The 247109-nt window shown below is 40.6% G+C and overlaps 3 protein-coding genes across 3 annotated transcripts; 1 reads left to right on the top strand and 2 right to left on the bottom strand.

The window, feature by feature from the left end:
* Nucleotides 1-7097: 7097 nt before the first annotated feature.
* KCNMB4 (potassium calcium-activated channel subfamily M regulatory beta subunit 4) lies at nucleotides 7098-18194 on the top strand (the record flags this gene model as incomplete). Its single annotated transcript, XM_079534228.1, has 3 exons — nucleotides 7098-7436; nucleotides 12814-12941; nucleotides 18026-18194. 3 exons carry the CDS (start codon nucleotides 7098-7100, stop codon nucleotides 18192-18194), a joined length of 636 nt encoding a protein of 211 aa, XP_079390354.1.
* A 14663-nt stretch (nucleotides 18195-32857) lies between these two features.
* PTPRB (protein tyrosine phosphatase receptor type B) lies at nucleotides 32858-94300 on the bottom strand (the record flags this gene model as incomplete). Its single annotated transcript, XM_079538127.1, has 34 exons — nucleotides 32858-33013; nucleotides 35723-35843; nucleotides 38455-38590; nucleotides 39293-39456; nucleotides 39678-39800; nucleotides 42119-42253; nucleotides 43061-43137; nucleotides 44440-44530; nucleotides 44966-45047; nucleotides 45160-45177; nucleotides 45290-45373; nucleotides 46456-46555; nucleotides 47098-47204; nucleotides 48345-48584; nucleotides 49621-49774; nucleotides 50702-50980; nucleotides 52163-52444; nucleotides 52700-52963; nucleotides 53847-54110; nucleotides 54742-55011; nucleotides 55763-56026; nucleotides 56717-56980; nucleotides 57954-58217; nucleotides 59164-59427; nucleotides 60713-60979; nucleotides 62991-63251; nucleotides 64756-65025; nucleotides 67412-67675; nucleotides 68779-69036; nucleotides 69589-69867; nucleotides 79645-79921; nucleotides 84741-84979; nucleotides 92625-93017; nucleotides 94246-94300. 34 exons carry the CDS (start codon nucleotides 94298-94300, stop codon nucleotides 32991-32993), a joined length of 6633 nt encoding a protein of 2210 aa, XP_079394253.1. The 3' UTR covers nucleotides 32858-32990.
* A 1857-nt stretch (nucleotides 94301-96157) lies between these two features.
* PTPRR (protein tyrosine phosphatase receptor type R) lies at nucleotides 96158-240498 on the bottom strand (the record flags this gene model as incomplete). Its single annotated transcript, XM_079546006.1, is given in 15 exon segments — nucleotides 96158-96251; nucleotides 102702-102815; nucleotides 105963-106120; nucleotides 107097-107207; nucleotides 115339-115476; nucleotides 117559-117638; nucleotides 124082-124166; nucleotides 130658-130844; nucleotides 151563-151825; nucleotides 156405-156515; nucleotides 163198-163353; nucleotides 165751-165864; nucleotides 227756-228060; nucleotides 240352-240435; nucleotides 240438-240498. Coding segments are annotated over 15 exon segments (2061 nt in total).
* Between the last annotated feature and the right edge of the window lie 6611 nt (nucleotides 240499-247109).

Genomic DNA, 247109 nt, shown 5'->3' with positions numbered 1-247109 from the left:
TGCTTCCTTCATTTTACTTCCCCTTCTGTTTTTGAAAGGCAGTTTTCGCCAAGCTTAATGCAAGAATATCTGACTGTTTAGAAGAAAGATATTGCCACAGTCTCTGGTTAGTTTCCAGAGTTGTGTATTACTGAGCTTCATCTTTCCAGAATGAGCAAAACACTGTCCAGTCTTTGTTACGATTTTGTAATAAATGTGTACATTTTTTTTAAATTTTTGGACATCACATGAATAAAGGTATGTATGTACGAATGTGTATATATTATATATATGACATCTATTTTGGAAAATGTTTGCCCTGCTGTACCTCATTTTTAGGAGGTGTGCATGGATGCAATATATGAAAACGGGACATTCTGGAACTGCTGGTCAGGGGACTACTTTGTCGCCCTGTGCACTAAAGGGCCAGATTTTCAGCAGCCAAGGACATCCATACCCAAGTGAATGTGATGGGACTTAAGTGAACTGAGACAATTCACTCTGGCTGTTTGAACAGCAGCGTTTCATAGGAAGAGAAAAAAAAGATCAATCTTGTATTTTCTGACCACATAAAGGCTTCTTCTCTTTGTAATAAAGTAGAAAAGCTCTCCTCACTGCAGTGTTGACTTTGATTTGAGATTGTGAAATTATTTCTTCAACAATGAATAATGGAAAAAAAATTGAAGTATTAAAACTATCAAGCTGTACAGTGGTTAAGGCACTTGAAGAGTCTTTTTGCTGCTGACAAGTAATTTTATAACAGAGATTTGCATTCTTTTCCACAGTAGGCCAAAATGTTTGGTCATCTTGCTTTGAAACCTTTTCTTTTTTGTTTTGTTTAAAGAGGAAAAAAAAAAAAAAAAAAGAAAAGCACATCCTTCTTACACTGGGGTTGGGTAACACTTCAATAGTTCACGTGATAAAAAGGTGCTTCATGAACTCATCTCAGAAGGAAACCTTGTGATAAGCGTGGCTTCGAGTCGGTCGTAGCTTAGTCCCAAACTTGCCCACTTTAGGTAGGTATGCATTTCATTTGATGATCACCACTACTTGAACATGCAGACTTGAACAAACATGAGTGTGAACTGTTTGTTTGAAATACAACTGCTCTCTAGAGTGGAGGAAGAAAAACCTGAGCCATGGGAATAGTTTCCTTCCTCTCGATGCAACCAGAACTTCACACTGAGTTGCCTTTGGTAATAAAAAAGCATTTCAAAATACCTGAAATTATCAAAGCAGAAAAACAGTGTCCATTAATCCTTCTTATTTATGGTTTATTTTTATTTTTTAGGTTTTAACCTATTTTTCTATATAGTGCAAAATAGCTCCTTGGCGTTTATTGAACTAAACTTGGAAATTGACCATTCATGATATTGTCGTTTTTTCTGTATCAGATATATAGTGGTTTTAGATTCTACACTTTTATGTGTAATTTAAAATGATAGACATAAAAAATATAAGCCTACTAATTAACATCTTTTTATTACTACAGCATATTTAAATGAGGGATGTTTATAATGTGAATGATGACTAACACAGCTGAAAAATATGGTGGCTTTTTCTTAGAGTGGACACAAATTGAAATGTTAAAAAGGAGAATTTTCCAAAAGGTTACTGCTGTGATAAATGTTAGTTTTTTCTTTCTTTTTTAACTACCGCTCTGTTGTGACCATCGCGTTTTTGCAGGCTTCCCATCAGATCCTATGAGTTCCTTTCTTATGCTGTTGGTTGGTTTTTGTTTTTCTCTACATTGCCGGTCTTGTGGAAATGAATGCCAGGCGCGGTAAGGGGAGCAAGATGAACTACACTGAAAGTAGTATCTCATTATCTAAATACCTGTGGTAGTTCAAACACAACTGAAAATGTAGGTTTTCCAACAGGTTACTGTGATGATGCTGTCGCATTCAGCCGTGCCGTGCCTCAGACATGCAGGGCGCGTGAGTCTAGCAAATTTCTCAGCTGCTGGTGAGGAACGGATGATTTGTTCTTCCCAGGGGGAATAACAGGCATCTTCTCCTTCATATTCCATGCAATTAAATATGTATACACGGAAACTTAAAGTCTTTAATTTCACGTTGTGCCCTGGGTGGAAGCAGGAGAGACGGTTTTATATATAAAACAAGGAAGTGCATTGTAGCCCGATACCGCATGGATTGATCAGAATGCTGCTTTTTTTTTTCTGAAAGGAAGAAAACCTGAAACCTCATTTATACTTGTAGCAAACTGGTTACTGAATTGGAGATCTTTAAAACCAACAGCGAAGCTCTGAGGCTTTTCTTGCATCTCTTTCATTATTGCTATAAATAAATGAGAAAGTAGAATACTACTTAAAAAAAAAAAAAATTACTTGTGGTGCTTTTCTCCCATAATTACAATGTTGTACAACATGCAAGGTAAGTTCTGAGAAATAAACCGGCATTCTTGGAAACAACCAGAACGGCTCCGATTTTTGGCCTGTGAAACCAGTTGCTCATCTCTCCTCAGTGTATGTTGTTTATAACTATTTCTTGAATCATGAAATAGCTCCGTTTTATTTGGAAATCCGCTCCCCTGGATTTCCAGGGCTGTGAAAGTGGCTTGCACCAACTGGATCTGCTGTAGTATTGCAGTGATCGCCGACCGCTGCTTTATTTTGCAGTTGTCACTCAGCCCGCCCTGCCTTATGGGGCCATCTGAGGTGCAGGGCGTCCCAGAGGAAGGAGGTAAGCACGGGCCACCTGCGTGTTTGAAAGTAACCAAAAAAGCACTCAGGGCTTAATCTCTGCTTTAGTATCTTGTGCCACATGTGCTTAAGTACCTTCAGGTGCTAGATTAGTCTAATTGAATCCACAAATAATCCAGGGAATCCTGTAGATGCGCGCATGTCTTAAACTATTTTGCACGTGACTGTGGCTCCATTAATTAGTGTTAGCTGGAAGCGTGCTGGCATTCACTGCTGACCACACCATTGCTTGTGTGTGTAGAACGCAGGTTTGTATCGTTCTGCTGTGAGCGATGTTTGAAATCCCCTCTGTCCCAAAACAGTACTGTTTGTACCTTCCATTTTACATTCCATGAAAGAAAGAATCTACACAAAGTAAGATACAGCACTTGTGTATTGTAGTCAGACATGAAATTGTCTTGAGGAATGCTTGCAGTGTGATGGCAGGCTTTTTCCACAACCCGTAAGAGACCAGAACCCATCTTTGGTCTGCCCTGAGCGGTGCAGGAAGGCAGGGCGGTCTGTGTGATACTCTGCTCAATCCCGTGTGCTGTAGAGGTGGCAGTAGCTCTTGGAGAAGGTATTTGGCTTCTGAATGGCAGTGCTTTAAAGATATTTATCGCCTAAAAGGAACACTGAAAAAAAAACACATATTTAAAGTGAATTCCCCATAATTTGATTAAAGGGCTGGATGCTGAGTGGAGTAAAGGAAGAGAACTTGGTTTCTCTCCACACTGCTAAGAGCTTCCAAGAGCACAGGTGGGATCTGAAGCGTGAGGAGTCGCACAATGCTATAAGTTATGAACTATAACAGCTGCTTCTGTTAACACAAGATTTCTGAGTATGCTTACTTTTCATGTTCCATGTTTCTCTAAGCTTACTGCTGCCTAGAAGTTACACCAGTAGAATCTCAATTTTGGTGAAGGATGCAGATCAGGCCGAGCAGCTAAGCTGGATTGACAGCTGATGTTTTTGTTTTCGTGTAGCTCCAAAATTAAAGCACTGTAGCTGTTTTCATTTCTCCCCATCTCTTTTAGTAAGCGTGTGCTCTCATTTCTGCAAATCTGAGATCTTCTAGTATATTCAAAAGGCCAGAGGAAACGCAGCTAGGCAAGTAATTTTGAAACTGTGGTTTGAATTACCTCAGTAATTTACCACTTAAAACCAGTTCACTATTTCAGTTGAAAGTAATGTTAAAACGCACTGAATGATGGTTTTGGACAATACTGATTCAAGACAGTGCAGAATTAGCAGCGTTAATCAGTATTCTTGAATCTTGCTTTCTGAGATGCTTTCTTTTGCAGTTCATGCTGCCATGTTAGTATTAACACAGCAGTACTGTATGTAGGCGTGTGTCACAGCTTCCTGCAGAAAGACTTCTCTCAGCAACCTCTGGTTTAACCAACGTGGCCCTGCACCGCAGTGCAGCACGGCACCAAACGGGCTGATTTTCACTGTTGTCTGCACCGTCCTACATTGCCTGTCAGACATTCCTGACCAGGAGCAAGGGGAAGTGTCCTGGAGCTGCTATTTCTCATGCAGACCTTGGAGAATTTTTTGGAACCCCCTCAGTTTTTCTCTAAAACTGTTTTTGGGCAGAGGATTTCTTTTGTTTTGCTGGTGTATTTTCACTGCCCCAGTTTGTGTTTCTAGCAGCCAGCTGTCACCTTCCGCCCTTTGAAGCCCGGTTTACTTCCTGCTGGGTGTTACAGCACTGGTTTCAAAAAGGCTTTTTTTTATTATATATGTGCATATATGTGTATATATATGGGTTATTCAAAAAGGCTGTTTGCTATTGCTGAGACTCTGCAAGAGCTCCCTCGTGGCCATCACAGGCTTTTGAAGGAAATGCATGAGGCCTCACAAGGCTCCAGTCCGTCCCTTCTCAATACATCATGGCTGTGGAGAGCCAGCCTGTCCTGTCACTTGTGCCATTCAGGCGGGCCGTCTGCTGCAAGGGAGGCCTGCAGAGCTCTGCCCAGTCCCAAACAGCGCCCAGATGGCAGCATCCCTTCTGTACCACAGAACAGGTATGTGATCAGCGAGTGGGCACCACACAGCTGGCGGCAGGTGAAGCTCTCATGTAGGCTGCAGGGCAAGGAAGGGACCCCAGGGCCTGAGTAGGACAGTTGGGTTCCATTGCACAGGTGCTAGCCTCCCATGCTGACTTCCCAGGCCCAGGCTTCTCTGGCCCAGGCTGTGTTCGCAGTGGCAGCGTGCCTGGCTGTGGCCTCCTGCAGTGACAGCCAGGCCTTGGTACCCAGCTTCATTTTCCTGCAATCTGGGCATTAGCAGTCATTTCTCATCCGATTGACCAGAGCAGGTGTGTAGTACTGGCTTAGTACTAACAAAAATAATTGTGCAGAATTTCAAAAACATCATGTGGTTATCTGGTAAACATTAGCCTCCAATTCCAGGCAAAATACAGCCCCACCATCTGCTTGGATTCCAGCACAGGGTTTGGTGAATGAAGGAAAGCCAGCTCTCAAAGTTGTGGTGTTGCCCACAGAGCTGTTTGCCTGTTTTTGGCTGATAGCACTTTATGTGCAGGGCCTGGGCGAGAACAAACCAACTCACAAAGCCGCAGAGCCTGCATGTCATGGGGTGAGCCAGGTTGCCCAGCAAAAGGTGGGGGTAGTCAGGAACCACAGCTGGAGCTCTCTGTCAGGAGCACGGATTCTACAGCAGGTAATGTGTCTACCTGCTAAAAATGTCCCTCCTGTAACAGGAAGGCTGTATGCTGAAAGCTTGGAGTCGGCGCACCGTTCCAGAGAAACCTGGAGCACTGGGAGCGGCTGCGGTGGGGCTGCCATCCCGAGGCCCAGCGGCAGCACGCAGTGCAGCTGGGGACAGCGCTGGCATCCATTTGCATTCATGTCACAGCGCCGTGCCTAATGGCCCTCCTGCCAACCGCAGCTCAATATTCCATTTGGAGAACTTACGGAACAACTTTATTTTTTAAAAGTTTGGCATCGCCGCTCTGCAGTGGGAAAGTGAAAAACGTGGCCAGAAGAAAGCATTATTTCCCATATTTATTTTTCCATTGTTTCTGTACCTTCTCGTCTGCTGTATCATCAGCAGTTGTCACACTTTGTTCTGTGATGAAGACTGCGGAATAAAAATGTGAGAGCAGCTTATTGTACTTTGGCACTGCGGTAGCTGCCACAGCCAGTAACGCTGGGTAACAACCAAATTTATTTGCGAGAGGTGCATTTCCTTGCATCTGAACAGGGCACGTCTGAGGGCTACCTTTTAAAGACTGACACCTTCCTGCTCAAAGCAATTCCTGCCTCCCGGCCACCGTCTGGCCGGCCTGTGGTCTGCAGATAACAACCAGTCAGGCTGTTTTGGTGCTGCACTGGGGTCTCAGACACGGCCTTAGAGGAAAAGAAGGGCCTGCCCCGGTCCAGGCATCACACCTTGCACATTGCATGGCACTAAGCTGCGGCAGCCTCCCTGCAACAAATCTCCCCGAGGCAGATAATCCCACGGCAAGCTGTCCCTTCCGCCCCCGGACCGACCTGAATTAGGTCAGCTGGGTTGATATCTTCTCATTTTGTTTAATACATTTTTTTCCCCCAATTGATACTAACGGGATTTTTTTTTTGTTGTCGTTGGTTTATTTTATTTTTATATACATATATCTTTATATTTAATTTTTATTTTGCCATTCATTTAAAACCAATTTGATTTATTTTTTATTTTTCCTTTTTCTTCTCTTTGTTGCCTCTCTTTCCTCTTTCCCCGTTTCTTTTTTTTTTCCTTTCTCTCTTTTTTCTTTTCTTACTTCTCCCTTCTTTTTCTTTCCCTCTTTTCCTTTCTATCCCTCTTTTTCTTTCTTTTTCTTCTTTCCTTTTTCTCCTTTTTTTCCTCCTCTTTTCTTTCCATTTTTTCCTTTATTTCCCCCTCTTTATTTTTTCCTCTCTTTTTCTTTTATTTATTCCTTCCTTTTCCCCTATTTCTTTATTCCTTCTTTTTTTTTTTCTTCCCTTTTCTCCTCTTTTTTCCCTTTCTTTTCCTTTTTCCTCTTGTTTCCCCTTTTTTCGCTTTCCTCTTTTTTTTTTTTTTTTATCCTTTTCTTCTCTTTCTGCTGTTCTTCTTTCTTCCCTCTTTTCCTTCCACTTGTTTTCTCTTTTATCATATCTTCTTTTCCTCTTCTTCTTTTCTTACCCTATTCACATACTATTCGATTCGTGCTCGCATTACTTTTATTTCATTTTTTATTGACGTCTTCCTTTGCCGCCCCCTCACTCTCGACTGCACTTCTATTTCTTACCCGCTTATTTATTTATTTACCCGCCCGCCCCCCGGCCCCGAAGGAGGCGGGGAAGGGGGAGCGGCCGAGAGCGGAGCGGGCGAGGCGCGCCGAGCCGCGGCCGATGGCAGCGGCTGCCCGTCGGCGAGCGGCAGGCGGGCGATGGCGCGGGGCCGGGCGGCTTACGAGTACACGGAGGCGGAGGACAAGAGCATGCGGCTGGGCTTCCTGCTCATCGCCGCCGGGCTGCTCTCGCTGCTGGGGTTGGGCTGCTGCTGGCTGCGCCCGGCGCTGCAGGAGCGGGGCGGCGGCGGCGCCGCCAACTGCACGGTGCTGGCGGTGCGGCAGCTGGGCGAGCGCTTCGCCTGCACCTTCTCGTGCGGGGCCGCCTGCCGGGGCACCGCCCGCTACCCCTGCCTGCAGGTGCTGGTGCGCACCTCCCGCTCCTCCGCGCCCGCGCTGCTGCACGAGGACGAGCGGCAGCTCCGCACCAACCCCAAGGTGAGCGCGGGGCGGGCCCCGCTCGGAGCCGCGCTTGGCGGGTGGGGACGGGGAGGCTGCGGGCGCCGAAGTGGAAGTTTCCTCGGTGCCGCTCAACTTCTGCATCAGCCCTGGTGGAAAAGTTGCAGCCTCCGGCCAGCCGGGACAGCGTTGTTCCTTCTTTCGGGGCGGATGCTCATTTTGCCTTTTAGTGCCGGGCGAGGAGGAGGTGCGGTTAAATGGTTTCCAGAAGACCCCGCGTTTCCCACTCCGCGTCCCAGATGAGCTCGCGATCGGGTCCGCGGAGCCCCGCCGGGCTGGGCTCAGCGCTGGCAGCCGGCGCGCGTCCCGAGGCTGCCGCAGCGGTGCGGCTCCGTCCGTCGGGCTGCGCGGCCGGGCTCCGGGCGTCGATTTTTGGCCCTCGGTGGCTTTGCGGGCGCGTAGCAGGCGTGGGTGAAAAGTCAGCGGAGCGGGAGGCGGGAGGGTAAATCTGACGGGGTTTGGGTTGAGTGGTTGGCACCGCTCGGCCGCGGTGAGGCTGCGGGGCTGGGGCGGTGTGGGAGCTCTGCAAACTTCTCCCTTCCGAGGTGCTGTTGCCCGTTGACTCCACGATCCCGCCTTCTCCCGCCCTTCTGGAAGCCTGACTGGAACTCGGAACCCCGTTTGGCCTCTCCGGTTTGGGCTGAACCCAGCTGACCAGCCGAGACGGAGCAGGAAGGATGTAGTTTTGATGTGATTGTGTTCTTTGGTTGAAACTGAGTTTAACTGAGTGGAAAAGAACGTAGAAAGAAACAGTGTCCAACTATTTTTCCCTACCTATGCAATACCAATACAAAACGAGAATGAAAGTGCTTTAGGTCCCATTAGGAAAATATGTCCTCTTAAAGGAGATGGAGGATGTGTTCCGTCCTTTGGTTTCGTTCTCCTGGATTCAAGCCTGTCCGGCAGAGTGCTTACAGGCTTCTTCTTATTTGTGTCCTCAACTATTGCCGTCTTTGAGAGCTTTCAGGAGTTGGTGCTAAAACAGATTGGGCGTAACAACAGGCTGGGAATCTGCTGCGTTTCCTGATTAGGGCCCAGTATGGATTTATGAGCAAGCACCTGTGGAGCCCTTTAACCCTTCCTGCCTGCCCTCCTCCTGTAGCACACCCATACATGTTAATGGAATGAAGCACACAGCATGCTGATCAGCTCCCAGGTAGGAGGGGAAAAAAAGCACGAACAGTTCTCTTTTGGAGGGTCTCGGTGTTCTCCATTCCATTTGGCTGCTTCTCCTCATGGGGTGGCTCTGTTGTTGTTAAAGCAGTAGTGTGACAAATGCATATTTTTTGTTGTAACACACAACTGTACCAAGCTGTACTAGCTGCGCCCATCCTTCAGATGAAAACTACTTTCTGTAGTAGAATGGGCTGGTGTATAAATGCATCTGTCTATCTTTGTGAGCTCCAGCTGCAAGAAAAGACTTTTTTTTTTTCCTCCTGCTTCCTGGGATGATCGCATTGCTCTATGGCCCAGGATTCATTTTGGCTCTTAAAAGATTATGTAGCTGGGTCAGAGTTAATCCAGAAATGTATATATGAAGCACTGCACGCGATTACATTTTGCTTTGAGAGATTTGTGGATTTCCTTTTTTTTTTTTTTTTTTTTTTTTTTGTCTCAGAGGAAGAAATCTCAGCAGAGAGGCGGTAGCCTTTCTTCAGCTGCTTTGATAGCAATAATCATCTCTGAGATAAGGCTTAAGGGGGATTAATTGAGAAGTCAGTTTGTCGCTGACATCCTGGCTGTGGAGCGAGACGTCTTCCACGGAGCTTGTGCCAGCACACACAGCAGTGATGGGCTGGGCTGTGGGTTCTGCTAGGCAGTATGATGTAGGATCTGCTGTCCTGCTTTCAGACTTCTCCTTACAGTCAAGCACTGTTCTGGAAGATCATGCTGCTTGGTGCTGCTGAGAGGACGTGGGACAGGTCTAGAGCCTGGGGATGTAATTTTCAGCGCTTATGCACCTCTGCTCCTACCAGCAAAGACAATCAGAGCAGCCCTTCCTTACTCTCAGGCCATGAAGACAACCCAGAAATGTGAGGGAATGCTTGCACAACAAGTTTGGAGAAACTCATCAGGAATCAAACTGTTAGTGTAAGAGGTGTGTTGTACTTTTCCAGTGATACTTACCAAGAACATATTTATACAAGCAAAGCTAAACAGGGACTAGTTATCATCTAACTTTTAAGACAGAGAGGTGGAACTGGGAGGACATGATGTCTGCTTCATGCCAGCACAGCAGTTTGGTGATGGGGTTGGGATTCCTCCGGGGATGCTCCGATGGGCTTGAGTCATTGGCCCCCCAGCTGGCTCAAAGAGCTGGGGTAGATGAGTGGTCTGGTGCTGGCACAGCTCCCACTGGGGACACTGGGTGGGAGTAGGGACTTTGCCTGGCACGTGATCTCATCCACTTGCTGTTGTCCTCAACCTGAATCCATTTCACTACAAGCTTCCCAAACTGAGATGCCAGGCTGTCTGCCATCCTCAGCAAACAGGACATGCTGCAGTTTGCCATTTGCCAAGGAAGACAGTCCTTGATGAGGCTCTTGGAGTCTGAGGCCAGAGGTTTGCTCCTTCTTTTGCTGTCAGTTTGTCTTTAACTTGCTTCTGCTTTGGGCCCTAGCATCTGTTTGTGCTTGAGGTTTTCTTGGCCTCTTCATGCAGGCAATATCTTCTAGGATTGAGACAACTCTCCTCAGGGCTTACCAGGTCTGACTTCTTTTTATAAAAATGTTACTGATTAAGGCAAGAACTGATCTTTGAAAGTATGAAATGCAAGCTGGAAGCTAAACCAGGACTCATGCCTCTGCCTCTCCTCCATTATGTGCTCCAGCGAAGCATTCAAAACAGCCAGGAGTCTTTTCAGGCATCTGCAGAGACGCTGGTGGGGGAGCTTCACACTAGACACAAAGCTTACTAAAACAGTGGTGTGAAGTTGTATTAGCTGCTCTCTGACAGTTTTACTGAATTGAATCCTGAGTCATCTATCCAAACAGCAGCTTTGACTGAAGAGTGAATATTATTAACTTAGTACTGATTTTGAGCTGCGTAATTGAGACTGCGTTTAAATTGCATAATAATGTTATTGTTGCTGTGATATAGTGTAGGAGGTGCACCATGTACTGATGGATCCTATGAAAAGCTCTCCACATCATTAGGTTTATTCTGAATGCCTGATCTTAAGTGCTGTTCTCCAACTTCTTTGCAACTGGCTTAAGAAAAAACATCAAAGTATTATAGGGTGGGACCCTTCCACTGAAAATGGGTGTCACTTCTTGGGCTGCAATTAAGTGCAAGGCATCCTAGCCTGCTTTCAGACACTTGCCATTTAGTTGTATTTTGATGGTAGGATTTCACACTGTGTATTGCGGGGGAGGACTGCGGAATTAACCTTTCAGAAACTGCCTGTTGCCAAAGCTGGAGGTCATCCCAGGTTCACCTACCAGCTCATGGCAGTGGAAGTTGCCAGATTATTCTCCCCTTCTATCCTCATGCTGACAGTGCTTTGGAGGGCGATGCAGCTGATCAAGTAAAGTGCCCAAGAAGTGTGCTTGGGAGGCTGAAAAAAGAAAGCTTCACCACCTACGTGGGTCGGAAAGAACCAAAGTGAACACCAGGTTAGTGAGAACTATTGATGGCGCACCGAGGAAGAAAACAAGCTCCAGTGTCTGTGCAGCAGGTGATAAATACAGTTTGGGGTTGGACCTAAGCTGTTGCCCACTGCTCAGGGCCTTTACTGGGTTGAGAAGATGTTTCAGGAGGACCCGTAGGATTCATATGATGACAGTTCTTCCTCAGGTAGGGGCCAGTCCTTTCTTTGAGATTGTCGTTTCTCAAGAGATTCAACCAATGAAGTCCCAGTGATTTATGACAAGTTTCCATGTATTTCCTTTGTGTTTTTTTCCCCATGAAGATACAGAGAGAAGAGACGGAAACAGATCTGGTGTGTTTTCAGATCAAGATAAAAGAATGGGAACTACTGTAAAAAAAAACAAAACAAAATAAGACAAACAGAACAAAACAAATGAAAACACAAGCAACAGAAAAGTCCTCTGTGATGAGTCTGCCCTCGGAGACTGCAACAGTTAGCTGCTTGTCCATTCTGATAGACTTCTCTTGGAGATCTCTGCAGTTGTTTTTAAGTATGAAATTCAGGATGGGGATAAAGAATATTTCACCAGATTGTGGAGCTTGTGACAGATTCACAAGTTATCTGGGGGACATGAAAGGTCTTGGCAGGATCCAGAGAAAGTTTTACCAGCAAAGGTGGTCTTACTGCCCATGCCTTATGTTACCTGGGGATAAGTTCAGCTGTGTTACTCAGGTTGATTCAACATCTCCTGTAATCATCTCTTGTCTGGTAATGACAGGAGGAATTCTGCCTGGACACTGATATTTCAATACTGCCACTATTGGATTCAGTTTGTATTTTCTTGTTGAATTCCCTGTGTCTGGAAGGGAAGAGTGGTGTGCCAAAGGCAAACAGTCCTGGGCAGTCTGCTCTAGGCAACCCTGCTTGAGCAGGGAGGTTGGATCAGATGGCCTCCAGAGGGCCCTGCCAGCCTCAGCCATCCATCCTGTGATTTTGTGAAAAACAATACTTGGAAACAATGTATGAGTGTTGGGACCGACCCAGGGCTGAATCTCTGAAAGCCCAGTCTCAAGAGAGCTGTGACTGGGGAGAGGCTGCCCTTGATCTCCTGGGGCTTTGAAGCAGATATCCAAAGCCAGGAGCCAGGATCTTGATGGCTGACTTCTCTGTGGTAGAAGCAGACACTCAACTGCTCTGCTAAGGTGAGCCTTTGAACTTTCTGTGCTGCTTTTTGCTCATGTTGTATTAGTAGCATTGAAAGTCTTTTGTGCCAGAGAATATCAGCTAGATACCAGATATCTCATCATCTGGAATTTGCTGGAATATTTGATTGTTTCCATGTTCATCACGACAACAAAACAAGCCAAATACCCATAGGTGTTACATGGCAGGTTGGTTTGGTAACAGAACAAAACATGATACATTCAAGGAACATTTGGATTTTGTGTTGAGGGACATGGTTTAGTGAGTACATAGGTGGATGGTTGGACTGGATGATCTTGGAGGTCTTTTCTGACCTTGGTGATTCTGTGAGAAATCTTTGGTATTGTTTCTGAATGTTTCTGAATTCTTTTTCAATACCTGCAGGGTGCAACTAGCAAGTCAAGTGAACTTCAGCTTACTTACTGGTTTTCTTTCTTTGGAGCTTGTACTATTTTTTTCTCTGCCCATTTCAATAGTGTTGGCATTAAGAGAAAAATGTGGAGAAAGTGATGCCTGGTGTTCTCAAGCACAGAAGTAACTCTGTTTTGCTGCGTGTGTTGACAGTGTTCCTACATCCCTCCCTGTGCCAGAGATGATCAGGAGAACTCTGAGAATGTCACGTACAAGCAGAAATACTGGAAAGAGAAAGTGGGTTCACAGCCTTTTACATGCTATTTTAACCAGCACTTGAGGTAAGTAATGTACGTTTGCATAGATGGAAGTGCTTATATATCTGTTTAGCAACTGTTCTCTTCGTTCTTTCTGCACAATATGTATGTACATACAAGTAGTGATGAGGCTTAATGCAAGGAGTTCTGTGCAAGACAGCTCTATTGGTGAAAAGCTACGTGGGAATGGAAAAGCATTTTTACCACTTGAGTTAAAAATACAAAGCTCTAAGGAAAGTTCCCTTTAAATCATGCAGTATTGTGGCAAAAAGCATCTTTTTTAGTGCCTTGATGGCAAATTGCTGGGTATTTAGTTCTTTACCTCAAGGAGAGAGAAACCCTCTTGTGTTCGTGAGGGGCTGGAAGAAAAAGAGAGACCAGTAAATAGTGCAAACTGACTCAGGAACTGTGTTCGTGGTGGATTAATAGGTCAGATACATTCAATAAATATTCACAGAACTTTCAGTTTTCACACATGCTTGGAAAGTAGACAGCTGTAACTCAAAGTATCACCGCGTCTGTTTTATTCTTCCTTTTACTCCTGATGCTGGTGTGACTTGCATGAACACAGGGTCACACATCTGGTTTCCTTCCTTCAGTTATCAGGAAAGGGGGGGAAGCACTCTTGCTCGCTTTGTTCTGATGGTGATGTGAGGGCTGTGATGTGACAGTGCTGCGGGGGCTGGAACTGACTGTACCCACAATGTGCAGCGTACTTGGAGGAATCTGAGAGAACGGCAGTGAAGGGGATGACAGGTCCATATAGATGAGGAAGTGGAAAGAAAATACTTCAGGTCTCCAGGTCAGCCAAGGTTTTGTGGGGCTTAGTTTCCAGTTGCAGAAGGATCTGGCATGGAGAACTGAAGCAAGCTGGCAGACGCTGAGGGGCCTAACTCCTCTGGGCAGTCTGCTGGACACCTCAGGCCTTCAGGTTCCTCCTACTCTGGCTATGGCTGTCGTCCCCTCCCTGCTGCTGAGACTGTAGGCCTAGTTGGCATGCCCAGGAGAACAATCTGTTGTCTCCAGCCAGCTTTTTGCTTGGGGGAACCACCTGTGCCTCGTAGCAAAATCTGGTTGTTTCTTATGGTAGGGGCTAAACACTGTCCAGAGCTTGCAGGTTGGGGTGTGTGCTAAGGACTAGTGATTCAGGACCCCCTGTGCAGTGGTATCACACCTGCTCTGGCCCTTGCTGAGGGCAGCTTTGGTCCACAGGATGTGCCAAAAAGCTGCTCGGCCCTGCTGACCAGGAGCTGAGCAGTGGCTTTGGCTTCACCAGGCAGGGGATGCTCAGATCCTCTGCAGGCGACATCGTGAATGGCATTCATCGGAGACAGCGGGTGAGATGCTTTGAAAGTTAGCTGTTAGTGACAGAGGAGAGAAATAGGATCTTTAAGTCTCACTCAAAATAAATGCCTGACATATGCTGGGTGTTTGTCTCTGTCCTGTAGGGAGCTCAGGGCGATATGCCCAGGTGCAGACAGCCAGGTGGTGTCCTGGGCTGGGTGAGCTGATTCTCATGTCACATCTGCAGGCGAGGCCGAGGCAGTTATCAGAGGCTGTGTGCTGCTTAAGCTCTGCCATTTGTTCTATGCAGCACTTGGGCAAGGTTTTTTTCCTTATATTTGCTGAGTCCTGTATCGTTAAATGATATTGCCAAATGTTATGGCTGCCTTGAAGTGCTATTTTTTTTTTGATTGTACAGCAATTTATATGCAGCAGAAGAAAGGCTCGCAGCCAGAGATACTTGAAGATAGTCTAGGCTGAAATGTGTACACCATCTATTTTCTTCTGGAGATAGGAATGAGCTTTGAAAGTTACGTTTTGCTGACTCTAAGGGCGCTTGCCTAGGTATACTTTTGGAGCTATGATAATTAAAGAGCTTGCCAAGCAGGAAAAATCGTACAAACATAGGGAAAAATATGTTCACTTCAGGAAAGAAATGTGCAGATCTTTTGTCAGCATTTTTTGAACTGTGTGCCGCAGTAAACTGCTCCTTGTCATCTGCCTAAGACGTGTAGAATATAGTGGTAGGACCCCTAGATAGAGTAGTATTTGTAATATCAGTGGCTTTTTGAAAGGGTAGAATAAAATTCTAGAGAAATGAATTGGCATCATCTCCTCTTCATAAAATTTAATTTGTTAATGCTGTCAGAATTGTTACTGCGTGTGGAGCTCACTGTTGGGCATCTCCTGTAGGCTGGTGGGGCACGCTTCAATCAGTTTGAGAAGAAAGACGTGTGGACACGGTGCTAAGGGACATGGTGTAGTGGTGGGACTTGATATGTTATATCCATGGTGGGACTCTGTGATCTTGATGGTCTTTTCCAACCTAGACAATTCTGTGACTAATTTCTTCAAGTTATAGATCTTATCGATACCAATCACAATGACAAAAAGTAATAAACAAAGATCTCCATCAGCTCAGAGCCCTCGATCTCATGCCATGCAGAGATAGACAAAGGAACATATGTCAATTTAAATGATATTATTGATCTTCAGCTCTAGACTCATCCATTATAGCAAGAACATACTGTGATTGCTTTTCTGCAGAGTAGTTTATACCTCTCAATGTTGCTTGGTGCTGCACACAAATTCACATCAAATTTGAAGAGCAAATGGTAGTGACTAGTGAGTAGTGACCATCTGTATGGTGGTGAGCATACACTGTAGGCTATTTACCTGGGAATAATTCTCAGCAGAAGCCACGGGTGCTGTAACCACAGGGCTGCTCATCCATATAGGGTGGAATACAAATCTTGTTCTGCTTTGTACACACACAGTTCTCTTAATTAATTCCCTGCAGTTAGAAGACAGTGTTGCTATTTCCTATCCTTTCTTCCACTGTGTCATTCGTGGAGCTGTGCTTAGGCCAAGAGGCCAGGAAGGCTCTGCCCCTGCCTGTGGCATGCCAAGGCCTTGCAGCAACGGAAAAAGCACTAATGAGTGCTTGTTGTAATGAAGCTGAAGGCATTGAACCTTTGTGGGCAACGTGAGTGCGTGCAGATTGCGTATATTTAAAGATGTAGGCAGACCTCTTTGAATACAAAAAATGTATGTAAAATTTCCTTATCCCACACCCCCACTTCTGTGGCTTCTGCTGTGTCACAGAAATTCCACAGTGTAGTAAATAAATGATAACGGAGGCATTTACATGCCTGTAGATTTTTGGTCCTGCATGACTTTCTGGTAACCTCTGCAAGCAGTTCTCTGCATGATGTGTGGTAATTGCTCCATGGGGTGTGGTGGAGATCTGCTTCACTCAGTGCCCGTTCATCCAGGCAGCCCTGCTCAGGGGCAGAGAGGCTATGACCCTGAGCAAGACGTCCTCCTAAAAATTAATGCTGTTTTGCCTTTTTACAACGAATACAGATTTCTGCCTTCCTTGTCTGGGCAGTAAAAGGGGAAGTAATGCTTTCAGAGTTAAAGTTGAGATGTTTGTAGGTTTTCTTGGTTGTGTTGGTGGTGCTATGCAGTGTTAGCCACTGTAGGAGCAGTACCACATCTTTGCAGTGTGCATTGTCTGCAGAGATGCTGTGAGCAGTTAACAGGGAATTGTTTCTTACTTTCTATAAAGTATGACCCAAGGACTGCTGCTGCAATTACTGTTAATAGTAATATACAACTAAAACAAGCAATAATACTGAAACTCCACTAATTTCACACCTAGTTTCCAAAAGAAAAGAGCTGCAGCCTCACCTGCAAATGAGAGTTGGAATCCATCACTGCAGTCACATCAGATATTTTCCTGAATCTCTTCAGATATAATTAAAAGGATATCTTGCTCTCCCCAGCCACATTTTCTTTCTTTAATTGAATCCAATTTTCTAGTTTATTGGTGTGCCTTTTGTTTTGGAACTCTTTGTTTAGTATACACTTTTTTAAAAAAAGCACAAACTTAAAATTCAGTGACTCTTGCAAGTTTAGAGCGGAGACAACTCAGTGCTGTCTATTTATGGTCAATTAGCACTCTGTTAATCACAGGTCATGATACAATGAACAGAAGGTAAGCAGTACTGTGCCTCCCAGGAAATGATTTTTGTTTGGGCACTGCCATTAGGGTGGCATAGATGGTGAGTCTGTGCACACTGTGTTATTTTATTCAAATTGCAGTCTCCACATGTGCCTGATGATGTGTTTGGAGGATTTCAGCTGAGCATCTGAACATCTCTGCTGTTGAATGCACCTGGATTTCTTTTGATCAATTTTTATGTAGCTGAGCACCAGCTTTTATGTAGCCAAGCTGCTCATGATCACTGTTGGTAACACAGAGATGCTGGTGTCTGCCAATGTGCAGGCATCTTTAGTTTCTTGGTGCAGCAGGAGGGGGTTCTCTCTGTTTCCCCTGGAAGGAGGTGGTTCCTCAGGGCTGCATTCTGGGTGGAATGGAGTTATTGTGGGAGAGGTGCTGCAGCCACTGCACCAGTGGCTGTTCCTGCCTGTGGCCATGCTTAGTTCTTGGGGGCAGGAGAGAGAGCCCAGTGCTGGTCTGACAAAGCTAGGACCAACGGTGTGTATTTTCCTAACTGGAAAAAGTTTGCTTGCTTCCTTTGCAGATGGTGTTCCAGCAGTCTGCCCGTATCTGGCTGGAGCTGGGAAAGCAGCCAGAAAGTGCAAATGCTATGAGACTGACTTAATGACTCTGTTAAGCTGCAGAGAAAGCAGGCAGAGCTAGGGTTGAGAACCTGCCTGCACGGGCCCACACTGTCTGCCAGGCTCGTGGGAAGCAGGTGGGCACTGAGCTGTCAGACACTTGGCCTGGCTCAATTCCCACTGAATTCTCTGGAACACCTCCTCCTTGCTTCCCTCCTCTCTGCTCTCTCTGGGGACAGATATGTCAACCACGCGGCTGTCCTAGCTACCACTGCACAGCTTTGTGGGACAGGTCTTGGCCAGTCCCCATAGGGCCTCTTGGGGTGTGCTCAGGCCTTTCGCCGCTTCACCTGGAGCACAGCCAGGGCTCGCAGCTGGGAGAAGAGCTGTAATCGCACCTGGAATTCCTCATGCGGTGTCTGAGGCCGTTTCAGTTAGAAATATGCACGTGAGATGACTTTATTGCTTCCACACCATTCCATTGGCGCCGGGTGGGTTCACGCTCTTTCCCTTTGCAGGCCAGACGACGTCATGCTGAAGCGCACCCACGACGAGACCGTTCTCTTGCACTGCTTCCTCTGGCCGCTGGTCACCTTCCTGGTGGGTGTCCTCATCGTGGCGCTGACCGCCTGCGCCCGCAGCCTGGCTGCCAGGGCAGAGGCCATCCAGAGGAAGAAGCACTCGTAGCGGGGCTGCGGGGATGGAGGCCGCCAGGGAACCTCGTTCACGTGGGAAGGCTCAGAGCACTGTGAGGCTTGGCACCGCGCGTCCCGGCTGGTGGCAGAGCTGTTCCTGCCAGAGGGTTAATCTTGGGAGCCCGCTCTGCCCAGCACTAGCTAGCTGCTTCCTCTGCTGTGGCAGTAAATAATTACCTGCTACCAAATCTCCACACTGCACCAACACACTGTGCTCTGTCCGCCCTCACCGGCGGCTGCCCGGCTCATAGCGGCGTTGAGAGACAATTTCTGAAAACACTGACACGGCTCATTTATTCTCTGCAAAGTGATCTTTGCTATTGTTTAATATCAAATATTTAAAATATTTCCTTTATGATATAGACTGTATTTCCAAAGTAATAAAGTTTGGCTGTTTTGTTTTTACATCTTTGTTTTCTCTTTAAAAACAAACAAAAATGGTTATGACAGAGAATACCGCTCTGCTTACTATTTGTCACTGAGTAGAAAACCTGCACTTTAAAACTCAAACTTTCACTTCTGTCCAGATGAAATCCATCATCACCACATGCTCAGTGCAAGGAAATGTAAAAACCTCCCAGAAATATTTATCTGAAAAACAATCACTGGAAGAGGCAATGAATCAGGCTGGAAAAGGTACTGGATCTGACCTAATTGCTTCAGCTGTATTCAGTCCCTACAGCTTTTCTTGTCCCCTCTCTGTCATGCCAGGATGCTCCCAGGCTCTTAGGAGCTGCAGTGGTGTTTGGTGTGGTTGTACCTAACTGTTATTAGAGCTTCTCCAACCAGCATGCTGCAAGGGACTGCTGGAGCATCACCTGGGCCCTGCCTGCTGCTTGGAAGGGACTGTCCCACCCTGCAGAAAGGAGCATGAAATGCACTGCCAGGATGAGCAGAGCTGCTGAGCTCCCTCAGCGCGCTCTCACATTCTCTGTGATTGTGAAACATCACCCACATGCATGTGGTTTCAGGTTTGGTTACCTATTTTTTTTCCCAAATTCAATAGTTGGTAACTTCTCACAGGTACAGGGAAAGGCTGTGGTTTTCTGCCTGACTGTATTTCCCTGTTTTCCCAAAGGAGGAGGTGTGTGGTGACACAGATTCTCTCAGACTGCCAAGCCAGTAGCAGGGAGCTCACAAATCCAGATTAACAAAATCCTCTCTGTCTGTGCTCCAGAAGCTTTTGTGCCTGGTTTGCGTGGCCAGTTCTCTGTGTAGAGAGCAAGAAGTGAATTGAGCTCATGAATCTCACTCCATCAGACGTCGTGTCCCCAAATAGGGTGGAAATGTGGCGGGGCTTCTGGAAGTAAGTAATGTTTACAGGGATGACACTGCAGAGAGTTTAACAATCTCCACAAGTTAAACATCACAACTGACACACCTCTGCTGTGCCGGGATGTGATGTTGAGGAAGAACCGCTGAAATTCACTCTTCTGCTGCAGCAGTCTGTGCTTTGTTGGTTCAGACAAGTCCTTCTAATCCCTGTGCTTGGTGGAAGCCGGGGATTTCCTTCCAGAGGATTATTCACTGATTCCCCTTTGTGTGTTTTCAGCTTTTATGGTGTATTCTCTGAAGTGTCTGCTCAGCTACACATCTGCTCTCCTCAGAGCCATCCACAGAGCTGATTTCTGCATGTATTCAATATTTATGCGTTCTTGCTTTGAGGAGTTTAGTTCCATCATGCTCTCTGTCTCTCAGCGTTAGCAAGCCTTGCTTTCCCTTCCACTCAGAGCAATTAAACCGGTTTGTTGGCACAGCATCTTTCTCTGATCACTTCTTAGGAGCCAGAGTCCCTGCAGTGCTGTCGGTCTGTCTGTCTGCTGAGTGCTTTGTCCCATTGGGACCACACAGCTCTGTCGGCACCCTGGGCCCTGGCACCAGCACAGCCAGCCCTCGTGGGTTGTCTCTCTGAGTGCTGGTGCGAGAGGTGAAGGGGAAAATTGGCCAGTCCTTAAAACTTTTTACAGGTAAGATGCTATCCAAGGAGGGAGGAATACTGAGGATATGTGTAATGCCTGTTGCTTGGAGTCTTACTGGAAGCTGCTCAGCAGTGCAAATGCAGGAGCTGGCCAGTGACCCAGTGTACCTGCTGACTGTAGACAAAAGGGCCGGAACTACTTTAAAGACTGAAGTGACCACGTGGAAGAGGATAGTGGCAGAACAAGGGGAAATAGCTTTATACAAAGAGAGGAGAGATTTAGGTTAGATGTTAAGAGGAAATTCTTCACTCAGAGAGTGATGAGGCACTGGCACAGGCTGCCCGGAGAAGCTGTGGTGCCCCATCCCTGGTGGCATTCAAGGCCAGGTTAGGTGAGATCCTGGGCAGCCTGAGCTGGTGTGTGGCAACCAACCCACAGCAGGGGGGTTGGAACTGGGTGATCTTTAAAGTCCCCTCCAACCTAAGCCATTCGATGATTTTGTGATTCCACAGATGTGAAATTTTGCTGCAATATACGTTGGCAAAGCAGTAAATTGCACACAACTCTCACATCTACAGTGCACAATTTCCAAACAGTATGTAGTGCATACAGCCATCCATTTGCAATAACTTTCCCAGAAATGCTATGAGAGTTGCTTGAATCACCTTTATATTGCTTAAAAAAAAAAAAAAGTAATCTGCCTGTAATTTAATTTAATGAGCTCATGCCACGTCAAGAATAAATTCACACAGCAGACTTTTTGGCTATATTTGCATGCCAACTGCCATTCACCAGAAGTAGTAGGAAAAAACAAATATTAAGCTTTTTGTACAACTGCTTGTTCAGCTGACAGCAGCAGCTGGATTCCGGGCTAAACACACCCAACACCCCAGGAGCCTAGCATCCAGGTGGCTTGAAAGGAGCCTCATCAGAGATAGCTCAAGAAAAGATGCAAGCAGGCAGCATATTGTTCCAAACCCCTCTGGAGTGCCATTTTTAGGCAATTCCCACTCCTTCAGCTCATGATTAAGGGTAATCCAGAGCTCAGATGAGGAGCAGCCTCCAGCCATGCCCTGCAGAGCAAAGGCAGACGGTGAGGCTGGGTGTCCTTGATACACACCCACCTCTGGGAGGCAGCCTCGGCTCCACACTGCCTCTGGGATGCAGCACTTGATGTCTGCTGGGGACCAAATATCAGGCCCCATGCCCAGGGTAGTGGCTGCAGCATGAGAGAGGGGCTTGGGACCATCGAGGAGACTGCTTTCATTTGGGGGTGAAAATGAAATTTTGGAGGGATGTAGGTTTGGCAGCCTTCTACACAATTATAAAGGCTGAACTGTCTTATTTGGCACTATTCCTCTGAAGAGCAGTGATTGAGGCAATTAAAAGCTACCGCAAGGCTGTTTTGAGGCCGGGGGGAAGTTTGGAAGGACTCGATATCCACTGGTCACTATGTCCAAATGTCAGGTAGCCTAGATCCCAGCAATCTTTTTTTTTTTTTTTTTTTTTTTCCCCCCCTCAAATATCAACCTGATAAAAATAATCCAACTTCAGGAAATAAATGGCTAGCTTTTGTTGATGGATTTTTGATGCATTAATTTTCAATCGTTATTGAAGACATCGAGTGTATGCTTCGAACCTAAAAGCATCCAGATGAATGCATCCCAGGCAGTAAGTGGTTTTGCTTAAAAGCAAATAGCGTTCTGTGAACTTTGCTACTTTTTTTACAGTCAAACTGGAGACTAATGGAGACGTACGGGAAGTAATACAGCACAGTGAGCATTTTTAAATAATGCATCCAGATTTCATTTAAGAAATTAATTTGTATCAGAGTGGCAACAAGCTCAGGGAGATTGAATATGGGCTGAGGAGCTGTCAGTACGCAACATTACATGGGTTGGCAGGCTGGATGGGTTAGGTTAAACCTGGTGCAGTGGAGGTGTCCCTGCCCATAGCAGGAGGTTGGAACTAGGTGATCTTCAAGGTCCCTTCCAACCCAAACCATTCCATGATTCATATTCAAATATTCAACTATTTGAAAGAGTAGACAGCAGCAGGACAAGGGGAAATGGTTTTAAGTTGAAGGAGGGAAGATTTAGGTTGGATGTCAGGGGGAAGTTCTCTACTGTGAGAGCGGTGAGGTGCTGGCACAGGCTGCCCACAGAGGCTGTGGATGCCCCGTCCCTGGAGGTGTTCAAGGCTGGGTTGGATGAGGCCCTGGGCAGCCTGGTTTAGTATTAAATAGGGATTTTGTTGGCCCTGTCTGTGGTGGGGGGGTTGGAGATTCATGATCCTTGAGGTCCCTTCCAACCAGGCCATTCTGTGTGTGAAACTGTGTGTGATTCTATAGGTTGGGCACTGCTCCTTCCTGCCCTTCTGCTGCTGGGGTGCTACATGTGCCCCAGCTTTGCTGTTCTGCTTCCTTCCCAAGCAGCAGCCTTTTTCCAGTCATGCACACAGTCACAAATACTGTGCAGTAGAGGTTTACTGAACTCATCATTATTCTGTATTCACACACACTGAGCAGTGTCCCTTAGTAATTAGCTTTATAATGATCTACAACCATTTGTACCAACTTGCACCCCTCCTTGTTGTGTTGTTCTCTGTCACTCCTGCCTAACGCTCCTTAATCTGCACTTTCAAGGTTGCTTTTATTGATAGCCAAGATGAAAATGCAAAACACAAAGCAAAATGCCAAGTTGATTAGTATCATATTTATTTTGCAAAGACAGATTGCAGATCACTTTATTTGGTATACATTCTGTGCTCCACTACGTAACCTTGAAGACTGTGTTGCCAAGTCAAGCATTGCTATTAGGATTGCTCATTATGTAGCTCAGTGTTCTGACAATTTGGCCCTCTGATGTAAGTAGTACCTATTGCACCCTATGAAATGTGCAAAAAAGACCCACACAAGAAGTGCTGCAGCCTTCCTGGCAAGGAAGGGTTTGCTTCCCCTTTCAGGAGAGTGCATTTCTGGCAAATGTGCCGTATTAAAACCTGCTCTGTCCTTGGGTGAGAAAGAAGAAGGCTGGCAGCATGGTTATTATTAGTAGCTTCTCTCAAGTAGAGATTTTAATTGGCCTGTAGAAGTCTCCACACATCCCAGGAGGTGAGCAGTTCTTTTACAGGCAGCTGAACCTCTGTGTTCAGGGGTTAGGTGCTGTGTGCATGGCTGTGCCATGAAATAGCAGCCAAGATGGACACAAATGCAGGGATCCCAGTTTCCCAACCCCTATCCCAACAGGTGGAAAGATCTGCAGAAAGAGGCATGCAGTGCAGTGGGATGCCGCCCCGTTAGGTGCTCCAGCAGAGCTGTGCCCACAGGCACGTGATGGCAGCTGCCTCCCTGCCACCTCCAGCATTGCCCCACGCTGTTCAACTGAACAATGCCTTCACATGCTGAACTAATTTTCTTTCAACTCCACGCACTGAGAGACTTGTGTTTCTTCCTGCTCTTCCTTCCCTAAACATCTGTCATTATTTAACTGGATGGCTTAAACTCATTATGCCCAGTTTATTAGTCTCTCTGAAAATGACCTCCAGCTTGGTGTGGAAATACACTCAGTGGTGGAAGCACCTGCTCCTCTTGTGATGGTTTTCATTACTAGGGTAGAGAGGACAAGAAACTTTCCAGCAGCATTTTGGGGACTGGGAGCTGATGACCGTGCCTTTTTCCTAAAAGGAGGAGCAGCCCCATCTAGCACACTCCAGCACTGTCTCTGTTTCATCCAATCTCTGAGCAAAGACACATTCAATGCAGATGCAGCTGCAGATGCCATGGGCACTGCTCCTTCCTTGGCCACATCAGTGGAAGTTCTGTCCATCTATCTCCTCCCTGTCAGAGGCTGGGAGGCAGTGGTGGGCTCCCATTGCATGGTGCTGTGCCAGCAGGGCTGGGCTCCTCACCTCATCAAGTTGTGCAGTGCTTATAGATGTGAAGGCAAGGAGGAGAGCAAGAGAATGGGCTTGGAGCAGGGAGCCTGTCTGGGGTGTGCTGTCACAGTAAGGAGGAAAACATCACAGTGAGGAGATGTCTCACAAGTGCTTAATGTCACATCTTCACAGATTAATTAATAACTGATCTTTTTTTTTTTTTTTTTTTTTTTTTTGTGTGTGTAATTCTCCCTTGCTTTGTGGACTACTGCTAGGTTTGGCTAAACTAGTTGTTTCAAGATCGCGTCTTGCCCAAATCTCACATTTCATACCATGGATGTTGTCATTGACACTTACCAGGAGCATTGGATATGTCACAACAACTGGTGTGGCAAATGATGCTGGCCACAATGCTCATGGAAAAGCTTGGTCTTGACCTTTGCTGTGAGTTTCTTGTTGGATGCTAAAGGGGTCCTCGTTTCTTCTGGTTTCAGGTGGTAGCACAAGCAGACTTTGAACTGCAGCTGCTTTAAGGCCCATATACCACTCAAATCTGCCTGCAGATCTGCTGTGAATGTTTAAAACGCACCACTGTTTCCTACAGCATCTTGCATGCCATCTGTTTTCCAAATCACTCTCCTCAGCTGCACAATTTAATTACTTGGAAAAGTACAAGAGGGGGGGTGTGCGGAGATGTATGTAAAGGGAAGCTGTTTGTGAAGGCTCTGCATCAGATTCTCCCATTCACTGTGGGGGTACTTGAAGGTGCAGTGGCACTTCAGAAGCAAGGGGGATCTGATCACCCAAACAAAACCCTCTGATTCCCCATTTCCACGGTGGAAATTTGCAGAGAGCAGAGTTCCACCACACTGAGGTCTCATACACGGGGCATAACACAGCATGAGCCCAAAGCCAGCTGTCCAGATCTGTTCCTTCCTCTCTCCGTTCTCTCTTCCTTGGGGATGGTTCCACCCATCCACCATACTTGAACCTGTGAGAAAGTCAGTGCTGGATTCCTCATTTTCCAAATCCATCACTCCTGTTCCTCACAGATGCAGTGGGTGAGCCAGGGCTGAGCAGCCAGGCTCTACCATGTGGGCTGTGGGAACCGGGGGAAGGTCTGAAGAGCCAGAAGGATGATGTGTGACAGCCCAAACAGGCCATGGGCCCTGGCTGATCAACCACAGCACACTTGACAGCAGCTCTTCTTTTTTTGCTTTTCTTCCCCTCTATTTTTGCCACTGATATTCTGGGCAATTTAACACAAGATGCCTGCCTGGGAACTCAGGGGGGGCAGGGGGGGCTATGGGAGCTGCATGTTCACCAGGACGTTGACAGAAAATTTGTCACAATCCAACCGGATCTAATTGGCATGATGTGTAAGAAACAGGCTCCTCAGATATTTTTAGTGCTCCTCAACCTTTCTGGCGCGGATCTGTAGGGCATTAATTAATTCCAGTTGTCTGCCAGTTCAGTTTCTCCAAGCTGGACTCGCAAATAATTTGGCTCCAGGTGTCTTTTAGATCCAGTGATAAGATAACAAGATGCTGGCATTTATTATGCTTGGTGTCTCGAGCACATCTTTACTGATCTGTTGGATACTTTGGACATTATCTGAGTCTTTATTACCTTTTCAAGTACCCATCTTTTCTCCTAGTGGTTTCATTACTGCAGCTTCAGTCAGTGACAAGCAAGAGAAGTGCCCCCAATTAACACACGCACCTCTCTGTATCTCTTTGTTATTTGCATCACATTTTTCTCCCTAGCCATGCTGTGTGCAGCATTCAGACCTTCACTTTACTGTCCACATCTGATTATTTTTATTCTTTTTACAGTGTAGCTCAGTTCACACTACATCTATTCTGATGGCTTTACTATCTGTCATCTGGTCTGTGACTTCCCAGGAAGTGTGGCCTTTCTTATCCATAATGCCAATGGTTTCCCCTTTAATTTCAGGTTTCTTTATACTCTGTAGGACAGAAAACAGAACGGAAGGGCCTTCCTTCAGTGTGGGCTGCACTGGAGCCTCACATCTGCTCTAGGCTAAAACCAGACCTTTGTCCCATGTGCCCAACAGGAGCAGGAGAGTGGGATTATAGTGTCAACATTCCCAGCACTCTGCTTCTCTGACAATCAGTGGAGCTGTAAATCTCTTTCTCACCAGCTGTGAATTCAGAGCTTCTTTCTGAAATGCTGAGTGGCTTCTGCAAAGCAGTGAGCGGCTGAAGGCTCTGAGACAGCCCCAGGCCACCTCCATTCAGCAGGGCAGTGTAGCTCAACTCCTCCTCCATCCCCAAGTTCAGACAGGGTGCAGGGATTGCAGTCGGTTCATTTAAGCTCATGGATGCACACACAGGCACTGCAGACACCTGCTAAGATATGTTTAGTCAATCCAACCACTTTTTTTGTCTTTCATTACTCCTGCCCACTTTTGGATATTTGGGATGGGCAATCCTAGGGAAGCCTGGGATGATCACTCTGGACAGACATCTCTGCTCTAGATATGTCTGTGTGTGATCAGATGTGACACTCCTGCTGTTCGCTGTCTCCACAGCCAGTGAGATCCTACGGGAAGTTCTGCAGCCCTCAGGTGCTGATGGTGACTGCCCTCGTGGGTTGGAGAAGATGGAGGGGACAAGGTTAGGCCACAGCACAGGCAAAGCCCCTCAAGTGTGTGAGCAGCTCCACGTTATCTGGGTGCCTGGCTCCCACTCCCAAGGGACAAAGCTGACGGAAATGCTACAGCTCTACTGGAAGCAGAGACAAGGACTCAATGAAAGCATGTTGCTCTCCATGCGAAAGAGGGACCTCATCTAAGCCAAATTTGTGCTCTTGATAGCCCTGCAAAGACTTTTTATGGAGGCATTCTATTAGCGACTTCATTGGCTTTTTGTCCTCGCCAGGTTTGCATCCGTGCGGGAAATCACACTTGGTGGGCATTGCTCAGCAAAGCATGCCTCGTTCTGAGGCCTGGTGCAAACCAGAGGAGACAGGCACATGGAAATAAGCAGCTGTGAGAGCTGGGCCACGCTTCAGTGCTGCTGGCAACACATCCCTCCCGGAAGGCTCACCCTGCTCACTCTGTCTGAGTGCACCCCATTTTTTGAGAGAGCACTGCCTCTCCTTGAGCCATGGGTCAGCATGTGGGCTCCTTGTCCCGAGAGGTCTCAAATTGCAGGTCTCGGGACATGACTGAAGTTGTGGCCTTGTTGCTGTGGGAAGAGGAGCAAAACACAACAAAGGGAAGCTGCTGCAGGGCTTCACTCAAACACCAAAGACAAGTAAGGACACAGCGTGGAACTTGGCAGGGATTTTGGCACAAGCATGGAGAAGGCCATGTACAGAAAGGCCTGTCCTCGCCAGCACAGCATTGGTCAATGAGGTGCCCAGCTTTTGGCTGCTGCTCGGGGCTGTGGCTGTCACCCCTTGGCAGCACTCCCCCTGCCCTCAGCTGCTGTGTGTGTGCCCAAACACCCCCAGCTGGGTCCCGGCCTGCCCCACTCGCTCCTGACCCTGATGTGGATAAAAAGCTGATTGTGGCAGTATTATTTCAACAGGATCCATCTATGGTCTTCTAGGTAAACCAGAGGTGCTGGAGATCCTCTGTATTGCAGTTCCCTGCTGCACTTTGTAAAACAACCTGTATTTATTCTTGTTTGCAATGCTGGCCATGTTTCTCCTGTGTGGGGATACAAACTGTACGTGATTCCACTCTCCTGCACCCACGCTGGCTTCAGGACCCAAAATGCCTAAGAGGTGAGCTTCTATGTCACAAAGAGAACATCTAACTCCCTCTTGCTTTCAGTGCACAGCTCACAGTACAAAATAAAGCCTAATACATCATTCCTCCTTTTAAATAAACAGATTTATCTTGTCCTGAACACTTCTTATGACAAATAAGGACTAACTGAGACACAGAGAGCAGGCAATAAGTATGCTGCTGCCCAGCACCCTGAACCCACAGGAATGCTAATGGGTTTCAAGCACTGTGGCAAGGGAGAAAGAAAGAAATGCATTTGTTATAAAGTGTGGTTCAGATCCTCAGGTGGTAGATGGTGATGTAGCTCCACTGCAGCCTTAATTGGTACAACGGCTTTGTGAGGTGATGTCTCTCAAATAACAGGCACTCAAGTTTCTGAGATGCACTGTTGGTTCAAATGCACATTGTATAATCCAGACCATATTTGTTTGGGGGTAAGGGCAAAGAACTGAGGATGCAAAGAACTGTATCTTTCTGCATGGGCACTCATCCAGCCAGAGGGCATCAGCAGAACCCCTTTTTCCCAATAGGCTGAGGATTCTGATGAAGTTAATGTTCTCTGAAGACCATCTCACTTGAAATCAAGCTCACTTATGACCTTTTCTGAGCAGCAGGACAAGAAGATCCATAATGCAGAGGCAGTCACACAGAAGACTAGGATGTGATTTTTTAAATGAATGTTTTATTCATGAACTACTTATAAAAATGTGTAAAATACACTCAAATATATTTGATTTGTTGACTGAAGCTAAAAATATAAAAATATACTTAACAAACGCATAAATTAAATTGACAAGAGTAGCACAATTCTGTGTTCACCCAGTGTTTGTTAGGAACACAAACAGAAGCAATTATATAGCATATGAGAATGGAATATGTGCTGAAGACATTTTTCAGTCACTTTACTCCAGGCACTGGCAAACAATTTATGGCTAACCATATTCAAAACCATGTTCTTTTTTTCTCTGTGAGCCCTGCTAGAGGGCAATATATATTTAGCTACTTGATGTTACTCACAGTATTTCTTTAGCTTTCAAATAAAACAAAACCCAACAAAGTCATGCATTTCCATCTACCAGCATCATGTGCCCGAATTCCGCAGCATTTGCTAAATGTAGGCAGCTCCAAGTCCCCAGTATTTCCTACCAGTCTTAAAAAACACCTCATTCTGAACCAGCTGTTGATCTGTGAGGTCATTGCCAGCGGACCCCTTAGCATTGGCCATCCCAACAGGTGGGCAGTTCGACTCTGTCAGCTTGGGAGTTAGTCAAGGGCACAGGGTGTAACGGGAGCTGCCCATGTGCTGCAGTGAGCTCTCACCTTTCATTCAAGGCACAACCCCTCGGGGCTGTGGGTCCCACAGCTCACAGAGCCCAAACATCTGTGACAGGGCCATGAGGGGAGTGACTGCTGTTTTAGGCTGTGTCTCTGAATGTCAGATGCGTTTCTCCGCTCTGTGACCCTGGGAAGAGATGCTAATGCAGTGATTAGGTGGTTGCTGTTCTCATTCCTTTAGTCCACACATTAACTCCCAGGCTGAGGAGCACGGCTGTGTGCTGATGTACTCCTATCTGCTCAGTATTTAACTTTCTGCTTTCTAAGTCAAAGCACGGATAGCCGTATACAATACACAATATAAACGTAAAGCTCACACATTCTTTTTTCCGTTCTACAACTGAAATGAAATTCATAGCATATCACGGCATAAAATAATATTTCTGGCAATTTCAGGCACGTATATAAGCTGTATAAATAACTATAGCAGCAGAGAAAAACGTATAAAGTTGCACTTTTATGACATCTTCACAGTATGCCTTTCTCTCACTCACTTTTGTGTTCCATTAGTAACAAAAAATATCATTTATCAACTCCAGCTATGCAAAATCTACTTCTTTACTATGATCGGTAGTGGATCTTGTAATTTTATTGCACAGATTAAAAACATTTATTATATTTTTTTTCATTATTAAATAACTTTCAATACAAAAAATTTGAATCAAACTGAAAGCCCAACCCTACAAGTGCTTCAGAAGTTGCATGTTACTTTTCAGACTCGCATTCCAGTTGACTTTCATCAAAGAAGTACTCAGGTAGCTTTGTGGACAATGAGGAGATTCACAGGACTGGGCTCCGAGTGTGCAAATCTTAGCTTATGGATCAGCAATAACACTAGCCTTGCTTTATAACATTATTATCGGGAAACATCAATAAAGGAGTTCTGAACATCATTCAGATGTTCAAAACAGAAACATCCTCTTCATCAGAGGATGTCTTTTTCCTTAAGAGCTGTCTTTGTGCAGTACAAAGGCTCCTTCAAGTCCGCTCTTGTTACATTAACAATTTCCCTTTGGTTCTGCTATTTAGCTTACAGGCACAGTAAATATCATTAATTACACGGATAAGTAGGTGTCTCATATTAAAAAATGCTACATATATACTTTTAACTTATTCTCAGTTGTTTAACACTGGTTTCATATGACCAGAATTGGCCAGAAAGCAGAACCAGAGCCATAAGGTGTATGCACATCTCTTGCATGAGATGTAAAGCTGTTCAAGAGCATTGTGCCAGAGTATGTAAGGTAATCTGCCCTCTTACTAAGGGATAAGGAGGAAGAGGCTTGTGAACTGTGTCAATTATTTGCTGAGAGAAAAGACAAAAAGGTTTGCTGTGACATCATCGTTTTGGGTGCAGAATTGCAAACTGTAGGTGCTGCTAACTGAGCAGAGAAACATCAAAACAAAGAGCAGAACAATGCACGCCCTTCTGAAAACAATTAACAGTATACAAACGCAGCAGCATGCAATCAGACTTCTGCCATCCAATCATGTATTATTGAGCCACTTCCATTTCCCTCAGCATAAAAAAATGACACAGTAATATACAGTGAGATAATTTATAGAGTGTATTTGGTATGTCCTCCCAGTGTAATTGCACTGCTGCTGAGTAACACGATCGCCTTTCCTCAGCGACTGCTGCAAAAAGAGAGTACTGATGCAGTGCACGTCACACAAAAGCAATTTTCATGATGCCCTAAGTTCAGCTGTTATTAGTAGAGCCAGCAATCAGTCTAAAGCTGCCATGTTTTTGACCTTGCTTGCTAACATGAAGTCTACATAGCAAAAGAAACAGAGAAGGAGTAGGCCTGCAGTAAATCTGCCCCATTCTTTGTGCTTTTGCCTACACTTCTCTCTATGAAAGGGGCTTCCACTGTGATGTTGTTTCCTTCTTCAGATCCCACTGCGGGCGGTGAACCTTGAGGTTCGTGCGAGGGCCGAGAGGGATGCACAAGAGGAATGAGCCATGTTCTCGTACAGAGCTACCTAAGAGGCTGAATGAGCCTGCAGGTTCTGAGCTTCTGCAGCACCTGAGGGCATTTGGTCAAGAAAGGATGAGACTCCAGCTGCAGTAAGAAGGAAGAGGCACTGTCAGGCTGGGTCCTTCTCTGCAGGAAGACCAGAGTGACACGGAAATGCACAATCTTGCTGGTTCTGTTTTGGAATAATTAAGAAAACTCTGTCGGAGAAACCTTGCAGATTCCTTTACCCACTGTCACACAGGTGTTCCTACTGCAGGGAGAGTATGGCTCCAGTAAGTCATGGCAAAGTCACAGCAATCTTGTCAAAGAGCCACTGCAGTTTCTAACTCAGGCACTTAGCTTAGATGTATTGGTGGCTCTCTGGAGGCCCTCAGGAATACTGTTTTCTCTGCAAAACAGAAGTGGAATCTAAGCACTTGTCTCCAGCAGCAGGCTACGTTTTTTTTCCAGGTAATGAATGGGTAGATAGATGAAAGGAGAACTAACAAGCACTTCCTTCTTGTGAAGAACCACTGTGTGTTGCCTCTTTTCTATTTAACTGAAGAGGTTTTATAAAGACAAAGAACAGCTGAACAGTGTTCAGATCAGTTCCTTGAAGAAGAAGCCTCTTTCACAGAGGAAAGAAGACGTTCCTAAACTGCCTGGCTGGGCAGGACACCTGGTGGGTGCTCCTGGATTACACTCCTAGCTAATCACAGGATGCTCTGAGTGCATCTGATGATTAGCACAGTGAGCTAATTATCCTGTGAGACTGCATTCCCAGGGTTACAAATGAGCCTTTTTCTATTCCACCTGCCCTTGTAGTAGTGACATGAGCTAACATTAAAGCAGAGGAGTCCTGTGTGGACATGCTTTCCGTCTGTGAAAGCAAACGGCCCTTGAAGGAGACCTGCACTCAGGCTCAGGCAGCTATGCTGCAAGCACCTTTAGGCTGAAGCCAACTGTGTAAACTGTGGTATATATATCTTTGTAGGTCTTTATCTCAGTAAGTTTGCAATCTCTCTCATTTTTAAGCAGTCACACTGTTTTAATGAATTTGAGAGCCTTCACATCCTTACATATCTCTTAAGATAAGTGTAAAAAGAATTTTCTTAAACAGCTTTCTTGTTATAATTGTACACAAGTACAAATGCACAGACACATGCTGTGCTCTGATTCTGCTCTCTGAAACCAGGGTGAAGAAACCAGAGAGTGACCTGCTCCCCTCCAAGGATGTGTGTGGGGCAAGTCAGCGAGACTTCACGGCAGCATGTGTTGTTTGATATTTTTTTACTATGTCACATTAGACTGAAACAGTTGCTTCCAGTGAGGTGGACCCTATGTTACGTGGCTGTTATCAAGTTCTGTAAAAGATATGTCATAGTGGTATGAGTGGTGTGGATTTCACCCATTTCACAAGCAGTGAGATTAAAGTGTAGAGTAGCTTTGTAATTCTTATACAGGACTACTGTTCTCTTTCTTAATAGTAGCTTATTTCACCTTACAAATACTGAACTAATTAAAAGAAATTAATGAGGCTCTTCTTGTAGGATTTTTCTGTGTGTTAAATGTCAATACATAACCTGCCCCAAACGCAGCAGCCCTGTTAACAAATGCAATTTAAAATAGTTTATGTAGAACAGTTTACAAAAACTGTGATAAGAAAAAATAGTATTATCTGAAGCTTAATATTAATATAAACATTATAGAAAAAAATACATATTTACATAATGCCAAAATACAATTATATACATTAATATCTATTACACTTAAATTATATAATATCTTTTAAAAAAACACCAGACCAATAAATAATACACAGTCTCAATAGAAAGGTCTGGTACCTTTCTAGTGCACGAAATACAAATATAAAACAAACAAACAAACAAACCCCTACTTAACACATGTGGTCAAAAAAGCAGGTGTCTGTAACATTCTTAGTGCCTTGAATAAACAGCATCTGAAAGCAAGAAATACTGTGATTAGAAAAAAAAAAAGAACACAGGTAGCTTCACGTTCATCTCTGCCTGTTCACTACAGTTCTCTGTAAGGTGGCTGTGGAGCAGGCTGGTGGCTGATGTAACCACTCAAGAGCTGATCTCACCTTTACTTCTGCTAGCATTTCCCAGCTTGTTGAAAACTCCCGTTACTTCAGTCTTTAGCTTCTGCCAAGCCTGGTCTGCCTGCTGATAACTGATTTCTATTAATGATCTTGACAAGGGATTGAGTGCACCCTCAGTAAGTTTGCAGATGACACCAAGTTGGGAGGGAGTGTTGATCTGCCTGAGGGGAAAAGGGCACTACAGAGGGACCTGGACAGACTGGATTGATGGGCCAAGGCAAACTGTATGAGTTTCAATAGGGCCAAGTGTTGGGTCCTGCACTTTAGTCACAACAACCCCAGGCAACCCTACAGGCTTGGGGGGAAGTGTCTGGAAAGCTGCCTGATGGAAAGGGACCTTGGTGTACTGATGGACAGTTGGCTGAACATGAGCCAGCAGTGTGCCCAAGTGGCCAAGAAGGCCAAAGGCATCCTGGCTTGTATCAGGAACGAGTGGTGAACAGGATTAGGGAAGTCATCCTGCCCTGTTCTCAGCACTGGTGAGACCTCACCTCGAGTATTGTGTTCAGCTTTGGGCACCTCAGTACAGAAAGGACATTGAGGTGTTGAAGCAGGTCCAAAGAAGGGCAACAAGACTTATGAAGGGCTTGGAGAATATGTCCTATGAGGAGAGACTGAAGGAACTGGGGCTGTTCAGCCTGTGGAAAAGGAGGCTGAGGGGAGACTTTATTCCCTCTTCCAGCATCTGAAAGGTGCTTACAGCAAGAGTGGGGTTGGTCTCTTTTCACTGGTGACAGGACGAGGGGAAATGGCCTCAAGGTGTACCAGAGTAAGTTTAGGTTGGATGTCAGGAGACACTTCTTTACTGAAAGGGTGGTTAAGCACTGGAATAGGATCCCCAGGGAGGTGGTTGAGTCGCCATTCCTGGATGTATATAAAAAGTTTGGATGTGGTGCTCAGGGACAAGATTTAGCGGAGGGTTGTTAGTTAGGGTAGTATGGTTAGGTCGTGGTTGGACTTGATGATCTTTAAGGTCTTTTCCAACCTGAGTGATTCTATGATTCTAAAGACTAGATTAAAAAAAACCTGTTTTGATTCCTCATCCTATAACCTTAATTTTTACTGTCCAGCTTCAAAGAGCTACTGTGATCCTGCAGTCTCACCCTGAAAGCTTCTAAAAAGCTGCTAGGGATGAGCTCTACATAGACACAAAGGCCACCTCTGTTCACATCTCCTGACTGGTCCTCCATCCATGAGAACAGGAGGTGAAGGACTGTGCTAGTGCCAGGTCTGCTACTGCTGCCCCAGTAGGCCAAGGCAGGGATAGGAGGCACTGATGCGATGACTCCAGGAAGATGACTTCCCAACAGTAGCTCTGCTCTGTCCCCAGCCTCTCCTTAGCAATAACAACCACTTGAACTTATCAGCACACCTCAGTTTAGGTCAGCAGGACCGTAATGTCCTGAAAGATCCACCTCTTACTAGGAATATCCAACAACCTGATGTTTAGGACACTCTTCTGGAACACAACAGACTCCTCCTGTTCACTATTGGCTATAATGGGAATCATGGTTGCATCTGTATGACTGGAACATTTCAGGAACATTTATCAACATGGGAACAGGATATGTGATCTGCTGTCTTCAGTACATGCCAGGGTCTGTAGTAATAATCGTTTCCCTAAGGCCACGAAAGAAATCTAATCTTGCAGTGTTACTCAGAGCTGTTGTGCACTCCAACTGGTTGCTGAGGACCATGGTGCCTCAAGATGTAGCTAAGATGTGACCACAGCTGCTTCCTCTGTTTTCCACTGGGAAGTAAGACTGAGTTTCTCGACACTATTTTCTCAAACTTAACAGGGAGCTCAGACACCCAAATGGCTTAAGGATTTTCAGGCAGTGAGGTATATGTGGGTTATACAACATTCAAGTGCTTTTGTGGGTGTAGCTCTAAATTCTTATTTCCAAGGAACTGCATATAGGCTAGGAAAAAGGAGATGAAAGAAAGGATGGAGAGTTGTTGGAGTAGAAGAAAGCACAGCCTTGGATACCTACATAATCCATTAAGACAAGTAGAAGTTTCTTCAGAACACCTATATAGTCAACAGAAAATGGAGAAAATACAGAACAGAAGCTGAATGCCAAGGATGACAGAGGAGACCAGGAATTCCAAGCAGTCTCAGTATGCTGAAAAACAAGGTAAAACAGGAAGCCAGCATCAGGACAGGGAAAGGATTCAGTTCATCCAACAGCATAGGAATCATAAAGTGCAAAACTCTCCCTGTCTCTCCCCTATGCATGAGGGCAAGTAAGAGCAGCAAGAGAAGTTATAAATACTTCACAGAATCATTTAAGTTGGAAAAGATCTTCCAGATCACCACGTCCAACCATCACTACTAATGAAGGAGTTAGAGTTGCAGAAACATGGTTGTTAAGCACCTTATGAGGCTGATGGTTGAGAGTAACAAGAAAACACAAGTGAAGAAATGAATGTCCAAGAAGAGAACAAATATCAGTGATGAGGGATTGAGAAATCTGCCCCCTGGATTACACTGTCAATGATCTATTAAATTTGAAATATCCCATAATTTGATAATTTTCCACTTACCTCTGTGATACTCAGGATTCACATTTTCGTATATTGGAAACAAAGGATTTTCTTGTTCACTGCGAAGTTTTCTGGCTCTTAACACATCTCTCACACATTGATGCAGATACACATATTGACACTGCAAAATATACACATATATTTTTAAGTCACCCTGGGAAAAGTAATTACAGGCTGACTCCCTCAGGCAGAATCAAGAGCAGTGTTATAAATGAAAATATACTTCTAGAATTCACCTCTTTTTTATTGTGGTAATACAGTAGACTTTTATAATAATCTGTTTTTAAAAACAGTATCATTAAAACATAATTAAACATAAACACATTTTGATTGATTATATCATGACTGAAAGCTTCATCAACTGCAAGGCATGGTTTGACATAATGCTGTGTTGGATAGCTGCTACTCTGAATGCTTTGTATAATTTATGTGCAACTACTAATACGTAAAGGGAAGCACGTGGAAGAAACAACCAGCTTCCTGGATTTTTTTTTTTCTCTGAAAAGAAATATTTTCTACAGATGTTATTAAAGTATAAAAATATTTCAGAACTTTGATGAATGCCTCTTTTTTTTAAATCCCATATATGTTATAAAGTTGCTTCTGAATACACAATGAATGACGATCATCTTTCTGCAGAATGCCTTTCACTAGAAGGGAGCTGAGATGACATTCACAACCAATGCAGAGATGGTCACCATGATGTTACTGACTATCAAACTACCATTATGAAACAGATTGTTAAATCCCCATGTGTTGTCACTATTTCTCGCTTATAAAATGAGTCATTATCATTTTCTGGTTAGTGTAGAATGGTACCCAAAAATTAGGCAAAGCATCTTTATATATCACAGAATCATAGAATGGTTTAAGTTGGAAGGGACCTTCAAGATCATCTGGCTCCAACCCCCAGCTATAGGCAGGTGTCATGGTTTTATGTTTTTTTTTTTTTTTTTTTTTTTTTTTTTTTTTTTTTTTTTTTTTTTTTTTTTTTTTTTTTTTTTTTTCCAGTACTCTGCATCAAAACATCATGTAGTGCACTGGGTATTAAAGTGTTAATGCCCCAATTCCAGGTACCTATCCCTGCACGTTACAGAAGTCACAGGATCTGGTCCTTCAGGGTGGGGTGCTCTCTTACTGCCTGGCAGTGGGTGCTGGAGGCCGCTTTCCTAGCTGTTCCAAGCTCTTCAGGTTTGACTCGGTCTCAGGAACTCTCTCTCCTATCTTATTTATTAGTCTCAATTTCAATCAGACTGTATTATACTGTGTTATCTTGCATTCCAATATCATAGTAAAATAAGTTTTCCTCCATAGATTGTTGCCGCTGTTTTTTCTCCCTCCCTTCCCATTTTTGTGGGGCCGGGGTGGGGGGGGGGAGGGCAGGGGCGTACTGCCCCCCTTGTCATGGGCAGAGATTGATCTAGTCAACTCCGTGACAGCAGGAACACCTCCCTTTAGAACAGGTTGCTCACAGCCCCATCCAGCCTGGCCTTGAATACTTCCAGGGAGGGGCATCCACAGCCTCACTGGGCAACCTGTCCCAGTGTCTCACCACTCTCACTGTGAAGAATTTCTTCCCAATATCTAGCCTAAATCTAGTCTCTTTCAGTTTTTTCATTTCCTCTCGTCCTGTTGCTATCTGCCCTTCTTGCTCCACCTCAAAGACATGATTTCTCAATAAGCATGCATTTCCTCTCCCCAGATCTTCAATCTATTTTTTGCATAAGAAATTTAGCTATCTTTCTGTGCATTTTTCTCAGTGCTTTGGCTCTTGGAAAGTGAGCATGCCTCCAATCTGCCCTGCTGACTATGGGGAAATGGATTCACCTCTGAGGGTGCCAAGTTCAGACTGAGAAGCTGTCTCCCTTCAAAGTGTTCTGTCATTAAGACAGTTCCAGGAAATCTCTCCTTTACATTCCCAGTGGTGCCTATATGCTTTTGTGACTTTTGTATCTATCAAGAAGCTCAGCCACTGATATTCTTGTTTCCAAATTGCAAGAAAGAGCTCCATTAGTACCAAGCTACAGGCAGACCCATCAAACACATTCCGATTGCTCTATTAACAGTTCAGAAAAAATCTAAAGACTGCTTTCACAGCTCTCCCTCATTAAATGCTTCTAAGTGGTTAGCTGCTATTAATGTAAAGTGATTTTCTTGCATTTTTAAAAGCACAGAAAGAAATCCCAAATACTTTTTCTGCACTTGTAGAATATATGTACTTCCAGCACAGTATGTTAGAGTCTGATCAATTTTTCCAACACCATTAATGAAAATGGACAGAGCAGCTCAATAAAAAACACACTTTAAAGCCACAAGGTCACAGTGCCTGGAGTTTTAAAATTATATACACTTAATTTTTCCATTCTCCATTCCTTTTCCCCATTACATCTACCTATCTTATGTTCACCTTCTCACTCCACACCCAAAGGAGTTCTCTCTGTTCAGAGCTCATTTGCTGGACGCTGTAATAACAGAACAGCATGCTGTTAGGTGTCTGCTGCATCATGCTGATGGGGTGATACTGGTACAGTGCCAAGGGACTATAGGAAGCATTGCCACCACTTGTTGGGGCTTGCACCTGCTGTATGAGCCAATGGAAATAAACCTGAACTAGAGATTCTAAATGTATCTAACAAGTATTTCATAATGGAGTAACTGTGAGGTGCTTTAAGATGAGAGATTATTAAATAATACAGCTGGTGTTGGTGTACTGTAGGCTATCCAAAACTTACCTCTGTTTGAACCATGTGAACCCGGTGAAGCCTTAGATCGTGCACTGCTGCATAAATGTCAACAGTGTCCTTTGAATCCAGTTGCTGCAGAATTCGGTCCAGTGCAATGAATGTGCCAGTCCTGCCAACACCAGCACTGAAAAAGAAAGCAACCCAAAAGGTTTAAATGGAGATGGATCGACACATGCAATACTTTTGTACAATTAGATTTCCGGAATGAGAACTTCCTGGTCAACTGGCATCTCTGGGACTTTAAAGATCATCTAGTTCTACCTTCCCTGCTTTGGGCAGTGACACCTTCCACAAGACTGGGCTGCCCTAAGCTCCACCCAACCTGGCCTTGAATGCTTCCAGGGATGGAGCATTCACAGCTTCTCTGGATAACCTGTTTTAGTGTGTCACCATTCTCATAGTGAAGAAATAAGAGGATGAGAGGAAGAGAGGAAAGGAACGATCTGTCAGTTGGTCTCAACATCCGTATGTAGCCAGAGTCATCCTTGGGTATACTTCCTGTTCGGAACGTGTTCTTGTGATCCAGATGCGTTGGGTCACAACCAGCAGCACACAGACAATTTAAGAATGCATAAAGCATAAGAGCAATTGCAGCTGCTGAAATTTCGAAGTACACTCCAGTGGATCCCAAAAGACACAGTAGTTTCTGGGGCTTCTCCAGGGTAAGATTGTGACTGATTTTATATGCCTTGTGAACGCTGCTCAGAGGTATGTGGGAATCTAACGCCCATTGATCATCTCTCAGGTTGTGTGACTGAATACTTGGGATCTTCCCAACGGTATGCAGAAAAGCTCTGTGCTGCTTACTTTTTGCTGCTGCACATACCTGCAGTGCACAACAGTTGGTCCCGTGTCTGGGGTCCTGTTGATATAATCCCTTACAGTTCTGACAAACTGGATCAGAGACTGGGTGGTCTCTGGCACTCCATGATCTGGCCACACAGTGTAATGGAAATGACGAATGAGCTTTGTTGAGTCAAGCTGCTCCTCCTGTTGAGGTACAAAGGTGTGGGTCATCAGAACAGCCAAGAGATGAGGACACACACATACACAGCCTCCATGCAATTTCAGAATGCCACAGCTACTACCAGAGATGAACTGGACATTATGCACCTGTGCTACAGCAGAAGAAACCTTCCTCATTTAGCCTTGCAGGTTTTTTTAAGTCAAATAATAATATAAAAAGAAAAAAAAGATGAATGGATACATACACTGCAGATTTTAAACTCTCGTATTGTCCATTCTGGAAGCACCGATTCAGACAGCATTTCAACTATCAGGTCTCCATAGTACAAGGAATCCTGGTCAAGGGGCCAGTAATGATCACACTTCACCTGCAGGGACATGGAAAAAGATTGATTCATTGTCAATAACAGCTGGAAACAAAGCTTTAATACAGCACTGGCAGGAGCAGATTTCAGACCTCCTGTGCCTAAAGGATGAAGGAAGAACTACAGAATCAAAGAATCATCTAGGTTGGAAAAACCTTGAAAATCATCAAGTCCAACCATCAACCTGACCTACTAAGTCCCTTAATGCCATGTCCACGTCTCTTAATTACCTCCAGGGATGGAGACTCCATCACTTCCCTGGCAGCCCATTCCAGTACTTGACTACCCTCTCTATGAAGAAACTTTTAATAACGCTCAATCTAAACCTTCTCTGACACAATTTGAGACCATTTTTCATATCCAATTGCTTGTCACCTAGAAAGGAGACTGGCAGCATCCTCACTGCAGCCACGCTTCAGGTGGCTGTAGACAGCAGTGAGGTCTCCCTTCAGCCTCCAGACTCCAATTCCCTCAGCAGCTCCTCATTAGACTTGTTTTTTAACCCCTTCACCAGCTTCATTGTTCTTCTCTGCACATGCTCAAGCAATTCAATGGTGCTCTTGTACTGAGGAGCCCAAACCCGAACACAGTACTTGAAATGAGGTCTCACCAGTGTTGTGTATAAGGAAACAATCTCTTCCCAGTCCTGCTGGCCACACAATTTCTGATGCAGACCAGGATGCCATTGGCCACCTTGGCCATTTGGGCACACTGCTGGCTCATGTTCAGCAGGCTGTTGAGCAGCATCCCCAGCACTCTTTCTGAGCAACTTTCTAGCTGTTCTCTCCCAAGCCTATACTGCAGCGCAGGGTTGTTATATCACAAGCTCAAAACCCAGCACTTAGCTATTATGGCTGTTGAATGCCATACAATTGGATTTGGTCCTTTGACCCAGCCTATCTATATCCCTCTGCAAAGCCTTCCTACCCCCAAGCAGATCAACAGTGCTGCATAACCTGGACTTGTCCATAAACTTACTAAGGATGCACTTGATTCCCTCAATCCAGATCACAGATAAAAAATGTTAAACAAAAACGGCCCCAGTTCTGAGCCCTGGGAATGACTTTATTAATCAGGTCTCTAAATAGGTCAAAGTCTGCCATCTGGAAATCCGAAGCAGTACTTCTTCTAACTGCATTCCTTACTTCACAAAAGATCAAAAACTCTATCACTTCACAATCCCTGTGCCCAAGGCATCCTCCAACAACCACATCATCCACAAGCCCTTTCCTGTATGCGAACAGCAGGTCCAGTGGGGTACTTTCTCCAGCTAGTTCCCTCACCACCTGTGTCAGGAGGTTATCCTCCACACACTCCAGGAATCTCATAGACTGCTTCATCTTTGCTGTACTGTATACATATGGGAAATGGAAGATCTCCATGAGTATAAGAAAGAAAAGCAGTACTAACAGCAATTGAAATAAGAGACCAATGCCCCCTCCTGCACTGCCAGATCAACAGACAGGCACTGGGATGAGAAAGAACATGGATGAGGCTAAAAGAGAGAGTTCTCATCACCAATGTTTGTGATGGGGGAACAGGAAGTGCTTCACTGATGTCTTTTCTGAATGCCACAACCTTTTCTGTGACATCTCTTCCCAGAGCTCTGCACAGATGAGAACCAGGCTTCCAGCACATGCTTCCCTGCCTCCTTCTGAGATGTGACAGTGGGATCCCACTGTGAGCCAGTAAGGTGCAGTAAGAGATGGCTTGCTGCCTGGCCTGCATCTGTTTTCTCCATTAAGGAAAAACAACAAGCAAAAAGAAAATATTGCTATATATCCACTGGAAGAACACCACTTCGAGCTGATTTAACCTTTTAACAGATCTATTCTGTGTCTTACAGAGAAGGTGCAGGACATAGTCACACTTGCAGAGCTGGATTGCTCAGACAGCTAAATATTGCCTACCTATGCTTGCACTCAATCAAGCCGTTCAGTGTGTGAGCGGTCTCTTTGCTTACGACATAAGGGCTTATCAAAGAGATGCCACATAATTTTTGCAGGTGGTTGTCCTTAAGGGAATCATAGTAGTACTAGTGAACAAAGTGCTGGATTAGAGACCAGAAGCACTGATGCTGCATGATCTTGGGATGGTCACTGCATTCTAACTTTACAGACTTTAAATTCGCCTCCTGTCTTTAGATTACAGCTTTCATTTCTTACTGTGTATACTTTGAGTGGGGCTTTTGGCATCAGCATGATGCAAATAATAAGCATAAACACTGAATAAATATTAAAACATTGATAATGACATTATAAAATAAAATTAAAAAAAAACAATAATTAAGTCGTTATTGATAAAGAAAAGTCACTGCTCACCCGGCCCTTCTCAACACACTGGGTTACCATGACAATATTATGCACATTTTGTTCCCATGCCATCTTCCAGAACTCATCTTTAGTGCCAGGCAAAGGACCCTGAGTTGCTATGTATTCCCTGCGGAAATTATTGCCCTGCAAGAAAAGAAAACTTCATTAGTTTCCATAAAGGCAGAAAAAAAGATCTTCTAGCAACTGAACAAGCCACAGAGTTACAGTCTGCAGCAATGATGCCCTTGCTGGGGCAACAGCTTTGAGAGCTGAGTTACTGCCTTAGACCTCAAAGCAGAAGGCTGGTGGGCGCAGAGAGAAGGAAGAGACTGCAGAAGTGTATATAAATACTATTCCTTTTGTAACAGTCAAAGTTTTGCATTGCTATATTGTGTCCAGCCCAGTATCAAGCAATTTTGGAACGAGTAGGAGTTTTTGTTTCAGTTCTGATGCTTTTAATATATTAGCTGACTTCTAGCTTGAAATTTATATTGTTAAAACTACTGCTATCATCAATCAACTCTCTAGTAAATGACATTATTGTAATCTCAGCCAGTTTCACCATCAGACAAGGTGCCAGCACTGTCAGGATGAGCTGCAGCTTCACACTGAGGATGCCACCTGCAGTGATAGCTACAGTAGTTGTGGACAGTGTATAAAATCAGTGACCTTTGAAAATGTGTCCTTGGCCAATTAGACCTGCTATCTTACATAACTATAGGAATCTAAGAAAGTGTCCTTGAGTGCTAGCTGAACCACTCAAAGCTAACTTAATGGCAGCCAGACAGAGCCTTTTAGCACACCTACAAAATAAGTTCTCAGACTTCCAGCTAAGATGAATAAATGAAGGGGGAAGGGAGGCCTTAAGCCTCCAGCTGCATATTCAGTTTTAGATGAAGGGCAAATAACCACTAAGGAAGGACTGTAAAATAACATCTCTGAGTCACTTACTGGTATATAGCTTGCATTAATGTAGTCTGAGCAAGGGTCATCATCCACATTGGAAAGCTTCACTCTTGATGTATCATCTAGGAAGAAAGCGATTAGAAGATGCTTACAGCTGGGTCTTGATTTTCAGTCCCTCTCCCATTTAAAGAAGTGCATTTGTGAAAGGACTGGTGAGATTATTACTGGAATTTTATATGGATAGCTAATTTAGAGGAATAACTGTTTATATTTGTACTGCCTCTTTCATCTAGGAGGGCTCTGAATTATTTCAGAGTACGAGGAGGACAAGTGAGAAGCAGGCAATGAATATTCAAAAATTCCTCTGCTAACTAGCACAGGATTTGTTAGGACAATGAAAAAGCCACAAAAGCACCCTTCTTTTACCTGACTGCAGTGTGCTGCTTTGGAGAAAAGTGCCCAGGGAGAAAAGTGCCCAAGGGCACTGTCCTTGAAAGAGCAGTCGTGCTAGAGCAGCCTGCACGGCTTCCAGAATAACCCCATGTTAGCAGGCCAAGTGTCTCCCCTGGAAGCAGTGGCATCTCAACTGCTAGACAAGTACAGAGCGCTTAACCCACTGGCTGCCAATTTGTGAGATGATGCCATGCTGTATCTCAGCCAGGTGTTGCTTCTTGTACAACCCAGGCCATGTGCAGAAGTAAGAATACGGGTGAATGGCCATGTGATAAGGAAGCTACAGTCAGTAGGAATATGGCATGGCTTTGAGCAGGGGGTCTGGATCAGAGGTGCAGCCCTCAGCCCAGTATGGCAGTCGGAACACATGAGAAGCTGTGAGGCTGTGCACTAAGGGCACAACATGCCCAGCAGCCAAGCACTATGCTCCTCCTCCGTGCACAGAATCTGTTACCTCCAAAACTGCTGGACAGGAGATTAAAGGGGGCAATTTTCAGTAACAGGTCCTGCCCCAAAAGAACACAACTAACCTCATGTATGTGTCCCACAATCCAGAACCACACTAGCTCTAGACTAGCTCTAGCAGGTTTGCTGACCTCTGAAGAAGAAACAGTCAACGTGGCTGTTAGCACTGAAGGGATGATACCCTCTACGTATAGAACTTCAGTGTTATTTCTTCTATCCTTGTTATTAGCAATGACTGAATGCTTGTAAAAGCTTGAGCTTTTTCTCTCTAGACTGAACACTAGTCACTACACCTCTAGTGCAAAACAGAATTACTTGTGTGTGAAGCCATTTGGGGCCAAACGTCATATGCCTCCAAGCACCCTGACCTAAGGTGGCAGAGGTATTTCAACTCTGACAGAAATGAGAGAAAGAATTGGCTGCGCTCTCTTTTTTACTAGGCTCACTGGAAAAAGTGACAAGTAGTTGGTGTGATGTAATATTACACAACCAAAACTAAAACTCACAGGGCAATATATTATTATATCTATTTTTTCCTCTGTTCTCTGGCAGCAGTGCTATGTCACATGTCTGGTTTCGACCCACGTCTTTCAAGTCCTGAAAAAAATTAGAAATAAAATGTCAGTTGAAAATAATTAAAGGATGTGATAACACAGGGGGGCAAGGTACTTATCAGCTCCTGGAGGCCATGGATAGGGAAAGACTGGTGGTTTTTTTTTGTTTGTTTGTTTTTTTAAAAACAAAATTAAATAGCTAATCATAATGGCATAAGGCAAGCACATGGCTGACAGGTGTTTTCCATGATTTGTCACACAGATGTGGCACACAGATGAATGCTCCTGACCTCAGGCATGTAGTATCAGGTAGAACTGCCAACCAGAAGATGCTGTGCCAAATGAAGAGCTGGTATTACAAGTGGAGTTCAGGTGAAACACTCAAAATTATTTTGGTTTGCGTGAGACAAACAAAAATACGATTCAACCAGCTCATGCCTTCATAAAGTAAGGTCCTTTGTCTAGATTTGGTTCCCACCTCATATTCCTTGGACAGGAGGTAGTTGGAGTCTGCTTGGAGTTTGGCGAAGTGTGCTTCAAAATGACTGATTTTGATCGGACTGAAATATTCAACAGGAGGAAGAAAATCAGACGATGAATCACAGTCATAATTTATTCAGTTATCTTTTTTAAGCTTTTTAACTGTTTTTTGTTTTTTTGGTTTTTTTTTACCTGGAAGTTTTCCGGTTCCTAGAAATAATATTAAAAGAAAAAGAAACATTTTATTAGTGACAAAATTGGGCCGCTCATCCATGAAGCCATGTTAAAATATTGCTCTCAGAAACAAAACTGATGATGTTACCCTTTTTGCCCCAAGTTCAGATGGACAGCCAGTGGTTTGTCCCTGCGAATGCTCAGCCTGGCTGTAGGTCTCTCATGGCCATTGCTGGAACAAGAAATAAGATACTTTCATTTCTGTTTTACCATTACAGTGCATTGCTGCTAAGAACTGCTGACAGTAGTGAGTGAACAGGCTATGGGGTAAGCCTAGGTTGAATATCAGGAAAAACTTCTTTACTGAAAGGGTGGTTAAGCACTGGAATAGGATCCCCAGGGAGGTGGTTGAGTCGCCATCCCTGGATGTGTTTAAAAACTGCTTGGATGTGGTGCTCAGGGACGTGATTTAGCAGAGGGCTGTTAGTTAGGGTAGCATGGTTGGGTTGTGGTTGGACTTGATGATCTTTAAGGTCTTTTCCAACCTGAGTGATTCTATGATTCTAAGACTTGGTTCCTCATCTGAAATGGTCTCAGTACAGCATATCATTAAGGAGGGCATCCTATTTCCTATCAGCAATATTGGTGCAGTCATGCAAAATGGTTTCAACAGATAAAGCATTTTTCAAAGTTGCGGCAGTATTTTGCTTTTTAAAAATGTATTCAAAATTCACTATTTAAAACTAATCTCTGATGTGAAATATACAACTATAATCAACAGAAAACTGAGAAGTTTGAATTCATGGCATGGACACTGAGGTAGTGTCACACTAAGATTTTTGAACTGAAATAACAAAGTCTAAACAAACAGTTCCAAGAACTTCCCATATGTAATGGTTATGAAAATAATTTGAAACATTTCATTTTTTACAAAAGATACTGAGTTTGTATGATAAGCCATTTTTTTTCAGAAAAATTCAGACTCCTAACAAAAAGAGGTTGCAGAGATCCTTTATGAGACGATTCTTACAAATATCAGTAGATATTTGAAACTCCTATCAAGAAGATATTCACCTCTTGATATTTAAGTCATTCATTCTATAGTTACAGAATGGCCAGGGTTGGAAGGGACCTCAAGGATCATGAATCTCCAACCCCCCTGCCACAAGCAGGGCCACCAACCTCCCCATTTAATACTAGATGGGAAATACTGGTGTGTATAGGTACTATCTCTTTAACACTCCAGTGCATTTCTTATATTAAAATAGCTTGACCTGATCTCATAACAGAGGCTGATAAAAGGACTCTACTTACCTAACTTTCTGTCTGCAGACAAATAAAGCAGTAACAGCCACCAACATTACAATTAGAAACAAACCAGCGCTCACACCTTCAATAACTCCAAAGAGGGGCTCTAAAAACAAAACAGTGTATTTATACATATACATTTTGAAGAAAATACATTAAGAATCACCAAAGCCCAGAGAATATGTTACCATTAGCTAGAGGAAATGGTTAAATTAAAGGAATCAAAAGTGTCTAAACAACTGAATTAAGCCTTGGTTTTCTGTCCTAATTTTTTCTAAATGTTATGCAAAATTTTTCATTCCCAACCACAGTAAAAGAAAGCACAGCATCATCATATAGGAATTTGGTTATCTTGTACTTTGAAGCTTTCTTGGTGACAACATCACCGAGAATTCACCCTTTCCTCTGCTGTCAGCAGCTCCACCAAGCAGACCTTTTAATTTTCAAATTCATGGCTTATCCATGGCAAATAATGGCCACGAATAAGCCACAGCTTCTACCTTATTTTAAAGTAGACTTTAGGACACTGCATGACAAAAACAAGTGGCTTTGTTCCACTCCTTCCAAACAGATCTGGATACCAGAATGTTTTGAGCTGTAATATGTAATCACTTGCTACAATGACTGAAAAGCAAGCCTGAAACTAACCTGCCTCTGTAGTGATTGGTAAAGAGAAGAAGGTGTCTGCAAAGAGTGGTTGAGGAAGTTCCTTTGGGTCTTCACTGAAGAGCTGGGTAAAAGCCCGTATGCTGATCCTAAAAAAAAACAGTACAGTTTACAGTTACTAGTTAAATTTATCAGATGTTCAGAGCCCACTATGGAAAAATAAAAGATTAAGATAAGAAATGACTTGTCTTTTAGAAATAACTAAAAACTTTCCATTGACCACAGGCTGCTCTTAAAACAGGTGCCTTAGATAAGTACCACAGCTGGGTGATGTAAATCCCAACCCAGCTATCACAGATGGAAGAACACAAAGTCAAGAACGGGGCTCCTGCTGCTGGCACACACAGCCTGACAGCATCTGGAGACAGGGTCACAGGAGCTGCAGTGGTAAGAGGATTCAGAAACACTTCCGAGAGTGGAGAGATGCTTTCCCTTCACGTAGGTAGGCTGTGTTAATGGAAAAATGGTAAAATGAAAAAGAACAATCCTCTTTGTTCTCCTGGTAATGTTAGTATTTCCCAAACTGAATTTTAGGGAAATGTGCCTTAATGAGAACAGAGAGGTAGGGGATCCCAGCAATGTGTTAATGACAGCGCACATCATGCCTCTCAGCTTCTTCACAATCTGGCATGTGCCTTCTGTTCATGTCACTGTCTGGTAAGCATCTTGCAGATCTCTTGGCAGGGTATTTGCCTGCAAGAAGGGTGTGACTGAGCTGCACTGGAGCTCACATTTGGTTTCACAGCCTGCTCAACTCCTAAGCCTGGTCTTGGCAGTAGTGCTCTTCTATATCCTACAGCAAACCCAGTCAGCTCTGAACTGTGCCACGGATTAGAACAACCTGCACAATTTTCTACCTTGTCCCAAAGGACTTGTGTGAGTACATAGTGCCAAATCAACTCAGTGCAGCTTCTTGCCTTCTCTTGTTATGTAATCTTCTGACTTAGATGACTTTGTGTTTCCAAAGAGAGATTTACTAACTGTAGGAAAGGTCTCAACCAAAAAAAAATAAACAAACATACTCTGCGTTAATTAATGGTATCCCATGCTAATGAAAGTACGGTTTATATCTATGGAATGGGGCATGGATACAGCTTTTATAAATTATGATGTGAAACACAAGGAACATTATACAACCCAGTTATTAATCTTCAGAAGCTCAAGTGTATCAGGCACTCAGCACTATGCCTAATAATGTAACAGAGCACGATTACCAACATAAATCTCACCTATAAGCAGTCCGAGGCTTCAGGGGTCCATCGCAGAATTTTTGCTGATCCGGATCACACTTTCCTCCCAGATTTTCCATTTCTCCTCCAAGCTTAATGTCAAAGCTTTTATAATCACTGTCAGGGTTTTCAGCACATCTACTGGCAAAATAATTTGTCTGGTAGATGCGTATGGAGTCATTGTGTTTGTACTCCTGGTAGGAAGGTAATGGGTGCTGCTCATCAGGCTTTGGTCCTTCACTACCTACATCACATGCAGAGAAAGAGAGAAGGTTTACATATCACAGCCATTAACACAATGCAATACTAGAGACTCAGTGTTGATGGACCAAATCCTTATTATCCAGCTTTTGAGCCTTTTCTGGAGGAAAAGTAGGTAAAAAAAATCCCACAAATTGACAACAGTGGTCTGCAGTGTATGCAGAGAAAAAACACACAGGAAATGACAGGAGTTTGCTGAAAGAGAACTTGCAATAGCATGTAGAAGACTTGAGTAGGCAAAAGCCTAGCAATGAGTAGTCCCTTTCTACAAGAGCTCTACAAACTGCTCAGGCATGACAAAGTAGATAGTGGAAATATTTCCTCTGTTGGTTTTTTTTTTTTTTTTTTTTTTTTTTTAACCTAAGAGCTGATGGACAGAGATCTTAAGAAACTTTATTAAGAATCATAAAATACCAGTGTACTGATATATGAAGCTGCTTCAAAAACCAGTATTAACTGTCAAGACATCCATTTGCATTGTCACATATAGGTCAATGACAGAAAAGGAGGCTTACATACATACTGCAAGGGCGATTTCTGCTCTGTTCTGTGTGTAAAGTCATATTCTTCAATAAGCAAACTCCACCTGGATCATTCTACTTTTTCCTTCTCTGTGTGGCTTACTGGGGTTCTCCAAGGGGTTGTTTTAGTTGTTTCCCCTTACAACTAAGCTACTTTTTGAGATCTGGGCACAGCAAGGCAGTTTATTCTATGTTCACTCTCAACAGCATCCATGATCCAACGTAAGTCTTCTGCTGTGGAAACTTTCTGATCTTATATGAGAGTATCTCCTAGAGTACAGAACCTAACTACCACTTCTGGCTAGGCTCTGCAGTCGCTACTAACCCTCAGAGAGGAAGACTGCTTAAAATCCCAGGCTAGGGAGCCCTTCAGTGAAACTCAGCAACTATATAAGAAATTATTTTGCTGTGTAGTGATGAGGGTGTACATCTGCATGTAAATCATATATGATTTATAGCCTATAGGCTATGGAGAGAATGGTATTAAATGATACTTACCATCAGCCTCTCTGACAACCACGGTAAAGTACTTCACAGCTCCATTAGTATCACTAAACCAGCTGCAGTTAAAAGTAAAGTTGATGGAGGATTTGGTAATCAGCACCTCTTTTTTGTTCACTCGTATGTCTGGAGGTGGCTGAGGGGGACCTGAGAAATGAAACAAAAGAAGGAAAAAAAAAAAAAAAAGGAAAAGCATTATCTTTGTATTCATTGTGAGCTATACCTAGAAAAGGAAATGCAATTCTGAATAAAGTTCAGATGACTGGACCCAAGTTTCTGATGATATTCTTTTGCAGTTAAGAAAATGTCTTCACCTCCCACAGGGAAACTGCCAAAGAATGAAACAAGCCAATGGTGAGTCAACCATAATAACAGTGGCAGCTCCTCAGTAGGAATTCCTGCAGAAACCCACTTGGAAATGCATTAAAGTCTTGCTAAATCTATGAAATCAGAATTTGCAGCTGCTAAAGATGACACAAGTTTAAACCAGGTATATGGAAGCCAGTTAGCCCACTCACTAAAAGATGTTACCTATTTTAAGCATCTAAATTTCTGTTTCCCTTTCCAAATGAACAGCAATGAGCCAGACACAGCATTGAACTACAAAATACCATTTTGCAAACTGATTCCAGAATTTCTTCAGGAAGCATTCTTTGTATGATAGAAAACTATACCTTAAACAGTGGCATAGCAATATTAAACTGCAAAGCAAAGTAGCAGGGATTTTAAAGATCTACATTGTGGAATGATTTAAAAATCTGTTCCACTGCAATTTGATTGCGTGCACAGAAAAAAAACACTTCAAACACACAAGCAGGTGGCTGAACTTCAAAAGGTTTCAGACAGGAAAAAGAACCAAAAATTCACATTTTTATGGTACTTAGTTAAGCTTCTTAAATCTATAAAGCCAGGCTGTAATTTTTAGGAAGAGCTGTGTTTCCTTGGGGTAGAGCTAAGAGTTGTAACTAAAAGTTCCATGCACTGGCCATTGTGGAGTTTAATTTCTAACCAACACACGCAGTGGCTTATTGCTGCTCACTGTCTCCATTCACAGCAATTCTGCATTCCACTTACGGTCAATCATTGTGATGGTGCTGTCTTCAACTACTTCACTTGTCATGTCTGCAGAATGCACCTTGATGGACACCAGGTAGCGCTTGTGGGGAACAAGGGTCATTATATTGAGCAGAGTTTTGTCTTTTTCTATCCTTTTAGAAAATTCCACTTCCCGAGTGTCCAGTTTTTTGCACTCAACACTATATCCATCAAAGTCAGAATCAGGAGGAGTCCAGGAACATGCAATGGCAGTAGAAGTCTGGGGCCGACAATGAAGACTTTGAATCTTGTCTGGTTCTATAAAAATGTGGAGAAATTTAAAATCAGTGAGAAAAGGGACAGGCATCAAACATTCACCCCGTGGCTCGGGTAGCATCCCTAGATTCAACATCAACCACATAATCAGAGCAGGAGGCCAGGAGCCAGAATTCCTCTCTCCCACAGATGTGCACTTCCTGATTATTGGGCAAGGCAGGCTAACTCATTTCAGCCATCTGAAATTGGAGCTAGTGACATTGGTTTCAGCAGATTAATGAAGTAATTAAAACTTCAGCAAGTAATTTTGTTTGTTTTCACTATTAAGAGAAACACTGCAAAGCAATGGATTTCTAATACTGTGCTGCAATTTATTTGGAGGTTACACCTGATTATCAGTGTCAGTCAGTTCTGATACCATTATTTTACGACTGATCTGGTTTGCTGGATAGGACATGGTGTGTTCTTATTGCTAAAGCATACCACAGAAGTATGCTTTGTCCATGTAATACTGGAATATCACAGAACACGACATGTAGCAAAAATGGGATTTCTCCTTCAGATGGTGGGCACCTACCTACATTTAAGCAGTCAAATACAGGTCAAAACTATGTTGTCATTTTTAATTATAATAATGAATGAAGTCTAAAGGGCTATTAGCTTAGTAAACACAGGTGTGACATGTGACCCCATGTGACATGAAAGTTTCCATGGCTGTTATTTTTACAATTCTAGATCACTTCTACAAATGAGTCGACTGCTGAGGCTTCTAAAGACAGCTAGAGCTGATGAAGATCCACAAGCACTGACTGCCAGAAATGCAGAACAACGAAATACTCTGCTTCCAGTTTTAAATCTCATACAGCAGGGTTCCACTCATCCTCTCCAATTGTTCAGACACTGATGAGTTCAATGTTCTACTGTCCATAGACAGAGAAGTTTGGTTATTCAGCCTTCTTGTATCCCAGAAACTGACTGATTCAGACTCTGTAACCAAACAGCTCTGCTCTGGATGTGACGTTTGCAAATGTATGCCTGTTTTCAATCTTTAAACACTTGACCTTGCACACAGCAAGGGATTATTTTAGAGTTCAGCAGAATTCATCGCCAGTCACTCATGAATTTATTAATGGAAATTACTGACTGTGAAAGGAACTAGTAAGATTTAACAGCTTTGCAACTTCTCCAGCTGAGTGTTAGGGTGCAATGGATATAATTACTTACTGGTTCTCACACTTTCAGACTGTGACTGACTGTATGTCTTCCAGCTGTCACCACTGACCGTTCTGACACTGAACTTATAGAGCCTTCCAGGTCGCAGGCCATAGATGATGCGTACTTTTGATTTGCTGCTGCTGTAGGGATTGAATACTGTGAGGGGATCCTTTGGGAGCCACTGCAACTCAAAATCATCATAGTCTGTCCAGTCTGGAGGACCCAGCCATGTGACTGATAGAGAAGTGTTTGCAACATCAGCGAACGACACAGCGTTAGGAGGGCTGGGTGCTACACAAAAATAAAATAAAATAAGAGACTGACTCTTACCAAACTTTTACACAAAACAAAGAAGATGAAACACAGTGAAAAACAGTGCTGAACAAAATCACAGGTTTAATACCCTCTCAGATGTTCTTTATCTTTTAGATCTTCAGTGACTCCTATAACAAATTGTTCCTCAGAAAACGGCTGTTGCATAGTTGTGAAATGATATGAATCCTGTAGAAATGACTAATCAAAAATTTCAGAGCTCTTGGGTCGTACCTGTTCTTCCTTCAGCATTTGCTGTATTGATCAGGTCACCGCTGTGAGTCACCACAACCAGAGTGTACTTTCTGCCAGGAACAAGCCCCTGGAAATGCCACTCTTTCAGGTCTTTCCCCTGCAATGACTCCTTCTGCGTCCCATTTGGGTTGTAAAGATTGAACTCATAAAAGTCAACATCTCCGGCTGCTGGACTCCAGGTGAACCACAGACTGTCTGTCATGTTTCTGTTGGATGCCTTGAGACCAACAACTGGAGCTGGTGCTGAAAAAAGGGGGTGGATATTAATTTACAGAGAACATCCTTGCAGAGGAGAAGCAACAAGACAAAACAGACCTTATCCTTAGATACAGATATAATGGTTTCATGTAATGACAGTCATGTAGCAATCTAGACAGGCAGAACAGTTGGCCAAAACCCTAGGAAGCTTCAGAAGTACATCTCAACAGTTTGCTGTCTTATTTAGATCTTCCACTGTCCCCAGAAGGGGTAGAAATGTTCATAACAGATGGTTTTGCAAATGTTAAGCAGCTTTCTCCTAGTCAGTATCTGGAAACATCCAATTCTGAGGCAGCTGAAGAAAGTCTGCTGCTGTTCAGCAGTGGTGCACAGATGTTACCATACAGTGGCTTAGAGGATAAAGAAAGGCTTCAGAGATGTCAGATCTGCTAGTGCTGCTTAGGAAACTGCTTCCCATGTGTGACTGAGAAAATGTGGAGCTGCAGCCAGAACTCACCATGGGAAAGAAGTTTTATTTCACTGATAGACTGTCTATTCTATTAATCCTACTTTCTTTGCATTTTTGCCTTTTTCACTTACAGACCAGCATTGCTTTTTGAGTAGAAGAGTAGAAGATAGGTGTTCTCCATTAAAGCTCACACATCACACACTGCGATACCCATCTCCTGACCTCAGTACCTGGTGACTATAGTACAGTGCAGATAACAAACTTCTCTGCTACATTTTTCCTTTTGTGAACACACCACTCAGAATTTTTCCGCTTATCTGTCTAATGCTCTTCATACGTAAGAAAATATTGATACTTCTAACAGTTGCCCTAATCTAGCATGAGCACCACACTCAGACTACCTCAATGGATGCTCTTGTGAGCACTGCACTGGAGGCAGATTTTCTCACATATCCTTACCTGTTCTCCCAAAGACAGATGATTCATTAGTGAGGTCTCCACTGTGGGTAACAATCACCATTCGATACATCCTGCCTTGCCGCAAGTTCTGGAATGAACACTGCTGAAGGTGCTGCTCTCCCGAAATCCTGTCGTGAAGGGACTTGTCTGGGTTGTACAGGAAGATGTCATACGAATCAAGCTCTCCTTGTGAGGTGGTCCAGCTGAAGGACAATTGGTCAGTGGTATTCTCTGTGACCTTCAGATTTGTGACAGCTGCTGGAACTGAAAAGAAGGATAAATGCAAGGGTAAGTATCAAGGCGTCTATCCACTAAGCTGAACCTTTAATAAGTAACTGCTCATGGTTGTCATACATTTTAGTTAAGCCACAAGTAGCCAGTTAATGTCAACAGCAACTTTCAGAAACAAGGGAAGAGCATTTATGAGGTGCCACTGAGTTTCTCCAATACAATATTTGGATTCCCCACTCTGTTCTCTGGCCTGTGCTCACACAGAACTGTCCTTTCATTTCTACAAAAAGCTTTTCTAGAATAAAGACTGCAAGGCTTGGCTCAAAGTTTAAAGATGCATATTCACGTCAAAACCTGTGCTAAAAGCCTAGAGACCGTGAATGAGAAATTTTATAACAATCAAGAATTCAGGTCATTCCATCACAGACAGACTGAGGGAGGTACTTCACTGTTTGGTATAGCATTCTTACTGTGAAACTGTGTCCACCTTATTATGCAAACAAATTTCAGACACACATATGAAGCACATAACAGGAAAAATGGTACGTAAGCAGCTGGAGTTGCTCTTACCAAAAGATTTTCAGTATCAAGATACACAGACAATTCATGTATTTAATGTTATCATACTGAGGAAACTATAAATAAACTGAGATATTATAATTACCTGTTCGCCCAACAGTTTCTGCTCGTTTACTGAAGAGTCCACCACTGACTGTCAAAACATGTATTTTGTACTTCTTGCCAGGTAACAAATCTTCAAATTTGTGCTGTTTGGCAGTAGCTGGCTCTGATTTGTTGCTCAGGAGGACTCCTTGCTCATTCAAGAGCAGAATGTCGTATCTTTCAGCTACACCAGGAGCTTTCTGCCAGGTTACTAACAAGGAATGACTGCTGTAAGCATGATCAGCTAATAACTCCTGGACAGAGGCGGGAACTAGAAGCAACAATTAAATGTGAACGTTACCAGATGAAATATGGACCATGCAGTACACAATTCTGACTAATTAATAGAGATTATTTTTAAAAATTTGTATGTTCATTCATGAGAAAAGAGATGGGTGTCTGTGCATGTATTTGCATAAGTAAATAATTCCTAGACATCAGAGTATCATGGATATCTGAGATGGCATAAAGAGCAAATTATACACTTAAATTATCATGAAAAGTGTGAGATGGAGCATGACCAAAAACTGACTAGCCGAAATGGACAAGAAAGATATTATGGAAAAGAATTGAAAAACAAAGAAGTGGTAAATTGGTTCAAAATAGTGGCACAAAATAGGAAATATGAACTAGCCACTGCCGCACAAAAGTTAAGGCCACAGTAAACATTTTGGTATGTAACAGAGAAGGTGGATTTAAAACAAATTGTTCCTCTGCTTTTGTGCCATGACAAGCAGAATTTTGGGGCATCATACTGTTTTAATAATCTTGACCACTGCTGGCACACAGTATTTGCATCTTGCAGATGCATACGCTGAATAGATACAAGCACAAGACTGGGCAGAGATGAAATTTTGTTCTTCCTAACAAGACACATTTTGGGCTGTGAATCTGAATCCCACACACGTTTACCCAGTTAAAGCTACTCATGTAAGAGTTCTCAATGGCATTAATGGAATTACACCCAAGTAGCTTCTGGGAAGATATAAAGTTACTTGCTCCTCGTCTCAAAAGAAACTTACTAGTTCTCCCAGAAGCTGCTAAGCTGTTGTGTAAGGCACCACTGTTTGACTGCACCACCACCCGGTACTGCTCCCCAGCTTCCAAATCATGAAATGTATGCTCAGAGACATCTTTGGAGACACTCCTGGAATCAAGCTGATGGTTTTGCTGAAATATAGTCACTGTGTAGGAATCAACATCTCCACTTCCAGGTGTCCAGTTCACTTTCAGGCTGTCTGTCATACCATTAGGTGAAACGTGTATGTTTCTCACTGCACTTGGAACTGAAAATAAATAAAATAGAACACAAAGACACCTGCTCACAAAGTTCCTGGTTCATTCAAGTTTTTGAATCCTGTTCTTTTTTATGACTACAATAAACACTTCAGAGTACAAAGAGCGTTCATGAGTACAAGTAATTGCACTCACAGGTAAACACAAGTGAAGCTGAAAATATTTGTGTAGGACTGTGATGTCACAGAAAAACAACTCCATGTGTTTATAGCAATAGTAAAAAAAAATTAAGTAGGTCAAAAAGAAAAGAAAGTGTTTTAACATTCCTTTAAATGGATAAGCTCCCTGTTTTTACAATGATACTTCACAGACCTTCAGGAAAATCAAAGCCCCTTGTGTACATTTAATTAGTTAGCCATTTTGCAGTACATTTAATTAGTTAGCCATTTTGCAGTTAAAATCTCACCTACGCATTTTAGGTAGGTAAACAGAGGTGTAAAACAGCATAATTGATTTAGCTAGAGATACTAAGCAAACAACTGGCATGCATGAGAATAAAAGAAACCCTAACACTGACATTTCAATACTGATGTACTGGTGTGGTTTTCAGTGAGATCTCCCGTGTTCATGATGTGTTACAGGAGCTCAAATAAGATCATGGTTCAGCCTTGATTCTCTGTGCATCATTTTTCTGCTAGAAAAGTCCCAACACAAGTTCTAAATACCACATTCCTTCTTACTTGTCAGGCCTTCTATGAAAGTAGCACGTTGTGCATCTCCACTGATTGTCAAGACAAGAATTTTGTATAGACGTCCTGGAGTCAGAGCTGTGAACCAACACTCCTCGATGGTGTTCCCAAGGAAAATGGGTGGGAAGATCTTCATATCATTGTAGAGGAGTTGAATCTCATATTTATCAACATCACCCTCAGCCTTTGACCAGGTTACCTGCAGATCTTCTGTGCTTCTGTTACTAAGAGTCAGTTCCTTCACCGACTCCGGCACTGAATAGGTGAAAAGAAAGGAAAACTTCTCAGTACTTCTTAAAACATCATAACAAAAAACAGATAACAGCTCAGAGGCCATATTCCTGAGCTAAAACTTTCCATTCAGTTCCTCAGGAAAAACAATAGATTGCACTTAATTTAAAGGCTTGTTGTTTGTGGTCTGCACCATATACAACACTGAAAGGTCCCCTTTCAGAAAAGGGAGCCCACAATCTATCCTCTTTAAAACAAACTCACAAACAAATAATGGAGCTGGCACAGAGTTTGCACTGCCAAAAGAACTTGAGAAGCATCCTTATGTACAGCAAACATGGTGCAGAGTTCTCAGCTAGTGGAGATCTAAGGAAAGCTTTGATGCAGCACCATGCTGTGCAGTTCCTGACTCCTGCCAGATGCAGGTCAGTTATTCTTGCCCAGCACTGCATCTATGTTAATAAACTTGTGTGTCTTAGCATGGCTCATTAGCTTACTTGTATCACTAGGTCAAGACAGTCAGGTTGCACCCAGATACCTACTGGCTCACAACCAGCCACCTTACCACTCATGCCCCACACTATCCAACAATTCCAGATCATGGGGGAACTTGGGAAAAGTAAGGTGTACCTTTTTCCTCTTACATTACCATGACAAGAAAAAATCCGTCTTGTACATTCTGACTTAGCTCATGAATAAGTCCTAAGCTGATGTGGAAATCTGTACAACTCTGTTTCTCAGTTTTCCACGTTTCAAGATTTAGCTTTCCAAGCTCACAGCACAGATCTTTTTATTTTTTTTTCCACTTTTCTCATCTCTAACTTAAAAATCACTCATCAACTCAATATTGGTTTTCATCTTTAGAATGACACAAATTCAAAGAGTCACATTCAACATTCTTCCTACGTAAAAATAATGCAAAAATTTTAAGAACAAGGTATGGTAAATAAAAGAAAATTCTTAAGCATCTCAGGATGCTTCTGGGATATTTACTTACTTGTTCTGCCAAAAACCCTCTCACTGGTTTCGTATTTTCCACTTCTTGTGCTGACTGTGACACTGTACTGCCTCCCTGGGACCAAATTGGTGAATACACATTCATTTTCATCCTTTGGGACACTTTTTGTTTGGATGAAATCATTGTTGTTCTTGATGATCACTTCATAACTATCAAAAGATCCAGAGGCATGTAGCCAAGACACCTTCAAATAGTCACTTCTGGCTGAATTGCTGACAGTAAGTCCTTGAACACCCGAAGGAACTGAAAGGAAAAAGAAACAAAATTAAAGATTCAGAAAGCAGTCACTTCTTTAAGTAAAAGGAGTCTCTGTAGTGGATTATATTCGTGGTAATTACCAGACATTTCCAAGGAAGTTGCACAACACCCACAACACGGATTTAAGCGATACTCTAACCTTCTAAAATCATAACTGGACAGTTTCCAGTCTGGTTCACATCGTATGTCAATGGTCTCCTTTTCCAATTTTCAGTCTTAGCGAACAGCTGTGTCAGTTTTGCTTACAGCAGAGTTCCACACATTGACACTGAATTTGCTTCTCCTCATTTGTATGGTTGTCGCTTGGATTTTCACTTATGTTGTGAGAAAGCTAAAATAGCACTTACTGCACTAACTTAGTAGTCTTTGTGATTTTAACACTCCTTACCATGCTTCCTTTATTCTACTGGTTTACAAAGTACAAAGTCCCAGTCTTCATCTTTGAGGAAGTTTTGAAAAGTTTTCCATCGTTATGGTCACCCTTCTCTGAAATTTCTCTGAGCATTGCACAATCAAAAACAACGTGGAAGTAACATAGATGTTACTCATTTATGTGACACCACACTAACATTTCAGTAGTTAGCTCCTATTCCTTGCTTTCAGCATCTGCAACTTATCTGGGAGATGTTCTGCAGAACGCATTTCAAGAGTCAGGTAGAAGACTTAAGAGCAAGAAAATGCACTTGAGACATAACATACATGATTTCTGATCATTCACAAGAACTGACACTCAACTTCTATTCACACTAAGATCATTCTGTATGACAAAAAGCAGCAATAGGGACAATAAGAATAAGACAGTCAGTAAAGTTGTAATTTTGTGGTTTGATTCCTCAGCCCCTAATCATACACTGACAGATATTTGTGTATTACTAATAATGGCTAGCCAAAGTTGTTGTGGTGACTGGATTTACTTAAAGGCTCTATTTACCTGTTCGTTCCTGGCCGAAGGAATAATTTTCATACTTCCCACTCTTTGTGGTTATCATCACGTTATAAAGTGTCCCAGGAGTAAGGCTGCTGAAAGAGCACTCACTGAGAGACTTGGAAATGGTGAGAGTCTGAATAATATGGTCATCATGAGATAGTGTTACCAAGTAACTGTCTACATCTCCAGAAGCTGGCAGCCAAGAAACACTGAGGTAGTCACTGCGACCTGAATTATTTACTGTTACTCCAGTCACACTGGAAGGAACTGTGCAACACAAAGGAAACAAAACAAAACAGAAGAGCTTTAATTAGTCAATTCTTATTGGCGAGGATGCCTGGAACACAACCCTGCAAAATAAGCCACCTGGGAATCTGAGGACTAGCCATGCACTGATTCCCACTCACAAGCAGTCATCTGCTGTTTTGAACACTGAGGAAAGTCTTTGGTGGCACCATCCCAACACTTCCAAATTTCCACAAGATGACATAACTTATGAAAGTGCCATTCATCACTAGCAGCAATAACTACTGATACTTGTTTAGAGTATGAATGCGTTTCATTTACAATGAGTTCTCTGACGCCTAGTGGCCAAAATATGAATGCAATTTGTTTTTCAAGCAAACAAGGTGAGTTGAAAGTCTCCATGCAGCCGGAACTTCCATCAGTTTCAGGTACAGAACTATCAAGAGTTATTACAGAGGCAGGCTTACACCATAAGTAACTGCTTTATCTTCAGTGGACTCTGATATACTGAACTGACCCCAGTAGAGAAGCTGGTTGTCAGCTATGGTAGTCAAAATTATTAGATTTCACAAAGTATGTATTAAAGTCTTTTAATGTTATTCTTCTCCAATGGTTTTTATTTTTCTTTCTACTTGAAGATAGTTATCTTCAAGGAGAACACTGGAACAAACTACAGAATGCCTTGACTTTACCAGCTTCATATAAAGGGTGAAATTGCACTGCGTTGTCAATTTTTCCCTCCATTCAGTATCCAAAGAACTGCTACTACATTTCACAGATTATTAAACATACAGAATCTGATGCAATAATAAAATCCATCCCATGCTGCGTAGCAGGGCCTTATAAACAGTAAGTATCACTGGTGGACATTCTTTAATGTTAGAGGAAAAGAACAGGTCATAAGACTCAGATCCAAATTCATCCCACCACCTTCAGGCAGCTAATTTGCATGCCACAGTGAGAAGCAATCGCCCAGTACTGCTACATAGTCAGTACAACAAGAAAGGCCCTACCAAGGAGCAACCCACCCACCACAGCTGTACATCACAAGCATGGCATATTTTTTCTGGGATACAGAATGGTCCTGCTGTAGAGAGTTCCTACTGTAGGCAGAGCAGATAGCTCCACAAAGTAATATAACCTGAATCTGGATCCACAACATGTCTGAGTGTACACACAGGCAGCATGTATTGAAACCCATGTATTTCTGAAGCTGCAGTCCAGTGGCTTAGCTGGAAGACCATTCTCTTCAATAAATTTGCTTTCGAAGAATTTAAGAAGACTTGCTGGTGTATTTCTTTTTTACCTGTTCTCCCCTCTGCAATTGTTTGTCTTGAAGATATCCCCCCACTGACAGTGGTCACAACAACTGAATAGAGTCCTCCAGGTTTCAGGGGATAGAAGTGGTATTCATTGGTTTCACTGGGAACAGTTTCATTCTTAATGACAACATTCTCATGAATCAGTAGTACTTGATATGAGTCTACATCTCCCAGTGCTTTTGTCCAGTTGGTGAACAAGCTGTTGGTTGATCCCTGACTTGCCACAGTCAGACCGGTCACTTGGGCTGGCACTGCAAAGCAAAATGTCATTATGTTACTGAAGAGAAACAAAATAAAACACTCACCTCCAAATAACCCAAATTTAGTCAGAATGAGGAAGTACATTAAAAGAGCTTTCCAATTCGTAGCCAGACTCAACAGGACTAAAAATAACCTGTAGACTGCTTCCTGTCTGATGGGATGTCGTCTGAGGGAAACTATGGCACAGAAATGTCTCTCAGGCTTCAGCACAGCTTTTCTTAGTCAGACCTAAATGCCTCAAGATCAGAGATCTGGAAGAGGCAGCATGTTATAAATGCCATTAAACAAAAGCCATCGATTTAGGAAATCATTTGTTTTTGTGAAGATAATTTCAAATACAGCCTTTCATTCTCCTCTTGCCCTCCTAGTCTTCATCTCCTACTCCTATTAAATGGCAAACCATTTTGATGAATGCCTCAGACAGCCATCTGTACTTCAAAGAACTCTGTGTCAAGATTCTTTCATTTCATGGGGTAATGAGATAGAGGGTTTTGTTTTACTCTTTATGCCAGAAATCTACAAGATTATAGCTTTAAACAAACAAGACTTTTATTTAATATATAACTCAGATCATAAAGGAAAAAAGAAGTACAGAAAGAAATATTTAGCAGAAATTCTCCTCAAAATACTGTTACTTCTGCTTATATGACCAATTATAACTGAAATAAATAGTCCTTTTGCTTCGGAAAATATGATTGCAAGCTTCTTGTTTCATATCAGCCTTTTTGCATATGAAGTACTGGATTAGCTATCATCAATAAAAACTAGAAAATCAGCTGAAAAAAAGGCCAATAAACTGGAAACAGAAGCCCCACTTTTTTTCTAACACTGTCACAACAACATAATGAGATCCAACAAAACACAGAAGTGACAGATTTCTCTGCTAAAGATACTTTTATCATTATCTCAGGCTTCACCAAAAGCTGACCAACCTATGTAAGACCTATTATGACACATTTAGAGCATTACTTTGAAAGTCAAGCAGTTCGTCCTACTGAGAAGAAGATTCAGAGGCCTGGAATGCTTGTTGAGACCTGTATTTAAATTCATTGATGTTCCTCCTTTATTGCTTTGAATGTAATCCTGACACATTACCCCTGTGTGATGTGTTTTCAGGCACTGATTTGCATTAGTGAAGTGGTACACTGTAACCTCTATGCTTAAACAGGCTGTTTAAAGGGGCGTTAGGCAGAACGAAGTATAGCCCCTGCTATTCAATCACATACCAGAGAAATTAAACTTTAAGTCAAACTCTTAAGGAATTGGAAGGAGTTGCAACACTTCAGTAAGGACCATATCAAGTTGTAGGCATGATTAGATTCATATACCAGCAGCTTGCTTTCTCTTGGGCTTTGCCAGACCAAAGCAATATTTTAAGACTTTGTTATCACTAGAGAATGCATAAGTCAAGCAGAGCAAAGGAACACATATGGTTTAAAACTTCCACACGTGCACAAAATTAGCACCCTGGAGGGGGTGGGAATGGGACTTCACTTGTGTCACAGTCATCATTCTAAGTAACAGATACGGAGTTTGGAATTAGATGAGCGGAGAGAATCAAAATATCTTTCCAAGGTCACATATGTTTTTTGTCTGTCAACCTTGGAATGTTCCCCCTAAATCAACATTTTCCTTCATGGTATTTTTCCAGATGATGCATGCTTTCAATCAAGGAAGTGACCTTCCCTAAGATATGCAGTGAACATTGTTCTTCTTATATGGAATCTTTTGTTAATGTAGATTGATCTGATATGACATTATATTGCAGAGAACAGTTTTGCCAGAAATTACATATCTATCTTCCCAAACTTTAAATAAATACTGCAAGATATCCAGGAGTCAGAATGAGAGACTAGAAATGTAGCTCTTCTGCTGAAAAAGCAAACATAAATTGAAGAGTTTTGATATTTAGACACTGAATTCATCCAGTTCACTACAAGGCAATCAAAGCAGATGACAGTTAACAGAAGTAAAGACCAAAATAGATTGGCAGGACAGTACCTGTTCTTCCTTCCACTGAAGTCCAATTACTTAAGATCCCACTGATGGTAGTGATTGTTGCTGTGTATTTTCTTCCAGGTACCAACTCGTTGAAAGTAAATTCTTTAGCTTCTTTTCCAAGCCCTTTTTTAATGACAGTAAGATCTCTGTCTCCCAGTGAAACCACATAGCTGTCCCATTCTGCAACAGGGGTCACCCACATGACACTAAGCGAAGATTCATTAGCATGCTTTACACGCAGCTGGAGAACAGGCTCTGGAGCTGCAGAAGTACATAAATATCAAAAGAACATGCCTTGTAGTAAACATATGTACATATCTCAAGCTGCTGTAAAGAATCAATCTAGAAATGTAACAGTAATAGAATTAATGAAGAGGAGATTCTTCACCTTTCTTAGGAAACCTGTCTTTACAAATACAGTATATGTGCTGTTCTTTCAGCAACGGGCTGTGGCAGCAGATTTCAGCAATGCATTATGGATGCAATTCTAAGGCTTAAAGGTTTAAACTTATGCCAGGATATATATTATAGTGTGAATTCAGTGAAGTCAGTAAGCCTGCTCTGGAACCACGGATGTTAGACCAGGCTATAAAACTTTTGTACCATAAAACACATCTAGGTCAATTTAGCCGTGACAAACAAGGATGTAAATTACAGGGTCAGAGTGACATTGATTCTATGCTAGTTTGTATCTCAGTGAAGTTGGGAGTGACTTCAAATTTACAGTTGTATAGAAGAAGAAATTGACCTTTCTGCAGTGAATTTGTTAAGTGTGCATACGTGCACGCACTCACAAACACAGAATGCTTGTCACCAGTAACACCACAAACTAAAGTTTTGTGTAATTCATATCCAAGTAAGCAAGATGGTTGATCAAATTGGTGAGAAGTTAGAGGAAAATTTCAGTTCTACAGCTTCTACTAGTTTTGCCATTACGTAAAATCAACAAAATGAAATCCTCATGGAGTGATAAGTAAGGGCACAGCAGGAAAGATGGCCATCAGAAAGGATGAGGATGAAGTTCGGTGGTCCCATCTTATCACACATTCTCCTGTGAGGTAAGACTCAGCCTAGACTCCTGTTTGACACTCCTTCTTCTCCAAGTTTTCCTGTCCTCCAAGCTGCGCTTTTTTGTATTCACAGAGCAGAACAATTAACAGTTAATTTCTTAAGTTGGAAGCAATCAGATGTGGCTTTGACCAACATGCTCTAAAAAAAAATCCATTAATGTCATTGCAGTGCATACAAATTTCTTTTGGAAAAGCTGACTTAAACTAACACCATTTTCTTTATGGAGCACAAGAACAAGAATTAGGATATTACAGAATAACCAGTCTAATGTACACTTTAGCCAGCTTTGGTTAACACTGTTGATACTAATTAGTCATCCAGATTTGCAAGGAAACCAGTTTCCCACTGACTGTACTGGTGAACAATTCGAGAAGTTCTGTACTGCTGTATCAGAAGAACTACAGAGGGTACCTGTAACATACAAAACGTAACTGAAATGTTGTGCATCTAGAGTTATGCCTCTGTCTTGACAGAATGGTGATTTTCCAAAAGTTTCATTAATGTATTTATCATGAAAATAACTCCTGAAAGTTTTCACAGAAGTGCTAACATAACTACTTTTGTTGCTTACAATGGAGCTTTTTAAAGTTTATTAATTGTAACATTTATTTCTAGACTCCCAAGCACTACATCTTTCTGACTGTCCACAGAGCCAAGTTTTGTATTTTCATGCCTCCCAGATAAGCACACTGACCTGTTCTCCCCGTGCAGCTAGCCTTGCTCTGCAAATCACCACTCTCCACAATCACCTCAACTTCGTACTGCCTGCCTGGGATGAGGCCCACATCATGGACGAGGTGCTCGGTCACGTTCTTTCCCAGGGTGGTGTTGAGCACAAGAGCAGAGCGGTTCCAGAGGAGCAGATGGTACCGCTCCAAGTCTCCCGCAGGGGGCAGCCAATTCACTCGCAGAGTCCTCAGCCAGCCACCTCCACCGGCTTTCAGGTCAGAAACCTTCTGAGGAACTGAAACACAGAGATGGAGAAAGTCATTTCCAAGTGGGGGATTTCAGGCAAGACATAACTGGACACTGACACGACATGCCTCAGAGCACAGCTACTGTGTACAGCTACTGTGCACAGATCAGTTTAAGCCTGAGGGGTCTTGTAGCAAAAGAAGGTGCTCTTCTTGAAGACGTTTATATTCTTCCCCCTGCACAAATCACTCCCATTTTCACTCTTGGTTTCTGACAAAAGAAATTCTCTTCTTAGCATAGGGAAAATCTCCCCTGTGCACCTCTAAGATGCATCCTGCAGGTTTCAGTTAGCTTCCCAGCTGTTCCCTGGAGTTAATTAAGTTTACTTAGAAATTGTATACCAATTTTTTAAAGTTAAGGCCAAATTTCCATCACTACAGGCCAAACTGTGTTCTCAACAACACAAATGCAAAGCCTAACAGCTTCTTCCACAAATGCTTTGTGTGTCCTGGACCTCTCACATGTAAGGCAAAAAGGTCCTAACCTCAGTTCATTACAGCATTCACTCAGTCTGTTCCCCCACTTGAAGGATCCTGAACTTGCTCAGTCTTCCTGCCCTTCTGCTGTTGATCTCACTGGAATAGGGCTCTGGCAGCCCTGACTAGTGAAACTTTTCCAATTTTCACGGAATAATTAAATAGTAACTACACCAAGCAGATACTGTTAGATGCAGATCTTTAGCTCAGGATACCTATAACTTACTGTTAAGACACTCCAAGATGACCATTAGAGCCCTGAGACCTCACTAAATATTAATTGTAAACTGCAAGACTAGAATTGTGCTCTCATTTATGCACTGGCTTAGTTAATACTTAATTACTCAGTACCTAGAAATGATTGAACGATTTCTAACAACAGCACAAACTACTTACCAGTTTCATTTCCCACAGGCATAGCTGGCTATCAAACCTAGATCTCTCACATCCCAGAAAACATGGGACATATGTTTCAACTGCTGAGTGAACGGATAAAAGCAGGCCTGTTACACTGGCCTGTAAGGGCATCATTACACCCTTATGATACAAAGCTTCAGCTCCTGAGACATCCATTTTCCTTGCCCCAACGTTCCTCAATAGGTTCCACTGGCAGAGGCACTCTCTCAACACAGCATGACATATGTTATATTCTCTCGTACCCATCTCTCCTTATGAGTTACAGAGGGATCCTAAGAGTCTACACCCCTTCAGCGTCTGTAGACCTAAAAGCCAAGATTTATAAATCTTTAGGCCACAAAATGTCTGCTGAGGCGACTGTTTTCAAAGCTCTTGGTGTCTATGGAAAAGACAGTTCAAGGGAAGGAGCTGCACGTGATCAGCACCTTTTGAAAAGGGACCTCTATGTTCCCAGCTTGAAAGTACTGGGTCTAGGTCACAAATTAGGGGATCGCTGGTTTTAGTGATAACCTGAAGCTCTCCCTTCAAAGGGAAGTAAAAGTTAATCCTAATGGTCACTAACGGTAAGCTAGACAAGCAACATCAACATACATAAAACTGGTCCTGCTTTGCATTTTCTGAACTCTATAAAGGGCTTTTCAAGTACCATCCCACCGCATGCGACTGCACTGAGAATGAGGTACAAGCTAGATATATCAAGGATGATCCTGCCTTTCACAGGGGCTGTTTAGTTGCAAATTATAAATATTCTCTAAAACAAATTCTCTCACACACACTGTTCATTGGCTCTGAATTTATTAATAATTTATGTATGTTTTCCTCATCTACTTATATATTTCTTCCATCTAAATTCTACTTGGGTTGCACTGGTGTGGAAATCGTAAGTCTCTGTGGCCAGTAGGGCTGTAGGAGAAGTATGCCAGGGTTTGTCTAATTGAGAACTCATACAAGAGATGCCTGAGAGAAAATCACACTTCTGAAAGACAAATAAAATACAATCCAACTCTACTCAGACTGCCACATGCCTTCCTTAGTCCACACTGCTGTCAGCAAAGAAGGCTAAGACCTAATGTTTTCCCATTTGAGCAAGAGATAGTATTAGAACATGTAAAATTACCTAAAAATCCAATAACAATTTGACTGTGTGCAGACTTCCCTGTACGTAACTCATTTTACATACTATGCTGAGTTGAACGAAAGGCAGGGAATGCTGCAGAACAGTTTTGTAACCGATTCACCCCATTGTAAGATTCCAAAATGCACTATTGTTTCCTGGTCCCAACGTATGCTGTAGCTGCTTTTGGCTGCCACATTAACTGTTGCCAAGGAGTTAGTAAAGAGTACTCTAGGAACAATACCAAGCTCTTTATCTTATTTCACCTGGAATCCAAATCATTTTTACTCCTGAAATGATTTTCTTCAAGGACAGCACAGGCAAAAATAGCACTGGTTGAAATGTTCTTACTGAAGCAGAAGACTTACATGTCCTGCCAGTTGCCATCCTATCAGTAAACAGTTCACCACTGATTGTGCGGGCAGTAATCTGATAAAGACGTCCTGGAGTTAGTTTGTCAAAGTGGGTCTCTGTGACTGCTGGCTGTAAAGTTTTGACTTCTTTAACTGCTCTAAGATGAGACAGAGTGATGTTATAGAAATCGACGCTTCCTGAAGGTCTTCTCCACTTAACTTTTAAAGTATCGAAGCTGTCATCATTAGTCACTGTCAAATCTAAGACTTCAGCTGGGGCTAAAAAAAAAGACAATAAGAAAGAATGAGAATAAAACATTTCAACCAAAGTACTTCTCTGTGGAATTAAAAAAAAAAAAAACAAAAAAAAAACCTCTACATTTTCTTGATTTTGAAGTTCTTAACCTGCTTTGCTTTTTTTTTCCCACTAGCTTTTCAGAAGTGCAGCTATTTCATAGAGCTTTTGAGAAGTGCAGCTATTTCATAGTCCACAGTAAAAAAAGGCCATGGATAATATTTTCAGCCCAAATTACAAACTCTAAGTATCAGAGAATCATAGAATCACAAAGGTTGGAAGTCTTTCCAAGATCATCTAGACCAAACACCAATATTTCTCCACTAAACCATGTCCCTTAGAACAATACTCCAGGACCCAGTACTTGGTCTCATTGAACTTCATCCCATTGGCCTCAGCCCAGTGATCCAGCTTATCTAGATCCCTCTGAAAGGCCATCCTACCCCCAGGCAGATCGACACTTCCTCCCAACTTGGTGTCATCTGCAAACTCACTGAGGGTGCATTCAATCCCCTCAATACAGATCATCAATAAAGGTATTAAACAAGACCGGCCCCAGTACCAACCCCTGGTGAATACCACTCGTGACTGGTCGCCAACTGGATTTAACTCCATTCACTACTACCCTGTGGGCCCAGCCCTCCAGCCAGCTCTTCACCCAGCAAAGAGTGTACCTCTCCTAGCCATGGAGAATCAGGGAGTTAAATCTTTTTCAATGATGTGGAATAACCATGTACTGTCTCGATTCACTAAGAAAGTTGATATAAAAGTTAGATGGACCTTGTAACACCACTTCAGTTAGGCTCAAATTGTTGATAACTTCAAATGCTTGATGGAGCTGACTATGCTAAGCAGAGCAGTTAAGTCAGCTGTAGACACTTTAAAAGCTAATTTAGCAACTAACTTTGCTGTAATGATAACTTAGGAAGCTAAATTAGCTCATGGAGTCTGTAAATTCCTCTACAGCCTTTGAAGAGAAACACCTGTCAAGGGTAACTCAGTCATTTCTTATTCTTAAGTACGTTCTAATATTGCTAGATTAGAATCTTAGCTTCTCATTCTGCTGTGAAAAATTCTGAAATCATACCTGTCCTAACTATTTGAAAAGCAGTGCTCTCCAATTCTGCAGCTTGGGTTATCACAGAAAGGTTATACAGATGTCCTGCCGTAAGCCCAGAAAAAGTGTAAGAAGTCAGAGAATTTTCTTGATGACTCTCATGAACAGTGCCATGATTATCAAGTAACACCAGCCTGTACAGATCCACATGCCCAGAGCCAGGAGACCAAGAAGCATGGATACTGTCTGTCTTGACAATAACCTGGATGTTCTTCACAGGGGATGGCACTGTTGGAATAAAAAAAAAAAACAACACATGCTTAAGGCCTAGTGGCCATCTCCACAATTTCAGCAACTTCGAACAGATTTACTTTTGAAATATGTTGAGCTTCTTTAGGGCTAGTGAAAATCTAATCCCAGACTTACAGCCAAACAGGTAACAAAGGCAAATGCTTTGTTACGTTAGTCAGTCATGTTTTCTTCACAAAATTGCAGGGGTTGGAAGGGATCTCAAGAGATCAACAAGTCCAAAATGCCTGCCAAAGAAGGTACTTTACAATAGGTCACACAGGTAGGTGTCCAGACGGGTCTTCAATATCTCCATAGGAGACTCCACAACCTCTCTGGAAAACCTGTTCCAGTGCTCTGTCACCCTTACAGTAAAGTTCTTCTGCATATTGATATGGAACTTCTTATGTTCATGTCCATTTTTAATCTATATCTATATATATATACATTGCCTGGTAGAAGAATTATATGAATTTGCTAATTTTTAAACACAGAACTGCAAAATACTGTAAGTGGTTTTACTCAGATGAACTAAGGTAAAGGAAGTCGTACCAGTAGATCCATTTATGTGCAATTCTGCGGTACTTTTATTTCCAGCAACTGCAGTGAGGACAATATTGTATTTATTCCCAGGAACTAGGCCAGTAAAAGTTTCTTCAGTTTTTGAAAATCTTCCTGGTATGGAGGATTCTTGTAGCTTCTTATTACTGTGATCAAATACTACTATATTATACAAGTCCACCTTTCCTGGAGAAGGATCCCATTGAACCTGTAAACTTGTGAATGTAGTTTTCTCCTTATTAATTTCAAAATGAGGTGGTGGTAAAGGATCTGTAGTTAAAACAAACAAATAAACAAACATAAACCAATAGCAACAACAACAACAACAAAAAAAAAAAAAGAAAGTATTTCTTGCATTGGGACTGTGAGAAGCTATATGTGGTACTAAAAAAAACAAAAGTTCTACAACTCTCCCTTTTCATCATCACCCTGTCAGCGCTCTTCAAAAAGCCTTCCCCATTTCTGAGCATGTTACTGAAATCTGCTTTAAAGAGACACCTATAGAATTCAGAAATGTTACTTGTGCATATGTGTACATACTCACATACACACACCGCTTACAGAAAAGTGCTTGCAGTTGTGGATGTAAATCACGAGCTTGAAAATCTGATGATTAGTAAAACAGTAACAACTGTAACAAGAAACATCAAAATAAAAAAAGAACAACACAGATAACATTCAATGCCTCAGTATAATACAGCTTTATGGGTACAACGGCATCATTGGCTTTCACATCCAAGCTTTCTAGCACTCACACATAAACACTTCATCACTAAATCAGCAAAAACACCACAGTTCTTTGTTTTTCATATTACCCTCAACCACTTACAATGGAATAAATATGTTTTTCTGGTGTACTATCGTTTATAGAAATGTAAGTAACCCAAACAGTACACTGGACAAATATTTAAGAAAAATGTGATGATAATAGTTTAATAACTTAATTAAAACTATTTCTCAGAAAAACAGTCTGTGTTTATACTGTTTATTAAACAGGTCTGAAGCAAAGCCACCTGGAAAATACACTCTAGAGGGACGGCAAACATTCACCAAAAGACTGGTTGTTTATATTCTCCTGGTATATTTGATCTCCCGCAAGACTTCATGCAAATCCAAAGAAATGTACTATATGTAGATGTATTAAGACTTTGACATCTCTATCTCCCAATAAGGTTAAACAATTGCATAATAAAAAAGATTCATTAATACAACTCAATACAGAAAATAAAGTATTCACAAGCCAGGAAGTAAAAGAATAAAGGCTTCCCAACAACTGAACAATTAAATTTGGCTTACATGGGAGTATGCTCTTTGCTATTTTTGTCTAGCAAACAAGGAGTGAAAAGGACATGCATTTTTTGCTGTGGAAATGATATCAGTGACAGGATTTCAACTATCAGCATCTCCCTCATAAGGAGAGCTTTAAATTAGGAAGGAGAGAAAGGAGGAAGGCTAACAAGCAGTCCTGTGGAGGATGCTAAATAAAGGGGATGAGGTGATATGATGGGGTGGGATCAGAATATCAACAAAATGGTGATTGAGCAGGGCCACCTGCAGCACTTGCAGATTAGCAAGAATATGCCTACTATGCACCATTATAGAGACGCTTTCTAGGAATGCAACATACTGGGTGAAGCATCCTAAGTGGCTGTACACTAATGTATGCAGAATGGGGAACAGACAAGATGAATAAGAGACACTGGGATCATGGAATTGTGGCAGGATGGCTCTCATGACTGTAGAGTTGTACTGGAAGGATGCAGGCTCTTTAGGAAGGATGGGCAGAGGAGACAAGGAAGGGATATCAATCTCTATGCCAGCAAACAGCTGGAAAGCATAGAACTTTTGTTGAGTGATGGATGGGGAGCCAACTGAGAGCTTATGGGTTAGGATTAGGGGGAGGACAGGGACAAACCACGTTATAGTGGGGAGATGCTACAGGCCACCAGACCAAGAAGACCAAGTGAATGAGGCTCCCTATAAATAGCTAGAAGCAATCTTATGTTTACAAGTCCTCACGGAGGACCACCCAGGCATCTAATGGCAGGAAAACACTGCAGGGCATAAACAATCCAGGAGGTTCTTGAAACGCATTAATGGTAACTTTCTTCTCCACATGATAGAGGGATCAACAAGGAGAGTTGCTGTGCTAGTCCTCATTCACACTAACAAGGAGGAGCAGGCTGGTGGAGAATGTGAAGGTCAAGAGCAGCCTTGGCTACAGCGAGTGTGATACAGCAGAGTTCAAGGTCATCATAACAGCAAGCTCAGAACCCTGGACTTCAGGAGAGCAGACTCTGTCCTCTTTGGGGATCCATTTGGTAGAGCCCCATGGAATACAGCCCTAGAAGAAAGAGAGGCTCAAGAAAGCTGGTTAATATTCAAGGATCAGCTCTTCCAAATTCAAGAATGCATCCCAACAGAGAGAAAGTCAGGCAAAAATGTCAGAAGGTCTGTATGGATGAACAAGGAGCTCACGGACAAACTCAAACACAAAAATGAAGCAAGGCTGGAAGAAACGACAACCTGGGAGGAACACAGAAATACTGTGGGATTTAATGCACCCTCAGCAAATTTGCAGATGACACCAAGCTGAGTGGTGCAGTTGACAAACTAGAAGAAAGGGATGCTATCCAGAGGGACCTGGATAGGCTTGAAAGGTGGGCCCAAGTCCAACAAGGCCAAATGCAAAGGTTCTGCATCTGGGCAACCTCAATCACAGATACAGGCTGGATGGAAAATGGCTTGAGAGCAGCCCTGAGGAGAAGGATCTGGGTGTGTCAATTAATGAAAGATTCAACATGAGCTGTCAATGTGTGCCTGGAGCCCAGAAGGCCAACTGTATCCTGGGCTGCATCAAGAGAAGCGTGACCAGCAGATTGAAGGAGGTGATTCTACCTCTCTACTCTGCTCTTGTGAGATCCCACCTGGAGTACTGCATCCAGTTCTGGACCCCTCAACAGAAGAAGGACATGAAGTCCACAGAACATGTCCAGAGGATGGCCACGAAGATGATCAGAGGGCTGGAGCCCTATGAGGACAGGCTGAGAAAGATGGGGCTCTTTAGCCTGGATAAGGTTCTGAGATCTCTTAGTGGCCTTTCCAGTACCTGATGGGACCTACATGAAATCTGGGAAGGGACTTTATATAAGGGCACGTAGCGACAGGACAAGACGGAATGGTTTTAAACTGGAAAAGGGTAGATTTAGACTAGATATCAGGAATAAACTGTTTGTGAGGGTGGTGAGACACTGAACAGGCTGCCCAGAGAACTTGTGGATGGCACCTTCCTAGAAGCACTGACAGCCAGGCTGGATGGGGCTGTGAGCAACCTGGTCTAGAAGGAGGTGTCCCTGGCCATAGCAAGGGGTTGGAATTAGATGATCTTAAACGACCCTTCCAACCCAAACCATTCTATGATTCTATGACTCTCAGATCACCCAGAGAAGGCATTAGGAAAGCTAAAGCCCTAACAGAATTTAATTTGGCCTGGGATGTTGAAGGCAACAAGGGTTTCTAACGTACATCAGTTACAAAAGGAAGACTAGGGAAAATGTGAGCCCACTATGAAATGAAACCAGAAAGCAGATTACACAGGACAGTGAGAAGACCAAGGAACTGAATGTGACCTTTGACAATATCCTCCATAAGATCCTCATAAAATAGAAATATGGGCTGGATGAGCAGGTAAGTGAGTCAGATAAAAAAAATTGGCTGAGTGCGTAGGCCCAGATTACACAGTGGCAAAAAGATTAGTTAAAGTCCAGTAATGATCAGAGTATTCCAGGCATCAGTACTGGGCCCAGCCCTGTTTTACTTCTCTGTTAATGATCTGTATGATGGCACAGAGTGGACTCTTGGTAAATTTGCAGATGATGTAAAACTGGAGGGAGTGGCTGATTCACTGGAAGTTTATGCTGCCAACCTGAGGAGCCTCGACAGGTGGAGAAGGTGGACTCACAAGAATCTCATGAAGTTTAACAAAGAAGTGCAAAGCCTTGCGACTGGGGAGGAACAAACTCAGGCACTAGTACACACTGGGGGCTATCCAGACGGATAGCCTTTGCAGAAAAGGATCCCAGAGTCCTGGTGGACATCAAGTTGATTATGAATCAGCAATGTTCCCTTGCCACTAAGAAGGCTAATGTTATTCTTGGCTACATTCGGAAAAATATGGTAAAAAGAAGTGATCCTTCCACTCTACTCAGCATTTGTGTCCATGCCTTGAGTATGGTGTCCATTTCTGGGCAATGGAGTAAAAGAGGGACATGGACATAATAGAGAGTCCAAAACAGGACTACCGAGATGATTAAGGGACTCACACAGACATAGTTCTGGGTGATCTGCTCCTGGTGGCCCTGTCTGAACATGGTGGTTGGATCAGATGACCTCCAGAGGTGCCTTCCAACCTCAACTGTTCTCAGCTATCAGCCTTGATCACAGAATCGCAGATCACTACATCAGCAGATGAAGACCATTTTTTTCCAGTGCAGCTACTCCTGGCCTTTTCCCTAGTCAAGGCAGATGAAAGAGACTACCTCCCATTCTAGGAATACAGTGATAGGAATATCATGGGGATAGGAGCCTTTAAGCTGTTCTTCTCCAGAAGTTTTATTGCTTCTTACAAAACTGTGATGAGAATGTATGATGCAAGGTTTGGATGGTATGCTCTGTCAAACAAAGCGAAAATACAACGCCCCAATTACAATGTCCCCTGGAACCTAGTTCTGCTTAAATCCATATTACTGCTTTGGACTACAAAGACACTGTTGACCAAAAAAAAATAAAATGAATAAATCAAATAATCAAATGAATAAAATAAATAAAAATAACAATTATCTTCTTTTCTTGAACCCTTTCTTTAAGGCAAAACTACTTCTGCTTAGATCTGAAAAAAAAAAAAAAAAAAAAAAAAAAAAGTAAAAATAATTAAACTTGAGTCAAAATCTGAGCACATAAAAATTCAGGCCAAATAAAACTTCACAGAGTCACAGCAATTGAAACTGGAGGTTTTAATAAAAAGTGACAGGAAATCCTAACAATAGGCTAAGAGTACCAGCTCCACCTATAAAATATACTAAGTGACTAAAGACTATTATGTTGGCAAAAACGAATAGCAAGGACTTGTTGCTTGAAAGCAATTGCTCTAATTGGAAAAGATCAAATTTGGGGAATCTGAAATAAATTCCAGTGCTATGTATGATCAGATACACAGACATCTGAAAAAGTTTTAATTTGACCAATAACCAGAAAATAGTCATGATATAATTGCCAAGAAGTTCAACTCTCTCTCTGACAAAGTTAGGATAAGGTAGACTGGTCACTAGTCCTGCAGAAGTAATCAACATTGTAAACCACACTGTTTGTCAAATACTACAAGACACCTCCTACATTTTTAGAAGTACTTATACTATCCTAATCAATCTGTCTTCCAAGGTGCATCGAGAAAAAAAAAAAAAAAAAAAAAAAAAAAGTTGCGTGCCTAGAAGGTGAAGTTCAGAAATTCAGACTTTATCTAATCTATCTGGTCCAGAAAACAAAACACTCAGTGCTCTGTACATCCGCTAGAACAAAGGAACAATGAGATTGGGAAGTGCCTGGGCTGAAAGAGACCTGGATGGAAACAAACACTTAAAAAGCCATTTACATTGTTATACAATTCTCTGCTGGCAACAGTACAACACTGATATATCAAAGAAATAAAAAAATTCCAAGATATTTATGTACCATTTAATACTATATGAATTAATGTCTCTTGGTCTACAAAGTCCAGAAGACTTGATGTTGCTTGGATTACATTGCACCTTCATTTTAACTTCCGAGAGGGAGAATCTGCTTTGTGGACACTGCTGCTATAAACATATTTTATAGAAGCAATTGATATAGTTTCATCCTGTCACCATGACGTGACTCCCAAATCCATTCTGAAAGCACAAACTCACCCCTGCATTATGCAGGAGAAAAAAAAACCCAAAAAACTGAGATAAGTGAGTGCTCAGGACTGAGGATGGGGAATTCTTGACTTCCAGTCTCAGCTCTCTTCCTACCAAATCACTTGTTTTTTTCTAGTTATCCCTTTTCAGAAAACAGTAAATGTTACCTACTTTACAAGATTTTTCTGAAGATTAAGCAAAAAGGCTTCATTTCAATGTCTTTAAGTCCAAATGCCCATTTCTTTTGGCTGACATGTAGCATCAAATCTTCAGAACAATCTGCATTGCTTTTTTTTTTTTTTTTTTTGAACTCTACCTTTCGAGACAATGATCACCACCATTATGGTTGATTATAGATTACATGATTACACAGCCTATAGTTGGAGCCATGTCACAGGAGTTGTTCTTACACATGGCTAATAAATCAGATTTATCCCAAATAATTTAAAATTTACAAACACATGGCCAAGCTATGCTTCTGGCTTTTACAGTCGTGCGTCGCAATGGAAATACTCTGCCAGTCTGTTTCTTAGATGGTAAAAATTTGTAACCTCTTTTCATTCAAATATTTAGCAATTTGTTTGGACAAAATTCCATTTACCTGTTAGTTCTTTCAGTACAGCTAAGTTGGATTAAGCAGAAGCAAAATATATCATTGTAATAATTTTGTTAAAAAAAAAAAGTTGAAAATCTGATCTCTAAGCCTATTTTAGAAAATGTATTGAAAGCAAGGAAATTCTCCAGTTGTTTTTCATGGTCCTCAAGACCAGCATTTTACTTCTGAATTTCAATTCAGAATCAAAATTCATAAATGTAACCGTAAATTAGAATCTCTTCATACACCACTGCTTTCAATTGCAAATTTGCTTAAAAAACCTAGAGCCATTTCCTGAAGATATACCACCAAAATACAAAGTTATGCAGATGCAGATGCACACACATTTGCAGAATTGAGGATGTAAAATGCATTTTCGTTGAAATCAACAAAGGCACAATACCACCTTTCATCATACAGCAGCTCTTAGTAATGGAGTTATACTGAGATCAATAAAGAAGACAAGAATGCACCAACAGGTGAATACATTGTTCCAACATCAGAATGTCAAACATGCCAACTAGTTGCATGGTTTTATATGTTGTTTTATATAAATATATGTACACTAAACCACGTAACAAATGATAAATATTAATCTTATGTAAACTAAACATCTAGACTCATGTCTACTAGCATCTGTAAACTCAGGTTTTCAGTGGAAAATGTAACTGCAGTGCCCTTTCTTCATTTCCTATTCTGTCAAAATAGTGCAACGGCCAACACTGCATGAGTTTGCATGTCTGTACACATCAGGCTTAGACAGCATGTAAGTGATTGGATTTGCCACCATTTTTTGAAAGATCTACTTTAGCTCTCCTTTAGAGGATTACGTACTTGCCACTTTAATTAATCTGTAGATAAAATTTTCATTGAGTAATAGATGCAAAGGACTGCGCCTCAGTGGACTAGTGAGTTTTACCGCATCACTACTCCTAGTTGTTGGATTTCAGATGTATGCACTCAGAATGGAAGCTGCTGCTCTGCTCATAGATTCACTAAGATATTACATGAAAGCTTATGCAGTTTTGCTGAACTACATGCTTATTCTCTCAGAATATCAGACTTGTATATAGCACAGACAAAATACATCTCAATGACCATCTAATTGTAAAATTAAAGACGCTAAAGGCTAAGTTCAGTTAAGGAGCTGATCCTCTCCAATCATTTACATAACTGCAACTATGGTATGCATTATTAATCACTTTCACTATAAGCTTGTATCAGAACACATCACAATCAAAATTTGATGAAGTATTTTGGATGTCGTAGATTTAGCTGCTCCAGTAGTTTGTATAACAAATGTGATGAAGAAGTGAACTCCCAACAGGAATGAGTACATAAAAACTGTAATAGGATTGCATGTAAGGATGAAGTTAAAGTTTCTGAATTATGTATATACATGAACCTATGAATTTCTCTGTCTTCATTTATTGTATTAAGGTAACACAGGCATTCAAAAGCTAATTTTGCTAAAGTAAACATATGAGATATGATTTTTCTTACTCTGACCATCTAAACTTCAGGTTCCCAATTTAATTTAAGCTCTTTTTGTGATCAGTGAAGAAAGCTGTGCACCTCCAAAGGACAGCTTTCTTAGATGAACTGCTCAGGAAGGGAACCTCACTGAGTAGCAAGGTCAGACATCGTATTTTTAGATGGCTCATGATAGCTCTGTTCCGCTACCATTCAAGTCAGGGGGAATTTTGTTTACAACATGGTTGAAAATATTGCTTATACTTCCATATCCATCAGACAGTCTCCAGGAACATATACCATAAACCAAAAGTACTGACACCAACTTGGAATGGTACAGGTGAAGAGATGTTCCAGAAAACTGGCTTTAAATGCTGCCCCTAGTGGAAACACACAGAGGAACATAGAACTGGACTTCATTCTGCACTGAAATGCATAGCATAGACAATACAACATATGGTTGATGAGGGGTGTAACAAACCCTACATATTCCTTAGATCAAGTTCTGGAGCTACATGCATATTTTAAACACTATCAAGCAATGCAAGAGATGCAAATGAATTGAAAGATGTGAGAAACCATGGAGTAATTTGACCAGCTGAACTGGAAGGAAACCACAGCTCCTCTATTCTTATTTCATGCTTTTGACAAATCTCTGCTATGCAACCCAAACAGAAACCACGCTTCAACTACTGTCAGCTAATTTGTAGTATTTCAGCTCGAACTGTAATCAGTCTTATGACTCTGACATCAGCTACATGTACTGCTGATACAGTATGGCTACAATCAGCAGTTCCATCAGTTACTTCTTTCATTTCACAGTCTCGCAAAATGCATTTACTGATAAAAGTCAGAAGTGACATATACAAACTACTGCCTAAATGATTATGCATTAAACAAAATGTGATTTAAAGTGCTATCTTCTTCTCTACCTCAAGTATCCCTTCTTAGAGCTCTAGTACCTGGCACTGGTGGTGTTTCATACCTGTCACTCTGATAATGGTTGATTTATTCTTTCAATTTTCAAATTACAAGCTACCAATATTTGAAAGATTTGGGATTGTATACGATATGGACCTAAACCACTGTTTGCATAGAAAGTATTTCTTGTTTCTACCAAGAGACACTACTTGTGTTTAGCATATACCTACCACATCAGCAGACTTGCCACAAGACCTTTTTAAACTTCAGCTGCCAAGGCAAATGAATGGAGGGCTTTTACTGTATTTGTAGAGTTACCGCAGTGAAAATGTCTGACAGTAAATGAGGTGTCTGAACAAGCAACTGTAAAGTGCTTAAGCAACTGCTAAGTGCTTAGCTGCCATAACCTTCAGTGCAAATACTAAACCATCTCTCTGATGCTAAGATTTTAGGAGTAAGTCAGGGAGGCATTTAATGACAGACCTTATTTAACACATCTCATTTTTGAAGCTTGTGTTAGCACCTGTAAGAGGCTGAACTGGACATCATCATCCTTAAAAAAACACTGATACGCACAGAAAGAGTCCCATTATTCTACCATTGCAGTTGGTTGCTCAGTGTGGCTCTTTGCTTCACAGTGGTGCGTTGTTCACATGCACACACAGACACACACACAAAGGGAAATGCTGCTGGAGCATTTTCACAGTCAGTCGTGGATCCAGCACAGCCATGCTCCTCACTCATCAGCCCATCATAACATCTTAGCGGTATTCAGCACAAAGGGACGCACAAGAAAATGCAAGAAGGCCTTACTTTCTGACTTCTACACTCTGATGAGATGGGACAAAAAAGTATGACACGGTATTAGGCAGAAAGAAACCGTGAGTTATCCTTGAACTGCATTCAGCAGTCATGACACGGACTGCATTTTAAACACAACTATGCAATCACCCGAGGAACTACGAAGCCAACAGGTCTGGATGAGCGCAAAGGATGCCACCGGTCACTGCTTCTGGAAGCACTGCACCGGCAGGCAGCTCGAAGGGCTGAGGAGCGGCAGAACGCGCTCATCGCCGGCCAAGCCTCCCTTCCAGCCCGCCAGGCTAGCTTTTGGCAGCGCCTTACCTGTCCGCAGGGTGACGTTGGCGGCCTCCCCGTCGGCGAGCGGCTCGATGCGAAGGTGGTACCAAGTCCCGGCTTCCAAGTCTCGCACGGTGCAGCCGTAGGAACCGTTGCCGGCGCTGGCGGGCCGGCAGCCGGCGGGCCGTCCGTCCTCGGAGCGTCCCGTCAGGTTGAAGCTGCAGGCGCGGGCCGCGGCGCTCCAGCGCAGCCAGGCGCTCCGCGCGGCCACGCGGCGCTCCGTCAGGTTGGCGCTGCAGCCCGCAGCCTCCCCGCGCGCGGCCTGCGGAGAGAGAGCGGGCAGAACGCTGCGACGCCCGCCGGCAGCCGCGCCGCCCCAAGGCCGGTCCCGCTGCCGCTCTCGGGGCAAACCCACCTGCGCAGCCCTCCTCACCTCGCTGAGCGCCAGCACCGTGCACAGAGCGATTCCCGCTCCATAGCTGAGCATCGCCGCGCGCTTTTATCCGCGGAACCCCTCGCGGGGAGGGGGGAGGATGAAGAAGGCGAGCGGCCCGCGGACCTTGGGGGCGCCCCCGGCCCCGCTCCCCGCCGGGCTGGCTCCCCGCGGCGGCCGCCCAGCCAGCCCTCCGCCGGGCCGCCCGTTTGCTGCATGCGCTCGGGGCTGCCCCGGGCGCCTCGCCGCCTCCCTGCGGCCGGGGGGGGGAAAGGGGGGCGGCGGCGGGGGGTGCGCGGGGGCTGCCCGGCGGCCGAGGAGGAGCGGGGGGCGGAGGAGGCGTGGGAGGCGGCCGCCGCTTCCCACGCTGCCATTCTGACCCGGGCTGACTCCGCTGGAGCCCTTTCCGCGGACTTCCGCAATCAAAAGGCGATTTCCTCGCTGCTCGATGCGGGGGCGGCGTCCCGGGGTCCACAACAGGCGGCCCGAGGGGCGCGGGTCGTCCTCGGCGGTTGGGCCTGGGACGCCGCCCCCGAATCCTTCCCTCCCCCTGCTCCCCAGCTCTTCTTTCCTCACTTTCCTCTTGGCCCCTTCTGCCACCCTCCCTTCCTTCCTCGCTGTATCCTCCCTCGTCCCCTTCCCCACTCGTACGGGCCCCTCATGCGGGCGGCCGCCATTTCACGCCTCCTGCCCTCCTCACCTCACCTGTCCCTCATCTCACGCCCACCTTTCTGCTTGCCTGCCTTGTCTCCTTTAGATCTCAGCCATCCCAAAATGTCTCTTCCAGCTCTCCTTTTTATTTATTTATTTATTTATTCATTTACTTACTTATTTATTTTTGTGAGAAAACATCCCTTTTGTGTCTTCTGCACGGGATCCGCACTGCTAATCCCCACTACCTCTGCCTTGGGGACAGCCTCAGGGGCACGCAAGGTGCACCGTGTACCTCCACCCTCTCCCTCATCCCGCAGCACTATGGCGAGAATCACAAGGCCAGCAGGGCTCCTGCAGAGCCAACCTGCCACCTTCAGTCCCATATTCAGAGGAGCAGCCTGTGTATCAAGGGCCAAGCTTTTTGTTTTGATTTGCATCAACGCCTGTCCCTGAAATATTCCCCAGAATAACTCCCAAGCTAAAATTACACACCAGAGAAAGCAAAAAGACTCTGTGTTTAAAGAAAGCTCAAAACAAGCTGTGAGAAACTCTGAATTCAGCTATAGCTTCAGCACAGCTCTCCACTTCTGTCATGCACACCCATTTCCTTTTATTTAAGTTTTCAGCCTCTTAACATTCATGTCTTTGCAGATGCGGGGGTGAGGTGAGGGAGAAGAATCACTGTTAAAATTGTTTTGGACCATCAGATACTCAGGTAAATTTGTGGTTGCGTAAAGGGGGAAGAATTCAACATTTATGTTTTTCAGATGGAAGTAGCACTTCTCTGCATCTTTCTGTACATGCATACATAGTTTTAACTTGTAAAAGCAGCACCTCGAGCAAGTTCATCACTGTTTCACTTTTGCCCCGGGTTGATATTTAGGGAGAAAAAGCTGCTACCGTTTGAAAATGTCGGTCTGCCTTTCACAACAAGTGCTGCTGTAGCATTTTGGGGGGCATTCACCTGTCAAACACAATGCAGATATCTGAAAAACCTTAGCTTGCATTGGGAAACCAAAGGTCTTAGCACTGGTGGGTGGTTACCTGTGCTTGTGGAAACCTTCATCTGTCCCCATGCAGCACCATGCATGGTCCTAAGGACCTGGCACAGACAGTGTTGAGCTTTATGCTGCAGACCCATGATGTCCAATAACTTTAGGATCAATAATCTTACTTGATGTTATAAATATATATTGATTATTATGGAATTGATGAGCTCATTGCAGAGCTAAATCTCCTTTGGAATAAGCGTTTTACATACTTAAGATAAAAGAGAGAACTGTGCCTCAAAGAGCTGTTTCAGTGATAATCTGTTGATGGTGTGTGTATTAGATGGGACTGGGACTAAACTGATATAAGTGTCTTGCAGTCAGTTCCAGGTCAGAGATTTTTGCATTTTTAGATAATTATGGTTTGGTGAGTGAGTGTCATAAACTACTTCAACATTTTTCTGGCACTGAAGAAGAGCAAATTTGAATGTTTATTGAGATGTTTGGAGCACTTCAGACCCCTCTCTGAAAATGAGAATATTCAGAACAACCTGCATTTTCTTGGAAAATGGAGCTTGCATTGCAGGGTCTTTTTCAAGTATATTCATGACTTGAACTTGCAGGGGAACTCTTAATTCAGATGTACAGATGTAGGTGTAAATTAGATAGATGTAATGTAGGAAAAAAAAGTTACTGCAAACTTACAAGACCCAGGAAATAAATGCAACTTATCAAAAGTGAAATTTAAAGATTCTTGGAAATGTCTGTCTTTTCCAGCTAACATAAGATAATACATGGAGAAAAGTCATGTTGCTGCTTCTCACCATTGCCCAAAAATTAGAAATTCTTACTTTATTACTCTGATTCTTGCCATAAAATCCTTAACCTGTTCTAGTTACATTAGCAAGAAAGTACAGGTTTATGGGTTTTGGGACTTCTTTCTGTACGTCATACAAAACTGCTTTAGAAGTAATGTCTACCACAGATGTCTATGCCAACACTGAAATAAAGCAGGGGGGATCATTCATTCACTGGTGGTAATATATGTGTATAGAATAGTCGACATAATTATTTCCAGAGTGCTATTGAATAAATGGGCTTTTAGCAAATCAGTAGTCATGCAGTCTTTAACACTTACTGATCTGTGTGGCAAGCCAAGAAACTAATTAAAAACAAAAAAAAAAAAAAAAAAAAAAGAACTGGAAGTGACTTTTGGGAGTGGCCGGATGTGTCTCTAATAGCAGGCTCCAAAATCTCTTTCAGACACTTTCCCAAGGTTTCCTGACTTTTTTTTTTACACCAACCTCTCTCTGTCTCTCTAATCAAGAGGAAATGGGCTTTGCATAGCTTTTGTCGTGGCTTGAAAGTGCTGCAGTTTTACTTGAAATTCAAGGCTGCTCTAAACTAAATATTTTGTTTGATTAAAGTGTTAGCATTGTTGTCCACCTCCCCTCCCCCCCCCCCCCCAAATATGTCTGTCCAAAATGGAGTATCTAGATTCGAGTGGCTAGACATGGCTGGACATTTCAAGGGACACATACTCATGAATTTTTTTTCGTGGTTATCTTCGGGAATTGGGTTTGAAGGCTTTGACCTAAGCATCTTGCTCAATGCAAATCAAGCGAATGAGATGAGCTGGGGTAGGAACCCAGAAGGTGATAGCTTCAATTCAAACAGTGCCTTCCCTATAGCACTGATGGGGCTATTCAGTAGGAGTGCTGGAGGCTAGTCAGGTAATACCTGGTTCCACAGGGCATTTCCATTTGGAAGAGACAAATATTCTGTGCAGGAGGCTTACATATGAGCAGAGAACATGGGGTAATTAGCTCAGCCTGCCTGCACCAACCCCAAATAATGATATTTTGAAAGAACCATCCATCATCCATCTGGACCAGGGTGCGGTACATCCATCATCAGCTCAGTCCCTTGTGGCCAGCACTAGAATAGTATTGACAGGGTCCATAAACCCTGAAGTCAGTAATTTGCATCAACATTGTCCTGGGTGACAATTCTACTTTCTCCCTGTCTGAAGCAGTCTGTAGTGATGTTGTTCAAACCAGACTGTACAGGATTTCCTTAAAATAATCAGGATATGTAGAAGCTCCTGTTGTTCTTACTCTCATCTACAGTAACACTAACGCCGAAAGTAATAGCTGAAATACATTCACTGACCCTAATAAATAGAGTGCAGTGCACTCTCCTGAACAAAAAGCCAGGGGATTTAGGGATTTTCAGCTCTAATCCCTATGTATTGATAGCAAAATGGTGACCAATCATCTCCTGAGTGCTTTAGGTGTGGATGTTTTGCCAGTGATGATGCCAGATTTGCTCTCAATTTGCTCTTGTTTGTGGCTTGCCCAGACAAAAACAGAACATAGGACATAATGAATGCTCATTTTTAGCTTCTTCTGTGTATGGGGCTGGCACCTGCATTCCCCTCCTCTGCTCAGAGTTGTTTGTGTTTGGACTCTGGAACAGCACACAGATGAAGGAGCAGCTGTGTCTTCCCTCTATCAGTCAGCAGATAAGCTGACCAGGGTCAAGCGAAGGGTTTCTCATAATGCAAGTTAGAATACTGACTTTTTACTTGCTTTAGACTACAAACCATGTATGCAATTTTAGAACTCAGATATCCTAAAAGAGCTCATAAAACACACTGTTTCTTAGAACAGAGTTAAAGCAAGACCCTCACATCATGCAACAAACCCATGGCAGAGGCTAAGTTGCTGGGAACGGATACCCCAGCTCCTGTGTCTCCTGCCACATCCACGAGCATTCCATTGCTACTCATGTATCCTGAACATTTTTCCTGTAGCTTAGACATTTTCCCAAAGCACTGTGTGCACCACGATTGTGCTGTACGGAAGAGGCAGATTTTTTCTGCAGATGTACTTATAGCAAAGGGAACTATCAGCATGAACAAAGAATCCCATCAAAATAAAGAACAAAGCGCAGTCCTGCAGTTAGCTTTTTTTAGTCTGTGAAACATCCACCTGTAATAGCTCTCAGGCTCCACAGAGTGGAGCAGGCTTAATAAAAATCAATCAATAATTTGTCCGCCTTACCTCCTCCGTAGTGCTGGAGTATTGTGGAGTAGTTGGGACTGTGGGTTTCTCTGTTACTGCAGATTTCAAGTCAAAGTAGAGGTTTTCAATGAAGTTTTTTGTGAAGTGTTCAGTCACATTTCTGATGGACATCTGTGTGCTGCTACTTGCTGGCAGCTTGTCAGGCCTAGAGGTAGTAGTATTTAAAGGGGAGGGTGTAGTTGTAGTACTCCATACTAAAGTGTCTGCATCTTGGAGATCTAAGGTAAATAAAGGAAAGTAATTAAAAGGAGCTCTACATTTTTATAACCAGTTCCTTAGATGCCAATAAATATGTCTGTTATAACTTCTAATAGCTTAAATGCACCTGTCAGTTCTGGAGTTTTTGCTTTCAGTGCAAACATTTTGCATCAACATCAAAGTTTGCACAAAATATCCATGAACTTTCATACCATTCATTTTAAATGCAGTTCCTCACTGGTTCCAAAGTGTAGAGAAAGGTTATAATTTGTCATTAACAACACGATGTTTTCACTCATAGCTTTTTCACTTACGTGTTTTGTCAAACTGCATGATTTCAGCTTCATGCAGTCAATAAAAAGCCCAATGTGTAAGTACATGGCACAGATTTTCATCTGCCTCTTGTTGGTGTAAATACAAATTATGACTTTGTGCATGGTAATGAAGTTCCTTGTGACCACATGGGACATTCCTCTTGTGATTTTAAATATGTCCCATGTAGACACCATGCTAACCCCTGACTGCTGTCTTTCCAAGGTTCAGTTAACAATGGTATCATTTAACTAAAGCGCCTGCAAATATAACTCTTGGTTTGCTTTTTTAGTCACGTATCCTTCAGAGAATGCCAAAGTTGCAATTAGAGTGCAGGAAAGATTTTACTACACATTTTTCCTCCACATTTTCATGGCTCTTCCTCCCAATTGGTATGTATTTAATATCCTTTCTTTGTGGCTGTGAGGGCAGGGTTCAATCTGTGGTGGCCTCTACATCTGGTAGCATCACGTTTCAGCTAAGTGATTGAAATTACTCACTGGCCCCTTCTCCTCACAAAAAGCTGCCCTGCCATTGCTGGAGTACAGCTAGTGTGTGTTGGCCCAATGCCCAAGACACTTTGTCTGTCCTTGAACTGGGGTCTACAACATGACAGAACCTTGTTTTGCTGCTGAGCCACTGGGCTGTTTGCCATTCATAATAATTTTAGCTTACAAGCCCTCTTAGGAAAAAAAAAAGACTGAGTTAAATTGCAGCAGAAGCTTCCAAATGTAATTACTTGGTGTGCAATTATGATGTCTTCACAGGCCAACTTGTGATTACCTCTTTACTCGAAGGATCAATGGGTGAGCTTCCGTTAAGTCAATATTATGTTTTCTTGGGGTTCTATTATTTTTGGTATATGTGTAAACATACATGTTAACACATTCATGTAGTAAAACTCATGGTACTTTCCTTTGCATCCGGAAATAAAAGTCAGATTATAAACCCTTGCAAGTGACACTTTCATACAAATGTTTCTTATGCTTGACAGCATTTATCAGGTATGTAGTTCAGGATCCTTTTGTAAAGGTCTGGCTTGCTAGGATGGAAAGATACCTACTTGAAACATTTCCCCTCCTTTTTTTCTGTGTTTCCCTGGAAATAAAAATGGTCAACTATCCATTTCATTACAAAAATTGTTGATCAAACATTTTTCAAAATCAAGGCATGGAAAATAAGACTGCTGATTGCATTTTGCTTTCTTTTACAAAGAAACCCTCAGGTTTGCTTCAAGACTGAATGCCAATCCTCATGCTGCTGGTGCTGCATTTGCAGAATCCCCTGCAGACTGCCTATGGTGCAAAGTCTGCTGTGGTCCTGCATCACGTACTTCCGTGGTCCCCATCCAAAGGTCAGGTAAGAGTCTGGCAAGGGCAGCCCTGTGCTCAAGCTGTTGTCAGCTACTGAAGCAAACCCTTCAGCTGACACAAGTCCCAACTTAGCCTCAAGTCCACGTCACTCTGTTCCTGGGGATCTCCTGTTAGGGGTCTCTGAAAGCCTGCGGTAGGCAGCTAGAAATGCCAACACTGATGACTTGGATAGGATTAAGCCTGCTGGCTCTGTGCCTCTCAAATATCTCCAACTTGAGCAGGGAGTAGGCTACTGATAGGAAGATAGCTTTAAAAAAATGAAGTCTGGGTGGTCAGCAGCCACTTAGATAAAAAGGCCACTTAATCGGGTTCCTAAATATAGATTTACACACCCAACTTAAAAGCACATTAAAAAAAATCTTGGCTTTGTTTACAGACAAATTGCAGCTATTCCAACAGGAAGACATTGACATTCCAGTGCCAATTGTGTTTTAGGAGAGCTGCTACTCCATAAAAGGTCTACGGTTCTGCCAAGAGCATCTGTGGGACCCAGCACCCTGGGTAAGCAATACTCCTGGTGCAGGAGCTGAGGGGAGAGGGCCAACACCACTGCCAGGAAAACGCGTGGTCTCAGACCTGTGCCACCAGTCTGGGGAAGTAATAGGAAGGGGCACTGGGTCACTGCCCCACCTGGCTCTTTTCTTCAGCTTCAGCCTTCAACCAGAGGCTAACAACCTATGACAGTAGGCCATACTGAAACTTGGGGCATGTATAGCAGCACTTTCCATGGATGCAGTGTCCAGCTCTCCCTGCCTTTCAAGCATATCATGGTCCAGGTTTAAATTATCTAAGGAAAGCCACTAGAGTCCTAGTATAAGGGCCCTCACGTATCTTCTTCAGTAGCAGACACTTGCAAAAGAGAACTCTTTACTACAAGACTCCAACAAACAGATTTCTACAAACTTGAATTTCAAATTTGTATCCCTTATAAACCAGAAAAAACTCACCTCCTATCTGGATATCAGCTAAGTACACAGGAATCACGCCAGTGGGGTTTCTCAGAAGTGTTTAATGTTGTTCTAGCAGTTCTCTTTGGAAAACAGTCATAAAACTGTTCATGGGAACAGAACTGCAGAACTGACAGTGACATTGATCAATAGTGGCTGAATGATGTACAGTGTGTGAACATACCATTGTAATCATCGGTAGCACACCCTGGAGAAATTATGACATTATGACTAAGTGCGTATTTCATCCATGGGGTGTACTGCAAACTGCAGCAATCTGCACAGCAGCAGGCCACTTACAAGCAAAAGAAATCCATCAGTTCTGCATGTATGCTGAGCAAAGCGCTGTGTGAATATTGCTGGTTCCTTGTCAAGTACCAGGAACCCTATAGCAGTGCTTTCAGGCTTGGGCAAGCCAGTGTGGGGCAGCTTGCTGCAGCTACTTGCATTGGATCAACCTGCCTGCCTCCATAAAGCACAGCTTCAGAGCACAGAGGCTGCATTGCTAGTGAAACACAAATGATTCAGTTATCTGTTGTATAAGAAAAAATGCTGTGTAAGGCTGCATCTAACTTGCTGACAGCAAGATTTTACACTCAGAGGGGTGGTTTTATAATCTCTGTACATGCAGGAAAATTAATTCTCTTTCTGGTTGCCTACTGAGTACTTGCAAATAAACTGCAAGAAGAAAAACTTTTAAAAAAATGCTTGCAGGAATATGACAATAACAAAATTGCTAAGTTGTCTTTTTTACCCCATGCTTTTGAAAACTGCAAAATGTTTGCCACTTCAGAAAAAATGTCTTATTTATCTGAAATACTGTAGAGGTTACAGAGGCTTGCTTTTCATGCCAGAGAGGATGGATATCTCCTGGACTTGCTGGGTTTTGAAATGCTGAAGTAGCTATTTGGAAGCTCTTTCAGCACCAGTGCCAGCAGAAGATCCCAGATAACAATGGTGATAATGCCATAGCTCTATCAGCCCTGCTTCTGGCCCAGCCCCAGCTCACCCGGAAGTGTTTTTGTAGGATCCAGGCCCCATTAACTCCATGGAGTTAATGAAGAGAGCTTAGAAGGTTAGCTGCTTAGAAGGTTAGCTGCTGTGTAGACACTTAGGGTTCTGTTCAGTTGCCTAAATGTTGATACTTTGTGTGATCTGAAATGCCCTAGGGCACCTGACGCAGATGCTTACGGCTCTCATAGGGCCAAAGGAAGACCTATGTCTTTCTGGGTAGGCAGAAGCAGGTCTGGAGCACTGCAGATGGCATGAAAGCACTTAAATTGGGGCAGTGGTATTAAGCCCTTTCTGATATTTGGATATCTAGAAGCTGAAATTCAGTCTGCTCTCTACAATGAGATCAATACAAAATAAAGAGAGAACTTAATTATGAGAATTACCAGTCTAGTTGCTGGAATTGATATTTTTGTTAGCACTTGCAGCTCGGATGAAATAGTAAAGCAGGCCAAGCCATCCTCTTGGTTGCTCTGGGGAGCTGCTTTTGTCACTACATTTCCCATGAAAGTAGCTTATCTGTTTTTATTCTATATTCATTGAACTAGACATCACTGAAACTTTGAAAAATTACCTAAATGAAAGACTTGGACTATAGTGTAATTTTTTCTGTTATGTTCAGAAAATGTAAAATACATTTATCTTTGAGCTTCTCTCAGTGTGGTATTAGATTGTGTGCAGGGACTTGTAGTCATGCCCAGGGGTCTGACACTGATAGTTTCCTTTTTCCAGGAGGAGCTGAGCAGAAGTGGTTAGCCAGGTATTGGTTAGAGCAAAGAAGAAGATTCAAGTAATTTTTAGTGTTTCACTTTAGTATTTTCTAATCAAACTCTTTTGCTTAATAAACCCTATAATAGTTCAGGGAGATCAAAACAGGTTTGGCTAAATGGTATTTTGGGAAAAAAGTTTGAGTTCACTCAAAAGTAAAGTGAAAATACTGACTCTTCCTGGTCTATTTTATTGTGGAGAAAAATGTAAAGGGCACACAGAAAAATCCAACCTGTTAGCAACCTGTGGATGCATTGCTGCAGTTATTACCAACACTATGGTGGAAAAGTGAAGGCCCAGAGATATTAATATGATTACAAAATTGAGTGAGAGTGGAAACTTTTCCTGCACTTCTGCCACTTTTCTTTGGCGTTCTTCCCCTTTCCCAAGAAGACCAGCAGGATGATGCACTTATCTTTCCTTACCATACTGCTCACCTGGTTCAGAGTATACCCTGAGCGTACACTGCCCTGCTCTCCGACCCATCTCACCACTGATGATGATAGGAGTTTTGGTAGTGGAGGTAGTGCTCATGTATGGACTAGCCAAACTGAAAATGGGATAATGGGAAGGGAGAAGCCAATGTGACAAGGTGATAAGGAAGCAAAGATACAGAACCAGAAGCTGGGATGGGATCAGAGGCAGGAGGCAACAGTCAGTGACAGAGGGCATGTCAGCATTTTGCTTATGTATAATATTTGATATTTTGTCAATGTCAGAGTGTAATCAAAACAGATAAAAAGGTACGGTTTGTCTTTCTTGTCTGTTTTATATCGTTGCAGATCCCACTATGCTTCTTAAATACCTGACATGCAACAGTAAGTAATCAAGCCATGCTCCTCTTCTGAACAAAGTTTAATCCTGGTAACCACAGTTGTAGGGTTTTGCAGCTACATTTACTTCAGGAGATGTCCCTATTGTATATGTTGCAGCAGAAGGGAAATGCAACACAGAGTACTGCATTACAAAACAGTTCATGTCAACTTCTGTGACTAGACTGCCCTCCAGGCCACACATCAGTCTCTACAGCACTGTGAGTAATGTCAACATGCAGCTTGGACTTTTATCTCCCTGTTTGAAATCATTCTTCAGTTAGTGAATAATTTTCAGTCTAAAGTTTTTTGCAGTTGTTGGGTTTGGAGCATGTTCTTTATCTGAGCTGATATATGGCATTTAATTCAGTAAATTACTCCATTGTGAAAATATCAATGTTTTTCTATTAATACTATGAAAAACAATTATAATAAAATGTGATATTAGTCAGGAGTAGAAAAATATACAACCATTTCAGCTCCAAAGATTGCTTAGTTTTTACCATCTTATCTAAATATAGATTGAATATATAATTTTAGACTTATCCCCTGCAGGTTTTGCTGAATTTAGACAGATGTGCTTAGAAGAGTAATTTTAAGAATTCAGCATTGAAATTTTTGACGTTTATATGACCATCAAGATCAGCACTGTGGGAATTAGATTTTTTTATTGCAGTACTTATTAATATTTTCATTTGAAAAAATGCATCTCTTTGCATTACTTCTACTCTTGAATACTTGGAATTCTTAGTTAAGTATTGTGGATCACAAGGTGTAATTCACTCAGCTTCCATGAACTGTCAAAAAGGAGATAACTAATACAGTGAATCAGCAGGCTTCTTTACCAGGACAATTGTCTTTGCTCAGTACTCATTGGTCTTAAATTGCTCCTCCTCTGATGATGAGTAAGAAAAGGATTCAAGTTTACCTTAAATCTATTAGGCAACACTTTATCCAGCTATCAGCAGAAGTAACACTGCCTGGATACCTCATCTTAACTTCTCACAATGTCTTTGAATAAGCTACTCTCACTCTACTCACAGGTACACAGAACTTCATATTATTTTGCCTTCTAAATCTTTAAAATATATGGTAAGGCTGGGACTGCATCTCAGTCAATTTTCCTTTCCTTGATTGTGCAAGTTTTCCTTTCAGACTTACACTGAAGTGAGTGGTCCTGTTGCTGTGCCAAGGTTGCTGCAAATGCTGATTGGCTGAAAAAAATTGGTACCTTAGAAGGAATGGGAGGATCAGCTATCAATCATACCCCAACATTCTTGGGTTAGAAAGAACAAGGAATTTGTTTTAAATGTTCTGAAAACTTGGCCGGATGCAAAAGCATTGAATCGTGAAACATTTTAAAAATCATGTAAATACAAGAATAAATGGTGTGTTTCCCACTAAGAGTCTTAACTGTGCAGGTTGTCTTCACTTACCACAAAGAGCAACTTCAAAATGTGCAAGTAGAATACCAAAAGGATTGTTATGAATGATTGACAACAGGATATCAAGGAAAACATAACTAAATAAATTAAAACCTTCCTTTTTTTTTTTTGCTACAGATATGTAATATATGTAATGCAGGTGTATTAACACATCCAGAAGCATGTGCACAGGCCCATGCATATCTAAATGCCATGGCAGGAATTTCTAAGATTGTATTCAGGATTTTGAATGCTCTCATAGACATTCCATCCAAGGGTAGAGTGAATCTGTATAAACATATGAATGTGTAACTATACGGCTCAACTGATCATGCCTTTGGGGTAATCAGAGTAATAAATGTATTTTGATTTTCTGATACTTTCTTGTTCTTGACAGATTGAATCTGGATTGTGTGATAAAATGAATGAGGAGAAGGACTTGCACACATCCATATTTTAAAAACTACAAGGAATTATAATCTATGTTTCCGTTTACAAATAAAGAAGGAAATGACACAGGAATAGTGAGCTGAGTTTGTACGTAAGTATTTTGATCCATGGACTGTGAGTAGAGAAGAGGGGGGGACATCCTGATTGGAAAAAAAAACTGATTTTCAGAAAGACAGCACTAATGTCAACTTTCCTTTTATGGTTTTTTAACTCTTTTTTTTTTACTATGAAAAAATGTTTTTATGTGTGAATCAAACAGCATAATTCTTAATGTTTGAGTAAGCATAGAAGAGACATTTTTGTTACTTAAACTTATCATAGAACTATAGATTCACAGAATGGCTTAGGTTGGAGGAGACCTTAAAGATCATCCTGTTCCAACTGCCCTTCTGTGAGTAGTTACCACCCCACCCACCAGATCATGCTGCCCAGGACCCCATCCAACCTGGCTTTGAACACCTCCAGGAATAGGGCATCCACAACCCTTCTGGGCAGCCTGTGCCAGTGCTTTACTAAACTCCACCAAACTCACCAACTTCCAAGGTATGTTTTCAAAGGAATAGCTCACCTTGCTTTGAACACAGATTTACATAGACAGGTTTTCCCATCTCGTTGGCTTCAAGCTGCATCCATGTATGAAGATATTTCTTACTCTGCTTGGCCATTACCTTCTGACCTTGCTTGGTAAGAAAGAGTGAGCTGTTGGCTACCTTCAGGAGCCCATCTTCCTCGTGGCAAGTCCACCTAACTGCCTGAGAGCAATTGATGATGATGCTGCGAGAGGACAGTGCGGAGCGTGTGGAGATGCTCAGGCACTGTCCAGATTTCACGTGGAGGAGCCTGTCATCAGCCATCCATTGCCACTGCTGGTTGGGGCTGCTCATATTGCACCTTTCCATAATGACTCCTCTCCTTTCTGAAAGACACTGCTGTCTCTGGACATGGATGATCAGAAACGCTTCTGGAAGTGGAAAATTCCAGAAAATACAATTGATTATACATGGTCATTTAACAAAAAGTAAATTCTTGATGATTTAAAATACATTAGCAAATAAATCTCCCCGCTTTCTATACATTTAACTTTCCATGTGTTGAACCTATATGAAAGAACCCAAAATGCAAGCACTATTTCACAGTAATGTCAAGATACAAAAGCAAACTGTTGTGGCAAGTGCCACCTTGACCTTCATTAGAAATAAAAATGAAGAAAAATCTAAACTGGATATAAAAGAAATACAAGAATTTCTAGGTTAAGATACCGGTTCTAAACACCCCACTTTCCCCTCTTGAAAACATACACTCATCTACAAGATGTCTGTCTTTTTTTTTCAGTTTTATGGTCCAGTATTTTTGAGGTATAATTTTCTGCCTGAAAATTGGCTTAGTAAAACTCGTAGTGTCAGTGAAGAAAACACTAAGAAAAATGCCTCTCAGTACACATGCCTTTATAGGAATGGAGGCTCCTTATGGATAGGAAGTACGTCTCTTACAGGATTTACTCCAGTATCTCTAGCTGCTAGTTCTGTGACCACCTTAATTTGTATCTGCTCAGCTCTTTGTTCTGCCATACATAAATACCGAAAGCAAACATTTAAATGAAAACAACTGCAACTCATTTATCAAAAAGCTCTAAAGTTACCAGGGCAAAAAAAAAGCACACATCATGGAGCACAGATCTGGATATTTCAAGTGCAGCCTCTCTGCCCCATCTTATTTATGTTTTTCTCTTCTTCTGCTCTCAGTTACTCAAACATCTTATTAGTTATGTTTTTAGTTATAACATTTTATTAATCACAGCTAAAACCAATGCGTATTTCGCTACGTTGAGGTTTTTCATTCCTCTGTTTTTACACTTCTGGGTAGTTTCCAACTAAGCATCACAGAAAACTCCTGTTTCTGGAAGTTATACAAAGCAGAAAGAAAAATAGGAATTTTCCCCTTCGAAGAGATTGCTCCAAAGCTCATCTCCTGCATTGTCAAGCAAGAGATCTTAAAAACAAAAAGAGGTATATCCAGCACTGAAAGAGAAACCTAAACAGAACTTTCTGCGTTGGCCCTGCCCCCCATTCCCCTTGTATGAGCTCAAGCAAAGAAGTGACACTGTTCTGTAAGTCCCTGGCTGCCTTGGAGGTTTCTGCTCAGTGGTGGAAAGACCGAACGGTGGAGGAGAGGTGGGGAGAGACACTTACCTGAAAACATGAAGGGAAGACAGGTAAAAACCAGGACGTGAATTAAAGACTCCATTTTCCCTCTAGCAACTGCCCATGCTTCTCTTAAAAAAAAACCACCTCAGATAAGCGAAGCGAAGGCTAGGAAGGAAACGTGCCTTCACAGGGGGAAAAAGTCAGTGACGAGCACTTCCTTCTATTCAATTGTTTTGGGGAGTTTTACACCACTTTGTCGTTTCATGTGATTCTTCACAATTTACTAGCTGCTTTATTTTGGAAAAATGCAAACACACAAGGCGCTAAAAGAGATGGTTGAACCTCTTTAAGCTAAAAGTCCAAAGAAAAGGGATAGTACTTTTGTGTAATTAATTGCCTGTGAAATGTTATCAGTTCTCTAGTGATCTGGATGGTGCTGAATAAGTATTACCCAGAGAACATGTACACATTTTTGTAATTATTTGTGATCAAGCAAAACCCTGATATTGATATTTCTAGCTCTACAAGTCCTAAAAAGCCAAGCAGAGATAGGGAGGAGAAGGAGGAGTAGAGGAGGCAGGTTTCTCAGGTATGGGCTTTATATGTATATATATATATATATATAAATATAAACTCCCTTGAGGATCAGGTGCTGCTGATTATGCCTTCACCAGGTGTTCCACTTTGGTGAATGTCAGTAGGATTTACTCTCCAGTGGTCTGAAGCCATGATGTATATAACCAAACTGTACCATGCTCTGCCTGTTCTGGGAGTACAAGAGTATGCGTCAAATTACTCTAAGCAAAAAAAAAACAACCCAGAGACTTCAGTAAATGTTTTATATCAAGTGTAATTTATTAGCAGTATGAAGCAAAATCAACATCACTGCATTAAAAACTCATGATACCCTGTGAACAGACTTCCCAGTGTTGTAAGTCATAATGCCAACTTTGCTTTTCTCTGAAAAACAAATTCTTACTGAGCAGTAAGGAAACAGTCATAGCAGCATTTTCGTTCTTGTATAACCTGCCATGGAACAGTCCATATCACTAAAGGCATCTATCTCTTACTGAAAGAGATAGAGCAGATAAACAACGTAAGCAAAAAATTCCATATTAATAAAAGACAGACAAATATTTAAAATCCTCACCATTTAATATATGCTACAAAGTTTCTTTTAAAACTTTAAAGTAAAATGACTTACACAATTTACAAATACACTGGATTCAGGTCTGTAGCAGAAGCATGTTCTAGGACAGTCAACAGTAGAGGGTAAACACATACACACTGAATAACAGACATTGTGCTCTGCAGCTGCTCCGTAAGACCTACAGTAAATACACATTTAATAGTTAATAGTATGAAGAACATATATTTCCATATAAAATATTAACTGCTTTTGAATATTTTCAAAAACAAGACTTAAATCTCATCTTTTTCTTTTTTTAAATCCATTATTGAACACTTGCAATTTTAGCAGCAAGAATATTATGTGGCCAAGAAACAAGCTCACCACATAATCAGTAATAGCACTTTACAGTACAGTTGACAGTCCATTCACAAGACATTTTGCAAACATTAAAGCATTTATACACTTGATAAACATTTCTTCAGAAGAAGTTTCTATGTCCAGTCGACTCCGGCAGTAGCACATACATACATTCCATACGGCAGATACCAGATTACAGAATTAACCCACCTTTAGATATATATGTGAAATCCATGTGTAGTTTCAGTACAGTACCTTCTTTATAAATCATTTTTGGGAAGCTCACAATACATTCATATACAGTAAAGGTCCAGCAATCTTTATACTCTTGCCAAACTGTCCACAATCCTTTCAGAAGTTGGCTTCAAAGCCACTCTTCTCACTGCAGTAAACTCCTTGAAGGAGCTGCTGGTAGGTAATGAAATAAATTACCTCAAGAGACAGACATTTGGTTTTACCTCCTTGCCTTCACTGGACAGCTTCTGCAGAAAGTCGGCTTTCATACAGACTTAGTGCATGGTGCACAAATTCATACTGTTCACTGGTCTGAACCATTCCACCTCTGAAAAGAAAAGGCAGAGGAATTAAATCTTATCTGTTACAAATGCAACAACTTCCAGCCCCTGCCAGCTCCATGGCTAGGTAAGGACTTTTCTCAATTTTTAACCTAGCGTTTGCTTCAGCAAGAGGGAGATTTCCTACCCAGAAGTACTTCCTTTATGACTTATGTCATCCAGCACACGTATAGCATGAACTGCTGGTGCTGATAATATCAGAGTAAGAACTAGAGAAGGAATCCGATGTTTTCATTGTTAAAACCTGTTTTGAAATTCAACATTAACATTCACATTCAACATTCACATTCATAGAGAATTTTGCTCAGTCACTTGGGCATGGAGGGCCAGATACATAGAATCTGCACTGCCACAGATGGAGCAAGGGAGTATTCTGAATCTGGCCTTTCATTTTTGTCCTTTAGTATAAATGTAACCTTCGCTGACCCTCAGATAGCCTGTACAGAGAACAGCTCTTCCTGTCTTCTTTCTAACGCCTACAATGCATCCTGTCTGAACACGCAGCAACCTAGGAAATTTTAGAGCAGTGACTCATTTCAACACCAGCAATACAAAAGAGTTTAACCTGACCACAAAAAGGACTAATTACAGTCAGACTGTAGTAGATGCCTACACTTAATACATTCAACTGCTAACAATTCCTTTTTTAGGTGGAACCATGAGGATCTAGTCTTGCACATCCAGTGCCAACTGCAGTAGGAAGAGGATGATGTCCTACAGGAGGCAGATGCAATACTCAGCTATACTCAGTTCTGAAATGAAACTGAGCTTCATTCAGAAAGTACCAGGATCGTTCAGATCTCACTTTTCATCAAGCAAAGGCTGTCAGGATATTCAAAGCAATGTGATCATCCTTATTTTACCACAGAAGGGCTGCCTACTTCTGTGACATGAATTAGTAAATGGCCTTAGGGGAAAGGATGACATTAAGATGTGTATTGTATTTGGCATAAGCTAAACCTTCACGAAAGCAACGAAATGCAGAGAGGGATTTAGCTCCAGAGTGATGTAGAAGCCAGGCACCTTACAGCAGAAGCTCAGACAATCTCCCATGGGATCACAAGCAGCAGCAACAAAGGGGCTTACTGATATAGAACCGGGTGGAAAATGGTAACAATGCCTTGGTAAATATTGTCCAATAGTATCAGATAAGTTTGTCTGCTACCATAAGGTAGCAGATCCTCAGTGCTACTGGATGGTTAAATGATTGTAGCAGCAAAAATGATTAAGTTAATACCTACTTCTGTAGGAAAGTGACCAGCTGTCTCTACTCCTCCAGTGTGCTCAGACAACTGTAAAACCCTTTTTAGTGAGCTGCATGTCTATTATGATATGTTGCTTTTAGGAATTAAATCACAAGTCTCCAAATGGTCCCATCCAGTGCAAAAAAGCAGCAGCTTCTTCACTTTGCCAACAAAGACATCCACAAATCCATAACTCTTGGCTGCCTGCTGCCTGCAGCCGCTCTTTCCTCTGTGCTCATCTTCAGCCTGGAGATCCAGCAAGAGTCTAAAGGTGACGGAAGGGCTTTGCTCTGGTCCTCTGCGCTGCTTGGCCTCCTTCCTTCCTCCTCAGCCTATGTCCCCTTCCTAGCCTGCTCTGTCCCTCTGCCAGCGCTTTCAGGAGCGTTTCCCAGCTCCAATCCACTGTGATAAGGGGTGAAGGAAGGGAAAGCGTCCAGGGACCAACATGTGGCAGGAAGAGAAGGTTAAAACTGCCTTGGCTGCACTAAGCCATTTGTGGAGATGACCCCTGCATCTACCTCTGTCGAAATGAAGTAACACACAAAATCCCCAGGGCATACATAAGCCTATGTGGGGCTGAGCATTTGCTCCATGCTTATAAGCAAAACTGAGCTGTTGTGGTGCTTCCAAATCCTGTGTGGGCATGGCAGTGCACATCCTTGCTGGCCAAGTCTTAGAGGTTAAGACAACTTGGTTTTGCCTGTCACCCGTGGGACCATTCCCTTTGTTTCTGTGAAGGGCTCATACTTAATATCAAGAAATGATCACCCTAGAACATCATTTTGTGCAAAATGCTGCATGAAGGAGTGTTATTTTTTCAGGCGGAAATCTGCTCTAAGAGAGACTTTTCCTCTGTCATATTCCCTGTGCCCAGGAGGGAAAGACTCACAGCTGCAGCACCTCTGGGTCTGCAGCCCTTGTCCTCAGCTAACCCACACTGCCAGCTCCTCCAAAAGCTGCCTCTGCTTCTCTGGGACTCACTGGGCTGGTGCTTGGAAGAAACAAACCCTGGTGTGCTGAGGACTTGGGCACCGCCATCATGTCTGCCTGGGCAGCCATGACAGAGGGGAGGCTCTCGTTCACTACCCTCGGGCTTGCTGTAAGTGCAGCTGCATGCAGTCTGCTCCAGAATGAATGTGATGCAGAGTTTGGAATTTCTTTTTTTTTAAACCTGAGGTGATTAGTCAAAACACTTAAACAATGAATTGACGCACGCTGGAAACTCTTTTCATCCTGTCTGAGGAGCCAAAGCAAAATTATTGGACGTTATTCCAAGAATGTGCCTTTAAGGTTAAAGAATGTGCAAAGTTTCTCGATATCACAGCACGCCTTGAAGATGCTTCACATCAAACATTTCCTGTTTCTGCTGCAAAACATAAAAAAAATGAACTGGGAAAGAGGAAAAAAAAAAAAAAAAGCTGAGCAGAGCGGAGGGTCTATCTTTCTATGAAGCCACTCAGATCATAGCTGTATCTTTATCCTGGGTCAAGTTTTTGAGTGGATGGCGCACTTCCTCATGTTAGCTCAACACAGGCAGTTGCTGAGAGATCCTTTCACCCCTCAACAACCTCCTTTGTTATACTGAGCAGCTAAGAACACAAAACCGGGACATTCTGGGAACAGCTGTCACCTCATTCTCTATTGGAACTCTATTTCAAACTACTAAATAACTACCAGCATCATCTGCTCTATACTGAGAGCCCATCCAACACAGCTCTATGTTCTGCTCTCCTATTGGTAGAAATTGGGCCATGGGCCCACATGTCAGAAAAGTCACACAAGTCGATACCACCAAATGTATTCATTCCATCAGCAGGTCTGCATTTGAGTGGTGTAGCTCCACGCATGAACGAACTTGGTTGAGAACCTCGTGGAGATGAGGTATCAGAGATGAAAAGATTCAATGCGCACATCAGGCAAGTTTCTAGGTGTCACATAGGCAGTTTTCTGTTTAAACACTGTATTCTCTTTTGTGAGGGCAATCTGTACAAAGAATAAATTGCAGCCTGCTGATGCCCAGCATCACGAGGATGAGGGCCTCATCTGTTTCTGCTCTGCTGCTTTGCTTATATGGGCCATGCCAGTAATTGAAGTGTAACACAGTGATGGCCACAGACAGCTCTGGTAGCTGAGTTTAGTGGGAGGTTGAGCTCATTTTGTCAGCTTCAAGCCACTTGTAGTGACCTTATCTTACATCCCACCTGCAGTAATCTCATATCAGGACTCTCAGGAGAAGCTGATCTCATGGAGCTTTGTGTATTACAGTGATACTTGGCCACTTGATGAACCTGTGGGCTGGTTGGGCTGGCAGTAGCTATTGTGGTCTGAGGGGCTGCTAAGCTCTGCCTTAGCAAATCTTGCCATAAGCTAACTGCCAGGTGAGTGAGAGCCGTCCTGCAATATGACCAGCTGGAAAAGGGAAAGGAAAAAGAGCTTTTGGTGTAATAGAGTTTTGCCTGGGAAAATGCCATCACAAATTAAAACACAAAAAACATACTTTTTGTCTCAGGCAGTGCCTGGGAATATGAAAAACTGAGAAATCTTCACCAAGATCTCTGCAGTCAATTTGTATTTTCTGAAACTTGAAGAAATATGGAAATGCACAAATCACTTATAACAAGCTTTGGGTCATTGATACTGCTATGCTGAATGTTGTTTATATTTATATTTGGGTCAGGTTTCTATTCTCTTTCCAAGTTTATCATGGCTACTAATACATATAAGAAAGTTCATTGGCAAGATATACTTAACCAAACTGTGTTGTCAGTAATAATGCTGAAAATATGGAATATTATTTCTGTGGTTGAAATAATGACAGAAAAACTGATGTAACAGAGAACAATTTGCTTCCACTTCTCTACACTGTAGTGGAAGAGCAATGAGAAAAAGGCTATCTTATAGTAAAAATACTAAAACAAGGAAGAACACTATAAGCTATAAGAACTCTTATATATATATATCTATATCCATAAGAACACTTAAAATAAGATGAGTAGATAACCAGGATGGAGTTAGAAGTTTGGAGCTGATAATTTAAAACAGAGTAAGCTTTTTTTTTCCCCCACTCATCTCTTCCATCTTCTCGGTTGCTGTGATTTTTAGGTCAGGAACTCCCCTTGGAGAATTTTACACTCCAAGTGGTTCGTGTTGCCCTGTAAGGATCACATTACAACCTCCACTGTGATGAAGGCGTGTGGGAGGGTAAGGGCAGAGGAGGTGATGCATAAACACAGTCAGCTATACAGATTCTGGTCCTTCTGCAGATTGTGGCTCCAGTTCAGCATTTCAGAATGCTTCAGAACACAAAAATCCTTAACTGTCCCTTTGACCTGAGCTCTTTTTCAGCATTTGCACTCCTTATGGGTTGTTTCCATTTAAAGAAGAAAAGTATGTCAGAAGCAGGTACAGACTTGGAGACTTAATCAAGGAGACTATATGACCTGGTACCTATGGCAGTCGTGAGACTTTTCTGTTCTTGGTGCAACCCTATTTATTTACTTTATACAAAATCCTGTTTCCCTAAGCAGAATAAGAAAGAAAAGTACAACCAAGCGAACTGCTTGCACGGTACACAATACCCACATCCTCCTCTCCAACACAAATCTCTTTGGCCATGGTTTCACAAAACAAAGCATTCTGCAACAATGCTGGCTTGCAGTGCTCCTTCTCCCAAGCCCCACTCCCATGCTGCGAATTCAATCAGGGACTTGATCTGTCTTCAGAAAATTCTGCAACATATGCCTTGCTGTTTTCTCAAACTGAATAACTTTGCCAGCCTAATTCAAAAGGAGTGCCAGCACAACGGAGGGAGTAGCAGCATCAGATTTGGCATACTCTGCTGTATGAAGAAGCTACACACACTGTGTTAGCCTTGATGTCCCTATCTGTTCGTGCTCAAAGACAATCTCTAGCCTCCAGGCTGCCCTGTGTCTCCTGTGACCTAGTGGGGTGCTGCAGACAGCAGAAAGCTTCAGGAAGGAAAGCGAGGAGGGCCAAGAGTCCAGCAACTGCAGTTGCTATCTCAGGAGAATTTTATTCAATAGAGCCTCAGCCAGTTTTACCCAGAAACAATATTCCTTAATCAGGATCTAAATATGAAAGTTTGAATGTTCAGCTAATGCTGTCATACCAGTCAGCAAAAGTGATGGCAGCCACTCCAGTCATGTAAAGTAGCATTCATCTGTGAAGTGGTTTTCACAGTCATTACTGAAGAGTAAACGAGGCTCAGCCTGGCTCCTCCTGAGTTTAGGACACAAGCTGTGAAGAGCAGATGGGTTATAGTTCCTTCCCCCATCCTCTGGTATTTAGATGGCATATACCCTTCAATAAGCTCTTTGTCCTTCAGAGAATGCCCTGCACTGGTGGTAACCACTGTTCAGTGTTAGAACAGCTATAGGCTGGCTTTCAGTCAACAACTGCAATGTATAGTAGTCAGTTCACTGGTCACTGAATGCTCATTTCATCACTGAAAGTACTACTGGGATGTGCACATCATCATGAAATAGATCAAAAACATATCTGAAAAAAATGGAAAAATTACCCCAACCCTAACCCCCACCTCTTTTCTGACTGGATAGGAAGGCAAGATGCTGTGGATCTCCTGTTAAAAATGACTGGAGCACAAACATCTGTACTAACTGTGCCCGCCCCTTGTCATGGCAGAAGGTAGGTCCACTCTCTAAGTGTCAGTGGTATAACCTCCTTGTACAAGAGAAAACAGCAGCAGGAACTCAAGTCCTGAAAGAGTATGAATATAAAAGCAAAGAACTCTATATGCCTAGAAGGAGTAGAAGAGACTTCACAAAAGCTCGTTGTGTTGGACTAGTTCAGCTCATGGTGGGATGCAGAAGAAAATTTCCTTACAATCAGCAGAAGGAGAAGCAGGTCAGCTGGGTCTGCATCTATAGCAGCTATTGGCAATTATTAAATCTTCCTCTGCATGTTAGACATTCAGTAATGTGAACATTTAATTTTGGTGCCCATCAGACTTTCTGAAGACCTTTACTCTTGTTTATCTCTTATCCTTTCGTAACAGCTTTCAGCTACAGCATTGGCCATAAGACACTTTCTGCAAAGATGCAGAAGACATCTGCTGTTTGGGGTCAACTTACAAGTGCAGGAGAATTGAACTAATTCAGTGTAATTTTAAATAAATTCATGTCATTTGACTGATGTATGGTTCTATGAACTCACCTGTCCACTCGTAGCTGGCAAACAATGCTCAATGCATCTACAACTCCTTCTTCCTTCAACTGCTGACAACCAATGGCAGTGGCGATAAAACACCCAGTTCTTCCTATACCAGCACTGAAAAGAGAGCAAAATTTAATGAGTGGAGCAAACTGACTGAAGGAATTAATTGGAAAACATTACACAGACAGGGAAAACACTAAAAATATGACGTGTTAAATTGCTGTAACCAACAAATTCCTACCAAAGAACCTCATTTTCAGAAATAGAAATGAAAGGGTGAGTTCTTCCAGCTGTCAAACTATTGTGGGTAATTCAATTCATGAAGTTTACACACTTCCCATTTGCACACAAGTGTATGGTTAGAAAAACAATCTCCACTATCATCACAAAGTCCAAATATTCTCTAGCATAGTGTAGGCACTGAGAAGGGCAAAAAAAACCAAAACACGTTAAAGGCGTAAGTTAAAGGGACTCTACACTTGAAGTCCTCAAGGACAGAGGAGTTCTGCTCTTCCTCTAACCACAAGGGTAAAAGGACCAAGAACTACGCTAATGAAGTTAACATTCTCTCCTATGATTCTGCGGGAGAGAAAAGGATTTGATACCACAACTCCAGGTTTTACTGATGCCTGCTTGGAAACAGCCATTACAGCTATTATTTTTACCTCCTTGAGCCCCCAGCACTTCTGAAAATCTCTTCCTTGACTATTGGCTTAAGGAATGTGGAATTCGGTGCAGCTCTTCCCTGCCATTCTGCATGGCAGGGAAATACGAGGAAAAAGATTAAAACATGGATTTGGGTCCAGGTGTCCACGCCTGGCTTTAGCGGAAACAGCCAGTTGGTGCCTTGCTTTCTTCATCTCTGCAATAGGTATGAATGCCGCCTGACCCATAAGAGCATTGCAAGTGTTATTTAAATTAAAGCCAGGAAGAATACACTGAGTGTCTTAGATGAAAGCTTGATATATATGAGTGCAAAGTGTTAGCAGACCCACACCCATTTGCTACACCTGAAACAAATCACAACCTACTCACCACAGAATGAAAGACAGGAGTGCTTTAGGGACTCAAGAGAGAACACATCCCTCTGGAACTGAGTATTTCCAAGAGGACTCAGCAGTGTTAAATATGTGAGGATATCTAAGCCTACCATGCAGGGTTAATGAGAGATAAATTTGGCAGTGTAAGAAAAGATCAAGTGAGCTGAAGTTCCTGAGTTGACAGCCAGTCTTCTTGGGCACTGGTATCTATGAGATGTACCAAAAAAGAGAAGGACAGAGTTTATAACAATAAATTTGTAGACATCTGTCTGATGCACAGAGCTAACAAGTTTAAACAATTCAGATGTAAGTGAAATTGAATTGTGGGACAGATTGTTGGTGAATTTGGCTTCACTGACTAAATAGGGTCAAATTAGTTTCTTATTCTATTTCTTATTCTTAAAATTTAAATAATTTTAAGAAAAAATCTTCTCTATCTAAAATAATCAAAATATATTTGCTCTCAAAGCCCCTTGTTGCCATTAAACTCAAATTTATTTTGATGAACTAGATACATATGCAAAGGACAGATTTTAAGGAGCTATTTGCATTGCTTATCACATGCTTTAAACGAACGACATGAATGAGGAAGCTTATATATCTTTCCAGTTAATGCCACTATAGAGACTGTCGAGACTGACTTAAAACTTTTTCCCTTTGGAAATTCTTTTATTTTTGGAGAATCAGATCTGCTGATTTCAAGGAACAAAACAAATGTTCACTCCTTTTTCATGTGTTTGCAGACCAGGAACTGCTCTTTTGCTAAGATGATTAAAGTCCTCCTCATATCCCAAGTCCTGAATGGACTCATCAGCGAAGTCTGTAAGACAGCACCCTATGCTGAAAGGCTACAAGAAGACGCAGAGAAAAAATGATTTTTTTTTTTCCACTCATGTCATAATTCCAAGTTTTCAGAGATTATTAAAGCTCTTCTGTTTCAGATTAAGGATAATGCTTGAGCATGTCCTGTAATGATCCATTAGAAATAACTGAGAATTGTGCATTTCTATCTCAGGTCTGAGAAAGTGTGCACAGGCTCTGTAAGGACTGGATGACCTCACTGGCAACTCAGAATAAAATGGAAGAAATGATGTGACAAGAGAATGTGGTATGAGAGGGTTTATCCATTTTATTGGCCATTGCGTAGTGAGTGTAGAGATAGTTGTGTTGTTACTGAACTATTGATTTAATCAAGACATAGATCTTCAATCACGAATAAATTCCTGTTCATAATTATAGGCCTTGCTGTCACATGTCTCACACTGGAAAGACACATTGTTCCTCTAAAGACATGACACCCATAGTAGGAAAATGGGAACCTCATTGTCCATCCACAGATTTGTGCATCGTTTAGGAAAGCTACAATTCCTGATGAAAACAGCTGGATACAATTTAGGAAAGTTCCTATTCATCACATTCTGGATTTGCAAAATAATGTTTAAATCTGGCTTCCATTTCTCAACTCCAAAATGTAGAGTTGAAAAGAAGTGGCTCAAGATGAAAAGCTCAGGTTTTGATGGACTTGTAGGAATAAATGGTACTATCCCAACTGTAAGAGATGTATCGTGTCTATGAGACAAAGGAAGTAAGGAAACACTGAATTCATTTTATTTTCTGTTTTGCTTCACCTATATTTTCCCACTAATATTTAAGTTTAGCCCTACTTCCTACTACTTATATTAGAACATAGGGCAATGAATCGACACAAAACAATAAAATGGAATGTCCTCAGAATGATTACAAGGACACTGATTGCGAGCTCGTTATAATTTGTGTTAGTAACACTCTTCTCTTGAGAACCATCTGCCTTTGTGAAAATGTTCACAAGTTTTACTACTGGTGTGTTTTGGTCTGCAAATTCGTAACCGATGTCTGTATCTTACATTTCATCCAACCAGTCACATGGCATTGCGTCTGACTTAGCTGACATAGTAATGTAACAAGATAAAAAAGAAAGCAAATCATGAACTTGAAACAGAAGCAAAATCATCTTTCCAGCTGGTCTTTCAAACACAGAATTAATTAGCAGAAATGAAGAATGGTTCAGAAAGGATTTGCTAGCAACAAGGGAATTCTATCCAAAAGTCACAAAGGAACCGAAAAAGTCAATTAGCATGAGGAAGATCTGGTGAATTTTACTCTTCCCTCAATATGCTCTTTGTTTAGGACTGTTTGATGTCATTTTCCATGTCAGTTCTTGAAGAAAAAGGCTGCAAATTACCTGCAGTGCACGACGATGGGCCCTCGGGCAGGTGCTTCCAGCCTGTCCTCCTCTACATCCAGCATCAGCTGCAGCAGTGGCTGGGCACTGTCGGGTGTTTTGTGGTCAGGCCAGGATGTGTACCAGTAGTGTTTCACACTCCGAGACTGACTCCCTTGCTGGAAATAGCATCAAGGTTTTTTATGCATGCTTGTGGTGAGCAGTTCTTTTTATTTTTTCTCAATGTTATGGTAAGAATGTCAAGAGAGATTTAACAATTTGCTTTTATTAGACTGAGGGGATACAACTGAGGGAAACAGACATGCTTCCAGGGACACAATTGTAAGCAAGGTTTGTGCACTAGAAATTTTGGCTGTTTTTCCAGGTATGTAAGCCCTGCTGAACCCATTCTGTATTGTCACCCAGTTTAGACTCTCCAGCAGAGACTGTTGCTACTTCAACAAGCAAAGAAGGTAAATACAAACTATAGTAACTTGTATGCTTCCAGCCTGGCAATATGGCTTTGATCCACACCTGGCAGTCAGAGCTGAATCAAATCTCCCCAAATCTCCCACGTCAAGCAAATCTCCCCAGGTCATCACTTATTTATTGCAAAGCTCCATTGGGAGGAGCTCGTGATGGAGTCCTATAGCACATAAGCATTACATGGGCAGTAACTTAGCATCATGGGAGCATCTGCCTAATTTTGCACAGTTAATGTTTAGTCAGAGCCATGAAACTATGAAGTTTTCTTTATGCACTCCTTATATTTTTAGTTTCTTAAATGGGCTATAGAGGCACCCTGCATATAACATGGACAGCTTATCATTTTTTGGCTGATGCTGTGGTTCTTTCATTAACTAAAATCCCTTTACTTCATCTTGGCAACACTAGAAGAGATTCAAAGCAAATTTAATTCAAGAGAGTGAAATCTGGACGTTTTTGAAGCCTTTTTTTTTTATTGTCAGAATGATACAAAGCAGCAATATGATGTGTTCCACAGCTTTGGTCTCAATTATACCTTGCAGCTGTGAGCTTCACAGCTCAGTTACTTCTCTTGTAAAAATGTATGCTCTTTGAAAAAACAGTTTAATTTTATTTAAAATTGAAAACATAAAGCATTAGTAACAAAGCTTCTCAGATACAGATTTTTACCTTTATTGTGAGCTGACGGACAGTATAGTTCTCACATTCTTGCACACTGTTAACAAGGACTTCAACCTTCCCATAGATTCCTCTTTTTTCTGGCCAATAGAGCACGCACTTCTGGAAAGCAAACATTGGTCTCGTCAAGAAACTAGATTCTGGAGCCACATTAATTTTTACACAGAATTTCTCTGCCTCAAAAGTGCAGATGAATTCAACCAAAGCGTTACTGACAGTGGAAGCATTCCTAAATAAGACATCGTGGGCTTTTTAATTAATGACTTAGGCCTGATTTTCAGGATCTGAGTTCTCAAATATGAATCTCTATCACTGAATGCTTACAACAGCTGTTTTTATTTTTAAAATCTCACTGAGGTTCAATTGAAGGAACTATTTTATATATTCAAAAATTGAAGATGATTTTTTTCCCGAAACCTGAAGATTTATTAAGTTTACTCTTTCTAAAAGGGATTTTCTCCTGAGTAAGATGTTTAGAATTTGTCCTGCCCTCACAAGGCTTTTTATCCTGTTTACTCTCCTGAGCCACGATAAAACAAAGCGTGCAGATGTGCCCTAAGTGCTTACTGAATTCAGCCATAAGTGTTTTGCCTAAGATGTCATCACATCACTATTATACATGGAACAGTCTTGCTACAGTTACACAAAATTAGATTGAGAATTCTAAATGACTCGGTAGTGTTGTATTATTTCAGCAGTGTATCTGACAAGAGTCTCCTGAAAGAATGATGAAATAGTATCTTAAGAGTGAACATTATTTTTCCCCTGCAATAGTATATTTTCAGATCAACTGTAACTTCATATTCATTTCCACTGAAGTATCTCTATGCTTGAAAGCAAACATCCCTGTCATTTAAATACTTCCCTAAAAATAGATGCTCATCAAGTCACAAGTATAAAGTGTGTGAGAGCCACATTTTTTGAAACAATGCTCATTTATTAAATTAAAACATAATGTCTAAAGAAAACATTCTCTTTAATATTCGACACAGATTAAAAACAAAACAAACAAACAAAAAACCCCAAAAAATCCAACAGTGAGAGAACAGACAGTCCTACAAGAACAGGAATCCCCCAAATTGTTTGCATTTCCTCAAAAACACTTGCTGAAGGAACAGTAGCTTACACTGCACAGCAAAATGATACAATCTCTAATGCAATTAATTGCCATAAAACACAGCTCCCAGCAAATTCTGCTAAAAATGAGCCAGAAACACATCCGACTGTGTTCAAAGTAAATGCCAGGCTTTACCTCCAGGTGTGATCTTTCAGCTGCTGCTGATCCCACCAGCTGATAGAACTGAATGCAAACATCCCTGCTGTATAAATACTTCTCTAAAAATAGACGCCCATTACCTTTAGAGTGCAAGGTGTGTGACAGCCACGTTTTCTGAGATAAAGCTGGCCAATCTGGCTGGTTTCGTTCAAATCAGAGAGTTTCATTCAAATGGAGAGTTACTCGAACATCTTAAATTCGGTGTCTCCCCAAGGACACCAAGAATGGCAATAAAATACTCAGAAAACTGTATGAAAAAAAAGCATTCACCAGTTCCACAATCACCCCATGTGACACACAGCTATTATCATCCGCGAGATCTGCAATTCATGCCCCTCCCTGGGAGTGTAGTTTTCAGTGCTAATATGGGAAAAAGTCTAAATACACAATTGTACCCTGACAATCAACAATAGTTTGGTCAACCCCTGAGACTTCTTGATAAATGAAAGTATGCAATGCGGGCTATAAAGCCTTCAGGGTGTCCTGAAGTTTTTCTTGACTCTTTCCCAGAACTGTAACTGGCAGCTTGTGCTGGGTGGACAATGAAACGGGACCGTCCATTACAATAACTTTCATTTAACAGCCCATCTGCATTTAATGAGATACAATGGATTATTTTTAACACGGTCTCCATGAAGTTTTTTAAAGTTCTGCTTGTTACTGCTTTAACAAACAGCTTGAAAATAGAGTTGGGACCAGATATGTAAGAAGCTATGTGGGGAAATTAACATTTTTGAAGGTTTATTTTAATAAAGGGATAAAGGCGAAGGTGGGAGGGATAAATAGATCAGATAGACAGAAAATAATATAGAAAATCCCAGGAGCATAAGAAAAAAAAAATTGCCTCAAGCTATTACTTGAACCTAAAAGGAAATTCCACTGGTCCCAGGTCAGTATATTTTAGACCTGGCCAAAAGCCAGATGCAGTGGTTAAGAAGGCTGTTCCGTAACCTCATGTCTGTAGTCAGTAAAGGCTCATCGCCCACTGTATACACCTGAAAAATGGAATAATTCACTTGCTGTTATCATGATAGTCCCCACTTTTTTTTTTTTTTTGCTGGTCCTGTTCCTTCTGTTCTTACAGGCATCTTAGTGTTCCTTTAAGCACGTTCATCCTTCACAGCACTTTCTAAATAGGTCACAGATTTGTGAACTTGGGGTTGAATTCTCTACACAGTCAGCAAACACATAAGAGCTATGAGCAAGATACTTTAGAAGTTGCTTAAGCTAGAAAAAAATATCCTCAACCAACTTGCACGCCAGCAAGAAGCTGGGACTCTTCTTTCTTCTTGTAGAAAATCTCGTCTTCCAACCATCTCTCAAATTCCCCCTCAGGTCGCAATTGCACTGAGTAGCAATCTGCTGGTACTCTCAGCTAATGATTATTTATTTCTGACCTGGTGCCTGACCCTGGCACATTCCCTGGCCAGAACAGGACGTTCATACAACAAACAGCATCTCACATGACTTTTAATTTATTTTGGTCTTTTTTCCTGCCCTCTCTGACAGGGCTGTAGGCTTAGGTTGTCTTCATCCCCTGTTCTGCCTCCTTGCATCCCAGCCCTCCCAGCTGGGCTTTACATATCAGCTCTGGAGGTGGATCTCTGCGACTGAATGGGACCTGGCTCCACCTCGGATCAGGACTGGCACCTGCTGTTTGCCACTGTCAGCCTGTGATCAGGAGCATGGGATTTTGAACTTGTCAGAAAGTGCTTCTGTTGCAGTCTGGTTCTCCCAGACAGCTCTGCTGAATGGAGAAAAGATTGCTTAGCTGATGGATTATTTACTTGCTTTACTTTCTCTGAATTTGAACTCTATGAACAAAATTGGTTTAACAATTCTCAGACATTTGTGATGCTGCTTTCACAAATGCTTCAGTTCTTACCTTGCTTATTTTTCCTTATGGCTGTGGCAAGAAATTTATACATTAACAGCTTCTATCACCAGACAAACACACAACTAATGAATAATTAGGAGAAAGCTTCAGTTCCACAATCCCTTTTTACTCCTGCCCTCTATTTACTGCCAGTAACTCAAGCACGAGAGATAAACTTCAGGAGGGATTGCACGATTTGCATTTATATATAAAAATCCTCAATGTTAGGACCTAATCTTCTTAAGTTTTTCCAAAACCTGAGACATCTCAATGGTGCCGATACTCAAATTATGACTACTCTTTAAAGATGCTTATGTGAACTCTGCAAAAAGTACAGTTTCTGAATTCCAAAATCTATTTTGTTATGCATAGATAAGAGTGCCTAGAGGCCAAGGGAAAAATGTTGCAGAAAGAGTGATATGAACTTTAAATAGTGAGTTAACAAGATTGTCCTAGATAATTTCTGACAAGATTTCCGTAATCTGAGTAGAATAAACATGCATTGTTTAAAGCATCTCTCAGTACTAGTCCTTTATTTTTGCAGAATGCTGCAAATACCTTTTATTTATGCTTCCCAAAATATGTTTCCTGATTTACAAGTATTGTTGCTAGTATATTTTAAAGTAAACAAGATGCATATTATCTGTGGGATACATAGCATGACTATGGTTACATTGCTCTGTTGTCTTGAATAAACAATCAGTAATATATGAAATTCACATGTCTTGTTGATAAAACTTTGTAAGAACATGTCTTATTAGAAGATTAGAGATGGCAACCTTTTGTGGGTCATTTAGCCCATTCATTAAGAGGTTGAATTGTCCTCTGGAGGTTACTATGCTTTTTCCAGTTCTGGTGCCCTTAGCACAAGAAGGACATGGAGCTGTTGGAGCAGGTCCAGAGGAGGGCCACAAAAATGATCAGAGAGCTGGACCAACTCCCCCATAAGAAGCTGAGAGCATTAGGGCTCTTCAGCCTGGAGAAGAGAAGGCTCTGGGGAGGGCATATAGTGGCCTTCCTGTACCTGAAGGGGGCCTACAGGAAAGCTGCAGAGGAACTTTCTATAAGGGCACGTAGTGACAGGATGAGGGGAAATGGCTTTAAGCTGGAAGAGGAGATTTAGACTAGATATCAGGAATAAATTGTTCACTGTGAGGTGGTGAGACACTGGAATAGGTTGCCCAGTGAGGCTGTGAATGCCCCCTCCATGGAAACATTTAAGACCAGGCTGGATGGGTCTTTGACCAACCTGGTCTGGACAGAGATGTCTCTGCCTATAGCTGAGGGGTTGGAACTAGAGGATCTTAAAGGTCCCTTCCAACGCAAACCATTCTATGATTCAGTGAGGTCACCTAGATTAGTTGAGATACTTTTTCATTCATATTAATCCTAAAATTAGAGCCTAAAATTCCAAGTTTTTAAAATTATTTGTTCAAGTAGAAGTTCTCCTTTACAAGGGCAGGCTTAAAGAGCTGAGGCCTTTTAGCCTGGAGGAGGCTTTGGGAAGACCAGATAGTGATCTTTCAATGTCTGAAGAGATGCTATAAGAAAGAAGGGGACACATCTTTGCAGCATCTGTTGTGATACGACAAGGGGAAATGGTTTCAAACTAAAAGAAGGGAATTTTACAGAATCACAGAATCACAGAATCACAAGGTTGGAAACGACCTGCAAGATCATCTAGTACAACCACCCTCCCATTCCTCTTAGTACCACAAGCTACTAAACCATATCTCGTAGCTCCTCATCCAGGCGCCTCTTGAACACTACCAGGGACGGCGACTCCACCACCTCCCTGGGCAGCCATTCCAATGCCTGACCACCCTTTGAGAGAAAAAGTTTCTCCTAATGTCCAACCTAAACCTCCTCTGGTATAACTTCTGGCCATTTCCTCGGGTTCCTATTTGCCTGGGAGAAGAGGCCAGACCCTTTTGCACCACAGCCTCCCTTCAGGAAGTTGCAGAGTGCAATGAGCCTCCTGAGCCTCCTCTTCTCCAGACTGAACAATTCCAGCTCCCTCAGCCGCTCCTCATAAGACTTGTGCTCCAGACCCCTCACCAGTTTCATTCCCTTCTCTGGACACGCTCCAGGGCCTCAGTGTCTTTCTTGTAGTGAGGGGCGCAAAACTGAACACAGTACTCGAGGTGCGGCCTCACCAGTGCTGAGTAGACTGGATATGAAGAAGAAGTTTTTTACAATAAGTGTGAAGAGGCACTGGAATAGGTTGCCCAGAGAGGTGGTGGATGCCCCATCCTTGGAAACATTCAATGTCAAGCTGGACTGGGCTCTGAGTAACTCAGTCTAGTTGTAGGTGCCCCTGTTCATTGCAGGGGAGTTTGATTAGATGGCTTTTAAGAGTCCCTTTTAATGCAAGCAATTCTATGATTCCTTTGCTGTGCACTCTCCTTGGACAGGCAGATTTCCAACCTGTTCAGACACTGCGTTCACTTGAGTAAAAGTTTCACAGATTCTGTTTAAAATGCTACAGACATAGTTTATTATTATTATTCTTGCTTACAAATCAATTTTCATTTTTCGTAAGAGTTCAAAATGAAAAAGAATCCAAACAATAATTTTTTGTTCCATGTTTCCTCACACAGCTAAAATATAATACATATTTTGCTTAGCACTCTACTTTCAAATTATGTTTTCGTCCATTTTACAAAAAAATCTTATCACAGTGAGTCCTAACCATTTTTAATCTCAAGAAGGAACTAAGTCCATTGGAATCTGTGTTTACAACCATTTTACACATTTCCCCTTCCTATGGCAAATTCATAACCTTGGTATATTCAACTAGGGCATTAATGTCCCAAATAATTATATTTATGCTAAGGACATAACTTTATTGATGAGTTTACTGTTTTCCATATGTGTTTTGTTTCATTTCAGAGCTCCCTCTCTGTATGTTAGTTAGTACATTTTAGTACATTACAGCTGAAGTGTTGAGTGATACATCAACAGAGGAATGGGTCCTATACCTATGAATCTGATCTGGGGGTTTGTTTGTACAGGGCTATATGTGGAAAAGCACATGAACATGCTTTCAAGTATGAAGGCATTTGTATGTGTGAATATTACAAATGCACCTCCCCGAAAATGAGAGGAATGCAGCAGACAGCAGAAAAAAATAATCAAGTGCTATTACATTAATTTTGTTTCTTACCCTCTCCATAGGCAGCTAATACTTTAACAGTTAAATTAATGCGGTTGAGCTTAGCAGTTAGCCCAAATGTTTTCTTTTCAATAGCAGATCAGGGCCTAAGAATGAAAGCACTAATGGTGGGAGAGTTCCTAAGGTTTCTAGACAGGGCAGGACAGCTTGTGCAAACACAGCCTCTCTCTATAGCCTGGGAACTACTTGAGATTCCACCCCCCTTTCTATTAGGAGGAAATGACCACTGGCAGGCCACAACAATGCGGATAAACACCAGAGCTGAGGGACTGCGTAACTCAGGTAAACACAGGGCTTCCTGACACGTTGGAAATCACTGAGCATTTCTTTCAAGTCATTCTTCTTACACAGTGTCAGATGTGAGTGTTTAAACAGTCAGCATTTCCTCAGTGAAATACTTATTCTTTTGAGCAGTTACATCGGGGTGAGTTTCCTATATTTTCAGAAGTAATGCTTTTAATGTAGGCTTCTGGGGACTAACATGAAAAGTCTAGTTCAAAACTGCACCTGTTTTGGAAAGAAATCTCTGGATGTTCTCCAGCACCAATCTGTATTTTATATACACCTTTCTTAAAATCACCTGGATTTAAAGCCACTTCACGTTAGAAGTGCTTCATGTTTCCCTGTGACAAAGAGTCAAACGGTGGTCAAATGCAGAAGGAAGGAATAGTATGTCGAACAAATCCACCTTTAAACTGAGCAGTGAGTTTGTGTGCCTTGGAAATGCACACACAGTCTCAGTCCCCTGATCTCTGAGACTGGGAACTTTGTCCGAAAAAAATCAATCTCTCTGCCATCACATTCAACTGAATTTAAAGCGCAGGGTGGTGAGTAAGACAGAGGCAACATGGCCCTTGTGCTTACCTGAAAACATGCTGAAACATGGTAGAAACACCTGCCTGGAGTAGGGAAGAGCTACTTCATCTATCAGTTTGGACACAAGAAAGAAGGTGAACTCTTTTACACCTGTCTCTCTTCTGCCACAAGCCCTATAAACCACTTCTGTAACTTTCAAACCCTCAAAATAGAGCTTTCTTTTGGTTGCAACTCTCCAAATCACAGGAGAGTGGTATTTATTCCTCGTGTGTGGCAGTAAAATCTGGCACTACCAAGGAAAGTCTGGCAAAAATGTACACAAATACTAGATCAAGCTATTAAAGATATAGTTGAAAATCACTGAAAGTCACTGGTTGTATAACAGGCAGCTAGATAGCCATTAGCCATTCAAATGCAATTGTCACCTGCAATTGGTGTTAAGGTAAAGAGCCATATATTTCCACTCCAGTTAAGTCTCTCCATAGTACTGGCATTTGGGAGACCAAACCATATTTCTGGGATAATCTAGATGATTTGTAGTATGTGGAATTATTAGAAAACTGTTTATAGCAAAGAGTAAACTTCAACCATGCCAAGAAACCTCTAATCGTGATACTACCCATTTGTACATCTATTCTTTACATAACAGAAAGTAATCAGCAAGAAGGCCCAGAAGCAACCAACAAGTAAACAAGGTGTTTCTTAATAAACTAGAAGAAGAATCACTAGGTTGGAAACGACCTATAAGATCATCCAGTCCAACCGTCTCCTCATCACCATTGCCACCACTAGTACTAAACCATATCACGCAGCACGTCATCCAGATGCGTCATGAACACTATGAACCCAACAGCACAGATTTCAAAAATGTAATTTCTGCCTTTTTTTTTTTTTTTTTTTTTTAATATGACTCTTCTGATGGCTATGCAATTGCAACTGGTGGCTATGAGAACACTGACGTTTTTTACACTGCCCATTAACATGTATTTGAGGGCTGGTTAACTGCTGGTTTTCTTTCAAATCTGCTAAGGTTCATTCTATAGCATGCAGCACTATTGGAAAAATTTCTTGGTTTGGCTAATTGTCATACCTCATTTTTTTCTTTCAGCTTTGTGATCATAACAATGACAGGGCTGTCCTCTTGCCAAACCATCTGCCAGAAGTCATTCACAGTATTAATCATGGGTCCCTGTGTTGCAATGAATGCCTTCTCTTTACCTCCATATCCCTGGTTTAGAAACAGGCACAAAAACATTTACTTAAAATTCATGTTGTCAGTCAAAGTCACAGGTGAAGATTCTAAGCAGAAAGAGGAATCTGGAATTAAAAAAAAAATAAGTTATTTGAGCTGAAAGCAGTTAGAGCAACAGTAGAGCAGATCAGAAATTTTTCAGTAGAACAGTTTTTCCTCTGGGAACTACTGAGTCGATGAACTGAAATGATCCTAAGCATACATCAGTCCCTCTCAAATTTCCCTGCTTACTTGGCTTCTTCTAGCTTATTCTGTTCTGTGAGGTATTGGAGGTTTCTACCATCCAATGGTACTTCAGTTCATGATTTATACTGCTGCAGTGTTTGCAAGATAGTTTGCAGTCAAGATGCCATATTAAAAAAATGAGAAAAATAAAACTTTCCTCTGAATCTTCATGACAGGAAACAAGATTTTAAATGCAGGACTGTTTGCAGAGGCAAAGACTGTTCACTGCATCTTTGCTAAGGGAAAAGTACCTTTATGAGACCTTACAGGAGGGACAGCATCAGTGCAGGGAGTGCTGAGACACAAAGACAGGCTGAGCAAACAGTGGAGAACCAGAAGGGAGGGAAAGGCAGGAAGAAATAGGAAAAAAAGAGACTGCCTTTTTATTCTTCAGATGAAAAGGAGAACTTGTGAGTTTAGGCAGTGGCAGAATGCCCAACAGCAGTGCAGATTAAGAGCAGCCTGAAGAGAGAGAATGGAGATCTGCTTGAGGTGGTACAGGGCCCTCTAACCACAGCTATTCCTTTTGGGTAGCTTTCTCCCTGCTCGCACCCTTCTGCACTGTTATCCACTGTATGGAACAACAGGATAGATCCTCAACTGGTATAAACAGTTCTCCCTCTACTGACCAATTTGACTGAATGTAGTTTGTCAAAGACAGGTGTGTCAGGACCCCAGCCAGACTCATGATTTCATTTCTTGGGTTGGATTTTTTCTGCAATTGCTCACACTTCTACAAGTGACAGCAGAAGAAATCATGGTATTTTGTCTTTCAGGGTGATGACACGAAGGACAGGGATATTTCACAGGACTCAAAGCACAGTCTGGCTGATGGATGAGTTGTGCTGTTACCCTTCAGAGACAACTGCACTGCTTATTTACAAGGTGATGTCCTTCATACAAAACACTGAAAGGACAGGATGTAAAATGAAGCAGAGTAAGAGGTGTAGTGGATGTGAAAATACATATTCATATCCTGCTATTTAATTAAGCAGCATTATTGTTGAGCTCAGAGGCCATAATTTCAGTTGCAGTAATATGTTCAACCCAGCTGAGGATCTCTAATCAAAATATTTGATTTTCCATGTAAGGGACTATAGTCCTAAAACATCACTGAAGTATTTTCTTAGTATTGTCTGCCACATCCACCGTGTCACAAGAAAGCTCTGTGCGTGTGTCATTGAGGTATAGCTATCACTTAGAAATAATAATTTCCAACAGTGTGCTGGTAAAGTGTACACATCATGCAACCATTCAATACAAGGTATAAACAGGTGAATAATGTGCATCTTGGTGCACACATGGATATTTAATACATCTGCTTACAATTATTTTCACAAACTTTTACAATATTTGTTTAATTAACTTGTGATTTCAGGAACGTGAATTGCTAGAGTATGAAAAAGCCATGATCACTGAACTTGTTTGTAGATAACATGACTGCAATGAGCAATCATGGAGCTTATATTGCTGTTGACTCCGATCTTTTCTTTATCGAAATATTGATACGTCCTTCCTGTAAGGCAGTAAGACAACATAAAACAGTAAATACTGAAGTAAACAGGAACAGTAATGCATGTATTTCTTAATATTTTTAAATGTATTTGATAACCTTTATCTTATTGCAACTATTTTAGCACATTGATGGCTGTGTGGTCTTTGGTACAAACAGCTCGTGAAATTATTTCTGTCACAGCAATGTAGACAAAAAGATTAGGATTTATCAATGAAGGTGGATAGGAATAAAGTGAGAGACACCTTGGCAAAAATGGCTATTCAGGTGGAAAATCAAATATTGTCACAAAAGCACAAGAATAGTGTACATTTACTTACCCTAATGTAGTTAGCATTTATGTAGGTACTCAAGGAGTCAGATGGATTTTTTGGTTTCAAATACACTCTGCTTAGAGGATCTAAGAGCATAAGGAAGATGGAAATTGAAAAGAAAACCCATAATTAGAAGATTTCTATAAAGAATCAGAGACTCGTTGAAGAAAATAATCTATGGTTATTTGGGGTTGTCAAAAGCACTAAAGCATTATGCATAAATTTTTTTCCACTACAAAAACTAATCACGGGAAACTAAGGACCAGTGCACGTTGCTGAGCTGTGTAGAAATATCTCACCTAACTGCAGACATCAAAGCAATGCTATCAGGTCCAGACAATGCTCAAGCATGGTCTAATCTGCCTGTGCTGAGTATCCAGCTGATCTGCCTACACTGTCTTTGAAACTTGCCATTCATCTTTACAGGACACTAGATAAATACACCAAGTCCTTTAGATTCAGCACAGATACCTCTGCAGGAAGCTGTACTGTTTCAGTGACTACTTGGATTTAATTTAAGAAGAGACTCCTCTGTGTGAAGTGAAATCAGCCATGTTTTTACATCAATGTAATGTTCACTGAAAAAGCCTGGACTATGCAATCTCTATCCTTCCCTTCGTCCTGTGTTCTCTTTCGACAGTTTGGGAACGTTTGTGTGTAATGGAGTGGAGAAAAAAAATATAGGAACATTTTCCTTTATCATCTTTCTTTCATTGTCTTGGATGACCTAGAATGGAATGAGGTGCAATTCTGGTATCTACAGAGCTAAGAGTTACTAAATTCCACCTGCAAACACATTTTTTGATTGCTCATTTGTGATGAAGTGATTCTCCTTTCAGAATTAAGGGCAATAAATTCACAATCAGAAAGAGAAAAGGAGGGGAGCGAGATGCCTACATTGCAGTACAGAGGCACACTTTGGCTATCTGGCTTTATTCACATCTTTTCTGAAAGAATACTCTGTTTTTTAAAAAAATGATACGGAAATATTTCTCTACTGAAAAATATTCTTCCAGCTGTTTCTTTAATTATTTAAGTAGAATCATCAGCTTTCTTTTGGTTTGGAAACAGTCTCTGGAAAGCTCATTTGCAACGCAATTTAGACAAATATTCAAAGATTCTTAGATGGATGCTGAACTGGAGGGTGGTGAGAAAACTTCCTGTGCTACAGCAAAACCTGATATTTTCTTGTGTGACTTTTCACCATTTTTATGAAAAGACAAAAGTTTTGCAAATCAAAGGAAGAGAAGGGTGATCCCAAACATACTCATGCCATTTTATCCCTAGAGGTGAAAGGAACTTCTGGGGAAGGGAGTCGAGCCATTTCAGGACCCAGGCCTGTGTTCTGAATGTATATTTCATAAAATGGGCAAATGAATGAATGCCTTTTAATTCACAGTCTGTGCATGGAAATCTTGTCCTTTGTGTTAAAAGCACAACATGAAGACTGCTTAGCTTTTTTTTTTCTCCCTTAACAATATGAAGGCAGGAAATCTCTCATTCCTTTTCAGCACAGAATGATTATTAGCCACTTCCACAAGTGCCTCGGGCTACGTGGCCTTGAAAAAACATTCATTTCCTCTAGTTCACACACTGCCTCCAATTCTGATATGGCCTGACCCCTACCTTAAAAAACCTCTTCCAAGCAGACTCAACATCCAGCTTAACCATACCTTGGGATAAATTCCTCTAGTATTGAGGATCAGCTAAATCAGTCACAGAATTTATGAAACTCTCCCAATTCCAATCAGATAAGAAAAAGCTGTTTTAGAATAGCGATCTTTTATAAATTAAGTCTTGATCACTTCTGAAATAGAAAATTGCTGTACACTTAGCTCAGAAATGAGGAACACCTGAGCACTGCTCAAGATCCAGAGCCACTGCACAGTCATTGCACACAAATGGAAGCAATTAGCTTGGAGGTAATCATCTTTTCCTCAAGGACGGCAAAGCCTGAGAGTCTGAAGCTACAGGAGAAAGACAGACGGTGGGTGCAAGGCTGAATTCATCAACATGTGTAAAACATCTTGAAACGCAGCAAGGCTGTTAAATACTTGGAATTGCCAATAAAAAATGCCACCTACAATAATGACTGTGCCAAAGTTACTGCTGTTTTCTTCCATACGTCCAGGAAGTCTGGGACAGTTTTCTCATTAAGGCACTGGTTAATGCAGAAGAGGCTTCCTTTAACTCCATCTTTAACAAATTAATACTGGTATGAATAAACTCAAGGGAGTTAATGATCTGTAGCTTGCCCCCATAAGACTAGCCCATATAGGGATCACATCATAGCATGGCTGGCACTGCCAGACAGCTTCCCCTATGCTGTAAACACTGGAGTTTCATCCACAGCAAGAACACTGCTTCATCATGAAGACCCCCAGCTTCATCCCATTGCACAAGCTCTATCCTACTTGAGATCGTTTTTTTCGTCTTTCATTTAGACTGCTACTATGTGCTAAATTCTTTAGAGCATGGGTATGTTTGTTTTTGTAGTATTTGCAAGATAAGTCACTTGTTTGCCTTAGATCAGTTCTAGTTACCTCACTGACAGTAGGACTGAAAAAGTGTAAGAAGGGCTGTCCCTATGGCATTTCTCTTTTTTGGGTAGGAAAAGAAGCTGAATATGTTTTGGGGCAGACTGCTGTCCCACTCGCAGCCCAAAACAGTCAGATAGCTTTTAGATATCAAAACATTCTGAAATTCACTCCTGTTTTGCTTGGTTTTGTTTGCAGTCTCTAAATCAAATACGAGTACTGATATTCTTTGATAAAGATTGCAACACAGGACAGAGAAGAATCCAGACTGTGTCCCCAACCTATGCCAGGTGGGGAATAAGCTATTAAACTTGCAAGTATCATAACTACCTCTAAACACTTCATATACACAGTACCTGTAAACTACACTGAATTTTTTAATTTTGACTGAATCATGTTCCAGCACTTCCATTACAGTCCAGGATTTCCCAAATCTAACTGATTTATGGTGGTGAGTGCTTCTGCATCTTAAAACTTGCTTAAGCATTAGAGAATAATTTCACTGATGCAAAGGGAATTTTTCTGAATTTCTAAAAATAAGATATGCCTAATACCCACTTACGCTATTAACTAACATTAATTAATCAATTACAACACTATTGACAAATATAGTAGTTATAATAGCGGTGACTACAACTAGAACACATTCTGTCAAATCACATGAAAATACGGAAACCCTTTGATGAAAATGTTAAATTTGCCTAAGAGCAAAATTTTTTTTTTATATTCTGTTATGCAAATATGATTTTTATCTTTTGTCTCTGAGAGCCTGTTGGGAATCCTATTGCCTTCACTAGGGAGCAGGACTGGAGCAAATAAGACACCAGGGAGCTCAAAAATTCTCAACATCAAGAGAATGGTTTCCCAGCATCTGACTATAAGCTTGTGTTAGAGATTGCCTTGTTCACGTGATTTAGATTTAAGTTTCCCCTTGTCTTTAAATGGAGTGTCACAGCCAGTTTTAGCACAAGCAATGCAGGAGCAACATGTGTATTTGTGGACCTGACCCACCAGGTGCTTTGCATCTTCATGTTACTGTCAGTCTGCTCTTCTGCAGTGACTGCTTTCATGCATGCTCTTGCCTTGAGTGTTCTTTTTAAGAAAAAATAAGGAGTGATGCCCAGGTATGTTGGATGTGTGTCACACACAGATACCCACTCAAACAGTGTTAAGCCACTTGTCCCTCTGTGAGCAAAATCCCACACCTGCTCTGAAGCACCACAGCAATCTTCCTTCTAGTTTGAGGTGGAAAAGTGGAGTAGAAAGGGGAAGAAACACATGTGTTTGAAGCTGACTGCATGCTGTGAGGACATGTGTTAGGGGCTGCAGGAAACAGCTGGTGAAGGTGTGAAATAAGATGGTAAAGAGGGAGCATCAGGGCTGGTTTTCCACTACAGGGATGTAACTGTGATAGAGCCTGGGGTAGGACTAGCAACAGAGGAGGCCAGAATGCTGAGGGGATGGCAGGGGAATGCAGTCAAAGATATGGAGAGGGCTTTCACAGGACTAGTGAGTGGCATCGCAGTCAGTGGGATGGATAAAGAAACAGTGACCCCAAGGAGCAGTCCAGCGACTTGTCTTTTCCTCACTGGATGTATTAGCATATTAATATATAGCAAATAACACTCAAAACTTACAGAGAAATCCTAGTGTTTGTATATGAATGTTGGCTATACTACACTGCAAACAAAACATCTTTCATAGAAATGCAATGTTTCCTGCACTTTGGAGTTCTCCATGTATAAATGATTTCAGCAGGCAGTAATTTTACTCATGCTGGTGCCTGCCTGGGTAGTATCTACTAACACTAGCCTGCCCCCATGCTCCCTGTGACAGAATTATCTGTGCTGAAGTTATCTCTTAGAAAATGAGAACATCCCAGTGCAGAGGGTGGAGCAGGCAGGATGGGGCATTTTTAGAGATAATCCATCAATTCCAACATCACTTGTTACCACAAGTGACACACCAGTGCTGGGAATGGAAAAGCTGACATGGGTGCACTGAGCAGTAGGTTGATATCATCTGAGCAGGAAACCAGAAGGACCACTCTATTTAATGGTGCTGATTGTTTCCAAGCCCTTTTGGACTGGATGTGGGTGTGTGAGTATTTATTATGAACATGTGCCTCGCTCCTCAAAATATCTCCTTTGAACATGCTTGGTGCTAACACACACCAGACCTTTTGATTTCTGTCAACAAGGGTTACGAAGCGCCTGTCAAAGAGTAGCTGTGATGCACATCAGCAGTGAGCTTTGACTAAAAATGTGCCTTCGAGTCAGCTGTGCACCCTGACTGGCTGGAAGTGAGAACATGAAGGCATTCTAACTCTCAAAACTCATAAGCATCAACAAAGGCCCAGCTGTCATAACCCAATTCAGAACACATGCAGCAGTGAAGCAGGTCTTCCCGCACTCATGAGGTGCTCCTGAAGGTGAACCTGATGCTATAGGCACTGTAGGAAGGGAGATATCTTTCCAGAAATGTTGCTCATCAGGCAAAGGCAGGCTTGAGTGATAACCTGGCTCTATTGCAGTCAACAGCAAGCTCCTGTTTTCGTCAAAGGGGTCAGGATTTCAGCCTCTGTGCATACCATGTTGATGCTGATCCAAACTGTTGGGGCTACTTAGTTTTCTAATTCCTTGGTAATTGATAACTTTCATTCAATTGCTTTCACCTATTTAATTCCCTTCAACATTCCTCTGTTTTACTCAGCTGCATACAGCTATCTGTTGATATAGATGAACTGACCTTGAAGTCAGTGGGAATTTTGCTGGTGGCTGAAAGGAAACAAGGACTCAACACAACGCATTTTTTTCCCCAACTATGTATCAAATCACATTTCTGAGGCTAATCAAGCAGTTGAAGGCCAATCATTTCTCATTCGACTGCAAGGACTTAGGATGGTGTAAGCAAATTACAGTGCATACAGGCTCACTGGGAGAAATCTGGTCATTCAAAGTGTGTGAATTTGCATGACTGACATGTAACATAGTCCAACAAGGACATTATAGAAATTGCTAGAAAGCAGTTTCCTAGTGAATAGAACATGCTGTAATTTAAAAAAGTATTCTTCATTCCAAATGCAAAATTGTGTTTATATTTTGTTGCGGGACAGTTCCTAAAAATTTAGGATCACTGAACTTTTCCACTTCAACACTATTAAATGATTAATAAAAGAATTGGAATATCTTGGCATCCCTCCCCAAAATGGTATAAAAATAGTTCAATTTCAGAGAAATCTGTATTTTGAAGGAAAACTATTCCACTGAAAAGTTTTCAATCACCTCTAATTATAACAAACCAATTGTTACTATGACAGAAATAAATAATTTGGGCTGATGAGAATACAGATGCAGTATAGCAAAGCAGTAGCAAGTTTACAGCAACAGTGAAGAAGCACTATGTTCTTATAATGTAAATGTGTTTCCACAAAGCCATGCAGTGCATGGAGAAGAAAAATAATTAAAACAAAACAAAGTGGACTCAGAAAGATGGAAGTCCATTATGAGAAAGGATAGGATGCAATTTCTCTTTTAGTCTGGGCAACTTAATGTAAGACACAATGTCTGCTAGTTTGACCCAGCTAGAGAGAATTCAGGGAGGGGCTGCACTCTGCTCAACGGTGCAGGCTTTGATACAGGCAACAGCCTCGGTCCTCTCACTCTCCAGATCAGGGGAGCTGCTATGAGGCATGGCATATCCATCTCAACCTGTTTGCCTGAGCTGTCCTCTAGACTAAAATCAGCATACACCTAGGCTGCATTTCAGCATGTGGTTGGGATGCAGCCAAAGTGTGCATCTAATGACTAAGGTATCCAGGCAGAATCGTGCACCGGTCAGTCCCCCAGAACTGGATTTTTGCTTGCTTTCTGCATAGACTAAAAAGACACTTATGAATAGGTGCACAGCAATCGAAGATAAGGACAACTAACTGTTCATGGCAGTATGTTCTCAAAGCAGACCAAATTTCATAGTAGGGCTAACTCACTTACTTGGCAAAATTGTTTTATAGCGGTTTTTAGTTCCATGACTCGGGATGTCAATTTCTTTGGGATCCACAAAATTCATTGGTATTTCCTATAAAAAATAAATTAAATCAGATTGGTGTTTCCAAAGGAACTGTACAGGAAATTATCCCCAGAAGGCCATCTGCTGTTACACAACTGTCTTTTGACATCAAAGTTATTAAGAAAAAAGTGGTTCCCACCTCAAGTCTGTCAACACCCTTCCTTTAATAAACACAGGAGTTGCATACTGAAAGGGTGACTTCCAAGGAACACTTCTGATGAATTATTAAAGTCAAGGTTTTTTAGAAGATTAGGAGATATGCTAGAAAACACAATAGTACTAGAAAAGTGGAGTTGAAAAGTGCAGTATCATAGCAGGAAAGAACAGCATTTTGTATGAATGGACTGAGAGCTTTCAAGATAATTAAATATTACTATATATATTTAAATTCTGTGCAAAGCCCTTAACAACATCAGTTAAAGATCTTACTTGCTTTTTACAGCAATGATTAGGCCTCTGCATGCAGTAACTCAAAAGTGTAAAAAAAAAAAAAAAAAAAAAAAAAAAAAAAAAAAAAATCTATTTGCCTTGATTCTCATTTTGAATTTTTATCCTCTGAACCACATTACCTCCCTTACATCTGAAGTTGTGAAAATAACTGATGTGACAATTTGACTTACAGTTCATACTGAAAAACAATTTGAAAAAAAAGTAAAATAAAAATACTCCTAATTTACATTGAAGAAAATGCTTCACTTGGTCTAAGGGGGAGGAAGAGTCATTTTGATTTTGAGGTCTCAAAGTACTGTTATTGTTCTTACGGTTGAATGAAAAACAAGCAAACAAACTTTGGAAATGACAAAATGAAACAGTTATTCTTCTCTTCCCTTCCCTCCTCCCATGATTGACATTTACCAGCTAAAACATGAAAGATGTTTCAGGTGACTCAAATCTTCATTTTTTCCCAATTTATTTTGTTTTTGGCCAGTGCTGTTTAAATTATCTTAGCGTAAGATGGAACATGATCTTTGTTAAATTAATACGTAACAGTAATTTCTGGAGATTTCAGAATTCTGTTATTAACCTGGGAAATTTATCCAAAGAGATAGTGGCATATTACATAATTGCCTCTTACAGACACATAGGAACTTAAGGAGGCACGAAAGGTACATTCTTACTCTGTACAGTGTGGACTTCTTTTGACTTGCACCACTGGAAAATTTACTCAAATATTTTCCTCCAAAATCAGCCAGTTTCTAAATCCAGAGACCAAGACCTGACCAGGACTTCAGCAAAGATCAAATGCACGGCCACCATTCTTCAGACACATGGCTCCTGTGTGCTTTTGTGAGACAAACAGGGACATGGCTCTGTTTCTTTCTAGATCTCTTCCTTGCTCTTCTACTGAGTTCTCAACAGAATGAGTCTCTGCCTCTTTTTTCAGGCTAGTAAAAACCATGCTGCTAAAATCCTTTTTTCTTGCAGATTCAGTTCCATTTCCCTGCACTGCCATCCATGTGATGCCTGTGCTAAGGGTAGGATCTTAGTTGTAAAGCTCCACTCCTGCATAAATCTCATCTAACTCCTCCAGGTCAAACCATCTCTTCCCTGTCCTACTTCTGATGCCCCTTCCTTCATACTCACTTCCTTTCCCCTTTTGTACCCATGTCTATCCTCTTCCCAGTAGTCACCTGTATGAGGATCTTCTCTTTGGCCCTTGGGCTCTGAAGGGTGCCAACTAGTATGGGTTGTGAGCACCTTGCACTCACCTAGTGGCTGAGACTCACTGGTCCAGTAAACTCAGTGTTAACATCACTGGTGCTCTGCTTCTGAAAGATTTTATTGCTGAACTGAACAACAAGAGAGGGCAATACATTAAGCTTCTGTCTAACAGAATCTATGCAGGTTATCTGAAGAGTCTAGAAAAAAGATGTGAGGAAGGGCCTGCACAAGTGATTATTGTCAGTGGGGCTTTTCCAGTCACCTAGCTGTCTACTTGTTGATGCTTCTTGGAATTTTAAAATAGTTCATTAGTTTGGCCGGTTACTGACAGATGGAGAAATGCTAGCAAGCTGAAAACAGGAATGTATTTCTTTGGCCAACAATGTCAATTAATAATATTAATTACTTACATCCTGTAAACACTCTGTAGTCAGTGGGCTCCTCCCAGTATTAAGTACTTATGAGGCCAAGGGCACAGACAGAAATCTGCCAGTGCACTATGGATCTCAGCCACAGACAGGTCACTTATTGTGAGGCTGGCTACGAAATGCAACAGAGGATTCCAGAATAAAATTCAGGAGTTGATGAGGAAACCATCCTGCTAGTGGGGGGATAGATAAACCCAGCTGATTGCAAAACGCATGAATTTTGTGTGAATAAGCACACAAAATCTGTAGGTAACTAGACAATGCACATCAAGCTGTTTTACATAAATGTATGATATTTTAAAATAGAAATTTATAAGCTGAAGGCTGTTGCACTCATGTAACTATAAATTCATATACACGTAGGCTTTTGTTCTTGGGCTCCTCCACCTATCTGTGTGATAACGTTCTAATAACAGGAATTTTGGTTCATGTTTGGCTTCTCAAATGCTACATCTGTTCATGCACATAAACAGATATGACTTGGGTCTCTGAGAGCATTCCAGAAAATTTGGCAAAATTTAGGAAAATGGAGGCAATCCAGTTAAGGACTTGCTATATTCATGCCTCCTTTTTGATGAGAGCCAAGTTTTACAGATTCAACTATCTCACTCTTTCCCATACAAAACTGCCCCTTCTGAAATTCCAGTGTTTCAAGAACTGAAATTTCTCCATTCCATCACCAAGTTCTGAAGTTCTTGTAAGTAGTAGTAAGCTACTAAGCAGATACTTGCTGGATAATTTATGTTTCTTCTTCATTGCAAATCAGGTATTTGAGTAAAAATATCCAAACTTTCTGCTAACCAAAAAGAAAACAAACAAACAAAAAAACAACAACCCAACAACCAAAAAAAAAAAAAAAAAAAAAAACAGAAGAAAATAGCATTTTTGTTTTAATAAATATTGTGCAAAAATATTTTGAACATTTGATACTGACAATTAAAAAGCAGAACTAATACCCCTCTATAATGGTAATTAAAATAATTCTTTAAACCAAGTGTAACTCAAAAGATATCATCTTTCAGTTTTCCATTGAAAACTTCGAACATCATTTCTCAATTTTCAGCATAGTTGGACTGTTTTCATGGGAAATGGTAATTTTAGTCTCAAAAAGACTTTCTTGTTGTATTTTCTTAGCTACTTAAAACAAGCTGACTGAGCAGAATGAGTGAGGGTTATATATTGTGTTCTTTATATGCTTAACATTTCTACTAAAGCTATTATCTGTAGCCAGGAAGACATTAGACAGAAAGTGTACAGCAGCCTCATCTTAAAAGACGTTCAAAAAAAATCTAAAACTGGAACAGAAAAATTGTGATCTTCAATATAATTCTCTGGAGATATGGAATGGCCAAAGTTGCATTGTGTCCTACTGAAAGAAGAATAAAATATGAGCATCAGTTGATCCAAAACCAAGCAGGGATGTTGTGTGAGAGGATCTGGGTACATGAGATTCTATGAATAGGCCAGCTTGTTAGGATACAGTTCATAGAGACACGGGAACTTAAAACACAAAAAAATTGTTTCTCCAAACCTTCCAGCCTAAGCCACAGAATGACAGAAAATGGACGATATAAATGGTGGTAAAAGAATGTTGGATTCCTAGAATTTTTTCCATGTGCAGGCTAACCAGTTGCTAGTAAAACAACTTAGCGATTTATTTTTCCAAAGCAAATGACTTTCACACTAAAGCTCGTCTCTTTAAAAGAGAAAAAAAAAAAAACTGGACTGTTTCATAGGGATGCAATCATTCATATTGAAAACCAGTCTTAGATGAAACTCATCATTTATTTCACCGACTCACATCCTCAGACTTTTAATAAGAATTGAAAGCCTTCTATGTCTTTGTTAGACCTGTGTCAGTTTTGCCTGTTTGTTTGCTAATGAATTATAAAAACTAAAAACTTTAGGCTAAGGTTGAGTTAAGTAGTTGGGTGCGTTAGGTGTAATGGCGATGGAAAGTGCAGCAGTAGTAGCAAAGTCCCAGGCTGCAGCAAGTAAAGGTCTGCTCAATTGCAACAGCCACGGGCAGAGAAATAAAGCAAAGAAGCCGCTCACCTTTGGAAGGCCTCAGGTACACAGAGATCTCCAGCAACATACTCTTGCCTCCACTGCCAACCCTTAAATGAGGTCTGGGAAGGGGCAGATCCCGGCTCCACCCATTCCAGTCACTCAGGTGCACTGTCCCTGGTTTAGCCCTGCCTTCCTACCAGGTACTCAGTCACTGCTTCAAGCCATGACTTAGCATTTCCACTGCAGTTTGGTTTCGCAGATCTTGCACCCTCTGATAGCAAGCTTTCTGAGAGAACTGTAACAATGGTATGAGCCTTTCTTTGTTTTGAACTGGCCACCCCAGAGTGTTCTTTTAGCAAAAACCACAATGAATATTCATCCTTGTTTACTTTCTCAATACTGATGGTTTTATAGGCTTCCATTAGAAGTGCTTTCCTAGTCAGGAGTCCTTGACTGAGTCTATTCAATATCTCTTGATACAGAAGCTGCTCTAGCCCTTGATGATATTTGCCATACTTGTTCATGTGCTTTGGGATGGAGTAATCAGAACAGCTTGCATTTGTGACCGTTATAATTTTTCCACCATTGTAAAGATGTTTTCTATTTTATTCTTTACTTCCTTTATCACGAGTCAGCCTTGTATTTCAGAACCCACTGAAGTATGGAGAACGATTTCCCCCTGAATGCATAATGTTTTATTTATCAACCCTGAATTTCATTTACCTTGCCACACTCATTTAATCCTTCTGGAACTTCTTTGAAGTCAGTTTCTGATTTTACTACCATTCATAACAGAATATCATCATCAAACTTTATCACCTTACTATTTAACCCCTTTTCCAGATGGCTTTTGAGCATCTTGGTCAGTTTCAGCTCCAAAGTAGATGTCCCTGAGATTCTGGTGATGACCTTCTTTTACTCTAAGAAGCATCTGTATCTCCTACAAATCCTTCCTATGTTGCAAACACTGCAATGTTTCTTCCCCACTGTACTGCATTTGCTCATATATCCATTGGCATCTTTCTCTATCATAATTCTTTGCTGTTTCTCTGACACATACATCAGATTTACAGGTCTATAGCTATTTGGATCTCTTCTGGAGCCCTTCTGAAGAAGGACTTGTTACTTTTGTTTTTTTATCTCCTCGGGTACTGGGACCCAAGTGCTAAGCTATATCTGCCCTGTTAATACATCAGTAATTGCATACATGAAATCCTCCAGGGCTCCTGGGTGAATACCAGCTTATTCCAGTGATTACCTTTTATTCACTTTATTGATCTGTTCTGTTCCATTAACACTTCAATATCAGACAGACCCTTTTGTGATCTATTTTAATCTACTTCTGCCACACAAGTATGAAATTCCACACATTCTTCTATGGTTGACCACAGATGTAAACGACATAAACACTCTTCTCCTATTGCCTCACCTTCTCCAAGTCTTTTTTTTATTCCTTTGATCTTCTATTGATCCTTGTACTCTCCATTTAATTTTGTGCTTTTGATCTATTTAAAAATAAAGCTATAAGGTTTTCTGTAAATTCAAAACTTTTTTTTTGACCTGCCTTATTCAGCTTTCACATTCAGCCGGCTTCTGTTTACACTCAGTTCTATTTCCTTTGTAAACATTATCTCCTTATATCTGATAAACTTTTTAATCTGTCTCTTTTGCAGTACTGGTCTTTTTTCAAGTATTTGTCAAGTAATGTTAATAACGTGTTTTCCATGAGTCAGTTTTCCTGCTATGATTTGTTTCATCCTGATCACTGTCTTTGTTGTACATTCCTTCCTACCTTTTCAAATATACTAAATACACTTATAAGAGTCTTTTCTGGTTGTTTTTTGGTTTTTTTTTTTTTTTTTTGGTCTTGAGTATATTAGGCCCATACTATGGAGTATTTGCTAAGGACATGTTAGTCTGACTCAGGAGCTGCTTCTCTTTTTATGGTGTCTGTGTTTGCTCCAAAAATGTCATTTGCAGTAACTAAAAGTTTAGTCTTTGAATTATAAACATTACTAACAGGTGATTACATGGGGATGAACAAATTCTCCAATTATTACCGTGTTTTCTGTCACCACATCCTTATGATCTCTCTGAAACTGTCACAGTGTTACTGCTGGATGTTAGTACCACAGCACTAATGCAACTTTCATCCCACCCATGAACAGAATAGGAATCTGTGTTATCTATGGCTATAGATAACAGTTATCTACGAGTATTTATTTATTACAGTTGAGTTCAGATTTCTAAACGTAAAACACCACCTTGGAACAACCTAATCCTCCCTTCAGAAATAATTTGCACCTTGATATTAAAATGTTGCCCAATTACTCTTTTTCTACAGTTTCTGTTGTGCCAGTCATCACAAAATCCTCATGTAAAGCTTGTTGTTAAACTCACCATGAATTCTGTTTGAAGTAAATGAGAACATGCAACTGCATCTCGAAGCTGCTGCCTTGTGAGGACGCGACCAGCTGACTGCAGATATTCCATGGCCACTTTTTCTCGTGGAGTCGGCACAGCAACAAAAGGCTCAATACTTCCCAAACTACTCATATCCAAAGTTAGAGAGACATTGGATCCTCGCCTGCATTAGAAAATAATTAAAAGTTATTTTGAAAGTAGAATGTACTGTAAATCCCATGCTCATGCAGCTGTCTCTGACTGTGTAGTCTGTGTAGTCACTGGGACATTTGGATGTATGAAAAGATTGGTTTCATTGGGACACTGGGTGGCCAGAAAATCAAGATTTTACAGCTCATCCTACATCTTGAATCGAACAACTGACTCTTCAAAAACAGTCTGCTATGGAGGAACTTCAGACTGTTCTTAAAAGAGGAAAATGTTTCTGGTATGCTACTTAATCTTTCTGTGTGCCAAATATGCAAGTGGTATGTTAGTAAGAAAGAAATGTTTCACAGAAAGAAAAGGGAATGTATTTGTAGCATGTATGTATAACAAGCTGGAAATAAATTCATGGATGTCAGCTGCATCTTTAAGTATCTAGTCAAATTAAATATAAAACGTGGAGGGGGAAAATGATAAAATCAGAAGAATAAGTGGAAAGGAGGTGCCAACATCATGGACTCTAAGTTAATGGACAGTGTCATGGGTGAGGTAAGTGACAAGTGAGAGGCAAAAACAGCACTGAACCACAGAAGAAGGAATGGTCACAGACTTAGAGCGCTTATTCAGAAAAAATAGGGGAAAATATCTTTGAGCTGTGGAAATACAAATAAAGCATATGACTGCTAACCTTTTTGTTGCTTTCTCCAAATCACATGTAAAGAAACGTTTTTCCTAGTTTCAACTCATTAATCAAATGTTACCTACTCAGTCCTTAACTTGAGGCATACTGATGGTGATAAATCCATGCTCTTTTAACTGTGATGACTAAATGCACATCTTTAGGACTTTATCAGAATTACTGTATTTACTAATCAGAAATTGGTACTGTGAAGGCTATGAGTTAGCCAGCTATCTCTGAACTGGGCTACAGATACCCTGCTGAGTGTAAACATGTCTCTAACATCAAGCAGCAATGTGAACACAGAGATGTCACAACACAAGTTTTATCCCCTTGACTGTAATGCATATTCTTTTCTGATGTTGTGACTGAACATCCTGATGTGTTGCAGTTCTATTTTCAAATCTTTTTTATGTCACCAGAATAAGTATACTCTGAGGGTTTATTGCTTTCTTCTCTGGTTGTAATCATACTAATAGAACTCTTTGTTTTGTTCTGACACAGCTTCGATGCCTTCCCTCTTTGTTACACATGTCAACAGATCCCTTAGTAACTTTGTTTTAAATTAAACCATTTCTATCATGTCATTCTGCATGAACAGTAATGATTTCAGCCACCCACCTGACACTTAGCAAAACGCAAAACTACAGTTGCCAGGAAAATAGACCACCTGATGGAACTAGTGAATCTCAGATAGTGCCATAGTGTCCATGAGCCTATTTCAGCATAAATGATGAGTGGGTGACTGCAAGAAATGTGCTGTCCAAGCACGCAGATGGTTACAGTGAGTCAGCAACAGAAGCTGTGGTGGGAGAGAGGCAAGACGGAACAGAAGTGGTTGCAGACAGCTGGCCGCCTCGTGGGTTAGACAGGGACAACTTTTATTGGCAGAGGGAAGATGGAGGGGTAGGATTCTACTAATTCACCTAGGTGGAATGCAGGGCTGAAGGAGCATATTGAGCAGAAATTATGAGCAGCTGTTATATGATGTGTGATTTTACTCTATCACACAGAGGTCCCATATGGTGGCTGCTCTCTGCGGGCTAGTCCTGGCTCATGTACCTGAGCCATGTCCTGAGGGACCATTCCTGTCTGTAGGATAGCCAGTCCTTCAGACATTCGTCAAGGAAAACATCCTGTTAGACTACATTCTCATAAAAACCATCTTGCTTAAGCATCTCTTCTGAGCACGACTAGCAATTTATTCCACAGGAAAGGGCTGTCCCTCAAACAGGTGGTTCTGAGGGCTTCTATCACAGAACAGATCTTTTGAAAATGAGCCAGAAAACTACAGAAAAGGTGTGAAATGAATCCAAAATGTTCAGACTATCTTTGGTTGAGAAGCGGGTAGCAATTGAGATCCAGCCATACTTCTGGAAGAGTCTACTGAGATTTCCCAGTATAGAGGAAAAGTATTTTCATTGTTTAACAACAAAGTGCAGTGAAAATGTTAATATTTTCTTTGGCTTTTACATTGTTATAACTGACAGTCTTGGCAAAAAGGCTATTTCCTTTCTAACAACGACAGAAAATATACCTGGTCTAATTATAACTTTGAGTTTTTAGCTTTTACCATTTATGGGGATTATTGATGAATACCAGTGTTGAGAGTCAAATAACTTAGTCTGAAAAGAAAATGTAGTTTTAGCTACATATTTAACACATTGAAATCTATATACAGAATAAATACTGAGCAGAGGACAGAAAATAACTACCTAAAGGACTGCAACCTTGTTAGAAATACCATTTGAAGGCATGGGATGGACAATAGCTTTGAAGGTAATTCTTCCACAAAAATGGGCAACTCAACACTTTCAACAAGAATGCCTAAGTTAATAAAAAGCTTTTAAGAATGTTTACACTAGGTAACTATTGCGGAGATTAATATTAATCATATTGACTATTGAGTTCTAGATCATACTGATGGACAGAGCTGAAAACAGGACATGATGCTGAAAGACCTGGGAGGGCATGAACTCAACATATTCTTTATGTTCTAGAGTAAGATGCTTGTAGTCTCAGATTCTGCTCTGGCCTCTTGGATTCTCTATGTTCTTCTCATAGTTAAATTGGTCACTTTCTGGAAAGAAGAGTAGAAAGCATGTTAAGCAGTGTGCCTTCCTTTTCTTGCGCTACTGGAGAGAACGCACAATAGATCAATGGGATCACTGACACTGCTAGTCAGACAACTAATTTTTCTTGGGTCCCTCTAAACACCCTAACTACATCCTTCCCTTGCAAACTACAGTGAAGAAGAAGGCACATGCTTATTTTTTCCCCTTATTTCTGAATATTTTCAATTCTATGTCACAATCCTCTATAAATAGCTTTATTTTCTGTGCCCTGTGTTAATAGCCCAGGCCAATTAGAGAAAATTGATTTGTTCCTTTGTAAGTAGAGTCCCTTGCTCTGGAACACCTCAAGTTCTGTCTTGGCGGCGATGTGCATCATGTAAGGAATCTGTAAACATTCGTGACAACATCTCATTAAAGTCGGCTTGAGACTAAATCTTCCGACACTTCGTCAGCTGGGACAGCCACATCATTACTGGGTATGTGAATAAGTGCAATCAGGAAACCACTTGTGTCTGTGTATTGTCTAGTACCTCAGAGGGGGGCCTACTACATATCCATGGCCCTCTTTTCAATAAGGCAATAGGAACAAGCCCACTGATGAGAATCCACTGGAGGATTTTTAATGGTACATTTATTGATGCAGACTTTATTAGGAGTAAGGTAAAAAAAAAAAAATGCAATGTTTTGTTTGTTTCAGAACTCTCCAAAGGAAGCTCCACCTGTCCACCGCACGGGGCTGCCAGGTTACTAAAGCCTATTAATCATTAGCAAGGTCATTTCCAGGTTTTCCATGACCCTAAAATTAAGCCATGGTTGGTGATTATGACAATCCAATTACCCGACGCAATTTTTCCCAGTTGATTATTTAAGCTGGACAACTTCTTTAAATACACCTTTTCATGTTTATTCAGCACTCTCGAAAAACACAACGCCCAGATTCCCAGTCCCTAGCGGGCCTGGTGCCTCCCGGTGCTGGGATGAGTGGCAGGGCTGCAGCCCATCAGCAGCCATTGCCCTTCGACCCCGCCATTGCAGGCACAGGAGGTGCTTCCGCCCCGCATGCCCTCCTCGCCCCACCGCTGCGCCCCTGAGGCCGAAGGCAGGCCTATGTCAGCCCCGGGTGGAAGGAAGCCATTAACGACTGGGAAGAGTAGTGCTGGCTGTGGCTGCTAGGGAGGGAGCTGCTTCATGCCCAGAGATCCTCTGTGCGCAGGGATGCTCAGCAGAGCTTCTCTCTCTGTTTTATGGCAGGGAAACCGCCACCGTTCCCCCATGAGTTTGATTTCTGTGGTATTCCTCTGGTCTATATGTGGGTCCTGGTGCTCAGATATTGCAGGGGTATTGCAGTGAGCATTCAGGTGGGCTGTAATTGCACTGAAGAATCACAGTTAGGCACATGGTTTCCATCCTTACTGCCTTACTGATGCCTTTTCGAGTGCCAGAATCGTCTTGCTTGTCTAGTTTCATGTTTCAGTAGAATAATTCATAGGAAAACAAATTTAAATTCACAAAATTAGGCAATTGAAAAACTATAGGACCCAGCTTTCCTGCTGATCTTCAAAATTTCTAAGAGAAAAGGGTCATGCAGATGAACAGATGGATAAACGAGGCTGTTGTGGGGTAGGGATGTGAAAAGCTCAGCAAATCAGAAAAGTACATAATGTTGTTTTTGTTAGTAATACTGTATTTTGAGATAAAATAAATAAAAAGAGAGTACTGAATAACTCCCATTGACTTCATCAAGAAAAATCAGATCCTGTGTTTAAAAAAAAAAAAGCATGAGAGGAAATACGTAGAGGTTAAAAAATCTTTGAAAAGGACTGAATATACTGCCATTTCCTATTAGCCTTGGGCAAACAGTAACATAGACCTTCTAACATAAAACTGAGACATTTCTTTGCAAATCCAGATACACAATGTCCATTATAGTCAGTCGTCAGAAGACCAAATGATGACTCTCATTTGAAGCAAAATATAATTGGATAAATGTTAAAGTAATATTCACAGTGCGGTTAAATAATTACATCTAATAAGCATAAGAATAGTTTACACATTTTTCACAAATGTTTCTTTCTCTATACTTGATAGTGTGAAATATGCAACACTTTGTACTGGTCACATTAATGGATGCTTAGGGAAAGCAGTGTGAATGAGACTGTGGTTACATTAATTGGTATGGTAATCTCCAGATTTTTCCTGCTTATCAGCATATATTTCAAACAAGTCTTCTAAGCATGTGGTAAAACTCCCTTTACTAACAACCTGAACTGTAAAAGAGAAGAATCACTTTTTCTAGGTACACATTTTTTGTGGAATTGCCAAGCTTGAGAGTTTCAGTTTTCTGTTATGATGCAACACATATTAATGAATATTCTGACAGAAAAGAAAAACAGATTATGATAATATGCAAATTCCACTAATGTAATTATCCTCTAATTTACTCCTGCTTTCACCAAAAGTCGATCAGTATATTCAGCATACGTTTGAGAAAACAGTGAATAAAAAATCATTGTGCAACTATATGAATGTCATCCAAATAATAAACACTGCACATAGAGCATACAATACACTTTTTATTTTTACACTGCTAGGTGCTTTATGAAACATTGCTATACCAATTTTATACTTTGTAGGTCTATGATGAAAACTCAAGTTCCCTAATGATCTCTCATTTGCCTGCTAATATTTTGGGGTTCTGTTTAGCCTTCACTTGTATAAGTGCTGCAACTGTTAGGAAATGACTCAGACCTGGGGTTCTCAACACTTCTAAACAAATCAAGCCCACATCACACAGAGTGAAGTGCTAAAGACTCAGAAGCTGCAATCAATGAACTAATGAGGGGAAGCAAGAATTAGTGTTAGAAGCAGGACTAAAACCCAAAGTTCCCTAAATCCTCATCATTTCTGAATTCACCTGAAATCATTTTGAAATCATTTGTCACAAGTTTTCTTCTCTAAAGGCAAGTTCTCTTCAATTGATTTTAAGATTCATTATCAATGATGTCAATCATTTACTTAAAAACAACACAAGAATACAAACTAATTTTGATAGAAAGCCTGTATGAATATAAAATGACTGATTTATGTTGCATTAAAGGGTAGTATGCATCATGACCAATCAATGCAGCCTGATACCTAAAAGGACCTATTCCACGCAGTTCATATTTGGTTATTTTGCAGCGAATTTACTATGTATAAAAATAAATAATGAACACATTTCCATCTTCTGCACTTCGGTGAGCAGATGGTTAAAAACTGATCTTCCTCCCAGTCCTGATATCCCATGCCATTCTTAAAACACCAGAGAGTACCTACAGAGCTCCTCTCCTGCCTATGGACTTCTCTTTTTTTATGGCTTCCAGCCTCAGTTCCAAATAAAATGAATTTTTCAGTTCTTACACATTAATCTTTTTTGGCTCTAATTCCCTTTTGCTGGAGAGGAGATACTGGATGGATAAGTAGATACTAGTCTGATGTTTCCACAAGCATGCTTCACTATTCAGTTGATATTACTGATGTTTACAGCACTTCTACATGCATCTGGGATAAATCCTGCAGCCACTTATGTGGGAGACCCCATGTTACCTACCAGAATAACTCACTTATGGTAAAAAGAAGTACACTGGATATAACACTGGGGCTAATACCTATCACCAAAAAGCCATAGCTAGAGGACATTTAAGCTCAGCACTGTAAGAGATGCAACTGGTTGGGATACACTGATCCTAGGCATTTTCTGGTAGGAAGATTTGCCATTTCTGCTCATGTTTACTCTATCACATGGTTCTCTTCATAGTATTCTAGTGTTATGCTATTCTTTTTTACACTTATTTGCATGTGAACAATTGATGCTTCTTGCTCCCTACTCTGAGGAAGGGGTTTGGACAGATAGTGTGCATTCTGAAAGAAGAGGATATACAGCTAGTGGGAAAGAAGGCTTCCACCCCACTGCAGTTTCCTAGACTGAAGAAACCTTATGGCAGCTCCTGGCAGCATCCTCTAGCCCTCTGTGAGTCCACAGGCACAGATCAGGAGCCTCAGCTATAACGTTTCAATAGCTTCTCTGGAAAACGAAGGCACTTCACCCTCCAGAGGGTCTGATCTTATTTCCAGAGCCATGAGCAAGAGCCAATTCCTCTAACACTAAGGCCAATACCTCTAACACTAAATTGCAAACAATTCTCAGGATCTACTCAGAGCTCAGCATGTCAAAATGAACTACGGAAATGGTTTTGACAAGTACTTCTGGACTAAGTTTTAAGCAATCAGTATCTGGTTAGGACAGGAATGGCTCAATATCCTGTGGAGGAAAACAGCTGACATGAGAGTAGTTTCAACTTTCTCTCTTTTAATCATGCTTTCTAATGTACTGCCAATTCACTCCTGTTCTGCCCTCGATAAGGCTATGCCGCTCTGCTACGGGAACTGACTGTTCAAAAATTCAAAGCTTATACAAGCTCCCATTTTTTCCTGTAGATTATTTCAATGATCAAATTGCATTTTGTCACGCAGACTCCTCTCTCCAGTAAAATTTGAATGGTAACACAAAGCTATATTTCAGACTCATTCTCACATACACAAGCTTTTAGCACGGGTAAAAACTGAGTTAAATGTTCAAAAACAAAAATAAATGAAGATGCTAATTTGTTGTGCTCGTTTGAGTTGTTTGTTCTGAGCACCGAATAAATGTTTTCTGATTTATGCTTTAGATGGTAGAGCTTTAATTGAATGCAGTCATGTTTATTACTACTATTCGCTTCTTGCATTGCAGTTCTATTCTATAACAGTTGTTCTATTTCACACTGGAGGCCTCACTGCACAAGCATACAGGCTTAACCTACCTGTTCTGTCTCCAATTAATACACATGCTAATTTAAACCAAGCTATAATGAGTATAAACAAAAGTGATTGAAAGAACAGGGAAATAGAAAAGTGAATGGAGAGTAAAAAACATTCAGTTGATAAGGATGCAAAGATAAAACAAAAGCTCAAGTTAAAGAGTTCAGATAACGCACAAGGAAAACCATCAAGAAATGTTAAAAAAAAACCTCACATATTCTGTCTGCTGTATCTTTAATCTTAACAATTAAAAAAAAAATAAATTCTATAATTTCCAACTTTGATCTCCTGGGTAGCTGCAGTCCAACTGCTTCTCCCAGCACACACAAGTCTCACTTCTGTGCTAAGCACTATAGATTGATAAGAGTGTTTGCCTGCAGTGTGCAAAGAACTACCTATCTGGCCTACCTAAGAGAAGGGATCTGATAAATGAGAATGAGGAGATGCAACACTACAGCAGGCGCTTTGGGGGAGGTAATTTTTTAAGACTGCACACCTTAACTTAGATGATTTTTGTTTTAATAAAACAGAAGTAATCTCGATAACCATGAATTTAGCATCACGTGTTCTATATTAATTAACCTCATGAGCACAATTTCTACTTCCAACCTGCTGCTCCTTTAAGGAATAAAATATGCAATCCTTAAATCCAAACAAGAAAGAAAGTAATCTGTTAATATATTAATGTACTGCAACACACTTTTGAGAAAACTATCCACTCTGGAAAAAGAAATGGATAGAAATATTCTTCATGTAAATGAGCAAAGGGAGTTCTTTATACAGTATCAGTAAGAAAAAAATATTTTTTTATTGTTACTTGAAAACTAATCAGTACAATGAGTTCTTTCCTGGTGCATTTGCCATTTGGGAAAGACAGGAAGGAACATCTGGGAAAAGAGGCGTTTACTACACCCTGTCAACCTTAAGATAATGAAAAAGCACACTCCTTGTTTATTTGACTTGGTCTTCATTATCTTTAAATTACTGCAAGTGTCACAGAGAAGATTTCTAAGCAGACAAATGAATTGTTAGTGCACTCTGTAGAAATTACTGAACGACAGCAGTTCCTGACAAATGTAAAACCTGCAGGCCCACAGCGTTCTTCAACAAAGCTGCGCCATCTATGGACAGTGTCCCTTGCTCCTGAAGGCAGCTGATGCAATCACTCCATTCAGTGACACGGTGGGCCAAGTATCTCAGGCTGGCTGGACAGACCAGAAATCCTTTTAGCTCATACACTTTGGAAGACACAGTCCCATTTCCAGAATGACTCATGTGCCTAAGCTAATCTGCAAAATTGATAGGATTTAGGATCTCAAAGACAGGAGCCAGAAATGTACATTCAGCTCTCCTGTTTAAGTATGTAAACCTTTCTCTATTCTTGGTATTTTCTTCTTGATTCACTTCACTTTTCTTTATTAGTTTCCAGCTATGCTTTCTATGGGAATGCTTGCTCAAACAGTAACGCACCAATTACCTGGATTCCTTTTGAAAATGGGGTTTAGGATATCCGTTTCGCTTTGCAATTTGAAATGGAGCAATGCTTGAGTGCTTTCAAAAGACAGCTGTAAGTGTCCAATACCAGGGCTTACTTTATCTTGAACTCTAGGAATAAAATACATCTTTTTAAGTTCCACTGTCAAGCTGTATAGTCCCATTAAGGTCTAAGCAGCAGTTGAGAAGAAGACAGGTAAGTGGCCTGGAATTTCTTTCTATAGAGCTCAGCAGGTCCTGTAGCTTGCATATGGTGGCCTTGGCCATGCCTACTGCTCACCTATATCGGAGATGTTCCTACAGATGAATGCATAGGCTGAGATATAGAGAAGGGAAACATATTTCTACCTGTGCCCAGAGATATAGGCACAGGTCTGAGCAAAGGCTTCTTGGATCTACTCTTCCACATTACACTCTACCTCAGTGAATTAGTATATGCTGGAAACTTCAGAGTGCAATAATTATAATTGCTTCTTATTCATAGTTCTCTATTAGCTAAGAATTCCTGGCCTCAAAAATCCTAACAGTGTTTGATATAAATTCACTTCAATTAATTTGAATAGAGAAGGGAAATGTAAGGAGTCTGATAAAAGCAGTATTACTCTAAACACACATCGAGTAATGAAATAAAGAGAAGGGAGAAGTTATATTTGAAAGAAAATTGAACTGCTCTCCTTGCCCCAGTCTCCACCCCAAATCTGTCACCCTAAATACTCAACAGGCAGGGATCCATACAGCTAATGATGCAGCATGTGTCACATTAACATATATGGCAGGGAGGCATGAAGTCGGGGTACTATGTCAGATCAAAGGTTAACTTGTATCCCGTTTTCAAATAGCCACAAAGAGGAGGTTTAGGGAAAGGACACCAGCAAAGTAAGCAAGAATTACCAATTACTTAATTAACGCTGATACCTTCTGTCAGTATGTCCTCCAGCTCCTAGCTATCTGTAGCTTAGGAACAAACAGAACAAAGCACTGATTGCACAACTTTGTGTGTAGTGGCTTCTCTTCCAAGATTTTCCCTTCAGACAACAATCTTTGCTCACTTTATGACCCCTGCAGTATCCCAGGACCATGAGCTCTGTAGCATGGAGGATTTGACTGGGCAATAGCAAACACTACACATAGTGACCGGAGTAGAGTTTAGGCCATCCACACCGGGGAAAATCCTTGTGACAAAGCAGAAAATATTTATTTCATTCTAATCTTATCAGCAAATTGCAAATGCATTCTCTGTAGCTGAAGGATTACCCTTGGTATTAATTACAAGACCAGCTTTCTGATTTTCACGCCTTCTTCTTTCACAAACCTATTATGTAGTGTGCTCTGAAGGCTAAATTCTCTTTGCAGATACCCCTACAAATCCACTGAGGCAAAACAAGCTAATAGGGTATAAAGTGAAACAACACCATGCAAATTGAATTTACTAGCTATCCAGTACTTTGCTGCAGCCTCAATTGTTTTCCTTTATTTGTTGTAAGACCACACTGTTATGGCCACTATCAAACACAGGGAAAGGAACTGAAAGTCTTTAGACTGTACGAACATCCTCCAGTGGAATTTGCTACAACTCAGGAAGGATTTGAGACATCTCAGAGAAGAGAGATAGAGTTTCCCAAGGGACAGAGGGGCAGGCTCTGCTGCCTGCTGCCCTCACTGACTCCAACTCTCATTGGCAGCATGGCTTTGCAGGGAGCTGCCGTTGGCCATCCCGAAGCACTGAGACGGAGTTCCCTAGAGAAATACTGTGCTTAACGACATTTTTCTGTGTGGGAATTATATACAGCACTTCCCCTTCTGATGCCTATCACATATTTGAGCAGTCATTTGAAGTTGCTGTGTTCTGTTTTGCTCCTGTTATCAAGATGCAGTATTAACAAAACAGAGATAATTATAGCTACCATAAATTAATAACAACAATGTCCTCTGTTTGTTAAGCATCAAAAGCACATTCTTTGACAGGGCACAAAAGGGAAGTCCCTTTTCCCAGAAAGAGATATCACTGTCATAGCTTCTTACAGATTCAATTGGCTAGAGGACAGAACGAAGAGTTCACGAGTTTGGGTATTTTATGAAGATGAGACTGGTTTGCATGATTTCCTTGGATTAGTCACTTAACCAATTAATGTCTCATTTGCCTTAGCATGAAAACAATAAAAAGAGCTGCTGAAATATGTTGGTCATACAAAGCTAACGTTCAAAGTCAAAGCAAATGGATGCATCAGCTTGGATGTGATGGAACCAAGGCAGACAAACAACTCTACCAAGAACTGGGCTGAAATGTCAATGTCATATGGTATCAGCTACCACTTATAGGAAATATTTCCTGAGCTAAGCCATTCTCACAGCATATTTCAGGCATCCTCATGTATGCTGTTGTAGTACTGCTTCTCTGTTTCCTGAGGCATGCCTGACTGCCTGTACGCATCTACTACCTTGCCTTATATTTAGATTTTCAGGGTTTTTTTTTTTTTTTTTTTTTTTTTTTTAATAGAGAATCATTTAATCTCTATATGTATAAAGACTCTTGCACAAACAGATCCTGATATGTGACCGAGGAATTCAGGTGCTACATTAATATAAACGCTAAGAGAATTTACCACAAGAGCTGAGGAACAGAAATAGCCTGACCTACAGCAGTGTTATTTGAGGAAAGGTGTGTTTGCAAACAAGCGACATTTCTGCTAGCAAATGATGTTAAGCTTTCTGTACGTAGCGATTCTGACTGTGTAGGAGATCTCTGCTGAATTTCCAGGACCGGCTTTTTCCAAAAATAAGCACTGTAATTATTCAACTGCCATCATTTGCAAGTGTTCTTCTGACAAGGCACAGAAATAAAATGAATTATGACTGCAGTCAAATAAGAGAGTCATGGCCTGGAATATTAACTGATGGCTACTATGTAAGCTGGATGCTTAGTAACTATTGTCCAGTATATGGCTTCCTGCGAGTCAGAGACGTACTTATTTATTTCATGTTTCATTTTTGGAGATGTTTTGATGTTTTACTTTTCTTTCTTCAGCTGGTGTTCTTTGTCTGTTCCTAATGTTTTAAATCAAGGGCAACTGAGGTAAATTCAACTTTAAGCAGTTCTGCAGAACACCTGGACAAGAGAAATTGCATGACCAATGAGAAATACAGTGCAAAACAACATAAAAGGTGAATATTTCTGCCTTAATTTGAGGCATAATCCTTTTTCAGACATTAACGGCAGCATTCAAGGAGACCATAAAAAAAGTCACCAAATGTGAAAAATAAACCTTAACTGCAAACATAAAAACTTTGTATATCTGGTGTGGATGCTCCTTTCTGCACTGGTTGTTCATTTTCCTGAAATCAGCACCTGTTGGGATCTAGTCAAGGACTCATGAACTGCAATACAGCTCACCCTGTGCAATACAGTAGCCTGACTCTTACAATGCAACTGATGCTCTCCTCACTCTCTTAGTCCTCAGCACTGTATTTCCAAACTGCCCATGCAAAAAAGAGTGGTATATTTGTTGGACACAACCTGCTAGGGGCTGAGCTATTCGGAACAATCAAATCCAGCTAATTTGCATCCTCACTTTTCCAGCTGTCCCACTCTGCCTACACATTAGACTCAGAAGCCCTTACTGTGATGGGTGGCTACCGAAGCAAAGCAGAGCCAAAGAAGTCAATCACTGAAAAGCTGCAGCCTTTGGTTTAGCTGTTTGGCCAAACAGTGCTTAAAAACCCAAGCCTGCTGGTGGACAAGACAAAGGAATTACGCAGCTCAAATTACTGCACGCCCAGGGCAACAATGACCTGTGTGATCCTAGGCCTCCCGAAGCATTTCAGTATTAACATAGACATTTCCCTTCAGTTTCTTGTGCTGTGTGCTACTTTTCAAAAAATCAACTGGACAAATCACTGCAAAGCCACCAAAACTGTCTACCAGATGGCGGCCACTGATTAACTTGTCTTAACTTAAGCCAAAAAGGAAGAAAATGCGATGGGTGGAGCAGTAAAGACAAGCACAATCAACATCCGACCAAAGAGGGTTTCCTGTCACCTTGGGAACAACACTGATTGGCATTGTGGTTTCCTGTGTACAAGCTAAAACCAGTAGCAACTGGAGTAACAAGAATAAACGCAAGATAAGAGACCTGGGAATACAATAAAATTATTATAAAATTCCTGACTAAAGCTCACGGGATGGAAAAAGCAAAACCAAGTATAGGCATGAGCTGCATTCTGAATGCAGTGTTTCCCTGCATCTGAGAGGACTATGAAGTGACACCAGAATATTTTTTCTGAATAAATGTGGGCTAGTTTGTCTGAATTATTCCCTCCCAGAAATGAATGTTAAGTGCTTTGAAGAATTTTTAGCTCTTTGCAAGAGAAAAAATAAAAAGGAATGTGAGACAATTTGGAGTTGACTAGGTGTAGATGAAGCTAGGAGAGGCAATGTACCATCTACCCATGGTAACTCGAAGTAATTTGCAGGAGATGCTAGAGACACGGGGAAATGGACTGTGGGTGTATGTTTGGGGACTGGCACATAAGTTATTTGCATCTACTTATTTAGATCATTAACTCCCAGAGACTATTGCTTCAAAGAGCTCTAACTTCAACCAAAAAACCTCCTAAAGCAGCCAGGAGTCAAACAGTTAAAGTATGGTATTTAAAAGGTCTTTGTTAGGCTGTTGCCTGAGTTCACTTCCCCTTCAGAAACAGGACAATTCACATTCCTGCCCTTTTCCTACACTGCAGATAAGCAAGGAGGTCTACAATGAACTTGGCTGAACAGACATTTGTGTGATTCAGGGGTCCAGTGTCTGCAGAAAGTTTTCAGGGAGACCTTGCACTAACAGAAATGTTACACCACTGCAAGCTGGATGTAAAACACATAGTTCTGTATCTAGTCATGAATTCATATCTTAAATGAGACCTTTTACCTCCCAACTACTGATCAGAAGATCCTCATACCTGGATCCCGTTTCACATTCCCCACCACTCAGATTAGTTCTCTCAACAGTGCAGTGCAGAACTCCTGCCCTTACCCAGGCACACTGCAGCTTTCAGCTAGCTGATATGGCCTCAGTGGTCCCTGGGGAAGAAGGACAGTGCTGGGCTGTGGGGAGACCCAAGCTGAAAGAAGGGTTACTAGAAGGCACACTGAGGACTGCTCCCATCATGTGAGCTGCAATACCAGATGTACACTTCTTGGTGTGCGCATCACATCAACAAAAAACAATTAAGCAGTGCCAGGGAACAGTCCAAGGCACTGTTACTTTATAATCAATATTGTTGAATTTCAAGCCTTACCCTTGGCTTGCTTTTAGCCTTTGCCAACAAGATCGCTCCATAGCAATTAATTCCCTGGCATTGTTTGGGAATGAGCACATGCACCAACCATTCCTGGTAGGCAGTCAGCATCCAGGCCCCTCCCTTTTAGAGGTAAAGGGACTTTGGCAGCATGGTGACAACTAACCTCTTCTATTGGCCTCAGTGCTAGTAAATGCTTCTGTATGTATTGAATTTGTTAGTCCATCTTACACACCTGGACAGAATGTAGTTGAGAGGTCTGCCGAATTATTAGAGAAATGCTTTTCTTAGGTCCTTCTGTAACTTTCCCTTTACTCTCTTGAAATATCATGCACCAACAATAGCACAAAGTTCTCTCACTGCTCTTTAGATTCAGGGCATCTTCTTGCATCCTTTCAGATGGTCATGTGGGCCCAACAGCCTGTACCCAGCACAGGAGATCTGTGCAGCGTATTCAAAGCGCTCCAGTAAGCTGGTGGCAGAGACACAGGGCTGGAGTACAAGCATTCTACCTCCTACCTCAAACTCCCTTTGCTGGTCCCTGGTGCTTTCCAAATTCCTTCTAATAAGGGATCAGTGTAAAATCATTCTCCAGCTTTTACTTTTGTGTTGGCAGATAGCTGTGCTTTGAACAATTGCGCTGACATTTTCCTGAAAACAATCTTAGGATTTAAATTAAGAACACAGAAAGCATATTCAGCTCCACACAATAGGGTAAATTTATCCTCCAAATCTATGCAAACCTAGTATATTTTAGCCAGGAAATTCAATGTCCCTTCCTGTAAATATATTAAGTTCCCATGCTTGTGTCATAAACTACAAAAACTGGCATGTTTACAGTCCTTAGGCTGCAAGGTGCTACCATCTGTGTACTACTTTAAATGATTACTCACAATAGCCAGTTTTATATCAAGATAGCAGATCAGCAATGCCATAATTATATTTGCAGCACCAACAGAGCTCGGTGATTTAAATATCAGAACAGAAACAGAGATAATTGTTGGAATTTTCCCTCATCTATGAGAGTAGAGATTTGGTTGAACACTGATACCCTGAGATGCAGGTGCATATATAGGAATGAAATGAAGAATACATCAGGTTTTTTACTGTTTCCAACACATGTTACTAAGTTGAATTGTTTTGCATGCAGTGGCATTAATATAACTAATCATTTTAACATATTGCTTTTCTAACATAAGGATAATAAATATTACAGTTAGTACTTGACATCCATGGTATTTATCAGCTGGATGGCAATTGATAGAGAGCAAAAATTGTATATGTGGCTAGAAAAATAGTTCAGTTTGTGTGGCTATGCAGAATAACCACAAAGCATTCTGGAAGTAATGCCTCCATGGAAACTACACCAAAGAGCACAATAACACAATTTGATAGAACCAATTCCCAGCTACAAAAAAAGAACTATTTTTCAACATAGCCAGTGCCATAAGCTTTGTACTTTTGCCAGTGATGAACAAGAGCCTGCATGCCATGCTTGTCACCGCAAAACATGCACCAGTGGAGGTGAGCCAAAGTTTCACAACTGCTACAACAGTTTCATTGCTAGGAAAATGTTGCCCATGCAACCCAACTTTCATTGTGCTCACAGCCTCTCTTCGGTGTCCATAAACATTGTGCAAAAGTCAAAGAATGTAAATGGCTGCAATTTTTTCCACATGGAGGAATTCTGTTCCATACCTTTGCATCATATGCACCATTTGCATCATATGCATCACATGCACTCCCATGGTGCCATTGTGTCAGATGCCATTGTGTCAGACGGCCCCTATACTGCCATCTGTCACACGGCAACAACATGTAACAGAATGTTGGTGAGAAGGTTCAACCTCTACTGCTGTACCATCAAAATCCATCCACCTTTGATATTGTGGGCCAACGTAATAAAACAGGAGGAATTACTTTTGGAGCAACCTTCATACGAGAGGAGAACAACTATCAGTATTAACACAGGCATTTTCCTCCAAGTCCAAATTGTCCACAATTTCTCTGTATAGGTGTCAAATAGTAGATGTTTCTGAGGAAGGATGCCAAGGGAAGATAGAGAACAACCACTGTTCTCATTACCTTTATGCATGGACATGTATGAGTACCCGTTGATAATACATTCCTGATTTAAATCTTACCTTTTGGCAGACAGTTCCATAGACTAGTATGGGCAATCTGAGCACATTATCATTTATTTAAGTTATTTAAAACTTAACTGCTTTTCTGTCATTCTTATATCATAAGGAAGCAGACAGTAGTGACCATTTATTGGCTTTGCAAGACACATCATTTTAACCTATCTTTCATCATACTTACAAGTAACTATTCTTATTGTATGTCTATTGAGTATTTATTTGAACTGGACAAGAACTGTCAACTCATGGGCATCTTCCAGATGATAAGGGACATCTCACTCACTGCTTACAACCTGTGCCATAGGCTTTTATAGTACTGCTCTGCTTTGTAGGGAGAAACAGCACCATGTACAGATCTCTCATAATCAAGGTTCAAGCCAAGATTTAGCGCTGTTTGTGGGACATCATAATTGGCATTGGTTTAGGTGATTTTTCTTCTGCCCATTCTCTTTCTGATGACTCTTGATTATCTCTAGATGCTGCAAACTAGTCCTGCATGCCTCTAGCATCCAGACACGTGAGCGTGATGAGCTGTCCCTTTTAGACAGAATCATTTCCTACTGAATTTGTAACAGATCAAGAAAACACTGCTGTGATCTTTCCCATTGATTATTTAGATTTAACAGACACAGTATTAGGTCTTTGTAACTAGGAAGGGATACAAACGCTTTGGAATACTTTCCAAAGCACCGTTTGTGGTTTTTTAGTATACACAATAGAGCAGATATTTTCCAGTCTCTTTTCTTCCATGTACTTTTGCATGCTAGATAATAACTAAATTATCTGAACAAAACAGAATGATGTACACTAGTTTGAAATACAGTTGTCCTAGTCAAAAATAATACCAGAACTAAAAAACAGCATCAGTGTCTGAGGAAAATGTAAATACATCTGTAAAAAAAGTGAACACTGTGCTGGTGTGGTAACTTCTTTATATCCCCATCATGCTTGTGTTTTAACAACTCACTGCTTGTACTAGGAACTTTCAAAGCCTGACATGTCAAAAATATCACATCCCACATCACCAAACTCTGATTTTGGCTGGAACCATTCATGTCAACAAGAATTTTGGGCCACCCACCTGAATAAAATAAAGCCTTACTCTGCTGGGGGAAAAAAAATTATATATATATATATATGTATATATACATATATATATGTGCAATCAGATCTACAGCCAAAACTGGACTAAAAAATACTTGCCAATCCACCACCAGCTATTCAGAATTTACTGAACTTTACCCAGTTTCTGAACCTGGGAGGGGGCAACCCTGTAAGTACAGACTGGGGGATGAGAGGCTGCAGAGCAGTCCCTCAGAAATGGATAGAATCACAGAACCACAGAATGTGCCTTAGGTTGCAAGGAACCGTAAAGACCATCTGGTTCCAATGGTGACAGTGACAGGGCCAGAGGGGATGGCATGGGGGCGCATTAGGGGGTTAAGGTTCTTCACTGCAGAGCAGTGGCACGGAACAGGCTCCCCAGAGCAGTGGGCACGGCCCCAAGCTGCCGGAGTTCAAGGAGTGTTTGAATACCGTTCTCAGACATAGAGCTGGGTTTGAGTTGGACTCAGTGACCTTTGTGGGTCCCTTCCAACTTGGGATATTCTCAGCTCTGCAGGGAACGCAAAGCTGTATGCAGGCAGCGCAGCGCAGCAGTCTCCCGCCCGCTCTAGATGTCGCTCTTCCCCCGGCCAAACCCAGCGCCTCTCCACCGCCCGGCCCGGTGTCTGATTCTGGGCAGCGCTGCGGCCCTGGCAGCCCCAGGACATGGTGATGGGCTGTGAATCTGGTTGAGAACCAGGTCCTAGCCGCTCTATAGTCCGAGATATGCTCTATATTTGTCCGAGAGCAAACCTGCGGCACTGCTAGGCCCGTGCCGGGTTCTAGACATACGAAGCTATTGCAAGCCCGAGGAATTAGCTGCTTTTACAGCTGCATTAATCAAGGCACCAGAAACCAGAGTACGTGGCACACAAAAATCAACTGTGGCACCCTACATTTAATAATTCAAACGTTAGATAATATACTGGGAAAATGTTGTATAAATGAGTAAAAGAGCCTTTTCAGAGAGATATGCAGGGAAAAAAAAAAAGTTCAAAGACTTAGCTCCAGTGTTCAGAAGCAAAATGCTTTTTAAGAAGCTGGGCAATCTCCCAAAAACATTTTGATAGGGCATGGACAGTTCTCGATTAACAGTTTGTCTGCATCTGCACCAGCTAATGTGATTCATATTAAAAATGGAAAGGTTCAGAGGGGCAGTTGTTGTGCTTCTTGAATGCATAGTAATAATTCTGCATGTAGAACTTGAGAGACAGGCAGCGTCTGGCCTTTCTGCCCCATCACTCAGACACAGCTGCCAGACTGCTTCTAGCTGGCTGGGCACTGCTCCCGACTCACTCCCGCGTGGCCAACAGTGCACTGATTCTCACTGAAGCGAGACAGTTTTCTCAGGTCTGGATTGTAAGAGTTGTTTTATAACCATGGGTCACACTCCAGAAATCAAAATGGGGACTTAGATAGTCAGAAACTATGGCTTAGGACCCCTTGTGAAGTCACTTGGTCAAAGGAAATTCAGTGCTGACTTCATCAAAAAGTCCCCATACCCATATATGTCTGTCAAGAGCTTGTCATGCTGGCAGAAAACAGCATCAGGGCTGATATCTCTACTGAATGGGGGCTCCCAAGCTGTGGCTATGATCTGGAGGGAATGCCCAGGCTTGATCCCACAGTAATAGCTGCTTATTTCAGAGGACAATAATACAACCTACTTCCTGTAGTTTTCTCTCTCACATCTCACACTATGTGCTTTATATCTAGGATCTGGAATCCTACATATAAATGAGAGTTGAAATGAGAGCAAGCATCAAAACTGATTTGCTTTCTTCCCCCATTCTTTATTTTGTGATATGACTACACTTTTTATGACAGATTTGCCTTTCAGCATCTTTCACTTGTGGAAAACTCAGTGTGGTTCATACAGCCATTGATAAAATCTGTCACTGAAATCCCACCGTTCCAAGTGAATCAGAATTACGGCTCAGCTCCGAGAGTCCTCAAAGGGAATGCTCCCGTTGGTCTGCCTTTCCATTCTGATTTTCCTGTCAAATTTGTGTGGTGTCTGTTCTTTCATTTATCTCCTGTGCTGGGGCAGAAGAGTTCAGTCGCACGGCTGCATGCTACATTAGTTATTCAGAGCACTGATGCTTTATGAAAGCGGCCCGCAGCCATGAGGCAAGAAATTATATAGGTTTCTAACAGAGGAGAGACAGATGTCAGTGTGCATTCTCCTGTTGGAAGAATAACTAGTTTCATAAAAGGAAAACTAGCCCAATATTTTAAAGGTAGAATGAGTTTTGTGCACAGTGTCTGGTGCACAAGTATTTCTAAGGAGCTGATCATAAGGGTTGCTTTCATTACTAATCACTTCTTTTTCTTTTTTGTAATGGCTGTAGACCTTAGGCTGTATCCCTATCATGAGAGAAATCTGGATTTGAGAAGAAAAATGATCTTAAGGTGATAACAGAAATACTATACAAGACCAGTAAGCATATTAAGTTGCAATATTTCTCCTTTTTAAGTTTCCCATGTATTAGGGATTCCTTAACAACATGAATGTCCTTTGCTGACAAAAGACAAGCAGCTGGTCTGCCCTCTGCCAGGATCTCCAGGATGAAAACAGGCAAAGTAAAGGGAAAAAGAAAAAAAATGATTTGAGATAATTGTTGGAAAGGGGAAGAAACAAATTAACAAAAGGAGTTATAGTACTACAGTTAATCTCAGCTCAAACTTCTGGATCATTGCACATGTGAAAAGGAAACAACGGAATACCCATAAGATACTAACACATCAAAATCTCACATCTAAGATGTCTGCAAGATGACACCTCCAGTCCACAGTCAGAGGAGACATAGGCAATCATAGAATCCTAAAATCATAGAATGGCCTGGGTTGAAAAGAACCACAGTGATCATCTGTTTTCAACATTTCAACCCCCCTGCTATGTGCAGGGTCACCAACCACCAGACCAGGCTGCACAGAGCCACATCCAGCCTGGCCTTGAATGCCTCCAGAGATGGGGCATCCACAACCTCCTTGGGCAACCTGTTCCAGTGCATCACCACCTTCTGTGTGAAAAACTTCCTCCCAAAATCAAAAAACAGAAATAGTATAAAAAAAAACAGAATAAATTCTGAATGTGCTGGGCACCATCCTACCTTTCCTGGAGCCCCACAGATTTCATTCTGAAAGGAGATGGACTGGCACACGGGGGAGGTTTGAGCTCAGGAACACATTGGCCTTGAGGGTCCACTACCACATTGACAACCTTTGGAGCCTTTTCAGGCTGGACCATGCTGTTGGTAGTCTTATATTCAGATCGAGATGTATGAAGGGGAAGTGGTGAGAGGTGGATCTCTTGCTTCTTTTCCTTCTCTTGTCTCAGCGACAACTGAATCTTCTCCTTTAATCTATACAGAACCTATTGGAACAGAGAGGAGAACCCAATCCTGATTCACTGGTAAACAAGGTAAGGGAGAAACCACAAATACAATAAGATTGCTAAATGTGGCTTTTATTTCTAGAAAGTAAACCACAACTTATGTTGCATGGCATTTCTCACAGCAGGATAAATATTTTCATTACATAAACCACAGAGCGTACACGTGGGCGGCAGAGATTTTAACAGTTCTTGTTGTGAGCCAGTAATTATTTGTAATACCAGCAGTTGTATTATTACATGGACAAATAACATAGAATGGAAAATAGTCACAAAAAAAGAAGAAGGAAACATGATTAATAAAGTAACTGTAGAAAAATGTATAAGCATTTTAGTAAGAGACAATGACACAGAATAAAACAAATGCTTATAGTTGAGCAGGGTAATTTTACCAGGCCACTTTTATAAGGGTAGGATGCTGCTGCCTCAAAATACTCCCTGTTTCTCAATATCCTTATGGAAACATTACCTATTCTGTAATAAATCTGAACAGACACATAGTTTATGACGCTGTTTAGGGATTTGTGACTATTCAGAAACATGTTTTACAATTACCAAGACACTGACATCTCACAGTGTATATGTGCAGCAAAAGCTTTTCAGAAACTTGTACTGATCTTCTTCCATTGAGCTCCATGCTGATATTCTCACACAGGGGCTTGGCAAGGGCTGACAGATAGCAAGTGCTCAGTTCTGTTATTCCGAAGGAGCCTATGTTGCACTGGTGTAACAGTCCTCATCTCATGAGGGGAACATCAAAAATATGGTCTGAGCTACGGCTGTTCCACTTGCAAAATGCTTCTAAGAGCCATGAAACTTCAGACAATTACCAGTGCATCTTTTGTGACAGTTACACTACCATAAGTATTGTGTGTGAAAATGGGTGAAGGGTGCTCACAACTCTCTGAAGGTGCCTGCACATACCCATATACTTACTACTCTGCTTGCAAAGCCATAAAAACTGAGTCTTAACCAAAGCAATTTTTCTGCTGCGTTTTTTGATGTCTGTTTCCCTGCTATCACTGCATGGAGATCTATCACTCCAAAGCTTTTCAGTGAAGAGTGGATATATCTGACAAGTTTGTTTTTTCAAGGATTAGTGTTAGAGGTTTAGCTGGGAACTGACCTAATGTCATTAGCAATACACCCATTAAACAAGACTTAGCTGCGTAAACCATCTGTTCATTCTGAAATGTTCAGAATTAAATGGCACAGATAAACTCTCTTAGCCACAGTTTTGCAGAAAAAACAGCCCTGCTATGAAGCAGGGACATAGGTATCAGGGATTTGAAATATTTTAACCCTCCACCCCAGTGATCACTTTGGCCTCATTTATTTCTGAAAACCACAAACACAGATAAGGCAGTCACTGTTATGACAGTGCTAACCATACCTTCTTGTCTCTGATGTGCTTAAACATAGTTTCTTTCCCTGGAGATCCCAAGAAATATGGGGCTGGGTTCCAAAACTGTACTATTATTAGTTCCTAAACTTTTTAATTACAAGATTCTAGGGGGAAAAAAAAGAAAAAAAGACAGCCAGTACTTGCAGAAGTTGAAAAAAAGCTGAAGAACTTTTGTGATCCTCAGTGGTGTGATCCAGTCAGTTTTTAAATGAATTCCAGATAAAAGTAAGAAAAAAATGACAATGGCCAAAAAGGCAGCAGTCAATCAAGTTACCAAGCTCTGAAAAGTAAACTTGGTTGTGTTATTTCAAATCACTTTAATCATATCTGTCAGTATGGGTGGAAATGGATATGAAGGCCTTAACTAGAAGAACTGATGTTGTACTGATACCTCAGAAGACTCATTATGTAGATAATAAAGAAGCATGGAGCAACATGAGGTACCATTTTCCAGGACACGCGCAGGGGGTCAACTTTTCATTTTTCATGTATTAGATCTAGGGATCAAAGTCAACTTCAGTGGGAAATTAACTCTTTTTTTTCTTTGTCCTCTGACTCAGGGTATGCAGAAGAATGATGGGGTGCTGACACCATGATAATCACTCTTCATTTCTGCTCAGTGTTCTACAAAGGAAAGCTGATGTGATAGCTTGGCCAGTACCTCCAAGCTACCCATTCAAACTGCCAGTAGAACTCCATTTTTCATCTTCAGAGAGAAATGGGAAATCACAAAGAGAGAAGTAGGTCTCTGGGATGAAGCTCTTGGCAACTGTTATATGGAACAGCAATACAAAAACTCTCTGCCTAGAGATATTTAGGGTACCCAGGATAGAATAGCAAAATCTCACCAAAACCAAGGAAATTAAGATGGTTCACTCTAATTAAAAGTGTCCTCTAACGAGTGCTTATCAACATGCGCATGTGGCTGTGTGCACATCTCTGCATGAGCCAGGCTGATGTGTGTATGAATGCAAGAAGAAAGCCAACCAAAAAAAAATCCCCTTCAGCTCTGGGGAAAGGCTGAAATAAAGCATTAGTCATGTTGTATAATGTATTATTACTGCAAGGTATTTGAATACCTTGATTTGAATGCACTGTAAAAGGTTTTATAGATACAGAATAAAAGAATTCAGGCAATCCAGAACTAGTTTATACACAAAAATGCTGTTTTTGAGTCAGTTTAGACAGTATTGCGGTATGATCAAACTACGTATCTTTAAACTGGTAAAAAAATGCTGGAGTTGGTGGGTTGATATTAGTTAGATGTAGATATCCTGTACTTTAATTGCTTTCAAAAGGCCTGAACCAGTTTATAAATCCTGAAACTTGTGACCTTATACACAAATGAAAAAATGGATATTGAAATGTTGGTCTTTTTTTGTTATTCAGTGCTCTTTTTGAAGGAACTCCAAAATACAATCACGAAGTTGAAAAATATTCCTAATTTAAGTAACAATCTCCCCAGAGCATCAAATAACCGTTCATAATTTATAAGACACTGGAGCCAGTAATAAAAATTTAGACTCCCACATTTGTTGACAAGACAAAATTCATATCTTTCAATATTTTAAATGAAAAAATAACCCTGCTTTCTGTTTTTTTTTTGAAGTGAAAAGAACCACGTCATTTAGAAAACCACTTTATAACAACTAAAGCATTTCATAAATTGAAAATGATACTTCCAGACCATTCAGAACAGCTATATATAGAGTTCATATTAAAACGAGAAAAGGAAAAACAAACAAACAAAAAGATATGCAGACACACTTGTTTATCAAATCAGGAAAAATTAGTAAGAAAGAGTAATAGCTAACAATTTAATCAACTGCCAAGTATTGCACTGTTTAGTGATAGTTCAGTTATTTCTCTGTGTAAAGCAAAAAAATTGAGTCCTATTTTACACATAGGAGCACTGTAGCTGTTCTTCCTACTTAATATTTTGCTGAGTGTGGTTTACAAATGATACACAACGTTCCCAGCAGAAGCAAGCCGGTGTTCCCACTGCTGAGGGGAGCAGGAGCTGAGTGTTGGTCTTCATGTCTAATGTATTCCTTCCTACCCCATACTTTAAAGGATGCTTCCAAGTCACTGGCACACACAGCTAAGCTTTCTGCTTTTGGACCTTTTGCATTTTGCATTCTGTTTCTCCGAAGTAAAAATCTGAAGTAAAAGTACTTACTTCTAGAGTTACCTTGCTATCTTGGAGTGAGATGGCATAGAAATGAAATGACTGGGAAGTAGGAGTTGTGAAAAAGAATAATTTTCTTGAGAGACTGTAAGTTTGAATAAGATTTTGTTATAAATTTGAACATTTAAATCTTCAGACAAAATGTTCTTTCCATCCTAAGGTTATGAGTGGGAAATCTGCCTAGATTAAATTAAACATTAAATGTGTTTGCAAGCAAGAGAACTGAAAAGACTCCAATGTGCTATGAATTCATAAATGATGAGAATTTTCACAGGATTCAGTAAACTCATATGTTTATGCACCATGGGAGACATGCAGTGTGTGAAATGTAACACAGGAGAAATGCAGAATGCCATGGGAAAGTGGATGGTGGTCAAGCTTTGTTCCTGGTCTGCATGACCTTTGCAAACCTCACATTCAGCACTGTCACCAGAAACATGGCCACTGAACTCACAGTGAAGTGTCTACGTTGTTCAAGAACACTATCATTACTTTGTGTACTTATCTATCACTTCAGTTTAGAACATGTATATTCAATATATGAGCATAGACAAGCACTTCCTCTCTTTCTAACAAATGATTACCAGTAGCTTATGATCATGGCATTTTTTTTTTTATTATCCATTAACTGAAACAGTAGGCTAACATAGCTTCAGTGATCTGGGACCTTAGTAAGAAGGCTGAGAAGTCATCATTCACATCACTCCAGAGTTACTCTGCAGGCTTAGAGACTGTGATTTACTTCTTCAACTTTCTTCTACATATATTCTGCAGCTGGACTAAAAACATTTCAAGAAATGTATTTCTTCAAACTTTGGCTTCACAGCGTGATGAGAGCTTAGTTTTTAACAGCTCTGAAGAAACATGTCTCATATAAAGAATGTGACTCTATCCTTCACATTGAGAAAAGTATGAAGCAAAGAACAGCAAAAAGAAAAAGAAAAAAAAGGTAAAAAAGTAAAACTTACCATTAAACAAGTTACTAGAATGACAAAGATGCTGAGAAATATGACAACTGCGTAAAATCCTTCTTTGCTCCAGATTTTGTCTGCTTCCCGCTGGCCTTGCAAAACATTTTTCTTTTTTAAGAAGTAAAAAAGAAAGAGGAAGAGAGAGAAAAAAAAAAAATTATGCAGTAGCACAGGCAGATGAAATAGCACTCGTCAGGCACCAAACCCCATCTCCAGCAGCCACAATTCACGTTCCCAAACCAATGACACTCTGAGCCTCTGCCCCAGCTCAGCACCCTGCCTGTTTGTGGCCCTGGTGCCACGTCAGATGACCTGAGATCTCCTCTGTGACTGCTGCTCCCACACCAGCAAAACCTTGCTTTGAAGCTTAAGCAAATGAAGCTGGTGCTCTTCCTTGGAAACTACCTGGCTGACCAGGGGAAAGGGCAGCGCTTCGGCGTGGGCTGAGGAAACAACTCATGCTGCCCTTTTCTCCCACTGCTTATCTCCTGCCCCACCGCCCACATGCCAGCCTCTGACCTGTTTGCACTTTACACAGTGACAGCAGGTGACTCGCTGCTTGCCCAGGAGCCCTGCTGCTGCCACCTTTACAACTGACACCTGCACGGATGTTACACGCACAGCAAAACTCCCATTACGCTGAAAGTACTTTCAGAATTCTACTAGCAGTAATTCTCAATGTGCTTCCAGTAATCTTGTTATCTCTGGGTTCCTGCTGATCCTACACTTCTGTGCACACTCAAATTTACAGAACTCCTGGGAAACTCATGGAGGTTATGAAACAATCATAATTGCAAAAACATGTATTTTTGGCTTTACTGTAGTGAGGTGAGCTGTTAGAGAATCAGAATTTCACTACATTTCTAAATATATATGGTAGCAGAAACAGGGTACATACACTCCAGCCTAACTGCAACATGTTATTTACAAGAAAGTATGCTCTCTTGCAAGAACTGGAACCTTCTGCTGCTTGGATCCTTGACAGAAGATAAGAAGACATTGCTCTCCTCACCACCGTTCATTTTCTTTCCACTTCTTTAACTGCACATTCAGTACAGTACTGAGGGAAGCACACATATCTTAAGTTCTGTTTCCACTTGCCACGTTCAAGATCTGTGTCTTTTCCCTTCACTGAAATTCATAGAATGGCTTGTGTTGGAAGGGACTTTAAAGAGTACCAAGCTCCAATACCCTGCTGTGGGAGAGCTGCCACCCACTGGATTAGGCTGCCCATGGCCCCATTCAACCTGGCCTTGAAATCCGCTAATGGCTTTAATTACAGTTCTTGTTAACGAATGAGCTGCCTTCTCATGCCACTGCTAGCCTTCCTTCTTCCCAGGGACACTGTGCTGGAGCTGAGAGTTGCCCTGTTTCCACATGGGGAAGAATTTGTTCAGGGATGAGTGACTGTTTGCTGGACCTGCACTACTGCAGGGACCCCCCAGGACTTAGGGCAGACTGTTCACTCGTTTGGACATCATCATATCAAGCAGGCTCCCTGTGTCCACAAGTCACCGAAAGTTAGAGAGCCCTGATGCAACCAAACTCATCTAGTAAGGACTGCTGTGGAGAGGGAAGGCAAACAAATACCAGGCTGAATGCTGCACATTCTCCTTTCAGTGCAGATTTTGGCCTCCCTGCTTTAAAAACAGGCAAGACAATGCTAATGCAAGATAATTCACAGATCACACTATCACGAGATGCAAGTGTACAGAAAAGTATCATATAGCATGGTAAATTCACAGAGAATTGCTTGCTAAAAATAAAAATGCATATGTATAACCAGAACTTGGCTGCTTTCAGCATAATAAGTAAGAGTTTTCCTTGAAAGTCACCTCACTGGGGACCAGCATGGAAATCCTTTACCTGCTGAAGTACAGAAATAGACCTGTAAAGGCTAAAAGATTTCAATTAACCAAAATTCATTAGTGTTACTGAACTTTTTAGTGTATTTATATTTTATTTAATGTACTTAACTGAAACTAAATGAATTACCTCTATAATGTCTGTCTACTGGTACACGTATTCAGTATATGCTTTTCCCAGATTTGTCTTTTGAAAAGTAAATCTCAAAGAATATCAACAAATGCTGTAAAAAAAAAAAAAAAAAAAAGAGTGAAAAACAAGTATGCTATGGCTTTCACAGGTCCAGCACACCACTTTGAAACAACAAAGCAGTCCCTTCACCCAAGGAAGGAAATCTCTCCCCCTGGTCTAACTGAGCAGCATTCAGGACAGCAGAATCCTTCCTTCAGCTGCTCCCCAGTGACAGAAGAGGCTGTGACCTCCAACAACTGAGTCGTTTCACTTCCATGATAAGAAATTGCTCTCTGAAATGTTAGCACTGCTAAGTCAGAACTTTGCTCTTGGGTCTGAGAGATCTGATAAGAAAGACAGCAGTTGCCACACGCACTGCAAATTGCTAACACCCAGGAAACCAGCTCACAGGACAACCAAATGCTGAGAGAAAAACAAAAGAGAAGATAGGAAGAAAAACTCAAGCTGAGCAGCAAAAAGGCACAACTAGTAAAGGTGTGAGGAGTACAAGAGCATGGGGCTGGCCAGGGAGCACCTGTAGCACAGGTCCCAGAACAAGCCTGGCCACAGGGAGGGTAGACACCATGTTCATTATCATGTCCATCATCCTTAGTATCTGACTCCATTCTGTAAGCAACCTTAGTCAGGTGAGTGATTGAGGCAAAATTAGCCTGGTTCATATAAATAGTTTTAATTCAACATCATTTAAGATGGGAAAAAAAAAAAATCACATTTTGTATTCTACAGAGTCCCATGCTATTGTCAACCTCACTGAAAAGTACCTGCACAGGTGACTGCTTTGCTCTAATGTGGAAAAACGTGTGTTTAAAAAAAAAGACTTTTTATGGACTTAAAAACCCCTAACATTATATATCTACTCACCCTTCTGGTCTTGCTACAGAATCCTAGCAGGTTATTTTTACAAACAAGTGAAATGGGCAGCCAGCAAGAGAGACACCAACCTGAAGCAAGCACTGTAAAATCAGGAACTGAAAGATCCTGTCAAGATTTCAGGAGCTGCCAAGAAAGTTAATCCTTCTCTGGAAAAAAAGGTGAATGCTTAACTTGTATCATTTAACCTCAACTACTTCCTTAGGCCGAAACACTAATGAAAACATGGCACATCACAGTTCAGACCTCAGAGGAAAGCTTCCATAGAGCTGGGGATCAAATTTAGGATCATAAAGAGTTCACTGAAGTTCACACTGGGTTGCTTTGATTTTTCTGCTATTCTAACTGTGTTAGTAAAAGAATATTTAGGAAAGACTGCCGAAAAATCACTTCCCCACAGAGAAACTATGCAGGAACACTAGTGACCTAATTGAACTCTTAACATCCCCTATGACAAAGCTTCCTCAAACACTCTAACTATGCTGTGCTAAGCTACTGCCAAGGTCACCTTTCAGTTTCGTGATGGTTCTCTCCATTCTGGCATTCAGCCCTTACACGTGTGTGTGATGAAGTGTTGTGATTTCATGGAAAAGCTGTCAGCCTGCAGGGCTCTCCTTTGTGTGCCAGTCAGTTCACTGACTTGTGGCTTCTGTAACGCTTTAAGTGCACGACTGCTTCCTTTGATTTCTTCTCTAGCAGAAGTTAATATCACACACTTCAAAGGCAAACAATAGAAGCTTATGCAAGGCTGCTGTAATTGTACATTTTGGTATTGCATGATTTTGGAATATACTCTTTCACGGAGATTTCTCCTTAGTCTACAACTCCCAGCTAACAGTTTGTTTATCTCAGATAACACAGTAAAACTTACTTTACTGACCATAACTTCAGATATTCCTTTATCCAAAACTACTTCAAAGTCCTATTCTACTAAGCTCTGAAATTCATTAGTATTTTCTTTTTATTCTCTCACCAGGCATTGGGATTCTCAGAATGTAATGGCATAGACTGCATAGGTGATTGAATTTAGTCCCATCAAGAAGCACCACTTCAACAGCTACTTGTTTTTGGGAAGTCTGTTCACTGCCCTATGACACCACAGATCAGAATACAGCCCTAAATTCCACTTCAGACACAAACTTTTAGACCATAATAAAAGAACAAATGCCACAACTACAATTGGCCATTGGAAAAGAAAGGACATATGAAAAAATCTATTGGCTTGGATCCCTGAAATGGCAATGACTCGACTGTATTAAACTTTCATGTTCCCACAGGTACACTTTTCCATTCTACAGCAGGCAGCAAAGGACTCCAAGTGGTTCCTACAGCAAAAACATACAGGAAATCTGCTCTTCCAACAACTGCATAATAAGAAACTATGATATGAATTTTGAGAAAAGTGATGTAATTGAAAATAAATCCATCAGTGATTAATGCATCAGTAGATGTGAATTTGCTAATTACTACCAGAACAAATGGAAACACAGTTCCAGATACCTACATCCACTGAGAATTTTGCTATTCATGGTATCACCATAAGCTGAGACTTTAGGAAAGAGCTTTAGTTCTCCACCCCAGTTTTCCTACCACATCTTAGTAAAGTTTCTTCTTTCCACCATCACTGGCTCAGTGCAACTAGGAGTTCTAGTACTAAGCTCGGTTAGAAAGTGACAACCAGACAAACTCAAGAGAGGTACCTCTGAGATGGGCTGAGTTGCCTGCTGAAGGTATCTTTTCAATTCTGGTTACTGCAGAGAGAGCTGGTAGCCTTTCTTACGTAGCTAATAATGAAAAAGGCGACTAATATTGGAGAATTCCAGTTTTAACACCTCCGAGCCGCCATCTAGAAAGAGGAGATCATGCTTCCTTTCTGCACAAATCCTTCCTTTCTGCTAATATATATGTAATACTGGTTGGGAAGAATTCAGAAATGTTAATGGAAGATATGATTCATTCACTCATGATTTAGTTAGGGCTGATAGCTGAGTGAAAAATAAATGGTTAGTAGTTGAGCTGAGTAGTTGATAGTTGATTAGTTGCCTTTAAGCTGCTGCTCTCTGTTGAGTCTTACACATGCAAACAGATTATCAAGATTGAAAAGGAATAATAGTGTAAATAACAGCATAAAACTGCAAGATTTTTGCAGGAATAGGGTTTTAGTATAATCTGTATAATCTGCATGCAACTGAAATATCAAAATGACCTTTTGTTTCTCCAGCAGTATTAGAAAGAGAGAAGGAGGTAGAATCTGGACAACTTTCATTCTAATCATTCTTTTCTATAAGATAATCTCTGGTTTTCTACACTTTCTTTCAGAGATAAATTGCAAATACCTGAGCAGCCCAGACTACTGTCTAACACAGATGGGATTTTGATTTCAGCACTGTTTTTTCCCCAGTATCTTTTCATAACTCGATGATATTTCTCCATTCATCTATTATTCATGTATGTTCTTCTCCCACATCTACCTGAAGTGTTATTTGTAACTTAAGCACTTGGAACTGATAATTGCATTTATCACAACCGTCACTGTTGTATGTTTCAGTACTAAAGGATATTGTAACCTAAAGTGAGCCTAGTCTAGGTTGCAAGTGGGCAATAAAAAGACCTGATTTGACTTTTGGACAACATCACTTGGCTGTGTTTATTTCATTAGAACAGCTAAAACCTGTGAATTGTCACATTTTCATAGTGGCAGATTGCTATAGGTCATGTAAAATTGTACTGAACTGACCCTGGTTTTATGTTGTCTTTTTATACTGAAAACATCTTCTAGATTCTTAAACACGGTTAGAACCCCTAAAATGAGCACAATCATTTGCAATCAGCAGAAAAACAGGTGAATATAACAGCTCAGCACCGGCTCAAGTATAGGTTTAGATTCAGAAAAACATGAGCTCACAGAATTACAGGGTTTGGAAGGGACCTCAAGAGATCATCAAGTCTAACTCCCCTGATAAAGCAGGTACCCTACAATAGGTTGCACAGGTAGGCATTCAGCCAGGTCTTGAATATCTCCATAGAAGGAGATTCCACAACCTTTCTTGGCAACCTGTTCCAGTGCTCTGTCACCCTTACCATACAGAATTTCTTCTTCATGTTAGTATGGAAATTCCTATTCTCAAGTTTTAGGCCATTACTCCTTGACCTATCACACACACCACCAAGAAGAGCATCCATTTGGCTCCCACCTCCCTTTAGATATTTATAAACATTTATCAGATCCCCCTTCTTTTCCCCAGGCTGAATAGCCTTTACTCACAGGGGAGATTTCTGTGGCCCTCCACTGGATTTCTTCTAGGAGATCCCTATCTTTTTTGAATTGGGGAATCCAGAACCGGATGCAGTAGTCTAAATGTGGCCTCACCAGGGCAGAGTAGAGAGGCAGGATAACCTCTGACCTGCTGGTCACACTCTTTTTGATGCTCCCTAGGATACCATTGGCCTTCTCAGCCACAAGGGCATGGTGCTGGCTGATGGCCAACCTGTTGTTCAGCAGGACCCCCAAGTCCTTCTCCAGAGAGCTCCTCTCCAGCAGGTCATTCCCTAATCTGTAATGATACATGCAGTTATTTCTCCCCAGAGGAATACTCTGCAAATATAACTCTTAGTTGTAGAGAGAAACAGTTCATCAGAAGTTTTCCTTTTTCTGGACCTAGATTCTAATGCTTAAAGAGCCTTAAAAAGCTACTTTAAAATAACTCAGCAGGGCTAGCTGTGTAATTCCTGTACTGCAGTAATGCCATCTTAGCTGATACATTCCCAGCCTCATTCATGAGAACCTCAGCCTAAGAACTGCTGTGGCTCTAAGATCTGCCAAATCTGTAATAAACTACAGGTCAGACACGTGATAACCAACCTCAGGGGAGACCTCCGTTATTCCAAACTGTGATAAACTCTGATGCAAAATGTTGATATTAAGTGAACGCAGAACTTCTTCAGATGGGAGCGCATCAGAAATTCCTGGCTTTCTGTTCAAGGGAGACACAAACAGTTCCACACAGTTCTTCTTGCCCTAGAAAAATAATAATGATAATAATCATTAGTATAATAAAAATAATAAAAAGGAGAATCATAGGAAGGGTCTGAGACTAGATAATCTCTTCTGCCTACAGATTTTAACTATATCTCCAGAAATGAAAGCACAGAACAGAAAGACTGCAACCTGCTCTGTGAGGAGAGCACACACATTCCCTGGCTCCTTAAACTCCAGTTGACTGTGCAGGAAAATGCAAATTCTATATGTCATCAGATGTGCTTTGTCTTATTTACTGTTGACAAGGCCTTAGAACCACTGAATAAGAGAGGTCAACAAAACATGGGAAGGAGCCATGGATGGGGACAAGGGCAAAGACTCTGGAAGTATTTTAACTGATGGTTCCGATCCCAACTGAAGGGCAGTCCTGTTTTGGGTGCCGGACCTTAAACAGGAATGCTTAGTATAATGCCATGGCATTGTGTTCTAATTCCATGTCCACATGTTGTGAACAACACTATAACAAACTACAATGTATTTTCAGTAGACTGTAATGTAACTCCCTAAGAGAGCACAATGAAATGAAAGGATGCTTAAAAAGTAAGCTGAGCACGCCAGCTTCTCCCTTCCATGAATTCCTGCCCTAATTTTGTTGTTGCAGTTCTGGTAGTGCAAATGGTGCTGTGTTAGAGATGTCAGCAATGATGACTGCAGCAGAGCATCAAAAGAAGAGACTGCCAGAGAGTTCATCTGCTTGGCTGTGATCGTCTGAGACCAGTGTTGATGTCCACAAAGGATGTGTGAACCCAACTTAAGAGCTTACCTCATTTTAGTCATCTAAATCACCTCCAAAGCCAGTACAGAGAGACTGGTTTCTCTAGTGAATGACTGAATCCATCCTAAAATAACCAGGCACTCAATGCTTCTTTAATCACCCTTCTCCACAGTGCCTTTGGAAGAAACCTACATCAGCAGCTCAACTTGACTGAGTAAGATGAGATGAATTTGACGTGCCAGAACTCTGCATGAAAAGATCTAGCTCATGGTAGAAGAATAGGAAGCGAGAATAGTGCCTCCTAAGCTGTAATTTCATCACCTGTGAATTTTTACTTTCTGCCTGTGATTTTAAGAGCAAACGTGGCTCTTGTGTTCTTCCTACATCAACAAAAGACAGTAACTCATAGCAGCATTTCACAGATGTTGAGAAGACTAATTAATTAATGTATTCTGAGCTCTGTGCAGGTTCAAAATACTTTTACCTCTTCCCTTAGATCAATCAAGAAGAGAAAGTGAAAAACCTATCAGTCAGCAGGAAAATGAACAGCATTTTTCTTCTGCTTGGTTAGATAATTTCCACAGAGCAGAGCAAGAAGGCAACTGAGGGATTGGGTGTGTTGAAACGCCCCTCAAACTGCAACATTCCTTATTTAGTTTTGTTTTTCTCTGAATATCTGTCATTTGAGTTAATACAAGGGACAAAGGAGAATCAGCTCACTTGTCAGGAATGAGTGGCATCCTGGCAAACAGGAAAAGAGCTGTGCCGCATTCCTGTTCATTTTCTCTGCTGTACGTCTTGTGTGATCCTTTCTCCCAGATACATTGTTTGAAAAAGCTTTATAGCCTTTTTTGATGTATACAGTCCTATCAAGCTATCAAAGCAGGCAATGCTTTCTTGCTGAACCTGTCAGCTTTCTTCCCTAACACCTAACTTGCAGGCAGAATAACTTTTTTTCCCAGTGCAGTGTGAATTGAATGCTAGCAATACACACATGATGTTGGTTTTTCTTTGTCTGCATCACGGCTTAACTCCAAAAAAAAAATACAGCAGCATTAAGAATGTATGCTCTCAACCATCCACCAAAAAACAGACAGGGAAAATTGTTTTTAAAACATCTTTGCTGTTGGAGGGAAATTTCTTCTACAAAAATGATATGTTAGCATTAAGTGAGTATAGGCTACTATATCTAAGTAGCAAGTAATGAATGTTGATATTGTGAGGGAACATTTAATTTACTAATGGACAGTCTGAAGGTAAACTGTGAGGATGCCTTCAGAAGGCAAAAGCATGTGTATTTTTTGAGCAAGATTCAACCTCTGAGAAACAAAGGTGGCTTTTGGTGGATGTGATGTAGAAATGCACTGGAATGCAAACTAAGGGTTAAGAAAACTGCTTATGAATAAGACAAAAGAGATTTATCTGACTTCATTTTGTATAGACTATTACTGAGAATGGTTTCCTTTCAAAAGGAAATTTAAGTCATTTCGTAATGGAGATCCATTTTTCTGTAGGACACTTCTGGGAAAAAAGAAAATCTATCAGAAAAGTAAGTGTTTTTCTGTCTTACTTTATTGAAGCTCTCCATGATGTCAGGATAATAAATAAGAGAATCCTAAATCATTGGTAAATTTTACTGTACATGGCCTTTTGGTACTCACAATGAGTCTGTTGATGTGAACTTGCTGAGGTAACAGTCCCAGTGCTGCAGCCACTCCTTGGCGAAATATCCGAAGCAATGTGATATTCAGCTTGTTTATGTCCATTTGCAGTGTCTGAAAAGCAAAACCAGTTCAAATGAACTCCTTGCTCAACACATTCAGTTCTAAACATACCTGATCTCTTGGATGCTCACTAATTGTTTTTTGTTTTTTTTTTTCCCTAGAATGAAAATCAATGTAATCTACTTGTGGTGCAATATGAAACAAATCTAAAGGAAAATGTAAGCATCTTAAACACTGCTTCTAGCAAAGTACTGCCTTTTCTCAACAACATTCAGAGTAGATTCCAGACGTTTTCAGCTAAATTCCTCAGCCAAGTCACAGTGCTCAAGGTAACACGATTGCTGCATTGGAAATGAAAGGCATTGAGCAGCAATCCACCCCAAAGAATGAGACGTTGGATTTACACAATGCAGATTTGCTTTGAATATTTTTCTTAAGAGTTTCTCCCTGCAGGTAAAGAATCAATCATATCTAGTGAAATTACACACCTTTTATTTTGATTATCAATTTCTGAGATAAAACAAAGTAAACAAACAAAATGAAAGCATTCCACTTGAATTTCCCAAACTTCATCATCTCAGGCAGAGCAGGCTATAAATTCTTAGCTGAGATGAATCAAGGCAATGAAACATTTTCTGAGTCAGAACTATCACAAAATTTAAATATTTCCTCAGGTTCAAATCCTTCCTGTGAAGTCAATGGAATTTTACCCAGGAAATAATTAAGCTTCAGATCTTTTTCCCAGAAGACCCAGATATCTCTGCATATGACACGTGGTAGCCAGCACTCCCACGTGGCACTCTTTGGTCCCTTTCTTGGTTTCTGTGTCCTGCTTGTGGACAATACACAGTGGAGATGAGAGGAGAGGAAGTATACTGGATAGTCTCAGGTGACCTACAGCATTTCTGGCAGGGCACTAGCTCAGGAACTTGTCAGTTTCTGACTGAGCCAGCTGACTTGAGCTGAAAAATATTTTTTATTTTTAACTTTTTACTTCAAGCCATAGGGCAGTTTACTGCTTTGAGGAGCCAAGCAAGGATATTTCCTTCCTAACCAGAGTTGAGGAATCAGTTACTCTAATCAGAGAAAATTAAATACCCATAGGTCAGGCACCACATCGTGAATGTGGCTATGAGCAGAGAGAAATATCAGTTTTCTCAAAAAAATCCGAAACAAAACACAATGCATTTTGACTGCTGTTATTTGAGTGATTATAAATTATAATGTAAAACTGGAAATAATTTGCTTTTCTCTTCTACTATCAATTTGATCCTTGGATTGGTATTGTTTTTCATTTTATTCTCTTTTATTTCACTTTTTTTACACTAAAGGGGTTGTCAGGTCTTGATACATCAGGTAAGATCTGCTCTCAGCATACTCACGTGCTTTAATTTAACTGGAAGAATTATAGCAGTCCTCACTTTCAATGACCCTTCCTACCTTTGCATTTTCAAAACAGTTTCCTTGTTTCCTCCTGAATAAGACATCATGAGCAGCCACAAAACTGCTTGAGCTTTGTCACTGAAACAGAGGAATGTGCTGAGAGTAGAGACAGATCTTCAGCAGGCCTGAGCATTGCTCCTGCTGTGGGGTGCAGTGAAGCTGCGCCCACATAAGAAGCTGATAGCCTAAGAGATCTGGGATAAACGAGAAGGGGAGCTGCTGCTGAGGCAGGAGGGCTGTTGTGAGAGTCCTTAGACATCCACCAGGATGGAATAATGAGGGAGAAACCTCTTATCTGAGTCAACGACCCTGAGTTACAGGGGTGATGCTACCTGTTGTTACTGAACAAAACCAGAAAGAGTAAAATCAAATACATTCACTTAAGTATATATAGGTATTAGATCCCATTAACTGAGATGCTGCTACATAGCACATTAAGAGCTCACTGTCAAAGACACAGAAATGAAACATCCAGAAAAATATCCAGCTTCAGACAAAAGATAAGATGTTAAAAAAGATGTAAGAAGGTAATACCCACCCAATAAATTTAACACATTAGGATTACAGTCCATCTTATGCATGGACAATAAAATGTTGTGAAGTTTCATTACCTTCTGAAGAATCCCATTTCCTTCTACCTGGCCTGAATTTGGTACACCATGTCCTATAACAAATAACCATAAAAGACTGCATGGTTTATGTGTCTCTGTATAACTACATGCATATTATCCTTAGTGCTTCAGGGAAGACAGAAGAGCATAGCACTCCATTGCTCCAAATTCAGCCTGCTTAGGAAGTTCACCTGGTGATTTTAGGACCCCTTCAAAACACTTCCCAGAACATCTTATTTTCTGAGGTTGGCCACACTGTGACATGGTGGGATGGCTGAAGGTTGCATGGAGAATTAGTGTTTGTCCACATACCAAGTATAAGTCATTTGGATGGGCACATGTGAGCACTACCTGGGCAGGCTGCCAGTCAAACATCACAGCTCCACAGCAGCTTGCAGCTTTGGGAAGAAATTTATCCCTAAGCCTCATCTCAACATGCTCCCTATGCAACAGTAAAGATTGTGAACATTCATAAAAAATAACAAAATGAAACTGACAAAAAAACCAACATCCAAGAAGTAAACTGGCAAGGAAAAAACTTCACATTTTTTTTTTGTAAGAGCCTTGCCTTGCTATATGTTGAAGGAATTCTCAATTGCTGATGCTGCTGTGAAGCTTAGTTTCTTGGCAATGACAGTGAAAAGTAGGTAAGAAGAACACAGACTGCCCTTTTCCACATCAGGCAGCACAAGGGAGCACATCTGTCGCTTTTTAATCAGGAAGAAGCCTAGTAACCCAGAATATGCTACTTTGGGAATGGGATTTCTAACTGAATCTGAGAAAACCAGCTTCTAGAAATGCCAGACGGGACCATGTGAGCTCCTTCATTACAGCAAGAAGCATATCAGTGCTCGTGTGCTCTTATCCTCTTGTTTGTATTGGAGTCTTAATAACAGAGCAGGAATGGACCAGACTGGAGACACAAGTTCAGCATCCTGTGGCCAACTTCGGATGCTAATGGAAAATGACAGGAACAAAGCAGGAACATACTTTTTTTTCAGGTTACAAGAAAAAGAGGAAAGAAAAGAAAAAACTTCAAGTCTTACTTATTCCCATCAGTTAAATGTTTCTAAAACATTTTAATGTTTTCTTTGAGCACAAATTTAGTGACTAAAATAACTGGAACAAGATTATTGTGCCATTCTGATGGCATAGCTTGATACCATATTAACCACAGTCCATAAAGATGGGATTAGGGTAGAAAATTGATACTGGATGAATTGCAAAAGCAGCAATGCCTGCACAATAGACAAACAGAGCTAACCTTCATGGAGAGAATCATTCCTAGACTGGGAACCTGCCTGACTACCTACAGATTATAACTGCACAAACAGAATCATTAGATATTCTAGTACTGCCTGCAATAACATGTGATATTAACTCCTGTAAAGTAAAAGCATAGCAGTAAATCAAGTATTAGCACAGCTACACAAGGCATGCCTTACTGTGGTACTCCAGTTGCTCCTTTTGCTTTGGAGAAGCAAGGGCCGTACATCCCAGTCAGACAGCACCAATCATTTACCCCTGCTCCTCTGCAGTGTTTACCACCTCTTACAGCCCACTCCCCAAGGAGCTCACACTTCTGGGTCTGCTGCCTCTGGTGGCGGGAGTGACTTGCAGAGCCCAAAGGCAGGTACACCAGAGCACTCAAGTCCCCCAGCAATTACAGATCTGAATATTGCAACTGTAGCAACAGTTTCTAGGTGTATCTGATCCAAGAAAAACAGGCAGCTGAAAAGGAAAGAGATTTCTGCTAGTAGTGGAAAAGAGCCCTGGAGGAGGAGATGGGTGGTTGAAGGGGGCCAGGATAAAAATGTTAGGGTTAGGTGGGCTAAGGTCAAGGCTGGGGTTAGAAAGAGAATTTCAGAAAAGACAATACAGCACAGAAAAACCACCAAGGACCATCCACAACCAAGATACTACAGGGACTCTTTGATGTCAAAAGAAAAAAGACAGATATCATGAAAGGGACCAAAGTGTAACTCAGATTTTAAAATAATATTTTTGTCAACTATTACAAGAAAAGCTCAGAGACGCTTCCCTTTCTTATCTCTTCCTTCTCACCAGTGGTGTTGTTTCTGCAATGAGCTTTTAAAGACACCATTCCTTTCCATATATTGGCTACTTCAGTTTAAAATCCTCCTGACCCCTCCACTACAGGGGTTTTCTCAAACCTTCAGCAAATCTGAAAGCATAGGAATAAACAACAGTCAGGAAGGAAGGAACTGTAGACTAATGCTTTCAGAATACTTTTTATGAGGAAAGCTTAAAAACAAACCAGCAAGTTTTTCAACCTAAACCAATCTATGATTTTACATCCTAAGAAATTCTTAAAGTACTGTTGTTTCATGACAGCCATTTGAGTCAAGGGTAGGGAAGAAAAAGCATCCTCTCCAGCAATGATGATCCTGCTCCAGTGGCTTGTACATGGAGGAGGGGATGAGTGCTGCACAGAGAGGTTGAGGAAGGGCAGGTAATCATGAGGACTTTAAGATAAGGTAATTGTGCCAAGGGAGGTTCAAGTAGAATATTAGGAAAAAATTCTTCTCAGAGAGGGTGGTGAGGCATTGGAACTCCCAGGCTGCACAGGGAAGTGGTTGGAGTCACTGTCCCTGGAAGTGGAGTCCCTGCACAGGGAGATGTCGTACTGAGGGACATGGTTTAGTGGTATGATAGTATGGATTGATGGTCAGACTAGATGATCTTAGAGATCTTTTCCAACCTTAGTAATTCAGTGAAATGCTGTGAACTTCTACACAGGCCAGCATCACATAACTAGAGCAAAGCACAATGCCAACACAAGCCCCAAAGACACCCTGCCTTAAGCCAAACCTGTGGTCAATGTGGCTTTTCCTTCTCTCTCATTTACCACTCTTCCTCTATCACTATTTTCACCAAGAGGAGAAACCTGCTTACGAAATCCATGTCACATTCTGAGTTATGGCTGTAAGGTAAGATAAAATTGTTGAGAAGCATTTTACCTGCAGTTCATATAAATTGTCCCAAGAATAAAATCAGTCATTTTTGGTGATTAAAGGACTTTCATGTTTCTTATGCATTAGCAGCTGCCTGCAGTGACCTACTGAAACATTCACACATTATATATTTCTGCTGCAACACAATGCAAATAGAAATATTGAGAAATTTAAATACTTTCAAGGCTAAAGAGCAGTCACTGAAATACTGTGGGGGGGAGTCTTCACTGTTCTACAAAAGCACAGTGAAAATCACCTGAAATAGTGGAAGAATTGCAGGCATGTGTTTGAGTTTACAAGAACCAGTGCAGAGCGTTGATAAATGCCCTACAAATCTCTCTCTTGCTCTGCCAGGTCTCCATCCTGACCTGTAACGCCCTGTTGGGTAAGTCAAGCAGTTTCTGATGAGGAGACAGCAAGGCTGCAGAATATGCTAATATGGGGAAAAAAAAAAATAAAAATCCCAGATTTCAAATGTAGACTGCAAAAATTTAAGTGTCCTTGTCCAAAAAGCAATTGGGTGATGAGAAAAAGAATTCTAAATTGGTTCCATATAAATGCAAGAAAAAGTGGTAGGAATGGGATACTTAGATTGCTTCAGTCCTGATTACTTCAGGAATTACTGAATTACTTCAGGATGTCTATTTGAATGCTGCCTTTCAAGATGTGACATTGCACAGTTTCACTCACTTTTTTTTTTTAAAAAAAAAAAAAAAAAAAAAAAAAAAAAAAAAAAGACAACCCATTGAAGATTTTATGGAAAATCTTTTCTTAAAATAAGCATAATATTTCCCAGATTCATGCATTTCTTATACAGCCTTAAAGAACGTCTTTGACTCTCATAATATTTCATGAGAGCAGATAAATTTAATTTTTTTTTTTTTGCATATTATAAGCTCTCTGAAAAAAATTATAGGCAGAAGTAACACTTACTGGAAATATGGAGGCAATCTAATCAGTTAACACAACTATACATTCTCCTCGCATGCTGATTTTCAAGTACATGGGCATTAAAATATGAACAAATAAAAATGTATATTTATTTCACACACTGTAATTAATCTACAGAGCTTTTTACCACAGGAATTTACTGAGGCAAAAAACTGAACAAGAGGCAGAAAAAGAACAGCATGTTTAGACAGATGTGAAAGTGATCAGTGTGACAGAAAACACAAACACTACAGAATTATGATACAACTGAAGCCACACCTTTAAAAAACAGAAACCAGAATGAATCCTAATTAAATGAATCATAATTTAGTTGGTGGAGTCATCATCCCAGAAGGTATTCAAGAACTGCGTAGATGTGGCACTAAGGAACATTGTTCAGTGGGTATAGTGGGGATGGGTAGATGGTTGGACTAGATGATCTTAGCTTTCAACCTTAACAATACTATGAAAGGATGAGCCCTTCGGTCTGTTCTCAGCAGGGGCTGACGTGAGGCCAGAGTACTTCAGTGGCACCCATGGCTTCAGCTAGCAAAGTGAATTGGGGTAGGTGGGCAATGTGGCAGAGTTGGTTCATCTCAGCCAGGGCACAGATTTACACTTTCCAAAGGAAGAAGAATCAGTTTCTTTAAAGATATTAATTGATTTGGGGTTGGTTTGACCAATTCTTTAGGAAGCACCAAAATAAGAGTTAGAAGGTCTCCATCTGTGATGTCTGGCTTCTATCCAGCATTCTCTCACTGGGATTTTACATGCATTGGGCAGTGAGTCAGCTATAGAAAGACTCCATGACCTTCACGGATGATTAAAGTGTATGAGAATGCATTCATCCTATTAAGGATGAAGTTTGTTAATGCTTCTCTTCACAAGGTACGCTTTGATTTCTAACAGTCCCGTGTCCTGCATTAATCTCTGGGCTTGCAGTCTCCTAGCCAGAAGAAAGGCTCAGCTATTTCAGTGGCAGTTGATGCCATTATGTCATAAGATAATGTGGATGTACCAATCAGATCTGATGTTAAGACATAGAATATTCTTGTATCTATCTTCTGATAGCAATCTCAGAAGGTAGGTTATTCCATTCTCCTTATTTCTGAGTCATACATGCTATTACTCTAACACAATTTGATATAGTAAGTGGGCTGACAAACTGAGAGATTGGGTCAGGCTGTTATAACGTGATGGAAAGTGCAGCACTGACAGCAGAGTAGCAAAGTCCTAAACTACAGCAAGAGAGGACTTGCTCAAATGCAACAGCCATAGGCAGAGAAACAAAGAAAATAATCTGCTTACCTTTGAAAGGCCTCAGGTACCCAGGAATCTCTTTGCCTCCACTGCCAACCCTTAATTGAGGTCTGGGAAGGGCTGGATCCATCCCTTCTGGTCACTCAGGGGCATTGCATGCACCTGAGCTCCCTTGGGTTGGCCCTGCTTTCCCACCAGGTGCTCAATCACTGGGTCATGCTGTGACAGCATTTCTGCTACAACTGTCCTCGGTGGTTACTGCATTCACTTCTTCTTTACCTTAAACCCTTTCCTGTGACATCATTAATGCACTAATCATTCATTATATATTTGGAGGACAGAAAGTATGTATGGTGTCTCATCAGCAGCCAGAGAACTATAGCTTGTATGAGATTCCCATCCATAGCCCTTATAATAATTGTATTCACAGTACAGTATAAACACGTGCAAAGCCCAGTAAAGGGAACAGGACATTTTCTAAGTCAGGGAGTTCTAGAATCCCATATCCTAAATGTTCAGTGAAATGTATGCTTGTCATTGCTGAAATGGTGTAAGAGAAGAGAGGGATACAGGTTAGAAGCAGCTTTATCATTAAAAGTATTAGTCCCAGAAGCTCCCTGCCTGTGGAAGCCCTGCAGGAGAGGGGAGGAGAGGGGCAAGAGGCTGCCCTAATGCTGTTGAACCCCACTGGTGATTTTCTAGAGTTTCTTTGCAACAGAGGGAATCCTCTGCTTCATCATGTGGTGAAACATAAGTATGTAGTGGTGAAAGAATCCAATGTTCTCCCATGTGTGATGATTTCTTTAAAAAACTATTCACAAAAACACTGAATCTACTTTGGAGAGTGCTAATCTGTGAGCGTTTGCAATTACTAGCAGGAATGAGAGACCAGAACTTCGCTGAGCCTCTAGCCTTAGGAAGTCTCCCTTGGTTTATCTGCGTCAGTTCCATGCCTATAAAATAGGGATGTTAGCACTTGACTATCTTATAGGAATACTGCAAAACTAAGTAGATTGATGATGGGGAACAGATATGTAGGACTGAACTTCTCAACTTCTTTTATATTTCACAGTATCTCACCAAAAAGATAACTCTGGTCTTTGTTTAGCTGTGTGCTACATTTCTTCAAGGACTGGGATTTACTTTATCACAAATTATTTCAGCATTCTTAAAGTAACAGCTGAATTAAATTTCAAAGCCATGACAGTTTTCTTGGCTTTTTCCTTCCTCCATCCACCTCTCCCTGCCCTTCTCCCTTCTATTCCCTGAGACTGTGTTAGACAGTAGAAATGGCCAAGATGGAAAAGCACAAGGCAATACATAAGGAGGTGAAAACATCAGGAGCTGAAAGAGCTCAGCTGAACACTATTTCAGCCTCTTTGTTCTTCTTTGAGGGGCATGTATAATGAGCTCCATAAAATTGTCCTATCTGTCCCTTTTGAATATTACCCCCCAAAAATAATTCTTTCCATTACAAAAGAAATGCATGGTGCTATTATGTCCAGTAAAACTTTTATGCACAGCATGATTGTACCAGTCACATCCTATTTCATCATCCCTAGGTCAGCAGTAATCCTCAAAGCTAAAAAAGACCCTTCACACACAGCACTTTTAAATACATTTGTTTTTTCTGTCCAATCATTAAATGTCTAGGTAGGGCCTGCCTAAAGATTGAAATGCCAAAGAACCAGAATTGACTCTTCTTGCTCCTTTTGTAAAACTCTAATTTCAGCTAGTTTTATGTTTCAAATAAATTTTAGTCACTGAAGCTTAAATTTCCATCACAACTTTGTAAAGCGGTTCTCAATAGATCAAGATCCCTTCCAGAAAAACATCAGTCAAAAACAAACAAACAACAAAACAAAACAGGAGTCCTTCTGTTTATCTTCAGATTTTTAAATGTGGCTTACAGCGGACTGATTATTTAACCTTGCATACTAATGAAGAACGAAACTGGAAACCTAAGACAATAAGGCAACTTCCAAATTCTTCAGGAACTGATGCAGCCAAAAGACTCCCACTGACTCACCCTCCTGTTGTCAGTGTAACCCTTCTCTTTGCTCTGAAAATTAAAGACAGACTTCAGTACTGCTCACATCCTAGCTTTCTCAGGCCTTTGATTTCAAAGGCATTTGTTATTGATGATTTCAGATGAGCAAAATCTGCTTGAACGCGCACTATGTTACAGAAGAAGGGAATGTTATAGAAAGAGGCAAGTACTTTCTGTTTTTTTCTTTTTTCTTTTAAACATAATTATAGTTCTCTGCTGTTCCTGGGCATAATAAAACTTGAAATATATAAGAAAAAAAATATATTCTGAAGATACTTGACTGTATTTGAGATATTTACACAAAAGACTCTTCTTGTGGGGTTTCTGCATTGTGTGACTGCTTGTGTCTCAACAGAATCTGGACTATTTGTCCACCACCACCACAAAGATTTTCCAAGCAATTCTGTTGCCTCAGCTCTTGGGAAATCAGGATTTTGGGTTTTTTTTTTTTGGAAACAAACATCCAGTAGCAAGTCCCTTTTAGTGTGACGCAACTCAGCAGTGTTTTGGGTCTTTATCTGCTTTCAAGTTTTTGCTGAGGTTTGTATATAGTTATTACCATCACCATAATCACACACAATTGGAATAAAACATACCTAACTGACTGTCCTCTATCTACTACAGCAAGATGTAGGTGCAGACAATACATGGCACGCTTGTCATTTCTGTCATTTCATTCCTTTAACCACGAACTTGAAGTGAAACAAAGCAAAACTCTTGGTCACGTTTTTTTCTTGGACAAAACTTGCATTACTTTGGGTTTTATCCTATCACGGTTTCATGTGCCTAGCTATACGTTTCTACCTCAGTTTTGACAAAACTATTAATGATTGTGTGTGATCCTATAAGCTCAGAGACTAGAAAGCAGATGAAAAGACAATCCCATGACTTTGGCAGCTGCCTCAGGGTCTTTGAACTCCTGAAGTTGCTGATACCAAATGTATCTAGAGGCTAAAATGTATGAATTCCCTCTGAGCAGCTGGACAAACAGTACTGAAAAGAGAAGCTATGGATTAAGGGAAAACACTAACTCCAAATCTTCAAAGATCACTAATGCTAACATCAATATCATACTTCTGATGAGAAGTTCCAGGTTTGAGTTCATAGCTTTGGAAACCTCACAGCTATAATATGTCCCAAATGTCCCAATGTAAGCAAGTTTTCTGACTGAAACATTGGGGACGAAGTTCTGGAAAATGATTTTTAGTCTGATTTGGGATACTTTTGTTTAGAGATGATTCCATGTGTGAGATAAAAACGAAGCTGTGATGCTTTGTATAATAGCTCTAAAGTGACTCGGAGGCAGAGTCAATTCATGCATCTTTAACTTCTTTCTATTATAATTAGGGTCAGAAGAGCATCCTGTGTAAGCTTTTTAAAATGGGCAACACAGCTGTAAAACTGAACAACAGAAAATGTTTAGAATGGGAAAAATGCAGTTTTTCCCTTTTATATTGATAACTGATGACCATTAAAAGAGAACATTGAAAATTGTTTACAGGCATTTCTCTCATTCTCCTACATACATAAAAGCATACAAGTTAAATTAAAAACCATTTTTTTGTATCCCCACTACCAGCTGGTTTTTAGAATAAATAGTATCTGTGAGTCACTCTCATATTACAACAACTCCCTTACCCTCTCAAAAGAATAAGGAATTTAGCATTTTGAAGAGTGCAGATTTCTTATCTGCAGTCATTTCATGGATGTCAGACAGGTCTTCTGTGATTTATTTGTTACAAAAGCGGTAGACTTTTCTTTAAAGAATTCATGAATATAGTTTAAATATCAAAGTCATCTTGCAAATTAATTGTTTGTTTTGTACTTTGCTCACCTTGGCCTTTAATCTCTTCCCTGCCCTCTGCTATTCCAGGAGTTTTGTGAGTAAAAGAATGAATGGAAGCTCCCCAAAGCACTTATGCGATACTAATGATTCTGCTGGCTTAGCTTTTTAGTCCTTTCCACACTTTCATAATTAGAGAACAATGTTACAGCATTTTAAATTCATTTGTCTGATGTGTTTTCTGTTTTATTATTCTTCAAATTTTTGTAGTTTTCTGATTTTGGTCACTGTGTGAATGCTTTTGAACCCTTTATAAAGTCCAGATTTTGGCCTCTGACAATTCTGCTTTCATTCAGAAAAGTGGCTGATCAGCAAAGTAATTCAGAAAGAAGTAGCAGTTGTAAATTTGGTGAGTGGGAAATCCTTTTCCTTTTTTGCTTATTACTTTTTAACAACATTCAAGCATGCAAGAAGCAATCTTCCAGCTTTCCCAAAGTGACCACCATCAGTGCCATTTGTGTTTGTGAGAAGAAATACTCAGCTTCTCAGAAGCTGGATGCAGGGCTCAAATCCAAAGAGATTCCTGCATTACACGTCATAGCAAAACAGGCTGAGTCTTGATGGCAGAAGGGTTTGTAAACTTCATTAAAACCTGAGATGTCTATGTTATTTCTGGGAAAGACAGCAACTGATTAGGAGATACAGTGATAAAAGCTAATAAAAGGCTATATGCCTTCTATCTGAGCTAGTATGCAGCTAAAGCAGGGCATCGATTTGTCAGTGAAGGTGTGTACTTAAGTTCAGAAGCTAAGTTCAGTATAGGCAAATCAAAGCAAAAAGCGACAAAGTCTCAAGAAGAGTGAAGGAACATGACTTGAATCTGTATGCTTACATTTTATACCTTTTTTTGACAGCATCATGCAGAGAAAGACAACAGCCTTATTGGAGATTGGTCATTGGTGCCAGTTTTTACTACAAAAGAGCTAATGGCACCAACTAGTTCTCAGATTACTTCCAGAACATATCTCAGTGATCTGTCGTTTACAAAGTCTTCACTCATTTAGCTGTGATACATCAGAAACCTGTTTTGCAAAGGGTCCTAGCCTGCAGACACTTCTGGGAAAATGCACTGGCATTATTCCACTGCAATCTGTGAGAGCCACAGGCTCCTCGGGCACCCCTGCCCCCAGTACTGTGGCTCAGTACAGCTAAGCCTGCCCAGCTTCTGGCCGCAACACAGCAGCAGATTCGTGGGATCCCACCACTGTTGGACCAAATGTGCACTATGCTCTCTAAGATGCATGTTGGAAGAGCTTCATTCCCCACAATACTCTCACTTCCCACACCTCTGCTATATTTTCTTTTCCTTTTCTGCAGTGCTGACAAATCATTATTTTGGACTGTTTTCATGGCCCTCCTCTAAACACAGAGAAGCCATAAATAGTGCAGCAGTCTGAATATAATATCCATTCACCCACTCCCTTGGCTGCTTTGCATGGCAGGGCCCATACCATACAACTCAGGATGAGGGGTAGTCCCACTGCTTTATCCATAAGGATCACCCACCAGAGGTGCATGGAAAGGGTTCAGCCCCATTTCTGCCATAACACTCCTATTGTGGCTTTGCATACAACAGCAATCCCAGCTTCTCCAGACCAAGGTGAATCAGCTGCACAAGTGCAACAGGTCATACAATCACAGAACCATAGAATTGTTTGAGTTAGAAGGGACCATTAAAGGTCATGTAGTTCAAATCCCCTGCAGTGATCAGGGACATCTGCAGCTACATCAGGTTGCTCAGAGACTGGTCCAGCCTGACCTTGAACGTCTCCAGGGATGGGGCATCCACCACATTTCTGGGAGAGGGGTAGGAGCCATCTCACAGTACTTCTAGACATCCAGATACCATCTCCAGAACTTGACCAAAGGAATGGGCTTTGGTCTGCTTCTTCACGACAGAGAAGCTGTGTTACCTCAGTTAAAAGCATGGGAGTTGACTGCTAACATAGTAGCTGATTGCCATGGTCATGAGGGCTGGCTGGGTTCATCTGTTGTATGTGGATTTATAAATCTCTGCCCTGCCTTTGTTCTGAGTTACAGCTAAACACAAGAAGCTTGCTTTGCCAGCTTTACCATTAGATTTTGTGAATGGAAGTGGAGCTCATTTGACTAGCTGAGAGCAAGCTGAAACAAAAATAATAGATGATGAAATGGAACAACCTCATGCTGGCATGAACAAAGAAACAAAAGATTAACTAAATGGCTGTTACAGTTTCTCATTTCTATGATCTTTTTCCCATTAAGCATAACACTCCCAGAAAACCTCTCAAAAATTAAATGACTGGAGGGAAAGGAGAAAAATAAAGCTAATAATCAAGATGATCATTTTCTAAAGGAATTGGAATGTTACAAGTAAAGCAAACTTGAAAGAGAACGCAAGAAAGCTAAAATATCTTAAATAATCTCTGCCATTGTAGCAAAGTGTTCTCAAAATGCGATTTTTTTTTTCTCCCAGTTGATTTTTTCACAAACTGGTACTGCAACAAATGAAAGAAATAAAATCAGAAATGTTAAACATGACAACTGAGACACTTTTGCCCTCAATTTTTAATCTATCTCTTCTCACGGGAAGGAAAAATATATGAGGGAGAATTCTTTGTCCAGCTCCATAAATATATGCTTTATATTTGCTGTGTTAGACAAAACCTATTGAGTAAAACCCATCTTATTCTATACACATCATATTTTCCTCTCATCAACCCCACCTGCCGTATTAAACAGACCTATCACTGCCTCTCTATTACCTTCCAGTATTTATTTTTTTTCCAAGAGCTGATCAGACACTGCTGCTAAGGTCACATTCACATGCATGACTTTAAGCATCTAATTTTCATCTCCCAGTTATCAGTCTTTATCAGGCACATTTACAAGCCAGGTTATAAAAGAAGATGGCAGATCCCATTTACACATAGTCCCAGCTCCTTAGGTGCTCCCTAAGAGAACACTGTGGGCAGGTGATGGTTCCTCCGGGAGGAGTGCAGGAAAGGAATGCTTTCCTTTACCATTACAGATCTTTGCAAACAGCTTATTTGATTTCTTCCCCTACTGTTGTATACATCATATTTCCTGGGATAGACAGGCATAACGCAGTCCCGTATAGCGTCTCCTCTGCTAATTGCAGAATTGCATTCAGTCTTCCTATACAATTTCAAACACCCAGTGAGGGTTTGTGTTGTGGGTGGCAGGGAGAGCGAGCATGTAAAGGAGAAAGAACACTTTAATTCTCAGCTTATATTTGTAGTTTCTTCCATGTGGGTACAATGCGAGATTTAACGGTGGGGTCTAAAGAAATGGAAATGCATCACAGCAAAGGGATGGGTCCCAAAACTACGTGCAAGGTGAGGATTTGGACACCAACCCAGAATTCTGGGCCACTTCCCTTGTTTTGGGCTTTTCCTTTATACTGACTGCCAGAAGATGTTAGTGCTCTAACTGTAATAGAGATCAGCATTGCTATGATTTGCATAAATTTCAAAGCTTGGAAACAGAGGACTGCCTGCATACCACTTTTGAAGAGCAGAGAATCTGAGTTTTTTAATGTACTTCATCAAGTACGCTCTTCTTATTTGAAGAAATGGTGTTGTGTACCATTAAAGACTATCCTGTTTCATTAAGAATCAATTTTGCACTTCATTGACATCATCACAATATGTTACATAACTTGTACTAAAATACAAGACAAGCATTTAAATTATTTGCATAAACTGAAAAAAAGATGGAATCTTTGTAATGTCAGCTTGAATGTGGCCTTTTTTTTTCCTAATATAACTAGAAGTCATATTTATAAATCATCAGTCTTAAACTGATTATGGATTCTGAGCTGGAATCTTGCAACTATGAAGTTCTTAAATTTCACTGTTATTTTGTATTCTGTCTCTTTTCCTTTAATTATCTTTTTCCCTTATAATTCACATATAGATTAGACAGATCATAGTGCAACTCACAGATGAAAAAGTGCATTTCTACATACAATAATGTTGAGATGACTTATTGAAAGAAAGAATATAAATCTACACAAGGAAGTTGATATATTTTTTCATTAAAATATGTTTGTCTCAAAACTGTTGTGAAGCTGCTGGTTGACAGTCTTTATCTAATGATGGAAGATTTCTTTTTAGACAAGAGACTTCTAAGGCTATATACCTAATATATTTGTGCACTTCTGTGTATTCACACATCCTGTACAAAGGAACAACATAAAGTCTAATTCACTGGTAGAGCACATGTCTGTCTACATTTGACTGAAGAATTATTACATCTGCATTTAGAGAGAAGCAGCAGATCTGTTCTTGTTTCAGAGCTGTAATAATGGGAAGGTAGATAATGAGAGTTGGTACCAAGAAGCAGGCTTATAAACTTGAAAAGCGTAAAGGCAACTGGGAATTCAGATTTCAAATTATCAGTTCAGTTTGACTCCTCAGTGGGAATACTACTCATCTGTTTCTCCAACACTCAAATTTCACTACTTAAACTCAGAGAAAGGGATAATTTCACACCATTAGTGATATTTACACTTCTGTAATTCCATTAATTTTCTCTTTCTGGATAAGAATTCTCACTTCACAAAACAGCTATAAATCAGTTTCCTAAAGAGCCTGATAATGAATATAAACTCAGGCTTGAACTACCTATTTAGGTACAGTGCAAAATCAGTTGCAAGCTGACCTGAATTCTGAGAACAGTGACTGTGACAGCATCAGTGCTCCCCCAACCTGAGTCACTTATCTCACATATTCCACAGATCCAGGAAAGATAGTCTGTCCATGACAGCTCCAACTTGTAAATGGTTCTGCTGAGTGTGGCCATGATTTAACAGCCCCGTTAGGAGTGAGAGAGAAATTCTTCATGATCTACAAATATGTCCTGGCCCTCTAGGAATGCCTGCTGCACTGCTTTCAAATCCAGAGAGTGCTGACATGTAGACATTCCCCGCTTATGAAAATCCAAAGTGCTTCCTCATGAAGAAAACTGCAAAGCTTGTGAAAAGACGAGTCCTTTGTTTCATTGCATTTCTCTGAAGGCAGTTAATTTTCATCCCTTCAGAAAACCATGTAAATACTATAATGGAAAAAAAAAAAAAAAAAGAAAAGAAGAAGAAGAAGGAAAAAGAAAGTTTATGAGAGCTGTTGGCAAAGGCTTAAAGGAAGAAAAAGTATTTATGAATATCGAGAGCCAGTAGATTTAAGTAGGACATTTTGCTTTTGTTTAAATATCAGCAGAGATACCAAACTGGAATGGTAAAATTTTCATAATGTCAGAAGAAAGAAAGAATTCTAGAGATTTCTTGAAGGATGAGAAATCAATAGAGGAGAGTAGTATGATGTATATATTCGATTCCAAAAGAGATCACATTGGATGTTGATAGAGCAAGTAGAAAAGCAAACCTGTAAATCTGCTGGAACAGATGACCTCTTTGAGGAAACTGCTCCTAGCTCTGTGCCAGTCAACATTCTTACTAGAGGTGTTTTGAGACACATGGTCGTGTAGGAGCTTGGAGATAACTCAGAAACAGAGAACGTGGGATAAAGTAGGTCAGATGCACGGGGTGATTCAGATGTCTGAGCAGCTAAGTTTATCGTGTACTTAAAGTCAAGACAACTCAATTCTTGGAAAAGAGTATGTAGTTCACCTGCAAATAAACCTATTTTTAAAAGTAGTGACTCAGAAGGTGAGTCAAGGCTTATATTTGACAATCAAACAGATACTCCCAGGAGAAATGGAGGCTATGGGTACATGAGTACAATCTTTGCTCAGCCTCTCAAATGAATAGAAGCTGTATAACCATGTCACAGAAGTTGTGGCATATGGTTATTGTATCTTGGTAACCAACGGAGAGAACTGTGTGCAATCTGTCACCTTCTACCTCTTTTCAACTCATTAAAGTCTTGCTGATGTTCATGACTGGGAGCATGACCATGACCACAGCCACACACATCCATAGGCAGCTTCTATGGGACATAGTAATTTTGTAACTCTCCAGCTGCTTCCAGTTCTGTAAACACTTACTGACTTTGTTTCTGCTAATGAGCTGAGGCTTTCCAGGTGACATAAAACACCTGAGGGGCAGCCTGCACAGACTGCAATTAACTCCTGGTTCCTGTTTCTGTTATTTAATTAGCAACATCAGTTTTGAACAATACACATACTGATCACGGAAAATGCAGACAATTGCAAATCGTAATCAAACTCCAATTTCTAAATTACATGCTGAGGATAAATTATTTTAAAGTAAAAAATAATGTAAGTAAAACTTTTTATCCTGTGTGTCTACTGAATATGCTTAACATTTCCTCACATTTAATGATAATTTCTACTTCTGTCTAGGTTCAGGGTGTGCATATAACAATCTCATAAACATTCTTCTCCTCTGCATAAACCTCTGTACATGTTTTCCTGCACAACAACCAATAATACAGTGAGAAAGAAACCATGAGATCACCATTGACTGTTTTTACTACTCTGTTCAGAGGTACATTGAAGAGGGAAAAGTGGCTCAACGGTTATTCAGTGCTTTAATGTCCCTGTTTTACTTTGGATCCCGTTTCATCTGTCTGCAATTAATAGGTGTTGCATAGTTACTGGTCCACAGTTTTAAGGTGTAGTCCACAAATGCATAACCATAAGTACTGAAGTAAATATTTATGCCAGAAAAAGCTCTCCTTTCTTTCCTATAATTATATAAAATATAAGGGATAGAAGCTACATCTAGACTAGACTCACACTGTCTTTCTGGACTAGACCTACACTGCTTTCTATGTCATCAAAATGGGGAAAACTGAGCTTCTGAAGTAAGCTGCTGGTCTTACTTTACAGAGGCAAGAGACCGCAAATCAACAAATGCTCCAGGTTTCTGTTGTGCCCGAAGTAAGATGGAGCTGGAGGAGAAGTGCAGGTACCTTTGGCAGTGGAAGAGGTTTGATTCAGGCAATAGCTCTAGGCTTCTGCTGTACTGGAAATTCTGTGATTGCAAATGAAAGGGATTGTTATTTCTGCCCTGTCCCTGGAGGTGTTCAAAGCCAGTTTGGATGGGGCTCTGGGCAGCCTGGTCTAGTATTAAATGGGGGAGGTTGGCAGCCCTGCATACAGCTGGGGGGCTGGAGCTTGATGATCTTTTAGGTCCCTTCCAACCCAGGCCATTCTATGATTCTATATGGAGCACTGCTGTTCACACAGAGAGCAAAGTCCACACCACTTAGCCTGGAGAAGAGAATGTTCAAGGGACACCTTGGCCATGTGTATAGATACCTGATGGCAGGGAGATGACAGAGTCAAGCTCTTATCCGTGAGACCCAGAGATAGGGCAGGAGACAACAGGCCCATGGTGAAATACAGGAAATTACACTTTCACAAAAACTTTTTTACTGTGAGGGTGATCAAACACTGACATAGGTTACCCATATTGGCTGTGCTGTCTCCATTCTAGGATGAAATGGAAAAGGTCCTAAGCAACTTTCTTTAGAGCCCACAGCGTTGGGCAGAAACCTGGAGCAGACAATCAGTAGAGGCTCTCTCCAGCCTCAAGCATGCTGTGGTAAGAAATCAAACACATACAGTCATCCAGAATCAGTGGTTTTGTTGTGTGCATAGTACCTGTACTGCAGACTTACAGCAACTTCTCCCCTAGAGGAAAAATTGGAAAATAACTCTATGTATGGAAATAACACTGACATTTTCCAAAGGGAAAAAGTAAAATTGGTAAAGCAAGTAACGTTAAAAAAAGTTTATTTGAATAAGAAACTCTGGCTCACTATTTAAGTGCTTGATCCAGATCATTTTTCCAAAGCTACAGGGTTGATGACAATAAAACAATAAGAAACTTACTTTTGTATCTAATATTAAACAGCTGTGTTTATGAGTAAACACATGGCACAGAACTGCCAAGAATAAGGGTGGCATTTTGCAATCATTTTCCAGAGCAGCTGTTGTGATCACTCAAGGAATGAGTGGTCCTATTAACTTCCAAAAAATTATTCATGTATTCAGTGCTACGCTTCAACATTTTGTTGCTGAGCTGCTTATTAGCCCTTACATTTTACAGAACACTAACACTAGGATCATAGACAGTGCATGGTATCCAGCAACAGTCCCCATCACTGCTCACAAATCTGTTATTCATCTAATGCTTTAAGGAGGAACGCTGCTTTTTAATATCACTTCACAGCATGACATTTTCTAAGACATGTATTCTATTTCACGCTTATTTGTGCATAAATGCGCATGAAATCTTAAAATAGCTCTCATGAAATAAAATTAAAACACTACTTAGGCTGTGACAGCAATTATATTTGACAACAGAAGCACACAGCCCTACTGGTTCTGCCCAGATGTCCATCCGTCCCCATTGTGCATCTTTTGCACAGCTACAAGTAGATATAAAGAGAAGGATAAAAACAAGGCACACATATGAAATCTTTCCCCTGCTTCTAATCCTGTGTCAGAACACTTTTGGCTCAGAGGATTTCCTGTTGTCTTCCTGAACAATAATCATCAATAGATCTCCGCTCAAGGTACTTGTATGGTCTTTCTGTGAGCCTGGGAAAACTTCTTGCACCCACAAAAATCTTTGGTAAGGTCTATTGCTCACTAGGTGGAGAGCCACTCTTTTCTCCTTATCTGACCCTAGTGCCTTCTGAGATGGAATCACAGAATCATAGAATGGCCTGGGTTGAAAAGGACCACAATGACCATCGAGTTTGAACCCCCCCACTATGTGCAGGGTGACCAACCACCATACCAGGCTGCCCAGAGCCACATCCAGCCCGGCCTTGAATGCCTCCAGGAATGGGGCATCCACAACCTTCTTGGGCAGCCTGTTCCAGTGCGTCACCACCCTCTGGGTGAAAAACTTCCTCCTACCTAACCTAAACCTCCCCGTCTCAGTTTAAGACCATTTCCCCTTGTCCTATCACTATCCACCCTCCTAAACAGCCATTCACCCTCCTGTTTATATGCTCCCTTCAAGTACTGGAAGGCCACAATGAGGTCACCCCGGAACCTTCTCTTATCCAAGCTAAACAGGCTCAGTTCCCTCAACCTTTCCTCGTAGGAGAGGTGCTCCAGCCCTCTGGTCATCTTAGTGGCTCTCCTCTGGATCCACTCGAAGAGCTCCACATCCTTCCTGTACTGGAGGCCCCAGGCCTGGAAGAGGGTCTGTGTGATAGGAGGTAACATCACAGCGCAGCCATTCTCAAGGTGTGAGTGCTGAGTGCACAGGGGCAGTTGCAGAGCTGCTCTGTGCTGTGACAGCATTACAAAACTCAGATCTCTGCCGGAAAACCTCAGAACATGCTCTGACTTTATACGTTCCACATGCTCAGTGGCATTTCAAGTAAGCTTTCCTCATCTAGTTTAAAGAAAACACTTTTACAATTAACTAGCATTGCAATACTTATGTTCATTTTCATGTGTTCACTTCTAGGATTATTTCTCAACAACAAAATATTTTTCAATTAATTAAATATTGGCATGAACAGTTGCAAAATTCTGACTTTTATCTGAAGAGATACATTTTGCGATGTGTAAAAGGCTTTAAATAGCTTGAAGAAAACACAGAATCATAGAATATCCTGAGCTGGAAGAGACACACAGGGATCACTGAGTCCAACTCCTGGCTCCAGACAGGACCACCCAAAACACAAACCCAAGCCCTATGCCTGAGAGCATTGTCCAAATGTTTCTTGAACTCCAGCAGGTTGGGGCTGTGCCCACTGCCCTGGGAAGCCTGCACCACCCTCTGGTGAAAAACCAAGTGGCTTCAGCCACTCTTTATAAATTTTGCCCTCCAGACCCTTTACTAACTGCATAGCTCCCCTCTGGATACACTCCAGTAGTTTTATCAGTCCTTCTGATATTCCAGTACCTAAAACTGCACACAGTACACGAGGTGAGGCCAAACCAGCACAGAGCAGAGCAGGACAACCCCTTCCTCACTTGGCTGATGGTGCTGGACTGGGTGCACCCCAGGGTACAGTTGGCTCTTTTTTTCCTTAAGTTACGTCTTCCTGTTCAGCAAATGATGATAATTAAATAAATTACGTAAGCATGAGTTTGCAGCTACTGAAGTCAATAGCAGTGCCTTTAGTAGCTTCAGTAATATAGGTTTTAGTCCAAAACTTTGCTCCGTTCATTAGGAATACAACAGGAAAACATACAGAAGCTGCAGAAAGGCTACCTCCTTAGGTATTGATGTTAAAAACAACTTTTTCACCTTAGAAATTACATAGACATTCACAGAATCATTAAAGATTGAAAAGACCTCTAAGATCAAGTCCAACTGTCAACGCATCACTACTTTGTCTATTAAGCATGACCCTCAGTGCCACATCTCCACATTTCTTGAACACCTTCAGAATCGGTGACTCCACCACTCCCTAGCAGCCTGTGCCAATGACTCACCAGTCTTTCTGAGAAGAAATTTGTTCTGATATCCAACCTGAACCTCCTAACATGCAACATGAGGCCATTCTCTCTCATACTATCACTGTTACAAAGGTTTATTCTGCTCTCCATCCCTGTCTTCCAATGCAAGGGGCTGAGTATCATGAGGATAACTGATCTGACTACTAAAGACAAAAGCAAAGAAGACATCAACAACCTCAGCCTTTTCCACATCCTCAGTCCTCCTTCTGTTAATGTATTTGTAAAAACATTTTTAATTATCTCATACAACAGTGGCCAGATTAAGTTCAAAATGGGCTTTCATTTTTCTAATTTTCTCTCTGCAAATCCTAGCAACATCCTTGTACTCCTCCCAAATTTCCTGCCCCTTCTTCTACGGGAGGTTAAACTCTCCTTTTGTTCCCCAAGTCTCAGCAAAGGCTCCTTGTTCACTCACGTCAATCTTCTTTCCCACTGGCTCATCTTATGGCACATGGGGATGGCCTGCTCCTGTGCCTTTTAGATTTCCTTTGTGAGGAATGTTCAGCCTTCCTGGACCACTTTGCCCTACAAGAGAGTCCCAGCCAATGTCCTGAACAGTCCAAAGTCTGCCCTCCAGGACTGCTAGACATTGAAGAGATTGGGATAAGCTTCTGAGTCTAAACATGAATAGAAGTTTGCAAAGTTTCTTGCTTTCTCACCTTCCTGTATATTTCTGAAGGAAGGACATGAAAGTGTCACACAAGTACATGGTTTTAGAAAGATTTTCAGTTCATTTTAAATCTCAGTCCTTTTCCTCTATAGTTCAATGAATATGAGATCAAAACTAGATCCAGGATGCAAAGACAATTGTTTAACGTAGTACTTGTTCTAATTCAATCATTTAATCAGGATTAATTCTACTCTGTTTAAGAGGAATTGCTGTTATTGCAAGGTAGGACAGATTTTATTTTTGCCTTCTGGAAACAATACTTTTAGGCACATAGCACTTTCAGACAAAGGATAAAGAATATCATAAGATGTGGGTTAGAAACAGGAACTCTACATAATGGCATATGATAAAAGCTATCCCCCTTTTCTGGTAACTACAGCTTACACTTCCTCGCCTCCTCACCAGCTGTTATTCTTCTGTATGTGAAATGCATCCAAATCATTTCACATATGCAAAAAGAAACCAAAATCAAGTCCAGAATGGAACAATTCAAACATATGACAACCTGATACTGAGAAAAGCAATCACTTTAGTCATTCAGCTGATCAAGTCAAGCAGTAAATTGTTAGAATTTGATTTGCAGCCATTGTAGAAATTGGGAAATACCAGAGTTAGATAGAAAACCTCTTGGAGAGGATAACAGAGCTGAAGCATGCATTATTGCCTATCCTTCCCAACCACTTCCTCCTGCAGCCAATGAAAAGCCACACTAGGCTGTGCAACACCTGGGCAGCCAAAGCATACATATTTTCTCCCCACTTTTCAGTGCCCTTACTACAGTTTTAGGGGAATAAAGTATGCATGTATCCCCCCCCCCACACACATTTCAGCAAGTAACTCTCTACACTTTCACGATCTCCTTTAAATTACTCCCGTGCCAGATGGGAAATGGAGTAACAGACTCTTTGTTGATACAGCTACAATGATGAGGTCTCCGCACAGCAAAGCTCTCACTCTATTGGTGAGATATCAATATCCTCTGCAAAAAGTATCTAACTTAGAGGAAAGATAGATAACAGAGGTACTTTCATGGAGACATCCAGCAATGGGCAAACAAAGGGGACAAGTAAACCCAAGCAACTTTATGCAGTAGAAACACTAGCTTCTGCATGAACGCAGTAATAACTGACCTTCTACTTACCATCACTCTGAAACCTTTTACAAATCAAACAAAAAAAGGTAAGGCAAGGCAGGCACATCAGGAACAGCTAAATTTGGACACAAATGCTCGAAATTTGTCTCTTCTATAGAAGTTAATAGAGGCAGAGAAATATTCTGCTAAAAACAAAAGATCATTACAATTTGTGATCTAACAGGAATATTTTGATCTTAGTGCATTGAAATAAAATTGTTTTCCTAAAAGAGTTTGGATGTCTATCACAGAAGAACAAAATACAAAAAGTGCACAACAAATAGCAGAAGCTGGCATCAATAAAACCTGATATTAGCTACTTACTTGGCTTGTATCTTAAAAATTACATGTGGGTTCTTCCTGATCTCTATAGTGGAAATTCTGATTTTGTCAGCAACTATCGTAAACAGTGTAATCTGAAATATAGCCACATAAAAGGATGTTTAAAACTGGGGCTCCCCAAAAAAAGAGAAGTATTTTAGACAATGTGGCTTTTCTTTTTCCATGTTTATTTGTCTTCAGTGACTAACATTTGAGACAAAATGCCTTTGCAGAAAATTCAGATGCCTCTATCCAGGCAGAAGGTTACTGAAAAGAGGATCTGCAACAAATTTCATGCCCTCTAGCTAGATGAAGAAAGAGCAGATGTAACATTCTTGGTATTTCTGGATATTTATTATTTATTTTTTTTATTATTTATTTATGGAATTTGTTATGGATTATTTATTTATGGAATAAAAAAATCTCTCAAAATAATGTTTCTGTATATTTAGAATAACTTGAAAATCAATCATGCAATGATTTGATTGCACAGTTTTCTTAGGAAAGGATACGAAATTTTAACATACTACTTAATTATTCATATTGTATACATAATTGCCAATTATTTTAGAGAGAGAAAGATGCCAACAACCCCATATTCACAATAACAGTGTCTTAGCAGTATCAGGGCCTTCTGTAAGTTTTGTCAGTCATTCTCTACTTAATGAATAAACTTTAAATGACATGAAATAAAATACAAAATCATGATATGCCTCCCATTCACCATGGCTGAAGTCTACGTAGTACTTCATATAGTATGATACATGGAAGCTTTGCGATAGGAATTTATCAGAGTAACATTGTTTTGATTGTTGTGCAAAATCACTTTTGTGCTTTAAGCTCCAAGAAAATCATTCATAACATCTTTGCAAAAACAGTGTAAAATGTACCTTTCTTATCCCACATAAATAAAAGGAATCATAAAAATAATTGTTTTGATTGTGTACAATAACTCCACTGCTAGTATGTATATTTGTCATGGATTTATTATCACTTAACTCCCACTGATCAGCTGTTTCTGTGTATAAAGTACACAGAACATATACTAACAACTTAATTTCCACAACAAATTTGTTTTTTTTTCCATCATCAACTGGCTGCAGACAGCCAAGCTTTAGAAACTGATGTCAGAGAGCACTTAATCAATAAATTGTCCAATCCGGGGCAATAATTAAGCTAATATTCATCATTCAGAAGCCTCCATCCAGGCAATTGAAAGTAAATTTCAATTTACATTTTAACAGTGTACCAACTCTCCTAACCTGCACCAGCACCACCTCGAACAGGGTGGTTGTTTCCACTGAAGGTCTGGCAATGACAGACAGATGACAGCTCTGGAAACAGGCCCCAAATGTGCCACGCATCACTGAAGGACTCAGACAAACTGGCCCAGGGAATTGGTGTGGTGGGGTAGGGGTGGTGGGGTGGTCCAGTTTTGATATTGCCAGTACAAAACGGTTTACACTGCTCTCCTTTCTGAAGTGAGATACTGGTACTGGCAGGTGGAAGAGGATGTGTGGCCAAGTTACACAAGTGGCAAAGATGTCCTTCTTGTTCATGAAGGAGAACCACAGAGGAAGGCAGGTTTGCAGTAGGATTGTGAACTATGAATTCAGGAACTGGAACACAGAAACTTGCCCTACTAACTGCTCTCCAGCAGGAGGGTGAAGAACAGGCAGCCACAATAATATACTAATTTCAGCATAGAAGTGATCAGTGTCCCTTGGACAAATTTCACCACTCAGTAAATAAATCAAGCAATGACATAAGATGAAACAGAACATCAGAAGAACGTATTCAAGACCTGACCACGCTTAATGGATTTGGATACCCCTTAGCAGCAGCCCCATAGTGGTGTCTGCAGCTCGTGGCAAAGACTTCATACAACAGGGAGGCAATAGGAAAGTCTAGAAGCTAGTTATGCTTCCCAGAAGTGACATGCAAATACAGCACATAATTGCTATATGGAGAAAATTCAGAAATTACATGTAACAATTAACCACGTGAATCCAAACAGAATCAATTGTTGTGACATTTCTCACCCCAAGTAGTCTTTCAAATATTCATGTTACTTACTGGTGTGTGATACATATGATCACTTTTTTGAGTAGCTTGCTATATGTATCAAATATCTGAATTACAAATGAGATTCTAAAAGGTCCAGGTATTATGTTCACAGGTACCATAATTTTATTTTAACAGTTAATGTCTTGAGCAATTGATTGAATCATAAAATATGAATTGGAAAAGGAGAGGACTTGAAATGTTCATTTTTTAGCAGTTGGACAGATCATCCACTCTTAAATTACAATGTCTGATAGAGGGTGAAGAAAAAAGCACAAGGGAAATTATTGAAGAAGAGGTAAAGGCTTAGTTTAATGACATCAAATCAAGACACGGAACTCCTGTGATGCCTCCTCACTTTTACAAAGCCATAAGGAGTAGGATGAAAGCAATTTGTGGCAAAAAGTTTACGCCTTACTGTATCTCCTGACAAGACAGGAACCTGTGATTCACAGATACAATGGTAAGTACCTTTCATCCAAAAGGATGCTGAAGTATATTATGAAGTGACTTATAAAGTATATACAGTATTAATTATACAAAACCCTGCTATCTGGCACAGAAATTTAGCCATCACTGAGAGAAACAAAACAGATGATGAAAGCAGGAAATATAGAGCATATGCTATGTTGCTCATGTCCCCAAAGGCCTATTCTGTGTATGTTTTTCAATGAATCTTCCTCTTTTTCTAACTGTCATGGTGAATAATGGCCTGCGATAAAGACAGGCAATTTAGGTTCTGCAAGATGCAGCTCAGCAGGCCACAGAGCTGCCCTCCTCTCTGAAATGCTAAGTGTAATAAATGGCAAAATGCTTGCCACAGTCCCTACCCTGCCTGTCAGCCTTGGTGCCTGCTGTGCTGATACTATGAGAACAGCTGCCCTTCCTGTTCAGGTGGAAACAAGTGTGTATTCTGGAGCCCAGCGCTTCTGCCCTTGTGGAGTGCAGGGCTGCAGGAATTCTCTATGCTTTCATCTGTCTGGCCAACAGCATGAATGAAGGAAAACTAAATTGACACGAGAACTAAAACAGCCGTTTCCTCTTAGCTGACATTTTCCATTTGGCATTTCACTTTTGGGCACTCCTAGGAAAAAAAGAAAAAAAGAAAGAAAATGAAAAGATTTCACTCAGTGTTTCCACCTCCTGTGAAAGAGGAAAGCAGTCAATAGGGAATGAGGCCCACCAGTCTGCCACTTGTTTAGCACGGGAGCCTGAGCATCACTTGTCAGCCCCCACAACAATGTCAGTTAGCAGCCCTGATGCTGTGCCTTGTTCTGAAGTGAAGGAAATCATTTTTCCTGCAGCTATTGCTTCATTTTATATAAAGCATTTAGTCAGTAAAAGGTAGAGGACAGTCTAGTTTGGTGGACAGAACAATTTACAGGAGACATACTTGAATGCTGCAGCCACTGTTCTCGTAAATCTCTGAGTAGCTCACATTTGGTAAAGAAAAAAAACAACAAAAAAACATGAAGAAAAGAAAATAAAAACATCTAATTCAGAAAAGAATCACAGAATCATAGTATCACAGAATGGCTTGTTGGAAGGGATCGCAAAGATAGTTCCACAGGCAGAATTGCAACCCCCGGGATCAGGCACTAGATCAGGTTGTCCAGAAGATAGTCCAAAAACTAAGCTCAAAATCCCCTGAAGAAAAGGAGAGGTCTCTGTATCCTAGGAAGTATCTAGACCCACAGCTGGTAAGAGGATTTCTTGTGTCTTCTTCACCCTTCTCACTAGCCCATTTTTTTCAGTCAAAGCAACTCACTGGATTAGACATGAGTCAGAACTATCTCTGGGATGGCTTTTTTTCTGACAAATTGATTGCTTACTAAAAATAATTCTGTCAGCTTTACTGATTCTGGCTCATTTTGAAGTGGGGTAAAACAAATCTGTCCAAAGAAATACATTTCCCAACATTTGCATTATCTGTAGCAATGCTGATTCAGCTCAGAATTGGTCCTCTCATTACGAATTTGTCCCATGAGTTGTGAATTCACAGAATCACTACGGTTGGAAACGAGCATCTTGTAGAGCATTTTGTAGAACCATCAACCCATCACCACCATGCCCATAAATCATGTCACTAAGAGCGACAGTTGGTCAGAAGAAACTGGAATGCACAGATTTTTGTATCTCCATTGCTCACTTCCTTGGCCAAGGCAGCCTTTCTGAAACCTGGTGGTAGAAGAATGAGTTTCCTTAAACAAACAGGAATAACAGGTGCTTATTTAAGTAGTCTATCACATGAATGGATTTATGGTAATGGGATTGAACTTTCACACACACACAAAAAGAAAGATCTGAATTTCAGCACTGACTTTTGTGATGAACTTTCTACTTCAGTTCAAGAAGTTGGTGCTGCTAACTTGTATTCCCAGCAGGTGAAACCAGACGATCGAAGTCTCTGAATAAAACCTGGAGCTGGAATATTTCAAGTTCTGCACTGTTATTTGGCTTTCATGGTTAATTATTCCAGTTATTATCTCAGCAAGAAATGTTCCTCTATATTTGCATGCTACTCTTATCTTTCATCTTTAATTGCACAGCTCACTTTAATTACTAGCCTGGGAAATTCTGGGGATGTCAAGGAAGAGTCTCTTAAAATAATGACTCTGCTAAGAAATAAGATTTCCTTTGCTGTTTGTGCATTAAAACCACTTCCTGCAATTATTCCATCACTCGTTACTCTGTTTTGGGGTTTTGCAAGGTCAGGAATACACTCCTCATCCATGAATAAACCTCAAATCACACAGAGTTGCCTTCCAGAGCTTTGCAAACAGGCTCTGCTGTTTCTCTGGGATTAATATGAACAGCCATATGTGTCTCTGTAGGACAATAGCTGAACATGTCATTGCTAATAGCATAAAATACTACAAAAGGTTTTTCCTTGCCAGTCTACTGAAGCCAACAAGCCCACGGTCTCACATGTCTTTTAGATACCAAAACCCCTCCTGCTACCTAGATCACCTGCAGCATTCCAGATAATCCTCTGTGTCTTGAATTTCTCAGTACAAAAATGGGAACGATTTGTCAAATGAAATGTCAGAGAAAACAGTGGAGATGGTACTGTGATGATCATTTCATCTCTATTCAACAAAAATGAGCCTTACAAAAGCTGAGGGAACAGCTGAAGAGTTCTCTGCTTGCTGCTTCCACTGCCATGATGTAGGACCTGGTTTTGCCACTGGCTTGCCACACAGTTTCTAACTGTGAGTTTATATAAAGCATTCTATTCTAATTCTAACTATATTGAATTGGAAAAATGAATTAAAAAAAAAACAAACCAACCACAAAAAAAAACAAAAACCAGAAAGAAAATAGATTTCTCCAAGATTAGTTTAGCCGGCTAATATAATTTGGTCTGATTTTTGTGCGGTTAAAGTTGGATCAATTTTGATTCATTGCTGATTTACCCTTCCTGGGGATATAACATTTTAAAGAGTGGACCAACTCAGTGCCCCACCTTGCTTCTCTGCTTCATTTGCACTCCAGTAATAAGCTTTAGGCCAAGGAGTGAAGGTGCTTCCTTTTCTTTGTTCTGAACATCTTCAGAATTAAATCTATTAAGTGCTGGTTTCATAAAAGGAATAAAAAAGAGATCAAGCAGAGCTGTAAAAGAACAGGTTAAAGATTTGACAAGTACTGTAAGTTCAAGCATGGCCCTTTAATTGTTGATTACATGCTAACTACTAGACACAAACTACAGATTTTTTTTCTAGCTAAACTCTGCTAAGGTCAAGCATTCAGTTGATGAGAGAGGAGAAAGGAGATATGATGCTTCTCCAATAGTAATAAAGAAAAGAGAACGAGCCAAACCAGCCAATACAGGCCAGTTAAATACCTGGAACTAAAGCAGCCTGAATTCAGTTACAATCCTGCCTTTTACCGTGATGGATTCGGGGCAGGCTTGTACCCAGTAAGCAAATGTGACAGTAGGAAAACTGATATTTCTTCACCAAAGAAAAGGCTGAATTTTTTTTTTTCTTTTTTTTTTCTTTTTTCTTTTTTTTTCCTAATGCTACAGGGTGTCATTAAAGCTTCTGTCTGAGCTCTTCGCTGTGTGTCTCCTCTCCGGTCTATTTCTAGTAACTCTAGACACCATGCCCTTTTGAGATGCAAGCTGCTGCAGCAAGCTGCCAATTCTGTGGCTACTTCTTGGGGAGATATCGTTTTATTGACAGCTGTAATGTTGGGATTTGAGTCAGGGTTGCATAAGCCTACTAAAGTCTCTTACTTTATGAACTTAGAGAATAAGTCACTGCCTAGCTATGTCCTTCTGGTGGGAGACGTCATGCTAACGTATACTCACAAACCTAATGGGGCAAAATGCATGCAGGGGTTTGATATATGTAACATCTATAGCAGGCACGTAAATTCTTAGGGGAATGATGTGGGACTGTTTCCAGTCTCTTCTCCAATACTCTTAATAGTGATCTAATAAAAACAGTGTATCTGAGAACAAAAGGACCCTTTATAAGACAGTAAGGAGAACCTCTGAATATATTCACAGAATTGCATATTGCTAGAATGCAGCTTTGACTGAAATCCCACAGACACACACCAGACAGCATGAATTTCTTAAGGAACTGGAAAACAGGAACAATTTTTCATCAAGTTTCAAAACCAGTTTGTAAGCTCTAAGAGTGGAAACGGGCCCTCCATTACGCTGATATGACACTGAACCACACTGAAATGATAAGCAGCTACAATTAGCAGCCCGAAAATAGATGTACCTGTTGTGCTGTTGGGATAGATTAGCTGCTAGTGCAATTTCTTTGAAATCAACAGTGCCATACCAGTCACAAATTTCATTCATCATGTTTTATCATCTACATTTCAATTTTGGGAACAATCAGACATATTGTGCGTGGTGGGCATATGGTGTAGCTGCAAACCAGATCTACCCTGAAACTATTCTTGGTTATTTCCCTCTTTCCTGTCACAAAACCAGAAATCTGTAACAACAAATACTGTAACTTAACAGTTATGTCTTCTGTTATAGCAACTATGTTGACGTACCCGGGGATATTAATTCAACACACATGACAAAAAATTCTGTTCAGCATTTTTCATGACGCTAGATGGTAGCGATAGAGCATGAAAAAATAATTCTCTACAGCGCTAAACAGGAAGATTTTTAACTGTAAAATGGGTGTAGGCACTGATCTAGCATCCACTGGAAATAAGAAAAGTGACTTCTTAAAACCTCTTTTTAATAAAAAACAGTCAATTATCCCTGTTACTTAATTATTTAAAAGACTCAGTAGTGAAACCTTTAAATGAGTCCTACGTACATCTTTCACAAAGTTCATATTTAAGAAGAACTTTAATATACTGACTTTCCCTAAACATGACCTTAAATAAGTGCTGCTCATGAGCATTTACTGTTTCCTAGATACCTGGATGTGTTACAGTTGCACTCTTTGCTTAAGACACAGTAATTTTAATTATTGAGATCATCTTATGAAATACAAAATCCTGTACCTGTCAGGGAGAAATATAACTAGTCTGTTCCCTAATCCTGACCTCTGATCCTCTTCTAGGTTTATCAAATATTTTAATGACAGCCAGTAGCATCAGTGCTAGGTGTATTCCCTCCCTACAATCTGGCATAATTCTATAATTCCCTGCAAATGGGAGACAAAAGTACCTTTGTGCCACTGAGCTTTTAGATCCTTTCCAGCTATTCTACTCACTGTGTGACAATTCACTTTTCTTAAGATGCCCAGAAAATAAATTCAATTATTCATGTCTGAATGGTCCTATCACTGCTATGAATGGGTAACCGTAAAAAGTTTCTTGTCTTAAAAATGTTTTCTCACAGCTCTTGAAAAGTTCTTGGAAAAGCATAAAATCCTTCCTTTATACTGTCTACATGAATCAGGTTTAAAAACTACAGTTATAATAAAGATCAAATTGCTTATTGAAGGAGAGGCAGTTTAAACTCTCTTTAAGAGCTGGAAGCTGTTGTGAAGGGTAATCACAACCTCTGGTTTTCGCTGACATCTCTTTTTGCTTGCCATCATCTCAGCCATGATGTAATTACAGTTGAATGCCTGATGTTTCCTTCTGCGTGGATCACCTTTCCATTGCTGACAGCAGCCCAACCGACATCATATGGACACTGGTTCATTTGTATTCTTTCGGTTTTGAAAGCTGTCAGTTCTGGCAGAGACAGAAGGCCACACAAAAGTCAGGAAGTGGGTATTCTCCCTGAAAGGAAAGTCTCTTTCTATGCTCTCAGGCACAGTGTGAGCTATGTGCTGAAGCAGAAAGGCTAATGACTTTTTTGTTTCTCCACTTTCCATTCTACCCTGTGCAATCATAGTTGTTGCTATTTAAAATCATGTATGTGAGACTAGAATAACTTTCTCCGACAAGTAGAGCTCATTTCATTTATTTTAATCTCCACTAATACCTGCACCCTTCTCATTACTACCCACGTTCTTTCCAGGCTGGTGAGAGGATGGGAGATATTGACCTATATCTTGTCATGAATTCAGTTCTCACCAGGGGTTTGTTTTGCTGCAAGAGAAAAGGGAATTCATTCACTAATGCAGGAACCATTAGCATGTGCAGTTATATCATCTGCTGAGAGTAAACTTCATTACCACAACCAATACAGAGCCACAAAACCTTAAAGACCATCTGAGTTCCTTTTAAATTTTTTTCTTTACTATGAAACATTACCACTGATTTACTTTCGCAGATGTACTCCTTGTTAGAGTCTGATGACCAGCTTAAATGTTTTATTAGAAGAAGAAAAATCTCAGAAGGTTTTATTTCTTTGAGTACCACATTCATTTGCAGATTTTTTCCATCTTTTTTTTCCTGTCTGTGGTAAGCACAGAACTTGTAATGAAGAAGAATGTTCAATATGATCTCGTAAATAAGACATTATGCAATTAACAGCTATTAATGGAAGTGAAGATTCAAGTTCTATTTGATTTTTTTGTTCTTTCTTTTTTTCTCAATGCAGTCATGCTAAATTTAGCAACAAGTGAGAACAGCTACATTCACACTGGGAGGCCAACACAAGTTTTTAAATGTATGCAATACATGTTCTCTTGCTAAAGCAAAAAGGATCTAATAATAATGTTATGAGGCCACTTGGGCTTTTCTTTTTCTCAGCAGGTAATATAATTCTTGCACTTTTCAATAGCTTCATAAAAAATTAAACCATTTTGCAGAAACATATTCCCCAACTCACTGGAGAACTGCGTGGGAGGAAGAAGAGAGAGTGATGAAAAAACACAGAAATTGTTTCAGGATGGTTCTTTATGAGGACCTCGTTGGCTGCCTGTTTTCATATAATTTTAGGATGTACAGGCACCTATGCTGGAGCAATGAAACAATTCATCTCATAGATGCTTACCAAATAGCTACCAAAAGATATACAGATAATATGATGATGGGGTACATAACTTTTGAATAGCATGACATATAGAATTTGATGGAAAAGACAGGCAGTCCAATAATGACATGATTTGGAAGGATACTGAAACACTTCCTAGTGATTTCCTACAGAATATACAGCAAAAATGGAAAGGGAGTGCACGGTGGTATAATACGTGAGAGTACAGTCTGAAAAAAGATCCAAAATAAAGAATTTGTTTCATCAGAAATATAGATTTGAATCCTTATAGTCAAGCAGCTTTTTCACAGAGTTAGATAAAATGGGGGAGATTATAAGGCTGCATTTCTCTTACAAGGTCTCCTGTGATGTCAGAGAAGGAATGTAGCAGATTTTGCCACTAAAGGTCCTCTAGAAAGAAGATACATGGGACCCAATTAATGACCTTTGGAAAAGAAGAATGTGGATGGACTCTCCATTTATCTACTGATCTCTGTCAGCTGTTAATCAGTCAGGTCTGTGAGGTCTACACAATGAAAGCAATACTTCATTTCTGCCTAGTGAAATCACAGAATCATAAGGTTGGAAATGACCTGCAAGATCACCTAGTCCAACCATCCTCCCATTACCATTTTTACTGTAGTCTTCCCCACAGCCTGATCTTATACCACTCTTTTGAATCACTGTCTCATGACTGCAGTTGTGGGACTGACGTGGTCCAGACAGTCTTAGAAATCCCAGTGATTTGTTACCACTTCTGCCATCTTCCAGTCCTCATTTTCAATCTGAAAGAAAAGTATCTCCCATTGCCATAAACCAGTGCCAGCCTTCAGTACCTCAGAACTTCTTCCTTATTGGCTTCTTTGCAGTATATGAATGCAAAGCATACTGAACATGTAAAATGGAATAAGAGATTTAGTATTGATCATTATGGAGGAGAGTTGAGCTATATGAATAATTCTAACAGCAAGAAGAAATGCTATTAGAGAGCCACTATTCCCTTTCTCCCTTTCCTATTTTCAATCTAGGAGATGAAATAAGTACAAGACATAGGAAATGAGGCAACATACAAAACATAAAACGAAAAGTAGCATGGAAAGGAAATGATTGAAAAGATCTAGAAAAGAAGTACACTTAGTCACCAACGTATAATGCATAGTCATACCACCCGATCTCCAGCAAAGAAACCAAACAAGAAAACTCAAGTTTCTGAATGGATAATATTGTTGTTTTTTTGATTCTGTTACTCCTCATTCAACTCTGCCACACAGTTTCTTCCCTACAGTAATGCCCCAACAGCAGCTCTGACCTTATACTGAAGCTCTCCCATGCCAGCCTTGTCCCAGTCTTGAGAAAACCTACTGAAGGTACAATCTCTTGCACCCTCAAGGATGGTTAACTCCAAATAATAGCCGATTGGTGGAAGAGGAAAGTATCTGCATGCCGTTAATACTATTAGGTTACTCACCAGTGAATTCAGTGAGTAATGAAGCAGGTCACGTAACTGTGAGATTTGCAAAAATGCCTCTCTTAAAGAACAGTTCATCCTTTATCAGAGGGAAGCTACACTGGCAAATTTACAGTAATGAAATTTTTCTGGTGACCTTTTACTCTGTCTCTTTACATTACAAATAAATGCTACATCCTTCTAATTTGGAGCAGTCTAGCCTTCCCAGCCAATATTCTCTTAATTTACTTTAAAGTTTCTGAGATGACACAAGGTGGGTGGATTTTTTATGCTCTGAAACGGACTATTTTTTTTTCAAATAATTATTCATCCTGATTCACTGTTTTTTAGCCTTGCCTGTAGCTATTTGTGTGGCTTTATGACAGATAGGAAGGACAGCAATCAGCAATAAGTGACCAAATATTTACAAGCTATGGTTACCAAATAGGAGCTCCTAATCACAGCCAGGAAGACAAATGAACTTTAAACAGATAAAGACATGATAATGGAGATTATATATTAACAGAACTAAATTACTGACCTGACTGCCAAGTTCATTCAGAACGTGCTGGCAATACTCTAAGCATATCTTCCATAAGGATATATGCAAAATTTACACAGAATAGAAACCATCTTACAAAGCAGACATTGATTGCTTTCCAGAAAATCTTTTCAGTAGAATTTTCAGTTTTCTGTAAAGTTTCCACAAAGAACAAAAGATGTTTTTGAGTGAGGTCACATTCAAAAGACATTTGACACATCATGGAAGATGGAAACTGCTCACCAAAGATATTAGTTTCAGATCTAGACAGGCTAGTGACTTAAAGGTTTGGCTACAAATTTCCTCTAGTTTTGCTCAGAAATCAAACTAAAATCTTGGTGGAATCTCTCTGATAGAGTAAATTACTATAAAAGGCTGTTTCTGTAGAACAAATTGCTTCTGTATATTTTTTTTTCCCTCAGATTCTGTTTTATGATATAAAGACAGAATGCTTTATTTAGAACTAGTCTCGTGTTTCCAGGCTGCACTATGGTAATAAATTTATTTTAAAACTTACTTATACCCCAGTCATCAGCATGTGTATACTATGTACACATAGACAAAAGGAAATACTGAATGACAAAACAATTAAAAAAAAAAAAAGTCTATAAAATTTCTTCCTTATACCCAATCATTTGCTGTTTTGCAAAGCACAAATGCACAGATATAACTTATCAGCCCTATCTCTGGGAGCAGAGCAGTCTTATTGCCTTCAAGAGGGCTAGAAAAAGATCTGCACACTTTTTTGGGGACTCTGGACCAGTTCTGCTGCTGCTGCTGCCAATTCTGTGTAATCAGCACAGTGAGGATAATACAGTTCAATAGCCCTAGTTCAAAAGCCTTCATATTTTCAGATTATTTTGTTCCGCTCCACATAATTTAATGCACAGGGGATAACAGAAGCCTTGGGGACTATTCCATCTCCTCAGTGCTTGTGTGATACTTACTGTAATGCTAATGGGAGTTATATGTGTGCATTCAGGGAAGAACACATCATGGTTGTTAATATGCTAAACAAAGTGCAGCTAGAAACAAGTTGGGTTTTTACTTCAGCACAGATAACGAAATCATGAGTCATGAAAACAGTAACAGGCTTTTAAAAATTACTATTCATTAAGCATAGTGCAGATAAAAGTCTCATAACTGCGGTATTAGACGTTTAATTTGTGATGGGCTTGTTCTGTGAACATTAATTTTATGACATCTATTAGAGACATATGGCATAACAACCATACTTAACCATGATATATATCATAAACTGTATAAAAAAATATACTTTTATACGCACAGATAGATATAAACACAAACATCTATACATACAACTTGGGAGTTCCGTAGGACAGAGTAATTAGGCATGCTTTTGTGAGGGAGTCCTTGTGCTACCTGGAGAAAAATGTATTGGGAAATCATAGATATGATCTGTTTTGTAGTACAGTTTCAAAATGGATACCACTTAAGGATACCATACATACAGACATGCATATACACATGGGTACAAGTGGCAGAACACATAAAATATCAAATAGATCGCTTTGCAGGAGCACCTCTTTTCTTTAGAATGCTGCATCCTGTTTTTCATACATACCAACATTTCTAACTGTTCTATTCCATCTTGAAGTGACCGTGCTGTAAATCAGATTCATTTACGCATGCTCAGTTGGAACTAGAAAGAAACTGCATGCTTTGAAGGCCTCAAATATATTTCGCACAATTGTAAGCTAGAGAAACCCTAAAGTAGAGAATGAGCTGAGTGAAGACTAGCATTGATTCAAACCCTTTTTATACACTTATGAATCAAGGCTGGGAGTTAAACAAGATAACATGATTTCTTATGTTTCCAAGGGAATTTTTTTCTGCAGAAGATGGTGGTTTTTTTTTTCTAATTGAATCAATTTTTAAGTTTTTTAGTAGTGTTAGAAAATTTTAAAGAGGATCACAAGATCATTAACAAAAATTTATTTCAAAAATAATAATTATGAGTGGGCCTGCTTTTTTCTTCCAGTCACAAATATCTTTCCACTGAAAACTTTTTATTCAAGAGAAATTGACATGAATCATTCATGTGCATCTGCTCTGCAGAGCAATTCCTTAGGTGCATGATCGGCCAGAGCATGCTCCTCAGGGGCAGTGCACTGGTTACTGATCACAACTGTAGTGCCCCATTATGTGCAAAACCTCAGGATTACACTGACCTTCTTTGCCCAGCTATTGCTACTGCAAGAAGGAGAGCTGACAATACAGCAGATAGAACAGGCAGTTCTTGTGAAAGGTGGAAAGCTCCAGGAAGAGATGGGGAACCTAGAACTTCACTGGTTTCTCCATCACAGACTCCGTGAGATTAGCCATAATGTAAACTAAATTTTCTTGTAGCTTTTTTCCTTATTTTTATTTGAGAAAGTATACAGGGTCTAATACCTGAGGCACTGGCACAGGCTGCCCAGAGAAGCTGTGGATGTCCCATCTCTGAAGGTGTTCAAGGCCAGGTTGGATGGGGCCCTGGGCAACGTGAGTGGGTGGGTGGCAACCAGCCCTTGGCAGGGGGTTGGAACCGGGTGGGATTTAAGGTCCTTTCCAATCCAAACCATGCTATAAGTCTATGATTCTAATATTTGAAAGTTCAATATATATGACAACATTTTATTCCTAATTTTTCTTCCTAATTGAAGCTTCATCCACATATAGTGCCATCGCATCAAGTAAAGGACAATACAGCAGCGCAAATGAAACCTGGAAAAGCTCTGCACCTGCCTGATGTAGCTGATGGAACTGGTGAATGGCAGACTTCACGGTTTGTGTCTGCAGCCTCTGAGAACTGCAGCTTGGTATCTGGCAATTTGGGGCTGTTTCTCATATCACAGCAAAAAGCTCCTCAGCTTTTCCAAATCATGATCATTATCCACAAGAGTAAAGACCTGTCAGCCCAAGAAGAGCTGGATGACAGATTTTGTCTGACAGTTTTTCCATTAAAAAGTAACTTGGACTTTTTTTTTCTACAGAAAACAACATTTCAATGTTTTTAATATGAAGTTTACAAGGAAAAAAAGAAGGCAAATTTGACTTGATTCCAGTTGGAATTCCTACATTTATTTAGTTTTGGAAAACAATACTATGCTCCATCTTTTCCCCCTCTCCAATTCTTCATCCCCAACCCAAGTTCTTTGCCATAAACTGGAATAGATGAAATCATTTCCAGCTTTGTAATTTACTTTTGTTTCCTTTCCAGTTTTCATGTTTTTCTCTTTGTGCTTTGTATCTGTTATTTTACTGTTTGGATTTTTTTCTTACTTAACCAAATTGCTTCAAGTTTTGAAGAATCACAGAATGCAAAATGTTGAATAAGAAGCAATATTGAAATAAACACAGGTACACCAAATTCTACTGAATTTCACCACAGCAAAAATGAAATTAAGAAGAAATAATAACATTTGGAGAGCTTTGAAAACTAGGAGAAAGGGAGTTTAAATCTAACAAGCATATAATTTTCTATAAAATATCAACAATTTAGGACAATAGTGAATGAAAAGTAATTCAGAGGATTTCCCTAGTTAAGAATAATAACAATAATAAAGGAGATATATACTGGAGTTTAAATTCTGCCCATTTACCTTAATAATTAATTCCTCTGTGAGAGAATTTTTACAATTTATAATCTGTTACTGTTACTGTTGCTTACAGTATTTTTTTTGGTTTAGGATGATTATCTGCAGTATTAACCACCAGCCTCTGCAAAAGACTGAAAGACATAAAACAAGGTGAATGGAGTCTTACCAATTACCTCTTCCTCACAGCCTTCTCTGTTTCAAGAAAACATTTTGGAGATGATTTTTCTGAACTCAAGATGCTAAAGATGAAGAGGTTTCTTGCCTAGTTAGATGGCAAGTAGTAAGCCTTGACCTCCCAGGTCTGCCTTGTTAGCTGTAGCAGCATTCAGTGCCGAACAGCCTGTCACTCCAGCAGCTTCAAACTGAGCACCATGCATTAATCATGAATTGTAAATTTTGACTGGCAGAACTGAAAAATTAATTTGTTAAAAGCAGATGGCAGCCTGTAATTTCATGCCTTGATTTTGCCTTACCCACAACATCTGCATTCAGCACCTTTCACTCAAAATAAACATATCTGTAGTCTGATTTACAGGTTTACCAGTAGTTCAACTAAACTGTTTTCCTCAAATTGTCACAGAAGGAAATGTAGATTTGTTTCTACAGGAAGCATATCTCTCCATGTCAGATTTCTTATGGTAATATTAGGTTTTTTGTAAGAGAGGGGCTCATAACAAATGATCCATTTTGTAAGGCAAAGCCAGATCCATCTTACAGAAGGAACTACTCTCGATAACATACTGATGAGCCTTCACTTAACTGTGGTGACAAGGAAGGCTTGAATTGTGTGCAGGAGCTTGGTATGTATATTACTTTCAGAGGGAATTGTGATTTTCATTTCATTTTCATTTACATTTTCAAGTAGGATATCCTGCACGTAGAATTTCTATACCTCAGGTACTCTACAGGATCTAGCATTAAATAAATGAGTTCCCCAGAATTTTAAGGCAAATTTAGTGTGATGCTGCTCAAGCCTAAACACACTGAATTAATTTCTGAAAGTCTGCAGTGAAATGCAGCCTATGCTTTTAGCTGTGGAATAAGAATTATCTGATTTCAGACAATTCAGAGCTAGAAAACACCTACCATATACTTGGATCAAATTTCTTTCTATTGAACCCAACCATGCCACATAAACGCTATGTAAACTGAAACTTTAAGAACCCAGAAAGATGGGGAATTTAATCAATATCTTTTGTCCATGAAACTGTGGTGTACCGATTTTCCTTAATGCCAGTGTGAGAAAATTCACTTTGCAAGCACCTTTCAACATATATTTGTATGATGTTCTTCATTTTTAAGGCTTCTTCCTTTCTACGTTATTGCTGTTGTACTTGTGAAACTCACAAACTGATGATGAATGTATATTTGCAGTTATCTCTGTTATCTCAGTTATCTCAGAGATGAAATTGAGGCACAAGCAGGTAGATCAATTAGAAAATAATAGCCAAACACATGCAAAATGTATTCATTTGTAATAAAATGACCTCTCCTCTTGAGTAGCTTATTGGACTTTATGCTCAAGCTCCTGAACAGTTTCATTCCATCTCAAACATTTTCATGTTTAATGCATTTCAGAGAACTAAAAATGAATTTTCCTCATAACTATGATTATTGTTAATCCTATGCTATGTAGTATACATACATCATGCAACAAATTCTATATCTGTCCTAAACAGAGGCCTTACTTTCCTAAGTATTCTATGATTTTTCAACTCAGAGGATATTCAATAGCACTCTCGTGCAGAAGAATCACAAGAAATTTATGGTTTTGTGGTTAGGTGGGTGGTTGGGCTTGATGATCATATGAGTGTCTTCCAAATTAAATGATTCAGTGGTCCCTTCTGTACATTGAATGTCTGCATATTTCACCTTGTGCGTGATGAGGTATTTGAGGAACAGCATAGAGCAATCCAAGGAGCAAGTTAGCTACAATGGCTACTATGGCTACAGTACTCACAGCACCTGAGCTGGATCATTTACAGCTACCTCTGTCATATGCCGTATGAATGTGTCCTGGCTTTTAATGGGGATAATGCTCAAACCAGCAAGTAGAAACTCAGAAGGAAGATATTTTAGAAGCTGGAAATACGAATGTGTTTGGCTAAAAAGTCTAAGAGTATGCTAACATGAGTGCACCGTAACAGATTTATGGTTGTAGTCAGAAGAAATATGCATTAGGAAGCTGATCTGCTCCAAAGGATGCAGGCTCCTGGGCAGAGATCTGGAGCTTTCAGAATAAAATTCTTCTCCCAGCCTCGTCCCCATAATCTGAATCAAACAGGTCACCTGACGTGGCTGCAGTTATGCAAGTAAACTGCTGTTCTCTCACCTACTATCTCTTCAATATCACTTCTGCATCAGGTTTTTTGCCTCTATTTTTGTAGCAGAAAGGAGCATAGCCAAAAGGAAGAAGCTGAAATTGAGGTATGTAGGAGTTCAGCTTGAATGACTGCTACAAGATTAGACAGATGCATTTTTGTTTTATTTCATGTTATTATGTGATATGGCAAGTCATACAAAGAAAAGCAATTAAAGAACCAGGAACATTTTGTTCATTTCAACTGCTCTGCTGAAGGAAAGGTTTTTTTCCTGGATCTTTGCCTTTTTGAATATATTACATCTATTTTGGACCGCAATCCAAGTGTTATGAGAAGTAACTAATATGTTAAGCCAGGAGTGTTGCCTTTTTCTTTGCATAAACACTCTTCAAGCACTGTTTTGCAAAACTTGCCACAAATCCTCTAAATTCCCAGGATGCTATTTAATAGATTTCATGTTGTTTGTCACTGATGGAGCAAAGCCAAATGTAAACAGGTTAGCTCAGTGAAAATCAAGCCTAAATGTAAGTACTCAAAAAAGGATATCAGGAATGCTATTAGCCCATTTTGGAAAACTGGACAAGATGAGAAGTGAAAGACAGTTCTAATTGTTCAAAGACTCTGGCAGGGAGCTCTCAAGGAAAGTTTGGTGTCACACAGACCCAACAGCTAACAGAAAGGTGTGTCACAGATATCTCAACAGTTCTTCAAAACAAAAGCATACAGCTGTCCATACTCACTGAAATATCAGAGCTTTGAGATGGCATATCCATGGTTACATTCATAAGATGCAAAATGCAGCTTACAAGCAGACAGTGCTCATGTAGATCATTCTACATTCTTCATTCATCCGCTGCGCTGCCATGTTGCACTTGGTGTTGGCTTGTAGCTTTGATTTCCAAATGCACATTGTACTAAGATCTGTCAAGGCAGAAATTGCCACTAAACTTGAGCTACTTCTTTTACCATCACACAGTACTATTTCCTCTGCAGCTATTTATCCAGAGCACATCCAGTCTGAGGAAATGTCCACAGGATGGGATCTTTGGCTCTCTTCCCTCAGTAAGACATAGGCAAATCGATGCCCCAGTTTTTGTTTTGCCCTGGAGCTACAAACCAGATGAGGATAACTCTTGGGACAAAAACTCCTACAAAGCAAGCCTAAAGAGCATGCATGGCAGTTTTCACATGGCTACATGTTGTTATCTACAGAATAGCAGAAAAATATAGAGGTACAGAGATACAATAAGCATGAAAGAAGAGAGTGTTAGAAATAATAAGAAAGACATTATCCAATATCTTTTTTTTTCCCATTGTACAGGAATCATAATACTCAGAGTAGCTGAAGAGCTCTACATTTTTTCCAGTTTCATTTTGACCTCACAGTATCGGATAGACTACTAACTAAAAGTACATTGTTAATAGCTATTTAAAGCAATTCCTCTACGGCATATGTATTTAGCTCACTTTAAAAATCCATAGTCAATCTTCCTCTGTAGCTGTACCAGACTCAAACCAAGTGTTACACCCCATGTCGGTAAATGCAGTTCTAATAAGTCACAGGAGGAGGATTTTAACTCCTCTACAAAGAATTGTATGGAAGAAAATTTTATAAAAAAGCCTATTGCTAACCAAAACTTGTCCTTTTTTATAACATATACTCTTCAAAGAAGGTTAGCACAATTATTACTGTATTTTATAACTATCATCATTGTAGAGTTATCAGTGCTTAGACTGTAAATTAAAATGTTGATTATTGGAAACACAAGGTGCAATGAGTACTTGGAGGTGACAACAGAAAAGAGCAATCTATACATTTCTCTGTGGTAACTGCCTAACTGATATACCTACAAAATTATGTTCCCCTCACTGCAGCATTAGCAACATACTGCTACAACAGAGCTAAGCCTCAGCTTGGTTATTATACCTTCGCATATTTATTTAATTCCTTCTAGGTTTAAGCATAAAATCTACTTAAAAATTACAAGTACTTACGTAAACAGAATTCATTACTGACTTTACAGTAAGTGGTGTATATTCCTACATTCAAATTAAGAAAGTTGTGTAAGAAATTTTGTTGTCTCTATCTCTTTTGCAGCCAGTGTCTTTCCCCAACACATGCAAGCAGATTAAGAAAGATGGCACTTTATGAGATTAAAGAGCTAGAGATAATCCAGGAAACTGCAAATAAAATAACAAGATTAAGTTATATAGTTAGCTCACTAGATTGAAGTAAATTTAGTTCACTCTGTTGGGCTAAAGTGAATAGAAAATGTTTTATTTCCACTAAGCCTTCTTCCTAAAAGCTTCTTTATGTTAATATCATGGTATATCATGAATTGAAAAAAAGATATGTATATTTATGACACGTATATGACATTTATGACACATGTATATGACAAAAAGCATTTAAAAACTTAATTACTTTTGCACTGGTTGTGGAATTGAAAATATGGGTAGCATTTCCTACTCAGACTTGGAATAAACTTTCATTTCTTGTTTGCTGGGCTATGGAAATAAACATTTTAAGTTATTTTGTTTGATGTATGCACTTCAGAGGCAACAGTGCCTTGTGGAAACAGAAATTTTTCAAACAAAAACCAAAAGAAAGCACTCAACTCGCCATGCAATATATCATCTTGAAGTACATACACATGAATATATATAAATACAAGATATATTCTCATGTAATGAACATAAACTGACCACTGATATCTTATTTTATGAAATGCAAACCCTTAGCACACCCACCAGGACAAGGATGTCTGCTTTTCTCAAAGTGTTTTTTTTTCCTCTGATTTGGTTAAGAAATTTGTTCTTTCTAACTCCCTTCCTGCCTCCCTTGGCTCCCACTGATTTCCCCTTACTTAATCAAGCTTACAGTGCTTAGGCACCAGAAGGCAGTAATTAAGACAGGATTCCTGCAGACATATCAATCTATATATGTAGTATGAAACTGATATAACTCCTAGCCAGTCAGGATTGTCACATGCATATAATGAAAGACAGAATCTCAAACACATTGAAAAACAACTGAATCTGTGTAATTTTCTCTATTATAATTATCAGAAGGCACTAAATACCTTGTTTTAATAGGAAAACCTGAGGCACCACTTAATTTTTTATAAAGCGGAAGATAACAGAAATGCCCACGATAAAATATATACCAACCCAAACCAGAAACCTTGAAGACTCTCCATTTTGTAAAACTTTGGAACTCTGATTAAAAAGTAGCAGATTGGTTACAAAGCCATTGTTTAAACAAAACATTCTAATCAAGTAATATTTACATTGACAGAGTTGCTGTGCTTTTGGAGTCACAAGTACACAAGTAAATTTCACTTCTGCCCATACTTTGGAATTATCGGGAATAAATAAATATAAGATGCTCTCTTGTTAACATACATTCAGCAGCACAAATCCATAAAATGGGGCTGCTCTTGAGAATAAACAAATGGTTCCCATTCAATAAATGATTTGTACATGTGTGTAGTTTAGAGGATACACGGGATATGGCTCTGTATACCTGTAGGTTGTCTGTTTGGTTTCTTGTAAGAATACCTCAGGAAAACTCCCTGTGACAGCTCCCAAGATACTTTAGAACAGCTAGAATATGTCAGCACTTTGATTGCTTGGGTCTGTTGAGCATCTATCTCAGGTCCTACTACCGCTGTTGGCCCACCAGCACCACAAATGCCTTGTGCTGCTCCCGCAGGGTCCTACCCAAGAAGCCTTGTTTGATCCTGCTGTCATCCAGATTCTTTTCTCATAAAATATCAATGGCAGCTGATAGAGCTGTATGCACACAGCCTTTCCATTTTCTTCCCACTCTCTATGCATACAATAAATGCTTTGTACCCTAAAGGAGACCATGTCAAGACAAAGGGCTGCTCCCTACCTATGGATGTCTGTACCTAAGCATACTTGCTGTCGGCAGAGCTCAGAAAGGGGTTAGGATGCTGTGAATAGCCGGACAAAGACATTTCGGAGGAGTCAGCAGGGAACAAGGTTATTCTGCCTATGTGGAAGCATCAATAAAGAGCCAAGTGGTGTCCTAGAACTTGTTGTTCTAATGCTTAAGGGAGCCACTGACAGATCTGCTCAGCTCCCACTGAGGGTATGGTCAGGTATAAGGTTGCCTACAAATCTGAGTGCAGTAGCCCAAATGTTCAGCCTAGAAAAGATGCTTTACAGTCCTGCTGTAGCTCCTGGATACACATGGAAGGCTGACAGCTAAGCATTCAGCTGGAGCATGATGCACTGCAAGATAAGATGGCTGCTGATAGAAACGATACACATGGTATGAATACAAGTTCCATGACTGTACTGTCTGCCTCACTATCTACCAAAGTTAAAAGAAATCTCCACAAAAGCCACATTCCTTTAATTCACTAGTCCTGTCAGTTCTAGAAAGCTGAGATCTTTTGCAGATAGGTAAATAAGAGTATAGTGATTGACAATATTTATGACAAATTATATTTACATATATAAATTTATTTGTTACAAATATAAGAGATCGACGCTTATCACTAGCATGCAAAATATGGCAGACCATTTGCCAAGAGAAGGAAGCCCACAGAAAACTCAGATGGCAATTAGAAACTTTCCAGTGAATTCCCATACTTAGTTTTCATAACTACAGCCCTCAAATACTGTTAATGTAATTGCCATTTGTTCATGATCTTATTACGCAGTGGTTAACAGAGACTTGGGAAATACATACACTGTGTGTAAATTGCCTTTAATAATAGCAATTAGACAGCTTTATGAATATTGTCCATTACCACCTGTGAGTACAGGGACATCTGGTGGACAATACTATTATTTAATATTTTTTCTAGGTATCTTCAATGCATACATTTTCCCACTCAGCTACACAGGGTACAAATTTAATCTGGACAATGGCTTAGAAAATACAATTATTTTTTTTTTTGTATCTGTATGCAAATAAATAAAAGTATTTTTTATTTTTAAGTGGTCTTTTACATGTACACCTTACACTCAGTTAATTTTAAATGAATATCCATTTCAACTGAAATAACTTTTCACCGTTTTTCAGCAGGCATTAATTTAGTTTCTTTTAGCCAGACTTCTGTGGTAAATGTGAACCTTTTTAAAATGAAAGTCTATTTTCTTCTATTATATTTCAATAAAAATAGCAAAGTTTTATCTGGGACCAAGGAATGCTGCTAAAGCAAAAGAACCCGTACCAGAGGAACAAGTTGTCTCATTATTTTTTTTCCAAGTTAACAGAAGAAAAGAGGTTTAGAAATACTCACAATGAACTACAACAGTTATTCGCCATGAAAAAATAAAACAAAACAAACAAACAAGAACAAAAAATAGACAATATCTGACTAAAAACAGAGTTAAGGGCACCTGCTCTTTTGCCACAATATATGCTGAGAAGATGCACATAACTGTTGAAGAAAAGGACTATATTTCCACTATATTGTCAGAGATATGGTAACAGAAAAGGGCACAGGGGAAAAAGGGGTGTGTGCACAGTGGAAGGAAAGACTATCAGGGGAAGAAAAGAGAAGCATGGAGTAAGAAATATTTAAAAATAAAAAAAGAAATAAGTAATGTAGTTTGAGGCTACAAGTCTAGAGGAGAGGAGCAAAAGATAAACGAGCAGAAAGAAAAGATCTGGGGGAAAGCATACTACTAAAGAATAGGAGAGTTGAAATGCAGAATATGAGAATCAGAAAGTGCAAGAAAGGGCACAGACAGTTGTGTGCTAAAGAACAAAGTGGAGCTCCAAGGAGAAAAACAGAGTTTCACTTTCCACAGCTGTATGGAGGCATTATTAAGGAAGTTGAACATGCTACTTAAAGTACTTTTCCAAGTCTGAATTTATTATGAAAGATTTGGGGTGAGATTGGATATTTGCCCTGGCATACCCTGAAACCCAAATACATGTCAAAAAGAGGAAAAGACAAGGGATGTATGAGATACAATTAAAGTATTTATATAACTCACATATAGCAGAGTCAGAGAGGGGACAGATGAAAGAACAAAATCATCAGGGACTGCTTGAACGGACAGTGGTACAAATGTAGTAAGAAGCACAGGCTACATATGGTGGAAGTAAGACCTCCACTACATTCACTACAAAAATGAAAGGATAAAAATGGGGAAGAGAATATTGCATGGTAAGCACTGAATGGTTAGCCATTATAGAAAAGGATAAAAAAGGAAGAATGCATAAAAACTTCTGCAGTGTTCTTTTCAATCAGTGCTTCTGCATATGTCATACGCCTGATTAAATGGAAAGAAATACAAGCTTTCCATGGAGCATATCAAGCTCATTGGATTCTTCTTCTTCTAAGTTTTAAATCAATTCACATCAGCAGTAGCAGTGGTCCCAGTAAAAAGTACAATTGAGGAGAGAATGAACAATAGAGAAACAATTTGGTGCAAGTTCAGCTGCAACTCTTGTCTAGCTGACATTATGATTTTAATTAAATAATTCTTGGCCATTCATGGAGAATTTTAAACAGGCTTCTTTGGATAATAAATAGTGTTTCCAAAGAGAGTATGCAAAAATGACTACAGTGAAATTTTATTTATTTCTTTCTGTTTATGTAACCCATCTGGTACTGATTCTGAACACCAAATTCTGCCTCTCCATTTTACCAGAGAATGCACACAGACTACATACGGTCTTATCTCTCCGTATAGATGTTATGGTCCTTATTTTCACTAGGTAGTGTTTTCTTCAGTTTTTTTCTTTAGCAAGGTTGCAGAACTTCCCTGCTAACTAGGTTGCGTGAAGAACACAGTGCACCCATATCAGCATAATCTGCATTGAGTCAATACACTTCTGATTTCATACAGGCTCTTCGCAAAAGAACAGGTAAGAACACTTCTTTCTCTAGGTCTTGTCATAGAATCATATCATAGGATCATAGTATGGCTTGGGTTGAAAAGGACCACAATGACCATCGAGTTTGAACCCCCCCCCACTATGTGCAGGGTGACCAACCACCAGATCAGGCTGCCCAGAGCCACATCCAGCCTGGCCTTGAATGCCTCCAGGGATGGGGAATCCACAACCTCCTTGGGCAACCTGTTCCAGTGCGTCACCACCCTCTGGGTGAAAAACTTCCTCCTAATATCTAACCTAGACCTCCTCTGTCTCAGTTTAAAACCATTCCCTCTTGTCCTATCACTATCCACCCTCATCCCTAGAACTCCTCAAAATCGTGTGTCTTCTACTTCGGAGAAATCACCTATTGACGATGCTCTCACAAATAGCCAATCTGATGAAGACCTTAAGGAGATCTACTTACTTGAGAAAAAGCAATAGACTTGTGGTAAGAGCTTTATACTGGCTACGGGATACTTCTGCTCAAGTCCTTGATCTGTATATGCCTCAGAATAAAGAATTAATGCTTTGACCTTCACATGCCCCATGATTAATTGAACAACTAAACTTCCAGACAAACCTTTTTTCCACCACACTACAAACTCCACTCAGTGCAAATAATTAAATAAAAATTGATCTGGAAAGGAGAGCAAAGTATTTCAGTGTCTTAAAGATACTTGCCCTTCTGCAATTCTCATATATCAAAGGCAAGACCAATCCTAAGTGCACTGAAAAGGCTCCTTCCTGATCCTGTCTCAGGTCCACCCAAAAAGTGAAATGAAGCTACAAAATTAACTTTATTAATTAATCACTTTAATTAATTTCTTCCTTGTGAATCTTGGCTCTGACCAGGATGTGGCAAATGTAGTGCTTGAACCTGACCTTCCACAGTAGCTGTATGCCTTGATCTCTGGGATCTTGGCCATTTTGTGATGCCATCCCATTTCCTCCTCACTTCCCAATTAAAGTAAATTAATCTTTTTACAACCTCTGAAATCAGTAAAAAGGAATATTACTTTCAGACAACTCTATCTTGTGGTTTTGATCTCAAAGACTTTATTTCAGTGAGTCTTGATCTACCATCCGAACAACTCAACTGCACTATTGCTATCCTCTCCATAACTAATAAGCTATTAGAGAACTGGTTGGCAGCTGATGTGATATCAAAGTATTTTTGTTTTGCACCAGTCTCAAAGCAATTTTGAAAGAATTCAACAATTAGAGACAAGAGAAGGAAAAGAAAGACAAAGATAGAGCCAGAGTAAGTCAGCTTCTAGGCAGAATAAAACTTAAGAAAGCAAAGATGTAGCCTATATGTTAAGATAGAAGAGCCAAAAAAAAAAACACCCAAATTACTAAGCACTGGAGCCAAAGATTATAGTAAATGTCTTTCTATTACAAATGAAGAAACTATAATAGTAGTAGCATTGCCAAAAAAGCAAAGATCAATAGTGGTAAAACAACGGGTGGAGGGAGTTCTGACAGCGTTAAGACAACAAAGGAAAGCTAGCAGCCTTTGCCAAACTTTATACAGTGTTATTTGGCATAGTCAGGGATCACTGGAACTGGGAACACAGAAGAAATTAATGAGGCCACAGTGACTGGACAGACCTTTCATACAGCAGATATGTGTTTCTGAAGTATTTAATTTCTTCAGTGATTGATCAAAAGAGCTGAACATACAGAATGCCAAAAGCACTGAATTCTCCATTTAAAGTCTCTTACCTTTAATGAAAAGAATTTATAAGGTTGTGCTCAAAACAGATGAGGACTGGTCAACTGGCAACCCATGAGTCAAAAAGGGCATGCAAAGAAATTTTGGCTAGCCTCTAGGAAAGCCTACAGCTGCAAGATTTTAAGCCAATTTTTCAGTTCACTGAAAACGAGAGAAAGTAAGTGAATTTGGTACGGGCCAAGAGAAAGTATTGCCAACCCTTAAACACACCTGGCTGACCAGCCAAACAAACCGGTAGCATTGCAGGAGGAGAATGTAAATTGCATGAAAATTAGAGAAAGGGTTCAACTATGTAGGACAGTCAGGAATGTAAGAGTTTGGCCTAGAAATACGCTTCCTGGCTTAGAAATACAGTCAGTACTCAGTTGCCCTTGGGTTTCTGTTTAACAGCACACAAATATTGAGACATCAAAGCAATTCTTATGCAGGAGGATACCATAACTCAGTGCTAACACTGGGACTCCAATGTATTTTTTTGGTTAGAGATGGCCAGCTCTATTCACTGATGCTAGATTTTAGCTGGCAAAATTTGATAGACATGAGCTGTGTCCAGTACATTTACATCATGATCTTACTACTACTTTATATCACTGTACTGCTGCTTTATGTTATCCTTTTTTCTTTCTTTAACCACAACATCACTTAGACCCTCACTTTTAATAGTGGAGATTTAATTATAAAAACATCTCCCTCTAACATCTGGACAAGAATAAATATGACCCCTGAAAATAAGCTGCCTATCTACTTTTTGTCAGCATATGTACCACCACAACAAAGGTGTGCTGCTCATGCTGAATAATATTATTCTCAGACCAAATCTTTTTTATTTTTAGAACTGTAAATACTGTAAATCTAGATATAATTTTTTTTTCCCAATGTATTGTTTTATTGAAACATCTCCAATCATTTTGGCAAAGACTTGTACATTTTTGGCAAAATAAACTTGTAGATGAAGCCCCATGTTAATTTCAACATAAATGCTGTGGCCACATTTTACAATAGGGTACTGCAGAATGTTCATTTTGGTCACCTTCTTAATGAGTTAGATTCCAGGAAGAAAACTATGAAAGGTGATAAAAAGAGAGTTTATGTTAATATGTTTTAAAAAAAAAAACAAAAAGAAAAGTAAAGAGGATAAAGGAAAAAGATATTTTCTGCAGCATTCCCTGGTCTCCAATGGCATGAAGGACCATGCATAGAGTGAAATATGGTCTTCTAAATCTGTGCCTGTAAAAGAGGGAAGAAGCTCATTCACTGCTATTGTAACAATCACTGTCTTCCGTGGATATTCTGTGCAGCAGTTTGAAGCATTTGTAATTCTTTGGGCTAGACAACATTTTGTTCCATAACCACAATGGTGTCCCATCGTATTTGCTGAGCAAGTTAAAGTAGAACATGAATAATTTTCACTGGTCAAAAGACAAAAGTAATTAAAATAAAAAAGACTGAAGTAGCACTGTTCTGCAAGTAATTTTTATGCATCAGGCTCTAAGCTTTCTAAAATTAATTAATGCTTAAATGAAAGTTGTCTGTATTATCTGACTTACAAATTTAGTTGTTCTAATACCCAGCTACCCTGGCTTTCAATTAAGACTCAAAGAGCCAAAAAGTGATGAGAAAGAACATCATAAATGATTTATGGATGTCCTACTTTTGTGTATGGTACATTTATTATTCTACTTAATGTATCCATATGGTTTTCTAATTCATTCATTACTGAAAGCTTCACATGACAGTTATTTCATTAAAGGTTATATCCATTTTCAGTCAGTTTCTAGGAAGCACATTTAAAAACAAAGACTACAATTGAATTTTTGATTTAGTGTATGGAATTCAAAGTATCTATCTATTTAATTACTGTCCCATTACCCATTTCTAGACAGATCAGTTGTTGACTTTTTCCCCCCCCCCAGATAAACCATCAATTGCTTTCTTGCTATTTCATGATCTGAGTGGTCTTTTAAATTCATAGTTAATGTTACCTTATTATTCCAATTCCAGTCAAGAATCTCTGATTCCAACCACTAAACTACAAGAACTACTCCAAAAGCAATGCCCCCTACTTTATTATACTGGCTCTTGACATCAGAGGCAGATGTTGGTGGTACAGCAGTAGAGGTTGAACCTTCCCACCAATATTCCATTACATGAATAGGAGGCATTACTTTCAGAGTGACCTATGTATGTATACAGTATGTAAAAAACATGTTCCCGTAGCTAATAATCACCTTCCATCCTCCCAGACCAGCCATCCTCTAAGAGAGCACTTCTGCCAGAGCTGATCTAGAAATCCTTCGTATGGTTTTTGTCTTAGTAGGCTATGGACAAAGGGGACAAAAGGGAGAGGTTTTTAACTACTGTTGCTAGTTTAAACAGTCGAAGAAAAGGAGTATTTTTTTTAATTTTCAGGTTAATTTCTATTGCCTATATATGCTTCCAATTTGGGCTAATTTGGCAGAGCCACAGCATCCTGCTGCACCAGTCTAGAGAATGTCTATTTGGGATATGGGATTTATGGGATCTCTGTTTCAGGCTTATTTTTCAGCATCACCTTAAGACAACAAAGATCATTTTGATAGTGTTAGCTTTATTTTGCCCACAGAATGAAAATACTTTAAAAGAACAGAAAAGTATTTAATGTCATTCTTCCTAGCCCCAAACATCTGCATTTTAATACTCCTCTATTATAAAACTGCATGGTACGGTACCAGAAATGAAACTGTTATCATTTTTTTAATAAGAAATTGAAATATTGCATTTGTTTATAAGTATTACCCTCCAGAACTTTGATCTTAATTAGACAATACGTTATGTGATGCTTGAAGAAAGAATATCAACAGTTTGGCTAAATAATGCAGAAGGATATAATTGTTGCCAGAATATCACATGATTATAAGCAAAGTGGTCTTCATTTATTTGTGTTTTCAAAAAATCCCCAATGTTACTAGTACAGTTATTACCAGAAAAAAATATAACCTCTTATTCTGAAGCCATCTATAGGTAAAGGGACAAAAAAAAAAAAAAAACAACCCCAAATTAGCCTTAATCAATGATATGGTGTAAATCAAGTCAAACTGACCTTAGCATACTGTAAATACAAAAAATCCTGACTATATTACCATTGATTTCTATACTGCAGCTTGTTACACAATGACAATTCCCAAAGAGAATGAGTATCCTCAGCCAGATCTGTACAAAGCAGACATTCCATTTTTATTCTCCAACAACTAATACAGGCTGAAATTTAAGTCTGTTTCAATTCATGTTTAAATAAGCATAGATGTAACAGAAGCTGTCAACCACTTTCCTACAGTATTCATCATGATTATATTAGCAGTTGTATTAGATGTATACCCACAACACTTTTCATAACACTTCTCCCATAGATTCAATTCAAAGCACCCCATCCACTCAATGTATTTTCCACCATTTTACTGTGCTGCACAGCCAAATAAGAATTAGCTTCATTACAGAATGTCAGTCATGACTGACCTTCAAAGGCAGGTCAGCAAAACATTACTTAAATGCTTTAGCAACAACAGTGACAGACAAAGACTTTGTACCACTTTGCTTACCTCCCTGGGTAATCCCCCTTTCCATGGCAGTTTTGATACTGGAGGGACTGAAAAACCATCACTCAGCTGACAGTTATCTGATGATTTTCAAATTCCAATATCCTCCTAGTCTGTGCACTTCATTTCAGAATTCAATATATTTTTCGTCAAAGAGATGCTGAAGGACAGCAGTATTTGATCTGTGTGTTTTTTTTAGGAGTGTGTTCAAAAGAACATCTTCAGCTCCTAAAACCGTTTCTCTGATTCAGTACATGACCAGGTTTTAATCATATAATATATTCACGTAGTGATGATAAAAAATGCATATATTTTTAGAAAGCTGGTTTTGAAAGGCTTAACATTTAAGAGGTTACACACAAAACCGCATTATGAAGGATCTATTGAGGAACTTTTGAGAAGCTGTCACTTTCCTTAACAACATCAGAAGTGAAGAACCAAAAGGATCACTCCAGAGGCTGAATTGCCAGATCCAACAAAACACTGACTGAGAAGGAAACACATGCTTCTTGCTGTCTTTTTATCTGAGTGCCCTTTATCTGCCTTTTAAATGTTACTGGAGGGAAATCTGGCTCTCCACAAAGATAGTTCTCCAAGGGCTCTGACAGAATTTTAAAATAAATAAATAAATAAATAAATGTAAAAAGTGTGCTTCTTCAGCCTGTAGTCCTAAACACATCAACACAATACACAGATCTATTGCAGTGAGTTGCCAAAATATTTATTCGTTAATGGGTGGATCTCATGATCCTAGCAAAGTCATTTGGTTCATGTCCAAATTTGCATATCAGGCCCCTGTGAATCCAGTGATGGCAGCTGGAATGTTGTGTGCCAGGAAACTCTTCCTTTCCTTAGCCACATTTAGGCAGTAACTCAACATATTTAGGCAGTTAGCTCATCATGAAAGGAAAACAGAACACAGAAGACAGAGCACAGCAATCTCCCAGATTGCTGACATACAAGCCTGTCCAGACTGCTGGGCAGAACGAAGTCAGTATATTTCCAGTCACGAAGGGGTGCATGACCAACTCAGAAGCTGAAAGGCTGCAACACCCAAAGTGCAGCCACTGCATTGTCATAAAGGACCCAAACAATGGGCATGGAAGGAAAATCCACTGCAGTGTAAATCTTTGTGTCTTTTCTCCTGGAAGTCAGTACAGCATGGTACAGAAATTGCTCAGAAGAGTATTTCAAACATAGAAATAAATGGGACCATGTAATAAGGAGGCAGCAGGGGACTGTTTGCTTTTATTTTTTTTTAACCTCTATTTCAAGGACTAAATAAAAACACATACAAAAAATTGTATTGGATCAGCCTAAGATCAACACAACTTTGAATTTTCAGTCAGCTTTTTTTTGTTTGATTTCTTTTAAGTCAAAGAAATGTGATCGTGAAACAAGGGCTATCCTGTACCCCTTTGTTCAGGAACGACTCAGGTTCAGTTCTCCCCTTATGCTCTTTAAAGCAAGGCTTTGAGCCAGGCCTTTCAAATCTGAGCATTCAGACTTTTTCTCATATCTAAGTTCCCCCACATTTTTGAGACATTTTGGAAATGCTTAAACAAAGGCGAGGATCTTTGATTTGGCTGCAACTGCTGCTGAATTCAATCCAATTTCATGAAAAATCTCTGTTTTGCCAAAAAGGATTTTATCAATTCAAAAGTTTTCCTGGAGGAAAAAAATTTGAAAAAAAAAAAAAAAAGAAAAAAAAGAAAAACATAGGCAGATCCCTTTTTCCTACACAGGAATCTACTTAATAGCTGAGACTGGCCGATCACAGTAACATGAAGCTGAAAGAAGTATCAACAGTTGATACCTTATCTTTTTCCTACAGATGAACTATGCAATATTAACTGCTAAGGAAGATATAACATTGAGTTTAAAAACATAAAACATGCCTGCTTCTAAAATCCACTTTTCATTTAAACTGTGCAGCTCACAAAGAAAATGAAATGACTTCAAGAAACATTTTCCCTTCACTGAAAAATGATGGGAAAGGAAAACCTTGTGATCAAAGAGGCTCTGAGTGATTTATGAAAGACATGACTAGCTTTTGTTCAAGTTTAGCATCTCACTGTATGATACAGAAAATAACCCTGAAGTTGCCAGCAGTAAGTTAATCAATTAAAGCACTGAGTTGCTGAATATTCCACTAACATTCCATTAACATTTTGCCAGCTGGATGACAAAAAAAAAATGCCTTAAGGAAGCTTTAGTGCAAGTTACAACATAATGCAATCTTTCCTGTTTTCCACAAAGATGACAGCAAACACAATACCACGATAATGGTTCAGCATGCAATTATCCCTGCTGAAGTGCACAGAAGGAAGCAGAAAGCAAATGAGGCCAACTAATGCAAACTCTCTAGACTTCCTTGTGCAAACAAAATCCAGAATGACAGAGCTGCAGGCTACTAGGGCTATTTGAAAGGGTTGCTGCAGATATGTTGAGCCTAGTGTAATTACTTAAGAAAAGACTAAGATAACAGCGTCCATTCATCTTTAATTAGAAGGTGGATTTAGTTCAGAAGCCAGATACTGTGAAGATCTGGTCATGGTGTAAAGGGACACAACAACAACTATATAACTAAGGGTACTGACTGACATTACTCACTGTTGTAATGTGCGGCTAATTTTAAGAGGTTGTTAACAATTCAGCACTGTAATTATAATAAGATCTTAAAACTTCACTGTTGATCAGCACAGCATTTGTCTTCTGTTGTTTCAAGTATCAGACAAATATAGGACCTGGAAACATGAAGCACCATTTGATAAGATTTGAAGATCTTACTCTGCAGAGAGCTCCTTTGAGAACTTACTGCAGATACACAATCTTTTACTCGTGTTTCCTCTGCCTGGCCCAATGCCAATCTCCATCTTGGGCTGGCTATAACAGGCCTCAGGGGCAAAAAGTGACATTTGACTTTCTTGTTATGCTCTATAAACTGCTAGCTTGGCTGCTTGTCCTAGTACTGGTTGACCTGATAGTTTAAGGACTACTTGATCTAGTGACTGATAACAAATTTATGCCTTACTCTTACCCCATTTTGTAGCTTATTATCGCTTCAAGAGTGTTTTGACTACTTCTTCATAGGGCCTTCAAAGGAGTGAATTTAGGGTATTTGTACTGAAGGAGAGGAGTAGGGCATATCGCGCCCTGAGTCACAGCACCAAGCTGCCCATGATCTCTTTCTGCACCAGAAGGTGTGCAGACATAATGGCCTTAAGTTGCACCAGGGGAGGTTTAGGTTGAATATTAAGAAAAGATTATTTTCAGAAAGAGTGGTGAGGCATTGGAACAGGCTGCCCAGGGAGGTGGTGGAGTCACTGTCCCTGGAGGTGTTCAAGAAAGTGGAGATGTGGCACTGAGGGACATGGTTTAGTTGGTATGGTGATGATGGGTTGATGGTTGGACTAGATGATCTTAGCATTTTTTTCCAACCTTAATGATTCTATGATTCTAAAGTAAATTCCTTTTGGAGTTTGACAATCAAGACTGAGAACCTATGTTCACACACAAAGCAGCTCTTCAGTCGCTTACTGAATATGATAATATATGAATTATGATAATATAGTATAGCTAGTATAATTGCATGTAAGTGCAGAGAGAACTATACATACACATAGATATGTCATCTATCCCAGTGAAAATAAGAACACTGCCATACTGTTGATGTTGATAAAATCAACATTTTTAATGACTTCCTAACTAACTGTTGTTAGTTGGTCACACAGCATAGCGTGTCACACAACACATGATGGAAGGCAGACAGTTCGTGAGCAACAGTAACACAACAGTTGCTTTCAGAAACTGTTCCATAGGAAGAACATTCTCAGGCATCGCTTACTCCTCCCTTGTGCCCCAAACTCCCCAAATTAAGATTTACTTATGGTTTGTAGTCTTCTAAAAAACATAAAAATGTACCTACAGGATAAATAGTTTGGGGCTAAAAATGACTGGAAGGACTGAATGACCCCATTTTTTTAATCTAATTCTCCTACAGTTTTTCTTCTACATTCCAATAAAGCCAGTGATAAGAAAAAAGGACATTTTATGATCTGGTTCCCTTTGACCAATCTTCAAAGTAGCAAGATTTGCATCAACAGTAAGTTGAAGGAGGACAGAGCAAGATATTCAATTTGTTACTGGAGAAACAAGGATGGGACAGGCAATGTTGAAGCCATAAACTGACAAAAGTACAAATAATTTGAAAAAAATAGATAATTCCAGAAGGAAAAGATGTGGAGAATAATGAAATAAAATATAGAAACAAATAAGGTAGCTGAGTTCCTCGTCTTTAATGACAGACTTGATGCATCAGGAAACAGGGAACAGACGGAGGAATAAACGTATACATGTAAAGCTGTGTCAGTAAGGAAGCAAGAGCTTATTTGGGTGTCCACAGTATGACTACCAGGTGTGGTTTCTGACCAATACCAACTTCCTATTCATGCAGAAATTGGTTAGAATAGTGCTAGACAGATTAACAGGCTACCAGTAGGCTAGCTGATATGTGGATTTATACTTACATTCATGTGCTTTATTCTTCTTCTGAATCCCATCTCAGCACCTGAAACACTTTCATGTTTTCAGTTTGTTTGAAGGTTCAAACACTGAGGATAAAATAGATCTAATTGTATGGCAAAGCTGCAGCTATGAGAAATTCAGCTTTACATGGAAAGACATGGAAATGGAAAGAGAAGCACTGCATCTGAGAAACTATATCCAGTATTAGCACAACACAATTAGACAACTGTGTGTCTGAGAGAGACTTTGGACAGACTAAACTACACCAGATTACAAGTGATTTCAGGACTAGCCTTTTTTTTTTTTTTTTTTTTTTTTTTTTTTTAATGTTTACTGTATATACACGTAGGTCATTGTGAAAGTAATGCCTCCCATTCGTTTCCAATGTAATGGAATATTGGTGGGAAGGTTCAGCCTCTACTGCTATACCACTGACCTATGTCTCTGCCATCATGGGACAGTGTAATACAGTACGAGGCATTACTTTTGGAGCATTCCTCATTTTAATGTATATTTAGTCATTTTTTTAAAAAAAGTTTACTGAAAGCAGCAACATTTTTAATAATAATAAATATATTAATTATTTTAATAAATAAAAATAATAACATATACATATTTCATATCATATACAATTCATATACATATTTCTGATCTCTGTGTAATGTCTTGACCTTTGTGGTGCTCATATTCAGTACTGGAAAGACATGAAATAAACACAAACCCTTTCGGAGAATTTGTTCATTTCACTGCAAACTCTCTAACGTGCACCAAACAAAACCCACAAAAATATAAAATCTTAAGTTTTACCAAGCAGTAAAGTAATGTCTTATATTAATCACATGATTTTTAGATGAGTGGTCTCATGTATTCCTGAAAGTCAGCTAAACAGAACATGTGGCTACACACAAAGACACTGATAAAATGGCCAAAATGCTTCCAAGAGATCTCAGTTGTCCTCACTTTCTCAACAGAAATTGGGCACCAAAGGGGAAAAAAAAAAAAAAAAAGAGGAAAATAATAAGAACGTGGTATTGGGTATTGTGACAGAAAGCTCCCAGCTATAGAACACTTATTCCCATAAAATAAATCCCTCTTCCTCCTTCCAGCAAACAAGCGCTACAATTTTCCCAGGTTCAGCAATATTAGTTCTTAAAATGCTTTCTTAACTGGTACAATCACAAAACATCAATTTTCAACACAACACGGCAGAATTGTTGGCTGCACAGCACTCTTCCGTGCATTGGCAACATTTTGCTTGTCAGATGGCCTGCTCCTTAGCACAAAACATAACCTTGTAATTGTTGTGCATTAGTCATCCATTCACTCTACCTTTCCAGCTCCATCATGGAGAAAATGGACCTCAAGTCACTGAAATTAGATTGAATTCCTTTTCTTCCCCTTCGCAGAGCTGCAACAGCACTGATTTATTTAAAAAAATAATTCCCCTTGCAGGCTTTCATACTAAATCACAGTGTGCACTAGTCATGTAACTGGATTACAGGAAGCATTAACACCAGCAATTGCCCTTTCAAGTTGAGCAACCAACAACATTGCTACAGGCTGGAACAAGAACAGGTCAGCCAGGGCTAAACAACAAATGTTGCCACTTGCCCTACATAATAAAAACAAAAAGCAGCAACAAGCAGCAAGTGCTCATTCAAAACATGCATGCTTTCGAAACAAAACAGACTCCCTTAGCAACAGAAATAAGATCACAATCTACTTAACGTGAAATTTGTGAGAGAGAAGCCAAACGTCCAAGCGCAGAGACTTGGAAAAGCAGGGCTGTACTTGGATGATGGCAACCACCCTGCTGTGGGACAGCTGCCCTTCGGAGGAAGACACCTTCAACATTTTTTATTGTGCAATTACTGAGCTACCCAGGTTGCTCTGTGCTTTAAAACATATGCTCCCCAAAAGCTTTTTCTTACAGGATGGCATTTAAACTCAACTAAAAACACAGTCCTTGAACACACCTAGAGATAGTTCAAGATCCCAGCAATGAACAGCTTTCACGTTACAATCAGATCACGTTGTTACTTTTCCCCTTAAAGCACATATGGTTGTCAGACAGAGCAGAATGCTTCAGAGCAGGAGCTCCATCCTACAAATAAAGTAGCAATGCTTGGGATTGAGGTTGCTTAATGAGAACTTAATGTAGATTTAATAGAACTTTTTTCTTTTAAATGTGACTGCCAATTGAGAATCTGCCTTATTTTGGTTTCGATGCAGGCATAGAGCCAGTCAGCTAGAACCAGGGCAGCCCCAGAATATTTTGTAAGATTTTTGCATTTAAAGTTGAGGACTGTGAGTCTCCAAAAACACGCAAAGCTCTGCTAAAATAACCATTCATGTAACAGTGTCATTTAATGAAAAAAAAAACCAAACATGAAACAAGAGGTAATATATATTCTGAATTCTTTGTCCTTGTTGGGTTTTGTCTTCACAGGAGGTGAAACAATGCTTGCTGTAGGAAAAGAGGGCAGGGTGCTTCACTTTGGAGCTGGCGTTGCTGGCTGTGACAAGGTTTTTTGGCATGTCCTCCAGATCAGTATCATACAGCTTTGGTGTGGGAAGCTGACATGACCCCATTGAAGCAAGTCTGTCAGTGCCTCATTTTGCTCTGAAATGCACTGCAGTAGCATACTTCAATACAGCTGAGCCTATTCCTGATTATGATAGCCACTTACCTCAAATTAGGGGATCTTGTTCATGGGGGATGCAAATAAGCCCAAAACATGACTTTCTGAGGCCAGATCGAGCTGTGAAATAAACATTCAAAGTAGAGCCAAGCTCTCATCATTGTTGCTCAGTGCCAGAACAAGAGGCAATGGTCATAAGTAGAACAGTAGATTCCTTCTAAACAACAGACAGCACTTCTGCGCTGTGCAGTGACAGAGAGCTGGCACAGGCTGCCCAGAGGCTGGAGAGTCTCCTCCCTGGTGATGATCACAAGCCACCAGGATGTGGCCCAGGGCACCCTGCTCTAGTGGCCCTGTTGGGCAGGGGTTGAGCAGATGGGCCAAGAGGGCCCTGCCAACCTAAGCCACTCTGTGATACTGTGAAAATAAATAGTATTTTTTTACTATTAGCTAGCACTTACTGCACTCCAATAATCTCAGCATGTTGTACAGAAAGCTACTCTTTGTGTTCATGAAGGCAGATCTCCAGAAGTACCAACAACAAATGGAACTGTGTCAATTTTGAAAGACTTCCTGTGCTAACATCTCCCAGCACTGCACAGCCTGTCTTCTTTCCTTGTTTGCAAAGGCCATTCTTTTTTAATCTAGCATCTTTTGAGAAGAGCAATTTACAGAATTAGGCAAATAGCTGCTGACTGTAATTAGTCACATTGTTTCAGTTTAATCTTCATTAGTTAACTGTAATGAGTGAGTGAGCCATTATGAATAGTAGTTGTTCCCTTAGAAGAAGAAGGATAAGCCCAAGCCTGATGCTCTTCAGTGCAATCAGACAGGGCTAGCCATGCACCAGGATGAGGCAGAGCAGTGCCAGTGCAGAATGTATGCAGAATGTGCTACCTCTCCACAGAGGACAGTTCCACTGATACTGTCCTGCTCCTGGCATGAAGAATGAAGATGCAGCCATGTGGCATCAGTGGATGGTTCCACTGGCATGACCTCCAATACAGGAAGGGCTGCTGCCATCACCTTTCTAAAAATGGGCAAGATCACACAGGTAACTGAACAAGAAGGGTCCCAGACCATACCCCCCCAGAAGGAACATATGTGCCTTATACCAACAAAAACAGTCTTAATTTTTGCAATAAATAGACTTCCTCTCAAACAACTTGTAAGCATAATGGTGGGTATGCTAGAAAAACAGAAGTGAATGAAACCTTTTTTTCTGCCTTTTAGAATCTCCCTGCCTCTGTAGAACTCTTCCCAAGAGCATTTTCTTATGACCTACGCAGAATAAATTTAAAAACCACGCAGTGAAAGCAGGGAAAATACCAATCAAGAGGATTAAAGGAATCTGAGGGAAAGGTAAGTTCAGATAGACTATATTCTACATTGGTTCATCAGATTTCTTGTTGATCACAGTGAGGTCATACAAATGCAAGTTCTACTAAAGTAAAGAATGTCAAGATGTATGGTAATTAGTAATATGTAGATGATCACCCAGGATGAAGAATATGGACTTTGGATGCACAGCTTTAAAATCTGTGCCTATATCTGTCTATAAGCACATTTATTCACACAACATTTCCAGAAACCTAAAAAAGGCACTTACCACAACAATCACATTCGTCGCAGGAATGGGAAGGTTTTCCACTTCCAAGTCTTGACCTGTCATAGCTAACAGATTGAGGGATGGGTCGTAGGCAGGTCTGGGGAACGTTGACTTAACAACTATTGCAGGGTGCAGCTTGTTTATTTTGGTATGGGAAGAAGAATGGAAATGTTGTTTGGAATTCTTATGACTATCTGTATCCAGACTTTTTTCCAGACTCTGCACATGGTGATAAATGAACACAGGTTTCCCACTCTTTCGCTGATGAATTGTCAAGAAGTGGTCACTGTCTCCAGAAAAGCATCCTGAGAAAAGAAAAGAATAAGTTCAGAAGGTCTCTCTTGGGTATTCTGTAGGTGATTCAGGAAATCTGATAAGATCTTTGGGTTCTACGAGATTTGGAAAGATAATTTAAGGAATACATGAATTTCTTTGTATGCAATTTCTACAGCAGTACACTAATAACACCACAGAGTCTACTAAGTATGTTAAATGTATTACATTCTTAAATTTATTCTCAAATGTTATTTTTTTCTGGTCAAGGCTCCATTTCACAAACAATATGCAGGAGAACATCTGCTGAGTCAAGTCCAACCTCTGTGCTGTTGAAGACTTCAGTATCGAAACACGTGCTGTCCACTTTCTAATACATTTAATCATCTAGTAATAACAAATGTTGGAATTGCTGCAATCATCTTTTGTACACGCGGATTGAGGAAAAAAAATATGCAAAACTAGATACAAAAACCAGACTTTAACATGTAAGAAAGTGAGAAGAAAAGTACAGCTAAGATACCTGGCTCCAGAAACATAATTTTGCATTACCTGGTCAGCTGCCAATAACTGTAGAAACTCCTAAACTCCATGAGCATCTCAGCTATAGCTGACTTTGCAGTCTCCATGGCAGAAGATATTTACCACCTCATCACTAGGCAACAGCATACAGAGCATATATTCATCTTCGTTACTTCTGCATTTATGTAATGGAAGGAGGCTGTCACTCACCAAACCTTCCATGCTGCTGCCATCAGATATTCCTGTAACTACACTAGGAAGCTGCTACAAAACACATAAATGCTCACCACCCTGACCCTTGAGGCTGTGCTACTGATCAGAATAAAAAAAAGCAACTAAGATTCAGTAGGCAAAAGGAAGACCAAGGGAATAACCATGGGTCTTTGCACACTTAGCTGAGACATAAAAGGAGAGCGCTAGGAATCTTATGCCACAGGTGTGTGGTTTCTTCATTTTGTACTAAGTAGGGGAAACTACTTGAAGAGTACTTGAAGCAGAGACCTGTGCTCCTCTTACCACAGATGCTGGTCAGACTAGGGGATTTTACTGTCCCTTGTGCCAACTCTTGCCATGACACATCCTATAGCCAAGCATTGCCCAGCCAGCCAACAGAGCTCCTGGCTCTCTGCATAGGATATAGAGGTACGTGTACGTAGTCACATCTTGCATACAAAGAATTCCTTCAGATTACATGCTTTAAATTTAAATTAAATTGGGCATTAATAAAACAAAAAGCTTTCTTTTGATAGTTGAAGTACTTCCTAATGATGCCGTTTTCTAAAACAAATCAGAACTAAAATGTTATTTTATTTTTTATTTTTTGTGGGTGAAGCCTGGTGAATCTTTAGTTCCCTTACAAAGAACACAACAGCTAAAGGAGCCCAGATGAGCTGCTAGTCTGGAAGACAAGCTGTCCCTCTGAGCAGAAAAATAGTCAAGGATTGGCTTCTTTAGAGACAGAAAGTAACTAAAGCTGGATTAGTCACCTCCTGGATGAGAGCTTTAAGAAACACACTGCAGTGCAAAAGGAACTTTCTGTTCCAAGAGAAGTGATCCCTGTTCTGCTCATCTTGGAATTTCCTACCTAGAAGCTGTTGGAGTTAGCAGGAATGTTGAATTGACGCTCTGATATTTACTTAATATAAATAAATAAATAAACATCACTTTAATTCCCTTAATGAGCTGTGAAGAACAGCTCCAAACCAACTTTGTATTTCAATTCAGGTTGAACAAGAAATCATTTTGTTCTATTTAGACTGATTTTTGCCTCTGATTTTTTTTTGCTTCTGTAAGCAAATCAAAACAATCAGCCATTTTCACAGCTCTACCCGGTGGCCTTAGGAGATTTCAGTGTAGGTAATTACATTCTGTTGACCTAATTTCCTCATGAAATTTGAGTTAGGAAAATCAAGGACAATTTCTTATCTGTGCTATAGTATTGCTATGCGCCATTGGGAACTGCATTCTCTGCCAAAGTATGTCCATGTCAGTAGGCAGTGCAGCAATTCATAACATACATGAGCAGAAAATCAATAGAAGAAGACAGAACACAGAATCACACATTCTGCAGTGCACTTCCCAAAGTAAGGCAAAATGCTAAACCCAAGGACATTCTTTTAAATAGTAAATACAAACACTGGAAATTTCTAGATGACCACTGAGGTCACATATGTACAGCTGTTGTCAAGTTGTATTGGGAAGATGACTCAGAGCAGAAAAAAAAGAAAGAAATTGCAAAGTACGGTCTTAAAGAAAGCTGAATTTCAGAGCTTGTTAAGCTTTCTGGGTTCTCATTCAGCTTCTTAAAGCTTGGCTTCACTGATAAAATTCTGAGGGCTCGTCTTAGCTCAACAATTAAGAGTTGTATGAAAAGCAAAGTGAAAACGAGGGAATATCAGCACTTCTCATAGTCACCTCTTTACTAGATTTTTTTATTCATGTCTTTATCACAGGCAATCAATATTCCAAAACTAAGCAAACATAACATACAGCAATGAAACTACAAACACATTTTGTGTCTGTGGCTCCTCTTGCTTTCTTTCATTACTACTTCTTTGTTGCTGAGGGAATCAAAATCCGTTTCTCCAGGAATTCTTCACTTTACATACCTTCCACACTTCCATATGCCAGACTCCCCTTTTATTTCATTTATTTTTATTGATAGGAGCAGAAAATACAATTGTTGACAAAAATCCTTTTCTGAATAATATTAAGATAAATCTCAAGTATGATACTGATGGAAATCAGAAAAAAACTGAATAGTTGTCTTATTTGTCAGTTATTTAAGGAGATATGTCAGTTGTTTAAGGAGTCCTCCAAGCAGCTCACCTGCTCACAGATCTCAGTACTTTTTATAGCAGTATCACGATTTCTCCCAAAATTCCAACAGATTCTCTTCCGTTACAATGTTAGAATCATGGCAGCACCACAGATCACTGCAGGAGATTCAATACATAACCCATTGCAGCAGTTTTTCAAGATGGACTGCAAAAATATATTTAATAGTGGCTTATCCTGCAGAAATGAGAAATGAACTAGTCTAATTACACAACACACTCTCTGCACTCACAGAAATCTATTTTTACCAACTGACAGCACAAGTTCAAACATGTTCCAAGAAAATTACTGGGCTGAATTTGATTTTCTGAGAAGGCAACATAGTCCTAATAATTTAAGTAGGTTACATGCATTCATAGTGCCCAGTGTGAAAAGTTCATTGATCTCCTTAGACTGTGGATGACACCCTAAACAAGATCAGACTTTTCTCACAGACCGCTATCCGTGCCTCAAGTGACCTTGGCAGGAGGCCACTATTGATCCTCTGGCAAAACCTCTGGCTTCTTCTTAATCTGATGAATATTCTTTCTTGACACCCCTAAATTTCAGTTCTGAGAACAAACATTGTGCACCAATGAGGCACTCAGAGACATCAGCCATGAGAAACACCAGTGTTCCTGCTTCACATCTGCAAATTTTGCTAGTCTCCATACCTGAAGAAGAAGATAGGGATTCTCTTCTTCCCATATTTAGTTCTGTATCCACATATCAAAAACAAGTTCATCTTTGTTGCCCCCAAGGAAAACATCAGAAACCATGAAGAACTAAAGTAGCACAATATGATAGCAAAAAGTGATTTTGGTGTCTTTTTAAGCCTCAGCTATACCAATGTAAACAGGGATTCAGAAAATGAGACTTAAGATAAAGCTCAAAAAACAGAATTCCTATAAAAGTCTCTTCCATAAGCTTAGCAAATTTGATCATAAAGTGTATTTTTATATTCCAGTCACATTACCCTGTCTGAACTCTATTTCAGAGAATTATTCTTCATGACGGATTTGTATCAAGTACTTATATCACCCTCTAACTAGAATAATTTTATTCCTTCTCCTAAAAATCCTCCCCCTCTTCCAGTCTTGTCCTGGAAGAGGGGGGAGAAGCACAAAAATTAACTCATGAAAATAGATGGGCAAATCAAAAGAATACTAGATATATAGCTGATGCAGCCATACCTGTCATACATTACAAATGTGTATTATGTAGGCAGAAATGAAAGCCATGTAATAAATAAATAAAAAATAGTAAATTTAATCCGAAAAATGTAATGGGTGCTTTCAACTATTCTAGTTAGTCTGTGCATAACAGAGAAATCCCAGGACTGACCTAACTCCCTGAATAGCCTCAAAGAACTGACATTTTATTTGAAACCAATCTGCCAGAAAATTGTTACAGACTCCCATTCCCAAACACCTTCACTTTCTCTAAAATGGACAGATAAAAAAAAATTGAAGATAGTCAAGACCCGTTAAGAGGGCAGTAACACAGTAGCAAGGTTTTCTTCTTTTAAAACATAAAAATATCACAGCTCTACAGATATTTATCTCTTGAGTCCAAAACCAGAATTTTATTCAATCAGGAAAAGAGAGTCCCAGTGGGACATAAAATTCATTGTTTTCCTGATAGGGCTAAGATAATGGTGTTTAAAGTCCTCATGTCTGTCTGGAAAAACAATTTGTGGTCATTACTGTAAGTCTTATTATTTGCTTTAATCTGAACAACTTAGATTCGTAATAAAGTAGATTCTCCAACATTCTCTAATTTTTTTATGTTATATAATGAGATGTATATAATATATTTACCGTCTGTAGTAGTGCAAACTCACCAATAGCACTTCTGTGCTCTACAAAATCATTAAGTGAAATACCCAAGTGAATATAGACACATAGCGCATCAACCTTAGAACTCACACTTAAAACTGTAACTAGTATCATGTAATATTGAAATCTCTTCATAATTCTAGATATCTTGGTATATTCCAAAGCTGAAATTTTCTTTTTAAAAAGCTGTAAATTGGAGGGAAGAAAAAGGCAGAAAATGTATAGTTATTTCGCACAGAAAACTGTGCTGAAAATTGATTGATTGGTTTCAAAGATAAATTTAATTCAAATGCAGTTAAATTAAACAGTACTTAATGCTATTGCCAAATAACTTCTCATTTTCAGTAAAAAGACTTACTGATCTTAGATAATTAAATTCTGTACCCTGATCTCCACATGCTCTTTTTTTTTTTCCCTCTCTCTTAGCTCACTGTTCTGAAAGATGTACTTTGTCCCATGCAACCTTCCTTCACACCCTACAGACTTGCCTCAGGCTTTGGACAAGCTCCTAATTTAATCACCTTTTGCACAATAGTTCATCTCTTCTGAAACAGCTGACCAGAACTGCTACAAGATGCAGGCCAATGTACTTTTTCAGATCATTGATCAATCCTCTTCAATAATGCCAATGCTCCTACAGCTGGGAGATTTCACTGCCTGCCTCTTCTTAGTCCATGAGATGGAGTTCTCTCTATATGTGACAGCCAAATAGATACTGGCTTAGAGGAAGGGAAAAATATGCATATTCTTCTTATGTGATTAATTGCTGAATAACATGCTTTTATGATAAGCCATTTATGAGCATGGATCTAACTGTGAGGGTTCCAGATAACAAACATGCTAAGGAAAATGCTATCTACAAGTAATTCTAGACATAGGATAAATACTACCACAGCTTTAAAGAATTTCTGTTTTTTGGTTTTTTTTTTTCTGGGCTATGAAAGTTTTCCCTAATTGTGCCGGCAAAGGAGTATCGTTTTGGCTGTGACTTCAGAAGAAAGAGAAGTGTATTTCTTCATGCCTGTCTCATCTATCTTTCTAGTAAAAAAAAAATGAAAAATTAGCATATCAAGAGGAGTCAACGTATCTGATGGGAAATAAAAATGTTTTAAATGATGCTGAAGCACAAAGGAAAACAAAAGCTGTCTGGAAGCAATATGCCTTGTATTTGTACTGTCTAGTTAACAGTACGTCTTACTGTCAGTGAAGTAGTACATCAATCAAATCTAAATTTCATTAGGATAGGCTATACAGCATTAGCCAAAAGCAAACTACTCTTCAACTGTAGCAAAGTTGGCCAAGAATGAGATTCTATGATATGACTTCACCATTACTCAGACAAACCGAACATACTTTCAAAAGCTTTTGCATGAGGACAAACAGGCAAACCTGAAAAAGAGAAAGTATGAGTTTGCTTTCTGGTTTGGTAGTACATATTGGAAGTTTGGGAACTCACCCATGAAAATACCTTCCTATGTATCGTAGCCCTTGTATGAGATGGACTTGTATACTGTAAAACTGTATCAGTGGTTCAGAGAAAAATAGCAAAACACAAATCCTGATCAGATCCTTCCTTTGTGCCACAACTTTTTTTTTTTTAAGACAAACCATTAAAGCAACACCAATGAAGCTATCCCCCACACAAGGCAGTCTGTTAGACTTAATAATCCTTCCATCAGGCATGCTTCTGCATGGTTTCTCACAGCCTTTTTCAGCTAAAAGCTTCTCAGCACCTTTACATTCAAAGTCTCATTTATGGGCAAAGAGGAAGCACACTTCCTGCATGCAAATAATGTCAAGAGCTCATTGAGAGCAAAAAATATAAAGGTCTAGTTCAAGAAGCATCAGATCCAAATAGATTGCATGCTTATACACAGAAAAAAGTCATATAATAGCAATAATAGAATAAAATATGCACACATATTTCCTAGCTTTTATCAATTTTCCTCATGTTATGCTCACCCCTCTAAGGTTTCTCTGGGTCCTAAGTTTGGTGGTTTCATACTGGCATTGGCAAATGGGGTGATGACTGGGTCAGCTGTCGCTATCAGCACCTGAGTCCTTTGCCAGGAGGAACAATCTTCATGCTAATGGTTTCTTCCTCCTCTCTTGTTCCTTCCTCTTAGGATCGTATATGTTTGTATATATTTGTTCACTAACATTGCACTCACAACCCTCTTCTTCACTTGGCCTGTAGTAACATGGAGGTTGAATCTACAACAGGGGAGTTGCATTTTAATTTATGATTTGGTGTCATGTTAGATAGTATTTCTTTGTTCTCTTTCTCAATCCCTAAAAACAACTATGCTTAGCTCCTAGTCTGCCCTTTTATCTAACTATGACGGAGTTGTTGACAGCATGGGGTTCTCCATTGCCAAGCCTGTGCTCAAGCACTTACCATCCTCACTCCACAGGCTTCTGTCCTTATACCAGGCTCACATCTCTCTACAATACCTGTTATGTTAGAGTCGTAAATATCTCATTCTACACAGAACAGCTGCTTGTTACTGCTATCTATATATGCTTATAATTGTATCACAGAAACACAAACAAGAGGAAAGCAGATAAAGAGACTTGGTCAATTAGAGAAATTAGTGTTACAGATAATCTAGGTCAAAAAAAGTTCAGGCAGAGCAGGTCTGACAAGCCTCAATCATGAAGCCTTGCAAATTCAGTACAAAGCTTTTATCTTTGCTGCTAGCATGGCAATACCATATTACAGAGTGGCCAGGTTATAGTCTTTTATAGGTAGGGTTCTGTGCTTTCTTAGCAAGATCCAACAATCAGAAGGTCTGGCCTTTTGCATGGCAAGAATAGTACCTATTGCACATCCAAAATTTTGTGCTGAGCAAACACAGGACAATTGTAAAAACTGAAATGATGTTTTGATTTGCCCTTGAGCAAAATATTCAGAACTTTTGATCAGAACAAAAAGTTCAGACAAAATCAACATGATGAGATCTCTATGCATGTACAGGTGTGCACATGCACACAGATACATACATTTTCTTTTCTCTACATGTGTGAGAGAGAGAAAGAGAGAAAGAATTGCAAGGAGTTCTTTTCTAACAAGCAGTCCGCTGAAAATAGAAACAACTGCAAATCCTTTTTTTCTTTTTTTTCTTCTGAATTTGTCCTTTCCATTAGAAGGGGAAAAAAAAAAAAAAAAAAAAAAAAAAAAAGGACTCTGACCCAAAATATCCATAGCTATAGTGTGTTAGAATTAAGCACGAGTCGGATCTTTTTCAAAAAGGCACTTTACATCTCGCTTTATGGGCTTGTTGCCTGATATGTCAATATTGAAACTGGATACTACAGACAGTTGCTTTCAGTAGGTCTACTCATGTGAATTAAGAAATGAGCCATTGGTCCCAAAGGCACTTAAGTATTCTGCCATACTCATATGCCCTGGCATTGATGTACTATATAGTGTCACGTTAGACTCCTTCTTTCCAGAATGTTTGAGAAGGTGTTGCAACAATTTGCTTTTTTTGTCATTACTGGCATTTTCTAAGTGTAGGTGGTGAATGAATTTTATTCTGCATAATGTGAACATAAATATATAGTACATCCAATGAAAATCAGTAGCTGGCATGAAGGGAAGTCAAACTCGGTTTTAAGGTTTTGGCATGTTGTTTGTTGTTTTTTTTTTTTAAATTATTATTTTTGCAGTAATTTTGCTCTAGATCACACAAAGATTTCTGAGCAGATTTTATTAAGCTTCCCCACGAGCCCAATTCATGGCTTTTGAGCAAAGCTCCTACTTCTCTCTCTGGAGAAGCTGGAACCAGCCTTATCTATCAGAGATGTTGCAGTCTTCTCATAATACAATAAATGAAATTATGGTGAGACTCCAAGATCACAAACCTCAATAATTTCCTAATGGATGTACTGAACATAACCCTCTCATCGATGACGCCTTTCAAAATTATGAATAGCAAGAATTTCCACACATAGAATACATGTCTAAAATCTCCTCTCCAACTATCTCTTCAAAAATTTGAATCAATATACTGAATTATAAAACTGCTTTTCCCCAGCTGAACTTTTAAAAAGACAGATGACTACCCTCTGATTATCTATGAGTCTACTAATAAAAGGCACAAATGTCTATTCTAGTAAAAACACCCACTCATGCCCAGCAGTATGTTTTCTACCAAAGGCAATTATAAGTACCAGCCACGTTTAGATTATGTTAGTGTAATGAAGCAGAATTCAAATACATTTTCAAAATCAATAGCTTCTTCACATTCACTCAGCTGGTATTTAGAAGCTAGCACTACTCACGCACTAGTATGACACTAACAAAAGGGGTCTGATTGTGAATGCATTTTGTGCACATCTCATCTCAACTCTATTCCCTAGATTTTTAGAAAATAACATGCCTCCTCCCAGTCTCCCTCCCCCCCTTTCCCCCAGTTCTACAACTAGTGAATTCTTCCCAGAGTGTTAGCTTGTGGTCAAAAAAATTTCAGTTTTGATACAAGCAATCCTCATCTTAATAAAGCATTGCCCCAAGAAGATAAAATATCACCGTTTCACAGTTTTTACTTGATTCAAGCTGATAGGCTTCAAGAAGGAATCTACTGAGATACTGAGACCAGGACCTATGTGTTTCCTCCCTGCAAAGGTTGGTAAAGGAGCACTGGTCCGTACTTAAGGATGTCAATGCATCTCTTCACTGATGAAGAGAACAACAAAACAAGTCCTTATATTCCCCTGTAAGGCCTTTGCTCATTAAACCATGTCTTAGATGACCTGATCAAATCCCCTGCTGTTGAGTTTTTGATTTTCCAGCAGCAGAATTTGATCCTGTCAATACAAATACTTTAAGAATGCTCTGTTAAGATCTTAGCATAAGGGAGATGGTGGGTTCATACTGTAATTGTTAAACAAGAAAGTCTTTTTCATGTCTAGATTATTTTCCTAGGTTATTTACTATGACTGAATTTTTAATCCATCATGTTTTAGCTCTTTTCATGAAATTTGCTAAAAAAGAAAGTGAAATGAAATAGCTAATGAGCTGACTAATCTCAGTGATGCAAAAAGCCTGAATTGCAAACTAGCCTAATGTATCACTTTGTGTTTTTGCTACCAACTGCCATTCTTTTACAAGGAAACAATGCTCTCTAGTAATCTTGGGAAACGTTCATTTTTCAGTGCAAGAACATGCATTAGATCATAGCTGCTAAAAAAATTATAACCTGTCTTGCACTCTCTCATGTGATGCATAATACAAATCAAAGATTCATGCTGACTTGTAATCAGTTACTACAAATGTATGTCTTCCTCCAACATCAAGCTCTATACACGTTGAATACTTCACATGCTGCATTTAGCAGAAAGGTCTAATTCTGCTTCCAGATATGCATACAAGTGTCTATAATTTCAGAAAGAGATATACCAGTATGCCAACAGGACAATTGGATTTAATTTACTGCTTACACAGCTGCCATATTTTACTGGAATTGGTACCTAAATCAACTTAGTAACATGCCACCTTTTTAAGGACATGTATATTCTCAGACTTTTTTTTTTTTTTTTTAGGTACACATGTAGCTACAGTGACACAACCGTAACGGAATTGTCTTTCCAAAGCAAACCAGATTTGCAATATGACATGCACTGACTTAAAAATTTTAGAGAGTGAATTCTTTTTGCAGTAGTATCAGATCAGGTAAATGTGGACTTACGTTTTCTTTAAAGTCTATTATCACTGATTGACATTAAGGGAGATTTTGCTAATGTGTGCTGGCAGTTTCCCTGCCATTGCCTTACACACGAGCATGCCTCATGTATAGTCAGCTTCAGAACAAAACGAAACATGAAAAGTCAAACAGCTGTCATCTCACTACCAAAAACTGGCATTTGGGATATAATCTGTGATCCAGCACAAGTAGCAAGTGGAATGCATTTTATGATATCACATGAACCAAAGCTGCAAAAGCTTTGTCAATAATTTATAAGTTTGGGCTACTCATAAAAGATGTCTATAATGGTACTCCATGAAAGACCAAATTTTCTACTTGCGTCAGATGAAACAGAGAAATCTGAGCAGTTTAAGCTATTTTAGCTGTGCTATTTTATTGTTGTGACATCTTCAATGACTTTCAACAGGAACAAGTTGCACTCAGCCCTGCCTAGAGGAAGCACAGCTCCTGCACTCAATGGGAGCCATGCTCAGCATGCAAAGGCTGAATGCACCTCCTATCTGTTTTTTCTGCTGGCTTCTCTGAAACACTTATTCTCCAAGATTGCCTGGGGAACAAAGTAACACTACATGAACTTTGTAGGCTATTTTTCCTCTATTTTTCTCATTATTGGAGACATTTTCATAATAAAGGTCAAGCTCTGTAAGCATTCTCAGTGACTTAATAAAGCAAGTTAAACTTAGTAAGGAACACAAATGGCTTTCTGGCAGGATATTAGCAGGATAGAAAAATGAAGCACATCTAAACTAATGTGAAGTCCACTATTAGTAGAGGATGAACTGAGATTAGAAAGCATGTTCTGTCAAACAGAGGCTGTACACTAATTTTGTACACATGAGCACTTTAATACATGTTGTAAAAGAACAATCTAATAGCAGCTTAAGGCTGTTATTAAAATGGATTGCAGGATGTGCCCTGCCTTTCAGTCAATAATCTCTCTCACACATGAATATAAGGCATAACAGCATGAGCCTCCTAACCAGAAAGGAAAAAGGATCCTGAGGTTTTATGAAGTACAGCCTGGTATTCCAGGGCAATCAAACATCAACAACCACTGCACGGCACTTCTCCAGCCCACAGCAAACAAAAGGATGCGGTGCCCACTCACAGCTGCACCCAGACACACAGCTATTTTCATACACACATGGACTGTGAGTGGGATCTGTGTACGTGCACTGCTTCCACACTCAAAGGAACATGAAGCCCAATTATTACTTTAAATGATTCTGCTATAAGATGATGCAAATGACTCACGTCTTAAAAATCTCTCCTAAAAACATCATTTGTGGGAGCCAAAGGGTGCATAGCATCTGGGGGTGCATTTAATTATTTCTCTTAATTAAACTTCAGTGAAGTTAAACGTGGGGGTGCAACAGCCATTTTCTACCTGAGAAACAGCAATGCTGCCACAGAGAAGGAAACACTTCTACTTTCCTAGCACAGAACTTACTTAATTGTAGCCTTACCGCAGATTCTGTTTCCATCCTGGAGATACTGAGGTGTAGCTCTGCGCAGAGGAGAGGCTCGGGATTCAGAGCAGCCCGGAGCGGAGCCTCACAACTTCGCGCACGTAGCGGGCACCGACCCGAAGCGAGGCACCGCGGGCAGCGGGGTTATCACCTCCGCCGCCCCGAAGCGACGGCCGCCTCAGCAGAAATTGCCCTTCCCCATAACCCTGCTTCCGCGAGCCAAGGCGAATCGCAACGCCCCCCGCCCCCGAAGAAGAGGAAAGCGGAGAAAAGGGGATAAAAGGAGAGAAACGCATCCGACTCCTCGCGCGTGCTCGCAGTCCCCGCTCCGCCGCTGCCGGGGCCGGGAGAGCGCTGACCGCGGTGCTGAAAGGCGCTCGCCAGCCCGCCCGCCCGCCGCCAGCCGTGGCCCCGCCACAACAGGTGCGCGGCCGCCCCACGCGCGGCCCGTGGCCGCCCCCGCTCACCTGAGGCGCGGAGCTGGAGCAGGAGGCACAGCGCGCGGAGGCACGCGGCCGCTCGCCGCATGGTGCGAGCCCAGCCGAGTCGAGCCGAGCCGAGCAGAGGCGAGCACCGCCGCGCCACCGCGTCCCGCTCCCCCCGTCAGTGAGCATGCCTGCGCGTGCGCAGCGCCGCGCGGACGGGAGGGCGGTGGGGCGGGCGCTGCCCCCGCCGCGGGGTGAGGCGAGGGGCGAACCCTGAGGGGCCGGCGGCGGAGCGTCCGGAGGCGGGGGAGGAGAAGCGCGGACGGCAGAAAGCAGGCAAGCGGGCAGGAAGGCAGGCAGGTGGCTTCCCCCTCAGGCTCCAGCCGCAGCCCGGGCTCGCTGATGCAGCGAAGCAGCTGTGTTGCGTCTTCCAAATATTAAAGGGTGTATGTATGAGGTTCGACCCAAAGGGTTCCGCGCGTCTGCCTCTATATCGGCGACGTGCTTTTGTGCTTGCAGAGGAAGCCGTCTTCTCCTTCGGTTTGTTGTCAGACACGCTGTGTTGCAAATAAACGGTTAGCAGAAACTATGTTGGGAATCATGGCCGAAATGGGAGTAAAGTAGCGTTGGCTTTGGGGCTGCTGAGCTGCCACTGGAGTGGGCTGATGCAACACCTACCCAGCAGGCACCCACAAACCTGGTAACAGGAATATCAGAGCCCCAAATACAGAAGTCAGGCACGACAGAGCCCTCTAATACGATCATTTGCTAAAGTTGCATTTAATTGAACAGGAGTCACTGGAGGCCAGCCTTGACAGCAAGAAACTTGTGTCGCCTGGCAAGTAGCTGGAATGAAGTAGGAAATAACAGAGATTAACAGAGTTTGCTTGTAATTGATGAACCTATGTGTAGACATTTCCTTAATGTCATGATGCAAAGGGCTGCATAGGAGCAGATTTCTAGAAGTGGTTGCATGTGTGACTGTATGTATGCAAACGAGCTTCCTCTGCCAGCCCCCGCATGGCTGCTGGCATGCTGATAGGCTGCTGGATCGCTCGCTTGACAGCAACTGAAGTGAAAAAATGCTTGGGTTGGAAAACAGCACTATCTTGAACTCTGCCCGAAATGGGGGAATTGAAAGGATTGAGGGGATATTTGAGCACAGTAGCATTTGAGCCATGTCATCTCAGTGATATCTTTGTAGGTATTGTGCCTCAGATGCCCTGCTAGCTCACAAGACCTCTGTTGCTTTTCAGGTGGTAATTCACTGAGGGCATATATTCTACTTGCAGCACAGGTTAATTCTGCCCATTCTGAATAGGTGAAATGAGAACTAAAAGAAGTGAAAAATAGAAGTCTATCTGTGCAATGCAGCCTACACAGCTGCAGTTCCTGTGTGCCCAGGCCTCAGAATTGTACATTTGGGAGGAATAATAGGCAGCTACACTTGCTGCTACCCTGGGTAAATTCTACCATGAAAGTTACCAGGTAGCCACTTCCCAGGGAAAGACAAAATAAAAAATTATTTATAATCCTTTGATGTTTAGTTATTTTCCACAAGTCATCACCCTTGTGTGTTCTAGGCAACCATTTAGGGTCAAATATGTCAACAAGATAACTCAACTGAAGCTAATGGTATTGATCCTTCCCTGTGTGGTTACAAATGAGGCAGCTGTGGTTTTATATGAGCGAGCACTGCAGCAACATCTACTCACCTCACTTGTAGAGCCCAAAGACACTAAGACAAGATGATTCACCAAGAGAACTGTTTTTCACTGGGGAAATGCCTTACAATACAGTTTTGAGCCCACATCTAAGAAAAACATTCACGCTTCCAACTCACACTTAAAGTGAATGCAATGGAAAGCTAAGACTCAAACTCATTTGCTGAATTTTATAGTAGTGCATCATTTTTAAAAGGCACTGTCATCAATGCAAAATGGAAGCATGACTGTGGAGTGCGAAGCTGTTACACAGAAAGTGAGGTAACATGTTGCATCAACTTGAATACTCTAGCTTCAGGGCTGGTTTTTTTTGGTTTGTTTGTTTGTTTTCCCCAAATATAGAAAATAGCAGAGAGTGGACATCACTAATCTATACCTTACTATGAGAGATTATATTAAGCCCAGAGAGGCACAAAGTGTTCAGCTGAGAGGTACCTTTCCCAGTGTTTATAAGTGAGGTAAATGATATATTACTAATTCTTTTCAATTTCATAGAATCACAAAATCATAAAGTATCTTGAGTTGGAAGGGACTCAAAAGGATCTTCAAGTCCAATTCCTGACTCCATGCAGGACCACCCAAAATTCAAACTCTATGTCTGAGAATGTTTTCCAGACTCTTCTTGAACTCCAGCAAGATCAGTGCCATGACCACTGCCCTGGGGAGCCTGTTCCAGAGCCCCACTACCCTCTCAGCGAAGAACCATTTCCTGATATCCAACCTGAACCTCACATCACAGGTTTATGCTGTTCTCTTGGGTTCTGTCAATGGTCACCACAGAGCAGAGATCAGTGCGATCAGTGCCTGCTAAGAAGTCATATTCAGTGTTGGTTGTAACTAAGTGAGTCTAGTCCAAACATTAGAGCTCTTTTTGTTTTTCTCATTTGTCATACTGGTCAGTATACTGGACCAGCTTCTTTGGCTGAAAATCATTTTGCGCTAGACTTCCATTGACTGTAACAGAAAGCTAGAACAATGTAACCCAAGTTCAGAGGACAAAGCACATACATGAGATTTATCTATTCCTCATCCATCTTGACAAAGAGTTCCAACTCTTTGAAAGGGTAGATAATATCAGGACAGGGGAAATGGTTTTAAGTTGAAGGAGGGAAGATTTAGGTTGGATATTAGGGGGAAAGTTCTTTATTATGAGAGTGGTAAGGTGCTGGCAGAGGTTGCCCTGAGAGATGCCCCATCCCTGGGGGTGTTCAAGGCCAGGTTGGATGGGGCCCTGGGCAGCCTGTTCTAGTACTAGATATGGAGGTTGGTGACCCTGCCTGCAGCAGGGGGTTTGGAGCTTCATGATCCTTGAGGTCCATTCCAACCCAAGCAATTCTATGATTCTGTGATTCTAAAACAATCTTTAGTTTAAGAAGGCAGTGATACATTCTTTATCAAGCAGAAAATATGTCTGAAGAAGAGGGAGCCACATTTTTGTCTGAGATAAATAATACAGATGCTTATATCTGTTCTCCCTTGACAAGCTTCAGCTGAAAACAAGAACTGCGTAGTAATAAATGAAAGCGGGTTGGAGGAGGAGGAGGGGTGAAGAGGAGGTTATATGCACAGATCAAAGGATTCTTCAGAGAGATGAATGCAAATCAGGAAAAATAACTACTTTTCAATGTGTGCACGTGTGTATACTGCAATCTCAGCAGAAGAGAGCTCATGACTTGTAAAGTTAGACTAGCACTAAATCATATTGCTAAGATGGGCAGAGTGATTATAATACAGTGCAGAAACATAAATGCTGCAGGAAAAGTGTCAGGGAATAACTTGTGTCCTGAGAGAGCGCCTGTGGGCAACATAATTGTGCCAATGCAAATGCAGAGTATCCCAAATGAGTATTGTCATTTTAGGACCACTGCACTTCTAAAGTGGTCTTAAGCTCTACCATGTACTTTTGGTACAATATCTAGTATACACATGGAAAACTGAGGCTGACTTATCTGCGAGACAACAAAAACTTTGATAGTATAAAAGAGAGAGAGGATTCAATGGTATTTTATTCTCTCAGCCAACTCGTTTGTCACTGTGTGTGTCAATGGAAAACATCAAGACTGTGTCTTAATTTTTTACTTTTTTAAAGAAATTGTTTATTTACCTATAGCTTAAATGGAAAAAAAAAATCACTCCTTTTTCTAGGGGTAACTCAGAAATAATCAAATGAGTTATGGACTGTTTGTTTAAGCTACAATGCAAACAACTATTAATCCCAAACTTAAATACTGATTGAGACCTGTAAGGGGCTGGGGCTGGTGGCTGAGGACAAGGCAAGAGTACATGCAAATGCATTTAGGCATGCTGTTTACTTCCCTTCTGGCAGTATGTTTCATTCATGCATTTTGATTGCTAGCAAATTCACATTGTTTTCTTTTCATATGAAGTTACATAGCTCTGGGTCACTTGCTTTGCAGCACAGAGAAGGCAAATGTAGCTGGCCATTTGAATGCCTGTTGTGGTTCTTTCTGTATTTTCCATGTGAAAAAGGAATGAATGCAATGGAGAGCTGCTTATTCCTACTATGTTTATGAAAGCTTGTCTTGTATTTCATGGTAAAATACTTTTAAATGGATTTGAAATAATAAGGATGGCTATTTATCTTGTTCATAGCAAGGTCTTTCAGAACTGTTTCCATCTGAAGCCTGATTGTGCAAATGTACTGGAAAAGTCAGTGTTGCTTTCTGCTGTACTGCTTTAGCCATTCCGTTGTTTTGCCTGAAAGTGGGACATGTATGCACAGGTCAAAATATTCCAAATATAGATGTGGGATTCACTTCACCTGACTTAACAGATTTGCAAGGTAGGTAGATATTTTCCTTTGAGCTAGTCATGATGAGCTCCACTTGTCATCAAGAGAGACAAATAGGAAGTCCTAGTGCATATTTAATCTGATCTATTTTAGATGCTTACCTTGGGGTGAATCATGCCCTGCAATTCCAATTTGCCACCATTGAATATAATGAGAGATAATTAGCTTGCAAATAGATACCAATGTTTGCTCAGGTGATTCTTGCACAGTCTTGCAAAGTTGTTCATTCTGGGCATTTTTCTGGGTTTCTCACTAGAGATATTTATTATAAGCAACGCTCCACAAGGACATTACCAACAATTCCATGTTAGCAAATGTTTTTGTCTCTCTGTCCAAGTCTTCATACAGGTATCTGGAACAGCAAATGACATCTCTGATTTTTGTACAGTCTGGGTACTATTTCACCACTTCCTTTTTCTTCCAAGCTCTTCTCTCTTTTATGATATTCATACAGAGGACAGTAAAGATATCTTCCTCCAAAGTTCTATCACCAGCATTATTATTCTTAAAATCAGATACTTTGAACTGTGACACAGGCAGCAACGATAAAAAAAGAAAAAATCAGATTTTTCTTAAATGTCTTTAGTGAAGGCTAGGAATATATCTCTTGAACTATGCTCATTTATATAGTCAATCATTTTAATATACTATGATACATCATTTTATGAAATACTGGTTAAAAAAAAAAGCAACAAACAACAACCACAGTTATGTGTTTATCCTAAAATGCATTTGAGTATAGAATAATGGTTACCTGTGGTTACTCATAACTACACAGAACATCCCTTAATGAACCACCTGTGCTCAAAATTTAAAGTAAATTGTGCTGTACACTTTAAACTGACCTCTAAACACAAAAGTAGTTGAGTTTGCATGGAGATACTAGCAACAATTAAATCTGTCTCAAGTGAAATAACCCAAAAGTGACAATGGTAGTATGAGTTCAGATTCAGGTAAGAGTAGGCAATTTGGATGTTTGTGTACTTGTAGTATTAACTTCATACATTTGACTCTAATTTTACATTTCAGGAAGAGTATGGCTCCTTGAAATAGAAAATTAAAGAGAATTCAGTTAGAATTTTGTTACTTGAATACACAGTTCTATGTGAAGTCAACTTTCTTATCCTAACTCAACTGTTGAGAGGTTCAGTTTTCATTAATGATTTTGCTTTAGGATATCACTTGATTTATTTTGGATTACATACATGACACACCTTAAGTGTAGAGATCTTAATGTAATTTTTTTTAGGTGAAAAGATTAGGTAATTGGTAAGACTATAACGTCTTCATGTGTGCATTTGCTAAAGGAGCAAAGGCTGAAGATACTGTCTTCTAGTACAGCCTGAAAGGTGAGGAAGACATTAGGGTGAAGGCAAAAATCAAATAAAAACGATTTGACAGGTCTTGATAACATAGCCCATCTGAGTTCACTTTTGTTGAAACCTTGCTATGGCGATGTAGAGGGATTGACTGAAATTTGGAAGAAGGTTTGAAGTAGAGGACTGTTTGGTGTTGGCAGCATGTTACAAGTTGGTCTTTGGAGTTCAGATATCTTCTACCATTATAAACAAACATTGATTACGAGGATGGAACTTCACTGCAGTTCATTGGATGGAACTTCATTGCAGATAAAATGGTGTAATATTAAAAGCTTTTATGATACTCCTAAATTAAATAGTTAGGAGATTATTATACTTTATAATGGTTGCATTTTGGCCCTAAATTTTTATCCTATTTGTGCCAGTTACGTATGCATACCACTACAGTTGGTAACACCACAGCTGTTGTTTTCCCACTGAAAATCAATGTATATGCAGATCAAAGGAAGTAGCTATTCCCCCTAAACTAGCACTTGTCTGCATCTGGAATATTATGCCCAGTTTGGGGTTCACCAGGACAAGACACTGGAATACTGAAACGAGTTCAGCAAAGGGCCACTGAGGTGACAGTAGACTGAAGCTCCCAGCATGGAAGGAAACATTGATGAAGCTGTATTTATTCAGTGTAAGGAAGAGAAGATTAAAGGAGGATCTCACTGCTATCTACATCTACATAGTGGAAGCATATAGGGAAGATGGAGCCAGGCTCTTCCTAGACTCACACAGTGATAGAGCAAGAGGCAGAAGGCACGAGCTGCATGTCAATAAAATCTGACTAGACATCAGGCAAAGAAATAAAAATCACTTTGATGGTAGTCAGACAGTAGAAACTGCTTGACCAGGAAGGCTGTGGCATCTCTCTCTGGATTCAGAACTCAGCTGGAC

This window comes from Tetrao urogallus (assembly GCF_951394365.1).
Source record: "Tetrao urogallus genome assembly, chromosome: 1".
In the NCBI taxonomy this organism is placed as follows: domain Eukaryota; kingdom Metazoa; phylum Chordata; class Aves; order Galliformes; family Phasianidae; genus Tetrao; species Tetrao urogallus.
The sequence above is the reverse complement of the archived record's forward strand: the minus strand, read 5'-3'. Positions and strand labels throughout refer to the sequence as shown.